Source organism: Canis aureus, chromosome 14 (genome assembly GCF_053574225.1).
Source record: "Canis aureus isolate CA01 chromosome 14, VMU_Caureus_v.1.0, whole genome shotgun sequence".
In the NCBI taxonomy this organism is placed as follows: domain Eukaryota; kingdom Metazoa; phylum Chordata; class Mammalia; order Carnivora; family Canidae; genus Canis; species Canis aureus.
The window spans coordinates 62,731,623-63,019,980 of record NC_135624.1 but is presented as its reverse complement, the minus strand read 5'-3'; the positions used below and the strand labels follow the sequence as shown (position 1 = coordinate 63,019,980).

Below are 288,358 nucleotides of genomic sequence, written 5' to 3'. Positions count from 1 at the left end.
AGATTGTAAAGCAGATGACTAGGAAACAAATGGACCCATCAAATATTAATCCCAGTCTTAGTCTAGGCATATGTGAATAAAACAAAGGGGAAAGAAAATCGCAGGAAACCAAGCATAGAAATAAATGATTGAAAGAGTAAAAATGTTTCTGAAGCAAAGCATCTCCCTATTTCAACAAATGCATGTCCAAGACGGAAGTACTCTATGCCAAAAATGATACCATTTTATTAAAATTCTACTTGTGTCTAATAACTGGTGACAACTGTCATAACAAAATTGGAGTCTTCATTCATCTCGTGTGTTTCCTCCAAACTATTAAAATGTGTTTTCTTCAATTGGCTTTGGCATGCTTTAAGTCTTGATGTATATCCAAAATTGGCCAAAATTCAGTCATCTATTGAGTACTGTATGATAAAATAATTCTTATTTTCAAATCAAATGACCATAGATGCTTAGTCTACATACCTCACAAGTAACTGGAAACATATGTTTTGGAATTGAATTTACTTGAGCCTTTAAGGGGGCTCATGTTCCTCAGTGGAAGCCATTTGTACATTTTACACTAGAAAGGAGGAAAATTTATTTTTGTTTAGTCTCCAGGTAAATTTGTATAAAAATTCACCTCTTTGCTACTGGTTAAGTAATTCAAAGTGGTCAGAACTGAATATCAGAAAATCATTTTTAGAGGTTGTAAATGTTACATGATAGTCCACTGTTACTGAAAGTGATACATGAGACCATCAGAATCAGAATACCCTGAGAACTTCTGGAAATGGAAATTCATAGGCCCTCTTTCAAGATGCACTGCATCAGAAGCTTAGAGATGCACTAGGAATCTCATTTAAACAGTATCTTCAGGCAATTATGTGTGTAGCATAAAGACTGAGAAACCAAATGATAGACTCAATAATGTATTATTTATCTAGAAATTAGGTCCTGTAAATAAAACTGAAGGTTTAATTTTTTATCAGGTGTTTCAAGACAATATTTACCTAATGGTAAATAATCTATGCTATATTTGAACCAGACATTAGAAATTATTTATATTAAGGAACATACTTCATTTATTTACAAGCCTAAAAGATATATAGTCTTTTCTCAAGTGCAAAGCAAAGCTAATCTTTAGTTTAGTAAGTATTGAAATAAGCCTGATTTTTAAAAACCAGCCCTGCTTTTTCATTTAGTATTATCATATGACTTCCTTTCTTTTTAAGTAGTTTCTATCTGTCTCCCTCTACCTCTCACCTAATTTCTTCCTTCACTTAATTTTTGATTGATTTATGTAAGCAATGTTAGTAGGCACAATTGTAATAGATTTAGGAGATTCATAACCTCATGAAGAAGTGAACTAACTCTCTACGGGCAATACTGAACAGTATCTGCAACAAAACCAAACTGCCAGGTAATAAAAATAGAGAGACGTGAATATACACATTTACAATCTACAATTAAACTTCACTCACCCATATTTTACGTTGGACATCAAAATGTCAACTTGATTCCACTCATTACTTTCTGCTTTAACATAATAAAAGCATGGGGTTGGCCTGAGAGTATGGGAAACAAGAAGGTGAAATCTAAGCAGTGGAATAACCTTCTTGTGTTTATTCTCTTGCCATCTTCCAGGACAATAGGTCATTATAGAATATTGACGGACCAGAACATGTCCTGATATTTTACTCTTAAGTAAAACAGATATCATTTCCTCTTTAACTAACCAGTGTTCTGTTTGAAAATGCGATTACAAGGGAAACATCAATAAAGTGCTATTGCTGTATTATAAGTCTGACATTACATTGTGGCATAAGTGTGCAAACAGTGAATGGGTATTTTTGTTGGATTTTCTTTCTTCTCTTCCTCCTCTTTTTCTTTTTTCTCCTTTCCTTATTTGTCTCACAATGAAATAGTTTATAGTCTGTGATAGGTTCTGCAATGATGATTTATTCAACTAAAAAACCATTTAGTGTCTAGTCTCCTGTGAATTACTAAATGAAGTGGGAATCAACAGTAGACTGGGAGATGTTGAAGAATGTATCAATGATCTGGAAAACAGGCTAATGAAAAGTACCCAAGCTAACTAGCAAAAAGTGTAAAGAGTTTTTACAAAGGAAGATAGGTTAAGAGATCTCTTGGACAACATTAAGAAAATGAACATTTGCATTATAAATTTCCCAGAAGAGGAAGAGAAGGGCATTAAACTAATTTGAAAAAATAGTACCTGTGAATATCCCTAACCTGGGGTAAGAAATGGACATCAGGTTTAAATGTACAGACTTCCAAATGAGACGAACCCATCCTGGTCCACACCAGGACACATAATAATTAAAATGTCAGGTATTAAATATAAGAGAGAATTTTAAAAGCACCAAGAGAGAAGCAACTGTTACATACAAGAGAAACCCTAAAGGCTATTTTTCATCTGATTTTTTCAGCAGAAACTTTGTAGACCACAAAGGAGTTACATGACACATACACAGTGTTGAAAGGAGAAAACTTACAATCAACCCTACAAAGTTATCATTCACAACGAAGGAGAGATAGTTTCTGAGACAAACATAAGGTTAAGAAGTTTATCAGCACTAAACTAACCTTACAAGAAGTATTAAAGGGACTTCTTTGGTGCAAAAGAAATGGCCATAATTAGATGTAAAAAAATATGAATCACAAATATGAAACATGCAAAATATGACAACATATACATAAAAAGCAGAGTAGGGAGCTAAAGTTTTTTACAATGAGTTTGAACTTAAATGATCATTAAGTTATTTTATTTTTTATTTTTGTTTATAGGAGCTTTGTTCATAACTGCTAAAATTTGGAAGTAAACAAGATGGCTTTCAATAGGTGGAGGATAAAGTGTGGTGCATCCATACAATGAAATGTGATTTAGTGCTAAAAAGAAATAAGCTATCTAGATTGGAAGTCAGCAAAGTATAGTGTATCAGCTAAATCTGTCCCTCCCCGCCTGTTTTATAAAGCTCTAAGGACACTGTCATAAAAAAAAAAAAAAAAGATGAAATTAGGTGTGAACCTCTAAAATCACATGAAGGAAACTTAAATGGATATTGCTAAGTGCAAGAAGCCAATCTGAAAACTCTACATTCTGTATGACTCCAACTATATAACTTCTGAAAAAGGCAAAATATTGTCTCTCCTGATTTCCTGAAATCAATCCAGAAAATAATACCACTTGTCCTACTTATAGTCATAAGCTCATCATTGAAACTGTCACAGGGGTCAGTAGAACAAGATATACGCTGGCCAAGTTTGAATACAGACCCACCACTGTGGCTTGGGGAGGGATAGGATTGGCATAGCTGGGTGCTCCATGCTGTAGCCTCCCCTGAGTCACCTATTGAGACCAAGAGCTCTATAAAAGGGGGGTGGGGACAGAAGGGAGTGGTGCTTTTATCAGGAAGAGGAGGAAAGGGTGCTAGGTAGAATAGCAGAACAATGGCTACTCTCTGTGTTACATATATTTTTAAAGTTCTCCTTTCATTGTTTTTTAAAAGAAAAGGATATTTATCCCTTAGCAGTTATAAAACGTGGTACCATTTCATTTTTTAAATATTTTATTGAAACTCAATTTCCCAATATATACTATAAAAACCAGTATTCATCACATCACGTGCCCTTCTTAATACCCATCACCCAGTTACCCCATCCTCTCCCCTTCCCTTCAGCAACCCTCAGTTTCTTTCCCAGAGTTCAGAGTCTCTCATGGTTTGTCTTCCTCTCTAATTTTTCCCCATTCAGTTTCCCCTCCTTCCCTTATGGTCCCTTTCACTCTTTCTTATATTACACATATGAGTGAAAACATATGATAATTGTCTTTCTGCAATTGACTTCTTTCATCAGCAAAATACTCCCCAGTTCCATCCTCATCGAAGTAAATGGTGGGTATTCATCCTTTCTGTTGGCTGAGTAATAGTCCATTGTATATATAGACTACTTCTTAATCCACTCGTCTGATGAAGGACAACGAGGCTCCTTCCACAGCTTGGCTATTGTGGATTTTGCTGCTGTGAACATTGGGGTGCAGGTGTCCTGGCTTTCACTACATCTGTATCTTTGGGGTAAATACCCAATAGCACATTAGCTGGGTCATAGGGTAGATCTATTTTTAATTTCTTGAGGAACTGCCACACTGTTTTCCAGAGTAGCTGTGCCAGCTTGCATTCTCACTCCCACCATCAGTGCAAGAGGGTTCCCCTTTCTCCACATCCTCCCTAACACTTGTTGTTGCCTATCTTCTCATTTTAACCATTCTCACTGATGTAAGTGGTATCTCCTTGTGGTTTTCATCTGTATTTCCCTGATGGCAAGTCATGTGGAGCATTTTTTGTTGTTGTTGACCATGTCTAAGTCTTCTTTGGAGAAATGTCTATTCATGTCTTTTGCCCATTTCATGACTAGATTGTTTTTTGGGTGTTGAGTTTGATAAGCTCCTTACAGATCTTCGATACTAGCCCTTTATCTGATATGTCATTTGCAAGTATCTTCTCCCATTCTGTAGGTTGTCGTTGAGTTTTGTTGACTGTTTCTTTGCTGTGCAAAAGCTTTTTATCTTTATGAAGTCCCAATAGTTCACTTTTCCTTTTGTTTCCCTTGCTTTTAGAGACGTGTCTTGCAAGAAGGTGCTGTGGCCAAGTTCAAAACGGTTGTTGCCTGTATCCTCCTCTAAGATTTTGATAGATTATTGTCTCACATTTAGATCTTTGAACCATTTTCGGTTTATCTTTGTGTATGGTATAACAGAATGGTCTAGTTTTATTCTTCTGCATGTGGATGTCCTATATTCCCAAATCCATTTCTTGAAGAGACTGCCTTTTTCTATTGTATATTATTTTCTACCTTGTCCAAGATGAGTTATTCATAGAGCTTAGGGTCCATTTCTGGGCTCTTTATTCTATTCCATTGATCTATGTGTCTATTTTTGTGCCAATACCATACCGTCTTAATGGTCACAGCTTTGTAATATAGCTTGAAATCTGGCATTGTGATGCCCCCAGATTTGTTTTTTTCCCACATTCCTCTGGCTATTTAGGATCTTTTCTGGTTTCATACAAATCTGATGATTATTTGTTCTAACTCTGTGAAGGAAGTCCATAGTATTTTGATAGAGATTTCATTGAATGTGTAAATTGCCCTGGGTAGCATAGACACTTTCACAATATATATTCTTTCAATCCAGGAGTATGGAATGTTTTTCCATATCTTTGTGTCTTCCTGGATTTAAAAAGTGTCCTTCGTCCTTAGAGTATAGGTCCTTTATCTTTTTGGTCAGGTTTATTCCTAGGTATCTTATGCTTTTGGGTGCAATTGTAGATGGGATTGATTCCTTAATTTCTCTTTCTTCAGTCTCATTGTTAGTGTATAGAAGTGCCGCTGATTTCTGGGTATTTGATTTTGTGGCAATCCTGCCACATTGCTGAATTGCTGTATGAGTTCTAGCAATCTTGGGGTGGATTCTTTTGGTTTTCTATATACAGTATCATGTCATCTGCGAAGAGGGAGAGTTTGACTTCTTGCCAATTTGAATGCCTTTTATTTCTTGTTGTTGTCTGATTGCTGAGGCTAGGACTTCTAGTACTCTGTTGAATAGCAGTGGTGAGAGTGGACATCTCTGTCATGTTCCTGATCTTAAGAGACAAGCTCTCAGTTTTTCCTAAGATTTTATTTATTTGAGAGATAGAGAGAGAGAGAGAGAGAATAATGGAGGTGGCAGAGGGAGAAGCAGACTCTCTGTGGGGCATGAAGCCCAATGTGGGGCTTGATCGCTGGGTCCTGGGATCATGAACTGAGTAGAAGGCAGACATTTACAGACCGAGCTACCCAGGAGCCCCCCCAAATTCCTTTTTAATAACTATTGGTAAGGACAGAAATATTGTGGGTCACAGACTGCTTTATCTTCAGAGTCCTAAAATGAGTCTGACATGTAATACATACGCGATAAATATTAGTTAGATACGTTTAGAAGACAATTTTAGGTAGTATATAAATAGAAGAATTAAAACATTTTGTTTATATTCATGTGTATCAGAAAACTGTACATATAACTACAGGATAAAGCTGTGGCTGCGGTTATCATATAAAATTTCTTCTTAAACTAAAGTGTTAAGCAGTATAAATTAAAGATGTTCATTAAATATAGCCTGGATAAGAATTGTATTTGACAAATATTTGAAATACCATGTTGGGGAAACACAAGCTTATGGTAATGGAAGACACTCAATAGCAAGATCTCCGTTATTTAAAAATTTCAAGAAGTTTGATAGTAGTGTAGCTAAGCAAGAATAAATCTCCGTTAATTGATTCACTCAAAGAAATAAAACTAACACAGATATTTTGTGCATAGCTAGAAAATGAACATGTTTTAAGTTTGTCCCTATTATTTAGACAGCAGACTAACTTTTCCAAATGTTAGAATAGTATTAGAACACAGGCCCTTACATATGTTAGACCTCTGTAGAGTTCTCACGAACATTGGTTTTTCTCCTTAGGAAAAAATGCAGATTTTTTACATAGAATAAAATATCTAACTGTGTAAGACAATACATTTTGCCTAACAAGGAAGGATGTCCACATTCTTCACCCATGCACATTTCTATAAAATAAATTATGTGTAATAAAATAACTCTAATGGTTTGGAAAAAATAATTTTCAATGCTTATGTAACATAAAAATGCTGTGACTTACTTCCTGAGAGATTCTGGCAGATTCCTTAGGTGAAAATAATATTTTTTGATGACTTACTTTTTCATTATTTTCCACATTTCCAAAAGAAATATAGAACCACAACCGTTATCTGAGTCTACAAATCCTCCAAGCCTATTCAGTTACCGGCAGAGCAACTAGAGTCAATAATATATTCCTGTTTCATGTTATTATAATAAAAAACAGACTTGACAAACTTAGAAGAAAAAATGAGCTCACATGGATGCATTCTATGGACAGGAGACCAAAGAGAAAACATACTCACCGTGCTTATATTGTAACTAAGGAAATACAAAAATAAGCAGAGAAGACCAGGAGACAACTGGGTATGTCAGTTTACATTGGAGGCAGAAATTCAGGATCGTATTGAAATATTTGGGCAATTATTGGGGTAATTAAGGTTCTTAAACTGGCAAGATGATAGAGGAAAGAATATAGTGAGGAAAGAGGTTGAGGTCGAAACCCTACTGATCATCGATGTTAAGTCTGAGAAAACGCAGTTGATGCAAAGAAGTAGTGAGAGGAAGGGAATCACACAGACACTTACGGAGCAGTAAGACTGAATCAACAGGACCAAATTCAGTAGTGCCTTTGGGAGCAAGCTCCAATTATCTCTGTGCAGTCATTAAACATTGTGAGATTGAGACAATGCATATAATCATATTGCGCATAATGGATGCTCAGTACATTTTTCATGTTATAGTCATTATTACTACTTCACCACAACCATTCCTATTGAAAACAAAAGCTTTGGTAGGGAGTAAAAAAGGAGAGAAAGAGAAATTGGCTCTGGAACACAAGATCAGCATACCTTTGAAACTAGAAGGGAAACGTCAGTGTCCAGATTAAGATCATGGTAGAAGGATACACTGGGAGGTGGGTGTTTATGACGAATTGGTTGGGTATTCAATTGATGGAGAAAGGAAAAGGCTCTTCTAAGAATGGAGGGGAGGAGGTAGAGATCATTGAAGCCTTGAGGAGAATAATGAAACTACTAAAAGTTTGAGGGGAACAAAAGGAAAATATAGCTAATTCTAACTCCAGAAGGAAGGTTTTGAAAGCAGTTTTATAATATAGAGTATAGAAAACATAAATTGACAAAAGGAAAAATTATATGGTCAGGAGTCATTTTTGGTTTTCTTTTTCTTTTTCTTTCTTTCTTTTTTTCTTATCCTTTGGAATTTAACTGCCAGGGTAAAAGTGTAGTAGAAGTAGATTTTCAGAGATTTTCCAGGATTAGGCTTTTCCAGGTAGGACTGTCAAAGGCAAGGAGTCAATGTGAACTTTAAGGAGAATATTTAAATGATCAAGAGTGAAGCCCAGGTGAGTGGGAAAGGAAGGAGGCCAAGGGGAAATAAAAGGAATGGAATACTACAAGGGAACCTTAAATGACAAGAGGATTCTTGGAAGTCAAACAAAAGTCCCCTACATTTACTCATTCACCCTTCTCAAATACGCATCACATAGTGACTCTCTTAACATACATTGTAAGGCCATTATGGCCTTTGCTGGCCAGGACATGCTCTCCCATTGCACAGGCACCTACCTCAGTGAATGTGCTTTTACTGTCTCTTCTATGCAACTGGGTTCCTTCACTATTCTCACATTCTTTTTGTTTCAGGAGGTAAAAGTTGAACTTGCCAGAATGGCCTTCTTCTTCTGTAGTGCGCTTATCAGCACTTGGCATAGATCCTATTGTTTCTTTTCTGGCTTGTTTTCTTCCTCTAATGATTAGAATGTGAGTGCCATAAGCCGGGAAATTTGTTTTCTGCCCTCTGATGACATCCAGAAAAAATATCTGGCATGACAAAAGTGCTTGACATTTGTTGGAAAAACTGTCTAGCCACTAATGGAAGGCCTTAGAATGTTTAGGTTCCCAATACTAGATTCTTATGAGGGTTATGTTCTGGGCTCTTCTCTGGGCCAGCAGGGCCTGTGACTTGAGAATCTGGATGAGAGTTGTTTCGGAGAGACACATGGGAACAGGAACAAATCACAGATTTGTTACAATGAGGACAAAATTGTGCTGAGGGACAGCTGTAGTGAGGCCCATAGCCTGAAGCTTCCCAGACATTGGGTCTGAGAGGCACACTTGAGATTGAAGGCCCTATGTGTACACAGAGTTCCTTCAGTGACGTCCAGATGGCCTCACTTAGCTGTTAGAGAACTAGCTATTCTAGTCAACAGTGGCCTGGTCTCTACCTGTGAGGGATGGAAATAAAAAGACCACACGGCTAGAAATGCATCTGAAATTTTAATGTTTTGGCAAGAGATGTGTGATTCTGTGTCTCAGCAGTTGTGCTACAGAGACTTCAGCTGATCATCAATACAGTTAATGTGGTACTACAATCCCGATCTGACATGTCCAACACGATCAAAAGGAAGAGTACAAACTATACAGACAGTACTTCACACAATCTTGCTTTGGCTCAGGATTGTTGCCTTTTCAACAAACAGTCAAACATATATTAGGTGATGTGATAGACGTGGAAACTGTAGAAATGATTTTTCTAGTCAAATCTATGAATCAGGAGAAAATATTGGATTAGCAATAAAATTTATATTTCAAAATATACATATATATTTATGTACATATGCATGCATATGATGCATATGGGCATAATACGTATCAACAGGCAAATCTACATTCCATTTATTATTTTAATAGATATAAAACATACATATATGGTTTTGACTAGAAATTCAATTTGAAGATGTAAATTAAGATAGTTGATCCTACCAGTTCTCATCAGAGGAAAATTTTCTTTTTATACTTTTGAATCTTTGTGTGAATTTGGATGCTAACCGAACTTATTATGGATATTCCACTTCTTCTAGTTTCAGACTGTTTTGTAAATTAATCTGATATATATCTTCTCATCTCAAGGAATTGCTGCAGAAATCGAGCAATATTATATGCCAGTGTTTAGGAAATTAAAATCCAATATAAATGAAATTCTTATCACTATTATTATGATCTTATATTGCTATACTTAACTACATGTTTTGTTCTAATTACTGGCTTTGAGATTTTAATTTAAATTTGATTTAATTTCTATGTGTGACCTTGGGATTTTTTCTTTATTTGATATCTTTATATATATATATATATTTTAACAAAAGGCCAATATACTTTTTTAAAATATCAAACATACCAAAGTGGGAATAAATGGGCAGGTGATTTTTCTAAGGCTATACCAAGGGTTCATAGCTACCTGCTGAGAATGAACAGCCTGGAAATATTTGGGGAAGGTGAACTTCTGGTGAAATTGGTGGATTTCGACCTACAGAGAGACAAAATTATTAAAAAGTCCTCATGTAATCTCCTCCAGGTTCAAAAGAGAGAGTGATAGGAGTTATAACTTCACCTATTTAGATAATTTCTAAAGTATTCTAACTAGACCTGACAAAAGGAGAGTGAAATTATATGGGAATCACTGTAAACAATATTATAGCCTGAACTGCAAAATTGAAGAAATCTTCTAATTAATTCAGTGACTCAGGCAAACATATCTAAAAGAAAAGAAAATTTGTATGTAATAAAGTAAAAGAAGAATTTTCAAGAAGAACCAAGATAAGTATCTCAGTTTATAATTTCTCTTTCCATTTCTGATCTTGAGAGTCCAATAAACTCAGTAGGATTTCTCATGATTTTATTCATTGGAATCTAGGATTCTGAGACAGTTGCTTAATCTCTCTGAGCATCACACTGCAGGGTTACCAGAGTAAATATAGAAAGAACATTCTGCACAGCACCAGGCACATATTTTCTATTCATAGAATGTTCTCTACCTCCAAGTCCTTCCTTTAAGCCTGTTTCATAAGCCTTCACATAGGATAAATGGGATATCCCTTGAATGGAATAAAGATAGAATTAAAATAGCAATGTCCCAGAGAATAATTTCCAGTTCTTATAATTGGAAACCTATTTTCTTAATTTCCAGGGACCAAGTATTGAGTGCATCCATGGCTATAATATATGATTCATATGGTAGAAGAATGCTAGTCTAAATACCAGTGAGAAGCTAGTAGAGTTAGATGGGTTTTCAGTGGGAGGATTATAGTTTAAATGCATTGAAGTAAATGTAGCTCTTTTATAAAATCTTTGGAGGATATTTTTACATTGTATAGGATGATGATTAGAATAATACCTAATACTTCTAGTATATCTGTTTTCCCAGCATTGTGCTATATGGGTTACATATATTAGCTGAAATGATCTTCACAAAAACCCCCTCAGTCAACAATGTATTCTATGCTTATATTTCACTTGCTAGTACTCTAGCTGACTAGGAGTAAGTACTTAAGAAATGTTACACACATCAGAAGTGGTGGAGCTGGAATTAGAAGACAAATTTCCTGACTTCAAGCCTATGTCCTTTTGCTGCAAATCATGAGTCCTCAGCCACAATGATTGGTCCTAAGAACTCCTGAAGTTCAAAAATATTCTCTACGGGACTTAAATTTTGAGACATCTGGTCATGGCATTCTATCAGAGAGAAGGTAGAGCACAGTTCCAACGATCATTTGAAAAAAATAAACAAAACATATATTTGAGGTTTGCAACTGCTTCAAAATCAATCAGACAATTGCTCAAAATCATTTTTGTTAAAACAGCAATTCCTATCTATTTGCAAAAACAATTAGTTCATATCCACCAAGTATACAGAACTATGTAACAGAAATATGATTTTTTAAAGGTATGATTTAAAATATTTATTTGGAATTAAATTATAGTGATAATTTGGATGAGGAAAAAGTGATTATTCTTTTATTTACAGTATATGTTTATTTGAAGTTTACCAGCTGTTTCAGGTAATTCTTTTCTTCATCAGTCAGCTTAACTTCCTGTTAAAAACCATAAGCAGTTGTTATAGAAGTACAAAAGAAATCACTACTGAGTAACATTAAATGTATGCCATTTCAATAAAAATTACTTACCCCAGGGGTTACTTCAGTGGATTCCTTAGGGAGAGAAAACACAAATCATCTCTACTTGAATGACAGAACAGTTAATTGCTCTAACTAGTTATAGTAGAAGAGGTAGGGCTAATGATATAATTCCGAGCCCACCCATTGCTTTTGAGAAATATAGTCTTAATTACTGATGTAGGAATTAACTAGGAATCTATGTGCTAAGACTTTTATTCTGAGAACACACACTTGGTGTTAACCTACTAACACACTGCTAAAGGCATGCGTCCTTAAAGTCTTCCCCATGTCCCTGCAAACAATGAAGGAGTGTCCAGCATAGCAGATGGCCCAGTGAGCACCTGGTGAAGTAGGAGGTAAAGGGAAGCCTACGTGTCCTTTCTGGAAGCAGCATGGGCTTGCAGTGTGAGACCCAGGCATGGGATGACAGTAATGATGCCTTGTATGATCCCCAGGGCTCTGATGAGGAAGACCTAGGGCTGGGCCACAGGCCACAAGACACCAGGCCACAACCCATGCTTCACCACCTCCCAGCAACCTTCCTATTGTACCCACTCACCCAGCTTTTCCTGTCACAGGAGGTATTTCTTGTAATCCTCACCTACACAGTTTATATGACCCACTCCACTACTCGATCCTTAATTCATGTTGGGAGAGGAAAACTTGCTGAAAGCAATTTACAGGCTCTTTTTACATATGGGGATGTTTTTTTAAAAAATTAAGTTTCTAAAGAGGCAGAGAGTAAAGATGGGAATTACCCAAGAATATGGAGTAGAACAGTTAGTGTTCTCTAAGGGACGGTTAGTGAATAACCCTCACTAACTTTCAGTTGAGCATATTTATTACACAGTTTTTCTTTATTTTTGCGGTATATTTTTATGTGACTTTGTTAAAAAGTTAGCAACTTCTAGTCACCATTGAATAGCATGACAGTTGGAAAATGTGCTGCTCTAGATGAATCAGTTGTTTCCCTGACTTGAAAAGAAAGTGTCATTTTTAAAGTGAACTGTGAAAGGTGTCCTTGAGAAATTAATACATTGAGTAAAACTGATCACAGTCTGAAGGTCAAGAGTGGAATCTGCTGCATGCCCTTCTTTTGACTAGCAGTAGTAGGATAAAATTTTATGGTACCAACCTGATCATTAGTATGGCAGACAAAAATAAGAAATAATATAAGGAAAAAGAATTTGTCTCTCAAAGAATTGTAAAATCAATCTGATTTGAAAAAGCTGTGTAAAATATAGAAAACACAATTAGATATAAATAGAAATGTCTTGATTGAGAGAATTAAGAACAATTGTAGGAAATATAATCAAGGGGCCAAATGAAAATTGCATTTTAATGCATTTAAAAAGATATTTTTATGGTTTGTTAAGAGAAGAAATTTGCAAGTATGCCACTTTTTCTCATTAATATTTTAAACTGCTGGTTTAAAATAGCAGTAGCAGTATAGAAATAAAAATACCTTACCATATCAACAACCTTTCTTGAGGTTTCCTTAAGAAAAGAAAGCAAAGTTAAACACATTTTCATTTCATTAATTTTGCAGAATTTTCTTTGGGTTACCTCAAGAAAATCGATATTCCATAAAGGAAGAAGAAGAATGTATTTATTTCCATTGTTTGAATTGTATCTGAGTTCCTCGATCATGGAAATACACAATCAATGTTTTACGAGATTTTGAGCACCATTGGGGTCTGGTTTCCTTCTTTGTTTTACTGTATCATCAAGGTCTAGCATTATGTAAGGAACATAGTATTTAATCAATACATATTTCTTAACTAATTATATACAATTTAATTTACTTGCAATGTGAAGAAATATTTTGAAAGATAGTGTGATACTGCAAAGTAGTTTTGCTGGGTATTTGTATATAGAAGTATTTATTCCCATCTGCATTTTGTATTTGGTATTTATGTAAAATTTCTAGGGGAGTAAATTTGAGGAAAAATATTTGGTCAGGTTTTGCTTAGGCAAACAAATATAATCACAATAAATGAAAAATCTAGGATTTTGTAAAAATCAAAACCACTAAAAGGTAACATCTCCTTTCCTCTAGGGAAACAAGGAATATAGTTGATCATCTGAATCCTGCATTTATTAAAGCAATGTAAATAACATATATTTTATAACCATTATGAAATTTAACTTTACAGTTTGATTTAACTTTAAGAGAGGTGACTTACTTCCTAGGAGATGCTGGTAGATTCCTCAGAAGAAGAAAGAAAGAAATGATATGTTATTTCTCATAAATGAAACACTTTATCATAAAAGAAACACAGAAGGCAAATCCTTAGGCAGTTTTCAGGGTGTCTTTAGGCACTTACCTTATGTGCCATTGCTAGGAAAATATTTAGAAATTCAAACTGAATGTATGAACTTGAGTCCTCATCCAGGTGGGATTTCTCTGACTTGTTTTATAAAATTGAGAATGGGCACCATGGCTCCTGGGGTCATAGTATTATTCAGTGACTTCTAGCAAAGACAATGGTCTTGGGCATTTCTGTTGGGTCCAAGAGCACACAAATGATATCTTGCTCATTTTGAATATGTAGGGGTTAGTCTGCTGCCCTAAATGGTTCTGATCATTGTCACACTTTATTTTCATTTTCTGTAGTTCCCTAACTAACTTGATGCATGCAAAAAAAAAAAGAGAGAAAAAAAAGAAAGAAATTTAGAATCAAGACAGTCTTTTACAGATCTTAATATCTGTTTCTGGATGCCATGCTGTTGTCTTCAAAGTGAGGAAAGCCCCTCACTTCACTGGAGAAGTGGTACTCCTGCTCCTTTCAAATAGAAAATAGAAAATAAGTTTCAATTTTGTGGTCTAATGAATTGACCATCATGTGAAATATCTTTTCCTTTTTAGGAGGAATTTAGTTGAATTGGGCTTCCTCACCAAATCTTGTGGCTCCCTATAATAGTAATATACAAATAACTGTACTTGAAAGAAATTATTGTTCTAACTTAATGTGTTTATTATACTTAGGAGCTACTTTAAGTGTTCACTTGTGATATTAAGGTTGCCACATCTTGTAATGTACACACTGTATGTGGAAATTCTACAATATTTTAACATCATTATGTGTTTCTCAAGTAAGGAAATACATACTTAGGCTTAAATACTGAAAATATAATATTGTTCAAGTGTTCTCTGTCAAAGAGAAACTTGAACATTAAACCATTTTCTTGACATAAATGACTGACATAAAATTCTAACCATGACAGAAGAGCTAGTATATGAGTCACCTGCTGGAGACTAAAGTTAATTTTAGCTGAGCAGGATTGTTAAGAGCACTGACTGAAGCCACCTACAGAATAGAAAGATAAGGAAGAAGGTGGTTAAGACTAGTAAAGTCTAGCAAGAAAGAGTTGTTGTCCCATGTGTAAAATTGATCACTGTAAGTATCTTTCTCTCTTTTCCTACATTGAATGTGCAGCATATGCACTTCCCTGCCTTAGCTTTACTGTTGAATAGGCTTTAATGTTAAGGAGACACCAAAGTTGGCCAAGACACATATTTAAGATACAGCAATAAATGAAGCAGCAAAGATTCTGAGCACTTTAGGTAACTGGTGTTCTTCTGAGAAGTCAATTTTAGGGTTGGGGAGGGGTTGGTATAGTTTCTTACTCTTTTCCGCCTAAATGGTTAATTATATTTTGTCTTTAAAATGATCATTATGGGACACTTGGGTGGTTCAGCAGTTGAACATCTTCCTTCAGCTTGGGATGTGATCCCAGAGTTCTGGGATTGAGTCCCGCATCGTCCTCCTGCATGGACCCTACTTCTCCTCCCTCTGACTATGTCTTTGCCTCTCTCTATGTCTCTGATGAATAAATAAATAAAATCTTTAAAAAATGATCATTATGATAGTGTTGGCATATTATATGTGTATAGTTATTTTCATTTACAATAAAATCACTTAAGCTTCTTCCCCTATGTAAACAGGTAAATTCCTCATGATATTGACTTAAATGACTTCAATGGTTTCCTTGATTTACCCAGAAAAAATGTCATTAAAAGTAGCTGACTTTCCTGTCCTGTTTGGACAAAGTCACTACTTTATTTGTTGATTAATAGCTCAGATCTATGTAATCTATAGTCTTTGCTTCCCATATCTGCCATCTTCTACACAGTTGATAAATTTTCAAAGATTTTCTATTTAAGTAAAATAATGTTTTGACATTTAGGATGTTCCTTAGGCATGTGGCATCCAAACAAATAGCATAAGATCTTATCTCCCCTAATGGCAGCCATGGTATCTAGAGCCTCCATGGGCTACCTTGGAAAACCTTTCACATTCAAGAATTAAGAAGCACAGAAAAGGAGGTGATTTCCCTAAATTCTCATAGCTTGTTCATGGCAGGCCTGGGACTCACTTCCTGGACTTCTGACCCCTATTCTTATATTGTATAGAATTAAGTGCCTGCTCCCATGTTCAGTTTCCTGCTCTGCCACTTACTGCTTGTATCTGAAATGTCCCCTAAGCCAAAGATGATTTACAAAACAAAGTGGAGATGTTAACTGGACTATTGACCAAAGATTTCCTTTTTTTAGTTTCAATTCCCCTTGTAAAATGCACATGAAACTCTCTACCTCTGCCTCTCAAAAACAGTTGTCAGATTCAAGTAAAATGCCATAGAAATGAATACTTAGGACAGTTTAACTTATCCTGACTCAGAATTGGTGTTGATAGTGCTATATCTATAGTATTCTGACTATATGTTTTGTGATCTCATTTCTGACCTAAAAAATTACATTTAATTTTCTTTCATTTCTACATTTGAAGGGATTGAAATATTTTTTCTTTTGTTAATTTTTTTAATTTCTTACAATAAAGTAAGAAACAAACAAAAATGTAGAACTCACCAGAAGGGGAAAGAGATAGTAGTCATTTATCTATCTTCATTTGACTCCATGGGTTCCTTACTATGTGATGTTGATTATAAGCCTGACGATATTGGGGAAGGTTCAACTCCTGGTAAAGCTGGTTGATTTTGCTCTGAAATGAAAGAACCGTATCAATATGTAACAACAGAACGGGATCTTTTCTACAGCCAGAACATAACTGGACAAAACTAAATGAATTTAAACTTTAATTGGAAGAATTTAAATGATGCCAAATTGGCCAAGCAATAGACATTTTTAATATAAAATTCATAATCAGAGTGTATACATTCATAGAGTGGACTTCAGAGTTAAAGATGTAGTCTAGCTGACTAAGGCTTCCAGGTGAAAATTACTGAATATAAAAAAATGAAAAGACTGTATAAGAGATGGAGTGGGAAAAAAAAAAACACCCTAGTTTGTCATTTCTTTTCCCATATCTTGATTAATCCTGGTATGGACCAGAATGAGAGAAAACTCAGCTTCTATTCCCATAGTCCTCAGCTGGTCCCTTGGTACTAAGAACATCACTTACACTTTAGACTTGAAGTAACCTTAGAGTAAATTGATATATGTAGAATGGTTTGCGTTTTACATGTCACATAAGCTTAGCTGAATAAATTCTATTTTGATTTGGCAATGGACACTTGAAGATGAAGTCACTTAACACAGCATCTTAACTCTTACAAATGGTTAGTTCATACTGATGATTAGAAAATCAACTTGTTAAAGTCAGTGTAATATGTCTTTAGAATTGCATGTGGATAAGTGTTGGGTAGACACATGATTATGAATTATAAGAATGGAACAAAGAGAATGTTATTAGAAACATCCAGAAAGACTATTGGAGCATTTAGAATATTCTAAAAATAAATAATTTCATTTTGGAGATCTTGTTTTTAAATATTCAATAAGTAGTAGCTCCTCTTATAATAGATTTAGAGCCTATCTTTCCTATGTGTATAAATTCAATAATATTTGATATCTTTAATTCCTTTTTGTCTTTCAGGAATACCATTAAATACTTTACACATCATCTAATTACAGAAATGGGTTGCCATATTTCTTACAAGTGGGATAATAGTAGTTGGGAGCTCTTAGTCTTAACATATCAGTTTTTTGCTACTTCAAAGAGGAGTTCAGTGAACAATTATGTGCTTTGGACTATAGTGGCATCTCAGATCATTTAAACTTAAGAGCACTCTCCTTGAGGCTTGTAACTCTTCCAAATTTAATTGGATACTTATTCATTTTCTTTAAAAGGTCTATTGTTAAGATAATATCTACATATCACAGTAACAACGGTAGAAAAAGTAATTTTTAACATAAATGGTGTGAATTATCTCATTGAGAAGATACAATCAGTGATCATCTGGGAGAAAAAGTTGTATGACATATTCTTTCACCTGAAGTAATAAATTGTATGAGAAATTACCAGCTGTTTGAGGTAGACCTGTTCTTCCTTAGTTGGCTCAATTTTCTATTAGAAAATAAAGCACATATTAGACAAAGACAAGAAAAATCCTATTATTTAATGCCATTAAATTAAAGTTTTACAGTAAAACTGACTTACATCAGTGGGAACATCAGCAATTTCCTACAGTGACAAATAAAGAAATAGCTTTACTTAAACTGGTTGTCCCTAAAGCATTTCATAGAAAGTTAGGGGCAATAATTGAATAGAGTCGAAGCCACTAGCTTAAGAAATCACGTATATATTATGAGTCAGGTAAGTTAAAATATTTATCTTCAGAACTCCCTTATTTTATGTTAACATAGTAACATGACTAAAATTAACGTGCCTTATTTCAAGGGCATAACCAATCCTCAATTGACAATTTGTCATGCTGACAGTATGTAGGCAGGAGACCAAAAATAGCAAAATAGACCAGGTGAGTTCTGTGGGATGCTAGCCCTGGTGACTCGTTGTGGAAATGACAGACAGGGCCCAAGACACTCAGTTTACATCTGGCTTAGGAGTAGAGAAAAGACAAGACAGGCTTCCCAGGGCATAGACCACGGAGAATCCAGGTGCTGCCCAAGGTACAAGGCTTGGGACCAGGATCCATGAAGATGCTCCCTGCTCTTTCAGAACACTCACTCTGTGGCTTTTCCCACCACAGGAGGTGTTCCCTGTGTGGTGACCTACATATTTCCTAACCCAAACCCTCACCTCAACTTCCATGAAAGATAGTGGCTCCCAAAGTGGAACATGATCAATATCACCTACAGGCCTCACTGACATGCAGACTGCTTAGCTCTTATTCATACTTTCTGATTCAGTGGGTATGAGGCAGGGCCTATGAATTTGTATTTCTCATAATTTTCCAGGTGTTACTGATATAACTAATCTGGTGACAACCCTGTGTGAACTTCAAATGATAGATAGGAGAGGATTTCCCAAATTGAGGCTATGGTGAAGGCAATTGGTGAGCTCCTCATTTGACACAGGCTTGATTTCAAATGCAATTTCCCATGGATTCATATACATATTTTCAGAAAAAAACAGGGTAGAGTAAGTAATGTGTCCTACAAGATTATCAGTTTCAGCCACTCAAAAATGATTCTGGGAATGCACATGGTTTCCCTCTTACATTCTTTGCATATTTAGATGTAGATTTACTACAAATTATCAAAGTACTGTGTATAACACTTATGGAAAATAGCTACTTCTTGAAATAGTTCTTTGACTTTAAGCAGTATCAGAGCACTTGGGTGGCTCAGTCGGTTGATTGTCCAACTCCTGGCTTTGTCTCAGGTCATGATCTCATGGGTTATGTGGTTGTGATCCATGCTCAGCATGGAATCTGCTTGAAGATTCTCTCTCTCTGCCCCTTCTCCCACTTTCTACTCTCTCTCTCAATAAATAAATGAATCTTAAAAAACAAAAACAAAAACAAAAACAAAAAAAACCAAAATAAATCTTACCTCAACAGATGAACTGCTAGAAGATTCCTGAGATGTTAAATAATAAGGTAATCATAAATATCTGGTACAAAAAAAAATGGAATATTCACTATTATTGTTATTCACTATTTTTATTTTTTGAATATCAATAGTTACTTTATATATTTTTAATTTTTAATGCTCCATATTAATTACCTACTTAGTCATTAGTGCGAAGCATCAAAATATATTGAAATAAAACATTTATTTTTTTTTAATTTTTTTAAATTTATTTTTTATTGGTGTTCAAATTACCAACATACAGAATAACCCCCAGTGCCCGTCACCCATTCACTCCCACCCCCCCGCCCTCCTCCCCTTCTACCACCCCTAGTTCGTTTCCCAGAGTTAGGAGTCTTTATGTTCTGTCTCCCTTTCTGATATTTCCCACACATTTCTTCTCCCTTCCCTTATATTCCCTTTCACTATTATTTATATTCCCCAAATGAATGAGAACATATAATGTTTGTCCTTCTCTGACTGACTTACTTCACTCAGCATAATACCCTCCAGTGAAATAAAACATTTAAATAGATTTTTATAACTAATTATTTCTAGTAACCTTGGTAAACCATTTGGAAGGACAAACATTATCTGCTATTTAAATAATAGTATCTTCTTCACGAGTATAATGTAAAATTTATGGGGCTAAAATTCATACAGGCAGGGTGAAGTGATAATTTTATGCATTATAAAAATTATCTTCTGGTTTACTAAGAGAGAAACAATGTATAGACTACTGTTAACATTAAATATTAGGTATAAGTAATGCCAATTAATTTTAGTTCATAGGAAAAATAGTATCTCATAATTTCATCTATCTTCCTAATTCTTTCCTAAATAAAAAGAAATTGGGAATCTTAAAAAAAAAAAAAAAATAGGGCAGCCCAGGTGGCTCAGTGGTTTAGCACTGCCTTCAGCCTAGGGTGTGATCCTGGAGACCCTGGATTGAGTCCCACCTCAGGCTCCCAGTATGCAGCCTGCTTCTCCCTCTGCCTGTGTCTCTGCCTCTGCCTCTCTCTCTGTCTCTGTGTCTTTCATGAATAAATAAATAAAATCTTAAAAAAAAAAAAAGAAATGAGGCACATTATCCCCACATATTTTTTATAATATCTTTTCTGCTGACTAAACAGAGAAAAACCTACCTTCCATGGAGAGCAGCATAAAAATTTCAATTCATCTTTTTATAATTTTGTATGAAGTAGATAAAAATTTCTCAGTTGGAAACAAATTTGCCAACAGTGGTAAATTGAAATATCAGCACCATGAGAGACAGATTTTATCTGTTGTATTCATGTTGCATTCCAGAGCCTAGGATAGTGTCTGGGGCATATTTTTTTCTCATAAATATTTATTTGATGAATGAATGGACTAAATTTACAGAGGTGGTACATGGATAACTTTTAGAAATTACAATAATGAATATCAGTAGTTTTTATATGCTTCATGTGCTTTATTTTATTTTATTTTACTATGTACTTATTTTAACATATAACAAAAACTATATACAAATAATTAAAATTATAATATTGTAATAATTATGTAATTAATGGGCAGAGATTATAGAATTTCAATTAAATGCAAAGTTATTCAAAAATAAAAGAATAAATTTTGAGAAACTATAAAATATTAGTCTCATTAAAATCAATAAAGGACTAGATCTCTGAGTCTCTACTCCTTGTGGGGAACTAACTGAAGAAGTGTTTACTGGATATATTGATTCATATATAAATAAATATTCGTTTGTTAAATTAGTCATCAAATTCAGGTAAGTGCATGTTTCTGTACTCCTTTTTCATATATTCTGGATACTGAATACATCTGATATCTTTGGTAAACTTTAATTTCATTCAAGTAATATTACACTACACATTGTGATCAGATTTAAAATCAAGATGTTATACTTATTAGGACTTAGAGCAAGAGCCCTCCTAAAAGCAAACAAAATCAAGGTAATCTGAATCCTGATTCAAGAGGGACTCACTTTTCCACAATTTCTATATAAGCAGAAAGTGTGCTTATATAATAAAATGATGGTCAAGAAAGTCCAGAATAGGAAGTGGAAGGGAAGGTGATGGATCATATTTAAGAACTCCTGTAGAAGGCCGATAACCAGGGAGGAAATTGAAGCAGTCATCCAAAACCTCCCAAGACACAAAAGTCCAGTGCCAGATGGCTTCCCAGGGGAATCCTATCAAACATTTAAAGAAGAAAACATACCTATTCTACTAAAGCTGTTTGGAAAGATAGAAAGAGATGGAGTACTTCCAAACTCGTTCTATGAGGCCAGCATCAGCTTAATTCCAAAACCAGACAAAGACCCCACCAAAAAGGAGAATTATAGACCAATATCCCTGATGAACATGGATGCAAAAATTCTCAACAAGATACTAGCCAATAGGATACAACAGTACATTCAGATTATTCACCATGACCAAGTGGGATTTATCCCTGGGATGCAAGGCTGGTTCAACACTTGTAAAGCAATCAATGTCATTGATCATATCAGCAAGAGAAAAAACAAGAACCATATGATCCTCTCAATAGATGCAGAGAAAGCATTTGACAAAATGCAGCATCCATTCCTGATCAAAACTCTTCAGAGTGTAGGGATAGAGGGAACATTCCTCAGCATCTTAAAGCCCATCTATGAAAAGCCCACAGCAAATACCATTCTCAATGGGGAAACACTGGGAGCCTTTCCCCTAAGCAAAAGAATGGGGACAAGACGGGGATGTCCACTCTCACCACTGCTATTCAACATAGTACTAGAAGCCCTAGCCTCAGCGATCAGGCAACAAAAAGAAATAAAAGGCATTCAAATTGGCAAAGAAGCAGTCAAACTCTCCCTCTTTGCAGATATCATGATACTGTACATAGTAAACCCAAAAGACTCCATCCCAAGATTGCTAGAACCCATACAGCAATTTGGCAGTGTGGCAGGATACAAAATCAATGCCCAGAAGTCAGTGTCATTTCTATGCACTAACAATGAGACTGAAGAAAGAGAAATTAAGGAGTCAATCCCATTTACAATTGCACCCAAAAGCATAAGATACCTAGGAATAAACCTAACCAAAGAGTAAAGGATCTATACCCTAAAAACTACAGAACACTTCTGAAAGAAATGGAGGAAGACACAAAGAGATGGAAAAAAATCCCATGATCATGGATTGGAAGAATTAATATTGTGAAAATGTCAATGTTACCCAGGGCAATTTACACATTTAATGCAATCCCTATCAAAATATCATGGACTTTCTTCAGAGAGTTAGAACAAATCATCTTAAGATTTGTGTGGAATTAGAAAAGACCCTGAATAGCCAGGGGAATTTTAAAAAAGAAAACCATAGCCTGGGGCATTACAATGCCAGATTTCAGGTTGTACTACAAAGCTGTGGTCATCAAGACAGTGTGGTACTGGCACAAAAACAGACACATCGATCAATGGAACAGAATAGAGAATCCAGAAGTGGACCTTCAACTCTATGGTCAGCTAATATTCAACAAAGCAGGAAAGACTATCCATTGGAGAAAAGACAGTCTATTTGATAAATGGTGCTGGGAAAATTGGATATCCACATGCAGAAGAATGAAACTAGACCATTTTCTGACACCACACACAAAGATAAACTCAAAATGGATGAATGATCTCAATGTGAGATAAGATTCCATCAAAATCCCAGAGGAAAACACAGGCACCCCCCTTTTTGAACTTGGCCACAGCAACTTCTTGCAAGATACATCCATGAAGGCAAGAGAAGCAAGAGCAAAAATGAATTATTGGGACTTCATCAAGATAAGAATCTTCTGCACAGCAAATAAACAGTCAACAAACCTAAAAGACAACTTACAGAATGGAGAAGATATTTGCAAATGACATATAAAGGGCTAGTATCCAAGATGTATAAAGAACTTATTAAACTCAACACCAAAGAAACAAACAATCCAATCATGAAATGGGCAAAAGACATGAACAGAAATTTCATAGAGGAAGACATAGACATGGCCAACACGCACATGAGAAAATGCTCTGCATCACTGGCCATCAGAGAAATACAAATCAAAACCACAATGAGATCCCACCTCTCACCAGTGAGAATGGGGAAAATTAACAAGACAGGAAACAAATGTTGGAGAGGATGTGGAGAAAGGGGAACCCTCTTGCACTGTTGGTAGGAACGTGAACTGGTGCAGCCACTCTGGAAAACTGTGTGGAGGTTCCTCAAAGAGTTAAAAATAGACCTGCCCTATGACCCAGCAATTGCACTGCTGGGGATTTACCCCAAAGATACAGGTGCAGTGAAATGCCGGGACACCTGCACCCCAATGTTTATAGCAGCAATGTCCACAATAGCCAAACTGTGGAAGGAGCTTTGGGGCCCATCAAAAGATGAATGGATAAAGAAGATGTGGTCTATGTATACAAGGAGTATTACTCAGCCATTAGAAATGACAAATATCCTCCTTCTGCTTTGACATGGGTGGACCTTGAGGGTATTATGCTGAATGAAATAAGTCAATTGGAGAAGGATAAACGTTATATAGTCTCATTCATTTGGGGAATATAAAAATTAGTGAAAGGGAATAAAGAGAAAGGTGAGAAAATGAATGAAAATATCAGTGAGGATGACAAAATATGAGAGACACATAACTCTGGAAAATGAACAAGGGGTAGTGGAAGGGGAAGTGGGCAGGGGATTGGGGTTACTGGGTGATGGATGGGCAATGAGGTGGGCACTTGGAGGGATGAGCACTGGGTGTTATGCTATATGTTGGCAAATTGAACTCCAATAAAAAAAATTAAAAAAAAAATACAGCAAATAGCACAGTGTGGTTGGAGTGAGGATATTTGGTGGAACTGAGATCATTGAAGCAAAATGGTCAAGTGATACAGAATTTGGCGACATTTTAAGGACTTTAAAAGGCTTTTACTCCATCATTCAGCTTCTGGCCAAGTTTGTATATCAGGGACTAGATTAATCCTCCTGCTTTAAATAACTGAAAAAAGAACTAAATATATGATACAATAGTTTTATGAAACTTTACAACATGAAAGTGAAATATAATCCTTATGAAAAGGAGAAAGAGCCAGATAGGTCATGTGATTGTCACAGCTTATTACCTGGAAATAATTTACAGACTGTAGCATAAGAATGTAGAGCCTTAATTGAATCTTGAATCCAACCAAAATTCTCAGGCATGGAGGAAAGATGAAAAATGTGACTCAAATTGAAGAGAAATCTCAATTGATATGAATAGAGCCAGAAATGATGCAAATGATAGAATTAATAAATTAGCGTATTAAAAATCTTATTGTAACGATATTCTGTATGTTTAAGTAAGGGAAAGCATGAGCATATTTCAAACATATGATACCTGAGATGAAAGCTACACTGAATATTGTTAATAGCATGTTTAGAAGAAAAGACTAGGAAACTTGAAAATATATCAATAAAACTATCCAGAATAACATGAAAAAAGAAAGTGAACAACAACAACAAAAAACTGCTTGAATGATCTGAGGGAAACCTGTGTGTGAATATATATGTAACTGTAGTAAAGAGGAAGAGGAAGGAATAATATGTCAATAAATCAAAGGCTGAAATTTTTCTAAATATTAGGAATATTATGCACCACGGATCAAGAAGCTCAACCAAATGACAAGTGCAAGAGCATGAAAAAACTACATCAAACATCATAACCAAATTGCTTACAAGTAGCCATAAAGAAAACATCTAGAAGTAGCCAGAGTAGCAAAGATGAAAATGACAGCTGACTTGGTTTTGAAAAAAAAAAAAAAAAAAAAAAAAAAATTCAAGTGAGAGGAGAGTGACAAAAATTTTTAAGTACTGAAAAAATATATGTCAAATAAATTCTATAATAGTAAAAATATTCTTCTAAATGAAGACAAAATGACTCAGACTTACAAAGCTGAAAAATCAGTGACCAGTAGCCTTGCTTTACAAGAATTATTAAAGGAAATCCTGGCAGGCAGAAGCAACAGCAGCTGAAAAATCTGTAACTAATAAAAGGAAGCACATTAGAAATGGTAGGAATGGGGTAAATATGAATCACCTTAATTACTTATATCTTAAAACTCTTTAAAAGGAAAATCACTTTAAAACAAAATAACATGTAAGATAGCAATACCAAAAAGGGTGGGAGAAAGAAAGGGAAGTCCATCTTTGTAAGGTTTCTTCAGGATAGCTATTATTAAAAAAAGAAAAACAAGTGTTGGTGAGGATATGGAACAAACAGAACCCTGGTGCCTTGGAGGAAAATAAATGGGCACAGATAGGGCCCCTGGATGGCTAGTCTGTGAATTATCAACTCTTGGTTTTGGCTCAGGTTATGATATCAGAGTTGTGAGATCGAGCCCCATGTTGGGCTCTTCCCTGGGCATGGAGCCTTCTTAGATTTTCTCCTTCTCCCTCTGCCCTTCCCTGCTCATGCTTTCTCTCTCTTTCTCTCTCTCTCTCTGAAAAAAAATATATGAACATTATATGGCTATAATGGAAAACAGTAGGGAGGTCAATCACAAAGTTAAAAATAGAACTGCCATATGATCCAGCAATACCACTAGGATTGACCTGAATTAATGTAACACAGTATGTTAATTATACAATTAGGTTTAATTATATTAAACAATTAAAAATAGAACTTTCATATTATTCAGTAATTTACTTTGGGTTTGTATCCAAAGAGCTCAAAAGACACCTGCACTCCTGTGTACATTGCAAGATGACTCACAGTAGCCAAGATACAGAAATAAAAGTGACTTGATGGATGAATACATCATGAAAATGGGGTATATACACACATTACAATATCATTCAGCTTTTTTTTTTTTTTTAAAGGAAATCATGTCATTTGGGACAACAGAGGTAGACCCGAAGGATATTATGCTTGGTAAGATAAGCCAGACATAAAAAGACAAACATTGTATGATCTCACTTATTTGGTGAATCTAAAATAGTCAAACTCAAAGAAGCATAGAATAGAATGCTTGCCCCAGGGGCTGGGTAATGAGGAAATGGGAGGGTGGTGGTCCCAAAATACCAACTTTCAGTCATGCATGGTAAGTAGGTTCTGAAGACCTACTGCCAGCCTAATGTCTACAGCTAACAAACTGTACTTTCTACTTCAGATTTACTAAGGGCGTAGATCTTATGTTAGGTGTTCTTACCACACACATGCACACAAAATTGTAATAACAATAATAAATAAGGGGCAGGAGGAAATAGGGAGGTGATACATATGTCTCTGGTTTGGATGGTGGTGATGGTTTCATGGGTGTGTACTTATCCCCAGACTTTTCGAGTTACATACATTAAATATGTATAGCTTTCCCATCTCAATATTAATCTCAGTAAAATGGTTTAAAATATGAAAAAGAAGTTTGTGTTGTTTTAAGCCTGTATGTTATGGTAGCAACAGGAAACTAAATCAGACAGTGTGGGAGTATTATATATAGCCTGGACTTCACGATTCAGTGGGCCGCAATATTGATATTTTTTTCTCTAACAATTGACTAATTGTGTGATTTGGGGCATATAAATTAATTCTCACCAGTGTTTTGGATGTAATCATACCTATTCAGGAGGCTTGTGTATAGATTTAATAAAATTACTTCTAGGAAAACACTTTGTTCTCAAGCATAGAAAGTGTTAATAACTCTCACTGCCATTTTTTAAGCATTTGCTCTATGTCAGACTTTGTACTTATGTATGTTACTAATTCTTCCAACAACACCTCCAAACTGTCCTCACACAAGAGAATCCTGTTCCCAAAAAGAGAGAGAACCAGAATTAAAACATTAGAAAAATATGTACCTGTAAGGATATCTACTTGAGTGCGAGGCTACTGATCAGACTCTTCAAGGCCGGTACTTGAAAGTAGCCTTTTTTACAGAAAACTACAGTGCAGAGTCATTCTCACTGCCTTACTTACTACAAATGGCATATTGAGATATATGTATTTGGAACTGCACTGTGCCTGAACTACTTTATGAATAAAACACACACCACTCAGTATTCTACCGACTTCTTTATCTCCAGTTCTCTCCTCAGCTTTGAGCTTTAGTATCCTTCTTGTGTTCCTTTCCAATGTCTTTGGTCCCACCATGGTTCTCTCTGTGGTGAGCAAGCCTCTGGGAATCAGGGATTTGCCTTGAGTTCTGGCTGCTTTTCTCCAGAAGAGAAGCCTGGTCTCCGTGAATTTTGGTGGATAAAACATTCTATCTCATAAAAATTGGAATTCAGCATAATTTGTAAATTTTTAGCTGTTGATATTTACAAACATTGTACAGCTGAGATTTTCCTTACATTTGCTTGCTAAAAATGCATCCGTTTTCCTTATGAGTATGATTAAAATTAAAGGCAAGATTTTGATTAGCATTCTAGCAATTTCACGCAAGTTGCATGAATTGGGATGTCTCCTAGTAGAGAATATTTCAAAGTTAAAATGAGATTGCTTAGATGATTTTCATGCCCCTTAAATAACCACCCAACTATGCCGTAAACTACTCTATAATCACTGCCCCAGAAGATTATGAAATAGCACTGCAGGTCTTTCCTTTAGAGATTTAGAAATTTGGTCATCTGGGTGGCTCAGTGGTTGAGCATCTGCCTTTGGCTCAGGTTGTGATCCTGGGGTCCTGGGATGGAGTCCTCCATCAGGCTCCCCAAAGGGAGCCTGCGTCTCCCTCTGCCTATGCCTCTGCCTCTGTGTGTCTCCATGAGTAAATAAATAAAATCTTTTTAAAAAAGAAATTTAGAAATTTGCATAGTGCAAAATATTATGAGCATTGCTTCATAATGTGGCCTTATCTGGAAATATGGGTCACTGCAGATATAATTGGTTATAATGAGTTCATACCGGAGTCGAGGGGGCACTTATTAATTCATCTGACTGGTATCTTCATGAGAAGAGAGACACACAGAGGGAGAGGATTGCTTGGAAACAAGAGAGGCAGAGATTGAAATAATGCATTTACAAATCAGCGAATTCCAGGATTGCCAACAAATGCCAGAAACTAAGAAGAAGCAAAGAAAGATTGAGTTGTCAGAAAGAGCAAAGCTCTTCCAAAAGAACTAAAAGATCATAAGTTTTTCTTGTTTTTACCACCAGTTTTTGTAATCTGTTATGGACACCCAAGGAAACATATACAATGAGAGAACCAGTAAATGCTTGATGAATCAATTTATTATATGTGAGTATTTTTTTATAGTGCTATGAATACAGAGAACAAAATAGGGGAAAAATCAAACAGTTCAGAGACTACCATTACTACTATTTTAAAAATATTTATCATTAATCTCAGTGTGTGTTGCTGCTATAACACTATTTGATTGGATTTCTTTTTTGTTTCTGAAAAGCTAGAAATTATTGATAAGTCAAATCACTTTTAAATTCCAATATAATATATAACATAATAAAAATAAAACTGTACTTTTTTGAATTATACTTTAAAACATGATTTTATAAGTACTTTGGGTGTATGTATTGTATTGGGGTTAATGTTACTAGATGTTTAAAGGATTTTTGAATAGGAAGAATCATCATGAGTAAGAGAGCAAATAGGACTTTCCATGAAGCCTGTGTAGAAAGAGAAAACATTCTTTTTATTAAATGTGAGCTACAAAAAATAAAAATAAATAAATAAATAAATAAATAAATAAATAAATATGAGCTACAGATCGAGTTATTTGTTAATACCCTTATGCTTTCTTGTTTTTGAGTTTTATCTAAGATATACTCCTCTGAGACTGACCAAGTGTTCACAGGTACCCATTTATAACCCTTTGCTTAGTCCAGGTTAAATGTTCATCAAGTTTCTCTCCTTCCTACAGGCTCTGAGCTCTGCTTGCTCCCAAGTCTGAACAAGCACTAAAGATGGAGTGTGCCCTTTATCAATTGATCCAGAGAATTGGCTAAACCATAGTAGAAACTTCATATCAGATCATACTGGTCCTTTCCCGCTGCTTGCCCAAGTTCCCCTCAAAAGTTTCTGTTATTCTTTGATTAATTCTCTTCAGCCTATCAAAGAAAAGCCTTTTCTGTTGGTTTTGAGAAACTTGCAGATTTCTGAGATTTAAGTATTCCTCCCATCCAATAGATTTTGTCCTGGATAAAATCTCTCCTTATCTAAGTTTGGATTTGTTTTCATTTCACATGACAAAGAAACCCTGACCAAAAACAGTGCCATGGTTAAAATTATTCACAGTAAAAAGCTTCACCAGAATTATTCTACAGAACTTGCACAATCAGACTCTACAGTAGAGAAATTTACTATAATCTCTATTCTTTTTTTTTCCCTCAAGCTCTTATGTCTTATCCTAAATTATTTTGGTACTTTCTCAATGGCCTTCTTCGTTTTCTATTTAGATCCCTCTTACTTCAGTTGCCATAGAACTGTTGGTATGATAGGCCTAAGTCACCATCCACTTGCATCACTTTTTTTATGGTTGCTTTTTTTTTTTTTGGTTGCTTGTTTTTATATCCATCTTTAAAATTAGATAATAAGCTGTGGAGTGCAGGGACTCTAGCTGTTATTTATATCTCTCATGACTGCAGTACTTCACAGAGTTAAAAAAAATGTTGAACAAATATTGAAAAATTGGTTGAATAAACTTCTACCATCTTTTTTTCTCCCTTTGTCATTTCTCACTTGAGTTCAGTGCTTTAGTTATGCATTTTAGCTCACTTGGCTTTTCAATTTGAATGCTATTCTTTTTTTAAACTTAACATAGCCAAATTGTCTTTAACATCCCTTACTGAAACCAAGAAAAATACACACAGCAAAATTCCCTGAAGGGAAAAAAACGAAAACCAAGAAACTGATGGGCAACAGCAGAGCACTGTCAATTTCTGAAAGGCATATCACTAAGCACTTTTACTTCCTAATCCAATTCCAACAACTTGTATCCATTTCTTTTTTGTATCCTTCCCTGCTGTAGTCTTCATCAACCCATCATCAAATTTAGTTGATTGCCTTTTTTTACTCTCTTTCTCATATTTCGCCAGTCTATCACCGACTTATTTCTGATCAACCACACTCCTGCTTGATTATAACCTACTCATTTACCCCATATTTCTCTCCCAACCAATATTTTTAGAATACCCTTCCTTGATCAAATATTGTTTGCTATTACCTAGTGCTTAGGGAGTCAAGTTCAGATTCTTTGTCCTGTCATTAATGGCAACAGAGAATTCAATTCAATTGAATTCTCCATGTGCATTTAAAAATAATTGAAATGCTTTGGAACTATTTCAACTCTGAATTGCAGGACAGTCTTATTTTTTCCCGAAAATATTGCTTTATTTTATAGTGAAATATTGAACCTTTCATAGAATTTTGAACATTTGATATTTTTTATTTGTATTATTTTATTTAAATTCAATTAGCCAACATATAGTACATCATTCATTTCAGATGTAGTATTCAATATTATTTTAGATAAAAATTGTCATTCAAAAGAAACTTGCTAATATTTCCTTTCCTCCTTGTTGGTTTTATTTAGAGCAGTGGTTCCCATTCTAATTGCTCATCAGAATCCTCAAGGCAAAGTTTCAAACTTTATTGTGTTATGAATCATATGGGGATCTTAGTAAGATGGATATTCTGATTCAATAGGTCTGAGTGTGGTTTCAGATTCTACATTTCTGACACTTTCCCAGATGGTGTTTTAGCAGCTACTCCAAAGTTTATGTTTTAGAAGGAAAAATTTTAAAAAATATCTAGGCACAGATTTAGTAGCAAGGCTGCCTGTGGTAACATCTATATACAATTCTAATCAAAGCCGTTTATGTATTTTATCTTTTAACAGTCTCATCAATTCTATAAATTGGTTAATTGGCTAAGTGTCATTTTATTGCTGGTTTATCCATGGGAAAATGAAGTTATAAAAGATTAGGAAGAACTTAAGGTAATAATACTGTAGTTGTCGGTATGAGGATACAAACACAATTGTTCCCATCCCCAGTCCCAGCCCTTTTACCATATCAGGACAGAAGTTTTCTTTTGCAAACAGAGAAAATCTACCCTTTAGGAGAGCTACACCAGGGTCCATTTCCTAAACTGAGGCTGCTTTTGATTTGATGCCTTGCTTTTGTTTTTTCTTATTCAGACTCTCCCTATGGATGCTTCTGGAGTATAAAATTTCACTAGACCCAGCTTACCTCTGTAATCCTGTTGTGGATTCCTGTGTAGCATTATAAGGTTATTTATCATCATAATATCTCTGAAATTTTGGATATTGCTGATAATAAAAATTTTCAGAGCGTCCTCTCTGCATACAAACAAAAGGAAAGGGACAATGGTACAGAAATGAGACAAAGACAGTGCAAATATTTCACAATAATTTCAATAAAAAACCGGATCTTACAAGTTGAAAGGAACTCATATATCATCTAGATTTTTTTTCCTTAAACTTTTGGTTAGGTTTCCATTTTTTTATAAGAAAAATATTTAGAAGATAGAAATGACACAGCATTCACATTTTTACTGCTTGCTGATCATTTTGTTGTTTTATAATACCAGCCACTCATAAAAGTTTGATGTATTCTTTATAATATTGTAACCTTCTTTATTATATTATAACCTCGAAGCTCCAACTTTGCCTGTCTTAGAATAGCCCAGGAAGGAGGTAATTTAAGAATTCCACGTCAGATGGAACTGCTACTTCTCACTCTTGATTTCTAGTGAACTTGTTGTCTCTCAGAACTCCCATATTCTTTAATATTCACCTTTTTCAGTCCAAATATCATCCATCTTTGCTCTTGAATCTTACTTGGTGCCAATTTAAATGCATCTATTTATTACGTTAGTAAGAATCTTTGAAAGCTTATCACATTGAGATGACATGTCAAAATAATATTACATATCAAGGATATATTTCATTAAAAATGTTAAATAAATGAAATTTATTATCTTATTTAACATGGTTAATTTAACTTAACCTAATAGATTCAACACTCTTCAAAAAAATCAGAAGGTGGAAACTTATCACCTTCTGTGTGTTTTTATCAGCCTCTATTCTTCAAATATGCATATATTACATTTAATAGAATTAGAATTTCAAGTATTCGTAAGGCCAAAGCAATTATTCGTCAAAGATACCTAAGTTCTAATTTCTTCAGGATTATGAGTTTCCATTTAAATAGACCAATACACAAGATTTTTCAGTCTTTTATCAGTTCATCATAAAAATAAATAAAATCAATATGTATTTTATTATTCATTATATAAATCTGTCACAGAGATATGTTCTCCAATATATCCAGAGAGTTGATTCTCCTTCTAGAATAATACTCAGAGACAAAAATATAAAATATCTTTGTACTATACCACATTATCAGGAAAATACTTACATGATGATGTTTTCTATGCCGACCATATTCCTGTTAAAATAGAGAACAGATTAAAAATTTTAAATATGCTTTCTTAATCAAGTCTTCTAGTGAATGAAAATATGCCTTACCTCATCAGATGAATCAGCTCCCTTGCAAAAAAAAAAAAAGAAAGAAAGAAAGAAAAGAAAAAGGTAGTGAACATCTTCATTTTATAACTCCAAATTGAGTGTAGAAATACATTAGTTGCCATATTTATGATTAAACAAAATAGAAGCAAGTCTTAATAACTTTGAACCTTAGTAAGTGAAGAGTATGTTTTTTTATACTTAAACTTGCTGCATTTTAATATCAATTCACTCTGGCACATATTATTTTGTGTGTGTGAAAGTGAAGAAATGTATCATGTATGAACTGGAATGAATTTCAAATGCTAAGTTTTAGAATTCTTCAAAACAAATATATTTTTTTATATGGATATGGTTTAAATTGCTCAAAAGCTATTCACATTCAAATATTTACGTGTTAATAGAGTCTGGTATTATGTTTTTCTCTGCTTTAGATTTTTATTTTTCCCACTTCTATCTTTCTATTAAAAATAATGTGATAAACTATAAACTAGTATTTTTTTGAAATCCACTAGAACTTATTGGATTAGTTGGAGTAGTATCATATATCTTGATGAGTTTCTCAGTAACTGAACAGTAAGAATACCAAAGTGAAAGAGACTACTAATGTTAACAGAGTAAGAAAGAAATAATGGGCAGGAGGTGAAAGAGGAAGAAAGTTTCAGAGACATCATATTTTACCTGGTGACACACAGGTAAGTGACAATACAGGCAGGAGCTCCTGACATTTGATTTGTCTACACCTTGTAATATTTTAGTGTCTTTTATAATATAATATTTAAGTGCCTCTCAATCTCACATCTTTATGGAGCTCTTCTAAAAATTTTGTTTTTACATTAAACTAATTACAATAGTGTGTGTGTACCCAGGATTTATTCTAAATCCCTAATGAACTTATTTAGGTTAATTCAAGGAAAATGTCTATTTAAAATTAAAATAGATAAAGCCATGTTCAGGAAAATGCAAACAATGACCAAAGCACAAGAAATAAGGAAACTCCTTGGAGAACTACTGAGAATATATTGTTCAAAATTTCCTGATATACTTACAATCAAGGCAATCATGAGGGCCATGATAAAGGCAAAGACAAAGATCTTCATATTTAGCTGATTCCTGTGAAAGCATATGTGAAAATCAGTAGCATATTCACTCCTGCATTTGCAAGTCAAACATTTATTGACTGACTATTCTCCAAAGCCTTGGGAAACACACTGGAAACACAAAAACAGTGGAAGCACATTGCCTGACATGAGGGAACTTAGAGATTGACAGGGGAAATTGCTAAATCAAGATAGGTGCCATGAATTGGAAATAGGAACGTGCTATAGAAACACCCAAAAGGGACATCTTGAAAAGACCAAGAGGATGAGGACATTAAAATAAAGCAAAAGCTACAGTTGTGCTAGGCTATATAGAAGAAAGAGGTGTTGGGAGCCAGCTGAAGAACACAAAGGAAGGAGAGGGTAGCATGCTAGAAGGGACATCATTCAGCATGTAAGGAGGACAATGATGGGATCAGGCCAAGCCCTTACATTGTTGTGAGATTATGATGTCCACAGAATGGCATGAGTGTAAAGAAATGTTTAGAAGACAGAATGACAAGCAACAGGGACTGGTTTCTTAACAGAGTGAGTGAAAAGGAACCAGGTTCCTGGCTGAGAAGGGTGTAGATGGTGTGACCCTGGTATTGGAAAATGAATGATACTTGGCAGAGAAACATCAAATTGAAAAGAATTTTCAGGGACAGTATCTGTAGATACTTTGACAAATTGAATCAGTAAAAGTGATTTAGTTTCTAAATTATCTTCTTCAATCAAATTAACATACTCTAGGACGCTTTAACATCTATCTGTAATTCTCTCCATGCAAGTGAACCCAATTTTATTGCTGTTGAACAAGAAATAAAGCAGTTTATTCATTTCTGAATTGAAGACATATAAAAAAACATTTTCAAACTTTAAGGTAAATAATAAATAAAGTTTTTTTTAAGCCACCAGTTTTGATAGAGCATTACAGTAACAACCTATGTGTATAGATAGAAGAGATTGTTCTGCTAAATAAATTTTTAAAAATTTTTTTAAAAGATTTTATTTATTTATTCATGAGAGACAGAGAGAGAGAGAGAGAGAGAGAGAGAGAGGGAGAGAGAGAGGCGGAGACACAGGCAGAAGGAGAAGCAGGCTCCATGCAGGGAGCCCATTGCGGGACTTGATCTCGGGACTCCAGGATCATGCCCTGGGCCAAAGGCAGGTGCTAAACCACTGAGCAACCCAGGGATCCTCTGCAAAATAAAATTTTAACATGAAATAGAACTCAGAGCTAATGGCATTTTCCTTGTTCTTATCTGCTTATTGCGCCTCAATGGCTGAAAATGAGGACTGTGGCATTTGAAAAATTATGAAGATTAAATATTTCTTGGTGAACTTTTTCTATCATCTACTAGTTAAACCAAATATTAAGTCATGTTATGATACAAAAATAGTATGGAACTTTCAGTGTTGTTTATACCTGGCATTTTATTGAAAGTAGAAGATTGAGAGAAATTCACAGTAAGTGGTCTTCTATAGATAAAATGATGATTGATTTAGGGCTTTGAAAAAATATTTCCCAAAGAACATAATAATTAAATTTGGAAAAAGTAAAAACTTTTTTTCAGCCAATTTACAATAAAATGATAATGTGTCATAAAAGTGAGTAATTGAAACAAAATAATCTGCTATGCAGTGTTAATCATAAGGAAAAAAATCAGAGACTATTTTTAAGGATGAAAAGGATAATGAAAAGTTCACAAAAAATGAATTAGTGCTGGAAATAAAGTAATTTTTTAAAAAAACTGCTTAATTTTTAAAAATTTAACATAGAGTGCTGTATTAGTTTCAGGTATACAACATGGTGTTTTGCAATTCTGTACACTATGGGTGCTTATCATAATAAGTGTATTCTTCATTCCCTTCACCTATTTCACTCATTCCCCCAACCATCTCCCCTCTGGGAGCCATCAATTTGTTCTCTGCAATTAAGAGTTTCTTTTAAAATTTTTAAAATAATACACACATTTGCAGTGAGCTTACACTACTCAAGAGATCATTTTCTTATAAAATTTAAACTCCAATTTTAAGTTAAAGGTAAAAGTAATTCTTAACAAAGTTGATGTCACATATTTAGTCAAGGAAATAAAAAGGCTTTTAGAAAATCGCAGCAGCAGAGATGATGGAGCACATCTTCTCCATTTTGCACATCATTCTCTTTGTACAACGATCGCTGTCAATTCAGAGGCACTGAAATCCTGAACTCACGTTCAAAACCCGACCATCAGGTGACTACTTCTTAAAATTCTTTCTTTATGAGATATTTTCAATAAGCAATTTACATTTTATAAATGGTTTTCAACTTATTCTAACACACGAGAGATTAGAATCAGACCATATTGGATTATACATGAATATATTACCTTTTTTCCAAGATCAGAATCAAAAATCAAAGAACTCAAAATTCTGAAGCCTTAGAAGAATGATGTGCTTTCCTGAGGACTGATGTATTTAAATGCACTGAAGTCCTCCATTTGTTTTTCTAAATCATGTCAAATATGAGATCATATTATAGAACTGAAAGTAATGCCCAAAATCTGTCCCCACAGAAACCAAGATAAACTTAACATGGTGATTTTACAATAGAAGATTGTAAAGCAGATGACCAGGAAACAAATGGACCCATTAAATTTTAATCCCAGTGTTAGTCTAGGCATATGTGACTAAGACAAAGGGAAATGTATGGTAGAGTAAACCAAGCATAGAAATGAATTGAAATGGTAAAAATGTTTCATTAAAACACCAATCACCCTATTTCAATAAATGCTTGTTCAAGATGGAACAACTCTATGCCAAAAATGATACCATCTTATTGAAAGTTTATCTGTGTTTAATACGTGGCAATACTGGTATAATAAAATTGGAGTCATCTTTTATTTCAAGTGTTTCCTACAAACTATTAAAATGTATTTTTATTCTATTGGCTATGGGATATTTTATGTCTTAAATGCATGTTGGCCAGAATTCTGTAATCGTTTGTGTATTGTATGATAAAACAATTATTTTCATGTCAAATGACCTTAGAAGCTCAGCACTATAGCTCACATAGTAGCTGAGGCATATGTTTTGGAATTTACTTTACTTCCTTTGATTCTTTAGAGGCTCTTATTCCTCAGTGGAAGCCATGTGCTCATATGATTACCCTAGAAGGAAAAACTTGTGTTCACTAATTCCTAGTCAAAATTCATAAAAATTCACCTCTTTGCTACTAGTTGGCTAATTTAATGTACTGAATTTCAGAAAATCATTAAAGTTTAGCTAAATTTTATGTGCTATAGTCCATTGTTACTTGAAAGATGATATGTGGAACTGTAAAAATCAGGATCATCTAAGAGGGTGTCGAAAATGCAAATTTATAGGCCCTTTTTCCAGACTCACTGCATCAGAATCTCAGATGTGCACTAGGAATCTCATCTTAACAGTATCTCCAGGTGATTATGTATGTCCGTAAAGTTTGAAAACCCACACAATAGACTAACAAATGTATTATTTTTCTGTAGACCTGATCCCATAAATAAAACTTAAGATTTAATTTTTAACACATGTTTTAAGAAAATATTATTTATATTTAAGGTGGATCTTCTATGCTAGATTTTAATAACTCCATTAGAAATTATGGTTATTCTCTGGGAAGTATACAAAGTATAAAAGTTTTATTAAGGCCAAAAAAAAACATTAAAATCAAATTCAGTTAGATTTTTGTTATATTTTTCATTATTTCTAAGCCTCGTAGATATAAAGTCTCTTCTCATTTGCAAAAAAATATCCAATGTCTAGTATATTCTCAATGGAAAAAGATATATAGGATATAGCAAATATAGAACATCTGATTTAAAAAAAAAAAAAAAGAACATCTGATTTTTTAAAATAAGCCCTGTTTATTCATATTGGAATTGTTGAGGACTCCCTTTCTTCTTTTTTTTCCCCTCAATCCCTCCGTTTCTCATTTACTTTCTTCTTTCACTTATGTATTTATGGATTCATTTAAGCAATGCTACTAGGCACTATTCTAATAGAACTATGAAATTCGTAGCCTCATGAACAAAAAGTGATCTAATGATCCAAAGGTGCTACTAAACAACACCAGCAACAAAAACAAACTGCCAGGTAATGAAAATAAATATATGTTAACATATACATCTAAATACACATGTTTAGGAGGGCCTGGGTGGCTCAGTCAGTTAAGCATCAGACTCGGTTTTGGCTCAGGTCATGATTTCAGGGTGGTGGGATCAAGCCCTGGCTCAGGCTCCACACTCAGTGTGGAGTCTTCTTGTCCCTCTCCCTCTGCTCCTCCTCCCACTCACACTCTCTCTGAAATAAATAAAATCTTTAAAATAAATAAATAAGTAAACAAACACATTTAAAACCTACAATTAGGGGGGTGTCTGGACAGCTTATTTGGTTGAGTGCCTGACTCTTGATCTCAGCTCAAGTCTTGTTCTCAAGGTCATGGATTCAAAGCCTATGTTGGGCTCCACTCTGCACATGCATCTTACTTTTGTTAACTTGTTAATAAATTTGTTAATTTAATAAAATTAACAAAACTTACAATTAAAACCTATCTTAGATGTAGATACTAAAATGTAGGCATTATTCTACCCATTACTTTCTGTCTCAACATGATAGGAAGCATGGGGCTTATGTGTGACAGTGAGAAACAAAAAGGTGGACTCTAAGTTTAGGAATAGCCTCTTTGTGTTAGTTATATTGCTATCCTTCAGGGACAATAGGTCTTTTTAGAATATTGATGAACCAGAACATGTCCTGGCATCTTATAGTTAAGTAAAACAGGTATCATTTCCCTCTATAACCAACCATACTATTTGAAAATGCCAGGGTTTACATTTACAAGGGAAATATCAATAAAGAGCTATTGCTATATCACAAGTGTGGCATTAAATTGGTGGCATAAGGATGCAACCTCTGAATTGGTATTTATGGTAGTATTTTTGCTGGATTTTCTTCCTCCTTCTCTTCCTTTTCCTTTTATTGTTCTTCTCCTCCTCCTTCATCTCTCTTGCAATAAAAATATGGTTTACAGACATAACCCACAATGTTTATCTATTTAAATAAAATTTTTTTATATTCCTGTGTGAATTACTAAAATAAAAAATACTGTAACTAACAAATATAGAACAATACATGACTGCCTACTAGATAACATTGAATCTCTGGGGCACTGGGAAAGCAAAATGACAATCTCCCATTCCTGCTCTTAGGGGTTCACTTTATGTTATGAATGTTTGTTCACTCCCAAATTCATATGTTGAAGTCCTACTCCTGAATATGTTGTATTAAGAAGTAGGGCCCACTAAGCATTAGGCTTAAATGCGTTCATGACGGTTAAGCCCTCATGTTGGGATTAGCACTCTTATAAGAAGAACAAGTGAGCTCAGAGCTTCTTCTGTTCACCATGTGAGGATATCTGCCAGCCAGGAAGAGGGTCTACATCAAAAACTCTCTCATGGTGACACCCTGTTGTTGAACTTTCCAGGTTCCACCCACTTTATGGTATTTTGTTATAGCACGTTTAGCTAACTGAGACATCTGATAATTTATGAAACAGACAAGGTAAAAGATGACTGCTGATGTAAAAGTCCAGGAAAGTGTCTAATATGGTATTCTAATTTGGGAAGAAAAGGGCTAGAGTGGAGCTGAAGATTTAGGAATAATCTGATTATTGATTACAATGAAAACAATGAAAATTGAAGAGCTCATATAGGAAAAAGTGAGTGATATGTCACTGGTCATTTGGAAACAGATATAAAATCTTTTAACTAAAATTACAAAGTATAAATGAAATTTACCAGCTGGTTTAGGTAGTGCTTTGCTCAGCTCAATCTTCTGTTAAGAGAAAAAAAAAGCACATGCTACAAAAACACACAATATATAATATTGAATTAATTTTATCAAAAGAAAAATAATTATCTCAGTGACTATATCTTCAAATTCCTTAGGAAAAGAAGATAAGGAATAACTTTACTTCATTGAGATATCAGTATTTATAACAAAATACTTTTCAAAATACTTGTGTCAATGATCAGCAACCATTCCTACTGAGATATAAAGGACTAACTTACTCAATAGAGGTATTTATTAAAAATTAAATATATGAAAATCTTCATCATCTGAGCCCTTACTCTGGATAGAGAAAATGACACTAAACTTTGCTTTAAAGTCAGGATAAATTCTGAATTGTTTATACAATGTTTAATAGTCACAGGGGGGCAGGTAGGTGACATAAATAAACAAGAGGAGGTGTGGAGCAGCTGAAATGCATCTCCTTTCCAAGGTGACAACTGCTAGCCATCTATGGCCACAGACTATCAGATTAAGGTCTCCCAATTAGAGTGAAGGTAAAGTATGGTCATTAATTTCTATACAGGAAACCCTTAGACACAGAGCAGAGGCTTTGGGCCTGTCCTGAGACACCCTTTCCAATGGTGCGCAACCATTTTTCCTCCAGGTGTTTGTGTAAGTGGCCTAACTACGAACCCACTCCTTCATTCAACAGTAAGAAAGTGTCCCAGTGAAGACAATTGCCATTGATTGGCACAAACTCAAAGTTAGAGTTTAGATACCTATTGCCAAAGACCAAAGAATAAAACAAACGCGGAATATGAAATACTGAGAATATAGCTCCAATAGCCAATTTCAGCCCTCTAATCAACTCTCATTCTGTGTACATGGTTTAAATAGCTTCTGCATTACCTTCCCCTCATTGAAAGTTTGGTTTAGCTAAAAATTAGCAGCATGGCACCACACAACAACAGGAAATAAGTACTCTCCATTTATTGGTTCATTGACTTTGAAGAAGTATTACCTCAGTATATGAGCTTCTAGAAGGTTCCTTAAAGAATTATTTTTTAAAATTAAAATCAGACGCGAGGGGATATTGAAATCTTAGCATTATTTATTTAAACATCGTGAGTACTTGAAATATCTCTCATGTTAGGAACATAATCACTAGTGTTAAAAGTAAAAAGAAAGTGAATTAATATTTTTAGCTCAGAAAATCAACATAATTTGTCTTTTAGTTCTAGATTATTAATTGCATTTAGAAAGGAAAGAAAAAATAATAAATACCTTATCTTTAGTGAAAGAACTGTAACTGAAGGAATACAGGACAATTGAGAAGGAATGTATTTGGCAGGAAGGGGCAGGGTGTAATTCCAATTCTAAGGTAATTTAAAAACATTTCTCTAGCTTATAACAATACTATAAATATTAGAAATAGATTTTAAGAATATAAATATATATGTATAATATATTTATATTATATATAATATATAATTATACATTATAGTATATTTTATTTTCTATTATATAAATATTATATATTATATATATAAAATATATATAATATAAATGTAGCCTTCTAAAATATTTTGACAAACAGAAATGTCTTATATCATCTATCCTTTTTGGAGTTCACTTAAAAAAAACACAAAAGAAAAATTAGACCTACTATTCCTATAGTATTTTTATAGAGTGCATCTTTGTATCATAAAGAGAAAAATTAATTCATTAAAAAAAATAACTTCATTACTACTTGAAATGGAACAGAATGAAATGCCCTCAACTCTATGATCAATGAGTCTTTGACAAAGCAGGAAAGACTATCCAGTGGAAAAAAAGTCTCTTCAATAAATAGTATTGGAAAAACTGGACAGCCACATGCAGAAGAATAAAACTAGACCATTCTCTTACACCATACTCAAAGATAAACTGAAAATAGTTGAAAGATCGAAATGTGAGATAAGAATCCATCAAAATCTTAGAGGAGAATACAGGCAACAACCTTTTTGAACTTGGTCACAGCAACTTCTTGCAAGACATGTCTCTAAAAACAAGGGAAACAAAAGAAAAAATGAACTATTGGGACTTCATAAAGATAAAAAAGTTTTTGCACAGTAAAGGAAACAGTCAACAAAACTAAGACAACCTACAGAATGGAAGAAGATACTTGCAAATGACATATCAGATAAAGGGCTAGTATCCAAGATCTACAAGGAACTTATTAAACTCAACAGCAAAGAAACAAGCAATCCAATCATGAAATGGCCAGAAGACATGAACAGACATTTCTCCAAAGAAGACTTACACGTGGTCCACAAAAAAAAATGCTCCATATCACTTGCCATCAGGGAAATACAAATCAAAACCACAAGGAGATACCACTTTACACCAATGTGAATGGTTAAAATTAACAAGACAGAGAACAGCAGATGTTGGGGAGGATATGGAGAAAGGGGAACCCTCTTGCACTGTTGGTGGGAATGAGAATGCAAGCTGGCACAGCCACTCTGGAAAACAGTGTGGAGTTTCCTCAAGAAGTTGAAACTAGAGCTACCCTTTGACCCAGCTAATGTGCTATTGGGTATTTACCCCAAAGATACAGATGTAGTGAAAAGCCAGGACATCTGCACCCCAATGTTCACAGAAGCAATGTCCACAATAGCCAAGCTATGGAAGGAGCTCGGTGTCCTTCAACAGATGAATGGATAAAGAAGAAACGGTATATTTTTATACAATGGACTATTACTCAGCCATCAGAAAGGATGAATACCCACCATTTACTTCTATGTGGAGGGAACTGGAGGGTATTTTGCTGAGTGAAATAAATCAATTGGAGAAAGACAATTATCATATGGCTTTGCTCATATGTGTAATATAAGAAATAGTAAAAGGGACCATAAGGGAAAGAGGGGAAACTGAATGGGGAAAAATTAGAGAGGAAGACAAACCATGAGAGACTCTGAACTCTGGGAAACAAACTGAGGGTTGCTGAAGCATAAGTGGGTGGTGGGGAGGGGTGGGGTAACTGGGTGATGGACACTAAGAAGGGCACATGATGTGATGAACACTGAGTGTTATAGTATATGCTGGCAAATTGAATTTAACTAAAAAAAAGAAATAGGAAAAAATAACTTCATTACTACTTGTAATGGCAGAAATTTTGTCAGTTTGTGCACTTATAATGTCTGGCATGTAGTTTAGGCTCTATAAATATTTCTTACATGAACAAATAAATTTACAAGATGGTTTTAGGCAACACACAATTAAATGGATTTTTTAAAATTTATATTAATGTGTATTAGAAAAATATTCATATAAGTACATAGTAAACCTGTGACTCAGGTTATGATTATATAAAGTTCCTATTAAAAATAAACTATTTAAATAATGTTAAGTTTAAAATATTGAAATATATCCTAGATAAAAAATGCATACAGCAAACATTTGAAATGCCATGTTGGGGTAACTGAAGCTTACAATAATGCAGCACACTCAATAACAAGATCTCTATTGCTTTAGAGAATTTGAGAAGTTAAATAATTAGTGGAGCTATGGAGGAATAAACCTCTGTTAATTTAATTATTCAAAGAATTAAACCAAAAGGAGTGGGTTTTTTTTTTGTTTTGTATTCATAGCTAAAAAATGTACTTGTTTTAAGATTACCCCTATTGTTTAGATGCCAGACTGTACTATAAAAGAAAAAAACTTAATTTTCAACTGGTATGTATTTATTCAAACATATTATGCACTTTTTATATACAATAATTTATGCAAATACATCCATTGGTACTATTGCTAAAAATAAGTATGCAATTTTAGTTCTTCCCAATTTTTTTTTTTTTTGGATATTGTTTATTGGAGTTCGATTTGCCTACATATAGCATAACACCCAGTGCTAATCTCATCAGGTGCCCCCCCTCAGTGCCTGTCACCCAGTCACCCTAACCCCCCTTCCACCTCCCCTTACACTACCTCTTGTTTGTTTCCCAGAGTTAGGAGTCTTTATGTTCTGTCTCCCTCTCTGATATTTCCCACTCATTTTCTCTCCTTTCCCCTATGATCACTTTCACTATTATTTATATTCCCCATATGAATGAAACCATGTAATGATGTCCTTCTCCAATTGACTTATTTCACTCAGCATAATACCCTCCAGGTCCATCCACACTGAAGCAAATGAGGGTATTTGTCGTTTCTAATGGCTGAGGAATATTCCATTGTATACATAGACCACATCTTCTTTATCCATTCATCTTTCCATGGACACCGAGGCTCCTTCCACAGTTTGGCTATTGTGGCCATTGCTGCTAGAAACATCGGGGTGCAGGTGTCTGGGCGTTTCCCTGCATCTGTATCTTTGGGGTAAATCTCCAGTAGTGCAATTGCTGGGTCATAGGGCAGGTCTATTTTTAACCCTTTGAGGAACCTCCTCAGTTTTCCAGAGTGGCTGCACCAGTTCACATTCCACCAACAGTGCAAGAGGGTTCCCTTTTCTCCGCATCCTCTCCAACATTTGTTGTTTCCTGCTTTGTTAATTTTCCCCATTGTCACTGGTGTGAGGTGGTATTTCATTGTGGTTTTGATTTGTAGTTCCCTGATGGCAAGTGATGCGGAGCATTTCCTCATGTGCTTGTTGGCCATGTCTATGTCTTCCTCTGTGAGATTTCTGTTCATGTCTTCTGGCCTTTTCATGATTGGATTATTTCTTGGGTGTTGGGTTTAAAAAGTTCTTTATAGATCTTAGATTCTAGCCCTTTATCTGATATGTCATTTGCAAATACCTTCTCACATTCTGTAGGTTGTCTTTTAATTTTGCTGACTGTCTTTTGCTGTGCAGACCTTTTTATCTTGGTTAAGTCACAATAGTTCATTGTTGCTTTTGTTTCTCTTGCCTTCATAGATGTATCTTTCAAGAAGTTACTGTGGCCAAGTTCAAAAAGGGTGTTGCCTGTGTTCTCCTCTAGGATTTTGATGGAATCTTGTCTCACATTTAGATCTTTCATCCATTTTGAGTTTATCTTTGTGTGTGGTGCAAGAGAGTGGTCTAGTTTCATTCTTCTGCATGTGGATGTCCAATTGTCCCAGCACCATTTATTGAAGAGACTGTCTTTTCTCCAGTGAATAGTCTTTCCTGCCTTGTCGAATGGTAGCTGACCATAGAGTTGAGGGCCCATTTCTGGATTCTCTATTCTGCTCCATTGATCTATGTGTCTGTTTTTCTGCCAGTACCACACTGTCTTGATGACCACAGCTTTGTAGTACAAGTCGAAGTCTGGCATTGTGAGGCCCCCTGCTTTGGTTTTCTTTTTCAATATTCCCCTGGCTATTTGGGGTCTTTTCTGATTCCACACAAATCTTAAGATGATTTGTTCTAACTCTCTGAAGAAAGTCCATGGTATTTTGATAGGGATTGCATTAAATGTGTAAATTGCCCTGGGTAACATTGACATTTTCACAATATTAATTCTGCCAATCCATGAGCATGGAATATTTTTCCATCTCTTTGTGTCTTCCTCCATTTCTTTCAGAAGTGTTCTGTAGTTTTGAGGGTATAGATCCTTTACTCTTTGGTTAGGTTTATTCCTAGGTATCTTATGCTTTTGGGTGCAATTGTAAATGGAATTGACTCCTTAATTGCTCTTTCTTCAGCCTCAAACTCCAATGAAAAATATATAAAAAAAAAACAAAAAAGAGATAATGATGTCTGAACAGTTGAATATTAACAATAAAAAGCCACTGTATTATAAAAAATGAGAATGATATTTTTAATTCATGTTATGATGATATAAGTCAAGGTGTTGTATCTCATGGAATGTGGAGTAAATGTCCTTCTGAAAAGAAAAGAAAGATAAATCAGTTCATTGGTTTAACTCTTGATTTAAGAACAAACTATCAGAGACAGAAATGCCAGGATAGTGTTCTTCAGTATAAAATAGTAGGTAGGAAAACACAAAATTGTGACAAAAGAGTACAGAATTGTGAAAAACAAGTGAAGTTAGTGGACATTTAACAACCTTTTGAAGAAGTTTTGCTGTGACAGAGTGGCTCTTGTGTGGCCAAGAGGTACTTTCTGGCCTTTGATCCTTCCACATAGGTCTATGGTTGGTAAAACAATGAAACAATCACACTTTCATACTCAAATACAAAAATCAACACTCATTCTGAGTGACTGAGAAAGTCATTTCTGTTTACTGGAATAAGATACATTTCATCAAATCAAAAATTATCAGAATAATGAAAGCAAATTTTACCTGTCTGGGAAGAAATGTCCATATTCCCGACCCACTTATGTTTCTGCAAAATAAATTATATTTAGTACAATAATGCTGAAACTACACACAAATGAACAAACAAAAAAACAACTACTCTAAATTCTTATGTAATTTAAATATGTTATGACTTACTTCCTAGAAGATACTAGCAGATTCCTCAGGGAAAAAATTTGTATGATTTACTTTCTTATTATTTTTCTTATTATTTTTCCATATATCCAAAAGAAACACAGAACCACAATCATTTTCTGGAAACTCCAGGTAAAACATTTTGCCTATTTCATGAAAATATGAACATACTATAAAGTCAACATTTTTAATAGCATAAAGTCAATTTTTTTCTATGTATCTAATGAGTAAGGGACAGGAGGTGCTACATAGGAAGAGATAGATAGGGAGCTATGTGATCAGGCTCATGGAAATCTCAAAAATGCTGGAGTGTAAGGAAACCAGAGAAAAGGCAACAACCCAGACCACCCTGCCCTAGGTGTGGGCAGGGAGGGTGTCTTCTTTATGACAGTCATCTGTGACCCACAAAAAGTAACCAGACCCTAAAAAGAAGTAGGCCATTAAAGATGTTATCACCAGACCTTACTTAAACCAAGATGTCACAAAAATAATAAGATCACATGCTCCCTGGTCAATTCTCAATAAAAGATTGTCAGTGGAGGCCCATGTTTGCAACCCTATTGGGACTCCTCTCACTCCTGGGATTTTTTTCTGTATCCTTGCTTAATAAACTCCTATTGCTTTGCTCACTCTCCCTTGTCCACAAGAGTCATTCTTCGACTCCGTGAGACAAGAACCTAACTCTTCTGCTTCACTAACTTGTTATATTCTGGAGAGCTGACTCATTTTCTTCTCAGGCTGAGCTAGAGTTGGATTAATTACAAATTTTTTGCAAAAAATCAACAGGATCTATGTGAGGAAATTTTTTTTCCCTCAAATTGCTTTCCTCTATTTTAGAGACAATGCATTTAAGCACAAAAATGAGACAAATCCTCCAGTGATACTGGGATTAACTCTTTAATGAAACCAGAAAGGATGAGGGTATTATGCTGAGTAAAGTAAGTCAGTCGGTGAAGGACAAACATTATATGTTCTCATTCATGTGGGGAATATAAATAATAGTGAAAGGGAATATAAGGGAAGGGAGAAGAAATGTGTGGGCAATATCAGAAAGGGAGACAGAACGTAAAGACTGCTAACTCTGGGAAACGAACTAGGGGTGGTGGAAGGGGAGGAGGGCGGGGGGTGGGAGTGAATGGGTGACGGGCACTGGGGGTTATTCTGTATGTTAGTAAATTGAACACCAATAAAAAAATAAATTAAAAAAAAAAAAAGAAACCAGAAAGGAGTATTTTATACTTCATCTCTGTTTACAAGGTATATTTAACATGAAGGCTTGAGTGAAAAGATCACTACTATTAAATGACCTCCAAAAAATGAAAGGGGAAGATTTTAAGGATTCTGACAATGCACAAACTGCTCTGGTACATTTAGAAGCATGCGTTGTTGGCATACCTCTCCAAATTTGCCATATTCTGTGACAATTGAGCATTGAACCTCACAGAATGTAGTATCTGTTACTTAGTTCCAGAATATTGTATTGCTAATGAAGTTCCTTATTTCAGTAGAGGTGAGGACCTCTATGTCCATCCAGATAGGAAAAAATAAAAAGAAAAAAATTTAATTTTTTGGGTTTATTCATAAAGCCAAATTGAATCTCTGGGTTTTATTCTGTTTTGCTTTTGTTTAATGGGAAAGACCTTCACTATATTTTACCAGGGGAAACATTAATTGATGAGAGTTCATTTGCAAAATTGTCTACTATATATAAATATTCAAAATTCTATATTTGGAGTAAATTCTATTCTCCTTAATACATTTCTTATTTTTTGCAATTGTTTGGGCACTTGGGATTTTAATAAAGTCAATTAACTTGTCACATATTTTAAATAGAAAAGGGCATGTGTGAACTACTTTAGATAATATTAACTTCTTCAGTAGAAAAACGTGTTTCATTTAGTTTTTTCATTTACATTCCAGTTAATAACATGGAACACATATCTCCTCTTATACAAAGTCAAAATTGAAAGCTGAAATAATTTTCTTGATGTGAATACTTGATATATAAATCCAACAGTAAGTTCTTAGAAAATGATGGCAAAAATCGTTTTTACTTCCATTATCTTATACCTGTTAGTAGCTTCATTTTATTCTAGCTGAGTAAAAACTGTCATGAACATAAATGATAGAAGCCAATATTATAATGAAAAGAAAGAATAGAATAGTTATAGCATAACAGAGGGGAGAAAAGAGTAAACCAACAGATTGATGTGATAATTACTAATACTTTCTATTTTATTTTATTTTTAAATTATTTTTTAAAGATTTTATTTATTTATTCATGAGAGACACAGAGAGAGAGAGAGAGAGAGTGGAAGAGACACAGGCAGAGGGAGAAGCAAGCTCTATGCAGGGAGCCTGATGTGGGACTTGATCCCAGGACTCCAGGATCACACCCTGGGCCAAAGGCAGGTGCTAAACTACTGAGCCACCCAGGGATCCCCCCCTTTTTTTTTAAAGAAAATCTCTACACCCAATTTGGGGTTCAAACTCATGAATGTAAAATCAAGAATTGGATGCTCTACTAACTGAGCCAGTCAGGCATCTGAATACTTTAGGAATAATGTATTTTTCAAAAGAGGTATGTACATTGGTTTTTAGACATAATATTATTATAGTGTATAATGTATTATAGTGTATAGTATATAATATTATTATACACTTAATATTCTACAAAATAGTGTAAATATAACTTTTATATGCACTGGGAAACCAAACAAGTCATTTGGTTCTCATTATTGCAATATTTGCTTTATTGTGTTGGTCTGGAACTGAACCTGCATTATCTCCAAGCTATGCCTGTAATTAGAAATTTCCTTTTTATTAATGAAATAAATGGTGTTTTAAAAAAATTAAGTGTTATTGTTTTGATGAGAATTAATTATTGTATGCATGTGTTGAATTACTAAATTTTACACCTGAAATCAATATTATACTATTTGTTAATGAACTGGAATTTAAATAAAAACTTTAAACAAACAAACAAATAAATAATAAAAAGAAGAGGGATTCCCTAGGTGGCTCAATGGTTTAGTGCCTGCCTTTGGCCCAAGACGTGATCCTGGAGTCCGGGGATCAAATCCCGCATCAGGCTCCCTACATGGAGCCTGCTTCTCCTTCTGACTTTGCCTCTTTCTCTCTCTCTCTCTCTCTGTCATGAATAAATAAATAAAATATTTAAAAAAATAATAATAAGAAGAAGAAATAAAAGGAAAAGAAATATTCTTAAAATGTTAATTTAAAAAATAAAACAAAAGATCTACTAATCTCTGAGCATCTGCCATTCTTCTAGACATTGTACTAAACTTGTTATGTGTATTATCTGAACAAGAATATTATAAGGTAGATTTTCCCACTGTTTTACAGATGAATTACAGAATTACAGAAATTACTTAATTTCTAAAATCTTCATTTTGAATGCCCCACCATCAAAAAGCAAGATCTTGGAACATAATAATAAAACAAAACCAACACAATATAATCCCAGTTTCTATTTGTCAATTCTGTTAAAAAAAAAAAAAAACCCTGGTAAAAAATAGTAAATAAGAGTACTGTGCTAATAAGAAAAAAAAATTACAAATACTGTATTTTAATATCTTTAAAAATATTGTTTGTATTTTTCTGCTAAGTAATATTATTTGGCTTTATAGACATTTTTCACAGATAAAAGTAGGAGAGAAAGGATGTATGAAAATATACCTTGTTTTCTAAAAGGAAGACAAAAAATCCAGGCAGTGGATAATGTCAATATTGTTTAAGCCTTGTTTCTCCATAATATGGTAGTTGTGTGGTTTAAAATACCAGTAACTCATTTAGATTCTAAGAATTACTATGATCACCTATTATTTTCCTGCCCAATTTTTGTACCCACATATTCTAAGGAGTGCTTTATATGGTATGATTCAGAACGTGGTAATAGGAAATGAAGATGCTAGTATGTGTATTGATTTTTAACATTCTGTTTTTATATAGGCTTACCTCTGCCATGAGCTAGTTCTGTCCTTCAAGGAAGTTCTTAATTCTCTCTTGGCCTCAATTTCTTATATGTATAAATTTAGGTGACTATAGGCAAAAAGAATTTCCCAGATGTATTTTAATTTTCTCTGAACATGTATCTGAAAAACATTTGGATATGTAATAAAATTGCATCCCTATAAAAATAAATGTGCTTCATTATTTGCATGAATGAAGAACTGAAACTTGGTAGCCATCTACCAATTATAAACATGTATCTGCCTGAATGATAAGCCACATAATATAATAGGACCCCTATCCACTCCTTATTAGCACTGTAGATTGAAAAAATAATCTTGGTCTTCAATTTTTATGCCTTTAAGATGATGACAATATATACGTGATGTGTGTACATGTTATTGCAGTTCAGCAATAATGTTTATAACAGAAAATATCATGTAGATGAAAGATGCTAAATTAGAAAATAAAAATTCAAGGAACTCTAGAGGCCAGGTAAGTGATTTAAATTAGTAAAATAGAGCTAGATATCCAAAAGCTATAAAGAACTCATCAAATTCAATACCCCCAAACCAAATAATCTAGTTAAGAAAGGGGCAAAAGGCAGGAATAGACACTTTTCTGAAGAAGACATCCAAATGACTAACAGATACATGAAAAGATGGTCAACATTACTCATCATCAGGGAAAAAAATCAGAGCCACAATGAGATACCACCTCATATCTATCGAAATGGCTAAAATTAACAATACTGGAAACAACAGATGTTGGTGAGGATGTGGAGAAAGGGGAACCCTTCCACACTGTTGATGGGAATGTAAACTGGTGTAGCAACTCTGGAGAAAAGTATGGAGGTTCCTCAAAATGTTAAAAATAGAACTACCCTATAATCCAGGAATTGCACTACTAGATATTTACCCAAAGGATACAAAAGTACTGATTTGAGGGGGTACATGATCCCAATGTTTATAGCAGCATTGTCGACAATAGCTAAACTATGGAGACAGTCCAAATGTCCACAGACTATCCACACAGTCCAGATGTCCACAGTCCAATGTCCATATATATAAAGGAATATTACTCAGCCTTCAGAAAGCATGAAATATTGCCATTTGCAATGCTGTGGAGGGAGCTAGAGTGTATTACACTAAGTGAAATAAGTCAGAGAAAGACAATCACCATATAATTTCACTGATGTGTAGATTTAAGAAACAAAACAGGTGAACATATGGGAATAGGAGAATAAAAAAAAAAAAAAGAGGGAAACAAACCATGAGAGACTCTTAAGGGGTTAAGAACTCTAGATTGAGAAAACAGCAAACAGAAAGGTCTTAGGTGGTAGTTCACCTACAGAGCTCAAGGAATAGCAAAGAGGCCAGCAGAACAAGAGCAGGAAGTAAGTGGAGCATATAGAACAGGACTTAGAGTAGCATCAGAGGGACTGATGAAGGTTTTTTTTTTTTTTTTTTTTTGGGAATTTTAATGATTTCGGATTTTAACCTGGGAATGACAGGAAATCAATGGAAAAATGCATGGTAATACAGTGAAATACTATGAATTGCACTTAAGAATATCACCCTGTCTTGTCCTTTAAAAATTGTCTGAAGGGGAAAAAAATCAGTGCGACAAGCTGGAAGGCTATTCTTATATTTCAAGCAAGATATAATAGTGGTAACAATGAAGGTAGCAAAAGTGTCAGATTCTGGATATCATTTGAAAATAGAGCCTAAGCGGATACCTAGTACATTAAGCACCTGACTGTTGGTTTTAGCTTAGGTCATGATCTCAGTCAGGAAGGAGATCCAGACCTGTGTCAGGCTAGGCATTCAGCACAGAGTCTGCTTGAGTTTCTCTCTCCCTGTGCCTCTGCCCCTCCTTGCTCTCTAAAATAAAGAAGTAAATCTTTAAATCTTTAAATATTTATTTATTTATTTATTTATTTATTTATTTATTTATTATTTATTTATTTATTTATTTATTTATTTATTTAGAGAGTGTGTGTGTGAGAGAGAGATAGAGCACACACAAGCAGGGGAAGGGGTAGAGGCTGAAGTGGACTCCCCACTAAGCGGGGCGCCCAGTGAACCAACTGAGCCACCCAGGCACCTGATAAGTAAATCTTTAAGAAACAAAAAAAGTAAAGGAAAATAGAGCCAAAAGGATCTGCTAATAGATAAAATGTGGATGTGAAAAAAAAGAGAAAGAAATCAAAGAGGACTAGTAGTTTTTGGCCTCAGCAATGACAGAAAGACAGTTTTTTATTTTGTTCAAATAATTTAATGGAAATAATGAAAATATTCCTTATAAATAAATAATGCTATCTATTCTTACCTCATAATTTGTTAGAGTTAACCAATTTTATGTTATATTGGTCATAAACCTAGATCATTATACAAATCCATGCTATTTGTTGTTTTATTTTCCTTCCCCCATCCCCAACTGTGTTTTGGAAGTTATTAAACAGTTTCTCAAATATTACTTAGGAGAAAGGTTTTAGGATCAGCTCTATCTCTAAATAAATGTAGTATCTGAGCAAATAATGCAAATTCTCAGGTCCCAAAATTCCTTCTCTGTAAATTACATTTAAAACATTATATGAATGATATTTAGAATCTCTTCCAGTTCTTACTTTCTGAACATTTTTTGGTCTCTTTATTGTACTTTTTATACTGCTTTGTTTGTTTCGGTTTATCTATTTTCTTTCTTCAGGATATTATTCACTTGGTTTTAGTTATTTATCTTTGTGCCTCACCCAAAACTCATGCTTGCATATTTCAGATTCAGTAGTCAATATAGGAAAGTACTTTGGCTGAACAAATTATGTTTATGACAAATAGTCCTAGAACATCTTGCATCTTGCTTTTGTTTTGTTTTGTTTAAGTTGGCTCCATGCCCCATGTGGGGCTTGACCTCATAACCCTGAGATCAAAAATCGCACACTCTATCGATTGAGCCCACCAGGCACTCCACATCTTGCTTTGACTGTATCTTGCTCTTCACCCAGGGTTGTCACATAAAATTTCAATGGATGAAATTCTCATTTTACTTTATAATTGGCAACTGTTAAGTTATGCACTAGAAAACCTTACGTTGCCCACATGATACTTTGCTCCTTACCTGTCATTGTGTTCTAATGCTTACCAGCTAGTGGTACCAGGTATGATCTTAAATCTCTGGTTTTTCCATTTTTTCTTGGACAAGCCTCTTTCTTTAGTGTATTTTTAGCGATTTCCTTGATCACTTGCCTACTTTTCTGGCCCAAATGAGTCCATAACTATACTAACTACTGCAACTCAAAATTGGTGAAGGAGTTTTACAAGGAAATGCTGTATTTATTGCACAATACAGACAGCATATTGCTGAGAAGACACAAAGGCAATATTGAGTGGGTATGGCATGCTTGCTTTTTTATTCCTTTCTTAGTAATTACACTCTTTTGCCAGTGGCCTTGGCAACTGAGGGCTAATACATAAGAGCACCCTGGGCAGCCAAGGTCTTTTCTACTTGGACATATAGTTTTAGGGTCATTTCATCATTTATTTTCATAGCTTCTTCCTGGTTTAATATGAAAATAGTCTTAGAATGCATATTAGTTAAATAATTCAAATACACAGTAGATATTGATTTAAGTTTTCTAAGCAATATAAAACATAAGCAATAATCGGGAGTGTTCTCATCCCTCCTACATGTAGCATGATATGTATGAATGCAAGTTACATAATCATTATGCTAATACCCTTCTTGTTTACTTGTAAAGGGCATCTATCTGTGCTTAAGGCCTGAATATATCTACTATCAGTAATGAGAAAAAAAGAACATTGTAAAAATAAGTAGCTTTATACACAATTAGACAATTATATTATGAACATCAACCACTAAGGAAGTAAAGAAATTTGAGGACTGCTTTTCTAAGTAGGTACATATTAAGTGCTTTTGAGGTTTGCTGCAGACTCTATATTGTAGCACTTCTGGCAAATCCTGCTCCTCTCTGCGCTTCTGTTTCCTGTCTTCCTTCCATCTTCTGCTCTTTCACAAGCATTAGCTGATAAACTTTGACTTACTGCAAAAGATATGAACCCAAACCTGAGCAATCCCGTATTAATAAAAGTGTACAGCTAGCATTCGTTCTCTAGAAGTAGGTACTCTCTTACTGTTATCTCCAACCTAAAACCCTTCAACAAATCCCCATTGTCTACAGAATAGATAATAGGTAATATCTAGATGATATTAGATATCAAATTGTTTTCTTTACCCAAGTAGATGTATGGCAAGATGGTTGCAGTATAATATCAATAGGTCAAGAGTATTGTTTGGGTGAAGGGGGGGCGTTGATTGTGTTTGGGCTGAAATGACTAACCACCAAGTATTGGTTGAGCTAGGAAGGCAGAGAGGCCAGTAGTTGAGTAGTAATAAACCAAAACACTAAAAAGGGTTTGAATGAATGTATTACTGATATGGATACTTTTGTTCATTTTTAATTTTCACATTAACCAGAATTTTCTTCTTTTTTAAATATCCCAAACCCATAACCGCTTGCCTCACTGTCTGTTGAGAACCACATCCTAAAATTAAGATGAACCACATCTTAAAATTAAAATTAACCACATCTAAAAATTAAAATCATTTAATTTGAAATTCTTTGCCCTATATTTCAAAGTATGTATTATATTGACTTCTTTTCCGCTTCTTCTGTGTCAGGAAAACTGGTGCATTTTGTGCAGGCCTAATTCTTTTGGCTGTGGCCCCAAATCTATCAGAATTTGCTTCATCAATTTATTCTCACACCTTTGGTGTGTTTCAGCTTTCTCACCATTGATCTCTTTATTTTGAACCACAAACCTTGATCCTAAAACTATCTTCCTGTGTTTCTGGTTGTCCCTATTGTTTTAGATACCATTCCACAGGTGTCTTTACTTCCTCTTCTAAAATCTCAGAAGAGTAGTGTTGCTTTGAATTCCTCCCACATTACTTGCTTTTTAACCACTTGCAGTGCATCCCAATGGTTTCAATGATAATGACTCTCTGTGTCCAAAAACCTCCTCCTTGTTTCCACCTTAGTTCCACCTGTGTGGCATTTTCCTCTTAATTCCACTTGTTTCTTCTAGCTATTTCCTCCCATGGCTTCCATGATTTTCAGTCTCTTCTCCTCGATACTTTGTATTTCTCCTATTTGCTTTTGTTCTACCAGCCCCTGAATAACAGGGAGCGCTTGAGTTCTAGTCTTAGACAATTTCTTTTCTCACTTGCACACTTTCCCTAGGGAAGTTCATTTATTCCTTTGTCAGGAAAAAAATTTCTATAACGTACTTATGACTACTCTAAGCATCACATTTAAGTGGCAAAGCCTTCTGGATACCTTCAAACTTACCGTATACAAGATTTAAGCCTTTCTAATTTCAGCCTGGCTTCTTATCTTGGTTTACAACATGATTAACTTTTCAAAACCCAGGCATATGTTATTCATTCATTTCCCTGATTTCTTGCATTTCTCATATTTTAATGACATATTTGTCTTCTCAGTGCTTAAGATGCCCAGTACCATCTTTCTAGTTGATGTCATCATAATGTCTGTCTTCAACTACTATAGTATGTTACTAACATGTTACTATAATAGCTCCTTTACTAGGCTACCCTAAGATAGTGTCATAAAGTCATAAAATTCAAGAAATTTCACAATCCCTCCTTCTTTCAAATCTCTAGTATCTTTCCTTATTTCCAGTGAACTATGTCACCCTGCATAATTGAAATTCAAAGGCATTATGATCTGACTCCATCAAACCCTTGCAATAGTAGTTTTATACTCTCTGCCTTCTACATATCCTGAAGTACAAATCCCACCAAATGTGGTATTTTTCTCTTCAATTCCTCTTTCCTTCAGCCAAAATACTTTATTCACATTTTATCATTTCTTAAAATACTACTTATTCTTTTCAGGTCTAACTAAAAGCACAGCTCTTTAATAACCAATTCCCCTGCCCACACTCATCACCAATGCCCCACTCCTCCAATTCAAGCATAATTAAATCCTACACATTTAAGCACAAATGCTACATTAAGAACAAGTTTTATAACAGAGTTTATAAAAGGAGTTAAAACATGGACACTGCATATGAACAAACAGAAATACATGTAGTCAGACAGATCTAGTTTTAAGTGGTATCTTTGCAATTAACGAAAATATGATTTGAGCAAGTTACTCAATCTCTTGTCTCAATTTCTTCAACCAAAATATGGAAAGGACAACTACCTCATGATATTTTTGTAAAGATTATACAAGATAATGTCTGTAAAACACATAGTGCCTGGAATAGGGGTATAGTAAGCATAAAAAATAAAGGTTATTATGCCTGAAATAGAAAAAGGTAATATTTATCAGGTAAATAAGTCTGCATGACATTTTACAAAATTTTTGTTACAGATTTACCAAGAATTTTCACTGTACCAGCTATCCAGATAGATTCCTTTTCTAAGATGTTTCATTACAGAGGAAAATTTATTCCTCTTGTGTACAGAATGTTGAAGTGAGAAATTTATTCTTCCCAAATCAAGTAGTTCTGGGAGCTTAGCAGTTAGCCTTACATGACTAAACTATCATCATGGACTTGTTATCTTGTTATTTTCTCCACTGTAGCATGAAACACCAACAACTGCTTAGGTTGGCGTGAAGTTGTGGCCTCTGTGAAGTCCCTCGTATGTCTGATATTCATATAGAAATCCCCTCACAGTTAATATCTTGAGGAGCCACGAGGGCTGAAGAGACTTAACTGCATCCACAATAAGTTGTGGATTGGGCCAGAGCCTCAATGTCTTCCAGTTATTAGACAATTACATTTCCTGGACAGATTTCCTTTATTGGCTTGTGATTTGCTTTCTTGTTAAAATGCTCCTCAGAATTTCTGGGGACAGATAATAGGCAGAAATCATATTCTAATCATGTGGACCTCTTGGAATTGAAGCTGACCGTTGATTTTATCTCAAACCGCAAAATTAGCATACCACCAAATACAGTATATAAACCACCACAAAAGCAGACAGACCATCATCCACTTAGCTTCCCCTTCACTTTCTGTACTCCACCTTGGAAAAAAGGTAAGAATTTCATATATAAATTTTATGTATTCTCTCTTCACTTTTATTTCAACTAGGCTAAATTATATGAAGAAAATAATTGCTTAAAATAGGATCTTTGAAATAAGAGTATTTAAAATAGCACTGACACTATTTTCAATACCTAGGTTAAAAAAATAGAAAGATCTAAGAACATTTGATAAAAATTATGAGTGCAAATGTTTTATGAGTCTAAAAAATGTAGTAATAATGATAACCATTTTTAATACAAAGCCAATGAATAAGCTATATTAAAAAATCTACTTCTTGAATTAATAAATCTTCCAAGTTGGTTAAACATACTAAAGCAATAAAAGAAAATATACTTAAATTGTTGGTTTGGGATATGAATAATTAATGGGAAACTTTTACCCAAAAGTAGTTTTAGAGGTAGCATATTGAGTCAAGAAACTGCAGAATTTGTTTGGGGATATGCACTACTTGAAATGTTTATAAATATTTTTTCAGAAATATGTATTCAAATTTATTTAGTGTATCCAACCTCCCCCTTTATCATTTGGTTTATAATAGCTCAAAATATTGTTAAAATAGACATAAAATACAGAATTAAGTTAAAGGGAAAATGTTTTTACTTTGGAAAAAAATTCTAGATGATACAGAGATGACTTGAAACTAAAGCAAAAGAAAGAGAAGATTTGAAAGAAAGAATACTATAGAATACATTGGTAAAAAATGAGGTTCTGGCTAAAAAAATTAATATATAAAATGCTAATTAGAAAATATAGAAAATGAAATAAGATTCTTCCTACACATTATGATCTCTAATAGAATGCTATATTCTTTTTTGGGGGTCCTGACAATGAGAAATTATTTGGAAACTTCTGAAGCTCTTAGGCAAAGTAAAATTAAAGTTTATATAGTACCCATGAGAAAGATCTAGAAAAGAAAATCTTTTTCTGAAGTAAGAATAATTTTCAGACTTCAAATATTGGAAGGGATATTTTGCAGATGAATTAGGGACTTTTTTCATGAGACATTTTTAGTTTAGAAATTTGTTTAAATATCTGAGATTGAAGATTGTATGCCAAATGATATTAGTGGTACAAACATTATTTTGTACAAGCAATTACAGAAATGCAACAAAATCAAGCATTTAGTACATTTTGGTTAGAAACTTTAACATATATATCATGTTATACTACAAGAAGAGGTTGTTTGAAGTGGGGATTGGGCAAGGGGACCAGACACTTTGGTAAATCATCAAGAAATCAGAAAAAAAAAATACAGTGTACAATCTCTAAAGTTATGTGCACAAAAGAGAGGAGGCATTATTATATGGAAATGACTAAACAAATATTCATGGAAACCATTGGTTTAGTAAAAAGAAAAAAAAAGATAAAAGAAAATATAATCTGCATATACATTTTCTTTGATCAGTTACCTCCTGATAGAACTGAGGCTTTATCAAGGCTGAGACATTTGTTTGCTGCTATCAACCCAGTACCTAGATAGTGTCTGGCAATAAAAGATGTTAAATAAATATTTTTGAACAAATGAATCAATTAGTAAATATTTCTGTAAATATTTATAACTTTTTTTCTGTCCTTCCAAAAACCCAACTATAGTGCTGTGAATGAGATGAAAAAGAGTGAGGTAGGGTAATGGTAATGGATGAAAAAATATGAATGGTATGAAAATGACATGTAAGAGTAAAGAGCCACAGTAGATTTTGACCTTGCCCGTATGATAAAGCATCTATTAGTATTTTTTTCTAAAATACAGGGTTTTTTTTATTACATATTATCTTTAGTTTCTTTAAAAGGAAAGTAATCCTAGCTAAATTAAGAAAATAGCTTGACCAAGGTATTACCATTCTTCCATTTCCTCATTGACAGGACCTGATAACCATGAAGGTTTTCATCCTTGCCTGCCTTGTGGCTCTTGCTCTTGCAAGAGAGGTAAGCAAATGTCTAATTAGGATAGAATGGAGTATCTACCCATGTGGAGAGAAGAATATCCTCAACATTTTTAAAGTACAAATAAAGCAGAATTTCAACAGATTTATTTTGACTTCCTGGAAAATGATTTGCATGACACATTATTTTGACAGTGTGCAATAGAAGCACAGATTTGGGTCAAATGGTATACAGTGGTATATACTGTGCTATCAGTCCCAAAAAGAAAAGCAAATGGACAGATAAGCAAACAGACAAAACAAAAATAAATGGATATAAACATGACAATAATAATATTGCACAAATATGATTGCAGGCATGTGCACCCTAGATAAATATATCTTATTCCAGTAATAAAATATATGTATCTTTACCTTATGGCCCTGGGCCCAATTCTACCCATGTTTGTCCAAAGACATTTAGAGAGAGGATGGAGTATCACACGATAATCATAATCATAAATATATTTGTAATAATAATAAACTGTTTAAAACAAATTATAATAATTTTTTTCTATTAGCCATTAAAAACGTTTATTCACATAAGAAGAAAATATATCAATAAAGTTACTAAATATAAAAGACATAAAAATAACTACCTTTCAAGTCTTTCAATATAGCATTTTTTATTTCTCAAGTTTGTGAAACACATAGCTCTGCATAAAGAAGATAAAAATCATATAGGGAAAATGTTTAAGAATGAGTTAACCATGGAAACTAGAATGGTATTTTTTTCTGTTACAGAAGGAAGAACTCACTCTAACCAATGAGGTAGGATATTTTTATTCACAAAAAATTTCCAACCATAAAATATTAACATTCTTCAATGATCTAGGAAAAGCTGGTTGCTGATAGATTTGTTTTTTCTTTACAGACTGTGGAAAGCCTTTCAAGCAGTGAGGTAAGAAAATGTTTTCAGAGGCAATTCCCCAGTTTGAGAAGAGTAAAATGCTGTGCTATCTTTCTATTGTGCTACATTAGGACAATTACTTCAATGCAGCTCTGTTTGACATGTTTTGATGTAAATTTCCATTGTATATGTTTTGTTTCCATTGCATGTGCATAAAGATAGAATAAATATCTGGTGAATTCACTATTTTAGCACTTTCTAAATTGTCTCACTACTTGAAATTGTCATCGTGACCCCCTCTTTTTTTTTTTAATGTACTGTACAGTCCTGTTTTCTGTCTTGAGCTGTTTTTACCCTGGCCTCATTTCCCTATTCTGATATTTATTGGGCACTGTCTGTGGGTCAGACATTGAATAGGAGCTGTGGTACAAAGGGAAAAGAGGGATGCCCAGAGTAAAGAGCTTGCAATATAATACGTGAGCAGACATGCAAATAGACACCTTTTATAATTACAATAGTCACTTTAGTAAATAAGAGATGGTGAGAGGTAGTATATAGTCTTAATCTGCCTGGGAGAATAAGGTAGGTATTTACCTTGGCACCACTCTTTATGGATATGTTATTACCTGTTAGTTAAATAGTATGTCAGTATACTTTGCCTCTCTACAAGGTTATCAGACCCTTAAGAGAGGTATTTATTTCTTATAATTAATTTGAAGTGTAAACACAGTAAGTAAACTAAGAATGATTAAAAGAATTAAAAGATAAAATTCATATTATCAACAAATATTATTCTTTAGAATCAGATAGAGTATAAGTAATCATTTGTTGACCTAGGAAGATAGCATGGTGATAGAAATTAACATCTATTAAATACTTCTTTTTGTTACTGTGTTCACTATTTTCTTATAAAACTGCATTCATTTTTCTTTTATATGATAAGTTTATGCAGAACAGTGCAACATATAAGTTTCAGCAATTATCCTGAGTTTAGAATATCATCAAAGTGTCCACATTAACCTATTACATGCCTTCATTTCCTGACTTATATTGATAAATAAGAAGCATTCATAAAACTAAACCTAATTTTATTTTTATTTTTCTTAAGGAATCTATTACACACATCAACAAGGTAACATCTTTGTATTTAAATGTACTTATTTTCAAAATTTCCTACGTTTAATTTTTATAGATGGTAACATTTCTTTACATGTGATTTGGTTTTTAGCAGAAACTTGAGAATTTTAAACACGAGGAGCAACAGCAAAGAGAGGTAATTTATGCTTGAGAATTATATTTCTAACATTATTATGAAATATAATACATGCAAAATATGTACGTATTCACTCTAAAGAATGATAATAAAACAAATGCCACTGAGGAAATTAAGTTTTGACAAAGTCAAAATATTTTTAAGACAAGGATGCGTGGGTGGCTCAGCCATTGAACATCTCCCTTAGCTCAGGGCATGATCCTAGGGTCCTGGGATCAAGTCCCGCATTGAGCTCCCTTCGGGAACCCTGCTTAGTCTCTCTTCTTCTGCCTATGTCTCTGCCTCTCTCTCTGTCCCTCATGAAAAAATAAATAAAATATTTTAAAAATATATATTGAAGACATAAGTGCAACTGTTTGACAATATCACAGTTATTAAGTAGTAGAGCTTGCTTAAAATTAAGGATTTTCTTAGACAACATAAAATTATTTAATCAAATTACATTTGTGGTAACATATTTATCTAATTGTAATATTTCAACTTCCCTATTTTATCAGTGAAGTATTTTTTTGGAACTTATGCCCAATATTTCCTAAATCAAAATGAATTTACAAACTGATGACTCTCAAAAGACTCAAGATAACTACCTTCTACCAAGGGAAGTAGGGCTAGAAGGTGGCTGGTGTTAAGTCCTTGAATTAAGCCATAAATCAAGAGTTAATTTTCGTTAAAACAACAGCAGCAGCAACAAATAAACCTTGGAGTTCTCCTTTAAGTCTTTTTAAATAGATCTTTACTATATGAACACAATTTGGTCTATTATCAAAACATTATGTTGAAAAGTTTATGCCTATGAAGACCAAAGTGGACAGCTACCACTATCTAGGCAATTCAGAAAAAGGTGAAACGAGTCTTGAAATCTCCAAACATTGATTTCAGTTTGGTCTGTAGATTCCACCTATGAAGGGAGTGAGTTGAGAAATTCCTCAATGAGCATTTTACTCATTAGTCTTCACCTGACTGAAAATAATTTCTCAACCAAGATCAGAAAAAGATGTTCTTTCTCTCTTTTTACTCAATTATGATTGTTCAAAAGAGAGGAGGTTAATTCCTCACAAATGACTGTTATAGATGAAGCATAGACTCAAAGATTCTTTTCCTTTTTTCCAGGATGAACGCCAGAATAAAATCCACCCCCTTTTCCAGCAACAGCCTCTAGTCTCTCCTTATGCTGATCCCATCCACTATGCTATCCTTCCACAGAACATCCTGCCTCTTGCTCAGCCTGCTGTGGTGGTGCCTTTCCTTCAGCCTGAAATAATGGAAGTCCCCAAAGTTAAGGAAAACATCTTTCCTAGGCACAAAGTAATGCCCTTTCTTAAATCTCCAGTGACACCCTTCTTGGACAGCCAAATCCTGAATGTGGCTGATCTTGAAAATGTGCATTTTCCTCTTCCTCTATCTCTGCCTCTGCTCCAGCCTCTGATGCACCAGATCCCTCAGCCTCTTCCTCTGCTCCAGCCTCTGATGCACCAGATCCCTCAGCCTCTTCCTCAGACTCCTATGCTTACTCCTCAGTCAGTGCTGTCTATCCCACAGCCCAAAGTCTTGCCTTTTCCTCAGCAAGTGGTGCCCTACCTCCAGAGAGATATGCCCCTACAAGCCTTTCTGCCATACCAGGAATCTACCCACCAGGCCCAACCTGTGACTCAACCACTTGCCCCACTTGTCAACTCTGCTCTTGTAAGTCCAAACTTATTAATTCTGCTGTCTCACTTATGACATGAATATGGTGATAGAGGAAGTGACAGCTCTAGAATGAAAGAGTAAATGAAAAATGAATGGGTCGTTTACATCAGTGATTATCAATATTAGCAACATAATAGAAAAACCTGTAGAACTTTTTCTTTCCAAAATCCCAATGTCTAGCCTACCCACAAAGATTCTGATATAATTGTTCTGATTTTCTATGTAGAAGTTACTATTGGGAAAATTCACTTCAGGAGATTCTGATTGATCTATTAAAAATCTAGATAAAGAGGATTAAAGCTTATTAAAGCTAGAACTAAATTTTATAGTCTGATTGGGCTTGGAATAAAGAAGGTTTATTATTTTCTACATTTTTGAAATTTTCCTTGTGCATATCTATTCTGCAAATGCTTTATTTCACATCTTGCTTTTGACATATGTACATAAGTTGGTAAGCAATTGTGATAATTATTTCATTACTCAAAGAATTCTTAAGGAAAATGTCTTTGTGTCAATGTCTGTGTGCCAAAATGTGAATTGTATATTTATTTATTTTTATTTTTATTTTTTTGAATTCTTAAGGTTTAAAAGAATTCCAAAGTTAATGTCCCCTCCTCACTTTTGGTAAGTTTTCAGATTTTGAAGATTAGATTGATCATTTTTATAGATATCTTTTCACATTTCATTCTCCTGGATAAGTCCAAGATAGTGACAAGTTTTATCAATATACTAACTTGTTTATTAATGATCAAAGTGTCATGGAGGTCTCAATGGTTGACTATTATCTGCTGACCTGAAATTATGTATCAAATTTTAATGATGTGCTGCTGACAGATTTGACTGGTCTGCATTCAAATGCTTATATTCTGATGCTTGATTATCATCATTTTTAGGAAAAACTGAAAATAATTTCTCCTACTTTTATATGAATATATTTGAGATTTTTAAAAAGATCACTTTCATTCTCATTTTGATTTAGGCCTCATATCTTCCATTGTTTTTATCTCATTTAAATTTACATATGGGATGCCTGGGTAGCTCAGTGGTTGAGCATTTGCCTTCAGCTCAGGGATTGATCCTGAGGTCCTGAGATCAAGTCTTGCATTGGGCTCCCTGCAGGAATCCTGCATCTCCCTCTGCCTCTGCCTCCCTCTCTGTGTCTCTCATGAATAAATAAATAAAATCTAAAAATTTACATATTATCCTTTAATTCATGAGTCAAAATAAAATTAATTATTCCAGGTATGAGATTTAAAAAGAGGAGAGGAAATAGCTTTAGGATTCATAAAAACCTGTCTGTGATCATGATGGACTAGACATTTTACATTTTACTAAAAAATATCAGTTAAGCTGATATTTAATCAAACAGGAATTTTTATATTCTTTTAATGTTGGTCTCAACATTTTGCATTTGTAACAGATTTTGCTTTGTAAATCAATCACACCAAAATTACAAATGAGGAGGATGAATAGATCTATCATATAACACAACAAATTCTATTTTTTTAACATAACTAATTCTTTATGTGCTTTATATTCTACAGAATTGACTGTGACTGGAAACGTGGCATCTTTTCACTTGGCATCATGTTACCAAAAATTAATAATTTTTAAATGAACCTACATGGAAAAAAATGAAAATTTGTTTCTTTATTTATTTTATGTACCATCTGGCATTCATCTTAATCTGAATTTGGCTCATAAACTCTACATTTTCCAAACTTTAATTCAATTATACCATAGAAATTTAATTTTGAGTTGGAAATACACATAAGCATGGGAAAAATATGTATAGTTTTTGCAATCATGTTTGTTGTTATTTAAATATCTATTTCCTAACCAGTCATTTCAATAAATTAATCCTTTAGGCATATTTAAGTTTTTCTGTCGTTATTTTAATTTTTCAAACCTAAACTAGCCTTAAGATTATTGGTGTTAAAAATAGCCATGGAAGAATTGAAATTGAATAGAATGCTTTGAATTGAATGGTAAAGAATATCAAAAAGTGGAAGAAAATATAGGGTGATCATACACTGTGCTTGCTCTAGAAAGTCTTGGTTTACAGCCATTGCCCAGTACACCTGTGCCTTTCACTTTCAAACATACCACCATTGGATGTTAGATTTCATGGTTACTGTAGGAAAAAAAAAAAAAAAAGCTTCTAATGCGAAAGCTGATTCACAGCTCAGCAACGTGGTAGCTAAGTGGTGTTGTGAAAGTTACTCAGTCCTTCAGAGCTTTAATTTCCACATCTATAAAATAGGCAATTCAAGGGTTTCATTGAAGTTTTAAGATGATAGTTCATTGCACAGTTACAGGATAATTGCTCCCTATTGCTCCACATTATTGACTTCACTTACACCAGAGCAATAAGAGACAGTGCCATAATCAGAATGAGCTAGATTATGTGGTTTTAGCTGGTAATGCCCAAGAGATAAGACTTATATGAGGCTCTGATACCCAATTTCTCTGATCGCAGAATAATTGTTTCATTGTGATGAATTATCCCTCTACCAGTTTCACCTGCACACTCAATCTCATCCCCTTGAGTTTACACAGTAACTCCTTCTTAGCAATTATTCCATCTTTCTTGCCATCCCCCAGAATTTCCTCACCTAAGAATCAAGTGTAAGTCAAACATATTATAATATCTTTCATTTTTAGAGAGAATTCCATCTTGTGACAGTACACTTCCAAACCCCTCCCAGTCCTTTAGGCTACCTTATGGCAACTGTTACAAAAGAACTATCCAAAAAAAAAAAAAAAACTATCCATACTAAATATATTATGCTTTCATTAACCTGCTTCCATCAAGGTTATACCCTATGGAAATCACTTTTTTTCCAAGGTTACCAACAACTTTTATCTTGCTAATCTGTGTTCATTTTACCCAATCTCTCAGAGTTTTTTGGTAGAGATGATCACCTCCTTTTTTTTGCAAATATCATACTTCTCTTCATTTTAAGTCTTAAACCTACTAAAACCCTTGGCTTCTCTTTGAACACACGAGCCATTTCTTTGCAGTCTCCTTTCTTGTATTTTTTTTTCCCAACCTTTAAGTGTTGGAGTACCCTAAGGGTTTAGCCTTACTCTGACTGGCAGTGTTTAGTTCCATGTTGTTAAGTCCATTTGTGGGTTGAAAGCTTTCAAATATATATCTCCAAACTCATTCTTTCCTGACACCAAATTCACATACTCAACTTGCCTTCTAGGCCTAATCCCAAATCTGGCATGGCCAAGCCTAATTCTTCATTTGATCCGTCTCTAACTTGCTCAAATTTAATTGGGCATATTTCAGTAAGAGAAAAAAGTGATGCAATAGTACAGAGGCAATAGGCTTTACTTGTATAAGGACTTCACCAAAGGCCATTTCTTAATGGCCAATAAACATGTGAAAAGGTACTCAACATCATTAATCCTCAGGAAAATGCGAATTAAAGCTACCATACAATATCACGACACATCACCAGAATGATTAAAATGAAAAAAAAAAATTGGCCATACTGAGTGCTGGCAAAAACAAACAATAGGAGGGCTAAGCAATGCTAATGTAAATATAAACTGGAACAAAGCCCTTGGAAACTCCGTCAGTCTTTGTCAGAGATAAACATTGGCATATTTTGTGACTAGAGGTTTTACTCTTTGGTATACAGCTGACAGAAATAACATATTCTGTGCACTAAAAATAAGTACTTAAGCTCCTAGCAGCATTATTTTTAATATCCAAAATTAAAATCAACACTAATGTGAATCAACAGTATTTTGTGTAAGTAAATTGTAATATACAATAGAGTGGAATGTTATACTGTAATTAACATGAGTGGAATGTTATACTGCAATTAACATGAATGAGTTATAGCACAGATGCACAACATGGATGAATTTTATATAAATAAAATTGAATGATGGTAGCCAGAGACACATTCAATACAAGATAGTACAACCCTATAAATATTATATATTAGAATCTATGAAAAATTAATTTATAGTACAGTAAGTCAGACTAGTCGTTATCTGAGGGGTGGAGGGAACATGAAGTGATGAAGTGGTGCTTTTAGATTCTAGTGATCTTCTTTCCCTTAACCTGTATGATGGGTACTTTGTGATAATACATTTTGATGTGTGTGTTTTTCTATTGCTTGTTTGTTGCTTTCAAAATTTAAGTGTATATTACATGTAAAATCATGTATTCCTTCATTAGTGTCTTCCTACCTTCTGTTTCCCTGAAAGTGGAGCTTCCTCAATGTATAAATAATCACCTCTCTGCCTCTGGACTTAAATATAATTCCATACTAGGCCAATGGACCTCATTTCCTCAGAAGCCATGGAATAGCTGTATCATGCTACTGTATGTATGATTTTATCCCCTAATGGGGTGAAATTTGAAAAATGGAAAAGAGGAGATGGGAGAGAACTTGCAAATTAATTCCTGCTTTATATTTTTTTCTGTATGTTATTCAGAGGTGCAGTACTTCCGTGCAGCCTCTGTTAATTACATGCAATCATCTTAGGTTTCTTATTGCTGAAAGGATTCAGAAGACCAAGCAGTTTATACGGTGATAAAAACAGCTTTATGACAGGCAAAAAACACAGGACAGCAACAGCAGGCGAAGGATACACAGTACAAAAGTTGCTGAGATCTCAGGAGCAACTTGTTTGTCCTCCCACTGCTTGGTAGCACAGGATATACTTTATCTCCAGCTCTTAAACCATCCATAGAGGCTGACTGAGCAAAACACCTCAGTACCAGGAATCTCAAAACTACTTGTTGGGAGGGTCTCTTACAAAAATCTTTTTATGCAGGCATATTTTAGTTACATGGCTAGTCTTTGTTTTTTATCTTTCAAACAGAGGCTTCCACCTCATGGGACAGTTTTAAGGACAAGTCGACTCTAGTCTTGCACCACAGTTTAGTCTGCAGGAAACATGACTATTTTATTCCATCGATCATTATGCATTCATTAAATTGATGACTTTATTTTTTCTTTAAAGATTATTTACTTGAGAAAGGGAAAGAGCAAAGGAAAAGGCAGAGAGAGGATCTTCAAGCAGACTCTTCACTGAGTGCAGAGCCTGACATGGGACTTGATCTCACAATCTATGAGATCATGACCTAAGTGGAAACCAAGAGTTGAAGGCTCAACAGACTGAGCCACCCAGGTGCCCTTTGATGACCTTATTTCTCTAGGACTCATGACACCAGAAAAATCAGTATCCTTGAGGGCTTGGGAAATGGCATAATGACAGAAACTGGTAGATGAATTTTATGAAGACACAGGGGCCTGTACTCTCCATTAACTTCCTGCAGGTCCAGTACTCTGAGTATGTTGACAAATCTTCTCTAGATAAAAAAAACAACCTGTTTCAGCATGTACTTCTTAACCCTGAGAAAAGGGAGAAGACCCAGTCTCTAAATGGCTTTCTTTTCATTTTCAAGGCAAAAAATTTATGTTTGGGTGTTACGTGTATATAATATATATTATAGGTAGGATGCAGAGCAGTTTATGGCTTAGGCCACGGTACAGAAGGCCTTCTCTCTTGTATGTTATTACTTGGTAGATACAGTGGTTCTAAAAGGGTCATGGAATGTTAGGTTAGTTGGGAATCTGGAGTATACCCCCAAAAGTATATCTCACGTGGAGCTTTTAGGATAATAGAGCAAGTAACAATTGTCATTTTGAGAAAGAGCTCTTCATTGGGCTCTGGAGGCTACTGAACAGCCCAACTTAGCTAATAGGTGACTATGTACTTAGGTAACTCTTTAAATGATTATGACTAACCTTCCTACCTATAAATTCAGCTATAATCAGGCAGGTTGGGCCCAAATAGGTCCTAATGGTGTAAATAAGTCGTATAACTAGGTCTTTCGAATTCCCAGTATACCCACAAATGCCACAGTGCTGTCCTCTCTGCAGCCACACTCATGGGAAATATTCTACAAACAACTGACTTCAAGTGAAAGATCATGGACCATGTTTATAATTTGCCAGCATCAGTCAGAAGTGACATTTTAATGTTCACTAAAATGTGATTGAAAGTATCATAAAATTTAGTGAAAACAAAATGCTATATATTCTTAAAAGGATTATGTAAACACGGGTGAATAGGAATAAAGACAGAAAATGTGGACTGTGCATTAAAATTGTAATTTATTGAAAAGAAAAGGAAAAAATCTCAGTCACTGCACACAATTACATGGAATGATGACACAGAAGAAGCAATTCAAAGAGTTTTGAACAAAATTTCCGTAATAGAAACTTAGTAAAGACTTCAATACCCTCTGATTCAGTGGCCTTCATATGTCATGACAATAAACTGTTAGAAATTTTGGTTTTAAGGAAAATAATGATATTCTGTTTAATACACAGTAAAGACCTCAAAAACTTGGGATTATCTTTTTCTAAAATAATAGTCTAAATGTTTGGATAAGATGGTTTTACATGGAAGACAGGAAAATTTTAGAGAATGGAATTTTCAGTCACATCTGCAAATAGAAAAACAAATATGTGGTTAGGTATACTACATATTTTGAGTTGAAGAGACACTTTTATGATATGCACATTTTAACTGTCATTTTCTCTTCATTTTAAGATAAAATTCACAATGTTATTTGTGCTTTCCTGTTGCTAATAAGTATATCCATTTCTCTTGATTTTTAAGTTTTGAAAAGAATTTATTAGTAGATAGTATTCTCCTTTGCAGTAATATAAAACATATGGCAGGCAATTAGAAGATAAAATTTTCATGTGGGTCAGAATTTATCATTTACTTTAGTTTGATCTGTTGAAAAAGAAGTTTCCACCATTGAGAAAGGAAACACACAATTAAAAGCTCCAATATGGTGGATGTAGGTAATTTTAAAAAATCTGTTGATATTTCAGTCTATTTGCCTGTTGAGAGACGATCATTTGGTTTCACTATGTCACTTGCTAAGGATTTCTACTGCAGTGATTTCAAAGAACTGGATACAACTGTTGGGTTCACCTGAGTCTCAAGGTCACATCTTCATAGAAAATTAGTAACATCCACACTTCTATATTTGTATAGGCGTTTCAATATTATAAATTATATTAGTTAAAATTAGATATTTTTAAGTTGCTGTTTAAATATAGTATGATTAGGAAACAAAAAAAATTATAAATTTCTAAGCTAATGTAATTATTTAAGTGCTACTGTGTTCACACACAAGCAGCTACACTTCAACAAAAAGAAAAAATATATATATAGCCTACAATCATCTTTGTACTTTGCCTTCAAATGGAAATACAATTAATGGTTAGACAGGTAATTTCCAAACTTACCAACAGCCATAATTGTGGAGTTCCTGAGAATTCTTAATTTTTCTGAAAGAACAAAAATTATTAAAATTATTTGATCAAAATAGTCAGCAATAAAATTTTATTAGCTCAAAAAAATGACTGCTACTTATTTCCTGTGTCTATTATCCCAGAACTATACTTTGCAAAGATGACTATATTTAATCACCTTCAGAGATATGAAAAATAAACATTGTTTTATTATTTTAAGTAAGCAAAAAGTTGGAACTTGAATTTAGGACTACTGGATACCAAAACCTGTGCTCTATTCTTATGTATATCATGGGTATAACCAAAAGAAAGGCATTTAAAGATTAATAGAAGTGCAAGGAGAAGAAAACTGAATTCTAAAACGGAACTCTTCATATTCTTTTTTGGAGAAAAGCTTATTTTCCCACCTCATCAAGAATGAATTTCACTCATAGAATAGATAGCACTGCTCCACATATTCTATTGGATTAATGTTAGCCATAGATGCCACAGAAGGTATTATCAATTTTCCGGTTCAGAATGAGGCACTAAACACTGCTTTGCCATGTTGATTCTACATCTGTTTCTGTGGTACATTCTGTAAGTGATTTTGTTTTATGTCTTTTGGAGGAACATCACTATGCAGTAATTTAAATGAACTTACCACCACTGGGGCACAACATCAGCATTTTCAATGTTCTCAGAGGCAATGGGTTTAGTGATGTCCAAGGATGGTGGATAAGCAATATACTGCATGATTTGTGCAGGAAAATACCAAGCAGCATAGGGATAAGCATCAAGTTGGTAGAATTGTTGGAAAGGCTGGAAGGAAAGACATTGAAAAGCAACAGGGTATGAATAATTGCTGTTTTGAATCTCTGAAAATGAACTGTTTCATTAATTTCTGACATGGCTATTAGCAATACAAGGGATGATTACTCTGTGAAATCTCTGGAAAGAAAAAGAGTCAGAGTTACTTTTGAAGGCTGAATGAAGCTTCAAAATTGGAAGAAGCAACCTATTTGAAATACTTTTCATGTTAGAGACTTGGGCAGTGACACTGATTTTGCCAATCATATTACCTGAAGTCAATTTCTTCTAAAACACGTGAAACATTTTCAGCAACCTTTATAAGATTCACTAAATGGCAAGTAATGGTTGGAGAGCTCCATAACTAGTATGGAATTGACCTGCTTGTTCACAGGAATCAGAACCGTTATGGCAGCACATAGTACAGAGTACCTACTTATTGCCTTAAAAATGAAATCAGAATCCCTAGGAACACTGTGGAATCAATGGAATTTAGGGCAGGGGAAAAACTGGCATCTATTATGTATTACTGACAATTTCATTTCACAGATGAGAAAACAAGATCAGAGAGTATTTTTACAGAGATGTTCAGTATCTCTCCAGATGGTTTCTTTAAAACAAAAGTATGTCTACCAGTTTGAGAGTTCAAGATTCCTAATAGAAACTGAGTTTTAGAAACAGATTATGGGCATAAAGATATATAATTAAGAAATAAGTTAAAAGAGAAATTAATATACCAAGGAGATTAACACTTCATAATGCTTATGACTATAATACAATGCTCTCACATCAGCTAAAACAGACAGACTAGAACAGATCCCATCCAGAGAATAGTGACAAGTAATTCTAATCTCTCAGATCAATGAATATAAATTATTGTGGAAATTGGGAGTGAAAAATAACCATTGGAGAAGAAAACAATCACTTCCTAAGTGTGAGGCTATTTAAAAACAAACACATTTAAACTTTGCAGGATATTATTACTGTGCAATTTATTAAGCAAAATATTACCACTTGGAGGAGGTTGTTTTCATTCACTCTGCGAAGTTGTTGCTGTATAAAAGTGAATAAAGCACATTTTGAGTTACTTATACATCTGGTACAATACATTCATTTTACAAAAAATAAAATTTTAAAAAATTCATGCCCATAAATATAGCATGATCCATGAAATTCAGGAGAAACTGTATTCTATGCCAGAATTATGAAAAAGTTTCAAAACACTTCTTATTTTGCACTTTAGAAAAAAAAATCAAACTATAGTTTGGAAAAATAAAGAATTTGTAAAGTTCACATACTGAGGGAAAATAACCTACCAATTTTCTGTCTACATATTTTCTCTTCATGGCTATTTATTAATCATTTATTTAAATTTGATCTTTGGTAAATTTTTAAATATTATCAAATATGATTAGCAGAACAATTTTTCTTTTGGGATATATTTGTTAAAAAAAGAGAAGCACGTATTATAAAAACATAACACATGAAGAAAATATTAAGATATTTTATATTTAATAAATAATCTTACCTGGTCATGGATAGCTCCCTAAGGAAGAGAAAACATTTTGTTTTAGTCTATTGATTTTATTTATGTATGAATAATGAACATTTCCTAGGTGCTTTCATATATTTGAGGATGACTATGCTTAGCACTCAGGACACAACCATGAAATACAATGAACACTTTTGTAAGACCAATATAATAATAATACTTGCTTATAACCTTATAGCTTAGTCATATCATAGCTAAAATAATAAAATATATTATTCTGGTAATTTCTTAGATCATTAAGGATAAATTTCAGTAGGGTACTGATATATTTAAATTTATTGGACTTTATTTTAAACACAAACAACTTGGACACTGATATAAGAGTAACAATTGGGGTCCAAATTAAGTTAATTATTGACTTTTCCTACATTGGTAAGAGAAGAAAATGAAAAATGTCATTTTGCTAAATTAGGACAGGGCTTTTTCCCTAAAGTACTAATTAAGTTGATTTATGTAACTAAAATAAGGTTTTTTTTTCTCCTCCCAAGTGAATGACTTTATAATAACCAAAAGGATTAAAACTAAATGGTTGTGCTGATTTATGTTTTTAATCTATCCATATTGTAGTTCAAATGCACTTCTTGATAAAAGACCTTCGTAATGTCAGAAGTTCATGAGCACAGTAAACTTTATAGAGACTGAGAGGGACCCCTGGGTGGCTCAGTAGTTGAGCATCTGCCTCGGCTCAGCTAGTGTCCCGGAGTCCTGGGATTGAGTCCTGCATCAGGCTCCCCAGTGGAGAGCCTGTTTCTCCCTCTGCCTATGTCTCTGCCTCTCTCTCTCATGTCGCTCATAAATAATTTTAAAAAATCTATAGAGACTGAGAAATAAAGACAGGAGGAGAAGGAATGAGCATTTTATTGGACTTGCTACAAGCCCCACTCAGGGCTAGCTGAGTAGGAGATTGTTAATTCATTATTCAAATAACACTGGGAAGCAAGAATAACTATATTTCCATTTCACATACATAAGGAAACAAGTCCAGAGACAAGCTCAACTTGGCCATTCTTTCTTACAGAGTTTGACAGAAACGTTTTGAAAGTTTAGGACTCCTGGTTCCTCCTATTTCCTTAAATGGAAAGTTTATTTGACACATCCGTGCTTTCATGAGCAGGAATGTTTATAGAATTCTCAACCAGGGCTGGACATGGGAAAATAAACACATGATAAAGTCCTAAATATAATGCATCATCAGAGAGACTGTAAGAGGTTTTGATGTGGAATTTAGACAAAGTAAATTTCTCCATGGTTAGTAATTATGGATATGATAGTATTAATCCAGGCATAAATAGAGAGAAATGGCTCTGATAGCAAATATATAGATAATCATATGAATAGTCTTTCAGTTGTTAACTACCAAGGCTAGAGTAATTTCTTGAGAAAGATGAATACAACTTTCAAAGTGAATCCAACTTAAAATTTAATGTATTTTAGTTCTGCAGAATATGATTTTTTTTTATTTTTTTTTTGATTTTGTATTATAAATAAAATATTACTACCTGCAGTTGGTTGTGTTGGCTCAGTCTACGAAGCTGTTCCTATTCAAAAGAAAAAACATTCTCAGTTGCTTGGGTTCCATTCAGTACAATCCCATCATTATCAAGTGATGAAGCTAGAATCCTACAATGTTTTTCCCAGAAGTAAAGAATGAGGAACTATTAATTGTACTTTAGTGTTAATTCTATCACAAATAATTTGGACTACGTCAATTATTTTTTAAGACATTACAAAAGCTACTTTCTTAACTTATTTTTAACTTGAAATACAGATATAAGTGAGTATTCAGGCAATTTTACTTATAAAGTATCTTGTGTCAGAATTACTAAGAAAATTAGAAATGACTTTTGCTTTCTGATCAAAGATTTAAACTTGGTCAAATGAAATCAAAATATTGGATGAACTGAGGGAAAAAATGTTGATGCTTCTGGTGTTGGCCACATTTATTGATCATTTACTTTATGCATGGATTTTTAAAACTGCTCTCACATCATTTAATATTTATTATTATTGGTCATTTTAGAATTTAGATTAAGAATTATAGCAGATAAGTAAACTGTCTGGGATGCCTGCATGGCTCAGTGGTTGAGCATCTGCCTTTGGCTCAGGCCATGATCCCGGGATCCTGGGAATCGAGTCCCACATGGGGCTCCCTCCCTGTGGGGAACCTGCTTCCCCCTCTGCCTATGTCTCTGCATATCTCTCTCTGTCTCTCATGAATAAATAAATAAAATCTTTATTTTTTAAAAGATTTTATTTATTTATTTATTTATTCATTCATTCATACATACATTCATTCATTCAAGACACAGAGAGAGAGAGGCAGAGACATAGGCAGAGGGAGAAGCAGGCTCCATGCAGGGAGCCTGATGTGGGACTCGATCTCAGAACTCCAGGATCACACCTGAGCCAAAGCCAGATGCTCAACCACTGAGCCACCCAGGTGTCCCAATAAATAAAATCTTAAAAAAAAAAAAAGTAAACTGTCTAACATCACACACTGGTAAAAGGTAAAACTTAGGGGCAAATTCAAGTCTGGTCAAATCTATAGACTGTCATTTAAATACTAGTCTATTCAGATCTAAAGCAGGCTATGTAATACAAATATTCAGCTGAAAGTATGAATTAAATACCTGAAATAAAAAAGTTGTTAGTGTTACTTTCAGAGAGGGATCAGTCAATAACTAGAGTCCTTCAGACAACTCGTTATGGATTAGATTTTAGCAGGTAATGAGATGGAGAAATAATTTACCAATATAACATTCTTATTCCTTGGTACATTTGCCTTTGATAAACTTTTAATGAAATTTTACCAGATAGCGTTGATAGAGTATGTCTTCTCTTGGAATCTGCCTCTGCTAAAAAAAAAACAAACAAACAAAACATATACATATATGTTGTTTAAGTAAATTGTAACAAATCTTAGGATACTAGTATTTTTTAAATTTAATATATCTCACCTCAGTATTATTGGGAACAACTTCCTTCAAAAAAACAGAAACAAGCACACTTTTAATTTTGTGACTTATTAATTTATATTTAAGGTAAGAATACTAATTAACTAGACACTATTACTAAATAACTGGTTAACTGATTTTTAGCCACAAAATAATGCATTACTGAGACAAAATAAATAATTTGATATAACATGTTATATCCAGATTTCCTTTTCCCTTCTTCCTGCTGTCACCAGGCAGGTTATTCAGAATGTTGAAGGTGGTTATAAAATATTCACCTTTATTGAATTTACAGAAACCCCACATAACTGGATTGGTTTTATTTTATAATTTGCAAGCAGGTCTCCCAAAGTTAATAAAAGGACTTCATCACCTTCTATGCCTGCTACTGTTTTTCTTTAGGCTAACAAGGGACAAGGAATTTGTGATTAATTAACCTAAAATTGGTTGGTTTTTACACAGGATATAACATGTTTACATTATTTAGAAGCACAGTCATTATTATACTTTTTAATGACAAGATTGAGTTCTGCTAAAATCTGTTAAGGGCAAGATAACTAAGGAAAAAAAAAAAACATGTTTGGACACCACAGATGGCCAGATAATGATTGTTTGTCCAAAAACAATTCTGTAATTTTGTCTCTGATAAATAGTTCTTTTCTTACTTCTGTTGGGTTGATACTCACATGTGTTAGAATTTTGAAAGAAAGCCGCATACATAGCACCTTGTGCAATGAGACTTATAAAATATGTAACCTTCATGGTACAATAAGCTTTCATAATGTTTCCTAAGTAATTGGGATATTGAATTAACATCAAAATCATTTACCTCGCTTGATGAAGTGCTGCTGGATTGCCTTTGCTAAGAAAAAGAAAACCAATGTTACTGACCATGAGACTTTTAGAATTGGAAGGAAACAAGTTCTACACTTTCATACTGGGTTGGTAAGTCTTGGTTTCAGGTTTGAAAAAAGTGATGTGAAAAGCTTAGGGCCAATGTAATGCATTTTTTTGGATTGTCAATTTTATTTAAAATAGATGGTGGGAAGAGGATAATAACTTACCCAATATTTTAAAATGTTTTTATTAAAATAAACACAGATATATGATGGAGTAGGATGCAAAATACATATGGATTTTTGTGATAAAAAATGAAACTTGAGGAAAAAGCTCTATTGAGCAGAGCTACTCAGAGTTCTGGGTTCAGTGTTTATTCTCATCTACCTCTGGAGCTACTTTGATGTGAATAAACTGGAAACATTAAAATACTACAACCAATTTCAGTATTGAGCTAATATGACATTAGCTCTAAAAGCATCTACCCTTTGGAATATGTAGTTTTCCTTCTAAGTCATGTATGTTATAATTTATATATGGATATAATTTTTGTTCCCAAATACAATTTTAAAAGATTGATTTTAATATTCAAATGACTGTTCATCTCTTGGGAGAGTCGATTAACCATATATTATGGACTAACAGATGTTTTTTCCCTATTTTTAGATTGGGTAGCATAGCCCATCGATCCCAGGTGATTGCTGTAATAGATTTTTTCTGCCCAAGGACTATCCTGAAAATTGAATGAGCTCATACTCTGGATGGCAGAGGCAAGCTTTTGTTGGAACCTCATGGTTCATTTTTGAACATTCATGCACACTTTGCTTTTTGCTCTTATTTTAATAAATAAGCAATATTTCCATTGATTAGCATTCAAGTGCCATATTCCCTCTTTCAATTTTAACTTTATCCGGCATGGCATTGTACATTTTTGGATATAATAGGACTGTTTGAGAAATTAAATCTCAATCACTTTGAGAAAATAGTTTTGCTAAGATAAAGCATACAGAATATACTACATATGATATGTAAGTGTGGTGTTTATTAAAATAAAGGTGTCTTACCTCAGGGTCTTCCATGACCTGTACCTTAGGAAAAGAGAAGTAATTTTATGTTTCATGATAAATATTCAAATGTAACATAATAGTTACTAAATAAAATAGATAGCCAAGAAATTAGAAAATTGAGGCAATAGCCAAGTGATCAGAAAAACAAAAAAACACCCGTGTCATCTTTTAATACCAAATCTATTAAAAATCTAGTAGACAATCCAGAATTTAAAATTCATGTTTAAATAAAGTGAATAATCAACTGTGACTACGTAAAACATTCTTGGAGCAGATATATTCCTTTATGTGATGTCCCAAATGAGGCATTTCTTCAGCTTTAGCAACAAGTGCAAACAATTGGCCAGCACATAGCTGTATTCATACATGCACACATTCCTTCCTTCATCCATCCATCCATCCATCCATCCTAATGTTTTGTCTCCTTGTAGCTATAAAGTAATGGCAATAAAGTCAGTATTCTTTATAATTCTCAGTAGAATTCATTAGTTATTTTGAATTTCTGACTGAAATGTTCAAGTAAACTATAAATGCCATGGAAAAATTAAATTTTTTCTAAATTAAAACAGTTTTCCTACTTCAAGACTACATATTTTTTGCCACACTATTTTAAGAAAATTTTTGATACCTTGATTCCTTCATTCTGTTTTTCTCTCAGAAGTTCTCTCTATTGAAGCTAAAAAAGTATTGCTTATAAGCAATACTTTATAAAATCTATTTTTGAAAGGATAAACTTTTAAAATCATTTAAATATCATTGGTGTTCCTAACCTTGCTCAGTTCACTGAAGTATTCCTTAGGGATAGAAAAGAAAAGAACAATGTTGTGAACAGGGACATAAATGAATGAACATCTATAAGAAAATGTACCTTGCATTGTGCTGCTGTAAGTTAAAAAATAAATGTTTTTATGAATGTATTAATATTTCTTGCTATATCACTTCTAACATTAGTTTCTCTTTGCTAAGTGTTCTTTGCTTAAGCTGTATGAAAATATTCACTTTAAATAATTTTTAAAAAATTGTCCCACTACATTTTATTGTTATCTTTCATCTTGTTTTAGTTATAGTTCTGACTTCTCTTGATCTCATTTCTGTCTGGTTCAATAAGCCGAGCATCTATTTCCATAAAAAGGCAATAAATGCACAGCACAACACTTGCTTCTCTACGGTATATTTTGTGGAGATCTTCTTACCTCTCTTAGTTCTCTTGGTGTAGGCTAGAAAGAAAAAAAGAAAGAGAAAGAAGAAAAGTTACATTAAAAATCACTCAAGCAAAGTTGGGCTGCCTATCAAACTTAAAATAGTGGTCTTCAGCAATTGCACTGCTGGGGATTTACCCTAAAGATACAGATGCAGTGAAACGCCAAAACACCTGCACCCCAATGTTTATAGCAGCAATGTCCACAGTAGCCAAACCGTAGAAGGAACCTCAGTGTCCATAGAAAGATGAATTGATAAAGATGTGGTCTATGTATACAATGGAATATTCCTCAGCCATTAGAAACGACAAATACCCACCATTTGCTTCGACGTGGATGGAACTGGAGGGTATTATGCTGAGTGAAGTAAGTCAATCCGAGAAGGACAAACATTATTATGGTCTCATTCATTTGGGGAATTTAAAAAAATAGTGAAAGGGATTAAAGGGGAAAGGAGGGAAAATGAGTGGGAAATATCAGTGAGGATTACAGAAATGAGAGGCTCCTAACTCTGGAAAAAGAACAAGGGGTAGTGGAAGGGGTGGTGGGCGGGGTTTTGGGGTGACTGGATGATGGGCACTGAGGGGGGCGCCTGACAGGATGAGCACTGGGTGATATGCTATATGTTGGCAAATCGAACTCCAATAAAAAAATACAAAAAAATACTGGTTTTGAAGTAAAATTTCTATTTGTGTTTTATTTGGCAATTAAGTCATAAAACTATACAAAATACAACACATGAAGGGATATCATTTAGAGATAAAAAATGTTCCATCGTAATGTTTTTGGAAGTTCTGTGTTCTACCTAGGTTATGCAAAAAAACCATGAGTGTTTTGCAAAGAAGCAAATGCATAAGGTACTAACTAAAACAGCTCTTTAATATTTGAATATCTGGTTTTGATATTCTTTGTGGGTGCCTGGGTGACTGAACGAAAGGAAGATTTGATCAAGCCAAGTGAAAAATCATTTATAAACTAAAATTAAAGTAAATTTCCCAGAAAAATGCTTGTCTTTAAGAAGGGTAAAAAGATAATACTCACCAGAGCAAACCTGAGAAACTGTCTTTCTTTGAGAACTTCCTGTCAAATTAAATTGTGAGTGATAAAAAATGAAAGATATCAAAGAAGGAGCATGTTTGTCCATTTGAACACGTTATCAATTTTAATTAGATAAAGTAACATATTTCTTATGGTAGAAGAAAAGGTAAATAGTTCTAGTTTTATGATCTAATTTTTAAAACTAAAGAGACCTTCTATTTGGTTCCTTTTTTTACGAGGCCTAGAGATTTAGTAAGTCTATGCTTAAAATGTTAAAGGAGGAATTGAATGAAGATTTAATCAAAAAAGAGATTTGAGAGAGTAATCCAAGTAACTGAGTACTTGGACACATATGAAGATAGATAAAATTGGAGTGAAAAAGACATTCATTATCCATCACAGCTAACAGAAAAGTTTGGGGGCTGGGGTGGAGTAAAATCTTACCTCTCTGCTGTCTAGCTCATTCTGAAAAGAATAAAATAAATAAATAAAAAGGTATTAGTTCAATCAGTGGACAGAGTGGAGAATTCATGGCTCATGCAGAAATGTGTGGTAGAGGTATCTAATTTAAGATTCAGTGTTTAAAATGAAACCAAATCATCAATCACATGTTAAAGTACAAGTAGAAGAGAAAGAAGCAAGAATACATTAAAATAAATCATGTTAACATATTCTGTTTAATTATTTCTCTTGAATATTAAGGTTTTTTATTTACCATAAACATTATGTAAGTCCATGTGCCTCTTCTCTAAGAAAGTTTGTGAAAACAAATAAAAACTTGTGGGCACTTGAACTGAAGATATTGTAACTCAGTGAATGTGAAACTGTTTTATAGAGAAGAGAAGAACAGGCCTAGAATCTACCAATACATTATCACTTAAATACCATAGTTAGAGTTCTTAGAACATAGAATAGAATACTCACTTGAGTGAGTTCTGGGTGTCTAAGAGGAAGTTTCTGTGAAAAACAAAAGAGAATTGTAAAACAAAGCAAAACAAAAAAGCAATTAGAATGCAATAATAATAATGTCACAATATACATACACTATGAATTTAAACATGGCTATTTAAGAAAGGTTCATATTTTAATAGCAAAATTTATCTGAAACCAAGTTTCCCTGGTTTGTTTATTTGGTAAGGAATAATGAGACCTGTTATATGTCTACAAATTTGCTAATTCTGTAATGGATCCAGGGAAAGAGTCTAATTCTATTCTTTGATCTTATTTATTGTGTTGTGCAATATCTTGTTATTTTCTTTTTGTGCTTTTCATTTTTTAATTTTTTTTATTGAATAGTGCTTATATTTCAAGGCAGACATTTTATTTAGAGTTGAGGCTTGTGAAGCATTATCATAGTTTTAATATCAAGACTTTAATTAGAAATCTTCCCATGCTTTAAGATTATTATTCTCCATATTTTATGTTTGATAAGATATCAGGTCATTTCTAACAAGAATCTACAACCTGCTAAATTCTTTGCTGTACTCACAGGCCTGGCAAGAGCAACAGCCACAAGGCAGGTAAGGATGAGAAACTTCATGATTGTCAAAGCCTATGTAAGAGAAATAAAAAGAAGTTAGATCTTATAAAAAATGAAAAAGAAATCTGTGATTTTCCAGCAAGGAAATTTTATGCTAAAATAAGTTCATTTGAGAAGTGGTATTTTAATTAACATGATTTTTAAAATTTTGCTATTCAATATATATTTAGTTTATGATTCTAGTTGTCTTGCTCAGTGCTTGCTTTAAGAAATATCAATTTCTTACCAATAATTTTATCTACTAACATTCTAAAACAAAACATTTGAATCTTTTTTTTTTTTTAAAAAAACATTTGATTCTTGAATATGGTAATATGGTTTTGTCAGAGAAATAGAGAATAATCAATATTTAAATATAATTTTTAAAAAACCCAAGCTTTCCCATCTAGAGCATCAGATTTGCAAAATAGATAATAAATGAAAATCCCCTAAGAGCTAGTATTTAATTTTATCTGAAAATTTTGGAAAATGTCTTCCTCCTTTAAACCTATTTCAGAGCATCTTGCTCTTTCAGAATCTTCATAAGAAATGATATCAGTGCATTATGTAGAAACTATTAACCTCTATCAATTTTTTTAAAAGAATCTTCATATTTAGCTATACTGATAATATCCATGACTTGACTGTACGAAGATGACTGGATAGAATCATAAGATTCAGGTGCCTTGTTGTGTTTGATTTCCGGAGTTCCATCAAATTGCAGTAATCTATAATTACTGATATTTATATGCGGTAGAAAAATAGTTCACAGATAATTTTTTTAAGATCATATGTGCAATTTGTTTATGCCTTAGTCAACAAGCTAATACTGACATTTTTATATATACTGAGCAGTATATATAAAATGTAATATCTAAACATACTAGTAAAGAAAGTATATTTATAAACCCAAAATGAATTTACTATCTTTATCCATTTGTATCCTTCCAAATATTCAAATTTAACCATCTTTACAAAAAGTTGTCTTTTATATCTATCTTTGACATAACCTTTATATGATTAATTTTATTAACAAAATGATATGAAATAAAACTGGCCTTGAAATATTCTATCAGAAATAGTCTTTGTTACAGTAATTAAAAAGACCAGAAATTATTTTGCCTAACAAGTTTCTATTGAATTGGGCGAAATAATTCAAACTACTTCACCATAGTTTCTACTGAAATTATGTATCTACTTTTTCAATATACAAGGTTTTAGTTACTGTCATTAAAAAATAATTTGGCCTTTACAAAACTATATTAATTTCTCACCTAAAGATCTGAGATGAATGGTGTCAAAATTTGCAAATGCATTTTTAAGCTACCAGTATATCATAAGAAGGTATCAATATAAAAAAAAAAAAAAAAAAAAAAAAGAAGGTATCAATATTTGCAAACACACAGAAAAGTTTCAGATGCATCTTAATGAAAAGTGAAAGAGATTAGACAATGTGAGATCAAAGTAGTTTTGCTAAATGTAAAGACAATACCTTGAACCCAAGACTGGAAAGAAGCAACCTTGGTTGATGATCAAGGTGATGGCAGATGTCTTTGCTTCACAGCTATTTAAAGCTAGTGATTAGTAAAATGCTAATTTTGTGGTTTCAGTTCAACCAATAGGTTAATTTAAATTCTAAGAATTCTCTTAGAAATAGGAAATTAATTTTCAGTCCAAATCCTCTCACTATAAATTCTGAGGAATGTTTCCAACAAAGGAGTGATTCATGCTATAATAGATCATACAGACTATATAGGAAATGGAACAGCATTATTCAGAATTAAAATACAAAAATTTCTAGATTTATGGTTATGATAAGAACATGATTTTATATTAAATGGATAATTAGAAAGACTAATATATCAATAAAATTCTCTTTTCTTTATCTTTTGAAAAATCTAATGCCTATAAAGAAAATTCTTGGGACAAATTAGGGTCTTTAAAATTTTTCAATTTTTACCAACATACTAGATCATGAGAAAAATTCATTATTTATTTTGTCTCTTAAAACTCAATTTATCATATATTATTTTTTTTAATTATTCACTTTATGGGGTAACTTACATTGTATGTGCTCAGATCTTTTTATCCAAAAAAGAAATAAAATTATCCTATAAATTTTGGTTGCATTTTAAGTACATCACATAATGTTTTGTTTGCCTTGTTTGTGGATATTAGTTGTGGTAACATTCATTAATTTAGTTATTAGATTGTTTAATTAAAAGCAATAATTATTTTTTAAAAAAGCAATAATTATTCAAGAATTAAATTTTAAATGTTGCAAAAAAACCCACCATACCTCTGATTTGTCCATCTTTTAAAATGAATAAAAGGAAAAAATATAAAAGTCCCTATATCTAATCACCAATTCTATTCCTAGAATGAACTGGCATCATACATTTTACAAAAAATATCATATGCTAAAGAAAATATCCATACATAAATTTTAAAAGTTATTAATGTCAACTATATGTGCATTTTTACCAGAAAGGAATCATCCCATATATTTTAAATTTTTTTAAATAAAGCTATAATGATGTTTACAGCCTATTCACAATCATAACAGGAACATTATTCTGAGTTAAAAGAAATACCAGAGTGGTTTAGGTTCTCTACAACAGGAATCAGAAGAGACTGTGGTTTTCCATATTGATGCTCTTATATCTTATATCTTCCTTGCTGACTACATCCTATCAACTTTAACAACTTGCTAGTGTTTCCTATTTATAGGCATACCTTGGAGATATTACAGGTCGGGGTCCTGACCATTGCGATAAAGTGAATATTGTGATAAATTGAGTCAAATAAATTTTTGGTTTTCCAATCCATGTAGAAGCTATGTTTACACTATGTTGTTGCCTGTTAAGTGTGCAATAGCATTATGTCTACCAACCAATGTACATACCTTAATTTAAAAAATACTTACTAAAAAATACTAACCATCATCTGACGATTCAGCGAGTCATCATCCTTTGGCTGGTGAAGAGTTTTGCCTTGATATTGATGGCTGCTAACAGATCAAGGTGGTGGTTGCAAAGATAGGAGTGTCTGTAGCAGTCTCTTAAAATAACAGTGAAACTTGCCGCATCAATTGACTTTTCCTTTCAGACATGATTTTTCTGTTGTGTGCAATGCTGTTTGATGGCATTTTACCTACAGTAGCACTTCTTTCAAATTTGGAATCTATCCTCTCAATCCCTGTTGCTGCTTTATAAGCTAAGTTTATTAATATTCTAAACACACTGTTGTCATTTCAACAATCTTCACAGTATCTTCACTATGAGCAGATCCCATTTCAGGAAACCACTCTCTTTGCTCATCCATTGGAAGCAATTCTTTGTTTAAATTTTACAAGATTGCAATAATTCAAATATAATAATAATGAAAAAGCTTGAATTATTGTGAGAATTACCAAAATGTGACACAGAAACACAAAGCGAACAAAAGTTGTTAGAAAAATGGTGCTGATAGACGCTGCACTCAGGATTACCGCAAACCTTCAATTTGTAAAATATGCAATATCTGAAAAATGCAATAAAGTGAAATGCAATAAAATGAAGTATGCCTGTACGCTGATTGATTCAAGGGGCTGAGAACAAGCATCCTCAGCTGCATTATAATGCCTTATTTTTGTCTTTTCTCAGTGGTGTATCCAGAATGACTGAATTATTTATGCCTTACTCAGAATCACACTGTAGCAAAATGTACTGTAATTTATAAAAAGCTATCATATCTTCATTTGTTCATTTATTTTTATTTGCTTATTTATTCATGGAGTTGAAGAAACTGGACAAGGTACTATGGACATAAAGCTGAGCAAAACAAAATCACTGGCCTAGTACTATGGTGGTAATTAACACACAAAAAGCAAATAATATAATTTTTGAGAGCCCAAAAATAGAGATTTGAACAGAACCTCCAGAGTACCCATGGACAGTTCAGTCTGGGGGCCATACTTTTTGGAGACTTTTGATAATAATAAGGCTTGTCATCAGAAGGAAACAATCAGACTTTTAGAAGTGTCTAATCTGCATAATAAGAGCAGCCATCTCTCAATGAATTTGTATGTCTACCATGGGATTTCTCATGAACTCAAAATTCAAATTTTTCTATCTATAATCTGCGTAGATAAGGATTAATTTCCACTTTGTCTGAATTAGGTATTGAAGATAGTTGATTGGGCTATAATTTTTAATAAATTATTCTTACCATTGTAAAATATAACTGTTTACTAAATTTTGAGAAAACATGGTTTCATGGTTTCATTGTAGATTTGTACAATGCCAAATCCTACGAAATTTTAGCCTAAATTCACTTATCTTTATTGATATTTTTCATTTGCTTTATCAGTTAAATTTGATCTATTCCAGCCAGTAAAGCAAAGCTTAGATTTGAAATACATATTTGGTCCATTTATAGTCCAATTGGCTTTTGCCCCATGAGTAAAGGAAAAATGAGATTATTACCTGAATATCAATTTTCTGTTGTAATAGAGTCATAAGTGAGGTGAACATGTAATTGACCATTCAACAGTGAATATTCTTAATAATGAAATGGTCTGCTCTTAGTAATTACAGTAGAAAAACAACATAAGCTAGGACTATTTCAGGCACACCATGGCATGGCCACTCTAATGATACACCAAATTGGTTTTGAAAATCCAGGAGTCCCTCAACAAATGAAAGTGGAAATAGGTTAGTTAAGGGACAACTAAATAGAAGGCTTTTTTGCTTTTTAGTTTTTTGGTATTGGAAAAATAATTTCTTCCTTGAATTCATATTTGTTAGTAAAACTAGCACAAAACTCTGGGAAACGAACTAGGGGTGGTAGAAGGGGAGGAGGGCGGGGGGTGGGAGTGAATGGGTGACGGGCACTGGGGGTTATTCTGTATGTTAGTAAATTGAACACCAATAAAAAATAAATTAAAAAAATAAAAAATAAAACTAGCACAAAAATGAAAAGAAGTATCATAGCAATAGACATAGATTTTTCAAACTTACTAAGTGGTAAATTTACTATGTGAGATTATGTATATTGTTGCAACATGTTCTGGTCCAGACTCACACTTTCTTTGGTGGACTTACTTTGTATGAGACAGTCAATAATTCAGAACATAAAGTTTCAAAATTAGTTTGTCATGATTCTCTCATTTGGCTTTATAGCTGGTGAGTCTTCTAGGAAAGTGTCCTTTAGTTATGTGATAAACAGCTAACCTTCCAGAAGGAAATCTACTGGGAAATGTGAAAGATAACTTTGTTTTTCTCTGGAAACCCACATGTCATTTGGAACCTACCAGAGGATTAACAATAGATGCTTAGTAACTACTCTCAGGTATTGTATGAACAGAACCTTGGTACCCAGAAATAAAATAGAGTTCTTTTCAGGAAGTTGTTGGTTACTATGAATATATGACATCACTGGAAATATGGAACATGTTTACTTTTGTGTTTGTATTTTTTAAAAGCTCCTTTTTAATTCTTCAGCGGCTTCTCAATAGATCTCTGGAGATCTAAAATAAAACACATAATCTGAGTAAGGTGGCATAAGTAGTGGTTGCAAGGTAGGGCTTTGGAGTCATATTGTAAGTTTAAATCTTGGCACTCATTAACCTGCTGTTATCTTGAATAAATCACCGTGCCTCAATGTTCTCATCTGCTCAATAACATCCACTTCCTACGTGAGAGAAAAAAAAATGAGTTACACACTTTGAAGTGTGCAGTAACTGAAACAAGGTACTCGTTTAAAATTATCCATTATTAGAACATGATTTTTTAAAGATTTCAACTAATTATTTTGTGCTCAAATTGTCTTCCTACCTCATAGATTTGTAAACTTCTGAGAATTTATGAATTACATTTTTATATTTGTATATGAATAGAAAATGTGTAGAAGGTAAAGACAAAATTTCTAATAATGACCACAAACCAGGGAACATTTGAGTTGCAATATGAGAAGGGACTAGAAAAGAGAGTTTAGAATTTTTATTAATGAAATCCTGTACTATTCGATATTTTCACAGAACTGTGAATTAGAACGTGCTTCTCAAATTTTAATGTACTTATGAATCACTAGGATATCTTGTTAAATTTCAGATTCACGCTCAGTAGGTCTGAGATGTGTCTGAGATCCGGCATTCTTAACAAGTTTTCTGGTGATGTCATTGCTGATGATCTGTGAGACACACCTTGAGTAGCAAGGAACTAGGAGATTTGAAAATGTAATGTATAGTCTCCTTTAAACTTACCAATGGTGAAATTGGCATATTAAAAAAGTTAAAAAAAAAATACTTGACAGCATGTAATAATAGTAAAAAAACATGTAACATACATAGCAAAAACATGTTTAAAAGTGTTGAATCATATTTCCATGACATTGTTTACCTTCATGACAAGGTCTAGAATAAAGCATTTTCTTACCCAACCTTATATTCTTTATGTGGGTAGGATATTCTATTAGTAACTTTTTGTCTGTGTGTTACCAATACTACCACCTTCTTGCCACCTCCAACCAAAATTTTTTCATTTTGCCATTAATGAGGTGTTTACTTACTCAAGACATTTGAGAAAACTGAGTTAAAATTTAATTATGAAATGCTACCTAGTGAGTTCTTTCTAAAAGGCCATGAAATTTGATGTGTCAAGGGAGTTTTACCTATCAGAAATATATCTTCCTCTGACTTGATGGAACATAGTTTTCATAATGGATATTCTTTCCTGGATCTAATCATTGGATGTCCTTGTTTAACAATGTTATTATTACATATAATGGTTTTGACAAAAGGTATTACCTACCAGAGTCAACCGTTAGTTTCCCAGACAGAATAATAAGCCATCCAGCAATAGAATGGAATATATTCATTTATTAATTTATATGGTTCTTAACAATTCTTAAAGTCTTAGTTATTATTCTCTTTTGTCCTCACAAGAACCATGCAATGTAGGGAAAGCAGGGTAAGGAAACCAAACCGTCCCTAAGTTAAGTAAATTTATTTCCATACAAGGTCATGCATCAACTAATGAGTAAATGGTGGCTACCAACATGTGAGCCTGTGTTCTCACTAATATACCACTCAATAAGAGAACTTAATGTATACAAAGTATTGCATTCTTAGATAGGTGATAGAGGAAGTAAAATTCTAGAAGGAGAAGAATGCCTGACACCCACGTAAGATGAACTGATTTAAGCCATCAGAAGATTGTGTGAGAGTGAGAGGAACTAGCAGAATAAAAAAGTCACAGTGTTACTATAGACAAACTTCACCTACTTTTGGAGAAGTCTGCAGACTGTCAGATACCAAATTGCCTGACTCCAACATTATCCAACCACATTCTTCTGATCCTTTTTCCGTTTACTAACCACACCTTCATCAGTATTAATGTTTCTTCATAGGTTAGCTGGCCTTTAATAGCTAGTAAGAATATTTGTCACTCATAGGGAAGTACTGAAGTACCTAAAAGTAAAAATTAGAGCAGAAAGGAAAATTTTAGAATTGAAAAAATGTAAAGGTAAAGAAGCCCTTGCCAGAAAGAGGCCAACTAGTTAAGTAAGGTGAAGGTCTTTTGTATCATTTATTATTGATATATAGTTGACATACGGTGTTATATTAGTCTCAAGTGTACAACATACTGTTTTGACAAGTCTATATACCCTGGTCAATGCTAACCACGGTTAGTACAGTCACCCTCTGTCGCTGTCCAACACTATTATGATATTATTGACTGTATTCCCTACGCTGTACTTTTTATCTTCATCACTTTACAACTAAAAGTTGCACCTCTTAATCCCCTTCATCTGTTTTGCCCACTCCACTTCCCTCTCCTCTGACAAGCACCAGTTTGTTCTCTGTACATAAGAGTCTGTTTGGTCTTTGTTCTTTTGTTTTCTCGATTCTACATACAAGTAAAGACACAAGGACTTTCTTTCTCTGACTTATTTCCAGGTGAAGGTCTTTTAAGTTACATGGGTCAGGAGTTTAGTTGGACTATTTGCGTGGGTACTAATATAGTCCAGGATCCTGACAGGTTTCAAGATAGATGGAATGAGTGAGAAACCTCTGAACAAGGATAGAGTTAGGGACCCTAAAGGACAGTAGGTGGCAGGAATAAGACAAGAAAGAGGCCTGAGGAGAGTAAGACTTCAAGGTCTGGGGGCCCCTGGTACACACAGTCAGCAGAAGGTCCTCCGGCCGTGGTGGGGGTGGAATGACACAATGACACTTCCACCTCCTCTTTTGGACCTCCGGATAGAAGTGGCAATAGGGAAGGGGCACCTTTTCCGACTTGAGAGAGTTATAGGGTATTTTTATCTGGGAAAATTCAAGTTCAAAATTCTGTCTTTCTTGGAAGTGAGAGATGAAGGAGTTCCTAGTAATATAACTGAATTTTTGCAGACATATGCAAGGGACTATGCGGAGGCCGTGGAGCTGGAGTAATTCAGCAGAGGCATAGCTCTCAGGTAAGTAAGGAGGAGCAGAGAGCAGGCAGGGGATTTTTGACATGGCAGGTGACTAAGTCAGAGCAATGAAGGGTGTACTGGGGTGGAAAAGATTTCACAGAGGCACGTGGAAAGTCGTAAAAACGTAACAAGTAGAACTTATTTTAGGATTTAATTTCTAGATGGCTGATGCAATAAGTGAAGCACAAGAGAAGTACAGAAGACAGACCGCAGATGATGGGATGAGATGATCAAAAATTTGAAACAACCAGTCATATTTGGGTGAGATTTGGAAAGTCGAGAAGCGAGGGAGGTTTATAGATGAGGGCAGTGCTAATGACTCGCGGACAGAGGAATTAAAATTCTAAAATTATTCTGTTGGGGAAGCAAACATGAATAATTAAATTTTATATATTGAAAAGTGCTATCATTGGTGAGGAACACAAGAACTTTGAAGGCACAAAAGAGAGTGTGTTATGTTTCCCATGAAAAGGGCAAGAAAGGAGTCTTAGAAGATGAGATGTTAGCTGAGGAAGCAAGGGAAGAGGAGAGGGGAATTACAGGAGGCGGCGGGAAGGTGTCAGTAGTTCAGGTGTGCAGTGACTGCACCACAGGCAGAACCGTAGGAAGACTACACAGTACAAACAGGAGTTTGGACTTCATATTGAGAACTGGAGTTTTTCCTTCTTAGGAGGAAGGCAGAAGCCTGAAAGGCTGGCACTCTCTCCCCAGGGTCTGGCGGTGAAGCTCTGCAGTGTTCTTCACCTTTGCCCAGTCCTTCCCACTCCAGCTCTTTCCAGGATGTCATTAACTTCCTCTTGTTTCAGATCAAGAAGGTCATGGACTGTCCCAGCCAAAGTACCTCCAGGCCTTCCTCTTCCTCTGCCTACAAGCTCTCTGAGAAGGACAGAGGAGTTCATACTCACCCCCCCCAACAATTCCCATGCCCTATTGCTGTCCTTCGGATTTTCTCCTTTCTAAGCCCTTTGCTGAGGAGACAAGGGAAGACATTCACTACCATCTACTTACTGTTCATTATAGTGCCAGTCTTCTAATGCGATCAGGTTCTTCCAGCAGTAACAGCCTAACATTTCTTTTCTTGAGCACGTTTAACAAGCCAAGTGCTCAGCATTGTGTTAGCACTTTTTAAAAAAATGTTTTTAAGTTTTTATTTAAATTCCAGTCAGTTAACATACAGTGTGTGTTAGCATTTTTTAAAGATTTGCTCATTATAAAGATCTTTCTTGTGACAACCCAAGGAAGTAAATACTATTTTTATTTCAATGCTAGAGTTGGGGAAACTAAGTTTTATAATAGTTATACAACTTTCTTGGGTTAAGACAAAATGGCTCAAGTTATTTGAACCAAGTTATTTTCTACCTAAATGCCCCCCTCTTAAGCCTTGTGCTTTATTTTTAAAAATACACCCCTTTTGGGACTTTTCGTTCTCTATATAAGAATCCAACAAATAACTTTATCGTATTCTGTGCTGTATTATTTAAATTTTCATAATCAAGTTGATTAAATGAAACACTGAAGTCAGTTTTATAGGTTTCTAACATTCAATTTGTAAGGTGAGATACAGCGTTTGAGTGACAGCTTTCACTTTTGTAGGACAGTTGCAAATTTGAGTTTAGTGGCTAAACATTTACAAAATTTTAAGAAATCAATAAGAGAAAAGAGAAAATTTGTTAACCCACAACCCAAAGAGAACCAATCATTGGAAAAAAAAATGTGGAGTATGTTTTTGGCTATATATGAGTGTTGTGTACAGTAAATTTCATTGATTTTATAAACGGCTTTTTCCACTGCCATATCATCATTTTCTCATATTGTCCTAGATTTAGAGATTACTAATATTTAACACATTTTGAGCAATGATCCGGTTCTTCAAAATTCAAAACGAAAGTTAGATAAACGTGTACTTACTTGATTGGAATAGTTCCCCACGTGATGGAATATTCTCCTTTTCTTTCCCTGGGACTCTTAAGGCTATGTGGACCACAGATGGGAAAACCATAGTTCTATGTAATCTTCTATAATGGCTCCACAATATTTCATCTTATTGACATGTTACAGTTTATTTAGCTGCCTTAAAGGGGATTTATATTTTCAGAGTTTAGTTTTTGCTTTCTGCTATTATATGTATGGTTGTAACATGCATACTATGTCTACTCGTTTGCATTATTTCATATCCTTTTCAAAGGGGAATGCTTTTATGTTTTTGTATATTTTTATTTAATCATAAATATATTTTTGTTTTGTCATTAACTTTGTGGACATGCAGCTTGCCTTTCAGAGTAATGACAGGTTTGATATTGAAGAGTTTTCAATGTTCAGATAACCAAACAAATTAAATTTTTGTTATTTGGTGTTTCTTTTTTTCTGTATTTATTGCCTCTAAAATTAAAAAATATATATTTATTATAATTTCATATTGTATTTACTGAGTTGATATAATAAATATAGATTGTTGTAATGGACTTTTTAAAAACCTCATATTTTTATGGTTAAATTATTTTTTCTTGATTCCTAGGGAAAAAATCCAAAGCATCCAAACCTTCAGAGGGAGATATTTGGCCTTACACCCAGTTCTGATCCTAGCTTTCTTATTTTCTAAATTACTGCTTGTAATATCAATTTCTTGTCCCTTTTGTCCTTCTTTATATTTAATTCTCAGTTATTAATTGTTTAAATTTTATTAATTTATTCATGAAGGACAGAGAGAGAGAGAAAGAAGAGAGACAGAGGTAGAAGCAGAAACAAGCTCCCTGCAGAGTGGGGAGACTGATGTGGGACTTGATCCCAGACCCTGAGAACAAGACCTGAGCCAAAGCCAGACACTTAAAGGATTGAGCCACCCAAGTGCCTCTGAGTTACTAATTTTTAAGACAAAACAGGAAGTCAAAATAGTCAGCTCCATTTTTGTTTAAGGCAACATTAAAGACATAGGTCAAGGACATTTCTTTTGTCATCTTGGATAGTATTAAGATGAGTCACTAAAGATAAGAGAAGCATCCATCATCTATTATACAATGGCTCTTCCCATGAACACTGAAAAATGTTTAGAATTGTTTAATTATTATATTGTGCACCTGAAACTAATATAACACTTTATGTTAATTATACTTCAATTAAAAAACAAAAGCAATAACTCTTCTGTGGTACATCCAGTATGGCTCTTAAAAATGCCTTTGTCTCCATTAGGTAGGTTGCATAGCTTGCCAGTCCTTCAAAACAACGAACTATCTAATGGCTGGACAGTTTCTGCTTTATGATATAAAATTAGAAATATGTCCTTTATTAAGTCAGAAAGGGAATAACTACCAAATGTCTCTATTACAGCATATAAATTTTACAAAAACATCCAATAATTTTGGGCAATTTTTATATAAATTATCATTCATACATAACGTGTTACATACGAATATTTTAAAATTGTAACTGTATATATTATTTAAATTTATTAAACATTAATAATTTTTAAGTGTAATAGTCACTTACAAGGGCTTATTTTAATGTCATGTTCACATTCTGGGAGAGGATAACATAGGATATAATCTTTATCTTGTGAAAAAAAAAATCACAGGCCCATGATGGAGTTACTTAAGGTAAGTCTCCGTGTGTTAGCAAACCACGACTTAATACCCAATCTAACTGTAGTTTCAACCCCAACTAGGAATGCAACCACTAACAAGTCAACATGGAATTTCCTGATCACTACTGAGAAATTTACTGACAGACCCATCCTATTCCTCTGAGGAGGGCAATTTTGCCTAAACAATGCATTCCTTGCTAATAAATTACTTTTTTTCTTATTTTTTTTAAGCCCTCTCTTTGCCTTTAAAAGCCTTTCTTTTGTTTAGCTCAGTGGAGCTCCTTTCTGCTCCCTAGATGGAATACTGCCCATTCATGAATCACTTTATAAAGTCAATTAGATTTTCAAATCCACTTGGTTAAATTTGTTTTTTAACAACTTATAAACGGTATAAGAACAATGATTTTTCCATGCTTCCATTTCCTTTCTCTTAAAAAAAAAAAAAAAAAAGCAACAGTATTCCTTTAAGTTGTCTTTTATTTATTGGTTTGTTTATCTATCTATCTATCTATCTATCTATCTATCTATTTATTTATTTATTTTTACCCTTCTTATATTACAGAAGAAGGGTTAAGAGTCAGGGCTGTATGTCTAACAAACAACTCCCTCTAAATATTTCTCATCAAGCAGTATTAAAATTCAGGTTTCATTTTGGAGAGTAGATATAAAGTTAAAAATAAGCTCTAATTTAAAAATGAGGAGGGCTGCCTGGGTGGCTGAATTGGTTAATTGCCTAACTCTTGATTTTGGTCATGCATGATCTCAGGGTTGTGGGGTCAAGGCCTGTGTGGGGCTCTGCGGTCAGCTAGAGTCTACTTGTCCCTCTCCCTCTACTCTTCACCCCTTGCTCCTCCACTGTACTTTCTCTCTCTAAAATAAATAAATAAAGTCTTTAAGGAAAAAAATGAGTAAAAAATCATGGGGGGCCTGGGTGGCTCAGTTGGTGAAGCATTCGACTCCATTTTGGCTCAGGTCATGATCTCAAGGTCCTGAAATTGAGCCCCATTTCAGGCTCTGTAGCATGGAAACTGCTTAGGATTCTCTCTCTTTCTCTCTGCTTCTCTCTCTCCTCTAAAAAAAAAAAAAGTAAAGAAAAATCATAAATGAGTCTATCTTCCTAGAAGATTGAAGGACAGTCCCCATGGATCTCTTGTTTTTCTGAATGTCTTGTGAGTAGAGACACTGGCTGCCTTTGTTCTAAATTATCTTTTCAAGAATGTTTTTATAGCAAACATCCTAGGAACAGTCTTCCTTCAGAATAAAGGGCAGGCTTGCTTACTGTCCAGTTATAATAAAGATAATGGCTCTCTCCAGAGTAAATATCAGGTAAGCTTCATTATGGAAAAATTGAGTTCCTGGAGTTTGTGGAATTTCTTCCCTGTAACACAACCTGCTGTGTATGCAGGTATCACCTGCCCCTTTTCACAAAGCACAATAAAAACTGGGACGAGGAACTAGTGCAGATGCTGAGACTCTACAGAGAAGTTTGCAGATCTTGTTTTGGCTCTTGATTTTAGGAAAGAAGAAACTAAGGAAGGAGACAAATATTAGAGAGACCACCAAAAATGAGGTTAAGCTTTTCTCTGATGAATGACTCTTGAAAAAAAAAAAATAAACAAAAGGAAAATAATGAGAGTGATAGCAAACACAAGACTGAAAGGGACACTTGGCTAAAATGCCAAAGCAGTTTGTTATTGACTAAAGTCAATTTACCTTGCAAAATGATAATTTTCATATGAACTATTTCCATGAGTGTTTTGGAATATTATGGATATTACAGCATCAAATTAATAAACAGAGTAAAGGGATTTTTCAATACAACTCAAGATATTATCAATCTCTTGGCATCTAGAAATCAATATGATAAATATAACAATTTAAATTTTAAACAGGAAATCACTCAAAAAAGTCATCAAAACTCTTCAAAAAGTTGTGAATCAAGACTTTCAGTTTTATTCATAATTATATCACATTTTGGTCAGAGTTAAGTTTTACAGACCACATGACCTTTTGGGCTTAATTGTTTTATACATTAGTATCAACAGAAATAAGAAAGGAAAATTCTTAAAATGAAGTCTAGAAAAAAGCAATAAAAGAAAACGGATAGAAATACTCAAAGGAGACATTTTTTTAAAGTATTAAATGGGTTATGAACTTATATTTGTGAAAAGACTCTCCTTTTTTAGTTTCTTTAACTGTTTTTTTTTTCTCTTATTCTACTATTGGTTAACCGATAGTCCATGCTTTTTTGCATTACTTTCAGTTACTTTGCTTAAGTTTGTGACTTAATTCTCTCTTTTTTAAAGATTTTATTTATTTATTCGTGAAAGACACAGAGAGAAGGCAGAGACACAGGCAGAGGGAGAAGCAGGCTCCCCACAGGGAGCCCGATGTGGGACTTGATCTCGGAACTCCAGGGTCATGCCCTGAACCGAAGGCAGACGTTCAACCGCTGAGACATCCAGGCATCACGACTTTATTCACTTTAATCTAAAATTCTGAAAATAAATAAATAAATAAATAAATAAATAAATAAATAAATAAAATAAAATAAAAATAAAAAATAAAAAATAAATAAATAAATAAAATTCTGAATGAAGGGAAATGTAAATATAGAAATGTTGAGATTAGTACTGAAAATATATGAAAATCCCAAATTTCTTAACCAAACAAAAGACATATAATAAATAAATAAGCCCTATGAGCTATAATTGGCATAATAAAGGATCCCTGCCGACAACTTTATCTGTTTTAAATTCTGAATTTTGGTAAAGGTAGTACATTTCACCTAATCTCTCCTATTAAGATATAGATTAATTTTTTATATGCAGTAAATTTTGTTTTGTTTTTTAGACCAGGCAATTTAGAAGAAATTAGAATTATACCAGTGAGAGTCTTAGGACACCTTGAATGTGGCAGACAGGGAAAGACTTTGAAAGGTTAGTTGCAGAAGTGGCTGGATTGTATGGATTTGTAGGAGGTGTACTGCTATGGGAGGTCCTGGGGTAACAAAGTTATTAAGTATTTGGTGATATTGGCAAAATAATGCCACCTATGTGATCACAGAAAGACTAGAAATGTGTCTAACTTAAAACTTCATCATTTTGTTTAATTCCAGGACCATAGTCATCATTTCTCTCTTTGCATCTAAATTTCCCTGTATTTGTTATAGCACTAGGGAGTCAGGAATTTTTCAAACACCAGGAAGATTTGGTTCTTGGTTGCAAACCCCTGAAACTAACACTGACTACTTCAAGTAAAAAGTTATTGAAGAGGAGGATTCAGAATTAAAGAATACTTTAATATTAAGTGATCAAGATAACTCTAAGGGTAGAAGATAGAACAGCAAGTCCATCTGGCTAGAATAGTCTGAGCTCTATACAGCAGCTGAATGAAAATATATAGAGTTGTCTTCACTTTTGAATTATTCAATCAGGATTCACAATTGCAGGTGAGAAGTACTGATTATCCAGCTTGGTCATGTTGCATATAACAAAACATAAAGAATTAGGATCTGGTGCTTTGAGCTTCCATTGAGAATGTATGTGCACATATTCTCACACTAAGACTACACACCATTGAGAAAAGAAGAATCCCCAAAAGGAATTCAGAAAGCTATTTAAAAGTGGAAGTTCGAAGATTTACCTAATATAAACCCTACTCAAGCATGAATGGAAATGATCTCAACTGTACTGATAAATCACATAATCAGTAGCTTTATATTTCTATAATCATTTATATTTGATGCATTGTAGCAAATCTAGATATCTACTATATAGCTAGAATTGCATTTATTGGTAAAGGGAGTAATTAGTCCATAACGAAATTTTAATATAGATAACATATATCTGCATGCTATTTTATAATCTCTTAATAATGATATATATTTATTTGCTTTTTTTTTTTTTCTGGATTCTCCATTAGAATGTAGGCAGGAATCTTTTTTGTCTTAGTCTTAGTACCTAGCAACATACTTGAAAGTGTATGTGCCAGATACAGAGGTAATATAACTCCCCATATGGTTAGGAAATGAATAACAAGTTCTTTGAATTTCATTTTCTGAGTTCTTCTCATATTATACGATAACACTCTCACTCTAATTAGTTTAATTAACTTGAAAGAAACTGGAAGTCCCCACAAGTCATATATGGTTTTCTGGCTTTCTGGCTTTCTGGCTTTTGATCACATAAAAAAACACTGCTCAGGAAGTGCTCTGATTTGAATAAATGTGGCTGCTTTTCAAATCTATGAAAAGAAATCACTAGAATAGTATTTATATGATGTATTTGTTATGGATATCCTTATAACTGTGAGAATAATTGCTGTAAGATGAGGTTTTCTTCAAATTCCAAGAAAATTAAATGAGAAAATACAACCCTTGAGAAATTTATAAGGTTTGACACAAGGACCATCTTTCTTGGTAGTCAGGGTTATTTCACTTTAAGAATCCTGCATAAAATAAGTAAAATTGTGGAACAGTTAGTGGTTTTATAACAAGCTTGAGGAAGTTACATTTTTCTATGCAGAATTCAACTGATAACTCTGAATCTGCATTTTGTAAACTAAATAGCACTTTGCAAAATATTACCAGGACAAAAAGATCCATGATCAAATATATTTGGTAAATATTGGTTAAAGACTATCAAAGTCTTTTTTTTTTCCTGCAAAAGTTTTCAGATCCTTTAATTTACTAATCTGCCTTACAATTTTTCAAGAGAAAGGTTATACAGTACAGTATTTCCAAAATATATTTGATAAAAGAACTCTTTCTTTTTTGAGATTACAATTACAAGCCCTTGAAAATTTGTGGAAATACCAGGACAAATAATTAGAAAGAGGCCTTGTTGATGCATCTTAATTTTTTTAAATAAGTTATTTGCTGTGATTATTACCATTCTCACCTGTTGCTACAAGTTGTCCATTCCCAGGTTGTCAAATTCATTTCCACTGGCTATTCTGAAATAAAATGATGATTCCTGCAGTGCTATAAAAATGTTTTAGTTAGCAAGTTGAGTGGTTCTAAGATATAGAGTATTCTTTGGCCATGTTGTAATCCAAATGTAGTATGGACCACAGAATAAGAGCTTTGACAATTTGTATAACGTGATATAGAACTTTACTTTTCCAGGATCTGTTGAGGTCTATAGGCTGTATTATCTCATAGCTGAGAGAAATTCTAATTCTGATGGTAATAAAAACAAATCAGTAATTTATCAGTAGATGTCAATTACGGTAAAGGTAGATTCAACTAATATGTTATTGGGTTGAATAAATGAATAAACACATGAATAGAATACTGAGATCATAGTCCCTGAGGACAGAAGATCAAGACAACATATATGATAGAATTGGCTGCTTATAGAGATTTAATGTCCTAGTACTCATATTTGGTTCCTTAAATTTAGTATTCAGAAGAACATTCCAGCTCTAATATTCTAACTAACAGAATTTTATGTGGCATTATCACAGTAACAGAATTGTTCTATATTATAATCATATAATATAGTGAAATTATGTTTCATAGGCAAAAAGAGTATAGGTTATTAATCCACTTTATAGAATATTCTATAACTTATAAAACCAAATTTTATGGCAAATATTGCAGAGATAATGCTGACCTTCTTTGCAAAAGTAAAATCCATAAACTTACACAATATATAAAACATTGTACACTGATCATATTTTTCTTAGAAAAAAATTTGTAATCTGTCAAAGGTACCTGGATCACTAAAATGCTAAGTTTCACACAATTGAATTAATTTTTTTAGATGTGGAATTTAGATCATTTTCCAATCTCTTGAACTGGAAAATCTTTTATAAAAATCAAGGACCAAGAACATTTATGTCTAAGCTTACTCGTAGGGCCCTAATACTTCCCTTTTCACAAAGACAACTAAGAAAAAATATATAATCTCTTTTAGAAAGGTAATTTAGCAATACCTGAATAAGTATTTCTAATCTAATACATATTTTTTTATTCTATTGGTAATTTTTTTGTTTGTTTTTAACAAAGCAACAATGGTGGAGGCTTCGTTGAAGTTTTGGATGATATTGAGATGAGGACCATGTTGTTGTCATATAAGCTGGGAAGGGAAAAGTAGAAAAGTTAATCCTGACTTTTTGGGCTATTGCATACATAATGCTGAATTAAAAGAATGCAATTTCATCACCAAATTTTGGTGTTATAGGTAAGAGATCTAAAAGAACTAGAACAGCGAGGTGGAGAATTTAAAATTATAAGCAAAAATGGATATATATCTATGCTTGAGCCCAGTCCATTCAATAGTTAAAGTAGGTAAAGAGACTGGATAAAAAATATAATGAAACAATGTAACCACACATAACCATTCTGAGGAAAACTAGAAGCCATTGTTAAAAAAATTTTAGATAAAAAGTTTTTAAAAATTAAAGAGATAAAATATTTTTTAAAAATTTAACTGAACATTAAAACATACTAATTTAACATAACTTTTCTAAAATGAAAGCACAGTTTCATTTGTTACTTGATTTTCTGTCCAAGGTTACTCAGTAGGTAGTCTGGGTCAATCTTGGAAAGCAAAGGATAGTCTGGATCCTCCATTCTACTATAGCAACGATAGAATAGGTACTAAATCCATAAAGAGAATATTGTGCAAGTGTCTAGACAATATATAGACTATTGGCTCAAAAGTTGGAATGAAGACAATAGGATAGGCGTACAGTTACATGGGATGCTGTGGACAAACAGATATTGTTCCAGGTTGGTGGTTTGGACACAACTGATACAGCTCAGTTGAATGTAATATTCTACATTAGGCAGTGGAACTTTTCCATCTAACTTCTTTTATCTTCCCAAGTTTCCATTTTGTTGGCTGCATGGCACTTGGTGAATTATGTCCAAATACCTTAGTTTGAATTATTCACATATGGAGTGAAACTTTCCAACCAATTTTCACAATATTGTTTTTAACATAACCTGTTCTTCTTTAAACTGACCAATTGCATTTCCCAAACTTACCTTTAGGGTTATTTTTTTTTCACCTCTGCCTTTGTGACTCCTTCCCAAATTATTGAAATATACTTACCTTTATGTGAAAGAAGTAACTTAATGGAAAAAGAATGAGATCTGAAATAGTATAGACTTCAGTTCAGCATCAAGCTCCATAGAATAGCATAGTTAGGCAAACAGAAAAGGTGTTTTTATTAATATAAAATGAAAGGCAGACATTTCTTCTTTCCTTTTTTTTTTTTTTTTCATTTCTTCTTTCCTTTGTCATTCCTAAAAAAATGTGTTTAGTTTCATTTAGTTTTGTAAAATCTTAGCAAAACCTTGACTGGTAAAGCTTAGGTTAAAGAGGTGTTGAACTATTTTGTAAAATGATGTAAAAGAACATCTGTTAAAGATAAAAAAGATATTAACATGCTAGTTCATTTTTGGCTTCCATTAGGTACCTTAGGACAAGGATTTAGGAAGCTTGAATCTAGCTAAGTGTGATAGGTTATGAATAACTGATTTCAGAAGAGACAAACAACAGCATATGACAGCTAGTTGGTATCAAGAAGAATGAAGTCCTGTAAAAGACTTTCTTTTGGAGCTTAGCTAATGGATGTCAGGGTCATTTATGATCATTTAGTTTCAGAGTTGTTGTTGTTGTTTTTTTCCTTTCCACTGCACTATAGTCCCCTTTGACATTAAGTGGTAAGGGAATTCTGACAAAGTCAACAGCCTTGTATAATTTATATCTCTGAAAGCAGAGGAAGCATGTGTTCATGCTTGTATGAAAATAATACACTAAGAAGAATCCAATATGAAGACATTTTGATGGAGTCACCAGAGTTGATGCCAGGAGCAACAGTTCAGAATGAAGACTTTAAAGTGTTTAGAAAAACCAAAGCAATATCCTGGAGGGGTCTCAATTTCCTTTGGTGACACAGGACCTTTCTCACATTCTGGTGAGAAAACAATAGTCTCTGAAAAAGAGAAAACTCACTGTGTGACTTTAGGAAGTTAGAGTTTATGAATCTCCACTGTAATGTGGAGATGATGATAATATGACACCTAGTGTTATTGTAAAGAAGGAGAATAAAAAAAGAAAGATCTGGAAATATATTATGAATAGAGGTGTTCAATAACTTTAAATTCATTATTCCTCACTCCTCTTTTCCCCTCGAAGAATGCTATGTTCTCATCTCCCTGATTGCTTCAGTAGGATTGCTTCAGTAAGAATGCTATGTTCTCATTTCCCTGATTGTTATGTTCTCATCTCCCTGATTGCTTCACTTTCAACTTTTATAGTACATTGAACTCCTATTAAAGTATTTAAAAAGCCATAACATCCATAATGATAAAGTTTGTGTAGTCTCTGTTCATACTTTCTCTTTTCTCCCTTCCTCTCTCCCTTCCTCTCCTCCTCTTCCTGCTGCTCCTTCTTTTTCTTTTCCTCTCTCTTTCTTTCCATGAAAGGCAAAGCATTATTATTTATTCTTGTAACCCTCAAAGTATGTTGTATCTACTAGAGATGCAATATTTCTAAACAGATATGGGAGTAAATATATTAAAAACTGGGAAGTATTACATTTCTTGTATTGAAATATACCATGATTTTTTGTGTCTTAGAGACAGCAACTACCAACCTATAATTATGGATTTGAGCTTTTAGGTGTAAAATAAATATGATAATACTGTGCAAACAATAGCTATTCACATATTTTACCCTCTGGTGTATTTCATTTTGATCAATTAGAATTATTCAATGATTCAATCATTTAATGATGAACAATCTGAAACTTGGTATGCGTGTTAGCCAATGAAGAGACAGAGCAGGAAAATAAGGTAAGAAACACAAAGAATAATAAAAATATAATCCATGGTAATGTTTGAAAGATCTAGGCAGCTTTCTATGAAAGCCATTTAACTATAAAAGATCTAGGTAGCTTTCTATGAAAGCCATTTAACTATTTTGTTATAAAAAGTTGAGCTGCCGAGATGAACCCAACTGGTGATATCATAATTAAAATTTGAATTATTGGCCAAAAAATTTGCCACTTGGAATTAAGTTCTATACTTTGTTAGGGTGGTAGATAAATAGGAATAGCCTTTTAATATTCATCTAAAACCAAACAGATACTATTTCACATGCATGTACTTAATCCTGGAACTTGGAAATAAAATAAAAATGATAACCTTCGAAATATGATTATCAAAATAAAAGTGATTTCACTTCTAAGTGAACAAATTTATTCTTTCAGAAAACATTGCTTACCCTGATGTTAAGTAGATCTGATTTTATAGAGATACTCTGTTACTTGAAGTCATAAATAAATCGGTAGCAAAGGGAATTACAGTTGTCATTTGACAAGTGCCTTCTGTGTGGCAAGCCACTTATCCTCACAGCTTTAGTCTTTGTATCCTACCATACTGATTCCTGTCAGCCTGCTTTGTTCTTTTTTATATTGAGAGAAGGAGAGAGAGAGCACATGCAGGTGTGCCTGTATGAGAGCATGTACAAGAGAGGGGAGGGGTGGAGGGAGAGGGAGAGAAAGAATCTCATGCAGACTGAGCAGGGAGCCCAACATGGGACTTGAGGTGGACTCCATCTCACAACTCTGAGATCATGACCTGAGCCAAAATCAAGAGTTGGCCATGCCTCCCAAGTTCTTTTCTTTTCTGTGCCATATTCTAATGTAATGTATACTTTTTGTTATGTCTATTAAAAGTTTATGTTCCACTACATTCCTTTAGAATCCAAGTGCCACAAGATAGCCGTCCTTGCCAGCACTGTTCACTAATGTATGCTAAGCACCTAAAAATGTGCCTGACCCATATACACAGCCAATAAGTAGAATTTCAACAGTTAAAAGAAATAAAACGTGGTTACCAAATGGTAATTTAGAGATTCTTAAATAACAAAGAAGTTATTTCACTCTGTATTGATATGCCATACCTTAAAAGGCTATTTTTATTCTAAGAAATCAAATTTAGTCCTCTTTATGGTTTCTGCTATTGGTTTTAATAGTGTTTAGCACTGGGGAATGCATGGAAGTGTTGAATCATGATATTGTACACCTGAAACTAATATATGCTGTATGTTAATTAAGTGGAATTTATACGAAAACTTAAAAAAATTAAGTTAGTGTTTAGATAAATACAATTTCAAGAGTACATTAATTACTTTATGATCTCTAAATATGTTATGTTTATGGATATTTATTTATAAAATTATATGAGTTATATTTTAAAAGGGTTAAATACAGACAAATGATGAGGAAAATATTGTTTGGGGGCATATAATCATTCATGAATCTGAAATAATAAAAGAAGTTAAAATGAGGCATTGTGAAATTAGGATGTCATAGATAAAGTACTTGGAAAATCAACACAATACACTTCCTAGAAATGTTCTGAACTAACTGGCAACTATTTAAGTAAAGGTAAACACAGAATCAGGAAACTCTTTGCTAAGGATATTTCAGTGACATGAGATCTACAGTGTCAATATCTTCAGCCAAGACTAATGTATAAATGTGAAGAAGAACACGCTACTCTTTGACTCTATAACAGGTTAATTATACTGGAATCTAGAGGCAAACTGTAATCACTTCACACATGCTTTTTAAATTTGGAATCTCAGAATTTGGGAGAGGAAAGGGCTAGAAAATTGTTACCTACTTGAATGATACAGTGTAATAGAATTTAGTTCTGTTACTGATCTGCTAATATTGATATATCAGTTCTTACCATTTAAAATATAATTTGGCAAAATTTATAAATACTTATCCTCAGGATCTGAAGCCATATTGAGCTCAGGAAAAAAAAAGTTAATCCTTTAATATTTGAAAAAGAAAAAGAGGTACAGAAAAATGTTGATCATCAAAGATAATACTATTATGCCTCATGATATGAATATGGGCACTGATCAATGGCTTAGGTAATGAGAAGAAAGACATACTTTGAAAATGAAATTCTAAAAGTGATATTTATATTTAATATTCATAAAACAAACATGGTTGCTAAATATGGTTGAAATTTCTAATTAGCAACCCTAGATCATTATCTAACCAGTAAATATCAAACCAGTAAATGGCTAGCATAAAACCACAGCAGCTACTGAGGTCCCTGACAGTCTCAATCAGAAATCAGTTTCACCCAGTTTTTGCTTTTGGACTTCGTTCTTTCTTACAATGTATTTTGGCCTGATCTCATCGTTTGGTCCATGAGGTTCAAACCTATTTTTTCCCCTTACTAACCAGATGAAATTTGTACTATGCTTCATCCCCCCAATTCAGCTGATGATTCCAAGTCTTCCTTGATCCCTTGAGACTTCATCTTCAAATTCCCCTCAGTAACCACCTGTTTGCAGATGAGGCATTTGCTTTTGTGAGTAGCTAAATGGTCATAACGATCCTAAAGAGGCTTACCTATGCCTTTGGGCTCAAACTCAAACATATCAAAGATGAGAATAGAAGTGAATTTACTGTGTGACAGGATGTGGGAATTTAGAAGAAAAGAACATCAGGAATAGGAGTCATGAGGAGAAAGCAGAAGGGAGAGGAAATAGGGAAGATAAATTTTTGAACCTCTGGCTTACTCAGCGCATTTACAGTATCTGAGATGGTTATCTAGTATCCCAAAGGCTGAATATTTTCTTTTGCTTGAAACATTCAAATGTTAAAAACATCAAAAATCTTTCATACATAATTCAGTAATTGTAGCCTCTCTTGATATAGCAGATAACTTGACAAATCCAGGTCTACCATACTACAGGGCTATATTGACAGTTCAGGTTGTAAGTATTTGCTTTATACAGGGTATGCACTTTCATTTAACACACGTTCAACTAGACCCTTTCAACTTATATGCAGCCTGCTTTGTTCATTTCCTTTTGCTGTTAACTGCCTAGTCCCATAGAAATTTGAGTCTACACAAAGCCCAACGACTAAACTGTTATTTATTTACTTATGTATTCAAAAATACTTATTAATGATTTAGGCTGTGCAGATTAGTGTACAAATGATACTAAGATACTTTAAAATATGGGCCTTCTCTTTGTGGAAACTAGAGTATATGAAGGGAAATAAATGAGTGCAACATCAACTATAATAAAAGTAGAAGAAAGTGAGTCTTCCTAGAGATCTTATCACTATAAAGAAAAGAGAGAATGTATTTCCAGTTGGAGTATTTGGGAAAGCTTGAAGAACAGGGTAGAATCAGAACAGAAACTTGATAGATAACTGGTAGGTAAATATTATGGAGTTATGTTGAGAGGGTAAATATTATGTCTCTGTAAGACTGTCAGTATTAGGCATTACATGAAACTAATTTAGGTTTATTTATATGTATATGTATATATGTATATGCATATGTATGTAATTTATATATGTGTGTTATATTTATATTATTTATGTGACATATTTGTATGGTCTATATAGATGTAGAGATAATATCAATATTAATCACTTGTGTTTGTGTGTATCAGAAATTTTATTGGAAAGTCTCCAAGGAAAAAAAAAAAAAAAAAGGAAAGTCTCCAAGGTTTTTAATGATTATATTCTATACTCTTTTCCATGCACCTAGAAAATAACCATTAGATTGTTTAGTATAATAATAATAATTCACATTTATTGAATAATTAAAGTTCCAAGTACTTTATATAAATTATGCCTTTTATTCCTTAAACAACCTATAAAATTATGTGTAGTTTATAGATGTGGAGTCTGAGTCTAAGAGAGGTTGAACAATTTATCCATGGCAAGGTAGAAAGTGGCAAAGCCAGAATCTGAACCTAGATATTCAACCTCAGAGCTAACACTACCATGATATATAATGACTGATTCTGCAATAGCAACTTCTTTTATCAGTAGAAAAGAGTAAACATTCAAATCACAACTCAACAATTCACACAACTCAACAACTCAAAGACACATACTTTTTTCATCTGGTTTGTTAGTATCTTGAGCTGCCTTCTAGAAATGAATAGCTAGCACTACCCTCCTCTGAATTCTCAGGTGACTGTGATAAAAAAAAAAAAAAAAAAAAAAAAAAACAAGAATTTGAAATATTCTGGAACCTGTCCTGTTAAACATTAAATTATTCTCTTGAAATTAAAGAAATTACATCTTAATACAATATAATATGACATGTTAAATAAATGGGAATTTAAAGAAAAAATCATGTATTATATTAATCAGCTGGCTAACAAAACTATCTCCTTTATGATACTATTTTTAATTTAGTTTTTTATTTTAAGTAATCTTTACACTCAATGTGGGACCTGAACTCATGACCCTGAGATTAAGAATCACATGCTCCTGAAACTGAGCCAGCCAAGTGTCCTCTTTATGATACTAATATTAACAATGAATGTCCTCAGGAACCAGGGATCTAGGCTAAGGGTTCTTTGACTTGTCACTTTTCAGTAACCCCTACATTCAATTAAATACAAATTAATCAGAACTACCCTTTAAGTCTCTTGCAAATCAGCCTCCTCTCCATTCCCTTCAATGCAATCTTCCCACCTTCACACCAACTCCATCTCTCTCCATTTGCTAGTCACCTCCTGACTGGACTTGACTTTTTCATATTGCAGCTTCAGTGATGTTTCTGAAGCTTAAATATGAAAATGTCGCTCTCCTGCCTTAACCCCTAAACCTTCCATAATCTCTAAGGCTATTTAGGTATCTCTCCTCTATACTCTTAACCTCTCATGCCTATCCTTAGCACATGACACTTATCTCATTATAGTGACCATTTACTTATTTTTTTCCAGGACTGTGAATTTCTTCGGAAGAAACAATAACAATAAAGGCTCGTTTAATCCCATATTCTACTGCTAGGCTTCCAAAAGTTTCTTGTAATAATGTCCTACACTTATGCTGCTTACATTCTTCCCATTCACTTCCTTATGTACTATAAATTTGAACTTTGCCTCATTATTGCCAGAAACTGCCTCCCCCAGGGTTACTAATGACCTTCTCTGGTGGGTTCCCAGTGGATACTCCTAGTCTATCCTGCTAAACTTCTGTGCAGCATTGGTGTCACTGATCTCCTGTTTTCAAAGAACACTCTCTTCAGATGTCATCCCTAAGAACACATCCTTCTGGTTTTCCTCTTTTCTCTCTCGTTTCCTTAGCTAGCTCTACTTCCTTAGCCATCCCTTATATACTGATATTTTCAGGGTTTTTTTTTTTTCTGAGGCATTGTAGTATATATTTCTTATGTGCAGTGGTACTCAATTTCTTTAGAATGCCATCTCTGCATTTTGCTAATTTCTCGTATTATGACTCATCTTCTCATGGTGGAAATCTAAAATTTTACTTTGTGAGCCTCCCTCACTACTACAGTAAGACATGTGACCTGGGTTCTGCTCATTAGATTCATTCTCAAGGTACTACATATGGAAATTCAGTGAACATAAAGAAGCAGGTATCTGGGGAATTAACCTCTTAGTGAGTATGATGGTTGAGGGCACTAGTTTTTTGCTCGTCAGAGTGGTAGACTTTCTGGTGCTTTATCTCTAGTATCATTTATATGAACTATAAGTCCTCAGGGAACTGGCATAATCTGTGTGAGCTTCAGTATTTCCCTAGAAATGCTTTGTTTTAAGGTTTTAGCACTGTTCCTGTCTAGTGCTAGGCCTGGATCTCTGAACTAAATTTTGCAAACTACTAAATATCTTTTGATGCATTCTTTTCCTGCTTAAACACAGAATAGATTTTTATGTCAGCAACTGAGAATAGTGATCAATATAGCCTTGATTTTCTTCCTTCTTCCCTCCCTTCCTATTTTCCTTCTTTTCTACTCGCATGCATTCCTTGAGTGACCTGATTCACTTCTATGATTATAATGATTATTACTTTTTATTTGAAAAGACACCTGATTCATATGACCTGTGCAGACTGGTTTCTTAAGCTTCATATCCATATATAAAATATGCTCTGTACCTCTCTGCTTCATTTCTTTATTCAAAAAGTAAAAAGTATGTGTTCACTATCTGCTAACATCAGACTAGGCTCTTTAAACACCAAAATGACTTAAGATAAGACTGAGTCTTGTCCTCACGAAAGCTGACTTAGTGGGTCAGGAGACACAATCAGCATAAACATATGCAAAAGTGCAATTTTGACAAGTTCAGCAATAGAGAGGTTGCATGGTGGTCTGGATGCTGTGAAAGAGATGCTTGATCTAGACATGACCTGTTAAAGTGTTTTTCCTGAGGAACTGGCTTTTAAAGCTGCAGTCAGTCAATAGAATGAGAGAGCTGAAATGAGTATTGAAGGGAAACTCTGGAAAAAATAGAGCATGACGTGCAAAGCCTATTGAAGAAAGATCAAGATGCAATTGGGGACTGGGAGGACCTGCTATTTGTTGGGGTGATATATGATATATGAGCTTGGCCATTCAGGGATTTGTGGGCCAATTTAAGGATTTGGCCTTAATCCTGAGAACAACAGGGAGCTATTGAAAGGTTTTAAGTGGGATTATGGTTGGAAGCAACAAGATCAGAAATATGTACTTCAAAGCTCACTCTGGCTTCAGAGAGGAGTGAAAACAGGCAGACCAGTTCAGAACCTTTTGAAGTTATCCAAATAATAGATGATAATGTTAAAATAAGAAGGTTGGTGGGGATGGAAAAAAAACTGGACAGATTAAAGAGACTTTGAGCATGTAATGAACTTCACAGCAAGGATATGGAGGGTAAGGGAAATAACACACAGGTGTTAGACCTTTTCACTTGACAGTCAGTTCTGCAGAAAAGATCAGGAAAGCCTTACAGGCATGTCAAACTCAGTAAGTCTAAGAGGAACATACCACCTTCTGCCTGAGCCTAGCTCTTGTTTCTCTAGATCTCCCCTCGATTGTTCAGTTCAGACAGCTCTCTCTTTCCCCAACTGCCAATGTAGTACTTAATGGTTTTTTGAGTCTACCTACCAAATGTCCGATGTCTACGTACCAAGAGCATATTATGAAGGTGCACACATGAGCTGTGTCTTTCCACAATGTCCGCTTTATTCAATCATAAAGCAAGGTTAATCACAATTATAAAGCAGGTGCAGGATTCCAAATTCAATGACATTTCACCAGGTGATTAAACTTGGCTTCTTACACAGCACACAGAGCAGGGCATAAGAGAAACTACACAACAAACAAGGTAACAGAAGGGTGTAGAAAGTCAACAAACCAAACACAAAGTCAGTCTGTGGGTGCACAGTGGAGATAAGGCCTCAGTCTGAAGTACCAGTCAGCTGTTAGCACTTACTACTTCTTGTGTTCAAGGAGTGAAGGATTTTGGTTCTTTTTGGAGATCAAGTGGGCAGAACTTTGGGTGACAGTTGCCTATTTCAAGTGGTCAGACATAGAGGGGGTCATGTCTGAAGACTCTGACAGTTTCCTGCCCAAATCCTTATTTTTAATGAGTCTCTGGCCCCAACAGACCTTCTCTGGTTCTACTTGTTATCAGTTCTGGGAGGTCAGCTGGTGCCGGTCCTGGCGATATCTTGTAACACAGAACCTTTAAGTACTTGTATCATTGCCTGACACAGGACCCTACTTGACATGACAGACTCCATTTTTGTTCTCTACAGTGTGCCATCATCAATTCACTGAACAGTCATCTCTTCAGTCCTCTCATTGTCTCTAATATTGCTCCTATCTGATCTGTGTTCCAATAACAAGGAATCTCTCAAAATGCAAAGCTGATATGGTACCTGTTTTTCCATTGGCTCCCCATTGCTTATAGGATAATGGTTAACCATCTAAACTCACTCATAAATCCCTGCATGATATGACCATTGCTGACTTCTTTAGCCCCACCTCTCACCAACCAGCACACTCATCATTTCTGAAAGGTATATCCACAACAAATTTTTGGTTTCAATAATGCATGAAGAACTTACTCCTTCATCCCTATGCATTAGTTTTTTCCTTCATGTAGAATATCTCCACGTTCTATGACTTCACTACATCCCTGCTCTTCCTGGCCTTCCCCTGCTTTGTCACCATTTCCCTTCCATTGTTTAAGTGCCCCTACTTTGAGGTCTTTTGGACAGTGTTTAACTTCCACATAATCAACATTGTACTATATTGACACCATATTTTAATTGCCTACTTACACTTTTGTCTTCCCTTCTCGATTGTGAAATCTTTGAGGGCAAGAACAGACATCACTGTTTCATCAGCAACATTCAGCACTTGAAATATAAATTGAACTGAAATTGAGTTAGCTATTCATCCCTACCCCATAGTCTTAACATAAACGCAAAGAAACAAAGAAAGACATGCATGTAGATAACAAATTTATTTGTGCATTTCATGTCTAGTAACTAATGATTTTAAATATCTAGAAGCTGATCCATTGGTGATAGGAATATCTAGACAAATCAAATTAGTAATGCTTTTTTTATCAGCAAAGACAAAATAATTCATATGATCAAGTCATATGTTTGTGGAAGTTTTTTTTTAAGATTGTTATTTATTTATTCATGAGAGACACAGAGACAGAGAGAGAGGCAGAGACACAGGCAGAGGGAGGGAGAAGCAGGCTCCATGCCAGGAGCCTGACACGGGACTCAATCCCGGGGACAGGATCATGCCCCCGGCTGAAGGTGGCACTAAGCCACGGAGCCACTAAGGCTGCACTATTTGTGGAAGTTTTAACTGAAGTATTTTGCTATGATCTTTAGTGATTGACAGATCTTTCAGGAAATTTTTAAATAAATTCATTTAATATTACTTCAGTCCAGTCCTGCTTGTCTAATTGAAGATGATTATTGCAGGACCTGTTTAGTTTTTCTCTTTTACTTAACATTTATTGATCTGAGCATATTATGTTGCTCTTTGGTGCCACCTAATGATCAAAGGTGATACTTCTTTCCTGAAAAGAAAAGAATCAAAATAAAAATAGATCTATTATTCTTTCTCAAATCTATAGGGTACCGAGTGGATTAAGTCTCCCTTGATTATGAGTGTGTTTGTGTGTGCGTGTGTGTGTGAGAGAGAGAGAGACAGAGACAGAGACAGAGAGAGGAGAGTGAGAGAGGAGAGTGAGATGTAATGAAAGACTGAGACAGAGAAAAAAAGAAGGAGGTGTAAGAGAGGAGAGGTGGTACTTCGTAGTTTCGAAATCTTAGTCCATTCATTTGATATTGTTTTGCCACCACAACTCTTCCCTAGTCACAAAATTCAAATATCTTCATTTAGAATGGTCAGAAAACACCTGACCTAGGGGGCAAATCTTGGAATTGCCTCAAGACTCAGAGTATGTTTCACAGAGGTGTATGGAGTTAAATTTCGAAGTCTGTGTTTTTCTCTTAGTTTTCAGTTTCTTTTCTGATGCTTCCCTTTAAAATCCTTAGGTTTTACCTCCTCCTACTGGAACTAAAGAGAATATCACTTGCAACACCAGCAGAAATGGAAATATCAACAATTCTTTGTCCTTTGAATATTTATTAGATCTCTCCTGTGAAACTGTCAAATCTGATACTTATTTTGTAAAGCACTAAATAGCTTACTAAGTTTCTTTAAAGGCTACACTATTATTTCATTGCTGAATAAATTATTAAATTTCTTAATGTGGCAATATAGTATTCAATAATCATTAAAGAAATATAACAAAATAATGGTTTTGATGTTTTCATTTGTTGCTGATTAGAATCATATTTTGTAGAGAATGTTTTTTTTTTTGAGAATGTTTTAATTTCATCTATTTTTTTAAATTTGCTGACAAAATCAAAGGTGCCTATAGATGTCTTCATCACTTTCATGTTTAAATCACTTGTTCTCATTTCTGATACTGTTTATACATGTGATATTTTGTCTTTGTCCAATTTGCTTAGATGCAGATGCAGTGAAACGCCCATCCCATTTTAATATTTATGTTTATTTATTTAATTTTTTTGTTTCCAACATACTTATTTTAATTTTATTTTATTTTATTTTATTTTATTTATTTTATTCTGTTTTGGCAATAATACTTTTTATTTTTTTAATTTTTATTTATTTTAAAAAAAATTTTATTGGAGTTCAATTTGCCAACATATAGCAAAAGACCCAGGGCTCATCCCGCCAAGTGCCCCCCTCAGTGCCCATCACCCAGTCACCCGCCCACCTCCTCTTCTACTACCCCTTGTTCATTTCCCAGAGTTAGGAGTCTCTCATGTTTTGTCACCCTCACTGATATTTTCACTCATTTTCTCTACTTTCTCTTTATTCTCTTTCACTAATTTTTATATTCCTCAAATGAATGAGACCATATAATGTTTGTCCTTCTCCAATTGACTTACTTCACTCAGCATAATACCCTCCAGTTCCATCCACGTCGAAGCAAATGGTGGGTATTTGTCGTTTCTAATGGCTGAGGAATATTCCATTGTATACATAGACCACATCTTCTTTATCCACTCATCTTTCGATGGACACCGAGGCTCCTTCCACAGTTTGGCTATTGTGGCCATTGCTGCTAGAAACATCGGGGTGCAGGTGTCCCGGAATTTCACTGCATCTGTATCTTTGTGGTAAATCCCCAGCAGTGCAATTGCTGGGTCATAGGGCAGGTCTATTTTTAACTCTGAGGAACCTCCACACAGTTTTCCAGAGTGGCTGCACCAGTTCACATTCCCACCAACAGTGCAAGAGGGTTCCCCTTTCTCCACATCCTCTCCAACATTTGTTGTTTCTTGCCTTGTTAATTTGCCCCATTCTCACTGGTGTGAGGTGGGATCTCATTGTGGTTTGGATTTGTATTTCCCTGATGGCAAGTGATGTGGAGCATTTTCTCATGTGCGTGTTGGCCATGTCTATGTCTTCCTCTGTGAGATTTCTGTTCATGTCTTCTGGCCTTTTCATAATTGGATTGTTTCTTTCTTGGGTGTTGAGTTTGGTACGTTCTTTATAGAGTTTGGAAACTAGCCCTTTATCTGATACGTCATTTGCAAATATCTTCTCCCATCCTGTAGGTTGTCTTAGTTTTGTCGACTGTTTCTATTGCTGTGCAGAAGCTTCTTATTTTGGTTAAGTCCCAATATTTCATATTTTTGCTTTTGTTTCTCTTGCCTTCATAGATGTATCTTGCAAGAAGTTGCTGTGGCCAAGTTCAAAAAGGGTGTTGCCTGTGTTCTCCTTTAGGATTTTGATGCAATCTTGTCTCACATTTAGATCTTTCATCCATTTTGAGTTTATCTTTGTGTCTGGTGCAAGAGAGTGGTCTGGTTTCATTCTTCTGCATGTGGATGTCCAATTTTCCCAGCACCAGTTATTGAAGAGACTGTCCTTTTTCCAGTGGACAGTCTTTCCTGCTTTGTCAAATATTAGTTGACCATAAAGTTGAGGGCACATTTCTGGGTTCTCTATTCTGTTCCATTGATCTATGTGTCTGTTTTTTTTGCCAGTACTACACTGTCTTGATGACCACAGCTTTGTAGGACATCCTGAAATCTGACATTGTGATGCCACCAGCTATGGTTTTCTTTTTTAATATTCCCCTGGCTATTTGGGGTCTTTTTGGATTCCACACAAATCTTAAGATGATTTGTTTCAACTCTCTGAAGAAGGTCCATGGTATTTTGATAGGGATTGCATTGAACAAGTAAATTGACCTGGGTAGCATTGACATTTTCACAATATTAATTCTCCCAAGTTATGAGCATGGAATATTTTTCCATCTCTTTGTGTCTTCCTCCATTTCTTTCAGAAATGTTCTGTAGTTTTTAGGGTATCGATCTTTACCCCTTCTGTTAGGTTTATTCCTAAGTATCTTATGCTTTTGGGTGCAATTGTAAATGGTATTGACTCCTTAATTTCTCTTTCTTCAGACTCATTCTTAGTGTATAGAAATGCCACTGACTTCTGGGCATTGATTTTGTATCCTGCCACATTGCCGAATTGCTGTATGAGTTCTAGCAACCTGGGGTGGAGTCTTTTGGGTTTTCTGCGTACAGTATCATGTCATTTGAGAAGAGGGAGAGTTTGACTTCTTCTTTGCCAATTTGAATGCCTTTTATTCCTTTTTGTTGCCTGATTGCTGAGGCTAGGACTTCCAGTACTATGTTGAATAGCAGTGGTGAGAGTGGACATCCCTGTCTTGTTCCTGATCTTAGGAGAAAAGCTCCCAGTATTTCCCCATTGAGAATGATATTTGCTCTGGGCTTTTTAGATGGCTTTTAAGATGCAGAGGAATGTTCTCTCTATCCCTACACTCTGAAAAGTTTTCATCAAGATTGGCTGCTGTATTTTGTGAAATGCTTTCTCTGCATGAATCATATGGTTCTTGTTTTTCTCTTGTTGAGTAATATTTATTTAAAGAGAAAGATTACATGTCTTTGTTTTTTGTCTCTAAGTATTCTTTCATTTTCTGCTCTTGCTTGTAATTGTTTTCTGCATACTTGAAGTTTATTCTGATATATTGTTATTTTTTCTAACTTTTAAGTTGAACGATTATCTCATTATGTGTTTATTTTAATTGCCTTTTGATTTTAGAACAGCTTTATATTTATAGAAAAATTATGGAAGACAGTAGATTTCTCACATAACCCAACCCAATTTTCTCTTCTATTAACATATTGCATTACTATTGTGCATTTGTTACAGTGAATACACTAGTATTGATACATTATTATTAATTGAAATTCATATTTGATTCAGACTTTCTTAGTTTTTACTTAATATCCTTTTTTCTGTTCCAGGACCCTATCTAGGACACTACATACAAGCCCTTATGTCCCCTAGGCTCCCCTTGGCTGTAACAATTTTTCTTGGTTTTGATGACTGTGGAGGCCGAGAAAATTAAGGCCATTCCACTTTAAGTTCAGTGTTAGCACAAGTACAGCCATCCCAGGCCGCTGTGAATAAGAGCTGAACTTTACCTTACTTCAGTTACAGGAAGAAAACAGCTTGCAGCTTAATGTCCTAGAAAGCCCCATATTGGAATAAAAACAGAGCCCTAGCCAGTGGCAGGAAGCCCCTATTAGAATAAGAATAGAGCTCAATGCCCTTGAAGGCCCCATATCAAAATGTAAACAGAACTTGAGGAATTGCTCCAGCCCTTCTGGAGGTCCCCTAGACCAGCCCTTAAAACTAAGCTGAAACCCACCTCGGGGTCCAAGTCCCTGCTCGGCTGTGTCGGATGTACTTGGACCCAAGCTGGAGCTTGTAAATAAACCCTCGTGTGTTTGCAACGGTATCACCTCCTCGGTGGTTTCTCGGATTCGCAATCTTGGGCACAACAATGACCTTGATAATTTTGAGGATAATTGCCAGGTAGAATGTCTCTTACTTAGGATTTGTCTAATGTTTTCTCATCATTAGACTAAAGTCATGAGTTTTAGGGAGGAGCAGCACACAGAGTAAGTGCTATTTTCATTTCAGCATATCAAGGATATACACTATTAACATGAATTATCATTGTTGATGTTAACTTTAGCAAATCTAACACACAACTTGTGTTTGGATTTCATTCCCTCCTGAGTTTCTGATTCAGTAAGACTGAGGTAGACTAACAACTTTCCAAGTGATGTTGAGACTAATAGTCTGGGGACCATACTTTGTATGAGAACCACTATTGTAAAGGAAAAGAATGAATTGTGGGCAGTGACTGGCCCATAAAAGATGGTGAATTTTACTCTCTAGCACTATGCCTCAGTATATCTGATTTAAACAAGCAAAACAAACAAAAAAATTTAAAATATTATTTAGAAAGATGACTACTATGCTTTCTGGGACAATCATCCTGGCTCTCTTACCTTCTAGTTGAAGGATGATGCATGCATTCCTTATCAATTCTGTGCCTCTATTTCTTTATATACAAAATGTAGATGATAATTCTTTTGACTTGATAGAGCTTTCTGAGGACTGAAATAGTACTTGGCATATGGTAACATTAAATCTATGTTAGCTAGTAATATAATACAGTGGGGATGTCTCCTTAAAATGAAAGGGAAAATTATTAGGTGAGTATTGTCAAAGACCACCAGAGTTAATAAAATAATAGACCAGATTATTAACCATGATTTTATTGTTAATAGAATAGATGTGGGGAAACATATAGTAAGATTTTTATTTATAACCGAGTTGTAGTCAGAGTTGATTATGCCTGAAAATGCAAATGGCAAGTTTTATTCAAGCTTGCCCTTACAGAGCTGTGTGACGTTGTGGAGGCCGAGAAAATTAAGGCCATTCCACTTTAAGCTCAGCGTTAGCCCACGTCCAGCCATCCCATGCCCCTGTGAAGAAGAGCTGAACTTTACCTTACTTCAATTACAGGAAGAAAACAGCTTACAGCTTAACACACTAGAAAGCCCCATATTAGAATGAGAACAGAGCCCAGGCCAAGGGTAGGAAGCCCCTATTAGAATGAGAACAGAGCTCAATGCCCTTGAAGGCCCCATATCAGAATGTAAACAGAACTTGAGAAATTCCTCCCCCCCTTCTGGAGGTCCCCTAGACCAGCCCTTAAAACTAAGCTGGAGCCCACCTGGGGGGTCCAAGTCCCTGCTCCGCTGTGTCGGGTGTACTTGGACCCAAGCTCGAGCTTGTAAATCAACCCTCGTGTGTTTGCAACAGTGTCGGCTCCTTGGTGGTTTCTCAGATTCGCAATCTTGGGCACAGCAACGTCATAGAATTTGACTTAATGTATGATATAAATATTCACAAATAAATCCAATTGTGACATTGCTGAAAAAAAATATTATTACAATTCCTTAAATGGGTTGATACTAGGCCTTAATTAGTTCCTCTACTTAATGTATCTGTTTATGTGATCTTTGGAATGAGTTAGACTAGTGGTTTTCAAATATAACATGCTTCAGAATCATCTCGAGGGCTAATTAAAATACAAATTATAGATGCCCCACTTTCAGAGTTTATGATTCACTGGGTTTGAGGTGGCATCTGAGATTTTGCATTTTTCAACTGTCAATGATATTGATGCTGCTGGTCCAGGGCTATCACATTTTGAGAACTGTTTGGTTAAAACTATGTGGGAAGACTATTACAAACCTGTGGCATCCTACAATCCTTTAACAATTCATGGATGCCTTTTAAGGTATGGGGTCTTTGAATAGACTGCCTTGCCTTGTCAGAGAATTGTAAAGACTTATTCACCTATTTCCATGTCCCTCTGGGAAAAAAAAAAAAAAAACTGCAGGTAACCCTCCTGACACATTGTTGCTGTCATGGGTGTGGCTAGAAGCTTCCCAAAGTAAAAAGCTAACCACCTCTGTGACTCTTCAAGCTTTGCTCTCACTGTTGCTCCAAGGACAGCCCTCTATCAAATGCGGCCAGTGATCTCCTCTCTATCAAATTAGTAAGGTTCAGGCCTTTTGCCTCCTGCCTCAAGCTTTTCTATTCTACCCAGAAATTGGTCCTAGAGCTACTTAAAATGTCAATCTGAGCATTCAACTTCTTGCTTAAAAACTATAAAACTCTCCTGAATATCCTGCCTGCAGGATATACACCGAACACTTCACGTTTTGTCTTTGCCCACAGGACTCGCTAGCCATGTCTTGCATTACATTGATCCAAGCTGTGTGAAGTTCTCTTAATGCTCTAGTCTGTTTTCCTCATTGATCCTTATTAGCACTGCTTTATGGCCTGGGATGCTGTTTCTCTCCCGTTCTACATCTGATTGGTGAGAGCCTGGGGCACTGATTCTCAGCTCGGACCTCATCTACTGCATGATTCTCAATTCCACAGGTAGAAGTGACCCAACCTTGTGCATAGTTCCATCTTAGATTTGTCACACTGTGTTTGACTTACCTGGGTACATATCTAAATATCTCTTCTGGGAGGAACCAGGTTATACCAGGTAACAGCTGCAAAGAGGACTTCTTTCAGAAAGTAAACATTTATTTGTCCACATTTGCAATTTAATGAGTCTGTGTGTCTTAGCAATACACTCACGCAACTTTGAATATGCCAAATGTTTATTTTTTTTTTTCCAAATACCACAATGGAAGTTGAATTGGGAGTATCTATTTTCTTGTTCTTCCAGCCTGGATCCTTCAGCAGGTTGGATTCTAGAATCATTTACCTATTCTGGGCTGAGTCACTGCAGCTCTGTAAGTCAATCTGCCCAAGGCAGAATTTCAGCACCACCATTCACCAAAGTTTTAGTGAAGTTATCCTAGAACCAAGCCTTATGTTATAATGTTGGACAAGGGGCTCTACCCTTTACTCTGATGCCTAACTGGGCCCTCTGCTCTGAATTTTCTCCTTGATTACCTTCAGATGTCCTATATCGGTGTCCATGTTTATGTTTTTTCTGTATGCATTGCTATTTCACTATGGAAAAGAACATTTCTGTGGGTGTGCTAAATGTGCTTATGCAGAGAGCAATTAACTCTCTATCTAGCCATTAGAAGCAGCTCATCAGACCTCTGCCTTTGGATGTCAAGAGTCTACAACATGACTTATAATTTGCCTTTCTGATTTCTTTATATTTACTTCATACATGGAGAAAAAGGTCAGATTTAACAGAAAATGCTTACTTATCAGCAAATAGAAGAAAGTCCTTGCAAAATCTAATCAGTTTGTTTATAAAGATATTAATGAAAGTTTCTTTCTTAAAAAGATGTGGAAAGGTCTGTTCTGTTTGGTTTTGTTTGTTTTTTCATTTTTACTGCTTGTCACTATAATAGTTCTTTTTAAAAAAACGCTACTTTGTCTGGGTTTTTTTTTCTATTTCCTTTGCATTGCATTTTCTCATGTCTATTTTTCTAGAATACTTATTAAATGGGTCTTTGAATATCTAGGTACCTTTGAATATCAGGTACATATTAATTCTTCTACATTTTATGTCTTCTTGACCTTTGCAGTAATCTGTCCCCCCCAAAATTCTTTACTTCATCTCCTAGGTGGCTGATTTGAAATTTTACTTTAATATCTAGAGAATTTATTATTTCAATAATTATGTGATTAACTTCTAAGTGTAAAAATTTCTCCTTTTTCAAAGCAGCCAATTTTAAAATAGGTATAACATTCTACTGAATAATGATGAGCAAACCAATCATTCACCTTTTAAAGTTTTTTGAGAAGGAGGGATAAGATGGTGGAGGAGTAGGGGTCCTCAACTCACCTGGCCCCACCAACTCACCTAGATAACTTTCAAACCATCCTGAAACATCTCCAACCTGACACCTAAAGAGAGAACAGCTGGAATGCAACAGAGAAAAGTTTTTGCTTCAAACAAGATAGGAAGGCGGGAAATAAACAAAAAACAAAAAAACAATAAAAAAACAGAATAAAGTGAGGGAGGGGAACCACGAGTATTCAGGCTAAAGGGGAGCAGCAAAAGCCTCCAGGGCAGGAAAGCCCAGGCCCGGAGAAGCAGGAACTTTAAAAATTCACTCTGGAGTTTTCCCTGATGGAAAAGTGCTTAGCAGGGAAATTGGACAGAACCGCAGGAAGGGCAGTGAAGCCTCCAGATTCCGAGAGTCACATAAGAGGAGCGGCGCCTGGGGGAAAGGCACTGCAAACCGTGGTCTGGTATCCGTAAAGGGCTGAGCACCACAGCCCTCTGGGACATTTGAGAGAAACCAGTGGGTTAGGTGGGCCTCCTCTGGATGGAGGTGGCTGTGCCCTATTCCCTGCAGGAGAGACAGTCGCTGGGAGCACAGTTCCAGCAGCACAGGGCCCCAGATCCCAGGGCTCCAAGTGGACACAGCTGGGATCCTGTGCTGCCCCCAGGACAGGTGGAGGCAGGGAGGGCCCAAGACAGCGAGGACTCTCCTGCTGCTGGGCGCCCCCACGCTGTGCAGATCAGTGCCCCCCACCACTCTGGGAGCATCCAGGCCAGTGCAGACTGGGAGACTGGTTAGTTACTGTGGGAGCTGACTCCAGAGCTAGAGATCTGGCCGCTGCCAGTGTTGTTCTTCCTCCTTGTTTCACTGTGTGCCTGGGAAAGGCAGAGCCATCAGGGAAGAGGGGCTTCACCAGGTAAACAGCTCCCACTGATCCCTGCACCTGGCAGGAGGCGGGGCAGCTCCCCCAGGCACACACACCTGAGAATCAGCACAGCAGGCCCCTCCCCCAGAAGACCAGCTGGAAGGACAGGGGAAGAACAAGTTCTTGACCAAGCATCACTGGAAAGCTCCAGAACTGAGGGAAAATAGTATATAGAACTAGAGGGTCCATTTTTTTCTTTTTCCATTATGACTTATTTTTATTTTTATTTTATTATTATTATTTTTTGAAGATTTTATTATTTATTCATGAGAGACACAGAGAGAAAGAGAGGCAGAGACACAAGCAGAGGGAGAAGCAGGCTCCTCGCAGGGAGCCTGCCGTGGGACTGGATCCTGGGTCTCCAGGGTCACGCCCTGGGCTGAAGGTGGTGCTAAACCGCTGAGCCACCCGGGCTGCCCTATGACTTATTTTTATATCAGACTAAAAATTTCCAATATTTTAACCTTTTCTCACCTTAACTTACAATATTTTACCAGCTCCTCATTTTTAAGTTTTTTCCTTTTTGACTTTCATATTTTTACAGTTACATGTCTTAGATATACTTTTCGTTTCTGGGTTCCCTTCAATGTATTTAATTTAATTTCAGTAGATATACAAGATATGTTTTTTTTATTATTTTTTTATTTTTTATTTTAAATTTATTTCTGCCTCATTTTGTTTTATAATGGTGGAAATTAGTACTTTCTAAAACACAACCAACATACACCCAGAACCAAGTGGAACACCATGTTAGTTTATTTTGTGAGATTATATTCTCTCTTCTTTTCCATTCTGCCTGCGGGACCAAGAAATTTAACAAAAATCCCCTACCCCTGGACAAGCAGAGCTGGACTAACTCCATTTTGTGCTACACCCACCATCTCATGTATAACCCCCACATGACCTGCTTATTGTTTAAGGCACTCCCCATCCCAGTCAAGCTGCTGAGCACACCCTTACTGGAAACCGGCTCATAAGAATGTAAACCCCACCTTTTGCCCGCCAAACCTGCGCACCAATTCTGACCAGAGTGATAGGCTAGTTCAAAAGGTCCCTGTAGGGTAAATTGTAATTCAATTGGCCACCTGCGTGTGAACTGACATGACTATGCAACTTTCTGTGTGCGTTACAATCTCATTGGCCATTGGTCCCTACAAAACTGCTACGCCTCTTTTTTTTTTTTTTTTTAAGACTTATTTTTGTTTATTTATGATAGACATAGAGAGAGAGAGGAAGAGACACAGGCAGAGGGAGAAGCAGGCTCCATGCAGGGAGCCCGACACGGGACTGATCCTGGGACTCCAGGATCCCACCCTGGGCCAAAGGCAGGCCCGAAACCGCTGAGCCACCCAGGGATCCCTGCTATGCCTCTTAACCTTGGGGTCTAAGTCCCTGCTCCGCTGTGTTGGGTATACTTGGACCCAAGCTCAAGCTTGCAAATAAACCCTTGTTCACTTGCATGGGTGTCAGCTCCTTGGTGGTTTCTCAGATAGGCAATCTTGGACACAACACTGCCCACCTCTTTTATCTTTTTTATGTTTTAGTGGTCAATGTTGGGGCTTTATAAGTATTCCTGGTTTATATAAATTTGGGTTTGAGCATCTTATAATTTACAGAACAAAATACACTCAGAGCCAAGAAGGTGACCCTTTAGAACCCCTTAGGTAGACTGCATTCTCTTCCCACTACCATTTCCTCACCACCACCATCCTTCCTCCTTTTCTTTTCAACTTCTTCCTCTTTTCTTTACTTTTTTTCTTTTTATTTTTTCTTCTTTGCTTTGATTTTTGGCTTTTTACTTTTATTATTTTGTTTTAAAATTTGTTTTTCACTTTAGCGGTCCTTTTGTTTTATTTTGTTCTGTTCTTTTATTTTATTTTTCTGGTTTCTGACCTCTTCAGAATCATCTAGGGTATATTTTACTCAGGTTGTGGTTGATATTTTTGACTCAGCCTGCTCATACAGCCAGTCTGCACTGGAGAAAATGAGTAGAAGGGAGATGTCACCACAAAATAAAGAACTGGAAACAGTATTCTCTGCCACAGAGTTACAGCATTTGGATTTCAATACGATATCAGAAATTCAATTCAGAAGTATAATTTTAAAGCCACTGGTGCTCTGGAAAAAAGCATAAAGGACTCTAGAGACTTAGTTACTGCAGAATTGAGATCTAATCAGGCTGAAATTAAAAATAGATTAAATGAGATGCAATCCAAACTGGATGTTCTAACTGTTAGGGTTAATGAGGTGGAAGAGACAATGAGTGACATAGAAGACAGGTTGATGGCAAGGAAGAAAGCTGAGGAAAAAAGAGAAAAACAATTAAGAGCCCATGAGGAAAGGCTTAGGGAAATAAATGATAGCTTGAGAAGGAAGAATATACATCTAATTGGGATGCCAGAAGAGACAGAGACAGAGAGAGAGGAATACAAAATATATTTGAACAACTCATAGCTGAGAACTTCCTAAATCTGGGGAAGGAAACAGGCATTCAAATCCAAAAGATAGAGAGCACCTCTCAAAAAATCAATAAAAACCATTCAACACCTCAACATTTAATAGTGAAACTTGCAAATTTCAAAGATAAAGAGAAAATCCTTAAACCAGCATGAGACAAGAGATTCTTAACTTATATGAGGAGAAAGATTCCCCATGTAAGTTAATCAGATTAATAGCAGACCTCTCCACAGAGACCTGGCAGGCCAGAAAGGTCTGGCAGGATATATTCAGGGTCCTAAATGAGAAGAACCTACAGCCAAGAATGCTCTATTCAGCAAGGCTCTCATTCAGAATAGAAGGAGAGATAAAGATAGGCAGAAACTGAAAGAATATGTGACCACTGAACTGGCTCTGCAAGAAATATTAAGGGAGACTCTGTAAAAGAAAGAGGAAGCCCAAAGTAATAAGCCACAAAAACAGGGACTGAATAGGTATTATGATGACACTAAATTCATATCTTTCAATGGTAACTCTGAATGTGAATGGGCTAAATGATCCTATCAAAAGACACAGGATATTGGACTGGATAAAAAAAAGCAAGACTCATCTATTTGCTATCTACAAGAGACTCATTTTAGATCTAAGGACACCTACAGTCTGAAAATGAAAGGTTGGAGAACCATTTACCATTCAAATGGTTCTCAAAAGAAAGCTCCAGCAGCAATCCTCATATCAGATAAATTAAAATTTATCCCAAAGACGATAGTAGAGATGAAAAGGGACACTATATCATAATTAAAGGGTCTATCCAAAAGAAGACCTAATAATCATGAATATTTATGCCCCTAATGTGGGAGCTGTCAAGTATATCAATCAATTAATAACCAAAGTAAAGACGTACTTAGATAACAATACACTAATAGTAGGAGACTTCACATGGCACTTTCTGCAAGTGACAGATCTCCTAAGCACAACATCACTAAAAAACAAGAGCTTTAAATAATGCACTGGACCAGATGGATTTCACAGATATATAAAGAACTTTGCATCCGAATGCAACTGAATACACATTCTTCTCAAGTGCACATGGAACACTCTCCAGAATAGACCACATACTGGGTCACAAATCAGGTCTCAACCGACTCCAAAAATTGGGATTGTCCCCTGCATATTTTCAGATCACAATGCTTTGAAACTCAATCACAAGAAGAAATTTGGAAGAAACTCAAACACATGGAGATTAAAGGGCATCCTACTAAAAGATGAATGGATCAACCAGGAAATTAAAGAAGAATTAAAAAGATTCACATAAACTAATGAAAATTAAGATACAACCATTAAAAATCTTTGGGATGCAGCAAATGCAGTCCTATGAAGGAAATACATCACAATACAAAACCAGCAAGTAAAACCTACACCAGGCAGAAGAAGAGAGATAATAAAGACTCAAGCGGAACTCAATAAAATAGAGACTCGAAGAACTGTAGAACAGATCAACAAAACCAGGAGTTGGTTCTTTGAAAGAATTAATAAGGTAGATAAACCCCTACCCAGATTTATTAAAAATAAAAAAGACTCAAATTAATAAATTCATGCATGAAAGAGATCACAACCAACAGGAAATACAAATGATCTAAAAAACATATTATGGGCAGCTTTATGCCAACAAATGAGGCAATTTAGAAGAAATGGGTACCTTCCTGGAAAACCATAAATTACCAAAACTGGAACAGGAAGAAATAGAAAACCTGAACAGGCCAATAACAACCAAGGAAGCTAAAGCAGTTATCAAAACCCTCCCAAGACACAAAAGTTCAGGACCAGATGGCTTCCCAGGGGAATTCTATCAAAAGTTTAAATAAGAAATAATACCTACTCTACTAAAGCTGTTCCGAAGGGTAGAAAGGGACAGAATACTTCCAAACTCATTTTATGAGGCCAGCATCACCTTAATTCCAAAACCAAAGACTCCACCGAAAAGGAGAATTATATACCAATATCCCTGATGAACACAATCCCTGATGCAAAAATTCTCAACAAGATCCTACCAAATAGGATTCAAAAGTACATTCAGAAGATTACTCACCACGACCAAGTAGGATTTATCCCCGGGATGCAAGGCTGGTTCAACACTCATAAAGCAATCAATGTGATTGATCATATCAACAAGAGAAAAAACAAGAACCATATGATCCTCTCAATAGATGCAGAGAAAGCATTTCACAAAATACAGCATACAGCATCCAATCCTGATAAAAACTCCTCAGAGTGTAGGGATAGAGGGAACATTCCTCAGCATCTTAAAAGCCATTAACAAAAAGCCCACAGAAAATATTATTCTCAATGAGCAAACACTGGGAGCCTTTCCCCTAAGATCAGGAACAAGACAGGGATGTCCACTCTCACCACTGCTATTTAACATAGTACTGGAAGTCCTAGCCTCAGCAATCAGACAACAAAAAGAATAAAAGGCATTCAAATTGGCAAAGAAGAAGTCAAACTCTCCCTCTTCACAGATGACATGATACTGTACATAGAAAGCCCAAAAGCCTCCACCCCAAGATTGCTAGAACTCATACAGCAATTCGGCAGCGTGGCAGGATACAAAATCAATGCCCAGAAGTCAGTGGCATTTCTATACACCAACAATGAGACTGAAGAAAGAGCAATTAAGGAGTCAATCCCATTTACAATTGCACCCAAAAGCATAAGATACCTAGGAATAAACCTAACCAAAGAGGTAAAGGATCTATACCCTAAAAACTTCAGAACACGGGCAGCCCGGGTGGCTCAGTGGTTTGGCACCTGCCTTCAGCCCAGGGCGTGGTCCTGGAGACCCAGGACGAGTCCCACATCAGGCTCCCTGTGAGGAGCCTGCATCTCCCTCTGCCTTGTCTGTGCCTCTCTCTCTCTCTATGTGTGTCTCTCAGGAATAAATAAATAAAATATTTTTTTAAAAAAACTACAGAACACTTCTGAAAGAAATGGAGGAAGACACAAAGAGATAGAAAAAAATTCCATGCACATGGATCGGGAAGAATTAATATCGTGAAAATGTCTATGCTACCCAGGGCAATTTACACGTTCAATGCGATCCCTATCAAAATACTATGGACTTTCTTCAGAGAGTTGGAACAAATCATCTTAAGATTTGTGTGGAATCAGAAAGGACCCCAAATAGCCAGGGGAATATTGAGAAAGAAAACAGGAGCCAGGGGCATCACAATGCCAGATTTCAGGTTGTCCTACAAAGCTGTGGTCATCAAGACAGTGTGGTACTGGCACAAAAACAGACACAGAGATCAATGGAACAGAATAGAGAATCCAGAAATGGGCCCTCAACTCTATCGTCAACTAATAATTGACAAAGCAGGAAAGAACATCCCTGGAAAAAGGACAGTCTCTTCAATACATGGTGCTGGGAAAATTGGACATCCACATGCAGAAGAATGAAACTAGACCACTCTCTTGCACCACACACAAAGATAAACTCAAAATGGATGAAAGAAAAAAAAAAAAAAGGATGAAAGATCTAAATGTGAGACAAGATTCCATCAAAATCCTAGAGGAGAACACAGGCAACACCCTTTTTGAACTTGGCCACAGCAACTTCTCGCAAAATACATCTATGAAGGATCCTACGTATCCTATGAAGGATGCAGAGGAAACAAAAGCAATACTGAACTATTGGGCCTTAATCAGGATAAAAAGCTTCTGCACAGCCAAAGAAATAGTCAACAAAACTAAAAGACAACCTACAGGATGGGAGAAGATATTTGCAAATGACCTATCAGATAAAGGGCTAGTATCCAAGATCTATAAAGAACTTACCAAATTCAACACCCGAGAAACAAATAATCCAATCATGAAATGGCCAGAAGACATGAACAGAATTTTCACAGAGGAAGACATAGACATGGCCAACAAGCACATGAGAAAATGCTCTGCATCACTTGCCATCAGGGAAATACAAATCAAAACCACAATGAGATACCACTTCACACCAGTGAGATTGGGGAAAATTAACAAGACAGGAAACCACAAATGTTGGAGAGGATGTGGGGAAAGGGGAACCCTCTTGCACTGTTGGTGGGAATGCAAGCTTGCAGCCACTCTGGAAAACAGTGTAGAGGTTTCTCAAATGTTAAAGAGAGCTACTCTAGACCCACCATTTGCACCACTGGGTATTTATCCCAAAGATACTGATGCAGTGAAATGCTGGGACACCTGCACCCAAATGTTTACAGCAGCAATGTCCACAATAGCCAAACTGTGGGAAGGAGCAATGATGTCCTTTGACAGGTGAATGGATTATTATGCAGCCACCTGAAAAGACGAATACCCACCATTTGCTTCGATGTGGATGGAACTGGAGGGTGTTATGCTGAGCAAAGTATGATAATCAGAGAAGGACAATCATCATATGGTTTGATATGCAATAGGCTCTAAAGTATAGTTAATGGTATTCTTGAGGTATAGATCACACTTAACAGCTAGAAAAAGTAAAACATATATTCAGTGAGTGTTTCTTTGTGGTATACATCTTACTTCTGTTTGATAGTCAGTTTGTTTTCTTTAGTGGTCTTAAGTTACCAGAGTTTTTTGTTTTTGTTTTTGTTTTTAAGTTACCAGAGTTTGTACTTCTCTATCATATTTGTTCTAGAAATTTATGTTGCCTACTAAAATTTGATTATTGTAAATTCTGTTGTCAATTGAAATTTGTGCTGGAAAACCCCATTTTACTTTATTTTTTATTATTATTATTATTTAATTTTTATTTATTTATGATAGTCACACAGAGAGAGAGAGAGAGAGGCAGAGACACAGGCAGAGGGAGAAGCAGGCTCCATGCACCGGGAGCCGATGTGGGATTCCATCCCAGGTCTCCAGGATCGCGCCCTGGGCCAAAGGCAGGCGCTAAACCGCTGCACCACCCAGGGATCCCGAGGAAAACCCCGTTTTAGATAGCTTCACTCACAGCTTTTTTCCAGGAGAAATCTCCAGAATCAGAAGCAGAGCATTAGGACAGCTATTCAGGTTAAAAGCACAGTTGCCTCTACAGGTATCCTCCTTCTGTCAGCTTCTGCTATCTCTGATCTTGTGGTTGTCCTGTTCTGCTGAGATAACTCAGTATCTTTGAAGACTCTTGTCTCCAGGAGGTTGTAATTCTATGGACAATACAATCTCACTTGTTTTATATATTCCAGATAGTTGTCCCTATTTTGGTCATTTGGTGCTTATCAGATGTATGCTTATGGTTTTTCTATGATTTCAATATTATTTTGGAAAAATAATAATTCATTTTGGGAAAGTGAATAAGTAGATATATTTTCAATCAGCCTTCTTAGCCCAATAAGTGTTTATTTGTTTCCCAGATGTTTAAATATTTTAACATTCTGGACATAAGACATAAAAAGACTTACAAGATTTTTTTTTTTTTCATTCTGCATAAATACACTGTTCAATGGCTTTGGGACATAATGCATGCCTTTTACCTACTGGAGCTACTATAAAAGAATTGGACTGTAATGATAATCACTCAATTTTATTTCTTTTTTTTAAAGATTGATTGACTTATTTATTTATTTATTTATTTATTTATTTATTTTAGACAGAGAGAGAGAGAGAGAGGGGCAGAGACACAGGCAGAGGGAGAAGCAGGCTCCACACAGGGAGCCCGATGTGAGACTCGATCCGGGACTCCAGGATCATGCCCCGGGCCAAACCCCTGAGCCACTCAGGAATCCCCTCAATTTTATTTCTAAAGGGATATGCCTTCCAGGTAATCTCTAGAAAGCTTAATCTCAAAGTTAGTTGTTTCATCATTTAACACACAACTTTATTACTATCTAGCTAAGTATTATGTTCCTTTTCTCTTTTAAAAACACAAGGTTTTTTCCTCTTACACATCTCACCACAAATCATCATAAATATATTCATTTTTTTCCTCCTTCCCATTTCAAATCTCATGGTATTTTAATGCTTTGACCATATTTTTTTTTCATTCTAAATGATTCCATACTTTGTTCCTCATTTTCCTCTAAGCAAAACAAAATAAACAACTCATAACATTTTTCTGCTTCTATATTCATACCTGGAAATAAAAAATTACCAGTGCCTCTCCTTGAATATAAAAGACACTCTCAGTATCCATCTTGAGGAACAGTCTCCCATTGTTTGCAAATTCTTTCTTTTGGGACTAAAAGTATAATAACATATGGTCAAGTGCTTTTCTATACTTGCAGATAATCGATTGTGGTTCAGAATGTAAAGGATGTGCTCTTATCTTACCGTTATTTCTACCGAAGGGCAAAGGTTCCCTATTTCAAGCATCTGAGACGATTTTCCAGATGAATTTATGACTGGGAAGGGTAAACTTACATATCGAGTTGATTTCAGAGTTCTGGGGAAGTGTTAAAGGAGGTTCAATTATACCTATGAATTAATAAGCTTTGTGAACACATAACTATCAGTGCAGTTAACTCCTGAGGCTCCAACATAAGCCTAAATAAAACCTAAGAGGATGTTCTAGAACATATAAAATCTCAAACATTGGTGCAGAATCAAGAAAACACAAGGTCTGTGTAAAATTAAGAACATACCAAATTGAATGGAGCTAAGATTTTTTGAAGTGCATTGGAAGTAAAGCTAAAGTAATGATTAAAATATATTACAGAAAGAATTAAACATCAGAGATTTAAGTATTTAATATGAAAAATTTAAATCATACTCAAATGTAAAGAATACAACATGATCCATCTACCCATCACCCAAGTTCAGCATCAACATTTTTCAAAGCTTGTTTCACTGATCCCATCCTCAGTTTGATTTTTCTTGGAGTATTTAAAAAAAAAAAAAAAAAAAACTTTTTATAATTTTTTTTTCAATTTATGTATTTATTTTAGAGACAGAGAGGGAGAGCCTAGGGGAGGGGCAGAGGGCAATGAAGAGAGATGGGGCAGCCCGGGTGGCTCAGCGGTTTAGCGCTGCCTTCAGCCCAGGGTGTGATCCTGGAGACCCCGGATCCAGTCCAATTTCAGGCTTCCTGCATGGGGCCGGCTTCTCCCTCTGCCTGTGTCTCTGCTTCTCTCTCTGCCTCTCTGTCTCTGTGTCTCTCATGAATAAATAAAATCTTAAAAGAAAGAAGAAGAAGAAGAAGAAGAAGAAGAAGAAGAAGAAGAAGAAGAAGAAGAAGAAGAAGAAGAAGAAGAAAAGAGATGCAGGGCTCTATGCAGGGCTTGACGTGGAGTCTCCATCTCACAATCCTGAGATCATGACCCTGAGCTGAAATCAAGAGCTAGACACTTACCTGCCTGAGCCACTCAGCCACTCCAATTTTTCTTGGAGTATTTTAAAGCAAATCCCAGATATCATGCCATTTTTCCCCTAAACACTGTAGTGTGAATCTCTAAAAAAGTATTTTCAAAAAATATAACAACTGCCATAGACTATGCCATACATAGATACTATATGTATCTCCAAAAGTTATATGTTGAAATTTTAATTCCTAACATGATGGTATTTGGAGATGGACCTTTGGGACATGATTAGGTCATGAAGATGAAGCCCTTTTGAGTGGGATCGGTGCCCTTATAAAATAGGCCACAGAGAACTTTCTTGCTCTTTCTGCCACATGAGGACACAGCAAGAAGACAGTTATCTATGACAAAGAAGAGGGCTCTTGAGCCAGATGCTGAATCTGCCAGCATCTTGTTCTTGGACTCTCAAGCCCCCATAACAGTGGGAAATAAATTTCTGTTGTTTATAAGCCATCTAGTCTATGGAAGTTCATTATAGCAGACAAAACGGACTAGGACAACCACAATGCCATTTTTATTCCCAGGAAAGTTAACGATATTTATTAAAACCATTTAACATCAAGTACTTATTCAAATGTTTCTGATAACCTTTAAGAAGTAATTTCTTTTTTTTTTTTTAACATCCTGATTCTTTTTTTTTTTTTTTTTTATGTATGATAGTCACAGAGAGAGAGAGAGAGGCAGAGACACAGGCAGAGGGAGAAGCAGGCTCCGTGCACCGGGAGCCCGATGTGGGATTCGATCCTGGGTCTCCAGGATCACGCCCTGGGCCAAAGGCAGGCGCCAAACCGCTGCGCCACCCAGGGATCCCAAGAAGTAATTTCTTAATCTATTTTTCAAACCAGGATTTAAAAAGCTCTATTTTTAGTATCTTACTATTTTTTTCTGGAGTCTTTTCTTTAATCTAGAACACTATCAACTACTTTCATCATTGGTGTTGAAACATGGAAATATTATTCTTAATTTTTCTATGTATTTTGTTATATAGAATACAAATGTTTTCTTAAAAATATTGTGAGTTCTCTGTTACTGAAAACATGACTGAGATACTTATTTTATAAATCAAGTCTTCTTTTTTTTTTATAATTTTTTAAATTTATTTATGATAGTCACACAGAGACAGAGAGAGAGAGAGAGGCAGAGACACAGGCAGAGGGAGAAGCAGGCTCCATGCACCAGGAGCCCGATGTGGGATTCGATCCTAGGTCTCTAGGATTGCGCCCTGGGCCAAAGGCAGGCGCTAAACCGCTGCACCACCCAGGGATCCCTAAATCAAGTCTTCTTGTGATCTGATAATATTTTTTTATAGTACATCACAGAAATAAAAATTAAAAAATAGGGATCCCTGGGTGGCCCAGTGGTTTGGCGCCTGCCTTTGGCCCAGAGCACGATCTTGGAGTCCCGGAATTGAGTCCTGTGTCGGGTTCCCGGCATGGAGCCTGCTTCTCCCTCCTCCTATGTCTCTGCCTCTATCTCTCTCTCTCTCTAGGTCTATCATGAATAAATAAATAAATAAATAAATAAATAAATAAATAAATAAATCTTTAAAAAATTTTAAAAAATAGTTTTAGGAACATATGTAGTTCCACACATTACTATATTTATAAATCATAGAAAATACAATCTTCAGTGAAATCAGTTCATCACATTTTTACTAAGATAATGGTAAGAAATATTTTATGGAAAAATAAAAATTAAAGGAGAAAAATTACTTTCAACTCAAATTAGATTTCTTTTTTTTTTTTATTTTTTTTTTATTTTTTATGATAGTCACAGAGAGAGAGAGAGAGAGAGAGAAGCTGAGACACAGGTAGAGGGAGAAGCAGGCTCCATGCACCGGGAGCCCGACGTGGGATTCGATCCCGGGTCTCCAGGATCGCGCCCTGGGCCAAAGGCAGGCGCCAAACCGCTGCGCCACCCAGGGATCCCCTCAAATTAGATTTCTAATATTTTAAAAATAACATCAACTCTACAAATCACATTGTTCCCTTCTAATCAGTCATGTTAATAATAAGACATAGAAATGGCTCTGAATATGATAAATGGATTTGTTATACTTTAAACCATTTTCCTAAAATAAAGGATAATTTAAATCCTATAAGTTTATATTGCATTAAATCCTTAAGTTTGTATTGCATTAAAATGACTTTACATGAGGGCAGCCTGGGTGGCTCAGTGGCTTAGCGCTGCCTTCAGCCCATGGTGTGATCCTGGAGACCTGGGATGGAGTCCCACCATGTCAGGCTCCCTGCATGGGGTCTGCTTCTCCTTGGGGCCTGTGTCTCTGCCTCTCTCTCCCTCTCTCTTTCTGTGTCTCTCATGAATAAAAATCTTAAAAAAAAAAAAAAAAAAAAAAACAACTTTACATGAAAGACTAGCTAGGTTGCCTGGGTGGCTCAGTGGGTTAAGTATCTGCCTTTGGCTCAAGTCTTGATTCCAGAATCCCAGAATGGAGCCCCACATCTAGCCCCCACTCAGCAGGAACCTGCTTCCATTTTAGACTGGCATCTTTCAATTAACAATATGAATTTAAGGTTCCTCCATGTCTTTTCATTGATTGATAGCTCATTTGTTTTTATTGCTGAATAGTATTTAATGGTATGGATGTTCCACAGTTTATCTAGTCACCTATTGAGGGACATCTTGGCTGCTTCCAGCTTCTGCCAATTGTTAATAAAGCTGCTATAAAGATTCATGTGCACACTTTTGTATGGACGTATTAACTCATTTGGATAAATACCTAAGAGTGTGATTGATCAGATGGTAAGACTGTGTAGAGCCAACCTGTCTTCCAAAACTACATAATTTTGCATTCCCACCAACAACGAACAGGAGTCCTTACTGTTTCACATCCTCATCAGCACTTGATGTTTCCATTGTTTTGGATTTTGCTACTCTAATAGATGCATCCTAGTATATCTCACAATTGCAATTTACAATTTCCTAATGGCATATGATGCTGAACATCTTCTCATATGCTTATTTGCCATCTATCTACCTGTCTTGCTGAGATGGCTGTTCAGATCTGTTATCCATTTTTTTTTTTACAGTCATTTGTTGTTGTTGTTTTATTTTTTCGAGTTTTGAGAGCTCTTTGTATATTCTGAATAATAATTATTTATATGGCTACCTTTTTAAATTTTATTTTATTTTAAATTCTATTTATTTGAGAGACAGTAAGCTCAGGAGCATGAGCTGGGGGAGGACCAGAGAGGGGGAGAAGAGGGAGAAAGAGAGAGAGTCCCAAGCAGACTCCACACTGAGCTGCAGGGCTTCCAGAGCTCTATTTCAGAACTCTGAGCTCGTGACCCTGAGATCATTAACTGAGTGGAAACCAAGAGCCAGACACTCAACTGATTGAGCCACTCAGGTTTTTCTATATGACTGCTTTTCTAAAGCAATATTTACTTTTGTTAAAAATGCTAAAAATATGGTTTTTTTTAAAAGGTGTTCTTTAGTGGAGTAAAATTATGAGAATTAAGAACAGTACTTCATTGTTGGTTTCTAAGCTATGTGTTACTGAACTTAAAAATTCAGCTCTCATATTTCTTTTTAGTGTTGGTCAGTTCTCATATTTCTGCTCCAACATAACCTATTGTTTATATTAATACACAACATTAGAATATTTTAAAAATCATAACTGTAATGAAAAACTTGAGATAACATTATTTGCTAATTGCAACACCTTGAAATTAGTTCTACTTCCACATAGCAGTTTAAAACTCTTAAAAAAAAAAAACCTAATTACTTGGCATCAGCTTAAGGATTTTTCAATATCCTAAACTGCAACTTTTGGAATCAAAAAAGTATGAATATAGGAAGTATTTTTGATTTGTGAGGAATAAATAAAGGAAGAATAAAAAGGAAAAAATGAAGGAAGAAAAAAAAAAGAACTAAAATAGCAGTGGTTCCTGCAACCTGGTAAATATCCAACTAAATGTTCCATCTAAATAACATCTTATAAAGTAACATCTTATTTTTCTCTCTGATAGTTTATTAATGGGGATATAGGGTTGGGGGCAGGATTTTGTTTTCAGTCATGATAAAAAAACTATTTCTTAAGTTCATACTTGTAAAAGGAAAGCTTATGAGGGAATGCCATGAATGTAATTAAGAGATGAACCAGGATATAATCTTTTTGGAATTCCATGGTCTCCATAGACATGGTTCATTTGTTTCCTTTATGACAAAACACTTCAGATTCTGCCAAATTGTTCCTAATTGCATTTGCTCATGTTTACATCAAATGCACAGAACACTGTCTGTGTTGTTATTATTCCAGCAACATCACTGCGAATGATTCCTATTTAGGGGTGTTCCCCTTTCACTTAAACTACTAGGTACCCTGACCATGGCAAGAAGATAAGTGTCATATCTCGGTGGATCCAGTTATTAATCCATGCTCAACCAGAAACCCCCAGCTTTTCTAGTAGTTTTATAATGCTCGGATGCCCATAAACTGGCTTGAGCTATAGGGAGGGACTAGAATATTAATTGCTTCATTCCCTTCATATGATGTCAGATCCTGCCTTTGGGGAACAGCCCACAATGCAGAAAATGCCAGGGGTGGGATCATAGGAAGGGGTCAGGTGCTGCCGGGGCCACTGCCAGTGGGGAACTGCACTTGCCAAACCACGACCCAAGGCCATGGTTACGGGGTGCCTACTGCCTGAGCCTCCGGGCAGCTCACTTCCCATTCCTAAATCCCATTAGTCCTCGGGTCACTTCTTAGCAAATCCCTCACTTTAATTTTTGCCCAAGTAAATGGACCATATTGCCTGGATAGTTGCAAAAGCTCCAGTTATTCTTTCTGCTCTCCTCTCACCCCACCTCCAAGCTCATCTTTGTTTTTGACACAATGGCAAGGGTGAATCTTTTAAAATAGAATTTGGATCTCTTCGTGCCCTGCTTAGAACCATGTAATGAGCTCTCCCAGAATAGCCAAAGAAGTTGCAGTGGGCTACAAACCCTGTATCTGGCTCCCCATCTCTTACCTCATGTCCTCCTTCTTGTCCCTTTTTCTCCTGCATCCGTACTAACCCTGCTGCTCCTCAAACATACTGGGCATGTCCTTGACTTAGCACATTTGCATTAGCTGTGACCTCCTTTCTGGAGTGCTCTTTCCAAAATACCTTTAGGGCTCACTCAACTTATTTCGAGCTCCTCAGAAAGGACCTTCCTGGCCACCATATTTAAATAAAATATCCACACCCTACTATCCTGGTTTAAAACTATCCTTGGTTTAAAAAGTAAAGTTAATCACTATTTGATTTTCTGTTTGTTGGTTTGTCTATTGTCTGCCTCATCCCAAAAGACTGTGGATATTTAAACCTGTTTCTTGGTGCCTACTAAGCCCTTTATAGACACATGTGAAATAAATGAAGTGAAAATAATATCTTTCTTTTCTTTTTAAAGTATTTATTTATTTATTTGAGAGACAGAGAGTGAGGGAAGAGGCAGAGGGAGATGGAGAGAAGCAAACCAAACTCCAAAGCATGAAGCCTAATGTGGGCTTGATCACCACCACAGGATCATGACCTGAGCTGAAATCAAGGATTGGAGGCTTAACCGACTGGGCCACCCAGGCAACCCTATGAAAATAATGTCTTTCAATCTGTGTACTGAAAATGATGGGATTTAAAAAACCAGCTGGGAGACAGCCATCTTCAAACATACACACACACCCATACAATTGTGTACTAGCATACAATATAAATCCAAACAACTAGATAAAGCAAGTCACTATTTGATGCCACCCAATTTCACATCTTTTCTCAGAGGTCCTTGAAGATCAATTTGCAAGCATTTGCTTGTATGTATACATACAGTAAAACACATACACATAAATTAAGAAATATATATTTTGTTCATTTTACATTAAGGAGAATACACTATATGAATTGTTTTCCCCCCAATTTTTATCACTCAAGAATATTTTGAAGACAATTTATTTCAATAGATGCATATCATTATTTTTAAGTGCTAAGTCATTAGATGTCTTGTATCTGCTCTTCTCCCTATTTCTCATTTTCTTCTTTTAAGACATCTGAGTTGCCCTTGAAAGCCTCACTCAAAGGCTATCCCTTTCATGAAGGCTTTCCTTACCATCCAATCCACCATAACTCCTATTCTAATATCCTGTGAGGCAGGAGAAATAGAGGAATAACCACAGGATTAAGGGAATTGAACCATGTGCAGAGGGTGTACCCCTGGATGATAAATTAAGTCATAGTCTAGTGAAATGGGACTATGTGCTGGTAGGTGATTGTGGGCAGTATTCATACTCATGGGGGAAGAGTTTTAGGTGGGCAATCCCCAATGGTGGTGATATTTATAAACTGGAGAAAGGTGGGATGTAGGGCTTCTGGTCTATCCTTTTATGAAAAAGGATTTTCCCACTAATCAGAGTGGCTAGAGAAATCATCAGATCCTAAAGGAGATAGAATTGAGGCACTTGTCAGAATCTCTTCCCGTTGAAGGTCAACACAGAATAGCAGTCCCAATATAAGGCTTACGGAAAAAGTAGTTTCTTGTGGATAAATACATTTTTGGGGTTAATGGAAAAGGTTGCAGTAATGTAGTGGATGAAGAAAAAACTTTTCTGATCATTAAATAACAAAAGTCTAACTGATTAAATATGATAAAATTGGCTTTATTCAACAATTCATGAATTTAGCATCATCTCATCTAGCAATGAGCTTTAGAAAACAGCTGAGGAAAAGGAATGATTTTTAAGGGTGGAAAAGGGGCAGAAAAAGGAAATTATTTGCAAAGAGTGCATTGTTTCAGACAAGGTTGCCTTCCTTGGATAATGGAGGGCCTGTGGAGTGGGTAACCTCACTAGTGCTAACAAGGTAATTCCAGGTTGACTTGTTAAAGTTAGATTCAAGTTACATTCCTTACTAGGTGGGGGTGGGGGTGGGGGATAGGACTGAACGTGCAATTAGCTTAGGCAGTAAGTCTTGATTTGCTGAGGTGCTGTTTAGTGCAGTTGACTCCATTCTGAGCCTGATATCTCCTTTTTGATGTGAGGAATAACCTAGAATGAGAAAAATAATTAAAACCCTCTTCTCCTCAGGGCACTGGATGGCTCAGTTGGTTAGCTCAGGTCATATTATCAGGGTCCTGGGATCCAGGCCCATGTCTGGCTCCCTGCTCAGCTGTTCCTTCCCCCTGCTCATATGCTCACTGTCTCACACAAATAAACAAATAAAATACATTTTTTAAAAACCCTCTTTTCCTCTCCCAAGCTCTAGCAAATTTGGTTCAAAAACTAGACATTGTTGCTGTAAATCTTTCATTTGCAACTGATCAAGGATGAGGAGAGTAAAGACATTTACTTTACCATTATGATGAATGACACTTTCTGAGCTTCTTAAAGGTAATTACTGCTGATCAAAGTATGTGTGTCCAGTGACCAACATGATGTCTGGTACGTAGTTGATGCTTGGAAATTGCTTCTTGAATTAATTTTTAAAAATAATTATTTGAATTGCATTAAAAATGAGTCTTAGATTCATTTGCTCTCAACAGAGCTTAAAAAAAAAAACCAGAAAATTAATATAACTGGCTACTTATAAACTTTATGATCATTTTTTATTTTTATTGTGCTGCAAGCCTGAAATTCAAAAATGAAATAATGTTGTCTCATCAATCTGGTGCAGATGTTGATATGTGCCACTTGAGAACAGTATGATCCTGTACTGCCAGTGACAAAGATGCTCTTCTTGACCAAACTTTCTTCAGACTCCCCTGAGTCCTCTGCTCAATGAAGCCTGATCTTGGGCTTCACCTCAGTGCTTGTGGAGTCTAGTTTTGGCAAGAATCCTGCCAAGTCACTTTAGTAAGAAACCCCAATGCTTAATATCTAATCACCCTCAATATCTGACCAAATTCCTCATCCTCGATTATCCCCCAGGGTAACATCTCATCATTCTGGCTACCTTCAGCAAGATCTGTTCAGTCAGTTTAGCAAAAAATTGCATTCTACCCTCTTAGTAATTGTCCATCTATTAATCCCCTCCCCCATAATGTGCACCTTATAAATCCCCATTTTTCCTTGCTGTTTTGGAAGCTGGGCCTAATCTCTCTCCTCTACTGCAAACCCCCCTTGTAGTAATCTCTATACATTGCAATCATCTGTGTCTGTCTTTCAGTCTTTAACAAGTTTCATGAATAATTTTTTCTTTAAAACTAGCTCATCTTAAAGCTTCAAAAAATTCTGGAGTTGATCAGGTGGCACGGTTTTCAACAGTAAACTAGGTAATTTTCTTACTTTCTTTTGTTCATTCGTTCATTTGTTTGTTCATTCATTCATTCTTTAGTAGACTCCATGCCCAGCTTGGGGCTTGCTTGAACTCACAACCCTGAGATCAAGAGTCACATGCTTTACTGACTGAGCCAGACAGAGGTGCTGCCTCTACTTCTTTACATAGAAATGTACTACATAGATAAAAAAATAATAATTCAAAGAGTGAAAAGATATAGTTTTTACCCTCAAAGAGCTGGTATTTCTATAATTAACCAGTGATCTTTCCTTTTTGTTTTGTATAGCAATCTTATTCAAATCCTTCTTGGATCATGAGGCTTAAATATAGAAAGTTATGCTTATTTACATTATTTATTTATTTATTCATTCATTCATTCAATCATTCATTCATTCATGTGCCTTCTTTTTCTACTATATATCACAGAAAAATAAAAATTAATGAGGGACTGCTTCTAGGAAGTATAAAGAATGTTTACTTTTCATTTCATCTATTGAAATATTTTTGGTTTATATGGCTTTTTTTAATACAATGACTATATATGTCTTTTAAAATTAGAATATGAATGAGAGGAAAATACCTATAACATTTGGCATTAGCTTCTTTGTTTGGGTTAAGATTGGCCAAATCTGATCATGAGGAAGTAAATAGAAGGGCAAGAGTACTCAACTCATGTCTGCTTAGTAATCACCGTCAAAGTTCCACCTTCTCAGATGAAAGGCTGGCTTTGAAATGAAGCTGTCAGTGCAAGAACTTGCAAATTATAACTGAACCACCTGTTAGAAGAGATAATGAATTAAGCCAGCTATTCACCTAGCAACAATGACAACAAAAATGATATATGCCTAGTCATACTGCTGGAATCATGTAAGACTTTGTTAAAAAAAAAAAAACGACAACCATGAAGCCTACAAAAAGATGCAAATGAAGACTTGAGTAATTGAAAGATTCTATGATTTTACACGGGAAGACACAAATTCATACACTTAACAATCTTTCCTAAGGTAACTAATAAAGCATTCAGTCTAAAATAATTCAGTTGAAGTACAATAGCTCATAGATGGCCTGACCTAACCCAAGGACAATATTTTAAATATACAGAGGAACAGATAGAAGCCACTCTCTTCAAACAGCTCTCCATAAATACTGCTTATCATAACCAGACTTTTTTTTTTTAAGATTTTCTTTATTTATTCATGACAGACAGAGAGAGAGAGAGAGAGAGAGGCAGAGACACAGACAGAGAGAGAGAAGGAGAAACAGGCTCCATGTAGGGAGCCCGACGTGAGACTTGATCTCTGGTCTGGGCCGAAGGCGGTGCCAAACCTTTAGGCCACCCGGGCTGCCCATAACCAGACTTTTGATAAGTACTGGAAAGAAGAGAATTCAAAGTCACTATTTCTGGCAAGTTATACTTAATTTCTTTTCTACGTGAACAAGATATGGAGGCAAGCATAAGGTAGAGGAAGCAATATGTTCTAACAAATTAGCAAAGAGAGAACATGGGCCTCTTCCTGTCTCCTTATACCTCTGGACTTAGACATTTGTTCTGCCAGTGTTCATTCTATACACATTAAAATAAAATGTGTTGATGTTTTCCAGTTTACAGAAATTTTAAATACCTCTTGCCACTTAGCAGGGGAGATAAATGGTATAATCTTTTATATTAAGAAATATTAGAGAGACACCTGGGTGGCTCAGTGATTGAGCATCTGCCTTTGGCTCAGGGTGTGATCTCAGAGTTCCAGGATCGAGTCCCACATCGGGCTCCTTGTGGGGAGCCTGCTTCTCCCTCTGCCTGTGTCTCTGCCTCTCTCTCTCTGTGTCTCTCATGAATAAATAAATAAAATCTTAAAAAAAAATAAAAAAATAAGTATTAGACTAATTACCTTGCATTGCTCAGTTTATAGTAAGCAGGGTGAGCAGCCTCATTATCAGGTTTGTTCCCATTTGCTGTCCTATGTTGTATGGTATTCAATGAGGGCACTGTGACCTCTTGAACATTTCTTTCGTAATCCTCGTGTATTTACAATTTTGTGACATTGCTGAACTTTACCATGTTCCTGAAAAAGAGGGGGGTTGAAGAAATCCCTTCAGCATTTTGTGTCCTGGAAAAGGGCTTACTGCAGAGTATAATACCCTTTCCCATAGGACTCAGATAAGATTCAGGGATGGACCCTTGTTTACAGACAAGGCCAAACACAGACATTGCAGTTTCCTTTTCTTGCCCTGTAAGTGATTAGCTGAATGGGTGTCCAGCTGACCAATGGGAACAAAATACTTGTTAACTAAACTCTGGTTAAGATTCCTTCCTTCCTCCAGGACTCTGAACTCTCCCCTACCCTCAGCCTGAATCAGTTAATGACCTCTCCCTTAACAGCTCATTCTGAGAATAGACAGGCTGGCCTCAGGGTAAACACTGTCATCTGATATTCCCTCAACGCCACCCTCTCACCCTACTCCAAGCCTGGTTTTTGCTAGTGGTGTTGACCTCTTTGTGTGCAAGAAAAACCCCTTTGTGTAACTCTCCCTCTACCCCCTTTCTCAGTATTGAGACATAACTGACAAATACAAAGTGTATATATTTAAAGTGTGTAATGTAAGCATACACTGTGAAATGATTACTACAATCAAGCTAATGAGCACTTCTATCACCTCACATAGTTATCCCTCCTTTGTGTGTGTGTATGTGTGTGTGTGGTGAGAACACTGAAGATATACATTCTTAGCAAATTTCAAATATACAACGCAGTGCTATTTATTATAGTCACCATCTTTGATCCCCAGAATTTATTCATTTTCTAAACTGGAAGTTGGTATCCTTTGACCAACATCTCCCCATTGTCACCCCCTGGTGATTATCATCCTACTGAGTTTGATTTTTCAATTCCACAAATAAGTAAGATCATACAGTATTTATCTTGCCTAACTCTTATAATATTTGCTAATCTCATGGTCAGAATTTCCTCCTAGTGCAAAAGTCTCACCCCTGGGGCCCCCAGGACTTGGCAAGAATTATTTCAAATAAAATCCCTTCTTACTAAGTCCATATTTGTTTTTGGTTTAGAAGGTTCTCTCTGACATTACAATATCACAATCTAGAAAAAATGTTCTCCCTGTCACTGCCTAGGGCCTAGGTAAAAGCTTTTTTTATTTTTATTTTTTGAAATATTAATCTGACCTTGATATTCCCATGTTTTTAGTTCTAAATTTTGAAATAAATAAATAAATAAATAAATAAATAAATAAATAAATAAATATTGGGTTAATTGCTGTTGCCCAATCCTCAAAATATCAGACCTGAACTTCCGTAGTCTTTTATGGCTCCCTACTTCTAAGTACATACACTTTAAAATTCTTAGATAAGAGAAGAAACTTTTGGTGTATTGTTGAAGTACGTTTTCTTTCTTGAATCTGTGCAAAAGGACATAAGTCCTATATGACTTTAGTGTCTTCTGTAATATTTTGCTAAAATGCAATGTTTTTCCCTTCATCTACATCACATACATTATGACCTATGTTGATGTGACCATTATTTATTTAATCAGATATGTTCATTTGGAAAAATCTAACTTTATTTTTTAGGACCCCTTTTTTAGTTGTCATTTTTTGGAAAGAACGGACAACTGCAAAACATCAGGGACTTACAACGAGAAAAATTAATCTCTTGGTCATGCTACTTGAGGACTGCCACTCAATTATAGCATAGCTGTGCTCTGCTGAATTTCATGTGTCTTCTCATTGGAGGATTGAAGGTGAAGGAACAAATGTTACCTAGGGCCTTATATTCTTATGGTAAATAAAGCAAGAGTGACAGCCAAAACACAAAGGTGTTCCAGACATAGCCTATTGTCATGTCTATTCATATTCAATTGGATAAAGCAAGTTACATGGTTAATTTTAAGATTATTGAAGTAGAGAGCTATATTTTACCTTCGGGTAGCAAGGACAGTACATTAATTTCCTTGGGCTGCCATAGCAAAGTACTGCAAAAGGAGAGGCTTAAAACAGCAGAAATTTATTCTCTCCCAGTTCTTGCTGATGTCAGCAAGGCCATTCTGTTGTGCCCAAGATTGCGAATCCGAGAAACCACCAAGGAGCCGACACCGATGCAAGTGCACGAGGGTTTATTAGCAAGCTTGAGCTTGGGTCCAAGTATACCAGACACAGCGGAGCAGGGACTTGGACCCCGAGGTGGGTTACAGCTGGGTTTTTAATAGGCTGGTCTAGGGGATTTTCAGAAGGGGGGGAGGAATTTCTCAAGTTCTGTTTACATTCTGATATGGGGCTTTCAAGGGCATTGAGCTCTGTTCTCAATCTAATATGGGACGTTCTACCATGGGCGTGGGTTCTGTTGTCTTTCTGATATGGGATTCTCTGCCAAGGACATTGAGGACATTCTGCAGTTTTTCCCGTAAAATTCAGCTCTTATTCACAGGGGCCTAAGATGGCTGTACTTGTGCTAATGCTAAACTTTAGGTCGGATGGCCTGAATTTTTCTCGGCCTCCACAATTCTTCCCTTGAGAATACTTCCTTACTCTTTTCTACCTTCTGGTGGCATTCATCAAGACTTGGAATTCCTTGGCTTGCAGGTCATAACTCTAGTCTCTATTTCTGTCTTCACATGGAATCCTTCCCCCATATCATATTGGATTATGCACTTCCCTCTCACTATAGTAAGATATTATCTTGATTAGTTGCATCTGTAATGACCCTAAGGTCACGTTCTGAAGAATCAGGAGTTAGAATTTTAATATCTATTTTGGGGGGACATAATTCAACCTATAACAGGTAGAAAGTCAAATAACTTCTTATAAACAAATTCTAAATCTACCACCATTTTTCTTCCATCTGCCCCATCCCTGACCTTTTAAGAATATAAACTATAAAACTTACCAGTAATTGGGGCACCTGGTGGCTCAGTGGTTAGGCATCTGCCTTTGGCTCAGGTCATGATCCCGGGGTCCTGGGATTGAGTCCCACATCAGGCTCCCCAGGGGGAGCCTGCTTCTTCCTCTGCCTATATCTCTGCCTTTGTCTCTCTCTCTGTCTCTCACAAATAAGTAAATAAAATATTTTTGTAAAAAAACCCAAAAACAAAAAAACAACTTACCAGTAATTGAGGAAGTAGAGAATGAGTTGAGATTCAAGACGGAATCCTTTCCTAAGAAACGGTTGAAGTAGTAGAAACTGGGCTTCTTACCATGTGGAGATCAGAGCAGAAACCTACTGGTACAGTGGACCGGCATAAATGGAAGCTATTTCTATAGCTTCTTACCTTCAGGACTTGCCCCTGGAATACCAGTCTCCTGGTTTTGTTGGTTCAAAGAAAGATTGGGGGGGTGGGTGCAATTCAAACATAGGATACCCAAGTCTCTGCACATGGAAGCAAAAGCCCTTAAGTAGGTGAGAATGATTCTGATGCCATGTGTTGCCCCTTTCAAAACTGACTCAAGTCTAACTAGGTGATCTCATCAGAGATAGAACTATAGGGAACTGGAAAAAGATAAGAGACATGATGCAGCAATGTAATGTTTTTAAATGTCACCAGGTGCCCCCAGGTTTGGGAATTACTGGACTAGACTGAACAACTGGGAGAAGTCTAAAAAGCAGTCTCCTTCCACCCTCCAAAAGGATTTCTTATGTACTATCACAGAGGCCATCAACAGGAATCTGATAGAAGTCCTAAGGACACACCTCAATCCCAGTCCAAGTCTTTCTGGTTTCCACAGCTGTGCATCTCCCAATCCTGCTAGGAAAGGAGAGGAAGTGAGAAGTGGAGGGACGAAGCTAGGGGTGGTGCAGGGAGATTAAGGATACTCAGTTGCTACAGTCCTTTGGTGCTGGGGTGTCGAATGAGTTCTTGGATTAGTTGATTTACATTCAAAACCCAAGTCTGGATATGCCTTGGTGGCTCAGCAGTTGAGCATCCACCTGATCTGAAGATCAGGGCGTGATCCGGGTCTGAGGATCCAGCTTGGCATTGGGCTCCCTGCAAGGAGCCTGCTTCTCCCTCTGTGTCTCTGCCTCTCTTTCTCTGTCTCTCAAGAATAAATAAATATCAAAAACAAAAACAAAAATAACCCAAGTCTGCCACCTAGTGACTATAAGTTTGTGCAACATAACTAACCTCACGGGGCTTCATTTTTTTGCCTTAAGAGGAGGATGATAGTACTAGTTTGTAAGGCTATTGTGAGGATGAAAAGCAATAATCTATGTAGAGCACAAAGCAGTTTCTGAGAAGCAATAAGCTCTTGTGAAACTTTATTATTATCATTATTTAGCTATGATTTAATTTTTTTTTTTTTTTTTTTTATTTATGATAGTCACAGAGAGAGAGAGAGAGAGAGAGGCAGAGACACAGGCAGAGGGAGAAGCAGGCTCCATGCACCGGGAGCCCGATGTGGGATTCGATCCCGGGTCTCCAGGATCGCGCCCTTGGCCAAAGGCAGGCGCCAAACCGCTGCGCCACCCAGGGATCCCCTATTTAGCTATGATTTAGCACTTTAACAAATCAAGTAAGGAACTTTTTCTTATGACCCCAAAGCTGCTTTATATCCCAGATTTCTCACATATTTTTTCACATAATCTGAATCCTCATCTGAGTACCTTATTTCCTTTATTTTTTTTAAATTTTTATTTATTTATGATAGTCACAGAGAGAGAGAGAGGCAGAGACATAGGCAGAGGGAGAAGCAGGCTCCATGCACCAGGAGCCTGATGTGGGATTCGATCCTGGGTCTCCAGGATCGCTCCCTGGGCCAAAGGCAGGCGCTAAACCACTGCGTCACCCAGGGATCCCCCTTATTTCCTTTAAGATAGAAATTAGACTTGCTTTTTTTTTTTTTTCCTGTTTTTCTGGGAACTAGTCCTGTTCCTGAGCTCCAGGTGTGTAGCAACACCTCTATCACCTGCTTTGCTCTTTCCGACCTATCTGGTGGCTATCACAGTACTGCCTGACCTTTGGAATACCAGACTCTCCCATGATCAGATTCCTGACTCCTGACACCCACATATGTATTACCTATTGCACCATGCTCTATTTCACCATCCTAGCAACTTCTGCCCATCTGCTCTGCAATTATTATTTATTTTTATCAAGATATCTAATTGAAATCGAAATCATTTTAAAGATGAAGAAAATACCTTCTTGAAAGGGTTTATGATTAGCCCATATTCTATCTCACTTTACCCTGAAGCTACTTCTTATAGCTGGATTCCAGTACCACAGTATCAACATTCCAATATCCACTTGCTGACCAAATCTGAGAATACAATTCTAGGACATATCTCTGTATGAAAAATGTAATGATCACAGATAACTATACATAAACTGTGTGGCACATAGTAGATGTAGTTCTATTTTTTCTTCTTCCAGTCATTGTTGCTGCCACAGATGCATAAGTAAAGAAAGAGCCCAGCAACTAGATATAGGTTAACATGGTACCAGTAACAAGGTTGACTTACTACAAAATAAGTATACTATTAATATTTTAAAAAATATTTTATAATTTGCTAAAGATTTGGAGTAGAGAGTTCAGGGAGGGGTAAAAGGAAAAAAAACTTAAACCTATGTATTGGTATCATCTTTGAGAATCAGACTCGCTGAGAAGGAAATGAATCAAATTAATAAAAGAAAAATGTAATTTCACAATCTTCCCACCAGCTGATACTTGCTTGAGTTCAAGAGAAAGAAATCCCCACAAAATAAATAGATCCACACACACACACACACACACAAATAGGTCATAATTTGAGGATTTTCAAAAGTCTTTATCAATTGATCAATGCCATTTTTAAAGATATAGTAATACTACACGAATTATGTGATGGCACAGGTAGAAAAAGAATGCAAATTATAGTCTATTTTACATGTAGTTTATTATTTTTTAAATGTACAAGATTGCTAAAATAATTCTAATTTGGAATTAACAGTATAATTTATAGTACAAAACTCCTAATTTTAGTTTTAAAACTAACTCTAGGGGTGCCTGGGTGGTTCAGTTGGTTAAGCGTCTGACTTTGGCTGAGGTCATGATCTTGGCCTGGGATTGACTGGCATGGGCCCTGTGTCAGGTTCTAGCAGGAAGCCTGCTTCTCCCTCTCCTTTCCCTCTGCCCCTCCTCTACTGAAGCTCTTTCTGTCTCTCTCAAATAAATAAATACATTCTTTAAAAAAATCCTAACTCTAACAATTAGATAGCAAGCTATCTCTGATAGGAATGACAATGAAAAGGTAAACTAATAAATTTGACATTGACAAAAATGAATTCATGATTTTCTTTTACTAATATTAAACAAAGATGTTGAGTTTTGTAAATTGTTTTCAAATTCCTGACATTAAGATATCTGGCTTTTCTTTTTTTTTTTAATTTTTTTTTTTTATTTATTATTTATGATAGTCACAGAGAGAGAGAGAGGCAGAGACATAGGCAGAGGGAGAAGCAGGCTCCATGCACTGGGTCTGGCTTTTCAAAGTACCCATATGCTCAATTAAATGCTACCAAGAAGTTAATATTTATATCTTTCTTTTGTCATAAGACTCGCAGGGACTTTCCATAGGGAGAGAAGATAGTAGTCACCTACTTTTTTAGGCTCAGGGAATATTAAAAAGAGAGACTACATCAGTATATTAGAGCACAGTCATGTCCCTGGCTTCAGCTCTGACATGTAATTAGCATAGTGACTCCATCCTTGCAACAACGACAGAAATTGAACTGGAAGTCAACAACTCTTAAGCTTATTAGTGAAAGGAGGTCACAGGGCAGACTGCAGCCCCCAAAACTGGAGAGGCAGAGTACAAAGATCTTAAACTGGTAGGAACAATTAAATGGTAAATAGTAAAATGCTGGAGGCTGAGTGTGGATTAGTTTAACAGTTAAAAACTCCAGGGGGGTCTAATCTTTTTTTTTTTTTTTAGTCCACACATTTTATTTATTTATTTATTTATTTATTTATTTATTTATTTATTTATTTAATTTTTTATTGGTGTTCAATTTACCAACATACAGAATAACCCCCAGTGCCCATCACCCATTCACTCCCACCCCCCCCCGCCCTCCTCCCCTTCTACCACACCTAGTTCGTTTCCCAGAGTTAGGAGTCTTTACGTTCTGTCTCCCTTTCTGATATTTCCCACACATTTCTTCTCCCTTCCCTTATATTCCCTTTCACTATTATTTATATTCCCCAAATGAATGAGAACATATAATGTTTGTCCTTCTCCGACTGACTTACTTCACTCAGCCTAATACCCTCCAGGTCCATCCACGTGGAAGCAAATGGTGGGTATTTGTCATTTCTAATAGCTGAGGAATATTCCATTGTATACATAGACCACAGCTTCTTTATCCATTCATCTTTCGATGGACACCGAGGCTCCTTCCACAGCTTGGCTATTGTGGCCATTGCTGCTAGAAACATCGGGGTGCAGGTGTTTCATTGCATCTGTATCTTTGGGTTAAATCCCCAGCAGTGCAATTGGGGGGTCGTAGGGCAGGTCTATTTTTAACTCTTTGAGGAACCTCCATACAGTTTTCCGGAGTGGCTGCACCAGTTCACATTCCCACCAACAGTGTAAGAGGGTTCCCCTTTCTCCACGTCCTCTACAACATTTGTGGTTTCCTGCCTTGTTAATTTTCCCCATTCTCACTGGTGTGAGGTGGGATCTCATTGTGGTTTTGATTTGTATTTCCCTGATGGCAAGTGATGCAGAGCATTTTCTCATGTGCATGTTGGTCATGTCTATGTCTTCCTCTGTGAGATTTCTGTTCATGTCTTTTGCCCATTTCATGATGGGATTGTTTGTTTCTCTGCTGTTGAGTTTAAGAAGTTCTTTGTAGATCTTGGAAACTAGCCCTTTATCTGATATGTCATTTGCAAATCTCTTCTCCCATTCTGTAGGTTGTCTTTGAGTTTTGTTGACTGTATCCTTTGCTGTGCAAAAGCTTCTTATCTTGATGAAGTCCCAATAGTTCATTTTTGCTTTTGTTTCTTTTGCCTTCGTGGATGTATCTTGCAAGAAGTTACTGTGGCCGAGTTCAAAAAGGATGTTGCCTGTGTTCCCCTCTAGGATTTTGATGGAATCTTGTCTCACATTTAGATGTTTCATCCATTTTGAGTTTATCTTTGTGTATGGTGCAAGAGAGTGGTCTAGTTTCATTCTTCTGCATGTGCATGTCCAATTTTCCCAGCACCATTTATTGAAGAGACTGTCTTTCTTCCAGTGGATAGTCTTTCCTCCTTTATCGAATATTAGTTGACCATAAAGTTCAGGGTCCACTTCTGGGTTCTCTATTCTGTTCCATTGATCTATGTGTGTGTTTTTGTGCCAGTACCACACTGTCTTGATGACCACAGCTTTGTAGTACAACCTGAAATCTGGCATCATGATGCCCCCAGATATGGTTTTCTTTTTTAAAATTCCCCTGGCTATTTGGGGTCTTTTATGATTCCACACAAATCTTAAAATAATTTGTTCTAACTCTCTGAAGAAAGTCCATGGTATTTTGATAGGGATTGCATTAAACGTGTACATTGCCCTGGGTAACATGGACATTTTCACAATATTAATTCTGCCAATCCATGAGCATGGAATATTTTACCATCTCTTTGTGTCTTCCTCAATTTCCCTCAGAAATGTTCTATAGTTTGTAGGGTATAGATCCTTTACCTCTTTGGTTAGGTTTATTCCTAGGTATCTTATGCTTTTGGGTGCAATTGTAAACGGGATTGACTCCTTAATTTCTCTTTCTTCAGTCTCATTGTTAGTGTATAGAAATGCCATTGATTTCTGGGCATTGATTCTGTATCCTGCCACGCTACCGAATTGCTGTATGAGTTCTAGCAATCTTGGGGTGGAATCTTTTGGGCTTTCTATGTACAGTATCATGTCATCTGTGAAGAGGGAGAGTTGGACTTCTTCTTGCCAATTTGAATGCCTTTTATTCTTTTTGTTGTCTGATTGCTGAGGCTAGGACTTCCAGTACTATGTTGAATAGCAGTGGTGAGAGTGGACATCCCTGTCTTGTTCCTGATCTTAGGGGAAAGGCTCCCAGTGCTACCCATTGAGAATAATATTTGCTGTGGGCTTTTCATAGATGGCTTTTAAGATGCTGAGGAATATTCCCTCTATCCCTACACTCTGAAGAGTTTTGATCAGGAATGGATCCTGTATTTTGTCAAATGCTTTCTCTGCATCTATTGAGAGGATCATATGGTTCTTGCTTTTTCTCTTGTTGATATGATGAATCACATTGATTGTTTTACGGGTGTTGAACCAGCCTTGTGTCCCGGGGATAAATCCTACTTGGTGAATAATTTTCTTAATGTACTGTTGGATCTTATTGGCTAGTGTCTTGTTGAGAATTTTTGAATCCATGTTCATCAGGGATATTGGTCTGTAATTCTCCTTTTTGGTGAGGTCTTTGGTTTTGGAATTAAGGTGATGCTGGCCTCATAGAACGAATTTGGAAGTACTCCATCTCCTTCTATCTTTCCAAACAGCTTTAGGAGAATAGGTATGGTTTCTTCTTTAAATGTTTGATAGAATTCCCCTGGGAAGCTATCTGGCCCTGGACTTTTGTGTCTTGGGAGGTTTTTGATGACTGCTTCAATTTCTTCCCTGGTTATTGGCCTGTTCAGGTTTTCTATTTCTTCCTGTTCCAGTTTTGGTAGTTTGTGGCTTTCCAGGAATGCGTCCATTTCTTCTAGATTGCCTAATTTATTGGCGTATAGCTGTTCATAATATGTTTTTAAAATCGTTTGTATTTCCTTGGTGTTGGTAGTGATCTCTCCTTTCTCATTCATGATTTTATTAATTTGAATCTTCTCTCTCTTCTTTTTAATAAGGCTGGCTAATGGTTTATCTATCTTATTAATTCTTTCAAAGAACCAACTCCTGGTTCTGTTGATCTGTTCCACAGTTCTTCTGGTCTCGATTTCGTTGAGTTCTGCTCGAATCTTTATTAACTCTCTTCTTCTGCTGGGTGTAGGATCTATTTGCTGTCTTTTCTCTAGCTCCTTTATGTGTAAGGTTAGCTTTTGTATTTGAGTTCTTTCCAGTTTTTGGATGGATGCTTTATTGCGATGTATTTCCCCCTTAGGTCTGCTTTTGCTGCATCCCAAAGATTTTGAACGGTTGTATCTTCATTCTCATTAGTTTCCATGAATCTTTTTAATTCTTCCTTAATTTCCTGGTTGACCCTTTTATCTTTTAGCAGGATGGTCCTTAACCTCCACGTGTTTGAGGTCCTTCCAAACTTCTTGTTGTGATTTAGTTCTAATTTCAAGGCATTATGGTCTGAGAATATGCAGGGGACGATCCCAATATTTTGGTATCGGTTCAGACCCGATTTGTGTCCCAGTATGTGGTCTATTCTGGAGAAAGTTCCATGTGCGCTTGAGAAGAATGTGTATTCAGTTGAGTTTGGATATAAAGTTCTGTAGATATCTGTGAAATCCATCTGGTCCAGTGTATCATTTAAAGCTCTCGTTTCTTTGGAGATGTTGTGCTTAGAAGACCTATTGAGTATAGAAAGAGCTAGATTGAAGTCACCAAGTATAAGTGTATTATTATCTAAGTATTTCTTCACTTTGGTTAATAATTGATTGATATATTTGGCAGCTCCCACATTCGGGGCATATATATTGAGGATTGTTAAGTCCTCTTGTTGAATAGATCCTTTAAGTATGAGATAGAAGTATGAAGTATGAAGTATGAAGAGATCCTCTTCATCTCTCACTATAGTCTTTGGGGTAAATTTTAGTTTATCTGATATGAGGATGGCTACCCCTGCTTTCTTTTGAGGACCATTCGAATGGTAAATGGTTCTCCAACCTTTTATTTTCAGGCTGTAGGTGTCCTTCTGTCTAAAATGAGTCTCTTGTAGACAGCAAATAGATGGGTCCTGCTTTCTTATCCAGTCTGAAACCCTGCGCCTTTTGAGGGGGTCATTAAGCCCGTTCACGTTCAGAGTTACTATTGAGAGATATGAGTTTAGTGTCTTCATGATATTTATTCAGGCCTTGTTTTTGTGGATTGTTCCACTGAACTTTTTCTTAAAGGGGAATTTTAAGAGGCCCCCTTAAAATTTCTTGCCGAGCTGGCTTGGAGGTCACATATTCTTTCAGTTCCTGCTTGTCTTGGAAGCTTTTATCTCTCCTTCCATTTTGAATGAGGGCCTTGCTGGATAAAGTATTCTTGGCTGCATGTTCTTCTCATTTAGGACCCTGAATATATCCTGCCAGCCCTTTCTGGCCTGCCAGGTCTCTGTGGAGAGGTCTGCTGTTACCCTAATACTCCTCCCCATAAAAGTCAGGGATTTCTTGTCTCTTGCTGCTTTAAGGATCTTCTCTTTATCTTTGGAATTTGCAAGCTTCACTATTAAATGTCGAGGTGTTGAACGGTTTTTATTGATTTTAGGGGGGGATCTCTCTATTTCCTGGATCTGAATGCCTGTTTCCCATCCCAGATTAGGAAAGTTTTCAGCTAGAATTTGTTCAAATACATATTCTGGCCCTCTGGCCCTTTTGGCGCCCTCGGGAACCCCAATTAAATGTAGGTTTTTCTTCCTCAGGCTATCGTTTATTTCCCTTAATCTATCTTCATGGTCTTTTACTTGTTTGTCTCTTTTTTCGTCAGTTTTCCTCTTTGCTATCAACTTGTCTTCTATGTCACTCACTCGTTCTTCCACCTCGTTAACCCTCGTCGTTAGGACTTCTAGTTTGGATTGCATCTCATTCAATTGATTTTTAATTTCTGCCTGATTAGCTCTAAATTCTGCAGTCATGAAGTCTCTTGAGTCCCTTATGCTTTTTTCTAGAGCCACCAGTAGCTGTATAATAGTGCTTCTGAATTGGCTTTCTGACATTGAATTGTAATCCAGAGTTTGTAACTGTGGGAGAGAGGACTGTTCTGATTCTTTCTTTTGAGGTGAGGTTTTCCTTCTAGTCATTTTGCTCAGTGCAGAGTGGCCAAAAGCAAGTTGTATTGGGTAAGGAGAAAAAGAGAGGAGAGAAAGAAGGAAAGAAAAGAGAAAGAAAAAAAAAAGGAAGAAAAAAAGAAAAAAAGAAAAAGAGAAAGAAAAAGAAAGAAAGGGAAAAAAGGGTGGGGGAAGCAAACAGAAATCAAAAAGAAAAAAACAAAACAAAAAGAAAAAAAAAAAAACCCACGGGGGAGTATCTTCTGACTGTATACTGTAAGTCCCTTAACTTCCCCTGGAACTGGTCCGTCTAGCTGGTCTAGGGGCCTGTCGTGCTGATTTTCAGGTGTTAGCACTTGGGGGAGCTGCTGTGCCCCTGCCTGGTGCAGGGCTCCGTGGGGGTTGTTCACCCCGTGAGGCCGCAGGAGGAACAACCGCAGTGGCGGCGGCAGCTCTGCAGCCCTAGAGTCAGCCCCCGCAGTAGCTCCGGAGCTCTCGGTCTGCAGGGCCTGGAGGCTCCGGGGCGGGGCCGCTGATCTGCTCAGCTCGGGGCAGGAGCGTCCTCGCGGTCCTGGGCCCTCCCGGCCTCTGCCTGTCCCGGGGGAGGCCGGATCCTGGGCTGTGTCCCGGCGCCCTGTGCTCCGGAGCCTGCGCTGTTGGATTCGCGATCCCGCCCCGCAGCCCCCTCCGCGGAGCCGCCGCCCTCCCCCCTCCCCCCTCCGAGCTGCTCCGGGTCCCGCCGTGCACGCTGCAGCCCTTAGGGAGCTCGGCGCATCTCCCGGGGCACAGGTGTCTGTTAGTGTCCCCGGGAACCCGAGGGCATCCCCGCCCTCCTGGGTCCTGCTCCCCCTCCCTGGGAGCCCCTTTCCCCCGGGAAGGTCGGTGCAGCTCCTGCTCCTCCGGGACGGGGCTCTCCTGTCCTGGGGACACTCGCCCCGGCCTCAGCCCGGCTCCTCGCGGGGCCCCTCCCCCTTGGAGGCCTTTTGTGTCTTTATTTCTTTTTCCCCGTCTTCCTACCTTGATAGAAGCGCGAACCTTTCTCACTGTAGCATTCCAGCTGGTCTCTCTTTAAGTCTCAGGCCGAATTCGTAGATTTTCAGGATGACTTGAAGGTTTTCTAGGTAATTTGGTGGGGACAGGTGACTTGGGGACCCTGCTCTTCCCCGTCTTGCCCCTCCTCTCCCAGGGGGCCTAGTCTTAGGGAGCCTCCATGCTTTCATGAGCTTTACTTCTGGGAGTCTCACCAGCTTATCATGGTGAAGAATGAATGGAGAAAAATCTCCTTGAACTTCAAGCAGAGGAAAGGGGGTAAAGAACCATTTAAAAATAAACCTAGAGGTGCACCGGGGTGGCTCAGTCAGTTAAGCATCTACCCTCCGCTCAGGTCATGATCCTAGGGTCCTGGGATTGAGCCCTGCATTAGGCTCCCTGCGGGCTGGGGAATCTTCTTCTCCCTCTGCTCCTCCCCCTTATTTGTGCTCTCTCTCTCAAATAAATAAATAAAATCTTAATAAAATAAAATAAAATAAAATAAAATAAAATAAAATAAAAATAAACCTTTCTCCACCACAAAGTCTTACTCACTATGGAAAAAAATATTGCCAGAGACTTATTTAATCTTTCTGTCTCAAAAATGGGGAGAAGGGAAGACAAAAGAGGAGATAGAACGAGGACATTAGAGAAAATTGAGGTCTGTGACACTACAGCACATAATATCCCAAACTGAGAACACTAAATGCTGGTGATAATGTGGGTCAGTGACGACTTTTATTCACTGATGGTGAGAATGCAAAATAGTACAGCCATTTGGCAGTTCCTTACAAAGCTAAACATAGTCTTACCATATGATCCAGCAATAGATTTCCTAATTATTTACCCAAATGAGGTAAAAACTTATGTCCACACAAAAGCCTGCACATTAATGTAATTACCAGATTTGTTCATAATTGCAAACATTGGAAACAGCCAAGATGTCCTTCAATAGGTGAAGGGATAAACTTTGGTTTATTCAGACAACTGGATAATATTGAATAGTAAAAAGAAATTAGCTATCAAGTCACCAAAAGACATAGAAGAACCTTGAATGTATATTGCTAAGTCAAAGAAGCCTGTCTGAAAAGGCTACATAACTGTTTGACTCCAACTCTGTGATGTTCTGGAAAGGACAAAATTACAGAGAAGGTAAAAAGATCAGTGGTTATCATAAGTTCAGGGGAGGAGACACAGGATTGGTAGGGAAAGCCCAAGAATTTTTAGGGGGTTGAAACTATTCCAAATGATACCATAATGGTGGGCAAGGGACATCATGCATTTGTCAATACCCATAGAACTTTACTATACAAAAAAGTGAACTTTAATGTAAACTATGGACTTTATTTAATACTAAAGTATCAATATTGGTTCATCAATTCTAACAAATGTACCACACTAATGCCAGATGTTAATAAGTAGGGGAAACTCTACAGGGGAGAAGAGATACAGCAGACCTCTCTGTATTTTCTGATCAATTTCTTTGTAAACCTAAAACTGTCCTAAAAGATAAAGTCTGTTAACAAAAATAGTTTTTAAAAAGTCACACTTCCACTCATCTTTTCATAATTAATATTGAAATCTTGTCATTTATAAAACAGACCCTCAAATTTTACCCAAAAACAAGTAAGTATGTAATACAGAAGGAAAAGAAAAAGCTCAATGGTCACAAACAGGGAACCACTGTTGTGTTGGGAACGTTTTGTCTCACAGATATACTAATCTCACATTTGTTTTCAGGGTTTTGGAGAATGACAGTGGTATGATATCAATTCTGCCCAAATTCTGAGTCCAGATAAACATTTTTTGGGGGGCAGCCCCGGTGGCTCAGCAGTTTAGCGCCGCCTTCAGCCCAGGGCCTGGTCCTGGAGACCCGGGATCGAGTCCCATGTTGGGCTCCCTACATGGAGCCTGCTTCTCCCTCTGCCTGTGTCTCTGCCTCTCTCTCTCTCTTTCATTAATAAATAAATAAAATCTTTAAAAAAAACACATTTTTTTTATCTTTTATTTTTTTTATTTTATTTTTTTTTAAATTTTTATTTATTATTTATGATAGTCACAGAGAGAGAGAGGCAGAGACATAGGCAGAGGGAGAAGCAGGCCCCATGCACTGGGAGCCCGACGTGGGATTCGATCCCGGGTCTCCAGGATCGCGCCCTGGGCCAAAGGCAGGCGCCAAACCGCTGCGTCACCCAGGGATCCCCACATTTTTTTTTAAAAAATAGATGCTTATATGGGTTTTGTTTTGTTTCTCCTAGAATAAGTATACAAAGCAGGAAAGTTCAGACCAAGGACTCAATCACTTTTAACTTCTGTACTCATTGTTCATGGAGAAGAATGAAGGTCAATTAAGGTGACCATTTTGCCTACTGTTTTATTTTGACCAGCAAGTGAATCCTCATCATCTATAAGAATTTCTAAGGCTGACTGTTTTGGCCTTTGGAAGTTACCAACATCACATGATTTAGAAGCATTTGTAACATCCCTGCAGCTTATGGTTTACAAGTGAAAGATAAGAGACATGGCCTGAGGGTTAAACCTGTCAGGATAGCTTATACTTGTATCCTGACTTTTTTTTTTAAGTGTTTCATGTATTTATTCATGAGAGACACAGAGAGAGAGAGACAGACAGACAGACAGATAGAAAGACAGAGACAGAGACACAGGCAGAGGGAGAAGCAGGCTCCATGCAGGGAGCCGGATGTGGGACTCGATCCCGGGGTCTCCAAGATCACGCCCTGAGCCGAAGGCAGAAGTGTTTAACCCCTGAGCCACCCAGGAGTCCCTGACTTTTTGAATAAAAGATTATTTTGGGTAAACAATAAAGGAAGTCTCAAGATCCTTATTATTATAAAAAAAAAAAAAAAGGGAGCCTTTAGTTTAGTGCCTTTCTGTGTCTGTCATGAATAAATAAATAAAACCTTTAAAAATAATAATAATAGTAAGTTAAGGTTTGCCACAGGGTTAAAAATGGTAATCTATATATTAAATGTGTTTATCTCATAATTAATTTTTGAATGATTAAATGTTTTAACACACATTTTATTTAACTCAAAAAATAAAAAAAATAATAAGATGGTCAACTACAGAAAACCAAATAACATAAGATCTAAATTCAAGTCTGATTACTCCGCTGTACTTTGATTTTTATATCATGAAAAGCCTCATGTCTCAAAAACCGCTCAACTGTTGTTTTTTACTTTTGGTAGGGCCAGATTTTAGTAACCTCTATAACTAACAATTCTATTTTCTTAAACTTCTGCTGTCTTGAACCCATCAGCCACTTTCATTCAGCTAATACGCATCCAGCGCTTAGCGTGCTCAATGCCATGCAACATGCTAATTAGTGAGTAAAGAACCCTGTCCCTAAGTTACTGTACTATCAGGAAGCTGCACAAGTCAATTCTAATTACAGTGCAGGGGATTAAATGATAATGAGTTGAGTATAGGGTTTAAAGTTCACTGAGAAGGATACTCAGTTCTGCAAGAGTCATGTCATTTCTTTCAAAGGAAGCGCCATCTCATTAAAATTAAAAGACAAAAACAAGTCAGGTTTGGAGCTAACTGGATTGGAAGTATTGACGAGGGTTGAGAGGTGGGAGCAAGGGAGAATTTCTTCGGCTGAAGACAGGTGAGGCTCAGAAGCCTGAAAAAAAGAAAGGTGAAGGGTTCTTGGGCTCCACAAACCTTTAGACTTTTATTTTTTGTATTCTTATATTTAAATTCAAATGGTGTCAGGGGTTAACTTTACATAGAAATTCCATACTGTCCCAATGAGCAAGTGACTGGGTGCAAAGAGAGGTGAGATTTTTTTTTAAGATAATAATTCAAAGGTGAGTGATGTCTACATTCTTTCCTTAGCTGTCATCTGTTTTTGATTTTCACAGCAGCTTCAGAGCTAAAAGCAAAGATCTTAAGTAGGAGGAGTTTTCTAGTGGACTTGTTAGGACACAACCAAGCACTACAAAGCCTTCTTTGACAGCTCTCAGTAAACTGAGCTACGTCTCCTGATCCAGGGTCCTCACGGCCCTCCTGTTTTTTCTCTGTCCTTTCCTTCCCTCCTCTCACTCCTCCAGGAAGTTTATTCTTTTGAAGATCAATCTCATTTCATTATTCTTCATTGAGTAAATAAGGGACCTCCCCCCTTCCCAGCTCCCTTATGTTTTGCTCCAAACTGCTTCTCCTTCATTTCCTCTTCATTTCCTCTCCCTCTCTTTCCTCAACCCACTGATAGCTATTGGCAAATTTAGGAATTTGATTTATGAGCCAGGAATGAAAAATAACAGCAGAGGTTTTTCACATTTCTGTATGAATGAGCATGACTCTGATTAAATGCATCAGCAGGTATGTATACATATCTGTGATACTCTTGCATCACAGACTCCAAAAAGCCAAGCCCCACAGTTTAATCTCCGCCTCCTTCTCTGGCATTAGGAATAAAAGCTCATCAGAAACATTCCAAATGCATAAGTGATGCATTTTGGTGGCCTAAAACCTGAGTGGAGATCGAAAATAACTAAATTGGATCACCCAGTATTTTTTCCCAGGATCATCTGGACAGGTTGTATTTTTACTATTACTATTTTTACTATTTAGATTTTAGATATAGGAAATTTAGGAGCAAATTATACAAAATTGTTAAAAAAGAAAAAAGAGAGAATAAAGCCTTTACTAATACTTTAGTTACTTAATAATGTAAAGCATTTTGAATGCTTTTTAAATCATTTGTTTGTCATTAAGAATAAATCTTGCATTATATTAGTGCTTCGTTGTTTAAGGAATTTTAACATAAAACTACAGTATCATAGTGACCCTGTAGGTTCTGCCTGCTATATATATTCTCCATTTCACTAAGGAGGAAATAGAGCAAGTAGGGTAGAAATAGTTGAAGATAAAGCACAGTTTTAACAATTCTTTTTCAGGTTGGTATTTCTAGACAACAGTAACCTTTATACTCAGGGAATTAAACTGACAATTTCTAACTGAAATACATCCTTTGATAAAGAAGAGAGAAGCTAGAGACTTTTATTTTTTGTATTCTCATATTTAAATTCAAATGGTGTCAGGAGTTGACTTTACAAAGAAATTCTATACTGTCCCATTAAGCAGGTGACTGGGTGCAGAGAGATTTTTAAGATAATAATTCAAAGGTGATGTCTACATTCTCACATGTATGGAGGATGAGTCCGTACATTGTGATAATTTACCAACAAATCTTAATAAGAAAAGAGATTTTATTATGTGCCACTCAGTTTAACTCTGAGACCAAAATAGAAGGGGCAGCCAGAAGTCAGCCAAGTGCCGAGTGATAAATCAGCTACTCCCAACTGACTGTAAGCCAGTTTTTGCTAAGTTGGCAGAAGACCAAGAAAATTGTTCACATGAATAAACAAATCAATAGGCTGGGCAAGTAACACCTGTTATACACTTTCTTCTGGTGAAAGATTTCTATTTTCTGAGAGCAAGGCAGATTTAGGGAACAAGCCGATTTATTAATAAGCCTAATTTCTAATCAAAATCTCATAATTTTGGTGAGAGTACATATAACATACCTGAGAGGGAGGTCTTGAAAGAGTTGAGCCTGCCATTAGGGACTGGGATTTTTTTCATGTTTAGTAAGAACATGCAGGACTAGTGTTGTTCTGGGATCCAAAACATATGGTGAGCCATTCTTTAGTCAAAAACAAACAAACAAATGAGAAACTCCTTCATTGTGTCTCTCTTCTGGTGTGTAATCTGAGGCCAAAGTGAAATAAATATCATATTGGGTTGTCCCAAAGACTTTTAGAGAAACAAACAAATAGAAATCACGTGTAAAAATCATGTTGGACATTTATAGATTTTATTCTCTCAGGTGAGAAAAACAGATTACTGATTATGTTTCTTCAGATAATTTTATATTTATGAAATATATTCTTGGGAATTTTGACGACACATATTTCCCCTGCTTAGAGGGGAGACGTTACCATGTAATGTGTAGTGTTTCTGAAAGGGTCCTAAGTATCTGGCTTCTTATCATGAACATGCTGTGGATTTCAAGATTTCAAACTCAATGACATTTCTACTATGTGACTAATCTGGCTTTTTATAGCATACAGAGCAGAACATAAGAAAAGCCACACAACAAACAAGATAACAGAATGGTGAAGCACCTGGGTAACAGTCTGTTGAGTGTCTGACTCTTGATTTCAGCTCAGGTCATGATCTCAGGATCATGAGATTGAGTCCTACATGGAGTTCCTCACTAAGTATGGAACCTGCTGGGGATTCTCTCTCTCCCTCTTCTTCTGTCCCCTCTCTCCCACCACCACTTCTTCTTTCTCTCTCTTAAAAAAAAAAAAAGACAATAGAAGGTTGTAGGAAGTTAGTGAACCAATCTGAAGTCTGTGGGTTAGCATTTGAGACAAGGCCTTGGTCCAGTTCAGGTCAGTTCTCTGTTTCTTATGCTCAAGCAGTGAAGGATCTCAGTTCTGTTCAGAGAGCAAGTGGGCAAGAGCCTTGGATGGCAGCTGCCTTTTTAAAGTGGTCAGACATAGAGGGGGTTGTGTCTGAAGAGTCTGACAGCTTGTTGCCAAAATCCTCCCCTTTTTGAAGGGATTTAATCGGTCTCTGATCCCTGCAGATGTCCTCTGGTTCTGCTTGTTATCAGTTCAATTGACGCTGGTCCCAGTGATATGTCCTAGCTGTAGTACCTTTAATTGCTTGCATCATTGCTTGACATGAGAGACTCCATCCATCTTGCTCTACACACTTCTATGTATTACCATATGGATTTGGCATAATAACAATATAAGCTCATACTTATTAAACATTTATAATGAGAATTTATAATTTCTGTTAACTGTTTCAGGTAAGTATTATAATTTTTATTATTCTTGACTTGTAGTTCAGAAAATGGAGCACAGTTGAGCTGAAGTAATTTGCCAAGATAATACAATTTCAAATAGCAGAGCTAGGATTTAAACAAGATGGTCCACTTCAAGGCCCACACTCTTCTTTAAAAAAAAAAAAATCTTTTTAAAATTTATTTATTTGAAATATATATAGAGAGAGCACAGAGGGAGAGGGAGAAGCAGATTCTATGCTATGCAGAGAGCCCAATACAGGGCTTGATCCCAGGATCCTGAGATCATGATCTGAGCTAAGGCAGATGCTTAACCAACTGAGCCACTCAGGCACTCCCATGACCCACACTCTTAGTAACTATATTCTATTCTCTGTTATGTTCACATTAGCCATCTAAATTAATATGATTATATAAACTTTTAACATATATATATTTCTCATTGTATGAGCACATTTAAATATTTAGGCAAGCATATCAACCATATCAACCATACCAACCGTGGCAAAAATTTGACACATTTGATTATATGAACAATAGACTTCTATGAAACACTATTAAAATAATTTATTAAGATAGCTTAAAGATTACTGGCATATAAGACAGAAATACCACACATATTTTCAATATAAAATCAACAATAAACTACTTGCTATGAAACAGTTAAGAAAAAGCAACAATCTTGATGGGCAAAATGGATCAAAATAATAAAATAATCAATATACTTATAAAAGAAGAAAAGATGAAAAATTATAAAATATCCCTGAAACACGGTTTTCCAATGATGGTGAGAATGTGAAAATACTGGCAATTTCATATAGTGTGCAAACTGGTATAATTTTAGTCATTAAAAAAAAGTTTAACAATGTTTTATATGGGCATACCTTTTTTTTTTTTTTTTGTAATTCCATTGTCACTGCAAAGATAAGTGTGAGATATACTCAAAGAGATGAATTACAGTACTATTTATATCTAAACAAAATTTGGGAAAAACAGGAATTTCCATTAGTAAAAAATCGTGTCATCTATGCTACACCCATACTAGTGACTGCGAGGTGTCATTTATAAGAATAAAGAGAATTTATGTATTAACATTTCACATTATATAGTGAAAAAATAGAGCACAAAAAGAATGTAAAATATAATACAAATTAATTTAGATATGTAAATGTGTAGGTTAGTATCCAAACTCCACAAGGAGTTAACAAGCTCAACACCCAAAATACAAATAACCCAGTTAAGTAAGCAATGGGTAGAAAACATGATTTAATACTTTTCCAAAGAACACATCCAGATGGCTAACAGACACATGAAAAGATGCTTAATATTACTCAGGGGACTACAAATCAAAACCACAAGGAGATACCATCTCACACCTGTCAAAATGGCTAAAATTAACAGCGCTAGAAACAACAGTTGTTAGCAAAGATGCAGAGAAAGGGGAACCGTCTTATACTGTTGGTGGGAATGCAAACTGGTGCAGCCACTCTAGAGAACAGCATGGAGATTCCTTAAAATGTTAAACATAAAACTATTCTACAACCCAGTAAGGTGTTTACCCAAAGGATACAAAAATACAAATTCAAAGAAATATATCCACCCTGATGTTTATAGCAGCATTATTGGCAATAGTCAAAGAATGGAGAGGGCTCAAGTGTCCATGGACTGATGAATGGATAAAGAAAATGTGAGATAGATGATAGATAGATAGATAATAGATATAGATATATAATGGAATATTACTCAGCCATCAAAAGAATGAAACATCATGGATGAAGCTAGAGTATATTATGTTAAGTGAAATAAATCAGTCATAGAAAGATAAATACTGTATGATCTCACTCATATGTGGAATCTAAGAAAGAAAACAGATGAACATATGGGAAAGGGGAAAAGAAAAAAAAAAGAGAGAGGGAAATAAACCATAAGAGACTCTTAATGATAGAGAACAAACTGAGGGTTGATGGAGAGTGGGTGGGGGATGGGCTAGATGGGTGATAGGTATTAAGGAGGGCATTTGTGATGATCAGTATTGAGGGTTGTACGTAAGTAATGAATCACAGAGTTCTACTCTAGAAACCAATATTGCACTGTATGTTAACAACCTAAAATTCAAATTTTAAAAAAATATATTTTTAAAAGAGTAAGCATGTGTCATTGTCATATCTCCAGAGCAAATCAAGGACATTTTGCCTCGGGGGTGTACTCAAGGTTATGGTTAAACAAAAGAAAAGAATGTGGGGAGGTGATGTGTTCAAGAAGGCTTCAGGTCACAGAGCAGTCATCATGGCAGATTTGTATTAGTCCAGTTCACAAAGATGAGTAAAGGGAGATCTAGAGAGGCTAATATCAAAGAAGGCTAAAATTCATTGAGATGCTATATTACAAACTCAGAATGAAGAAGAAAAGATAGTGAAAGAAGTTGAAAGTTAATGAAGGAAAGTTTGCTTAATTAAAAATCCTATGACCAACCCTGAACATGAAAGGTGTTGTCATGGGAATTATCAATGATAATCATCTTGCTTAACCTTATATGTTTCAGATAAGTCATTCAACGGGAAAATCTACCACCTTAGTGATCAAGTGTGAGAGTAAGGTAAAGGTAATGTGAGAGGTCCCAGAGGAATCTACTATAGCTTCAAGAATCCATGTCTTAGATATATCCATTTTGGTGTCATTAATTTCATCTTTTAAATACACTCATCAAGCATTTGAATCTTTTTGTTAAATGAAAAATATTCAGGAACTAAGGAAGCTATGACTTTGAGATCTGGCAGCAGCTATCAATTCTGATCATCAATCTTTTATTGTTATTTGATGTATACATATTAATCAGGGTGATTATTTGCCAAAATTTTATTGTATTTTTGAACTTCTTAGTCTTTTTACATACCCCATCAATTTTGACAAAGAAATGGAAGGCTCTGTTGTCTTTATTCATCATGGAATTCGCTATGCATATATTATGTATGAATATAATTCAAAATTTTTATAGTATTTATTTGAGAGAGAGCATTAGTGGGGAGAGGGGAAGAGCGGAAGAGAGACGCAGACTCCCCACTGAGCAGGACTTGATCCCAGGACCCCAGGATCATGACCTGAGTGGAAGGCAAAAGTTTAACCAAATGAGCCACCTAGGCATCACTAATGGTGTTTTTTTAGATGCATGGAAGAGAGCATAGTATAATTATTAAAAATCTTGGGGATTATCCAAGGGTGCCTGTGTGGATCAGATTTTAAAATTTTTTGAAAAATAAATATAACACAAATGCTTCACATTATTTTTCATGTCGATTTTTTTAAGATTTATTTATTTTAGAGAAAAAGAGGGAGAGATGAGGGGTGGGCAGAGGGGGAGGAAGAGGAAATCCCAAGCAGATTCTGCATTGAGCATGTGGCGCTTGTTCCATTGTTTCATGACCTGAACTGAAACCAAGAGTCAGACGCTTAACCAATTGAACCACCCAGGTGCCCCTAGTTTTTACATAGTTTTAAATACTTTATAGTGCTTTGTACTTTATTACTCTTTTATCTTGTTAGGCTTACCTTCTTAATAGGATTAGAAATTCCCAAAGCACCAAGACTATATTATACAGTTCTTTAATATGCATTTAGTCTACATGCTCAGTAGCTAAGAAATGCTGGAAACTCAAGAGAACCTCAATGTACAGAGCTATTATTAATTTTAAAACATTTAGAAGTACATATAAAGTGGAAAACATACCTTTTTTGTTTCAGTGCACCATCTTTAGGATGGAGCCTTCCAAACCTGACTATTGTACATTCTTTGGCAAAATCCATGGAATTCTAATGTATAAAGACTTCATGAAATATTGGGATGATGTGGAGACATTCCAGGCAAGACCAGATGATATTGTCATTGCCACCTATCCCAAATCTGGTAAGTTTCTTTATTATGTTAATGTTGTTCTCATCTATAAATTGCAAACCCACCTTGAATGGTAAATATTAAGCTGTTCACTTTTACCACATTCATTCTTCATATTAAAGTCCAGATATAGTAGTTTTAGTATAGATATGGCAAAAAGTGGATATTCAATTCTAAGAGCACAATCTGTACCTGTAACTTGAGCAGCACATTGACAGTAGTATTGTTGGCCACTTTAGAAAACTATGTGATATAAATAGATTACTATAGAACCAAAACTAAAATTTTAATCTACCAACTCTGCTTACCTAATGTCACTATTATCATTGTTGTATAAACAGAGTAGAAGTTATTTTTGCAAACTTTTAAAAAATTCTTTTTCAGCTAACCAGGTCTCCTTCCTTAAATCTGTCCCCCAAACTTCTTTTTTAAGCAACATCTTTTTTTTTTCCCCCCTGAGATTAGCTCAACTGTTAATCATAGTTCTGGAGTCTCACAATCATACACCTTTAGAAATTAGAAAGATCCTACCTAGACTTCTCTATCTGGTTGTTACATTTAACACTTACATAAGTTAAATACTAAGTAGATCTCACTCCATTATTATCTTACTCCACCACTGTAGGAATTCTTCCCAAACACACCCTGATAATCTCATTCTCTTGATTAATTTATGTCATTGCCCTTCCAGACTTTTTTAAAACCTTAAACTCAAATGTGGCATTTTATGCTTGGCATATTCTTGCCTCTTCAGCCTTCTGCCCACCTGTTTCTTCTTCAATTCTGTCTTCATAATTTATTTCCAATTCTTTCCCTCACCACTGTACCATTCTTAAGTGTCTGACCTTTGATTGGAAAAAAAAAAAATTCTGTCTGGTAGAACCCTTCTCTACCTCACAAACCTGGTGAACTAATCTCAATAATACGTTAAGGCTAAGTTGAATCCTCATGTTGTCTCGAAGGCATTTCTTGTAAAAACATCACAGAGGGAGCAGCATGCTTACTTAAATGTTCCCCCTTTGCAGTTCTTTCAATTCCTGTGCCCACTTGTATTATAGCATCATAAGAAAAAAGAAGTGTTGTAATTATTGGGCACTGTTTCCAACTCATAAAAGTGCCTTTGAGCACCAAAAGGCAAAGATCAGATATGTTCTTTTCTGTATCCTCTGTCTTGGGTCTCAGTTCGAGGCATCAGAAGCTATCAGTAAAATGTGTAGTTGAACCATGCTTGAGTATATCATCTATTATTATTTTTTTCTCCTTATTTTTTTTCTTTTTTCCAAATTTACATTTTTATTTTGGTACAGTATTTGCATATATCTATTAGACAGAAAAGAAAGTCCAAATCCTATGCTCAAACTACATGTCTTTGAAGAATAGGTCTCTGTAACACATGAAACACTATCATAGTGAATATATCTTATTTAATTGTGTATTCTTGGCATTTAGCATAGTGACTAGCAGATACTCAATATATATGTGTTGAAAACAATTAATGAATGACACCTCCCTGCTCACATTATCCCAAAAAAGTAGGGAACACCTCTTCTCATTGACCTGTCTCTTCATCATTTCTTTGCATATTTTTCCCATTTCTGTTTCCTGTTTATTCATTCAGCGAATTTTTTTTAATCTTTTTTTTAAATTTTTTTAAATTTATTTATGATATATAGAGAGAGGCAGAGACACAGGCAGAGGGAGAAGCAGGCTCCATGCACCAGGAGCCCAATGTGGGATTCGATCCCGGGTCTCCAGGATCGTGCCCTGGGCCAAAGGCAGGCGCTAAACCGCTGCGCCACCCAGGGATCCCAAATTTTTATTGAGTTCCTGCTACGTGTCAAGTGTGATATTAGCCACTAGAGATATAGTGATGAATAAAACACATTTAAACTCTACCCTCTCAGATTTTATAATCCAGTAGGAAGTATAAATCAATTAGATGGCAGATATATTACAGAATGAATGTGCCTTGGTTGAAGAAAGTCCACCAAGGTATTGAGAGAACATATGAGAGGAGGACCTTGCCTGGGGCTCCTCAGAGGCTTCTTAGAGTCAGCAAAGCAAAGCAAAAACATAAGAGATTCAGCTCCTAGAAGAGTGTTCCAGGCTGAAAGAATAGCACATACATGGGCATGGGAGGTTCTGAGGGCATGCTTACTTTCTGGCTTCTTCAACTCTTTCCATTCTTCCTTCTTGACCATCTGTATTTAGTCCATTCTTCAAGACTTACCTGAAAGCTTTTTCCCTCTATTCCCCAATACTCATCTTTTCTTTCTTTGAATTAAACTCAGCATTCAATTGTGTATTATTTTCACTTGTACAACTTTAGTCAGCTTAAATATATTTATTGTTAACTTATCCTAGATGTCAGGGGATGCCTGGGTGGCTCAGTAGTTAAGTGTCTGCTTTCGTCTCAGGGCGTGATCCTAGAGTCCCAGAATCAAGTCCCACATCAGGCTCCTTGCATGGGGCCTGCCTCTCCCTCTGCCATTTCTCTGCCTCTATCTCTCTCTAGTCTCTCATGAATAAATAAATAAAATCCTTAAAGAAACAACAACAACAAAAAACTTGTCCTAGGGGTCAGGAGCTATATCTTATTTATCTTTGTTTTACCTGATAATGACTAATTAAATACAATACTTTTCATATAGTAAGAATTCAACAAATCAAGCCTCCTTACTTTTTAGATTTCAAAATTTAAATCCCCAACTGCTTACACAATGTCCCAATTCATCATGGACAAATTTGGATTCCTACCACAGCTGTGTCTTACTACAATATTTATCCTCATTTATTGAAGCTATTTTGGGGTCTTGCATGATTAAATATTAGAAGAAATGTTTCTTGAGTTCTGTGGCTATTCTGACATCTTTCAAATAATATTGCATTAGTACATTCCTACTTTGTCCAGTTATAAATACACTACTTGCATTGTCAGCCTGACATGGTCAGTGGAACACTGAGGTTTGTCTAATTTTTACAGGTACAACCTGGGTTAGTGAAATTGTATACATGATCTGCAAAGAGGGTGATGTGGAAAAATGCAAAGAAGATGTCATTTTTAATCGAATACCTTATTTGGAATGCAGAAAAGAAAATCTCATGAATGGTAATGTTTAAGTAGATTTTTAAAAGTAGATTTCAAAAGCTATGTACATATATTTTAAAGTATGGATATAGTCAGTGCAAGAAAGACTGTTAAGTAAGAAAGACAATTAGTATTATGTCCTCTCCATGGAAAGCATGTAAATTTAAATTTAAATCTTGAGGTAACTGGGTGACGGATACTGAGGAGGGCATTTGATGGGATGAGCACTGAGTATCATACTATGTGTTGGAAAATAGAACCTCAATAAAAATGAAAACAAAAACAAAAAACAAACAAAAAATAAATAAATCTTGAAAAAGTTTATAGTATAGCATTTGTCTGAAATAGAGTGAATAAGGATAGCTCTTATATGCCTTCAGTAGAGCCTAGTAATATGTGAGCATTTATCTTTATATGAACTGAATGTGATAATACATTAAAAACTAGAAAAATATCCACAAAACTTTCAAGGATATATACAAAAAGATATTCATCACAGATTCTTTTAATGTTGTGCAAAATTAGAAACAATGTTTTAGTCAACAAAAGAATAGTTTAAAGTAATAGCAGTATGTAAATCATTAAAAATTTTAGGATGTTTTATGTTTCTTCACATCGCAGTTTTGGTAAAATATATTGAGGAAAATATCAATTAGAAAGTATTAAAAATTCCATCTGCATGTGTGGTATTTAGGTGGTTCTGAGACTGGTCATATTGATCCACAGTTGATGCTTGAACAATGCTGGGGTTAGAGATACCACATCTCACAGAATAAAAAATCTGCACATTAACTTTTGACTCTCTTCAAATTTAACTATTAATTGGAAGCCTTACTAATTACAAAAACTGTTGATGAATGCATATTTTGTGTGTTATATATGTATTATATACTGTACCCTTACAATAAGGTAAGATAGAGAAAAGCAAACGTTATTAAGAAAATTATAAGTAAGAGAAATTATATTTATACTACTGAACTGTAAAAAAAAAACCATGTATAAGTGGACTGGTGCAGTTCAAGCACATGTTGTTCAAGGGGCAGCTGTATTTATATGGAAGACTGACTACCAAAATGTTAATAATGATTTTCCCAGAATGGTGAAATTTTATTTTGTCTTATTTTTTATTTACAATTTCCTCTATCTAAACTTCTGTCATGGTATGTATTGTTGTTATTACTATGAATACAATATGGAATCTTAAAGTTAATTTCATTTTTAATATGTCTGTAAAATCCATATAAATGTCATGTTTGAAGTTGTGTATATTCTTTAATTTAAAAAAAAAAAAACAGGAGTAAAACAATTAAAACAGATGGCATCTCCTAGAGTAGTGAAGACCCATCTGCCAGTTGAACTTCTTCCAGCCTCATTTTGGGAAAAGAACTGTAAGGTAACCAGAGTCAAATATTCTTAAAATTTCACATTTGTTTGTTCTTTTATGGAATTGACAGATATTTAATAAATGTGGATTAAGATCAGTAGAGTCAGAGTCTAGATTTCAACTCCAACTCTAGGGATGATTTGGAAACTATAAGCCACAGCTTCCTCATCTGTAAGAGAAGGTTAATACCATCTTCTTTATGGAGTTGTTATAAGGATTAAATGAAGTAATGCTTGTTAAGTGCTTAATAAAGTATCTAGTATATTGTTAACAATAAATGGTAGCTTCTTTTGTATTTGTTGTTATTACTAATGGTATTGGACGTATTCCTTTTTGCAAACTATCGTGCTTGGCATAATAAAGCATGCAAGTGAACTAGTCAAAGATAAGCCAGACAAGTGTCATATAATAATTATTTACCAAGTTCCTATCATGTGATGTGCCTATCATGTGCCAGCAACACAATGATTAATAAGACACATGCAATCTTTGTCTTCAAAGATCCAGTGGGGGAAAGGGGCAAACAGACAATGTAGGAGGTGTCACAGGTCAAGTAAGAAGAGAATTCTAACCCAGACATTGAGAGCAGGGCCGGTGTCTAAAAGCAGGTAACATCTCAGCTGATATTTAAAAGATGTACAGGAGTTAGTTCTTATAATCCCAGAGGCAACCGCAGTGAGGATCTGAAACAAGTTCAGTTTAGCTGCAAGGTTGAATGTACACATTGACTGGATAAATGAAAGGAGATAAACTAAAGCTTGACCACAACAGACAATGAAGCTAAGTTAAGAAGTTTGAATGATATTTGATAGCAATGAGTTACAGACCTTTTAAGTTGATGATTGACTTTATCGGTTTTGCTTTTTACAAACAGTGATACATGTAACCCTAAAATATTAAGTCTTGGATCATTGATGCTGTTTCTCAAGACCTTTCTAGCTTTTCTTAGGATAAGCTATGACCCATATATACTACACATATGAGATGTTGAAGTACTATATGCAGTCATAATAACAAAATAGGGGGCTGGCTTATCACAGTCATGAAACATTTTTACTGTACATTGTGCTCCATAGTTACTTGGTTTATTTGACATTTTTATGGAGATCCATGGTCCGGAATTCTAAAGATTCTAATGTTTCTTGTTTGTTTTTTAACTTTTATCGAAAGCAATTCTAGATAGAACATATACATCTTGCTGATATTATTCCATACATAAGTTTTCTTTCATTAGTGAATGCCATTTATGTATTTTGCAGGAGATGTGTAATCATTTTTCAAGAGATTTGACCAAGTCACATTTTTCCTTTGCAGAATGGGCTGTAGCCCCTTCAATTATCAAATGAAAATAGATACATTTGCAATAGTCTTAGTATTTTTTTGCAATGTTTACTAAATTGCTTAATCTTCACAAAACTGCTCATCACCTCAGAGATGCATCAAACAAGTGGATTAGTGTCCTGAGTATTTCTGGAATAATTCACTGGGAGACAAGTAGATAGATGGATTGAAACTATTTGTAAAAGTGTATCTGGAATGGTGAGCCAGAAGTGAGATGTGATTTTTTCAAAAGTAGAGGGGAACAGGGCTCAAACCAATAGATAAGAGAAATAATTGAAATAAAAAAATTTGAGGCCCTAGAATTGTTGCAGGACACGTATATTGGGAATAACTAATAAGGAAGAAGGGAAGAGTAAACTGTCTTGGAAGAATACATGATGTTCCAGAATAGGGCTTCAAAAGTGAAACCTTTAGGGTTTCATGACAAGATTCACAATTTGGTCATAAAAGTGGTTAGCTGAAGTAAAAATAAAAGTAACAATCAATGATTACAAGACCATAGAGAATCAGATGGTTCATGCATGCAGATACTAAAATTACACTGGATGAGGACAAGATTAAGAATGGAGAATAATACTATAAGGCAGATGTTCACATTTTCAATTACAGCAAGAGAATGACCACAAGTTTATAAAGGCTTTAGCTGGGAAATGTATGAACTGAATATCACAGGAACAGAGGTTTTTCAAGTGTAAGATTTTTAAAGATTCTATTTATTTGAGAGTGAAAAAGAAAGCACAAGTTGAGGGGAGAGGGAGAAACAGGCTTCCCATGGAGCAAGGAGCCCAAGGTAGGACTCAATCCCAGGACCCTGAGCCAAAGGCAGATGCTTAACCGACTGAGCCACCCAGGCATCCCTCAAATGTAGAATGTTTCAAATGGATTATGATCCCAAGTGAATTGTGGGTAAACTAGCAACTTTGACTGTAGGCAAAGTCCTGTTTTCAGGAAAGACCTAGATTTTCCTCCAAGACAGGAAGAGCATGTGTGGTAAAAAGTGGGATATAGAATAGTTTCTGCCAAAACAGAGATAAGATAAACTAATGGGAGTTTAGGGGAAGAGGGATTACTTTTGTTCACCCTATCCCACCTGGGGAAATAAAAAGCTTCACAGAGACCTGGAGCCAAGCTTTAAATATGGATCCTATTTTGAGATGTAAAGAATATTCAAGACAGAGGGAGATGCAAGCAGTAAGAATGAAGAAAAGCAAGCAGTAAAAATTCTGAAGTAAATCCATGGATATAGTGGCAAAGCTATATGTAAAAAGCTAATAAGCAAAAGGAAGTAGGAAGAGTATTAAATTAGGTTGGAAAAGTTCATAAGGCTAATGATAGCTTTGATAAGAAAAGAAAGTTCACTTTTTATTTATAGGAGGTTTATCTCGCAGGACCTTAAAATGAGAGCCATATTTTTTTTAAAAATATTTTTTGAGAGACAGTGAGAGGGCTATATTTCTTAAAATAAACTAGAGGATTTCTTTAAAATTGTTTGACAGTATAGAAACTTGAAGAGTTAAGACAAGCTAGTGAGCCAAATCAAATTCAGTAAAGAGCAGTGAGTCATGAGTAGCCTTCCCTGATGGCAATGGGTCAGGTGCCTGAAGATGGAAGTGGAGCCCATGGAGATACTGGAGGTTACTTCTGCAGATCTTTTCCTGCAGCATTGAGTATGAGACCTAGGAGAGATCATAAAGTTCTGGCCCAACTCACTTATTGTACAGAAAATTTAGAGCCAAAATTGGTGCTTTGCACAAGATGATAGAACTTTTTAGTGCCAGATGGGCAATTAAAACTAAGGCTTCCTGATAGCTATTTCTGATTGGTGATTCTTCTGTATGTAATAAGGAAACTCAACAAGATGTTGGTGAAGATTATTTTTTCACTGAGACCAATAAGCATATAATTAGACCCTCAGTAAACATGTTCTTGCCTTCTAAGATTACATGAAATTTGTAACATTAAGATGAGTTATAAAATGTGAAAATGGCATGAAAAATGAAAAATGAGAACTAGCCCTGAACAACTGTACAAAGGATGCTGTCATGTCAAGTTGCTGAAGAATTTTTCTTCTTTATAATTTTTTATATTTTAAACACTATCTACAGGGAATATGTATGATACTTGCAGTTGAAAGCATTAAGTGTTTTCTTTTTACATCTTGATGAGACTACATTTGAAAAAAATTAGTGATTTAATATATAATTTCATCTTCTTAGGTGATCTATCTTTGCCGGAATGCCAAAGATGTAGTTGTTTCTTATTATTATTTCTTTCGAATGATAACGGCTCATCCAGACCCTGGATCTTTTCAAGAGTTTGTGGAAAAATTCATGGATGGACAAGGTAAAGGCAGCTTCTTTTCTCTCAATTCTTTCAAGGTAAATTATACAAGACAAATGACATTTCTGAGCAAAAATTTTTGTTGTCTGCTCTGATCTGTTATCTTCCCTGATCCTTAATTAAAACACAGAAATTCCTAAAGCCTTTGAACTCTAGAACAAGCATAAGGTTTCCAGATGTGGATGGCAAATTGCAGAATCTGGACACTTCAGTTCAGTGCCTAAAAATAAATATATAAAAGTGTGTTTGGAGGTTAGAATAAGAGATTTTCCTCTCTAAGACAGATTCGGTGTTCAATTCTTTCATTTCTATTGGAAAAAAAAAAAAGTGTTTCACAACTTTACAACTCTACTGAATAAGGGGGCAAGGAAATAGAGAAGAGAGAATGCTCACTTGTTTCCAAGGAAAGTTTCAAATGCTTTATGGGGTCAGAATTCACAAAGAAGTCTGAATATCTACAAAGTTCTTATTCTTTCCACTCAGGGTATAGTCTGAATGTTTCAACTAGATTTCTCAAAACCATACAAGAATTACTTGAGCAGAAATTCTGGGAAATTTTACCTTTTTATTTAACTCCAGACTACAGCAACTATTTAAAATTGAGGAAGAAAGTGTTCAGGAAAGTCCAGTATTATGTAAAGAAGGCCATTCTGATCCTGTAGCAATAATTGCAGGAAAATTGATAATAATATCATCTTTATATCCATACAAGATATTATTGACTCATAAAAGTAGAATATATGTACTTTATGTTTGTTGCATTTTGGAAAAAATTCTGCTAAAGCATCATGAATTAAACATATGCCTCAAGATCATCAAAATTCCCATCGTAAGGCAGAGAAAGATAATATTGCACCTCTGCAAAATGGATGAATAAGATCACTATAATTATCATTATCTCAGTTTTTCTGTTAAGAACAATTGCCAATAGAGTCAAAGAACAGAAGTGATAGTTAATGACAATACAAAGCAGAATACTTTGACTCACATAGCATTATATTATTCTGTCAGCATTTTATTGGGTGAAACACTGGGATATGCATGAGACAAGATAAGGGAAGAGAGATACAGCATTTCAGCATATCACATCATCTTCAAAATCTTCTTTTTTGAAATGAGAATAACACTAAAGGCCCTGACAAAACATCCCTACTATATAAACTGCAAGTAGTATAATAAAAAATTACATAGTTACTAGCTTTAGTTGCCAAAGCTAATTTGTAAATGGTAAATTGGAGACCTAGACTGAATTCAGATTAAAAAATTATTAATAATTCTACTAACTCAACTCTCTTCACTGACAACTTGATTTTACACACACACACAAACACACATACTTCAAAAATGCTCCTATAAGCTCTGAATCAAGTTAATGGGACAGGGATTTCCTGCACTTTTTATGTGTCATAAACAATTTCAGAATGATGAAAGTTTAGAGTAGGTTCCTGCACATGGATTACTCAACAAACTTTGCCTCTCTTGCTGCAGAGAAATTTGCTTAAGATGTGTGACTGATCTCTAGGTTTCATTCCATGATCATTTATTTGTATTTATTTGTTGCTTCTGTTGTTTGAATACTCATTTTCAAGCTGTATAAGGATGATACTATGCCCTTATATTATTTTTATCTCTAACTTTAGTGCCATATGGTTCCTGGTATAAACATGCAAAATCTTGGTGGGAAAAGAGAAAGAATCCACATGTGCTATTTCTTTTCTATGAAGACATGAAGGAGGTGAGAAATTGAAAACATATGGGCTATTGTACATCTGAGACTAATATAACATTTTATGTTATTTAAATAAACATTTTACAAAAAGAAAACATATGGGCAATTTAGTGATTTCTAAAATATTAGCATTTGACAACACTCTAGATATAAAAATCTGTCTTTGAATAGATAATGCAGCCACCTCCAAATAGTATTTAACTTTAGTAATTACTTAATTACTAAAGTAATTAATCACTAATTAATTAGTAATTAGTTACTAATTAGTAATTAGTTACTAATTACTTTAGTAATTATTTAAAATAATTAATTTTAAATACCTCCAAAATGTATTTAACTTTATTTATTTATTTATTTTTTGGTATTTAACTTTAGTAATTAAGTCTTCAAAATATTTTTTCTTCTTAGGATATCAGAAAAGAGGTGATAAAAGTGATGCAATTTCTTGGAAGGCAGCCAACAGAGGAGCTTGTGGACAAGATTGTACAGCATACTTCATTCCAGGAGATGAAGAACAATCCATCTACCAATTATACAACAGTACCAGATGAAATCATGAACCAAAAAGTTTCTCCCTTCATGAGAAAGGGTGAGAAAGTCATGCAATTTGCCTCAGTTTCTATCAGAAGTTACATGTTGAAATTGTTATAGGCAAACACCTATTAAAGTCTATTCTTGCCTTGTGGACCCAGTTGGTTTTCTTCAGAGCTGTTGCACATTTGACCAATCTTTTTACTGAGTTACCAGTTCCGTAGAGGCATTAAAATGGTACTACTACTACGACTACTAAATTGCTACTACTTCATGATTACTTATTATATGCAGCATATTAAGAATGGCCAGCAGCCACCCCAGCCTCAACACTAATACCACACCCTACTAGCTATTATATATAAAGCCTGTATGCCTAAAAAAAAAAAAAAAAAAAATAAAGCCTGTATGCCTTGGTGATGTACCGTGTAAGTTATATAAATGTATATAATTTTAAAATTCTAATTCTCTTCGAATTAAAATCAGACACTCAAAGGAAAACTTCTATTATTATCTCATTTTGAAATGAGGAAATAAGCCTAGAATAATTAGCTTTTCCTTGACCAAGTGGCAAATATTTTTCAAGACCAAGTGGCAAGACCCAAATTCATCAAATTGTACAAATATATACAGTTCTTTGTATATCAGTTAACCTCATTAAACCTGTTTTTAAAAGGATTACATTTCAAAGCACTTGCTGGAAAATACAGCTTTGTTTAGCAAAATATCAAAAGACAGTGAAGTGACATTCTGTTGGAAGGAGGAATGGTCTGATGAGATGTGGTCAGTTTATAAATCCAAAGGCATGTAGAATATGTAGAGTATTGGGGCATGGGTCTACTTGTAAGTGAAGCAGAAACAGAATAGAGAAAATCTTGCTCTTTAGACCAAACTTTTAGTGACAGTGTCAGAAATTTTTAAGATAGTAAGAATAACAAACCTGCCACTGGCACCAACAGAAAGCCCCTGAAAAGAGAGTTGGCATATGGATTATATTTTAATTGTTTAGTTTTCAGATGATCTCAGTCTTCTTTTTCATAATGTCCACATATATTTTTAAGATAACATAATGGACTTAAAATAGTTATCCTTGTAAAGGGCTGCTTTGTGCTATGCCCTTAGACCCTACCCAATTCTCAACATACATTTTCTGTCTTTGGGGGTTATTTTACTGGGAAAGTTTAGAGCTCCTTGAACTAAGGGGAAGGGAACTACTAATCTAAAATACTCCTTCTGCTAGGGGAAGGTTAGATGTGATGGAAAACAAAAGAAAAGAACCTACTAGTCTTGCAGTAACACAAGGTGGAAAATGCTGAGAAACTTACACGTCAATGGCAGCAAAAATGGAGAGAAAGCAATGGATAGGAAGAAAGTCTGAATATGAGTATAGAATTAGATGTAGTTGAGGACAACTTCCAAATTTATGCTTTGGATACCTGGTGCTGACTTTAACAGCTTATGGAAAAGGACACAAAGAAAACACAATTTTGTGGGGAAGAAAATGAATTTAATTTTGAACTAAGTTGAATTTGAGCTAGTTGTATGGAATCCAGGTGGAAATATCATATTGACAGTTGGCCATGGAGACATAAGCCTGGATTTGAAGTTAGTATGAAGATGATAGTTGAAATTTGGAGAGCGTGGCTAAGCATGGACCTCATCTTAGGAGCTCTAGTATTTCAGGGACAATTAGAGAAGAAAAATTAAGTAGCATAAGAAGAAAGAATCAGAGAAAGAAATTTGCTGGGTCTTATTTGTTAAGAATCAGGACAAATCTTTCTTTGCAAGCTTGAATATACATATTTGTGTGTGTATATATATATGTATGTATGTAAACACATACTATTTATGGTATATATTTTATTTATAATTGAAGATTTAAGAATAGAATTTGATCAGGTATTAATGAAAGTAATGAGTATTAGAAAATTTCATAATTATGGCTAGAAAACATAATTTTTTTACTGTTTGCTCTTCTGTTATAGGGATTGCTGGAGACTGGAAGAATCACTTTACTGTAGCCCTGAATGAGAAATTCGATATACATTATGAGCAGCAAATGAAGGGGTCCACACTGAAGTTAAGAACTGAAATTTAAGAAGGATTTTCTTAATATACCTAAAATTAAATATATCTAAGATTTCTTCTCATATTCTTCACTTTTTTTCAAATTTTAAATTGTTAGGTGCTTAGGTGGCTCAGTCGCTTAAGTGTCCCACTCTTGATTTTGGCTCAGGTTCATGATCTCAGGGTAATGAGATCAAGCCTTGCATTGAGCTCTGCACTGAGTATGGAACCTGCTTCAGAGTTTCTTTCTTTCTCCCTCTTCTCCTGTCCATCCTCCCACTTGTGCTCTCCCTCCCTCTTTCTCTTTCTCTACAAAAAAAAAAAAAAAAAAAAAATTCGATTGGTAGAGAACTATATAAAGGATCATGATCAGATTCACATGATTATTAAGATGCTCATATAAAAACAAGAAGTTTTTTCCCTGTTATGATTTTTTTTTCAAATACTACACAAATCTCTAATCTATAAATTATTACAAATCTCTGATTTATGTGTATGATGTAGGAACACACAGATAGTTTGAATTGTCAGAATCACACTCCAAATTCTTTATTTTTGTAGTTACTTTTTTCCATTTAGTAACACATTTAGCATATGCATATATTTATATATACATATATGCACAAATATATATATTAATAACTGTGCCTGAACTTTGAAGACCTTGGGAGAAAAAATTAAAGAATAAATACATTTGGGGTAATAACTATACCTACTATTTCCTTCTTGATATCCTTTCATTTTCTGCAAACTGGCTTAATTTGGAATTTACCTTAGTCTAATATAAATTTGGACAGATTTCCAGATGTATGTCAGTAATCCTAGTGAGTACTATTTATGCTTGAATGTCTTGAGAAATATTTATGCTCCAGAGGTCCTTTTCTCCTATATGCAATGTAATGAATACAAGTTCGGTAAAGTTTTAAAGAATGTGATATTTGCCTGTAAAAAACAAAGCAAAAATAAAAGTAAGAAGAGGAATTATTATTTTCTATTTAAGCACTGCTGTTTTGGCTTGTGTCTCCTATTTTTCTGTATTTTATTGATGATTTTTTTCTATATTATGCTTATTATAACACTCAATGCTTCCTTTCTCTAAGTTGGAAGACACACAAGATTGTGAAAAAAAATCAGTGTCTTTAGAATATTACATCTTTTATTATTAAGCTAAAAGATAGAGATAAACTGATAGGATTTGTGCTCTTATTCCTTGAAGAAAAATTTAGGGATTTCTCAGCACTCTGTTCAATAATTATAATTTTTCAAAATCAAAGCAATTTTTTTAAAAAAATGTGTAACAGTTACACATAATGCAAAAATTGGAGAATCTCAAAAACTATTAAGATTTGGTTGGGGTGGGATGTGAGGTAGAATTTCAGTCTATAAAAGAAACAATTGTTATTATTTTTTAAATATTTATTCTGTCATGGTTGTTTTTCATTTATCATTATAGTTTATAATAACAGCTTTTTAACTGTGTAGTTTGTAAAACTAATTGTTGGTCTTGCCTACATATTAAAACTAAACAAGAATAAACTCATGTATCTTTCTGACTTTAGTTCTTTAGTGAACCAATGTATTCCAAATTGGCCTGACTGAAATTTGGACCAATCATATTTCCCCATAGCATGTCCAGAAATATTTGTAACTTTCTTGGAGAAAGAAAGAGACTAGGATCTGCTTAAAATTCAAATAGGAACTTAAAACCCTCTGAGTTCCTTTGTCGTCTTCCCTAACCTGGACTTAACGTCTGTGTGAGCTGGAGACAGTTTAGAGCCTTGGACAGCATCATGAGGTGGGATTACAAGGGTAGCCCTTGTAGCTTTGGTTCTGTGCCTCCAGGAAAGCTAGAAATGTCTAATTATCTTAGTCTTTAAGGCTTCCCAATAATTAAATCTCTAGAACAATATCTTCAGGACAAGTGCTAGATATTTAGAAACACGAAGGCTTGTTGACTGATTGATTAATACCATGTTGAGACCAGAAAGTGTTTAGTAAGCATTTACTTATGAGTATTTTAACTGCATATAACTTGAACCATGCCACAGAGTTTCTTTATGTGACTAAAACACCTGAGAATTCAATTTGGACAACAAAATAAAAAATAGAATAGTACTAGATTATAATCCACATAGATATAAATATCTACAAATCCATACTGATATAAATTAATTGAATAAGTAATTAAGTGTGGTGTATATATATATATATATATATATATATATATATCCATATAGAAGAATTCCAGCTATTGGACAACTCCCCATTCTATCCCTTAAGTGCAGGATTCAATAGTGACTTCCCTCAAAAGAGTATGGAAAGGATGAAGGATAGGATGGTGTAGAAAAAGTAACTTTACAGTGGAGAAACTTGACAAATACTATCTCAGCTCGTTGATCAAGGTTAAGATCTTCAGTAATAAGATGTAATTATAGACATGTCCTTGGTATATGATGAAAATGGCTCTTAACTTTGTTGATCTTTCCCCCTCCTCCAAACCTAAAACCATTGTATAACCACAGAAAAAAAACATCAGATAAAATCAGGTTGAAGTAAGGACAATACAAAAAATACCTGACCAGTTCTTTTCAATTTTATCAAGGCCATAAAAAACAGGGAAAATCTGAGAAACTGTCATAGTCAAGAGGAGTCTAAAGACATTACTCTTAAATATAATGTGGTACCCTAGATGTGATCCTGAGACAAGAAAAGGAATTAGACTAACATTTATAAAATTCTAATGAATATGGCCTTTAGGATATAATAATGTGTCAACTTTAATTCATTAGTATGCAACAAATGTACCATAGAAGTATAAGAGGTTAATAATAGAGGAAAATGGATGCTGAACATATAGAAACTCTTTGGAGTTCTTTCTTTCCTGTTACTTTTTTTTTTCTGTAAAATTCCAGATAGTAAATATTCCCAATTTAGCAGGATATATGGTTATGTTACAATTATTCAACTCTGTCTTTGTAGCTTAAAGGCAGCCATAAACAACAACACATAAATGAATGAGTGTGTCACCTTTGTTAAAATAAAATTTAATTACAAAAGCAAATGGAAATGTAGATTTGGCCTAAGGGTTATAGTTGCCAGCCTTTCCTCTAGATAATAACTTTTCTTTCTTCCATTTTTAGAAGTGAAGAGATATCTCCCATTTTTAGAAAGCCTAGGAATGCATCAAATGGTATATTTTATCTGGAACTTACTTGCTCTTTGTTGACTGTCTTTCAGAATATCTAGATAGCCACATTGCTAGAAGCAAGTGTCTTAGAGCTTATATTAAGTACATGAGTCTATTAAGACAAGTGTTGGGAGTTAAAACTTTTATCTTGACTTAATCTGTACCCATAATTAAACATCACATTTTTAAAAAAATTATAAGTATTAAAATTAGAATGAGTGCTACAGGGATTTTTGCTATTTCCTTTAACCACAAATGAGAGAAAAATAGCTCTTCCACCCTCAACAAGAAATATGCTCTTTCCTTAAAATCTGAATTTCTTTTACTATGGATGAACAGTCTTTGGTATCTGAGTAATGCCAACTCTCTACTTGTGCACTAGATTCAACTGTCATCTACTCTAGCAATTAACATTTCTCTTCTGTATCCTCACTATTTTCTCTTCTTGCTTGATCAATTCCCATCAACAAAAATGTTGGAATATCTTACAAATGAAAGCACAACAAATATTTGCATCTAATATTTTCCAGAGTGCTCGCTTCGGCAGCACATATACTAATATTTTCCAGATATTTCTACATTTTTCTGTTCTTCTTTATGTTGGAAGCATTAAAGAATGATCTATAATCACTGTATCTAGTTTTTCATTTTACTCTTCTCCTACTCTTTTCCTACTGTATCTTTCTGAATGTTTCATTAAATCATTTTATTAAACATTTACAAATACAAAAGAATATACCTATTCATACAAACATATGCATTTGTCTAAATATATGGTATAAAGAATAAAAGCAAAAAGAACACCACTGTGCCACTATCAGCCTAAGAAATGGAGCACTAATCAATACCAGTGAAGACCCTCTGCATGTCTTCCCAGTCCCATTCCTTTATATCTCCTGTGCATATGTAATATAACCACTATGTTTTTGTTTTTGTTTTGTTTTTTAAGATTTAATTTTTTTAAGTACCTCTACACTCAGTGTAGGGGCTTAAACTTAAACCCTAAGATCAAGAGTTGGATGCCCTACCTACTGAGCCAGCCACGCACCCCACATAATCACTGTTTTGAATTTTGTATTTAATATTCCTTGGATTTCCTTTATAGCTTAACACGCTTGCATGTTAACCCATAGCCTTTTGCTGATTGGGAAATTTTAATTGCATATAAAGACTATCATATTCAGTGTGTTCTTTTGTGACGTGCCTTTATCATGGCTCAAGGTCATGTTATTAAGATTCTACTTATGTTGACATTTGAAGCTATAGAACATTTATTTGCACTATGTTTGTAGTACTATTTCTACTCATTTTCATATTGATGGATATTTGAGTAGTAGAAAACTTCCTTTTATGCAATAATATTTTGAATATTTATGTATATATGTTCTTAAAAAATGTCTTGTTTTTCCACATACAAGTCAATTGACTGAGTTGTCAGTTCTGTAGATTTTCATTGTTTATTTTTTCTTTATTTAAAGATTTTATTTATTTATTCATGAGACACACAGAGAGAAAGAGACAGAGGCAGAGACACAGGCAGAGGGATAAACAGGCTCTATGCAGGGAGCCCAACACGGGACTCGATCAGGGGTGTCCAGGATCACACCCAGGGCCGAAGGCGGTGCTAAACCGCTGAGCCACCCGGGCTGCCCAATTTTCATTGTTCTTAATCCTGACTTATTTTCTCAGGATGCTAACATTTATTGTTGTCATATTTTTAATATTTGCTATCTTCAGGGAATAAAATTACATTTCACTGTGGTGGTTTTATTTCATATTTCCCTTATTAATTATGGCTATTCCAGAACACAGGAGTTCAAGTTCAAGGAGAAGTTCAAGGAGAAGGCTATACATATTGCTAGTGTCATGGCAAAGGGTAATTAGATGGCAGAAGCATGAGCTCTTAAAGCTTTGGTACAACAATGATATCTCTCATTTTTATCACATTTTATAGGCCTAAATTCAAAACCTGTGATAATATTTTCTTCCTCTAGAGAAAAATATTCATTTATTCCTGCCATATGCCTAAGGAAATGCCTAAAATCATTTGACTTCTAGGGATTGAGATGTTTCAAACATCTTTAAGTGGTTTATTTCCAATTTAGCCCTACTTCTTTTTTATAATAATTCATTGTAGCATAATTTCAAACTTAGAGAAATTAAAAGAGTGATATGAAATATCATACACCTGCTTCATGCATGTTTTTCAATTATTAGCATTTCACCACATGCATTCTCTCTCCTACTCTCTCTGTGTGTATACACACCCACCCTCACTCATTTGTTCACACACACACACACACACACACATATGTTCAGGCATTCACTATCACTATTCTTTTCCTGAACTGAGATCAAGCTTTATATAATCACCCTCAAATATACCAGCATGTAATTCCCCCAAATAGGGGCATCTTTCTACATAACCATAGCTACCCAAATCAGGAAATCAACACTGATGTAATGCCATCATGCAATTCTTATATCATATTCATATCCATCCAAACTGTTCCATCCATTTTCTTTCTGCTCTAGGATCCAATCCAAAATGGTGTGCTCCATTTAATTGTTATATTTTTATTGTTTCGTTAAAACCTCAGCCGTTACTCTGCATTTTCTGTGTCTCACAACTTTTGTCATTTTAGAATGTAGGGTTTTAATTTTGTTGAATATCTCTCAACCTTGTGCATCTCAACACTCAGGAGATACATTCCAGGCAGGAGTAGAACAGAAAAGATATTGTGACTTTCTCCACATCGTATCAGGGGGTATGCAATACTGGCCTGTTCCATCACTGATGTTGCCAAACTTGATCATTTGGTTAAATTGGTGCCTGACCCATTTCTCTAGCACAATGCCACCTTTTCTATCTTTAAAATTTTATTGATGGTTTCTATTTCTGTCATTCTTAATTTATTACAAGGCATTATAAGAAACAACTTTTCCTTTCTCCTCATTTATTCATTCATATCAACAAGTTCATGACTCCCTATTTAGTTCAAAGCTATAATATAGCATATCATGATTTATTTTGATACCCTATCCCAGATCTATCCAGTGAGAGTCCCTTCAAGCTGGCTTTGTGTTTTTTTTATATTTCCCATTATCCTTTGAGAATTCCTTTATTTTATGGCTTTTATGTATTTTCCTTCACTCAACTCTGAAATCAACTGTTTATTCAAGAAATTTGAGTTCCTTTTAATGGAGGATAAAATTTAGAAATTAAGACCTGGGTGATTTTTGTGCTCCTTGTTACTAAGTTGCTGTTGCTTCTAGGCCATCTTAGTGCAGAGCTACCTGACACTGTTTCTCAATATTTCAATCTCTCTCTTTCTTCATATATATATTGATTATATCAATATTTACAATATCAATCCAAAACCCCAAAGATATTGTCTAGCCCTCTTATTTTCTAAAATTGTAAATTTGTTTCCACTATCTTTAATGTATTTATTTGTTTCCTCAATTCCCCGAACCCCATGATCATGCTGGCCACCTTCCCTATCCTCCTACTTGACTCCTGGCCTCACTGCCACTTTCTCATTCTACAGCACACTGTTGTCTGCAGGACCCCAGTACCTTCTTAGCCCTTAGCAATGCTACCACTTTCAAGAGGGAGGGGAGGGGGGAGGAGATGAATTTACACTTACTTTTGTGGCCTAAGGTTTTCAGGATTCATTTAAAAACATAGGGTTATACAAAACTTCCTCCTCAATCCCATCTTTTTCTGGGATCTGGAATCCAACTTTTATATTCCTAAGCCCACAAGGCTCTCAAAAGCTCTGTTCGATTTCTCAGTCATCTTTCAGAAAATCAGAAAAAAGGCCTGTGGGAATAGCAGGTTTCAATTTTGTAGATTTTATTTCTTTTCTATTTTAGCCCAGGATTTTAAAATTTTATCATTAATTCACCAAAGTAAAATAAACTCAAAAGAAGCAGAAAAAAATAATAAAAATTAAAATCACACAACATGAAATAACCTGAATAGTCCTTAACCAGTTCAAAAAATGAATTTTTAATTAAGAGACTCTTGAAAAGAAAATGCCTATTTTCATATGGCGTCAGTGCAGTATTTTCCACTGACATTTAAAGAAAAGTTAAGATCAATTTTAAAGAAAAGTTACATTTAAAGAAAACATTTAAAGAAAAGTTAAGATCAATTTTACATAAGCTTTTCCAAAATATAAAAGAGAGAATACTTTCCAACTCATATTATAAACCCAGCATAACCATGGTACAAAAAACAAAGACAGTACAAAGAAAGAAAAGTATAGACCACTATCTCTCATGAACTTACAAAATTTCTTTTTTTTTTTTTTTAAAGTTTCAGTTTATTTTATTTATGATAGTCACACAGAGAGAGAGAGAGAGAGAGAGAGAGGCAGAGACACAGGCAGAGGGAGAAGCAGGCTCCATGCACCGGGAGCCCGACGTGGGATTCGATCCCGGGTCTCCAGGATCGTGCCCTGGGCCAAAGGCAGGGACCAAACTGCTGCGCCACCCAGGGATCCCTATTTCTTAACAAAAATATTAGCAAACTGATTCTAATAATATAAAAAGTATTACACACTATGTCGAACTGGAATTTTAGTCACATACGTAAGGTTGTTTCAGTATAGCCCGCTATATTAATAAACTAGAGAAGAATTATCATAATGTCATATCAATTGATGCAGGAAAAGCATTTGATAAAATTCAATGTTTGGTGATAAAACCTCAGCAATTTGGGAAAGAGGAGAACTACATCTACTTGATCCAGAATTTCTAAGAAAAAATAATCTATGGTTAACATCATACCTAATTGTTGAAGACAATTTCATCTTAAAACTAGGAACAAGGCAAGAATGGCTGTTTTGATCATTTAAGTCATTAAACTTAATAGAAGTTTTGGACACTGCAATAAGGCAAGAAAAAAAAAGAAATAAAAATTATACAAATTGTAAAAAAGGAAATAAGTCTGCCATGTTGATAAATGGTGTTGGAAAAACCACACAGCAACATGCAAAAGGATGAAACTGGACCACTATCTTACACCATACTAAAAAATTAACTTAAAGTGTATTAAAGACTTGAACATAAGATCTGAGATCATAAAACTCCCAGAAGAAAATGTAGGCAGTAAGCTCCATGACATCAATTTTGGTGATGATTTTATAGATCTAACTTTAAAGAAAATAAAAATATATATTCCAAAAGATATCTACAACCTCATGTTCATTGCAGCATTATTCTTAATAAGCAAGCTGTGGAAACAGTGGATGTATGAATGGATAAAGAAAATGAGTGGATATATATATATATATATATATATACGCACACACACACATATAGTGTGTGTAGTATTTATATATATACATACATACATTATACATATATATATGTAGTATTATTTATCCATAAAACATGAAGTTTTGCCATTTGGGGCAACATGGATGAAGTTTGAGGGCATTATGCTTAAGTGAAACAATTCAGACAAAGAAAGATAAACACCCTATGATCTCATTTATTTGTGAAACCTAAAAAAAAAAAAAAGAACCTAACCACACAAAAAACCCATAAGGTCATAGATCAGAGAACAGATTTGTGGTAACCAGAGGCAGAGCTGGGGATGAACAAAATGAGTGAAGATGGTCAAAAGGTACAAACTTCTAGTTATAGTTATGGGATGTAATGTACAGCATGATGACTATAGTTAATAATACTGTATTGTATATTTGAAAGTTGCTAAGAGAGTACATTTTAAAAATTCTCATCATGAGAAAAAATTTATTCCTATGTATGGTGACAGATGTTAAGTAGACTTATAGTAGTGATTTTTGCAATAATACAAATATCAAATTATTATGTTGTATACCTAAAATCAATATAATGTAATATGTCAATTTTACTTCAACTAAATAAATTATCTTTTTAACATCTGAAAATAAAAACAAATTACAGATAAAGTTGCCATGTTATAAGTATACATATCTCTGTAGATAGACCCTAATGGCAAAGAAATGAAGTCATCTGTCATTGACTAGAATGGAACTGAGGCTTCTTGCCAACAACCAAGTCAAGCATCTTAGAATTGAATTCTCCAATACAAATCAAGCCTTAAAATTATTGGAGCACCAACCAACAATTTGACTATAAACTTGTGAGAACCCTAAGAGAGAACCATCCTGCTAATCATTTCCAGGTTTCTAACTTTCCAAAACTGTGTAAGATAATAAATATTTGTTGTTTTAAGCCACTGTATTTTGGGGTAATTTGTTACACTACAATATGTAACTAATCCAATGTGGAATAGGATATTGCAAATACTAAGTGTATCTCTCCAGAGAATACTAATCACAAAGAAAGAGAAATGTTAAAATTAAGATATAAAAAGCCGTCAGACTCTAGCTTGACCAAACAATCAAGGACAATATTTACCTTGTCTCTCTCTAACCCAAACCAAGTTAAACTCCATAAAGGCAGAGAGTTTGTTTTATTCATTGATCAAAGCAAAGAGTATGGGAAGGAGACTTATTCACTACGGTACTAACGAGTATTTGATGAATGAATGTCTACTCAGGTACATATGCATATCTATTATTAGCGAGAATTTAAAAAAATAAATTCCTTACTTATTTACCAGTGAAAATGTTATTTTTTTCATTTATGTCAATTTTTGAAACCATTGGACATAATTTTAACTGAATTATGTAGTACTTTTGTTCAAATCTCTAAATATCAAAGCCAAATTTGTCTATAAAAGGCCATATTTATTTCTTTTTCTTTTTTATTCTAGTTTTTATTTAAATTCCAATTCATTGACATACAGTGTAATGTTAGTTACAGGTATAGAATTTAGGGATTCATCACTTATATCAATAAATGCCCAGTGCTCATAACAAGTGCCCTTCTCTATATGTATTACCCATTTAACCCATCTCCCCATCCACTTTCCCTCCAATAACCCTCACTTTGTTCTCTATAGTTGAGTCTGTTTCTGATTAGTCCCTCTTACACCTCACCCCATGTTCATTTGTTTTGTTTCTTAAATTCTACATATGAATGAAATCCTACGGTATTTGTCCTTCTCTGACTGGTCTATTTTGCTTACGATAATACTCACTAGCTCCATCCACATCATTGCAAATGACAAGATTTCATTCTTATTCTTTTCAGTGACTAATATATATATATATATTATATACATATATATTATATACACACATATACACATTATATTAACATATATTAATTATATATAATATACATGATTATATATTATATAATAATATAATAAAAGTAATATATATGTGTGTATATATATATATATATATATATATATAACTTCTTTTTATCCATTTGAGTCTTTTGATAATTTGGCTATTGTTGGTATTGCTGCTATAAACTTTAGGATGCATGTATCCCTTCAAATCAATATTTTTTTATCCTTTGGATAAATACCTAGTAGTGCAATTGCTGGATCATAGGGTAGCTCTGTTTTTAACTTTCTGAGGAATCTCCCATCTTTCTTTCCAGAGTGGCTACACCAATTTGCATTCCTACCAACAGTGTGAGAAGATTCTCCTTTCTCTGCTTCCTCACAACCCCCTGTCATTGCCTATGTTGTTAATTTTGGCCATTCTGACTGGTGTGAGGTGATATCTTATTGTAGTTTTGGTTTATATTTACCAGATGATAAGTAATGTGGTTTTTTTTTTTTGGGGGGGGGGGACTGGCAGCAGCTTTATTTGGGAAAAGACACTTGAATTGGCTTTCAGTTGGGGGCATGGACAAGAAGGGGTACCCAGAGCAGTAGACTCCCTCTAAGGGTAGGCTGAGGACTGGGACTGAGCCTTAGGTGGGTCTCTGGTAGGCAAGGCTCCCCTGCATAGCGCCTTCCCCCAAAGACTTTATGGGGGCCACAAGAGCAAGGAGGCTGGGAGGGCCCACGGTGGCTGTTCACTTGGGCAGGAGTCAGATGACTCATACACCAGCTTCCCATCTGAGTCTTGATCTTTTTCACAACCACAGCCTTGCAGGAGCTGTTGCAGCTGAAGGCACCGCCAGGGCCAAAGCTGGACTGGAAGGAGATCTGGCCATAGTTGAGGCCAGGGCTTGTGAGGCCCCCATAGGAAGTTCAGGCCACCTGAGTAGCTGCTGGTGGTCAACGTCTGGATACTCATGTTCTGCATCCCAGACTCCAGCCGGCTCTCCTCGCCCTCCAGCAGCTTGCGGTGGGTGCGATCTCGATGTCCAGGGCCAGCTTGACATTCATGAGCTCCTGCTACTCGCAGCTGCCGGGCCATGTCCTGCTTGGCTTGCTGCAGGGCGGCCTCCAGCTCGGCCAGCTTGGCATTGGCGTCCTTGATGGCCAGCTCCCCGCGCCGCTCGGCATCCGCGACGGCAGCCTCCAGGGCAGCCCTCTGGTTTTTGAGGGTTTGGATCTCAGCCGGAGCTGATGCTTGGGTTCGTCTCGGAAATCTCTGCGTGCGGCAGAGGTCATCCCCATGCTTCCCAGCCAATGTCTGCAGCTCCTCGTACTTGATCTGGTGCATGGTCTCGGCCTCCGCCCGGCTGCGGCTGGCCATGTCCTCGTACTGGGCCTTGACCTCGGCGGTGATGCCGTCCAGGTCCAGGGAGCAGCCGTTGTCCATGGGCAGCACCGCGGGCGGGTCCAGATCTGGGACTGCAGCTCATGGATCTCCTCTTAGAGGTTGATCTTGTGGGTCAGCCCTTCCAGGCGGGACTCCAGTTCCATCTTGTTCATGTAAGCTTCATCCACATCCTCCTTGATGAGAACAAATTCATCCTCCCTGTCTGCACGCAGTTTGATCTCATCCTGTATTTATTCTTGAAGTCCTCCACGAGCGCCTGCGTGTTGCCAAGCTCCACTTCCAGCTTCAGCTTCTCCTGCCCCAGGGTGTCCAGCTGCCTCCGGAGGTTGTTGATGGAGCTCTCAAACATGTTGTCTGTGTTGTTCCGACTGGTTTTCTGCTGCAGCAGGAGGCCCCACTTGGTCCCCAGGATTTTGTTCTACTGCTCCAGGTGTCTGACCTTGTCGATGAAGGAGGCAAACTGGATGTTGAGGCTCTGCTCCCTCCTGGGTGCGCACCGCCTGGATGTTGGGGTCCCCCTCCAGCTTAAGGGGGCTCAGCAGGCTCTAATTCACTGAGACAGCCGTGATGCCCCCCATGCTCCGGGCCCGTCGTAGCCCCCGACCACACTCATGCTGCTGTTCAGGCCACCCCGGAAGCTGCGGCTGCTGCTGCCCACCCAGGAGAAGGCGGAGGAGCTGATGCGGGAGCCAGGCCCTGTCATGTAGGAGCGGCTGCTGAAGACCTGGGGAGCGGAGGTGGACACCTTGTAGGACTCCTGAGTCACCCTGATGGCATGGTGGAGGCTGCTGCTGAGGCTGGTGTGGAGGCAAGGAGGCGGAACCTGACAGAAGTTCCAGAAGGAGTGCGAGGAGCTGCTTCTAGGTGGGGATGATGAGTAATGTTGAGCATATTTTTATTTATCTGTTAGCCATCTGTATGCCTTCTTTGAAAAGATGTCTATTCCTGTCTTCTGCCCATCTTTTAACTAGATTATTTGCTTCTTTTGGATGTTTGGTTTTTTAAGTTCCTTATATATTTTGGATACTAACCGTTTATCAGATGTGTCATTTGCAAATATCATCTCCCATTCTGTAGGTTGCTTTTTAGTTTTGTTGATTGTTTCCTACGCTGTGCATAAAATTGTACCGTAATAGTTCATTTTTGCTTTTATTTCCCTTGCCTCAGGAGACATATTTAGTAAGAAGTTGCTATGACCAATATCAAAGAAGTTATTGCCTGTGTTCTCTATGATTTTGATGATCTCCTGTCTCACTTTTAGGTCTTTGATACATCTTGAATTTATTTTTGTTGTCCAGTTTCATTCTTTTACACGTTGCTGTCCAATTTTTCCAACACCACTAATTTAAGAGACTGTCTTTTTTCCATTGGATATTATTTCCTGCTTTGTTGAAGATTAGTTGGCCTTATAACTGTGGTTCATTTCTGGGTTTTCTATTCTGTTCCATTGATCTATAAGTCTGTTTTTGTGCCACTACTATACTGTCTTGATGACTACAGCTTTGTAATATAACGTGAAGTCTGAAACTGTGATGCCTCCTATCTTTGCTTTTCTTTCACAAGATTAATTTTGTTATCTGGAGTCTTTTGTGGTTCCATACAAATGTTAGGATTTTTTGTTCTAGCTCTGTGAAAAAATGTTGATGGTATTTTGATAATGGTTGCATTATATGTGTAGACTGCTTTGGGTAGCATAGACATTTTAACAATACTTGTTGTTTTGATCCATGAGCATGGAATGTTTTTCCACTTTTTTTGTGTCATCTTTGATTTTTGATTGCTTTCATTAGTGCGTTATAGTTTTCAGAGTACAGATCTTTTGCCTTTTTAGACTTATTCCTAGGTATCTTATGGTTTTTGGTATAATTGTAAATGGGATTGACTCCTTGATTTCTCTTTCCTCACTTCATTATTGGTATATAGAAATGAAACAGATTTCTGTACATTGATTTTGTATCCTGCAGCTTTACTGAACTCATGTATGAGTTCTCGTAATTTTTTTAGTGGAGTCTTTGGGTTTTCTATATAGCGTATCATGTCATCTGCAAATAGTGAAAAGTTTGACTTCTTCCTTGCTGATTCAATGCATTTGATTTATTTTTGTTATCTGATTGCTAACTACTGTGGCTAGGACTTCCAGTACTGTGTCAAACATCAGTGGTGAGGAACACCTGGATAGCTCAGTAGTTGAGCATCTGCCTTTGCTCAGGACATGATCCCTGTCTGGGGATCAAGTCTTACATCGGCCTCTCTGTGAGGAGCCTACTTCTCCCTCTGCCTATGGCTCTGCCTCTCTTTGTGTCTCTCATGAATAAATAAATAATTTTTTTAAAAAAATTTAAAAAATAAACACCAGTGGTGAGTGTAGACATCCCTGTCTTGTTCCTGACAGTAGAGGAAAAACTCTCAGTTATTCTTCATTGAGGATGATATCAACTGTGGGTCTTTCATATGTAACCTTGATAATGTTGAGGTATGTTTCCTCTATCGCTACTTTGTTGAGGGTTTTTATTAAGAATGCTGTTGTACTTTGTCAAATGCTTTTTCTGCATCTATTGAGAAGATCATATGGCTCTTGTCCTTTCTTTTATTAATGTGATGTATCACACTGATTTGCAAATATTGAACCACACTTGTAGCCCAGGAATAAATCCTACTTGACTGTGGTGAATAATTCTTTTAATGAACTTTGGGATTCAACTGGCTAGAATTTTTGCAGCCATGTTCATCAGGGATATTGGCCTATAGTTATTTTTTTAGTGAATTCTCTGTCTGGTTTTGGAATCTGGGTAATGTTGGCCTCATAGAATAAGTTTGGAAGTTTTCCTTCCATTTCTATTTTTTGGAGTTGTTTGAAAAGAGTGGGTATTTAATTCTTTAAACATTTGGTAGAATTTACCTGTGAAGCCATCTGGCTCTGGACTTTTGTTTCTTGGGAGATTTTTGATTACCAATTTAATTTCTTAGCTGGTTGTGGGTCTTTTCAAGTTTTCTATTTCTTCCTATTTCAGTTTTGGTAGTTTATATGTTTCTAGGAATTTATCCATTTCTTCCAGATGGTCAAATTTGTCGGCATATAGTTTTTCATATATTCTTGTATAATTGTTTGTCGTTTCATGTTTTTGGTTGTTATTTTTCCCCTCTCATTTGTGATTTTATTTATTTGGGTCCTTTTTCTTATCTTTTTGACAAGTCTGGCTAGGAGTTTATCAATTTTATTTTATTTTATTTATTTTTTTTGTTTTTTAAATTTATTTATTTATGATAGTCACAGAGAGAGAGAGAGGCAGAGACACAGGCAGAGGGAGAAGCAGACTCCATGCACCGGGAGCCCGACGTGGGATTCGATCCCGGGTCTCCAGGATCGCGCCCTGGGCCAAAGGCAGGCGCCAAACCGCTGTGCCACCCAGGGATCCCGAGTTTATCAATTTTATTTATTTATTTTTATTTTTTGTGAAGAACCATCTCCTAGTTTCTTTGATCTGTTCTACTTTTTTTTTAGTTTCTAGATCATTTATTTCTGCTCTAATTTTCATTATTTCTCTTCTGTTGGCTTTGGTTTTGTTTATGTTCCTTTTCTAGCTCCTTTAGGTATAAGGGAAGGTTGTGTATTTGAGATTTTTCTTTCTTCTTGAGGAAAGTTTGCATTGCTATGTACTTCCCTCCTATGAACCCTTTGGCTGCATCTCAAAGATTTTGGATTAGCATGTTTTCATTTTCATTTGCTTCCATGTATTTTTTTTTATTATTATTTCTTAATTTCCTGGTTGAGCCATTCATTCTTTAGTAGGATGTTCCTTAACCTCCATGTACTTGTGATCTTTCCAATATTTTTCTTGTGGTTGACTTCAAGTTTCATAGCATTGTGGTCAGAAAGGATGCACGGTATGACCTTAATCTTGTTGTGCTTATTGAGGCCTGATTTGTGACCCAATTTGCGATCTATTCTAGAGAATGTCCCATGTGCACTTGAAAAGAATGTGTATTCTGCTGCTTTAGGATGAAATGTTCTGAATATATCTGGTAAGTACATCTAGTCCAGTGTGTTATTCAAGCTATTGTTTCCTTGTTGATTTTCTGCTTAGATAATCGGTCTGTTGCAGGAGTGTGGTGTTAAAGTCCCCTACTATTATTATCAATGAGTTTCTTTTTGTTTGTTAATTGCTTTATATATTTGGGTGCTCCCAAGATGGGGGCATAAATATTTACAATCATTAGATCTTGTTTTCTATGAAAAGAGACTGTATTAGTCTGCTTTACTAGAGAAATGAAACAATCTCAAATTTCTTATTAACTACAACAAAGGGTTATTCCTTGTTCATGGTGCTTTTACTCTGCCATGGTTCCAGACTTTAGACAGGCTGAAATCTGATACATGTGTTTTTCATTTTAGGTTTCAGGCTGAAGGAGCAGCCCTTTTATGAACATGCTCATTCTCAAGGTAGACAAAAAATGAGAGATCCATAGTAAAATGCAATGTTTCTCAAAGTGTCTTTGGCATGTTCTGACTTCTATTCACATTTAATTGGTCAAAAAAATCATGACCTAAATCCAAAGTCATTCATTGGGCAGGAAAGTATTCTCCTTCCATAGGCAAAGTGGAAGACAGTAAATATTTGCACACATTAATATATCAACTCTCATGGTTTTCTCTCACATTTTTTTACAGCCTTTTATTATCAAAATTGATGACATTGATTTGATATCCTACAGGAAGAATTTTACTATCAAGAGTTCAAGCATTCCCCAGTTTTGCTCTTAACCCTTGCCAATACCTAAAACTCAGTCAGTTATTTATTTTCTTCTGGTGAAAATGCTGAAGTCATCACATAAGGCTCACACAAAGGCCTGTGAAATTCCCCGTATCATACCTTACCATAGCATACCTTGCTCCATACCTTAAAGATTATTCAGAGTACATACTACATACATACTAACATGATTATAAGAAACCAGAGATTTAAGCTTGAGATATCTTGCCCTAAGGTTCAGTCTTATCCAAAGATTTATGTGAGTACTATGTGATGAATTGTTTAAAGAGGGTAGGGTTGATGACTGTTGTGTAACTGTTGTGGTAACTATTGTGTTACCACCATCCCTCAAACACTTATAGTCTCATGCAATGTATAATTTATCTTTAAAGAATATCTTTCCACTTATTACAATAATGATTTATGTCTGTGCATTTTTAAAAATATTTTATTTATTATTCATGAGATTCAGAGAGAGAGAGAGAGAGAGAGAGAGAGATAGGCAGAGACACAGGCAGATGGAAAAGCAGGCTCCATGCAAGGAGCCTGATGCAGGACTCAATCCCAGGACTCCAGGATCACACCTGGGCCAAAGGCAGGCACTAAACGGCTGAGCCACCAAGGGATCCCTCTGTGCATGTTTTGTGTATAGTCACACATGTTCCGCATTCACAATGTTCTGCAAATTTGTAAAATTTATTCCTAAATAATATTTATTTATGAAATGTATTCCTACAAGAGAAGAATATTTAAAATATTGTTTCAGCGATCTAATTGAAATGCTTTTTTAGACAAATAACAATTAATTAGAGTTTGGGAAAGTAGACCCTCTGAAAAGTGGGGCAAGTTTACTAACTATGCTGGATACCTTTAGTTTACCCCTCCAGATTCCATCCTGTTTTCTGCCCTGCAAGGCTAATGTGTATGGATTACATCAACAGGATGCTAGGCTCTCCAGTTTCTATTTGGCAGGAGATCTGAAGGAGAGAGGAGAATAGTGTTAAGTTGATTATTTCCCTGGGTCTTTCTCATGAGGTCAAATTAAGTGGGCTATATTCTTCTATCAAGCTAACTTGAAGGGCCTCTCATCACTTAATTATCTTTTCATTAATGACACATTTTCCTCAGCAGCATCTAGTGACCCTAAATCCTGAATCCTGGAATTGCAATTATTCTAGAACATAAATCTCCAATATCCTTCAAGGAACATAACTGGAGGCATGATAAAATCCTGAGGATCATTTTCTAGGTGCAAAGCCTGAAGGGGAGGCACACTAGAAATATTTCCCCCTTTTTTCAGATTAATCTGTAAAAAGTATCCAATTGTCTCCAGGTATTTTGCCTTCCTGAAATTCCATAGCAGTGTGACATTCAGGCTGTTTCTTAGTTTCTTCCCTAAGCAGACTACAAGATAAAATCTTAACAAAGCTTTTTCCGCTAGTGTCAAAGGCACTCTTTGAGATGTTCACAGAGGATGATAATATATCTTTATACTTAATCACATCTTTATATTTTGTCGAATGACAGGGTTCAACTTCAAATTCCATTTTTGTACAGATTGATAAACTCATAGATTTAAATAACTTTGACTTTTGTTAGCAGCATAATTTCAAGACCTAGAGACAAAAAGGAACCATGTCATAGGTAATATTTTGATCAAATGCAAAATGACAAGAGTTTCAAACTATTTTTTCCTATTTTGAAACAGAGCTTTCACCACAATCACCACTATTACTAGGTGGCTAAAAAATGTAATATATAGATCTGCCTCTGGATATTACAGGCATCATTTAAAGAACAGAATATATTACAATTTTCTTGGCCTCACAGCCTTCTCCCTTTGCTCCTATACAGGGACCATGTTCTTGCTGGTCTAACTTGCCCATGCAGTTCTAGAGGTACAGATAAATCACCTTTAAGTGAGGGTTTCTAATAAGAGCACTTGAGTCATGAAACAGCATCTGTGTTTTGTGTGGATTTTACAGTTGAAATGAGAAGCAAAAGTAAAAGTAAAGGGCTTCCTTTACTATACATAATTATTGAATGGCAGTTAATTCCAGAGGCCAGGCTTAGATATCCAAGGGCTCTTTGTTTCTATCTACCACCACAAGTAGCAACAAAAAGCCTCCCTTAAGCATTTACTATTTAAACCAATCGCAGTCTTTGTAAAGTTAATCATTAACCTCATACAGCTCTACAGACTTCTTTTGCCCTCTTAATGCTTAAAACAGATTATCTTGGCTGACTGAACAATATAGAGAGGGAAATTTCCAGTAACCAATTCCTGTAGAAACAAAATCTGGACCTCTAGTTCTTCAAGACAGGCATCTGGTAAGTAATTCATCAACTTTAAAGTGCCCATATTTTGTATAAAACTAAATTTAACAACTGAAAAATTAGAAAATGAGAAATGGAAAATTCTAGTGTGGATGTTTTGTTATAAAAACAGAAATATTCAGAAATTCTTAGGTCCAGATTTTCTATCATAAATTCACAGGATTATTTTTCATATTTAAGATTGTGTGAGGTAGTCTGCTAATTTTAGCTTCATAAAGCTAAAAATATTTTTAAAGGCTATTAGTCTTCCATCTTCTCAGTATTTCTGTTTAGTTCAAAGAAATATTCTTGTATGGTTCACGGCTAGGTTAAATTATTTAAAAATCTTTATGTAACAATATGAAGATCAGATCTATATACAATCAGATACAAGTCAGCTTTGGTTTACTTCTTGAGATTACCAAAGAATTGTATTGTATAGATAGAGTTAGATAAATGCATTTTCCATTGATAACTACCTTATTTTCTTTTTCCAAAAGTAATTTGATTATGTTTTTCACTACAATTCATATGTGATCTTTTTTATCTTTAGAGAACCACTACAGTAATGTGTTCTTCAATTTCTAGAAATTTATTACTTTCTTAAAGGTATCTTTCTTTTTTTTTTTTAAAGATTTATTTATTTATTCATGAGAGACACACAGAGAGAGAGAGAGAGAGAGAGGCAGAGACACAGGCAGAGGGAGAAGTATGCTCCATGCACAGATCCTGATGTGGGACTCGATCCCGGGACTCCAAGATCACTCCCTGGGCTGAAGGCAGACACTAAACTGCTGAGCCACCCAGAGATCCCCTCTTAAAAGTTTTGAAACAAAATTTGAGATATGTTATTTTTTTTAAATGCACCCTTCTATAATCACTTCAGAATGGTCTTTTCTATATCTAGTTGATTTATTATCAAAGCAATATTCTAAGAACCCCACATCAGGAGAGAAGTTATTTTACATCATTAAATTGTAGTAATAAGAATATTTAGCATTATATTTTAATAACAGATAAAAAGCCAAATATTTTAAATTGAAGCAATTCTAGTAAGTCAGATTAATCTATTTAGGCTAATTCCTGTGACCAGTCAATACAAGTTTTTAAGTGGATAAATGTTTACAGTCACTTTCATTTTTCTAAAAAGATAGAAATATTTTCCTCAGGTGCATGAACATTTATAAGCCCAAGTGTTCTGAAAATGTGCCAAAATTATATTTTTACTTTTTGGTATGTAGATTTTTGGTTATCAATATTTATAAAACTATATTGAACTTCACTTTTATTATATCCCCCACTGAATATGGGGACAAGTAGTTGAAGCCCGTGATATTATATGACACCTAAAGTTCCAGATATACTAAAAGACTAAAAGAAGCATTTTATGTGGTTAAAAAAAAAGTTCACTTGGGGTCGCATGACTCACTTAGAATTTTGTGATAGCTCAGAGTACCCAGAGGGTATTTTTCAACAACAATTGGACTCTGTTTTCTTTGGAATGTTGGCAAATTTATATCTTTCTTCATTGCATCTAAGAGCAACTTCCTCTTGTGTTCTGAAACTTGATAGAAATAAACTTGAAAGAGTTTGAAATTGATTTCAAAAGTCATTAGGAAGTAGCTTTCCAAAGCTTTTATAAATTTGTAGAATACTTTCAAGGATCTGTGTCCAGGCAGAACCTAATATGTTCCAGTCTAAGATGCACAAGTAAGACAAAGTCATCTACTTCTATGAAGGACTGAAGCTTTACTAAGCTTCACAATGTACACATCTCATCGAATCTCATAGTACCACATCCTGAGAATAGACTTTAGAGAGGAGGAGGAGGAGTAGTGGAGAAAACACTAATCTTCCCTAGAGAAAAGAAACTCAATGTTTTGGAAAAGATTTATTGATAAGGGATCGGACATTGCCCAGGTAATTTTCTTTAGGTCTCATCCAGCTCCCTATGGACAACTTTAGTTGTCCCCCTCCAGATTCCATCCTGTTTTCTGCCCTGCAAGGCTAATGTGTATGGATTACATCATGTGTGGCCTCTAGGAAACAAAGGTCTCACAGGATAAACAGCTCACACTGAGCCCAAAAAGAGATGGGATATCTCTTGGCAATGTGGATTTAAGGCTTGATATAACTCCAGTCTTCTCAAGTTAGCAGAAATCAATGCTTTCAGCCTGTATAAATGTCATTATTTCTCAAAGACTGGGAATTTTGTATCCTAGCCTCCAAAGAATGTTTTGCTACAAAAATTACATTTCTCATGGAAGTTGTAGACAGACAAGGAAGAAGGAAACATTTTAAAGGAGAATGATGAAATGCTTCTGTTAACAGAAGTGCTTGAATTGGTTTAACATTCAGACAGAATAAATATATATGTGTATATATCATACACATATCATATATCAATTTTTATTTATTTTTATTTTTTTTTCAATTTTTATTTTTTATTTTTATTTGATTGATTGATTGATTGATTTAAGACATACACAGAGAGAAAGAGAGAGAGGCGGAGACACAGGCAGAGGGAGAAGCAGGCTCCATGCAGGGAGCCCTACGTGGGACTTGATCCTGGGTCTCCAGGATCACACCCTGGGCAGAAAGCGGTGCTAAACCGCTGAGCCACCCAGGTTGCCCCATATATCAATTTTTAAAGGATGAGTTTAGAAACAGAAAACAAATAGAGGCCAAAAAAATAACAATGCTATTATCTCATAAGACAGGAGTCAAAACAAAAATGATGAAGTAAGGGAAGAGGCAAGATGGTGGAAGAGTAGGGGGTCCTCCTTTTCTCTGGTCCCCCAAACTTACCTAGATAACTTTCAGACCATCCTGAACATCAATGAATTCAACCTGAGATGTAAAGTGAGAACAGCTGGAATGCTACAGAGAGAAAAGTGATCACTTCTGATAAAGTAGGAATGTGGAGAAGAGAAACAGAGAGGGTATATCAGAAGATAAATGTAGGGGAGGAGGGTAAAGAGCCTCTATAAGCTGCTGCAGGAAAGAAGGGCAGCATATAATCAGGACCTTTAGAATTTGCTCCTGAGAAAGTCTCTCCTGCCTGAAAAGTGCTCAGTAGGGAAATAGGGAAGAATCACAGGAGGTCAGTGAAGTCTCAATATCTCAGATACACAGTAAGAATAGGGGCGGCAGGAAGAAAGCTCAACTTGTGTCATAAACTGCAAACCGAGGTCAGGTTGTGGGACTGATGATGTCCTAGGTCCTGGTAAAGGACTGGAACACAGCAACCCTCCCAGGTCATCTGGAAGAGGTGTACCGGATGCACAGTCCATAGTCTAACAGCTGAGCACTCTCTACTCCAGGGCTTGGCAACAAACAGAATTGGGCTATCCTCTGTTCCTTCCAGGAGAGGCAGAACCAGGGAGTGCACAGGATGATGAAAGTTCTCCCACTGTTAGCTGCCCTCCAATTTGTATGAATCAGGGCCCCCACGCCTGCCCCCAGGAGGATCTGAGCCAGTGTGCACTGAGAAACTGCAGTTCAGTACACATGGGGAGCTCTTGGCTCCGGAACTAGAGATCTGGCCACCGCCATTTTAATTTTTTTCTTTTCGCATTTCAGCTGGGAGAGGTGTGGCCTCTAGGGAACAAAGGTCTCACAGGATAAACAGCTCACACTGAGCCCAAAAAGAGATGGGGTATCTCTACCCAGGCACAGACACCTAAGAGTCAGTATAGCAGGCCCCTCCTCGAGAAGGCCAGATGGAAAAACAAGGGATGAGCAAGTTTACTGACCAAGCAGCCCTGGAAACTCCAGGACTGAGGAAAAATAGTATATAGATCTCAAGGTTTCTCCCTTATGACTTGTTTATCTTTTAGGTTAAAAATTTCCAATATTCTTTCATGCAGCCAAGAATACTTTACCTGGCAAGGCTGTCATTTAGAATAGAAGGAGAGATAAAGAGCTTCCAGGATAAACAGAAACTGAAAGAATATGTGACCACCAAACCAGCTCTGCAAGAAATATTAAGGGGGACCCTGTAAGCAAAGGAGGGAACCCAAGGAAACAATCCTCAGGAACAGGGACTATATAGGTAATGCTATGACACTAAATTCATAACTTTTTAAATAGTTACTCTGAATGTGAATGGGCTAAATGATCCCATCAAAAGACACAGGGTATCAGACTGGATAAAAAAGCAAGATCTATCTATATGCTGTCAACAAGAGATTCATTTTAGACCTAAGGACATCTCTAGACCGAAAATGAGGCAGCGAAGAACAATTTTTACCATGTATATGGTCCTCAAAAGAAAACTGAAGTAGCAATCCTCATATTGGATAAATTAGATTTTAAACCAAAGATTGTAGAAAGAGATGAAGGGGGACACTAAACCATACTTAAAAGGCCTATCCAACAAGGAGACCTAACGATTATGAATATTTATGCCCCTAATGTGGGATCAGCCAATTATATCAATCAATTGGTTACCAAAGTAAAGATATACATAGATAATAATACACTAATAGTAGGAGACTTCAACACAGCACTCCCCACAACGGACAGATCTTCTAAGCAGAGGATCACCAAAGAAATAAGAGCCTTGAATAACACACTGAACCAAATGGAATTCACAGATATATACAGAACATTCCATCCTAATACAACTGAGTACACATTCTTCTTCTGTGCACATGGAATTTTCTCCAGAATAGACCACATACTGGGTCACAAATTAGATCCTAACTGATACCAAAAGATTGGGATTATCCCCTGCATATTTTCAGACCACAATGCTTTGAAACTAGAATCAATCACAAGAAGAAATTTGGAAGGAACTCAAACACTTGGAGATTAAAGAGCATCTACTAAAATATGAATAGGTCAACCAAGAAATTAGAGAAGAATTAAAAAGTTTCATGGAAACTAATGAAAATGAAAGCATAACTGTTCAAAATATTTGGGATACAGCAAAGGCAGTTCAAAGAGGGAAATACATCTCAATAGAAGCCTCCCTCAAAAAATTGGAAAAATCTCAAATACACAAGCTAACCTTACCCCTAAAGGAACTGGAGAAAGAACAGCAAATAAAGCCTAAATCAAACAGCAGAAGAGAGATAATAAAGAATAGAGCAGAACTCAATGAAATAGAGACCAGAAGAACTGTAGAACAGATTAATGAAACCAGATAGGAGCATGGTCTTTGAAAGAATTAATAAGATAGATAAACCCCTAGTCAAAAAAGATCAAGTATTAGGTGAATCTATGATAATAAATATTATATTACATAATAAACACAATCACCATTTTATATTTCAGAGAGCATATATTCAAAGTAAAAAGAAAAACTCACATACTGTGGATGTTAAAAGTTTTGAGAGAAATTGACAGAAACGTACAGAGGGAAGTATTACACAATATTAATCTGAGAGATTAAATTTTAAAAATAGTTTGAAAATTTAAAAATATGATATTGAACTCATTTGTATATATATACATATATAAACACACACATTTATGCTTATACTACAATAAATAATACAACTTGCAGCAAAATGACCATGTATTAACATGGAATCAAAATCACATATGAAATACACAATTTATGATGTTTACATCTTCTAGACCAACAAATAGAGAATCTAATTAAAAATTGTAAAATAAAACAAATTAAATTAACAATTTAAAGCTGAATTAAATATATTTTCCTTAAAATACTCTATTGGGTTAGTAATCATCATATAATTAAATACAAATTATATAGTAAATAATAAAAACTAGAAATATTAAAGTCTCTGGGATTTGGCCAAAACTGGCCAGGGATAAATTCAGAAATTTAAATGCTTTCATATTAAATTAAAGAAAAAAAAAACCCTGATTACTCATTGAAAAACAACAACAACAACAAAAAACAAAAAAGGAACAGGATGGTCTTCAGAATCCATGAAACTGGTTATGATTGGTTTTGAGTATAGATAATATACAGTGTTAAGTTAATTTCAGGAGTAAAACTCAGTGATTTGACAAGTTTAGACACTATGCTATGTTCACCACAAGTGTAGATACCATCTGTCTTATTACATCATGATTAAAATATCATTGCCTATTCCTTATGCTATACCTTTTATTCCCATGATATATTCATTTCATATCTAGAAGCCCATATCTCCCTCACTCTTTCACCATTTTGCCCACCCCCACCCCCATCCCTTCTGGTAACCATCAATTTGTTCTCTGTATTTATAGTTCTGATTTGCTTTTTGTTTGTTTATTCTCCTTTTTTTTTAATTTTAGATTTGAATCATGTGGTATTCTCCAACTTATTTCACTTAGCATAATACACACTAGGTCCATCCATATTGTGTCAAATGGCACAATCTCATCTTTTTTTATGGCTGAGAAATATTCTACATCCTCTTTATCCATTTGTCTATTGATGTACACTTAAGTTGTTTCCATATCTTGGCTTTTGTAGATAATGTTACAATAAACATAGGATAAGCATTTAGCTTTTCAAACTGGTGTTTTTGTTTTCTTTGGGAAAATACCCAATTTTGGAGTTATTGGATCATATGGTATTTCTATTTTTAATTTTTTGAGGAAACTCCATACGTTTTTCTGCACTGGCTGCACAAATAATACATTCCCACCAACAATGTACATGGATTCCTTTTTCTTCACATCCTCACCAACACTTGTTTCTTGTCATTTTGATTTTAGCCATTCTAAGTATTGTAAAGTAATAGCTCATTGTGGCTTTGATTTGAATTTGCCTGATGATTAGTGAGGTTGAGCATCATTTCATGAGTCTGTTGGCCATCTGTATGTTCTGTTTGGAAAAATATTTATTCAAGTCCTCTGCCTATTTTTTAAACAGCTAGCTTAGGGTTGTTTTTTGTTTTTTTTGTTTGGTATTGAGTTGTATAAATCCTTTTATATTTTGGATATTAACCTCTTATTGTATGTATCATTTGCAAATATCTTCTCCTATTCAATAGGTTGTTTTTTGTTGGTGGTGGTGGTTTCTTTTGCTGTTCAACAGCTTTTTATTTTGATGTAATCCTAATAGTTTATTTTTGTTTTGTTTCCCTTGCCTTAGAAGGCATACCTAGAAAAATGGTGCTATGGCTGATGTCAGAGAAATTATTGTCCGTGGTTGATTCCTTATGTCACTATGTACGTGTTGTTTGACTTTAGGAGTTGCTCATAAATCTCTAAGCTTCAGTTTCCTTTTCTTAAGAGAAGGGTAAATAATATCTATCTCAAATATTACTAAAAGGTGAATTATTATTATAGTTACTTTTTCATTGTTAATATTTTATTGATCTTTACTTTGTCAAGCATATTGACATGTTTCAAGTACTTTACTCATTTAATTCTTACAACTATCCAATGTGATGGGACATAAAATAATTCCCATTTTACAGATGAGGACAATATGGCAAATAAAATTTACATAAATTATTCAAAATCACACTTGAAAGATCCTTTTGAAAAATGGCTCCAATCCATTTTATGTGCTCCTTAAATGTTTATTTCTCTACTTTCTCCCATCTGCCCTTGCCTATTTTTTATCTTACAAAAATAGGAAAATTTGTTTAACTTTCTAACCAACTCTGCAGATATTGACTATTTCTCTGCAGGAGAAATCCAAAACTCCTACTTTTCAGGTAAAATCATATAGCACCAAGGTGACAGAAAAATCGATTTTTAAAAAAGAAACAAAGACAAGCACACACATACACAATTATATTTTTGAGGAAGATACATTTGTTATCCTATTCCTAACACATATTTCATTTAGGCTTACAAACAAGCCAACCCTATTACAAAGCAGAGTTGTTTATGTTTTCAGGGACTGAGATGATGACCTCACTGATCTCTTTCATTACTATGGTACTGAAGAGCAGTTTTCTGGATTTTATTAGGCCCCGGGGGATCCCAAATGGAGAAGAGTATAATTAACTCTTTACCATCAAATACTTACATTAAATGATCCTGGCAATAAAAGAGTGCTTGGTAGCAAATGGCATCCAGTACTTCCTGCCTAAGTACAAAGAATTGCCTGAGGATATCAAGTAATAGAGTACATTTATTTTGGGAATATCTGTATGAGATGGAGGAGACAGGCAAGTGCAATTATCTCAAGTAGCAAGCACTTTTAAGGTTAATAACTTTTTCAAGACTGATTATAAAGCACAGATTAAATATAAAAATTTAGGCTCCTAATCTCTTTTTTGGGACTGAATCAAGTATGTAGAATTGTTCTCCAGGTGAAAGAGAATGTATTTTTTTTTTTTTTATGATTTGAATCAGGATTGAAATTTTAAAAAGAGAGTGAATTTTGAGAATTTGATGGTATAAATGGTGATAATATGATAACACTATTAGAAGTACATGCCAGACAGCATGCTGCATTTCATATAATTAACTTGCTTCATTTATGAGATTTTTTCAAGTTTTATTTAAATTCCTGTTAGTTTCATTTATGAGATTATAATAATGACAATGACACAATGACAATGATTCTGTGAAATGGGTAATATCTGGTCAGATAAAGAATTGGATGCTCAGAACTGTTCCCTTGCCCAAAGCCACATTGTTGGTAAGTTCTAGATTTTTCTAACAGTGGCCTTTCCAGCAACAAAGCTGAGTGTTTTCACACATTAGATGTGTTAATACCCAGGATTTGAAATCTGATATTACTGAATATACATTTTGTGTCATAGGGTAAGTTACTTAAACTCTGAAATTTCCAATGGTGATATGAATTTCAAAGCTATTATTAAGTTGGAGTGGAAATAGACAATATGGAAATTCTAATGCCTATAAGTGCACATAAATCTTAATATTCTTCATACATTACGCCTTAATGTTAACCCATGTTACTTTAGCCATTTGTTTTGATAATATAAACCAAGATCATTTGTAAGATATAATGTGTGGGAAAAGAACATGGCCTCATTTCTACATATACAGCAAACAAACTAAAAACAACCATCAAAAGGCACATAATTGGATAATTGATTACACTGATAAACGGCAAGGGTCATGTGAAAAATGCAGAATACTCTGTATTATTTTTGATATTTTATAAATGAGAAGCTTTTTTAAATGTGCACTTTGAGTTTTGATAAAAACAAAGCATCATTTTACTTAGTAGTATCCTAACAGAATTTGTTGGTAATAGAGGAGTGTTCTGTTAAATAGCTCCCCCCTTTCTTGTTCCTACTGTTGTGACTTAAAGCATATAGTTGGGCAAACAGAGAATGTTCATTTTACTTAGAAGTATCGTGTTAGAGGTGAAACAAACTGGAGTGATCATTTTGACCATTAAGAGACTCACATATATAGTATTTCTATTGTTAAAATAGTGAGTTTTTATACATTTAAAAAAGAGTTAATAAAATTTATCCCATTTAGGTCAAGAATTTGTTGAATATCAAAATATTATCACTTCCCAGGAGAATAATGTATTGACTATTATGAGTTTAATATTATTTTTTTTATGATTAAAGCACATCATATCCTCAGGTAAAATATTTCATTATTTTAACTCAGTAATGGGCATGAAAGTCAATTGTTTTGTTCAGGTTAAGATAGGCTAACATTGACTTTTATCAGTGTGAAGAATATTAAGGAGTTTCCAAGGGCTTATAATTACCTTCCAGAGGAAGTTATATTCCAAGGGACATTTTCAGAGAAGTAAACAAGAGAGACCTAAGGGAAACAACCATCTCCTTTCAACATATCCTGAGCTCTCACCAACTCAATTTCTCTCACATAGTAAGTCATATGCAACTCGAAGGTATTATTCTTCTAATGATTTTTTGGCTCTAATTCTTAACTTTAGGATACTCATTTAAAGCTCTTGAGAGTTTAAAGGTAAGTTAAATTTGACTGCATATTTTACACAAATACTTTAACTTGGGCTTTTTTAGGAGTCATAATGCTAATTTAGAATATTGAAGTCATGCAAAATCTGAATCAGATTTAGGAGATATTAAAATACAGACATGTAATTAGTTCACCTTTATCTAAAATAACCAAATATCATTAAAAACACAAATATTGCAAAAGTTACAAAAAAGTGTATATAAATTAAAACATTTCATTATATAATTTTCACACATGAAACAAAGTTAAAAATGTACAATTTCTCCTGTTAGAAATCGTTCCAAATAAAATTTTATACAATCAGATAAAATATATGAGTAAATGAGGATAAACTATTAAATCATTAACATGATTCAGTTTTTCTAAAAATCATTTCATATGCATTTTAGTAAATAATATCTCTATGTATTTATAAAGCACTTTATTGTGTGTGAGATATTGACCAAAAGGAATACTATTTTTTCCTCTTTTCTACCTAGAATATTCTTCTGTATCTTTAATTAGCTAAATCTCATGGTCAAAATCAAATCACACCATTTGTACTACAGATCTGGTGACCACTTCCACATTATTGGACACTTTTTAAATGTCATTTTATATTAGAATTTAAGTCTTCAGTGTTTATATTACAAGGTAGTATAGAATAGTGATTAAGATCACTGGTCCTACAGTCAAACTATCTGGGTTCAAACCCAGTCCTGCCACCACTGACAGTGTGCCCGGGGCAAATTACTTAAGTTTCTCTGTGTTAATTTCCCCTTTGTAAATGGGTATAATAGGATTTAGAAGGTTTTTATGAGGTGCAAATAACAAAATATGTGCACTAAAAGCAGGGCTGTGTGTCTGTGTACATGTGTGTAAATGGGTGTGCATTTTGAATAATGATTTAGAATGTAAGTTTCTTGTTGATTGAGTTTATGATCTACTGATACTTCTCAGCATATCCCAAAGTGCTAGCTTAATAATTAAAATTACAGTGGTAAGATAAAAAACTAATCTCTGATTATTCTACCTAGAATACTGCAGAAGCTTCATTTTATTTTAATATACATTTATTAACATCAATAAAGTGAAAACTTTAGAATTACAGAATCAAATATATGTTCCAATATTGGGACAATGAATCTAAAATTCTAACTAGGGAAACAGACATTGTAAACACACTAAATATGTAAAATAGTATCAGTATATTAAGGATATGGAAATGGAGAAAAGACAGTAATTAATTTTGTCTTTAGGTCATGAGGAAGTCTTCTCAGAGGATGTGAAATTTGTGCAAGATTTTGAGGAATGAATGAGTTTCAGATACACAAGAGTATCAGCTCAAAGACAGAAAATGCAGGTGCAATAGCTAGATGTGGAGATATCTATACAGATGTAGATATGTACATCTAATGTCCAAATGAGGAAGAGATAAACAGAGGGTCACAGAGGTTGATGTGAAAACCGGGGAAAAGCTCTTTCAACTCTATCCTTTCGATTTTGGGGCCAGTTTTAGAGATCCCACTTGTAGTTGGCATGTGGAGGGGAGGAACTGAGCTTGGAGATAAGAAACTAAAACTAGTTTTAAGATCATTGCTACAGTACAGGGTGGATGATGAAAAGGACAAAATCAAGGCAAATTTGGAGGCAATTGTAATAATGATAATATTAATAATGGCTACTACTTACCAAATATACCCCATGTCTTCTCAATATACACATTATATCCATCATCTCATTTCACCATCACAATAGCTCTATAAACTAAATAAATCATTACTTCTGTTTTAAGATTATGAAATTGAAACTTGGGTTTATGATTTGCCCAGTGTCACAGTGGTAGTACATGACAGATCTGGCAAATGTATCTAGAGACGTTATAGTCTAGACCACTAAGCTAGTTCATAAAAAGAAGATGCTTTTCCCAGGAATACATGAAAGATAAAAATAATCAGATCTGTGAGACAGTTGGATTTAGGAAATTCAAGAAGAAGGTAGAATCTAAGATGACTTAATAGATTTTTTACATGAATGGTGGGATGAATGAGTTACACAAAGAATCCAGGATGAGAACTGGTTAGTGGAGAACAAGGCTAATGAGTTAAACTGTGGTTAGTGAATTTGAAGAAGTTGAGGAACACTTGGATAAAAATGGGCAATGGCAGTTGAATAAATAGGTCTAGAGCTCAGAATAAAGGGGATCCCTGGGTGGCTCAGCGGTTTAGTGCCGCCTGCAGCCCAGGGCGTGATCCTGGAGACCTGGGATCGAGCCCCATGTCATGCTCCCTGCATGGAGCCTGCTTCTCCCTCTGCCTGTGTCTCTGCCTCTCTCTCTCTCTCTCTCTGTGTCTCTCATGAATAAATAAAATCTTAAAAAAAAGTTTGTCAAAAAATTATTAAAAAGTTTTATAGCACTTCCCTAAATAGGATCACAAATTATTATGAAGCAGTACTTAAAAGATAAATAAACTTTTACTGGAGGCCAAAAGTCCAAGAAAATTTTGTCCATTAGCACAGAGAAAACTAAATTTTAATTTTGTACTAGCTTACTTTTGATATTTAAACTCACTTTTAAATAAATTCATTTTAATCTTAGCTAGCTTATTATATTTTTATTAACTATAATATATGAAATATAATAATTATATTAGCTTTATATATTTATATTAAAATTTCCTCTCAGGTTCCTGGGTAGCTCAGTGGTTGAGTGTCTGCCTTTGGCTCAAGTCGTAATCCCGGGTCCTGGGATTGAGTCCTGGATTGGGCTCCTGCGGGGAGCCTGCTTCTCCCTCTGCCTATGTCTCTACCTCCCTCTGTGTCTCTCATGAAAAAATAAATGAAATCTTTAAAAATAAAATAAAATAAAATAAAATAAAATAAAATAAAATAAAATAAAATAAAATAAAATAAATTCCCTCTCAAAATTCTTTTCCCAAGACCTTCTACAACTTTTTTTTTTTAACATTATGATTTTTTCCTTTGTTTTCTCTTTAAACAACCAGCCTTGCTTTAGGATGAAATTACTTTCTTTTCCCTCAACAACAACAAAAAATGCATTTCTTTTCTCAAACCTTCTCTTACTAAAAATACATCATATTTTACTGGCAAAAAGAGACATGTTTCTTATTTCTAGTAGCTTTAATTACATATATTAATTAGAAATTTTAACCTTTAGAAACCATAATTTCTAGTGAAAACTAAGAAATAAGCAATTGTGAACTGTTTGCTATACCAGAATTCTTTAGATTGGCAAATTTATGAATATACTTCATAATTGCTAAAAGCATATGCCTTTTTCAGTTTCCCAATGTAGTATTAACACATCCAAATATCTTTTAGTTTCTCTGCAATAAGAAGCCAAAAGTAGATATACCTAGGTTCAGTAATTAATGTTTTAGTATTTTGTCATATTTGGAAATTATCTAGGTATTAATTTAACTTAACTTATTTAATTTAGCTCAACTTTAAAGTTTGAGCTTACCAAAAGGATTTTAGAAAAATAAGCAGATATAAATGCTGCTGAAAAGAATTGCTTCTAGAGCTAACTTTTGTTTTGCAAAAGGATTTGTAAGAGGAGTATAGTTTTTTTCTCAATTCCAGAAAGAATAAAGTAGTAACTTAAGTGACATTTTAGGTTGATCTGTATATCATATTATCCTCAATTTGCTTCTTTCCCTCTGCATATTTTTTTTAAATTTTAAATATTTCTGACAATATTGAATAACGCCTCTCAGGTGTAAGATGGGTCCTTAAAGACGGTGCAAATAATATCATCTTCTCAAAAACCAGAGTCACTTACAAAATAGCAAAAAAACAAAACAAAACAAAATCAACAACCTGCAAGATCTGGGCAGGCAGAAAGCCAAGCATAGTTATGCAAATGAGACAAGCAAGAACATCATAGCTACCCCTGAGATAGAAAAGTTCAATGAACAATGGGTTTGGATTTGGAAAGGAAAGGTAATGTGATATTTTACTTTGCAATCTCTACTGAACACTACAAACAGAGATTAGGAAGAATTGATTCAAAGAGAAATAAGTCAGAGAAAGACAAATGCCATATGATTTCACTCACATGTGGAATTTAAGAAACAAAACAGATGAATATAGAGGAAGGGGGGAAAAGGGAGGGAAACAGACTGTAAGAAACTCTTAACTATAGAGAACAAACTGAGGGTTGATGGAGGGGAGATGGGCAAGGGGATGGGCTAAATGGGTGATGAGTATTAAATAGGGCACTTATTATGACGAGCACTGGGTGGGTTTTTTTTTAAGATTTTATTTATTTATTTGACAGAGAATGAGAGGGAGAGAGAGAGAAAGCACAAGCAAGGGGAGCCACCAAGGGAGAGGGAGAAGCAGGGAGCCTGACATGGGACTACATGCAGGACCCTGGGATTATGGCCTGAGTCAAAGGCAGCGAATTAACTGACTGAGCTACCCAGGTGCCCCTAGTGCTGAGTGTTTTGTGTAAGTGATGAATCACTAAATTCTACTCCTGAAACCAATATTACAGTATATGTTAGCTAACTAGAATTTAAATAAAAACTTGAAATAAAAAATAGATAAATAAATGAATAATAGAAAAATTACATTGATTGTGATATTAACATTAGCTTGTTTTATGGCATGCTGATTTTTTAAGCCAGATTATTATACTACTATCAAGTAGAAGGTAGGGGAATTTTAGATATTTAATAGTAATTTAAAAAAATACCATATACACCATTCATTAAGATAAATTATGCACATTTCCCTCTTGTTTTTTTTTTTTATTTTTTTACTCAATATATTACTATAGACATTTGGAGTCTATTTTTTTAAATTAAAATTATATGAAAATATAAAAAAAAAAAAGAAAACAAAAGAAAAGGAAGAACTGATTCTGGTAAGAATTTTTACCTTTTGCCACATGCAGAATGAAACTGTACCATTTCCTAACACCATACATAAAAATAGACTCAAAATGGATGAAAGACCTAAATGTGAGACAGGAATCCTTCGAAATCCTAGAGGAGAACTCAGGCAGCAACTCCTGTGACCTTGACCTCAGCAACCTCTTTCTAGACATGTCTCCAAAGGAAAGGGAAGCTAAGGCAAAAATGAACTATTGGGACTTCATCAAGATTAAAATCTTTTGCACAGCAAAGAAAACAGCCAACAAAACCAAAAGACAACAGAATGTGAGAAGATATCTGAAAATGTCTTATCAGAAAAGAGCTAGTATCCAAAAATCTATAAAAAAAAAAAACTTAAGAAACTCAACACTCAAAACCAAATAATCCAGTCAAGAAATGGGCAGAAAACATGAACAGATATTTCTCCAAAGAAGACATACAAATGGCCAATAGGCATGAAAAAATGCTTCACATCATTTGGCAGCAGGATAGTACAAATCAAAACCACAATGAGATACCACCTCACACCAGTAAAAATGGCTACAGTTAACAAGTCAGGAAACAACAGATGTTGGCAAGGATGTGGAGAAAGGGGAACCCTCTCACACTGCTGGTGGAAATGCAAGCTGGTACAGCCACTCCAGAAAACAATATGAGGATTCCTCAAAAAGTTAAAAAAAAAAAAAAGCTACCCTACAACCCAGTAATTACAACTACTTGAGCACTTGCAACCTAATTTATAGCAGCAATGTCCACAATAACCAAACTACGGAAAGACCTGAGATGTCCATTGACAGATGAATGGATAAAGAAGACATACATACAATGGAATACTACTCAGCCATCAAAAAAAAAAAGAAATCTTGCCATTTGCAACAACATGGATGGAACTAGAAGGTATGATGCTAAGCGCAATAAGTCAGAGAAAGACAGCTATCATATGATCCCACTCATATGTGAAATTTAAGAAACAAAACAGAGGATCATAGGGAAAGAGAAAAAAAAAAAGATGAAATCAGAGAGGGAGACACACCATGAAAGACTCTTAATCATAGGAAACAAACTGAAGGTTGCTGGAGGAGCAGGGGGTAGGGAGATGCGGTGACTGGGTGATGGACATTAAGGAGGGCATGTGATATAATGAGCACTGGGTATTATATAAGCTTGATGAATCACTGAACTCTACCTATGAAACCAATAATACACTATATGTTAATTAATTGAATTTAGGTTTTTAATGAGAAAAAAAATTACATTTTGCTGGCTTCTACTTCAACCTGTGCCCACTAATTTTTATATATTTTTGGTCTCCAAAATCCCTCTAGCAAAGCCTTTATTTACACAAAACAAGACAAGCAAACTTGTGCACCTTAACACACCTGCAGTAATCAAAAAGTGTCATTGTGGACTGGCCAAGAGAAGTCCCCATGCACTACATCAGCAATCCTGAATGTGGACTGAACCAGCAGACTCCATTCAGGGAGACTTTGGGCAGGAAATGGGGAAAGGACCAAACCAGTAAACTCCAGTAAATAAGGACTTTATTCTGGAACTGGGGAAGAGATTCCAACATGGACTTATGGACTGAATCAAGGGCTAGGGACGTGCTCCATTAAAGCCTCCTGTGGGTCTAGACTGACTTACTAACCCTGGACTGGAAAGCCAATTAGATCAATGGCTTGAATGCAAGAACAGAGCTGAAACCAAGAGGACTTACCAAGAGGCCTCTGAAAGGGCAAGGGCAAGAAAAACAGTGAACTCAAAAGGGCTTTTGGATGTTATACCTGTGTTTCTTGTCCCTGAATGTCATTCACTTTGGCTCTCAAATCTGTTAAGAAACAAAATTCAACGGAATAAATTTTAAGATCTAATTTATTGAATGATTCATGTTTTGCATAGCCTCCCACCTAGCACTTAGAGAAGAGCTCCCTTGGCTTACAAAGCGACAAAGGTGTTGTGAATACATGGCATTTTCTCTGCCACAGTCTTGCCTGGCAACAGTGTTTGGTACCCAGTACTTCCCAGCAAATACTATTTAAAAAAAAAAAGAATGTTATTTATCAGCTGGGGGGGGGGGGGATGTCTAACCATGAACTTTTAAAACTTTGTTTCTTATATTTCTTATGCTTTCTTTTCACAGGCAGATACCCTTGAAAAGTAACAATTTTTTAAAAGATTTTATTTATTTATTCATGAGAGACACAGAGAAAGAGAGAGGCAGAGAGACAGGCAGAGAGTGAAGCAGGCTCCATGCAGGGAGCCTGATGTGGGACTCGATCCCGGGTGTCCAGGATCACGCCCTGGGCTGAAGGCAGGAACTAAACCGCTGAGCCATCCAGGGATCCCCAAAGTAACAAATATTAACAGGAAATATGGTAGTACCAATACCATCAAATCATAACCCAGTGCTGTCACAAATTTACTTTTGAGGTCTGGCAAACCCAAGAATCAACTTAATATTTATTACCTATTGTATTGGAACTCTGTGGTATTTATAAATCCCAAGACTTTTGGTAAGAGCAAAATAATAATAATATTTAAATATATACTCCTTCCCAGGGATGCTCAGGAACATCCCAGAACCACTAATGTATTACTACCCTCTCATATTAGGACAGAACTACTGTTAAAATTATGCCTGGTGGCAGGTCAATGGGCTCTCTTGTTTGGGTGGAGAAGAGCCAGAAACCTACTATATCTCAGACACGCTTAATTACACAGACAAAAAATCCTGAAGTCTCTAGTTTCTTACCACATAATTTGGCAAAGTATTTATACACTCCTCATCAGCGCTCCATGCTCATAGGCCTTATTTTTCTTTGTCAGCTTAAGGTGATTGCATGTGCTTTTTTCCTGGCTGGGAAGTTCGCCTCTTCTCCAGATTAATTCTCACTTATTTCCCAGGGCAAACATTTCTAAGCAGCTTGACTCTGTCAAGTTCCTTCTATTTATAGATATATCTCTGCTTCATAGCACTTACCACCAATGAAAATTTCAACTTGTTGGTATGATTGTTTGGTCAGTATCTATCTTTCCCCCTCACTTCTAAGGACCATGAAGGTAGCCACAAGTTTTTATATTCATTAGATTCCGCAGTGCACAGTGTCTGCCAGATATTCAATAAGTATTTTTGAATTAATTATTTTTGCCTTCACAACATTGTCCTTTATGTTAGTACGTACAAGTGTAATGAAAAACAAAGCAGAACAAATAACAAAATCAATAGCAACAACACTTTGTTCTAGAAAACGAAAAGTTGGTAGCTAGCCAAGCAAGGACTTGCACATTTCCTCTTTTGTTCTATGATACATTTTGACATAGTGAAGAATATAGCTGGGATTAGCCTGGGTAGTATGGACATTTTAACAATATTAATTTTTACAATCTGTGAACACAGAATATCTTTCCATTTATTTGTGTCTTCTTCAATTTATTTCATTAATGTTGTATAGTTTTCAGTGTACAGTTCTTTTACCTCTTTGTTAAATTTATTCTGAGGTATCATTTTTGATGCGATTATAAATGGGTTGTCCTCTTAATTAATTTTCCTGATAGTTTGTTAGTGTATAGAACACAAAAGATTTTTGTATATTGTTTTTGTATCCTGTACCTTTGTAACTTTTTAAAATAAAAAGTATTTTGCATGAGGCAGGATAGGGGTGGAGTTGGAAGACTTGAAAAGAAATGAAGGTAAGAAATCGCATATCAGAAAAGGTGCAGGTTAAATCATGGCCACTGACTCCAGAGACTTCTGATTTTAATCTGAGAAGAGAGGTTCAGCAAGTGCTGGTGGGCCTCATGAAGCCTCATAAACCTGAGCTTGTTGGAAAGTCTCTGTTTTTCTAGAACTACAGAGAAAGCAGAATAACTGCTTCGGTTCCTGTGAAATTGGGAAAACAACATCTTTTGAAGTAGGACTTAGGATATATATCCAAGCTCTTCCACTTCTTATAAGGAGAGCTAAAAAGATATGAAAGTATCTTCATTAGAGCAATGCTCAGAATAGGAAATGACATGTCACCAGTGTTCAAGTTCATCAGAGCACTCTATCTCCAATACTTCACCTACCTCCAGTTTGTTTCTTTTACCCAGCCTTGGTGTCAGTTCCTCTTTCCCACCCCTCCTCTGTGGTCTCCTCCTTGTGGTCTGTTACATATAATTTAGATAGAATAATTTACCTGTCACAGCTAGTAACTTAAAGGAAGGAAGTACTGTGTTAAGCTACTCTTCAGTTTTCAGTTAAGAAGACCCAGTGCAGTTATGGGGCTTGTTTAAATCCTCCCTGCAATGAATGGGCAGCACGTTGGTTACACTCCCCTTACTCCAAAGTCCAGTGCTTTTGTTATCTATCCCAGCAATCTTTGCCTGAGGAAATGAGGTGTATAATTCAATATACCAATGGAAAGTGCTGATGATATTTAACATGTAAACAGCATATATGAAATAAATCCTGTGAGATCTTATTAATTTTGACACTCTTCCTTCTTCCACTCTTTCTTAATGCACAGGAATGTGATCTAGTGCTGTTGGATCTATAGTAATACAACTAATTTATTTAATAAAATATCTATTTTTTAAGGATTTCATTTATTTACTTGAGAGAAGAGAGAAGAAAGAGAGAGACAGCAGGAACAGGGGTGGGGAGTGACAGAGGGAATGGGAGAAACAGACTCCCCCGTTCAGCAGGGAGCCTTAGAGCTCTATCCCAGGACCCTGGGATCATGATCTGAGCCTAAGGCAGATGCTTAACTACCTGAGCCACCCAGGAGCCCCAATTTATTTTTACTTTTATTAATGTTATTAAAACAAAGACTTCTTAACATGCTTCCCTTTGTTTAAAATCTAGTTTCTGAAAAATGGACAAGAAGCCGGATATCTACCGGAGGGAGTTAGTGGATGTTCAGGGTGTCCCCCTCTTCTGGAGCATTGCTGAGGAGTGGTCCCAGGTGGAGTCATTTGAGGCCCGACCTGATGACCTTCTGATCTCAACCTACCCCAAATCTGGTATGATCTTTTTATTTATTTGTACTCACTGATGCGTACTTTTACACATAGACCCATATATATAAGCCCACTGATCTTCTAATCATTAGTCAAGGGAATGCAGTAGCAGTTGCCGGGAGAATTTTGTCTCAAATCAGATAAACTGACTATTCTAAAAGGCCTGCAAATGAATGGGGGCTAACCTGTGGGAAAAGTGATGCTGTCATTTTATTTTCCTTTTCAAATTCAAATAAAAATTCTTAAAACTGCATATCTTAGATGATTTGGATACATTGGAATTACATACCTATACCTTCTATGCATTTCAATGTTTACATATTTTATCTATTGTATTTTAAATATATTTTGTAAAATGTTAATATTTTATTATTTTAAAATTTTTATTTTATAAATGCATTTAGAAATATTTTGTTACAAAGTTAAACAGCTGCTGACCTTAATAGATGATCTCAGAAAGGAGGAATTAAGATGACTCAATAAGAATCAATAATTTTTATTTTTCCAGATCTTTTTATGACAGTCTTCTAATTTACCCAGTGATAAAGGTCAGAGAGATATCAGATAATTGGTTTTCTCTTGCCTTTTATCCAATTAACTTACTTGAGCTCCTAATCAATCAACCATTCCAATTGCTAAATTCTCTAAAGTCTACTTTCCTTTATATTTCTCCTTCATTTCTTAAAGGAATTAAGGACAAGAAGTTTTTAATAAGTACATTGACTACTAATGTTTTTATATTATAAATATTAAAAATACTACATAGGGCTATGTAACAAAGCCTGGGAAGAAACACCTGAATTTTTGAAGGTTGTAATATCAAAATTATAATACTCCAGGAAACCTATCAGGAAATAAGCAAATGTACAATACAGACCTTTGAAGAAATAGAAAACAAACTTGTTTTGGTAAAAGCTTTGTTTTTTCTTTCTTACTATTTACATTGCTCTCCGAGCTGATTCACCAAGCCCAAATTGTTTGGGACCCAAACTACCTTTCATCTCCTTGTTGAGATACAAGTTGAGAAAAGGCAAGGCACCTAGAGAAAAATGCACATGCATCTTTTTGTTGTTGTTATTTTAAAAATTATGCTCGCAAGCAGGAAACCATTAAAATCACCTTTGGAAGGTACCATTATACAAACAATTCATTTATGAAAGTGCTCTTTGAAGCTGGATTTCTTCTGTCATATTAAAAGATAGGTGGCTAGATGGCTACACATAAAATAATTATGTGGTCATTTTTTTCTTTGATTTTTTTTTCTTTTACTAACTGTTGAGAACATGTCTTAAAGTTATTAATATATCGATTCCTTCTTAATTTTGTTGTAAAGGATCCAAGCTAACTTACTCCATATATGAGGCAAATCATGTGCTTCTTTTTTTTTTTTTTTGCAAAAATTACAGAATATCAACATTTCCAATTTGAAGCATAGCTAAAATGGCATTTCTTTCCATTAGATTTCAGTGGCTACAATTTGAACCATCCACCGACAGGAAATGAAATGTATTCTACTGTACTTTGGAATATAGGTCTCTTTTTCTTCAGACTACAAAATCTTCAAGGATAGTATCAATTTGACCCACCTTTTTTCTTAGCACTGTAATAGTCTGTGTTATAAGGATGAGAGAGATAGTCTCATACTAATGATTTAGGGATAAGGAAGGGGCACCTGGGTGGCTCAGTACTTGGCTCACCCACCCTTTGGCTCAGGTCATGATCCTGTGGCCCTGGGATCAAGTCCCACATCAGGGTCCCTACAGGGAGCCTGCTTCTCCCTCTGCCTATGTCTCTGCCTCTCTTTCTTTGTCTCTCATGAATAAATAAATAAAAGTCTTAAAAAAAAGAAAGGATGAGGAGGAAGAACTGTCCATCAGAAAGGACTAAAAGATAGGCCTAAAGTACTGTAATTTATGGAACCAATCCAAAGGCACATGCTTATGCAGGTCATTCATCAAATATCTATTCAGTGCATAGATTAATTATTTAATTTAATTTTTTAGTTTCCACTCATGAATATTCAATTTAGAGACTATCATTCATTACATGTTTGGTAAAGAGGAAGGGATGGAAACAGTTAAAAAGATATTTTCCTCCTATCTTTTAATTGCTTTTTTAGCCCAGCATCAATAACCTGATCATTGAATACTGTAGGAAGTCAAATAGGCCATATACTTATATAGAGATTTATGATGATATTATCTCTCTATAAACTTATAAGTGGAAAATGTATTTAATAGTGAACATCAGGGATCCCTGGGTGGCGCAGCGGTTTGGCGCCTGCCTTTGGCCCAGGGCGCGATCCTGGAGACCCGGGATCGAATCCCACGTCGGGCTCCCGGTGCATGGAGCCTGCTTCTCCCTCTGCCTGTGTCTCTGCCTCTCTCTCTATCTGTGTGTGACTATCATAAATAAATAAAAATTAAAAAAAAAATATTGAACATCGTAGCTTAGCCTAGCCTACCTTAAATGTGCTCAGAACACTGACATAAGCTTGCAATTGGGCAAAATTATCTAACACAAAGTCTATTTTAAAATAAAGTGCTGAATATCTCATGTAATCTATTGAATACTATACCATAAGTGAAAAAAAGAATGATTGTGTGGTATAGACTGGTTATAAGGTTTTCATTGTTTGCCCTCATTATTGTCTGGCTGCCTGGGAGCTGCAACGCAGCATCACGAGAGAGAGAGCTTCCTATTGCTTATCACTAGCCCAGAAGAAGATCGAAATTTGAAATTCAAAGGTCATTTCCACTAAACACTTGAATTTCACATCATTGTGAAGTTTAAAAATTGTAAGTTGAACTATTTTAAGTAGGGGGCTATCTGTATTTTGAATACCTTTCTCAAGATTAATGAGACACAATCTTATAAAGACCAGAGTCTTTATATATATATAAAATATTATATATTTATATATAAAGACTCCATCCACTTAACAATCTACTGTCTTATGTTTGTGAATAACACACTATTCATCACAAATGCATCACAAAGTTCTCTTTATCCTTTTTTCACACCTCCACCAAATGTTTTTTTCCCTCAAATACTCTTCAATCCTAAAGTCTAATAATATTTTTAATATTAAAAAGAAATTTACAAATTGCTAGTCGGACCAATTGAAATCCACCTCTTCCTTCTCCATTCCACTCAGGAGGGTGTGCTACATGATTTATACACTGTCTCTTAAATTACCCATGTTTTACTTCCTTATTATGGCTTAACTTTATGGTTATTTTAATCAAATTTACTCTCTCACATTCACACATACACAATACATATGTATACGTTCAAGATAGATAAAAATGTCTCGTTGGAAAAAGAGAATGGAAAGGAAGATATTTTTGTTTTTGATATTATACTTTTCTCTACCTATATTGACCCTCTTATACTCTTTTTGACAGAAAAGTTTAAAGGTGTTCCATTTTTTTTTCCTTTAGGGACAACCTGGGTCAGCGAAATATTGGATTTGATCTATAACAATGGAGATGTGGAGAAATGTAAGCGGGATGCAATATACAAACGAGTGCCGTTCATGGAATTGATAATTCCTGGATTCGAGAATGGTATTTTCCCTGAATGTTCCTTTTCATCTTGGAATAAATCCCCCTAACATTTTGTGGTGACAAGAGGAGTCATGATGGAATTGATATAGACAGACCTTGGACATTTGAATCATAAATGTCTATAGTAGAAGAAGAATTTGATTCTACTAATAACCGTATTATATGCCTCTTACACTCAAAGACAATATCTGCATAAGAGAAAATTTTGATGAGTGTATTTTTTTCTTAATAGCACAGATGGAAGTCTTCAGCATTTAAATGTACAATCATTATATACAGAAAATTCAATGTTTGTTCCAGAATAAGATCATGTCTACTGCTTATTAGCTGATATTCACAGACTTGAGAAACAGAATTATGGGTGGTCTTGCATTATTAAAATTTTAAGGATTAGTTATAAACCTTATGGCTTAGTTTGATCTTATAAATTAAATAAAGAAAGCTGGAAAGGGATTTTGAAATATTCTAGTTCAATTTCCTCATATTGTAAATGAGTACAAGAGAAGATAAATGAAGGAAAATTTTGGATGTCTTGACATTGGCCTATTGATGTTTCTACCTCAGCAAGACATTATATATGAGGCTGGCTGCCTGGGAGCCTGGCCCATTAAATATGTTATATATATATATATATATATATATATGATTTTACAGTTATTGTCTGTTATACATAGAAAATAAAACATACATATATACATACATTTTCTATGCATAGAAAATAAAACAGCATAACTAACCAGAATTTATCATTTTTTTTATCTTGTTGTAGATATTATAGATCTCCAATGCTATATAGTCATTTCAAGCCATATAGTGGGGTTAATGTTTACAAAGCCTTAGATTATATTGTAATTGACCTTTGTGATTCCACATTTATAATAGAATTTAACTTTTGTTCTTGCAGGTATAGAGGATTTGAAAAAAATGCAGCCTCCTAGATTAGTGAAAACACACCTACCTGTTCAACTTCTCCCTTCTTCATTTTGGAAGAATAACTGCAAGGTAGCAAGTTAAAAAAAAAAAAAAAAGAAAAAAAGAAATCCTTATTTGTGCTGAAATTTCTTTTACTCATCATGCAGAAATTATGACGGGAGATTCCCACCTCTGGATAAAGCATGCCAAAAATAATGATGTGGTCTCTATATCCAATGGTTGAAATAATACCATTGGAGACCAGTGCGATAGATATATAGATATAGACTTAGTGCCCAAGCACTGGTTATCTCGAGGTTTTCTGTTCTCTAAAATTTCTCTTTCTATCAAAATCTCTTCACTCAGTATCTACTTTTAAATATTTAATTTAATTATTTAAATAATACTAGAAATGCTTCCTCATGAATTCAATATAATTGTAATTTATAAATATGGATTTATAATTATATATAAGTGGATTTGTTTTAGGCTTCTTTTTAAAATAACCATTTTAATTCAAGTATAACATTTATGGAAAAATGCACATAAATCCTAGGCACACATCTTGATGAATTTTTACAAAGTGAGTGTACCCATGAAACCAGCACCCAGATCAAGAAATAGAACATTACCAGCCACCCAAAAGCTCTGTTTTTTCACATTCTGGCAACAATCCCTATCTTCAAAGAGAACTACTATCCTGATGTTTTTACCATAAATTAGTTTGCCAATTTTGTTTGCAATAGGAAAATATATATAATCTTGAATATTTAATTTATTTCATTGAACATAATATTTATTAGATCAATTCTTATTCTTGTAACTTTGTTTTTGTTTTTTTTTAATGTAACCTGCTGGATCACAAAATGTGGTACCCTGAGCAAAAATAGCAGGTTAGAGAAGCAAATCTCAGGCTAAATTCAGACTAGCGAATCAAAGACTGTGGGGATGAGGTTCAGATCTGAGTTTTAATAAAACCTCTAGGTGAATTTGAGCCATGATAATGTTTGAAAACCACTGATATAAGGCATTCCATTATGTCTACTTGAATATTTCACGACCTACTTACCCACAGTACTATTATTGGTGGACAGTTGGGTGGTTGCTGTTGTCAGTAATTTAAAAAGTACTTCAATGCACATTCTTATATAAGTTTCCATTACACATACACATACATTTACATATTTCTCTTGGTTTTATATCTTGGAATGGAATTAAGGTGTCCGTTTGTCCAGCTTTAGGCAATCTAAGACTTTGCTGAGTTTGATATTTTCAAATATCTTTTCAAATCACTTGAATCAATTTACACTTTGACCAGTAGTGTGAGAGTTTAAGTTACTCTATATCCTCATTAACAAACATATAGCTACAAATATTTATTTTTAGACATACTAGTAGATGTATGGTGGCATTTCACTGTGGTTTTCTTTGTATTTCCCTAATGACTAATAATTAAAGGACTTTTACATAGCTTAGATACCTTCTCCGAGGTATCTGTTCAAGTGCCATGCCTTTTTTCCTATAAGGGCTTCTTTTCTTCTATTATTTAGGTAGAAATTCTTATATATTCTGGTACAATTCCTTTGATGAAATCATTGGACATTTTATATCTTAATTCATTCTATTTTTCCTTTTTTTTACTTTCTTAACTTCTTTTAAAAATTCTTAATTTTGAGGTTGGTCATTATATCAGTTTTTCCTTTATTTTCTATTTTTTGGTGTGTATTTGTTTAAAAAATGCCTTCCCCAAAGTTATGAAGATATTCCCACTTCTGTTTACTTCTATTGGCTTTATTGTTTCGGTTATCACGTTAGATCTAAGAATCTATTTAATATCTATAAGTATCAATGTCCTTTTTAAAATTTTCTGATATAATAGTAATTCTCTCTTTTCCTCTCTTTTTCATGCACACACACACAAACACACTATTTTCTGAATGTTTATTACTAGCATATGGACAACTAAATCTTTTATCCTGTAAACTTGCTGAATTCACATACTAGACCTAACAGATTTTTTTTGGTAGATCCAATTCATTGTTCTACATAGATGTTCATGCTTTTAGAAAATAAAAAATACGAAATATTCTTACTTCTTTTTTCCTAATCTGGATGCTTTTTACTTATTTTTCTTGACTTATTAAACTGGATAGAACATCTAATATAATACTGAATAGGAGTGAGGAGATGCTCTTGTCTTGCCCTTGATCTTAAGGAATATTCATATGGTGATGTCACCTAGAGGTTTTTTTGTATATTCCACTGACCTAACTGAGGAAGTTCTGTTCTATTCTTACTTTGCTGAGTTTTTAACAGGAATACATGTTGGATTTTGTCTAATGTTTTTTTCTGTGTCTATTAAGACCAATCATATGATTTTCCATTATTTTAGTCTGTTACTATGATTAGTTATGTCAGTTGACTTTGAAGTGTTAAAACAATCTTTCACACCTTTTATTTAATTATTGATTGTATTAATTTATGATATGTGTTAATAGTTGTCTTTTATATATTATTGGGGCCAATTTGCTGATTTTTAAAATAATTTGTGTCTTCGGGAGATATGGACCTGTACTTTCTTTCCATTGTAATATCTTTATCCTTAGAGAATAATCTCTTTGGTATTAGAGTAATTCTGGCTTCATTAAATGAGTTGGAAGGTATTTATTTTTTTTCAATTTACTGGAAGTATTTGGTTGGAATTGGTACTGTTTCATTCTTAATATTTTGTTCAATTCACCAGCAAAGCAATCTAGGCCTGGAATTTTCTTCATCTGAAAAGATTTGTAACCATAAATTCAATGCCTTTCATATAAATATTTATGTCTTCCATGTTCCTCAATGTATTTCATTATTCAGATCATGTATTTTTCCTTGCATGCTCTTTCGTAGTTTATGCATTTTAAAGACTTGATCCATTTCACTTAAACTGTTAAATTTTTGTAATAAAGTTGTTATGATATTCCTTTAAAATTCTTCTCATATATGCAAAATCTGTACTAATGTCACTTTCTCATTTTTCATATTTTTCTATCAGCTATAGAGAGAAGGATGTTGAAATCTGACTATATTTTTTTTAATTTCTCCTTGGAATTCCATTGGAATTCTGTTTTAGCTTCCTGTAAGCAAAATTCTTTAATAAGTACATAATCAATAAACATTTATAGAAGTGCTACTGTGTATGTACCAGATATTGTAATTGTCATTATAAATGCAAACACAAATAAGACATCCTCTGCCATCTGAGTATGTTATCTTGTTTAATTTTTATGAATACTATTGGGCTTTGTCTTCTTGCCAGTCACTTTCCTTTGCCCATATTATGCAATGGCTTAATATGTCAGTGATCTCTGCAGTGTATGTCATATGGTATAAGAAGTAAGCTTAATGGATTTCAGTGGACTTACCTGAAAACCTAATTACCACTGAGACATAGCAATGTCATTTCTATTGGAAAATATGTTCGAAATTTCTGTTTTCAAACAGATTTAAGGCTCTATGCATAAAGTAAATTTTAATCTCACACAAAATTATAAACAGCAATAATTGGTATGTAGCCATGATCATGAACAGAATGAAGAATGTTTAATCATTGTTGATTAAATGTACCCAGATTATAATTTATTTTCAGTTAAAAAGAAGACATTTTTTTCAGCTTTAAAAGTTTTACTTTAGGGATACCTAGGTGGCTCAGTCAGTTAAGGTTTCAACTCTTGATTTCAGCTCAGGTCATGATCTCATGGTCTTGAGATTGAGTCCAGCATTGGGCTCTGTGTTGGGTGTGAAACCTGCTTGGTATTCTCTCTTTCCCTCTCCTGCTGCCCCTTACCTTCTCTTTATCCCTCCTCTAAAGAAAACAACAAAAAAAATTAAAAATAAAAGAATGTTTATCTTTTTCATGTTTTGTAACTTTTATGTTTCTTTTTACATGTCTTCATAAGTGATATACAAAAATTCTTAATTTAAGAACAATATTAGCTCATTTTTGTTAATTTAATATTTATTGTAATTATTTGGTTTTCTGTGTTTTGAGATGTTCTTTTCAAAGGCTGAAGAGAAACAGGGTGTGAAAGTACAAGTCTTATGTTAAAATGATACATAATCGTGAATATTCCATGTCAGGATATACATGTAAATGCTGAGATCAGGAAGTAGAAAAGAAATAATCAGCATTCTTGCAAGATAAGCAAAAGTTTACCAACTATTAAATAATATAAATGAAATGACGATTGCCATATCTCCCCACAGATGGTGTATGTTGCACGAAATGCTAAAGATGTGGCTGTATCTTACTATTATTTCTACCAGATGGCAAAAATACACCCAAAGGCTGGTACCTGGGAGGAATTCCTGGATAAATTCATGACTGGGAAGGGTAGGTTCAACTCTTACTTTAATCAAGGAGTTCTATAGTGAAAAGTCTTTTTGCCAGGAGATAGAACAGTTAAACATAAATCTGCGTTTATTATAAACCTAATATTTGCCTAGCACTCCACTAATGTATTAGGTAGACTATAGAGGAAGCAGAATATATAGTTGTCTCTTCCTTTTAAGAACTTTTGGGAGGGACGCGTGGGTGGATCAGCGGTTGAGCATCTATCTTTAGCTCAGGGCGTGATTCCAGGGTTCCCGCATTGGACTCCCTGTGAGGAGCTTGCTTCTCCCTCTGCCTATGTCTCTGCCTCTCTCTCTGTCACTCATGAATAAATAAAATCTTAAAAAAAAAAAAAAAAGAACTTTTGGGAAACATGTTAACACAGATATTTCAGTTCTTAGTCTTATTTCATTAGTGCTTAGTGACAACTTTTCTTCTCTTGCTGTGCGGCCGTTGTATTGTTTTGATTTTATACATATTTCTTGGATTCTCTTTTCTTTACCATTCCCTTATTTTTACTATATAAACCGAAAATTCTAGGGTGATGATTTTAGCCTCAAGGCTCTGTTTCTCTACCTTTGTATTCTTTCTTCCAGGAAAACATTTATGCCAATAGTAGTAGCTCTACTTAAAATTCTCATATAAACATTCTTCTATTAAAAACTCTTTCCAAGGCAAGAACATCTCAATGATATCTTGCAAACCTTTACTCCTGTTGCTACTTGGACTATTCTCTGTCCATGGAATGTCTACTCACTCTTATCAAAACCTGATTCTTCTTCTTAGACCCAAATACACTCTCTTCCCCCACAGCCCTTCATTAACTTCTTCATCTCTATGATTTTCTCTCCCTTTCTCCTTCTTCTATGAACTTCCCTGCTACTCCCTCCTAAATAGATTACAAATTCAATGAGAACAGGGTTAATTATCCTACCATCCCTCTTTCTTGAACTAATAAGTGTGTTTGGGTTGGTAATAATGACTTGGAATAATATTTAACAATTCTTTACATAAATAGTTCTAATTTTCCAAACACTGTGTCTTTCACCTTAGTGGCTTTTGGTTCTTGGTATGACCATGTGAAGGGCTGGTGGGAGAAGAGGAATGATTATCGTATCTTTTATCTATTTTATGAAGACATGAAAGAGGTAAGAGGCAACTATAATTTTTTTTAATTTTGGGGGGAAACCTCAGATTCATCTTTCTTTGTATCACTACTGCCTCCTGCTCTAGTTTAGGCAACTATCTTATTTGAAGTACCTCGTTTTGCTTCTATTGTCCACTCAGAGAAAATTATCTGGAAATATAAATGAGAGTATGCCCACTTCTTCAAATCTGTCAATGATTTCTGTTTCTACGTGAAATACAAAATCATTAAGATAATTTAAAGTTCAGCATTATTTAGTCCCTATCTCTCCAACCTCTTCTGCTGTCACTTTTCCTTTTCTTACTAAGTGAGCCTGTCCAAAATATTTTTTCCCACTATTTTCAAATTATCTTTTTCTCATCCTTCATGTCTTAACTTAAATGTTAACACTCCAGAGTTCTTTCATGTCCATAATGTCAAATAATCCACCTTTTATTATCTGTTAAAATCTCTTTTGCTATTGTTCTTTTCATATCATTTACTACCACTCATTATTTGACATATGTGTTTCTTATGTTTTCTTGCCCTACTCTAATATAATGTAAGCTCCTTGGATGTAGGGATTAAAATGATTTTATTTGTGATTGTTTCCCCAAGGGGTAAGCACAGTAGAGAAAACATGTAATTTAATTTATAAGACATCTAGTTTTTATTTTTTCATCTTCTATCTGGTTATTAGTGTGAAAATTAATTCATTCTCCAATTTGATCAAAAACTTATCCTGATCTGATTATTCAAATAGTCCATTTAAGAAATGTTCTACATTTCTTAAGTTGAATGTGTTTCAGGCAGCTTGTTCACACCTAAATTCCTTTAGATAACTATGACTACCCTTCATCTCTTATTCGGGAAATCTGTTCTATGGCCTCTAGGGAAATTGCCTTACCCAGCTAAAGTGACCCCCTCTGGCAGATTCATTAGATTCCCAGCTTCTTCTACATCCTGTTTAAACCAGTTTTTACCAGTCACTCTGGATTAAAGGGTGACCAATTACTCTAATTATGTGTCTTGAAGCAACAAGGGGGGGTGGCTGGGGTGGATCCTGAAGAGGATAGGTGTTATCAGGAAAGAAAATCTCCCATGTTAGATCATAATAAGGTCTTTAAGCAAAAGAAGTTTAGTGTCCTTAAATATGAGTGGAGAGGCTCAAAATTACTCAAGAGTTCCAGAGTCTCTGTGCCATCAAATCCATCCCAAATATTCCCATTCCAAGCCTGAATGGTGTACATTTTTCCCATCACTTTCATTTAACTTTCACAGGATAGACTTGACACAATTTGGACTTCAATTTTCACTGTGATTCTTCTCCTTGAATAAGATGTGTGCTGATCTCCACCAAGTTTATTTTTGCTTATACAAGAAATAGGTTATTTTAGAGCCACTACAGAAATTCTCTGATTCTATTTCCATGAATTGAGATGGGTAGCTCAATAAACCTAAACAGATTGCTTTTCTGCCTGATTTCATGAGGTCACTAAGATTATGGCTTTCAGCTTCAGTTTGATTTGGACCATCAAGAAGATCATCTCTGTAGTGGGTAACAGGGCACAAACTATTTGGTCTGAGTGCTACTTTTTCACTATTCTTACAAGGTATCCTGTGGAGTCTGGAGCACAGAAATCATAAGGAATACATCAAATGTATCTCTCCTTTTCATTGTTGCCTCTTTCTCTTCCATACCATTCCTTAGGCTGGAAATGGACAGGATTTTGTTTACTTTCCTCCTCATATAGTTATACTATCAAAAAATCTAGGTAGGAGAGAGAGATGAGTATTTTCTTTCCACTATCACTCTGAGATAAATAATCTGTTTTTTTTTAATTGTGCCATAATTGATATATAACATAATATTAACAATCTAATGATTCAATATATGTATATATTATGAAAAGATCACAGTAATTCTAGCTGATATCCATCACCATACGTCATTATTTTTTCCTTGTGATGAGAACTTTTAACATCTACTCTTTTAGCAGCTTTCAAATATACGATGCAGCATTGTTTGTTAACTACAGTTATTGTTGACTGCAGTTCCTGATCTTAGAGGAAAAGCTTTCAGCTCTTCAATATTGAATATATTAGTTATGGGCTTGTCATATACAGCCTTCATAATTGTGGTATATTCCCTCTACACCACTTTGTTGAGAGTTTCTATCATAAATTGATGTTGAATTTTGCCAAATGCTTTTTCTGCATCTTTTGAAATGACCATATGATTTACACCCTTCATTTTGTTAATATCGTCTATCACATTGATTGATTTGCTAATGTTCAACAATTTTTGCATCACTGGGATAAATCCCATTTGATCACGGATTAAAACCTTTTAATGTGCTGTTAAATTTTGTTTGCTAATATTTTGCCCAGGATTTTTGCATTGATTTTTACCAAAAATGTTAATCTGCTATTTTCTTGTGTTATTCTCATCTGGTTTTGGTATATGAGTAATGCTGGCCTTGTAAAATGGGTTTGGAAGTATTACTCCTTCTTCTACTTTTTGGAAGAGTTTAAGAAGGATGAGTATTTTTTAAATGCTTGGTGGATAGGAGTGCTTGGGTGGCTCAATCGATTATGCCTTAGGCTCAGGTCTTGGGCCCAGGATCCAGCTCCCTGCTTAGCTGGGAGCCTACTTCTCCCTCTCCCTCTGCACCTCACCACCCACCCCCTCTGCTCGTGTTCTTTCTCTCTCTTCTCTCAAATAAATAAATAAATAAATAAATAAATAAATAAATAAAATCTTTAAAAAAACATTTTTGGTAGGTAATCTATTCTTGATATTAGATATGATTTTAAAAAGGAGATCAAGGATTTTGAACATTATACCTTATAATAATAGTAGTTTGCTTTATTACCACTTGTTATTCTACAGATTAATTATATTTTTGAGTGTGAAAGATTGAATATTAACCCATTTTTCTGCATTTTTTGAAACAAAAATATGGGTATTAAGGAGAGCACTTGCTATGATGAGCCATGGGTTTTTTTTAAGTTTTTTTAAAAATTTTTATTTATTTATGATAGTCACACACACAGAGAGAGAGAAGCAGAGACATAGGCAGAGGGAGAAGCAGGCTCCTTGTACCCGGAGCCCGACGTGGGATTCGATCCCGGGTCTCCAGGATCGCACCCTGGGCCAAAGGCAGGTACTAAACCGCTGCGCCACCCAGGGATCCCGAGTGCTGGGTATTATATGTAAGAGATGCATCACCAAATCCTATTCCTGAAACCAATGTTACACTATATATTAACTAACTAGAATTTAAATTTAAAAATTTGAGAAAGAAAAAAACAAACAAACAAAATTTACTCTTCTTTTTAGCAGGTTATTGCCTGGCCAAGACTAGGACATGTACTTTAGAATGCAAAATAAAAAGCGCACATAAAAATATAAAATAATTTCCTTTACCACATTGACATATGTAGAACTTTATTAAATGCATTGCCTATTTTATGATTAAATCTCTCTGAAATAATTCTTTCTCTTTATATTTTTTTTAGAATCCAAAACATGAAATTCAGAAGTTGTTACAGTTTCTAGAGAAAGATTTGTCAGAAGAAACTGTGGATAAAATCCTCTATCACAGCTCTTTCAATGTGATGAAACAGAATCCAAGTACAAATTATACCACTGTACCAGATTTTAATATGGATCATTCTGTATCTCCTTTCATGAGAAAGGGTGAGAAATCATATACTAGTTTCTATACAGCTTGCTAATTACAGTCATGGAGAGTATAGCCATATTATAGGAAATGGAAAGAGATTGAGTATGATGGCAAGAAAAAAGAAAATTAGGAACAACAACAACAAAAAAACTTAGGGGAAATAATTTGTGGCAAATAAACTATAATTTCTATAAGCCTAACATGTAAGGCAAACCTTCTAAGGAGAAATGTTTACTCAAGAGCTGATGTATTAATAAGCATGAGTCTTGGCCTCCTTTGCTATATCAGAAGAATGCCTCTCATTTGTCTGAACTCTCTAAATATTCTTCATATTCCTTAAAATTTTTGCTGTGGTGAGTAGTCAGCTTAAATGATGTTAGGCATACCAAGTGAATGATGAAAAGTGTCAATTCCTTGAGGTTGTTGCTATGATATGGTAAATCATTGCATCTCTAGCATTATCTCAATGTATATATAACTAGCATCTTGCAAAAATAGTCACTTAATAAAAATATGTTAAATTGAATTGCATGTTGAGAGAGAGAGAGACAGAGAGACAGAGAGACAGAGAAGCATAGATTCTGTTACTTATGTATGTATTAGCTCTGCTGTGAAACAAACAACTCCATGGGGCACCTGAGTGGCTCAGTCAGTTAAGCATCTGCCTTTGCTCAAGTTATGATCCCAGGGTTCTGGGATGGAGTCCTGCATCAAGCTCTCTGTTCAGTGGGGAGCTTGCTTGTCCCTTTTCCACTGCCTCTCCCCCTGCTTGTTCGTCTCTTGTTCTCTCAAATAAGTAAATGAAATCTTTTTTATTTTTATTTTTTAAGATTTTATTTATTTGAGAGAGAGAGAGAGAAAGAGCATGAGTGGGGTGGATAGGGAGAAGCAGGCTCTCTACTAAGCAGGAAGCCTGATGTGGGGCTTCATCCTAGGAACCTGGGATTATGACCTAAAATGAAGGCAGACACTTAACTAACTGACCACCTAGGCACCCTGAAACTTAAAAAAAAAAAAAAAGACTTCAAGAATCTCAGTGGCTTAAAACCACAAGTTTTATTTTTTGTTTAACGTTGGTGAATGTGGGCCATACATCAGTTTTGCTTATTCTTTTGAATCTGTTCAGTTTTACTTGGTTTTCATGGTCTCAGTTTCTTCAGTGTCTTCTCTTTCTGAAATCCAGGCTGAAAAAGCTACCCATTTGTGGGATATGCCCAATATTCTAGTAGACAGGAAAACAAAAGAGGTGTTGGAAACTTACAAGGCCTTTAAAGTTGCTATTTAGATGTGGTATATATTGCACAGATTCAAATTCTATTAACCAAAGCAAAAGAAAAATTGAAGCCCAAAGTTAATGAGGCAAAGAGGAGTCATACAACACATGTCAGTGGGCAGAGGTATAAAATCTTACAGTAGAGAGTGGAAAATTATTAATATAATCTAAGATAATTTTGGAGAAACAAGTACTTTGGTAAGAACTTATATAGGGACTATTAAGGGTAATTTCATTAATTATGATGTATCTTTGTGCATCCAGAGGTTTTTTTTTTTTTTTTTTTTTTTTTAGAAAGTTAGAAAGTATGCCATGGGTAAGTCTTTCTAGGAATATTTGGATCTCAGCCAGGTATGATTTTTGCCTCCCAGGAAATGTTTGACAACATCCAAAGACATTTTTGATAGTTCTAAGAGTATGCTATAGGCATATAATGGGTACAGGCTGAGAATCCTGCTGAAAACACACTATAATACACAGAGCAACTCCCACATCCACCCAGCCAGTTGTCTGGCTTTGAATGTCAACAGTGGAAATATAAACAAATAAAATAAAATGCCAAAGTTGAGAAATCCTGGGACAGATGAACAAAGTTATTTTGCCATATTTTCTCCCCCACTCCTTTTTTTCTCCCTAAAACTAGGCTTGCAAATGAATTCTGGATTACCTGTGAGAAATGCCATTGTTTTTATCAGATATTCTTTGCAAATACTATGTCCCTTGTCTTTCCTTAAAGGTTTTAGATATGGTTAGTCTTTTGAAGACTGAGCAATCCTGTAATAACACATATGTTTAATTACATTTAACCCAGTCACTTCCAAATCTTACTTGATCATAGAAATTTTTTCATGAGTTATCACTTAACATTGGAAAATATAGTTTTAAAAGGACTGAAAAATTATCTCTTTTTTTGTTAACAAAGCTCTTAGGGCCAAAAAATAAAGATTTTGAGACATTGGATTTTTTCCCAGTGACATTTCTTGAAACTATTGAAGGGATTACTTCTTTATATAGGATACTGGAAAAAATCCATGGGGATTTTTAGAAAACTAAGAAGGCCCAAGAGTTTGAAAGGATGGAGTAATGAAATGGATATGAAAACGTTGAAGATTTAAAAATACACGTGTGGTAATTCAAATGAAAACTGATCTAAGGAAATTTTATAGTAGTCTCAAATGTACATTTAATCTTTCTTTTCAGGTATTTCAGGAGATTGGAAAAACCAATTCACCGTAGCCCAGTATGAAAGATTTGAAAAAGATTATGAAAAGAAAATGAAAGGTTCTACACTGCGGTTTCGTTCAGAGATTTAAGAAGTCCTGCTCTTTCTCCAACTTGTTTAACTGACACTTAAATTAAAAGAAAAAATATCCCTTCAAACATTTAGTGACAAGAATTCTGTATGTTAATTTTCTCTATTTACTAATATTAGTGGTTTGTAATAGAATATTCAAAGAATTTCAAAGTCTACATATAAAAAACCAATACTGTCTGTATGATTTTAATTACCTTCCACAATGTTCTTACTCTTCTTAAAGACAAAATAATAAAACAAAGTTTAAAATCTATAAATACACCTGCTTTATTTTTTAAATTCAAGTTTTGGGTCACTGGACTTGCACAGCAGATATTTAGGGGAGTCTTCAAGATGGGTGAATTAGAACCAAATATCCCCTTAAAAAGGCTTTAATTTCTCCTTGTCATATGTTTAGACTGATACCAGAGTAATATAAGAACAATGACATTTTTGTGCAAGGAATTTACTGAAGTATATTGCCCTAGAATGGTTTACTGTAGATTCCATTTGGATAGTTTATCAAAATCAATCTTAGTCTCCCGCTATAGTTTGTATGTTCATGATCGTGAACAGCAACAAGAAAGAAGTAAACAAACGTGTTACCAAAGTATTGCTTGCATAATAATGCAGTAGTTACGTAAACAAAGTCATCAGTTACCATAATATCAGACTAATAAATTGTGTATAAATATTGTGCCTCAGAGATGACAAAATATAAAACATGGGTCCTGAATTCAAAGATCTTTAGGCCAGGATAGCAATAAAAAGAATATACAGAGAAATAATTGTAAGAAAAACATAAGAAATAGCCACAATATCAAGAGCTGATATTTATTGAGAGCTGTGTGTCATACATCATGCTATACAACTTTCATGGCTTCACTTTAACTGATCTTCATTCAATTCTTTAAAAAGGTATTCTAATTTTTCCTACATTTCCTAGTCAGTAACCTGGCAGTGCACTTAACCACAAAAAGCAGAAAGAAAGGACAATTTGGTTCTGATCTTTTTTTTTTTTTTTTTAACAGGTATTCACTCTTATCCCCACATTCCTTATTAACTTACCCTGTACTGTCTCTCTTCCATGTTTGCAAATTGCTGCTACTGCACGTTAATCATACCTCATGACATCCAGCCAATCCAGGTGTGTTTACACATTTACAAAGATCATTGAAAATCTCCTCTGATGGGGAAAATAACAGTTGTCAAATTTCATGCATTTGAAAACAATAAGAGAAACTGCTTTGTTTCAAAAACCTTCACATTGGAATAAATAATAACTATTCTTTGATTTTGTTTTTATTTTTTTCTTGACTATGATATATATACAGAGTAGAGATTTAATAATAAAATAATCGATATTGGATGTCACAAGCTGAGTTTTCAAACTTCTTTTAATCCATATTTATTTCCTATTTTGACTTACCTTAGATCTCGAAGTACCTGTCACTTTTCTTCACATTATAGATATTCTAAATAATTATGACTGGGGAGTCTGGATGGCTCAGTTGGTTAAGCACCCAACTCTTGATTTTGGCTTGGATCATTAACTCGGGACTGTGAGATGGAGACCCCCGCCCCCTCCCGCAGGCTCCCTGCTCAGCAGGGAATCTGCTCTCTCCTCTCCTCTGCCTCTCCCCCTGTGCTCACTCTCCAAGAAAAATAAATAAATCTTTAAAAAAATAAGTAAAAATAATAATAGTAATGACGTCTTTAAAGATAGAGAAAATCACAAAGAATTTAAATGATTTTCCCTAAATCATATATTAGGATGTAGTGAGATTTGTTCTATAATACAAATAACTGACACTGGTTTTCCAATACAATGTCGTTGAAATGAACCATCGGGAAGTTGCCATCCCAAACTTCTGCCGAATATCCTCTATGTCATGTGTTTCCTTTATTCAATGAAGATATAAAATTGTATTTTAAGGGACACCTGGGTGGTTCAGGGGTTAAGTGTCTGTCTTTGGCTCAGGGCATGATCCCAGGATCTGGGATCCAGTGCCACATTGAACTCCTTGCGGGGAGCCTGCTTCTTCTGCCTATGTCTGCATCTCTCTCTGTCTCTCATGAATAAATAAATAAAATCTTTAAAAAAAATGAATAAATAAAATTGTATTTTGAATACATCAAGATATTACTTTTGGCCTAAAATATGCTAGTTTTCAGGGGTTTTATTATATTTTGGTTTTGGAGAGCAACAGTGGAGAATCAAAAAATATAGCCAACATGCAACTGTGGACAAAACATAATTCGTATTCAATATTAGTGCTGCAACTATAAACATGGTAGGCTTTGATAAGGCAAACAATCCCATAAACTATAGCAACCACATACCCTGGATTTTCATAACAGTCTCATTTCAGATGTTTGCCTTCTTTTTCTCATATATATGCAGGTAATTTTCAGATCACATTGCCAATATTTTGATTCAGAAAACATTAGCACTGCATTTGTAATTCTTGACTTAATATGACAATCACACTTTTCTGAGCATTAAAAATATTAAATACTGTTTACTTACAACACTCAGTTGAAATGGAAGAGTTTGAGAGGACTTACCTAAAATCTACATTTGATTTGCTCTGCAAATGATGTGAAGTACCTTTTCACTGATAAATACTATAATCTCATGTAATTTCATCAACCTGGTCCTTTTCAACTCTCAACTATTCTAGTATTTATAATAACCATCAAGAGTTTTAATTTGAAGAGAGGAGATTTCAGTTTATTGAAAATAGCAGCTGAGTAATTGAGTTTGGTATGTTCATAATCTCTATTAGGAAATGTGGTATTGTACTTTGAGTACCTTACATTCACTTAAAACAATTAAGACAGTTGCTGCAATACTATTCTAGACAGTGTCACATGACACTTCTCAAAGTAAAATAAAAAAATAATAGATATTCAAGATCAAGACTGTAGGTGGCTGCTTTTATGTTTCAGTAAATGATGTGTTTTCACTTTTATTGTGATATTAATTTAACAAACTAATGACATAATTTTCATATCTTGTGATATTGATTTAGCAAACTATGCATAATTATAAATAGACTTATTCTTGTTGATTAAATATAATCATATAAAGCCTGAAAAATGTTTCATAAATCAGTAACTACATAATATTGTTATAAGATTACCATATAATATAATGGTAATAATGATATTAATTATAAATTATAATACCATATAATTATATTACATGTTATAATAATGCATGTGTGTGTGTGTGTATACCAACCTAGGTATTCTCTTGGGATATATATTGCTATATATATATTGATTATACAGAGCCTAAAGAAAGAGAAAGAAATCAGAGCTGCTCCTCGGGAAGAAGAATATGAATAAAAATATATATGATTTAAATTAATATATATTCTATTCAGAATGGCAACATTTAGAAAAATTAAAACCATAAAAATAAATCAAATTCTTAAGGGATCATTGAAAGGGACTGTTTCTCTAAAGCACACTATCCCATACTTGATTTTCACTGGTTTCCATCAACCAATTAATGAACAAATTAATGATCTATGTTCCTATCACTACACTAGTCAATGTTAGAAACAAATGCAGAGCACATGGCTCCTTTCTTTGGGAAGTTTACAAATGAATAAATCAAAGAGAGATATGGGGCTACATATTAAGTGTCATTTTGTTTTGTTCAGACATTAAATATCTCTGAAATTCTGATATGGTATTATTTAGCTGTGAGAGACAGTATATATTGCCTGTCAACATTGTTTTTGCCTCTAGAAGGAAAGAGGGGGCATTTTCTTTAGAATTTTATAGAACTTTCTAGACAATTAACTATCACTAATCTATACACCAAAAGATAGAGACCAGGAAGATGTGGGGAGAATTATTAGAATCAAAATTAATAGATACAGACCAGAATGTCCATACTAAATGTTAAAGAAAACAAAGGAAGAATTAGTTAAAGTAGTTTTAAAGAATTAGTAAGATAGGGAGAGAAGGAGGAGGAAAAGAGGAAGAGAAACAGAGAAGATTAAAGAATGAGATAGAGAATTCCATTTTATATATATGGTTTCTCTCCTACAAGATCACATCCAAAGAGGGGAAGTAACTTACCTTCTGTTGTTTCCAATTTCTTAAGGAGATAAAATTTTTCAACATGAAAAATCGGCATTTTTTATACTAACTAAATCTTTTTAGTAAATATAGAATTACATGTGATTCCTTGAACAATTTACACCAAAAATAAACTAGCTTTACAAATCATGTCCATTAGTATGTCCTGTATTTTCATTTTTTCAAAGTGGAAAGAAAAATATAAGTACTATGCTGAAGAAAGTGAGAAAATATTCAAGTTTTAATCTCAACCAAGGACTTTAAGAAAGACTCTACCAATGAAAATATAAGGGTTTTTAACTTTAACCAAAAGTATGGGGAATCCCTGAAAAATTTTAACCAAAATTGTCACAGCCAGATTTATTCTTTTAAGGTAACTTAAAAATGGATTGTATACTTGGTATAATATTTATATATAAAATACATAAACGTGTATAATTTATGTATATAATTATATGTAAACATATATCAACGCATCTGCTATTCTCACACACAGTAGTTTTACTGTCCTAAACATCCTGTTTTGCCTATTCATTCCCTCTTCCGCACTAACATCTGTCTCGATAATTTTGTCATTTTCAGAATGTCATATAATTAGAACTGTATAGTATATAGTATTTAGTTTTCCTCCATGTTTTTTTGTGGCTTGGTAGTCCATTTCTTTGGAGTGCTGGAGTTTAATTATCCATTCTCCTACCATAGGACATCTTAGTTGTTTCCAACTTTTGGTCATTATAAATAAAACTGTTCTAAACATCCCTGCACATTTTTATGTTGACAAAAATATTCAAGTTTTTGGGGACAGTGCCACAGAGTGTGATTGTTGGAGCATATGGTAAGAGTGTGTTTAGTTTTATAAGTAACTGCCAACCTGTCTTCCACAGTGGATGTGCCGTTTCGCATTCTCACAGGCAATGAATGAGAGTTCCTGTTGCCAGGATTTGACGTTGTCAGGATTCTAGATTCTGATCATTCTAATAGGTTTTTATAGCAGTATCTCACTGTTGTTTTAATTTGCATTTCCCTGATGACATATGATGTGGAGCATCTTTTCATCATTTTATTTGACATCTGTATCATTTCTTTGATGAGGTGCATGCTAACTAAGGTCTTTGGCCCATTTTTTAACTGGGTTATTTATTTACTTATTTTTAAATTTTAAGAGTTTTTTTGGGAAATAAAAAGTTTTTTGGTTCATTTTGGAAAATAGTCCTTTATCAGATATGCCTTTTGCAAATACTTTCATCCATGCTGTGGCTTGTCTTTTTATTCTTTTGACAGTGTGTTTCAAAGACCAAAAAGTTTTTTAATCTTCAGAATTCTAGTTTCTCAATTCTTCCTTTCATGGATTGTGTCTTTGGTGTCATAACTAAAAAGTTATCACAATGTGTAAGGTCGTTGACATTTTTTTCCTATGTTATATCCTAGAAGTTTATACTTTTCATTTTACATTTAGATCTGTGATCCATTTTGAGTTAATTTTTGTGAAATGTTTAAGGTCTGTGTCCAGTAGTTTGCAATTTTAGAATAAAATTTATATCATTATTCAGTGATTTGCTTTTCCTTAGAAATGGTAGGTGTCTTCAAGTGTTTTTTAACTAATCTCAATATACTGAATAATTTTTTTGGATTAGTATTTTGCAGGTATATATATATATATATCATCCTTTTATTTCTAGTCTTACCATTCTTTATGCTTTATGTATTTTCTTGTAAAAGACTTTTGCTACATCTTTTTTCCTGATCTAGTCATCTGTATTTTGATAGTAAATTTAATCCCTTTTTATTATAATTGCAAATACATTTGGATTTGTTTCTGCCATTTTATTTTATGCTTATATTTATTCTTTCTCATCTTCTTTCTCTGTCTCCTTTCAGTTTCTTTCCTCACTTCTTGCTTCTTTTGGATTGATTTTTCCTTATTCATGCTTCCACTTCTACTTGCTTCAAAATTATATGCTTCATTATCATTATTAATTTAGTAACTCTTCTCAAAATTTTTCATGCGGTAATTAAGATTTAAACATAATCAAAATCTTGAACTTTCCCCTCCAACTAATATAAGGAACTTAGATCCTTTTAAATTAATATGCTAATTTTGTCTTGTATTTAAGTTTTGTTATATAGTCTTAATCCTATAAATCCCAGATTGTTTTAGTTTTATACAATTAGGACTTGTTTATAATAACCGTCATGCTTTCTTAACATGCCTTCTTGAACATCTACCAGGATTGCTTTCTCTCTTTAATTTTACTCTTTAACATTTCTCGTAGTGGAGTTCCACTGGCGGTGAATGCTTGGCTTTTAAAATCATAAAATGTCTTAGCCTTGCTCTTAAAAATTATTTTGCTACACACAATTCAAATTGCACAGATATTTTCTGACAGCACTTCAGTATGTTATTCTATAGCCCCTACCTTTTATCATTGCTTGTGAATTTAATTGGCAGCCCAATTATTATTCCTTTATGTGTCATCTTTTTTTCTTGCTTCTAAGATATTTTCTTCCTTTTGATATTTGCAAGTTCACAACTGTAAGTTTTAAAAATATGTATCTTTTCTGCAACATGTTGTGTATCTTGAGCCTGGGAAGCCACATATTTCATTATTTCTGGAATTTTCATCCACAATTTCTTTAAATAACTTATCTCCCCTATTCTTTCTATTCTCTCCTGTTCGAACTTTAATTACACATATGTTAGAATTTCCCATTTTATCCTATTTTCTACATCTCTGTTCTTTTACTCTTCCTTTTCACAGCCTCTCTTGGGGTCATTCTTTTTTAGGACTCTTCAGTTATTTAGTGTCGTTCTGTTGTACTGTTTTGCTGTTCGAAAATCCATTGAATTTTTTATTTCTATGATTTTAATTTTTAAAATTAGTTTCGGTATTTTCTTGCAGCTGCAGAGTAATTTTGATAGTTTAATGTTTATTGATATCTTATTTCTTAAAATGTTTTATCTTAATTAGTTTAAACTCTGATAAAAGCAATACTGAATATTATTGAAAAACTTAGATCTTTCCACAAATCTCTTTTCTGTAGTGGATTATTTCCTCCGATATTACAGAATTTTATTGTGAGGTAATAGTTGGACGAATTTTACAGATTGGAATCCAAAGACACTCATACTAAGACAGTATTCTGTAGAAAATATTTGTATTTGTAGTTCTCAGGCATCAGTAGCCACTACTAGCCAGGAGCTGGTAGCGCAGCTTAATACTAGGGCTTCCATTTGCAGGTCTGTGTAGACAGTGCACATTTGATCACAGACCCACATAGAGGCAGGCTTCTGATAACAAATCCTAACAAGGTACTATTAATATTATCAACTCACAGTCTTACCAGAGAGGGGTATCTTTCATTGCAGGGTTTCCCTGACTTCATTAGCTCTGCAGTATCTGTTGCTATAAAGGTTTTTCTAAACGTTAGTTTGCCACAGTGCAAAATCCTATTTTGTGTTTTCATTCTTTCCATCTGATTTCTCACGACTCCTGGTGACTAGAGGTTACTACATAATGGCACAAAATAAAATGTCTTATGTATTTTTTTTGCCAAAAAAATGAAAGAAACAAGGACCACATAAAAATTTAGAAATGCAGTTTGAAGAAGCACTGGCTTTGGCACTGTGGAGTTTAGGGACACTCCTCATTTAAGGAAATGTCAAAAAAGAGTAACATCTGTGCCCATACAGTTCTGACAGTCAAATAACTTGCACTGATATGCGTGATCCACTCACATTGCCTTGTTAGATATCTGCTAAAGATTTTAAATGAGACTGATATATCAAAACCATATTTTAACTCAGCAATCCATGAGGTACTTTTCTTTGGAGAGTGAATACACTCTCAATAAAACAGAAGTTATAATTTTTATTGCTGTGTCTTTCATAAGATCCCTGTCCAAAGCACTATGAGGGCTTCGGAATTCCCATAAGCAATTTTGGTAACAGCAAATGTGAACAATGTGGGGAGCAGTGGATGCCTATAGTGTCTGAGTTTGGGGGGTTTGGCGGTTAAAAGAAAATAATAAGAAAACTAGAGAGAGGAAGGATACAGACAACCACTGACACCTTACACGGCCCATATAAGCACATAGTAGCAATCCCAGGTGTCCTGATGGAGCTTTCTGAGGCAATGGAATGGAAAACTTAAAACACAATTTCTAAAGCCTGCTCTCTAAAGCAAAGCAGATTTAGGACAGTTGAGACGGAAGCCAGTTGTGGATGACAGTTTCATGGGAATAAAGTTACTCTTGTTGTGGACAAAACTCTGAGCATAACTGCATCTGGCTTATTAAAAATTCAGTGAAATAGCTAATTTCTGTCTGTCACTGCTCATAAACCATATCCATTGTCCCAAACTATCCTGCTAGTGAATTAGAAAGTGAATGCTGGATGATTAATGATAAGAGTTCATATTTGCATAGTACTTCCTACCACTAGAGAATGGTACTAAGTGCTTCATGAACACATGTTGAAGTTTGCATAATTTTTATGAATTTAATACAACATTTCCCCTTTTTATATGAGACACGGCTGAAACAGAGATAATATGCAGCTTCCCTAATGTCCAACAGAACTGGTATTTGAATCCAGGCAATACTGCTTCACTACACAATCCTACTTCATTTTGAACAAAGTCAGTGCTTTATAAATTAGAAAATTGGCACTGGACAAATTAAGGAGTGTTTCCCAGACTATGCAGATAGCAAAGTGACAGCCACAAGCTTAGGAAATACCTTCAGTTCTGACCTTCAGCCTTAAATCTCTAATATAATTGGCTGAAAATGATGCAGACCAGATATTAAAGGGGATTTTTTATATTTTTTTCAAAGACTTATTTTATTTATTTGAAAGAGAGAGAGCAGGGGGAGGGGCAGAGGGACAGAAATCTCAAGCAAAAACCCCACTGAGCACAGAGCCTGATACAGCGCTTGATCCACAGCCCTGATATCATGACCTGAGGTGAAATCAAGAGTCCAACACTTAACCAACTATACTACCCAGGCCCCCCAGTGAAGAGGATTTAAAAAAGAAGTCATGGCATAACAAAACAGGTTATATTCTGGACAAAGGAGACACAGATAGTGTGAGTGAGGTAAGGTATGAGTTATAATACACCATTCTACACTTTCTATGCCTTTACCTCCTACAGATTTTTTTTTAAAGATTTTATTTATTTATTCATGAGAGACACAGAGAGAGAGAGGCAGAGACACAGGCAGAGGGAGAAGCAGGTTCCATGCAGGGAGCCCGATGTGGGACTCGATCCCAGGACTTCAGGACCACTCCCTGGGCTGAGGGCAGATGCCCAACCATGGTGTCACCCAGGCGTCCCTACCACCTACAGATTTTCAGTGGAGTCAGGTTGTCTCAGAGAGTTACAGTTCTTTAGGAAAAGTTAAAAATGATACCAAGAATAGTAAATACATGAGCCATGCATATTTACAGAAGTTTGAATCACCATTCTGTGTTTCTTTCCTGGTTAAATTTATTATTTTCTGGATACATTGAGATATTCATAGGGTGTATATTCAACTTGCCACATCAATTAATATACCGTATAGTTAGGGGACATGATGTTAAGCTCTTTATTTCTTTAGAAGTATACAAAACCATTCAAAGATCTCAAGTGAATTTAAACTTTGTAAAGTTCAGTAACTATAAGACATAGTATCACCCTGATTTTACCAAAAGCAAAATGAAAAATTTATTATTATACTTTCTAAAGGAAAAAATTTTATTTCATGAAGGTAAAATAAAAGCAACCAGAACATTTGTTCATTAAGCAAACATCTTAGACTACTTGCTCTGATATGTTTACCTCATCCAGTTATGAAAGTTAAAATTCTTAAAAGCACTAATACAACTTCTTCTAAAGCAGCAAATAATGGCAATTATTTGCAAAAACAATTTGAGTAAAAATCTAGAAGGTAGGTGCCTAAGAGGCAGCAGAAAACTTTTCTAAGAACTTATTCGGCTATGAAATTACAATTTCTAAAAATGCCTTTAAAAATTGACTAGTATAGTATTTTTGACTCACTTGTTGATGTATGTCCAAAGAACTACTACTTAATCTAAAACACAAATTATTAAATATCTCTTTTATAAAAAACTTATACGAAGCAATGTATTCAATATTGCATTCCCAACAATGCATTCCCTGAGGTTGAGAGTGGACAAAGTTCAGATATGGGGTGGGTGTCTCAGAAGCCATAGAGATCAGAGAGGAAGAAACAATGGAGCAAAGGTTGAGATACTAAAGTTCAAATTAAATGTTAACAGAAACTATCATTTCCATGTTTTGCTGAGATAGCTATGAGGTCTCAGGCCAAAAGTTTACTTCCTTAAGGCAGCTTTTGTTGTTTCTTTTTCAGGAAGTGGAAACCACAGGCAGAAGTATGGAGGGTGCAGGCAGTTGTTCTGCGTATGGAGGGTGCAGGCAGTTGTTCCGCTCCGCTTTCCTAGGTCTGCTAAAGGAGAGTCCACCTGTGTTTCTTCCCCCACTTCCATCAAGAGGAGGGAAGGTCTCCAAATCAAGCCCTTTAACATTATAATGAACTAGGATGGGATCATGCTCTTTGTATCTTTCTGAATCAGACTGTGTGTGTGTGTGTGTGTGTGTGTTGGGGTAGGGTGGGATGGGGTGGGGTGTGAGTAAATGGGAAGAAGATCGGTCATCAAGTAGCAGTTTTTCTTATTTCCTTCTCTATGGCCAAGAGAAGGCCGGGGGTTATACAAAACCCACAGCTATCAAACAGGACTTTTTTCCATCGCAGCTAAAAAAACCAACACTTCTATGGCACCCAAGATTGCAACTTTTGGTACTGAGAAATTCACATTCACTATCTATTGTTCTGTAAAATCACTGTAACTAACAAAGAGAAAGAAAAAAAAAGAATACATATTCATATACACAACCCCAAGAACCTTGTCTTGCCTAACCAAAAAACCTCCCTTTCTTGAGAAAGAAAAGAATATATTTGATTGGTGGAAGTTATATATGAGAATTGACCTTTTAAAAAAGACTATTTATTTGAGAGAAGGATAAAGAGCATGAGTGGGGGGAGGGGCAGAGAGAGAAGCAGGCTCCCCACCCAGCAGAGGCTGGATGAGTGGCTCCATTATGGGACTCTGGGATCATAACCTCAGCCAAAGGCCAATGCCTAACTGACAGAGCCACCCAGAGAATTTACTTTTGTGCTCATTGTGGTTTCAGTAGAGTTTATCCAACAAGTGACAAACAAGTGGAAGAATTTGAACTTGTTCATGATCTTATCACTGTAGTATGTTCTTTTTATTTATTTTTGTTTTTGTTTTTGTTTCTGTTTTTGTGCTGTGTTCCCACTGTGTTCCCAAGGCTGATTACTTGGCCTTTGGACCAAATTAACAATTAGAGGTAAAATAATTGTAAGATTAATTACATTTTAGTATTTACCAAACACAATTGTCTAAATAAAATTAAGATACTTCTTATATTTAAGACTAAAAACTCCTATTACTATATCATATAACTATGGTTATTAACATAAATCTAAAAGACTTTCATTCATCAAAACATTTAGCAAGTGCATTCTAAGGGTCATGATTAGTGCTAGTCTATAGCACCAGCATATACGTTGTGTATGTTGTGCACTCTACAATTCCAGGTCATTCATGTTGCAGTACACAACCTGGAGTCCCTAAGTGAGACCCTGAAAGACAACTGGCTTATGAAAAGGAATAAGACCCAAGTTTTGCCATCATCAAAGGACTTTGAACTACTGTTGAACAAATTGACTCTTTTTCTTTCGAAGACATCTAAAGAAAAAAATCCAGATTCGATCAGCCCACTTTTGGATATTTTCAGTTAGTTCCCAATTTAATAACTTTTATTTCCTGTACATATTTCTAATCCAAAAATGACCCTTCACTGCTATCATTCTTCTTGTTCATTAAAGATGACTGAGGTAAACAGGGATGTCAATATTCAAATGAGGGACTTCTCCAATTCTGAAGAGGGAAGCGAGGAGAAAGAACTTTGGTGACATGTGTCAGTGTAACCTGCTCTCAGACAAGGAAGTAGATTCATGGCTGTCCTAATCTCTGCCTTCTCACGTAAATGAGCTATGATGACACAAGGAATTTCAAGGAAGTGACTCTTACCATTTTTTTTTTTTTTTAATCATGGAAGGAAAGAGATGGCCTTATGCTCAAGAATTGCTGGGGAATTATAGGGAAACAGTAGTTGCACAAAAGATTGACTTCTTCTTCAGATTCACACATTCATAAGAAGGGTAACTGAGAAAAAATATACATGCAGAAACCACTGGTAGAAAAACAAAGAAATTTGGAGAATGTAGATAGATATTAGAATATTAATTTGCACACTCTTAAATAAGGAAAATAAAAATAAATGTGGTCAAAATGTAAAAGGGACCTAGGAAAAACATAATTTGAGAAAACTGTCACTGAATGAGTTAAGTATCACAAAATAGCACTTCTAGTTCTAACATTTCCTCTCACTTTCCATTTTTTAACTAGCTGTTTAAAACTTTTAGGACATGGGACACCTGGATGGCTCAGTTGTTGAGAAACTGCCTTTGGCTCAGGGCATGGTCACAGGGTCCTGGGATCAAGTTAAGCTCCTCAAAGGGAGGCTGTTTCTCCCTCTGCCTGTGTCTCTGCCTCTCTCTCTGTGTCTCTCATGAATAAATAAATAAAATATCTTTAAAAACCCTTTAGAATGTTTATACAGTATTACTAAGTTCACAATTTTATAATGTTATTTTTATAAATATGCAGTAAAAAATACCATGCACTGCAGTCGTTATAAGCATGCATGGCTGCAACTTAGAGCCTCTTTTCCTTACCAATGCATATATAGAAAGCAAGTATGTATTCAGCATTTCTTTGTAATTGCCTTTCATATGCCATTTTTTAAAGTATAAGATACATTATTTGTCTCAAAGGAACTTACCTTCTTATAAAATAAGTAATAAAAAAGTAAAATTAAAAAAAAATTTATTAATAAATACTAAGGTATTTTGCAAAGGTAAATTGCATGCCACAATTCCTTTTTTTTTTTTTTTTAAGATTTTAATTTATTTGACAGAGAGGCAGAGAACACAAACAGAGGGAGCAACAGGCAGTAGGAGAGGGAGAAGCAGGCTCCTGGCTGAGCAAGGAGCCCCATGGGATCATGACCTGAGCCAAAGGCAGACACTTAACCAACTGAGACAGCCAGGTACCCCTGAATACCACAATTCCTGTCAAGAAAATAAACACAATTAAAATGACAAGTTTGGGAAATATTTTTTTCTATTTATGGAAGAAAAATTATTATTATCCTTAATATATAGAGTTCCTAAAATGATTGGAACACAAATATTTTAATAGAAAAATAGGAAAAGATTAATAAGTTTACCCACTTCCTTAAAAACAACATTAAATAAGGATAGACTGAAAAAAAGTCAAGCTCAGACATAAGTAAGGAAATGCCAACTAAAATAAGGAGATGATTGACAGTTTTTGCCAATAGGATTATACAATCCGATAAAGTTTGCCATGTCAAATGTTGGTCACTAGGATAGATAAAAGGCGCATTGGTATTTTGCTGATGAGTATTTAAAGTAGTACAAACTTGGGCTCAAGGCGTGATCTTGGGGCCTGGGATGGAGTCCTGCATTTGGCTCCCTGCAGGGAAGCTGCTTCTCCCTCTGCCTGTGTGTCTGCCTCTCTCTCTCTGTGTGTCTTATGAATAACTAAATTACTTAAATTAATAAAAATAAAAGTAAATAAAGTGGTACAAACTTTACAAAATACATAACTTTGATTAGCAATTCTGCTTCTAAAATTATTTCTGAAGAAATGATTTTTGTTTATAGTAAAATTCAGGATGCCTGGGTGTCTCAGTCAGTTAAGTGACCAACTCTTGATTTTGGCTCCATCATTATCTCAGGGTCCTGAGATGGATCTCATGTCAGGCTCTCCACTTAGCACAGAGTCTGCTTAGGATACTCTCTGTCTCCCTCTGGCCTTCTCTTCCCCACTGGCATGTACCTAGGCTCTCTGTTTCTTAAAACAAAAACAGGGACGCCTGGGTGGCTCAGCGGTTGAGGGTCTGCCTTCAGCCCAGGGCATGATCCTGGAGTCCTGGGATCGAGTCTCACATCAGGCTCCCTGCATGGAGCTTGCTTCTCCCTCTGCCTATGTCTCTGCCTTTCTCTGTGTGTCTATCATGAATAAATAAATAAAATCTATAAAATATTAAAAAATTTTAAAAATTAAAAAATGAAACAAAAACAGCAAAATTCAGTTTAAACTTCTCTGTATAATATAATTTCATGTTGAGGGGAAAATATAAAGATTTTTTAGAATATTCTTTAAATACCCCAATTTTTTTTGGCTTTTTACCTTTCATTTTAATATTTATTTATTTATTTATTTATTTATTTATGTATTTAAATTCAATTAACATATAATGTATTAATGGTTTCAGAGGTAGAGGTCAGCGATTCATCAGTCTATATAATACACACTGTAAATTACATCATGTGGCTTCCTTAATGTTCATCAGCCAGATATCCTATCCCCTCACTTCCTCCCCTCCAGTGACCCTTAGTTTGTGTCCTGTAATTAATAGACTCTTATGGTTTATCTGCCTCTCTAATTTCATCTGGTTTTATTTTTCCCTCCCCTCCCCTGTGATCCTCTGTTTTATTTCTTAAATCCCATATATGAGTGAGATCATACAATAATTGTCTTTCTCTGATTGACATATTTTGCTCAGCATAATATTCTCTAGGTCCATCCACATCATTGCAATGGCAAGATTTCATTTTTTGATGGCCGAGTAGCATTCCACTGTGTATATATGCCACATCTTCTTTATCCATTCATCTGTCAATGGACATCTGGGCTTTTTACTTAGTTTGGCTATTGTGGACATTACTGTTATAAACACTGGGGTGCAGGTAGCTCTTCACTTCAGATCACTACATTTGTATCTTTGTGGTAAATACCCAGTAGTGCAATTGCTGGGTCACAGGGTAGCTCTATGTTCAAGTTTTCAAGGAATCTCCATCATGTTTTCCAGAGTGGCTACAACCAGCTTGCATTCCCAAGCATAGTGTAAGAGGGTTCCCCTTTCTCCACATCCTCTCCAACATCTGTCCTTTCTTGACTTATTCATTTTAGCCATTCTGACTGGCGTGAGGTGACGTCTCATTGTGGTTTTGATTTGTATTTCCCTGATGCCAAGTGATTTGAGCATTTTTTCACGTGTCTGTTGGCCTTGTGTATGTCTTCTACATGTCTGTTCATGTCTTCTGCCCATTTCTTGACTGGATTATTTGTTCTTTGGGTGTTAAGTTTGATAAGTTCTTTATAGATGTTGGATACTAGTCCTTTATCTGATAAGACATTTGAAAAAATCTTCTCCCAATCTGTCAGTTGTCTTTTGGTATTGTCAACTGTTTCTTTTGCTGTGCAAAAGCTTTTTATCTTGATGAAGTCCCAATAGTTCATTTTTGCCTTTGTTTCCCTTGCCTTTGGACACATATCTAGCAAGAGGTTGCTGCAGCAGAAGTAAAAGAGAATTGTGCCTGTGTTCTGCAATTTTGATGGATTTGTGTCTCACATTTAGGTCTTTCATCCATATTGAGTCTACTTTTGTGTGTGGTGTAAGAAAATGGTCCAGTTTCACTCTTCTGTGTGTAGCTGTTTGATATTCCCAACACCATTTCTTGGACTGCCTTTTTTCCATTGGATATTCTTTCCTATTTTGTTACAGATTAGTTGACCATAAAGTTGAGGGTCCATTTCTGGATTCTCTGTTCTGTTCCATTTATCTGTGTGTCTGTTTTTGTGCCAGTATCATACTGTCTTGATGATTACAGCTTTGAAATATAACTTTAAGTCCAGAATTGTGATGCCACCAGCTTTGGCTTTCTCTTTCAATAGTTGCTTGGCTATTCGGGGTCTTTTCTGGTTCCAAACAAATTTTAGGATTATTTCTTCCATATCGGTGAAAAATAGTGATGGTATTTTGATAAGGATTGCATTGAATGTATAGATTGCTCTAGGTAGCATAGACATTTTAACAATATTCATTCTTCCAATCCATGAGCCTGGAACATTTTTCCATTTCTTTGTGTCTTCCTTAATTTCTCATGAAACAGAATTTTTTCATAAAATTTCTCATGAAAGAAATTAAGGAAGATACAGATCCTTTGGCTCTTTGGTTAGGTTTATTCCTAGGTATCTTATGGTTTTGTGTGCAATTGTAAATGGGATTGATTCCTCAATTTCTCTTACTTTTGTCTCACTGTTTGTTCTAGCAATTTGGGGGTGGAGTCTTTTGGGTTTTCTACATTGAGTATCATGTCATGTGAAGAGTGAGAGTTTGACTTCTTCCTTTCCAATCTGGATGCCTTTAATTTCTTTTGTTGCCTGATTGCTGAGTCTAGGACTTCTAGTACTATGTTGAATAGCGGTGATGAGAGTGGACAACCCTGTCATGTTCCTGACCTTAGGGGAACAGCTCTGTTTCTCCCCATTAAGAATGATATTCACTGCAGGCTTTTCATATTTGGCTATTATGATATTGCTGTACATTCCTTCTATCCCTACACTGTGAAGAGTTTTAATCAAGAAGGGATGCTGTACTTTGTCAAATGCTTTCTCTGCATCAATTGAGAAGATCATATGATTCTTGTCCTTTCTTTTATTAATGTAATGTATCAAATGGATTGACTTGTTGATGTTGAACTGCCCTTGCAGCCCAAGAATAAATCATACTTGGTCATGGTGAATAATCCTTTTAATGTACTAGTGGATCCTATTGACTAGTATTTTAGTGAGAATTTTGGCATCCATGTTCATCAGGTATATTGGTTTGTAATTCTCCTTTTTGGTGGGGTCTTTGTCTGGTTTCGGAATCAAGGTATTGCTGGTCTCATAGAGAGATTCTGGAAGTTTTCCTTCCATTTCTATTTTTTGAAATAGCTTCAGAAAAATTTCATTAATTCTTATTAAAATATTTTGTAGAATTCCCCTGGGAAACCATCTGGCCCTGGACTCTTGTTTTTTTGGGAGGCTTTTGATAATTGGTTCAATATTCTTGCTGGTTATGGGTCTTCTATTCCTCCTGTTTTAGTTTTGGTAGTTTATGTATCATAGATACTTGCTTTTGCAACTCCAGACTTATCATCCCTTTTTAAAGGTAATATTGAAGATCTTCTAACAAAAGATTAAGGTAAATGTGAGCCTAGGTATGGAGAGGAGGGCAAGTTCTGAAGCAGAGCCCAAATCATGTATGCCAAGAATAAAATTTTTTTAAAATATCATATTTCATCTTAAAATCTACATAAAGCCCTGGGATGGAATTCCATATTGGGCTTCTGGCGGGGAACCTGCTTCTGTCTCTTCTTCTCTCTGTGTCTCTTGGGAATAAATGTATAGAATCTTAAAAAAAAAAAAACTACATAAATTTTAATTCTACATTATAATATATATTTTAAAATTAAAAGAAATGACAAAGGATAAAATTGTATGCAATTTATTTCAATCCGTTGAAATACCATTGTATTCAGATATGACTCATCTCATTGAATCTATTTTAGAATTTGGCTGAATTGAATTGAAAAAGAATACACAGCAGATTCAAACTTCCAACCAATTTAACTTCTATATTTGGGCATAATAATATTTTGATATTATAATACATGTATAAATACATGTATAAAAATTAAAATATAATTTCTACTGGGATATATGGTGGTTCAGTGGTTGAGCACCTGCCTTTGGCTCAGGGCGAGATCCTGGAGTCCCAGGATCGAGTCCCACATCGGGCTCCCTGCATGGAGCCTGCTTCTCCCTCTGCCTGTGTCTCTGCCTCTCTCTCTCTCTCTGTCTGTCTCTCATGAATAAATAAATAAAATCTTTAAATATATATAATTATATTTATATAATTTTATATAATTATTATATATAAATATATAAAATATTATATTATATAATTAATTAAATTATATAAAATATAAATGTCCAGAATTTTCCAGAAGTGGTGCATGAGTATTAATTGGAGACTCTTCAGGCATGTTTTAATGTTACTAAAAGTTATCTATGGGTCAGTTCTTATTTTCTTTAGAAATATTCATAAAAAAATTATTTTCAGAAAGTGAAGATCGTTGATGATAAAGTTCTTCATTTTATTCTAAATTTAATCTCAAACTTCTTATAGCTTCCACAATCAGTTTTCTTCCAAACCTGTAATTTAATTTGTTTTGCAGCAATTTTCCCATAAAAAACAATGAAACAAAGACCATTTAGGTTTGCATTGTAGCAGTTGATTGAGATTTTATTCTTTAAAAAAAACAATAAAAGTTCAATAAACATGCTTTGTAAAGACAAGTTAATTTGTTGTCTTAGAAATTTGTTCTTAGTTCGAACATTATTTTTGTGTGTGGAAAAAACCCAAACAATTGAGAATTCATCCCAAATAAAGAAACCCTTACCAAATGAACATCAGTGTACTATAGTGTCCATGGTTTTGTTATTAAAGAGCAACACTGAGAAGTAGGGAATGCAGTGAATGTTGGTGCAGTGTGAAATGGCTTTGATGAAAGGTCTCATTCACAGTTTGTTTCTATACAAAATCTCATTAAATCAGTGCATATGTACACACACTTATTAGTATTTACACTTTTTACAAAAGCAAATAAACAAGAATAATAAAAGCTTTCTTTACCAGTACTCTTTTCTTCTTGTATATTTAACACAACAAACTAAGCTAGTTGGCACACTTTTCTCTTTGCAGCCCCAAGAGCCTGGCCCATGTCTGCAATATGGAGCCTCACTGTTCCCTTGTAATCCTATGATGTATGAACTCATGAGCTAATTCTAATATGGATTTCAAGTAATACTTACTCACTTTTAATTTGTTCTTTTAGAATTCATTTTTTTCTTGTATTGATGCTAAACCTGAATTCTTTCTTTCTCCTCCTCCTCCTCCTCCTCCTCCTTCTTCTTCTTCTTCTTCTTCTTCTTCTTCTTCTTCTTCTTCTTCTTCTTCTTCTTTCTTCTTTTTTAAAGATTTCATCCATTCATTCATGAGAGACACAGAGAGAGAGAGGCAGAGACAGAGGCAGAGGGAGAAGCAGGCTCCATGCAGGGAGCCCAATGCAGGACTTGATCCCGGGTCCCCAGGACCCACACCCTGGGCTGAAAGCAGGCACTAAACCACTGAGCCACCCAGGGATACCCCCTCTTTTAAGCACAAAAAATTCAGGTGATATTTTTTCTTTAGGTTTCATATAACTAGATTTTATATGCTACTAGTAGTATGATTAGGTTTTATTTAGAGAATTTTTACAGGACGGATACCAAGGTTTCAAGGTCTCATATCTCTGTAATAACAAATACTAAATTTTTAACAAACATGTTAATAATAATACAGTTTTTTTTAAAGATGCCATTGTCAGGCTATATTATAAGCATGTTGTTTGTGTTAACTCATTTAATAATCAGAACAACTCTATAGAGCAATTAGAACTCTTAGGCATTGTTAGTGGGAATCTAAAATGATGCAGATGTTATTGAAAATAGCATCTGTGGGATCCCTGGGTGGCGCAGCGGTTTAGCGCCTGCCTTTGGCCCAGGGCGCGATCCTGGAGACCGGGGATCGAATCCCACGTCAGGCTCCCGGTGCATGGAGCCTGCTTCTCCCTCTGCCTATGTCTCTGCCTCTCTCTCTCTCTCTGTGGGACTATCATAATTAAATAAATAAAAAAAAAAAAAAAACAATAAACATGGTCACTGCCCTATTAAAAAAAAAAAAAAGAAAGAAAATAGCATCTGTTATTGAAGATAGCAAATGTTATTGAAAATACAGCAATTCTACTTCTGAGTATATAACCAAAAGAATTGAAAGCAGAATTCCAAAGAAAAATGTATTCACCCATGTTCACTGCAGCATTATTCATAGCAAAAGACAAGAGCAGAACAAGTGTTCATCAATGGATAATTTGATAAACAAAATGTGAATTATACCTCCAATGGAATATTATTCAGCTTTAACAAGGAAGAGAATTCTGATACATGCATGCTACAGTATAAATGAAACTTGAGCACATTATACTAAGTAAATTAAGCCAATTTAATATTGTGTGATTCCACTCACATGTAGTATCTAGAGTAGTCAAATTCATAGAAACAGAATGAAGAGTAGTGCAGAGGCTTGGGGAGGGGGAAGTGGAGAACTATTTTTTCACATGTAGAGTTTCACTTTTATAAGATGAAAAAGTTCTGGACTTTGTCATGCTGCAATGTGAATGTACTTAATACTATTGAAGTGTATATTTAAAAATGGTTAAGGGGTGCCTGGGTGGCTCAGTGGGTTAAGTATCAAGACTCTTGGTTGTCTCAGATCTTGATCTCAGGATTGTGAGATCCAGCCCCACAATGGGCTCTGCTCTGGACATGGAGCCTGCCTGAGAGTCTCTCTCTCCCTCTTCCTCTACCCCTTCTCTCTCTCTCTCTTCCCCTCTCTCAAAAATAAATAAATAAATAAATAAATAAATAAATAAATAAATAAATAAATTTAAGATAGTAGATTTAATGTGATGTGTATTTTCACAATTAAAGCTAAAGAAAAAATAAAGCTAAAGAAGATGGCATCATTCATATCAATGGTCAATGGAGGTATATAGAGGTTAAAAGTCTACCCTTATTCACTAGGCTGTTGGATTACTGATTTAAAGCCCAAGGAGTCTGGTTCTGTAGACCATCCTTTTTCTCTTCCCACAGCTTTCAATATGCTTTGATTATATAAAGTTTGGCAGGAAGGGAAGGTGATTTGTGGAGTCAGTGGTTTTATGTGTCATCAAAAAGAAAAGAAGTCCCAACCTTAGTTTACAGAGTCATAAAACCCATACAATAAATGAACAAACTAACTCAGAGAACATCTCAGGAAAAGCAAGAATTCTGGATCCCCAATCAAAGATAAGAGAGCCAGATTAGTATTACTATGATCAATCTCGATGCTTTCCAGATTTGTGTGCATGATGCACTGAGGATTATGGTCCATTATACAGGCAACAAAATACAACTATACCATACCCTGAAGAGAAACATTTTTTCTCCATGTTCTCTCACACACTCCTACCCTTCATACAAACCAAGAATGAAATAACTCCAGCTCTCCAAGAAAACCAGGAATCTGTTGGGAACATATTTTAAAGACACAAATGCATTTTTAAAATGAACTTAAAGATCTGTAAGTAAAGTGGAGGATCTTAAAACAATTTGGATTAATTGAAATTCAATTCAAAAATTGAATTTCCCAGATCTGCAGAGGTATAATCTCCAGGGGAAGGGCTTGGTGGTTATAGCCATATCTGACTTGTTAAGAGCCCTTAGCTAAAGGATTGAACAGCAACTGACCATAAAAGAATCTCACAGGTAGCTGAGATAACAGGGGTAGAGAACAGGAGCATATTTCTGGGGCAAAGTTTCTTCTCCTCCACACACAAGCTTCTTGTTTAATCCTTCTTTGTGTGTATATGTGACTCAGCATGCAAAAAAAAAAAAAAAATACTGAGAGGTTATAGAAATGATTAGAGTGACAGAAACAATGGATCTCCCCTGTTTCTGCTTGCTAAAATTATTTAGTATTATCTTTAGTAAATGTTTGTATATATTTGCCCTTTCTAAGACATTAGAACTTAGGTTTCTTCCAGATGAACACACACACACAATGACTTTTCATCACAATCACAATAGTTAAAAGACATTCTTATAAACTGCAGAGGAGCAACAGGCTTCCATACACTGATGCTTCAGATTCTTCCCCTATGCATTTCTCTCAGACCCTTTGAAGCCTTCTAGAACCTTCAAATCCAGGCAATCTGACTGTGCTTACTACTGGCCACCACCCTGATCCATTTCCTCCTCAGTGCTTCCTGGCTCTGCCAGCTGTTGAAACAGCAGTGCCTGCCTCTGTGTGTACCTGTGTTTAGTTCACACTTTTTGTGTCTTAACTGCCTGTCAAGTCACCGAGTGCTGCATCCAGATCAAATCCGGAACTTACTCTTTTTCCTGGAGATAGAATTGAGCCTCCTCAGATTCCCCTGGCCCCGTCCTCCTGGGACTACCATCAGCTCCCAGGGTTCTTGTCAACACCAGCACCATTGACTGAACGTGAAAACTGAAAAAGGAAATTAAATTGTGAGGTAAAATTTGCTTTTTAAAATCTCTTTTCTGGAAGTTTTTGTCTGGCATCTGCAGAGCATTGGGCTTCTCCCATGATTCCCATTTTGAACACATGTTTGCAATTTAAATGTTTTTGCCTAATTCCAGTTTTCCCAAAGGAAACTCGGTATTGTTGTTTATGCTATGCACAATCTCTCAGGCTTCCCATGATCACATTTATTTTTCTAGGTTCAATTGGACTTTTCTGAAGCATGACAGGATTGGGGGTCTTCTTATGAAACTGTAAGCTTCATAAGGGAATAAAGCTGGACTTTATTAAGGTGAAACTAATGGAAGAAATACTTTTTTCATTAAAAGAACCACTAGGTTTTAATGTCAGATATTTCGGTTAGTTTTTCCTATGAAGGATGTTGTTTTTCATTTATTTTTTCTTGTTTACCATTGATCTTTTTAAAAGCCAATTCTGGACATTTTAATGTTCAGCTAGGAAGACCTGTGGTATCATGTAGACTATCATATATAACCACATTATATTGTTACTTTTTGGTAGAATTTGAGATTTTTTTAAAGATTTTATTTATTGAGACCGAGAGAGCACAAGCAGGGAGGAGTGGGAGAAGCAGGCTCTCAGTGAGCAGGGAGTCCTATGTGGGGCTGGATCTCAGGACCCTGGCATTACCCTAAAAGACTTTTTAAAGAGATTTTATTTAGTTATTTGAGAGAAGAGAGAAACAGAGAGAGTGGGCAGAGAGGGAGAGTGAGAAAGAGAAGTTAACACCGCTGAGCAGAAAGCCCAGCATAAGACTTCATCCCAGGACTCTAAAATCATGCCTTGAGCCAAAGGCAGACATTTAACCAGTTGAGGCACCCAGGTGCCTCAGGATTTAAAAGATTTTTATAAACTAATTTTTATAATTTTAAATATCACTCATAAACCATCTTCCAGGGTATCTGGCTCAGTGACATTAGTTATGTTATGTCTTATAGCCTTACCCGCGGGCATCCATCTGCCCATGTAATTCTGAACTCATCATCATCCATGGGTCAAAATGAGAAGTGCAAGTCAGGATTACTACTCCTAGATTCCTGAATTGGTTACACCCTTTCCTAGATGTGACTAGGATGTATTGAGAATCAGCTGCCTTATTTTCATCTTGTTACTCACATCCATGCTTCTCTGACAACATTTTTGCAGCATGAAAAGTCAGGTTTTTGTCAGAGGAAGTTTGCTTTGTCAAAGTAAAACTTCTTTATGAATTGCGAATGTCCTCATTTGGATAAGAGAAAATCACGGAGACTTTGACTCAGTTTCAGGCCCACCCATGCAAGATTCATGGTATGAGCAAATAAGTGTGTAGAGCTGGGAAAACTCGTCTATTTCTAGTTACCACTCACTTGTTGTGTATCTCTGGGCAAATTCTGAACTTGTTCCTTAACTTCATCCACAAAATGAAAGTAAGACTTATCATCAGCGTGGGTAGCCCAGTCAATACAATTTATTTTCTAGAAGACGTAAATTCATTTTGCTAAATCACTTATACACACCCTATATTGTTAGAGAGCAGATGAAAGTGGTCTAAAGTCATGCTTCCCACATTTCCTTGTGTATACAATTACTCGGGGACTTTGCTGAAATATAAATTCTGATTCTGGATTGGGACCTGAGATGCTGCATTTCTAACAAGCTCTCAGGTGTTGTCAGTATTACATGATGTTTGTACATGAACTGTATTTGAATAGCGATTGTGAATTAATCATATAAATATAAAACTATAGTACAAATAAATCAAAATTAATAAAGAAATAAAAAAGGATGAGTGAAGACATGAATGGACCCAGGAGTGATGTTATAAATGTATAAAATAATGTTAACCACCTACTAGGTGGGGAGCAGATTTATTCATAGGATTTGTAGCAGACAGTATAGGAGATGGGGTGAGTTCAGGGTGGTGTGGCCATACACGAGTAGATAGTATAAGAAGGGGAACTGTGTCCTCAATATTTATTTGCTTTTCCCTATTAATCTGTATGCATTATAAGAATTGGTCAGTGCACCACAAAATTTTATATTCTGGAGCCAGAGAAGAAAAAGAGAGCCTCACTTACTTTCCTCAATTAATTTAGAACATATAAGCATTCAAATGTTATTTGGGCTCAATATTTACCTTTGTATAATCTGGGAAGAAACAATTAGGTAAGAAATTAGTAGACCAAAATGTTTCAAAGAAAACTGTTTCATTTATTGTATGTAACTCAGGTCTAATATCCACATATACCATGTTGACTTCCATTGTCACTCATTCCTATGTATATATCCAAACTGGGAAGTAACACTATCCTCAAGGTCTTAGAAGATTCTGGGACACTTGGGTGGCTCAGTGGTTAAGCATCTGCCTTTGACTCAGGGTGTGATGTCAGGGGTCCTGGGATCAAGTCTCGAATTGGGTTCCCCGCAGTGAGTCTGCTTCTCCCTGTGTCTCTCAGGAATAAATTTTAAAAATATATTTTTAAAAATTAAAAAAAAAAGTATCTTAGAAGATTCTAAGTGGGACATGCAGATTCAGTCATTCATTCATTCAGTTCATTCAGCATCTACTTCATTCCCAGAGCAGAGCTTACTGACTCAATTTCACTTCTTTCCACTTCCTGCTCCTTACAAAATATTTATGGGATAAAATTATTTATAGATATACATTTAAGAATGTCTGGTTAGCAATGTTTGAAGTCTAGTGATAGATTTTACTAGCAGCTGTAAGAGTTCATCTAAGATACTATATAATTCAGATTGTTGTTAATTCAAACTCTATTTGTATGTAGTATATATTGTGTGTTATTGTTAATTGACAGATTCTCAAAACTAAATGGACCAGTAGGTTATAAAGGATCCTATAACTTCTACATTTTACATTTCCTTCTATTTCTGGGATGTTTATATTCTGTGTTGGGAAGGGTGAGACGGTTGTGAAATGAGAAACAGTAGTAAAAGCAAAGTTAGAGTTTCACATCAGTGGAGATGAAGTGGAAAAAATAAACAATGAATAGCTCTCCAGGATCGTCAATTTTATGTCAATTTGATTGGGCCACAGAGAGCCCAGATATTTGGTCAAATATTATTCTACATCTGTGAGGGTATTTTTGGATGAAATTAACATTTAAATTGGTAGGCTGAATACTTCAGATTGCCCTTTCTAATGTGAATGGACCTTATCTGATCTGTTAAAGCCTGAACAGAACAAAAAACTGACCTTCCTGGGAATGAGGAAGAATTCATCCTGCCTGACTTTGAATTCAGACATCAGTTTTTTTCTGCCTTCACACACAAACTGAAGCACTGGTTATTCTTGGGTCTCAAACTTGCTGGCCTTCAAATTAGAACTAAACCATTGAGTTTCCAGTTTGCTATCTACCGATCCAGGGGCTTTTCAGCCTTCATAAAAATTGCACGAACCAATTCTTCATAATAAATTCTCTCTCTCCAAATATGTATATATAATATATATCAGAAAACTGAGAATAATGATATAGTCTCCTCCCAGGACTCAAAATTTTTGGAAGACTTAGCAGAGCAAGAAGATTCTAATTCACAGATAGTATTAGTATAATCATGATTAGAAGAGTTACTAATCAAAGAGTTGGCAAAGCAATTTTTATTACAATACATATGTATATTATATAAAATATATAATATATATAATATATGTGTATGTGTGTGTTCTAAGATGTGCAGTTTCATTTCTTTAAAAAGCTTCCAGTAGAGACCTTTGTACTGCTTGTCACTGAGCCAGTTGCTGCTCTTGCAATCTACAGCTTTATACTCACAAAACTGCCCTTTGTATTTAGATCTCTGCATGCTGAGTTAAAGGCCAATTTCACTTTGTATGGAGTAGCAGTGTTTTAATAGCATTAGTTACTGAGCTGCTGATTTTTATTTTCTTTTCCTATGATCAGATTGTCAGAAAGTATTCTGTTAAGTATTTGTACGATTTGGTACAAAAATGATTTCGCCAAAAGATTTTCTGAGAAAAAATCTGAAGATGATTCACGGCTATCCCATAATCTATACTTTTGCAAACAACTGGGAAAATATTGAACAATTCCACAGCAGACCAGATGATATCATAATAGCCACTTACCCCAAATCAGGTGAGTTTTGTGGTCTGACAGATGCAGATCTGGCTTCAGTATTAGTTTCCTGAAAAATCAACTTCTCTATAAAATCAGTAGCATACTAAATAAAATTAATATTCCTATCAGCAAGTCTAGTCATGTATTTTGAATATATTTAAAAATTTTTTTTATTTATTTTATTTATTTATGATAGGCACACAGTGAGAGAGAGAGGCAGAGACATAGGCAGAGGCAGAAGCAGGCTCCATGCACTGGGAGCCCGACGTGGGATTCGATCCCGGGTCTCCAGGATCACGCCCTGGGCCAAAGGCAGGCGCTAAACCGCTGCGCCACCCAGGGATCCCTATTTTGAATATATTTAAAATGAGCATTTGGGGCACAGAAAGGATAATTGCAGAATTAAGTTTCTAATAGAATGCATTCAGATGGCAGACTACCTGTAGGTACTTTTCCCCCCAGATTCAAGTGATGGGTACAAAAACGTTGTCTTTCACCACAGGTACCACCTGGGTTAGTGAAATTGTAGACATGGTTCTGAATAATGGAGATGTTGAAAAATGTAAGCGGGATTTTATAACAGTTAAAGTTCCAATGTTGGAAATGGCTGTCCCTGGACTAAGAACTTCAGGTAATTTTAAACCACCTGGGAATTACAATTTTATAATATTATTTATACAGCATATGAATTATTGTATTTGTGATTTTCATTCAAAGAAAATAGAGTCAATTTGGTAATAAAATAGAAGTTTGGAAGCAGTATAGTCACCAAAACATATTGATAAACTGTAGTTTAATTTATGCATATCCAGGTATGATGACCTAAGATGAAAGAGTTTTGTTGTAGAAAATAACTAAAAATTTGGATGATAATTTTTAAAGTGTTCTTATCTATCAAATTCTACAGAACAAAAGTCAATAAAAGATAAAGATATCAGGAAAACTTCATTTAAAAAATGTAAAAGTTCATGTCATGGGCATTGAGACATAGTGAGTTGTGGAAGACAATGATTTCTCATTTCCACATGCTGGGTAAAGTGGCTGTAGCTACCAGGTCAGAAGTAGCATAATAAAATAGTTGGTGGAATTTTATAATTAATGTATAATTAATGTTTCCAGATAAAATTTTTCAGAAAAAATTCAAGATACCAAATTAAATTTGAAATTCAGATAAGTAGCTATCTTATTTAGCAAAAGTATATCCTAAACATTGCATGGATGATACTTACACTAAAATGTATCTGTTGTTTATCTGAAATTCAAATTTAACTAGGATTTTTTATTTTTATTTCCTAAACCAGGCAACCCTATCCACATTATAATTAAGAAATTCTTCCTAATACAATTGCGTGCTACACATTGTTCTCTACAGAACATTGGTAATGAAATGAGCTACACCCCAGCTCTTGTGAAATCTCCATTCTAGTGTGTGTTTGGGGTGCAGGTGGGGATGGAGAAGAAGCATGGGAGCTGACAAAAAACAAAAAATAAATAGACTATAAAACAAAAATGAGCATTATATAGAACATTGTCAAAAGATGTTTTAGTAGAGACTGAGTGGCTTTTTGGCATATGTAATAACTTTTTGTGAATAAGTGCAGTATAAGATTGTTTTGAGTGAGTCAGATGCAGTTTTAAGCAGGTGTGCCTTTGTATGCAAAAGGTGGAAAGATAAAGTAGGATTAACAGGTAATCTAGATGTTAGACTAGATGTAAGTAATATTGCAAAAAAAAATGCATAGGACACTAAGAGTTATTGGATATGAAACCTGGAGGAGATTTTAGGTGTTGGTGACTCTATAACATATAACATCATTAAGAGATATATCTAAGATATAATAAAGGCTACTGAGTGCATTAAAAGAATAGTAAATTAAAATGTTTGGTCCCTCTCATCTAATCTATGTCAGGAATTCTGAGTGTGCCTTTATCCCAGAAGTGCCTTCAAACTAACCAAGTCACTTATATATTTGTGAGATTCGGGCCTCTGGAATCATCCTAGCTCTGAATAGACAAAATAAATGGATATTCTCTGTCTCGGGGAAGTTCACATATCCCTTATCCAAAGACTTGATTTGAAACAAAGTTCTCCCACATATTAGTTGTATGCCTTTGGTGAGTTCACTTAACACCTAAAAATTATACAACATTTTTATTTTGCACATATGTACACATGGCACATAAAGGAAATAATGAAAAAATGCAGGTGCAGCAGCTGATGCTCTACAGATGCAACACCATTTATACCATAACACCAGATACAAACAATAGCTGATATGAGAAAGAGTAGGAATCCATATCTCTTTCATTTGAGATACAGAAACTGTTTTCATGATTATTTGTAATAATTCAAGGTATGATAAAACTCCAAATTGCTAAAGCTGATACTATTACTCCTCATTCTAGAGGTGGAGAAAGTGAGATACAGAGACTAGCAATCTTTCGAATGTCTCACAATGAGTAAGTAAGTGACAGATTTAGGATTTGAACCCAAGGAGGCTAACCTCACAACCATGCCCTTAACTATTATGCAATATTGCATCCTCAAATCCAGATAAACACTGTGTGATTGGTTCAAAATTTAGCAGCATTATATACTGCTCAAAAATATTTTAAAAGGTTAGAGAAAATCAGGAAATTGCTGGCTCCATGAGAACTCTAATGTATCTATATACCAAACTAAAATTTTCCCAGGAATAGAACAGTTAGAGAAGAATCCATCACCACGGCTTGTGAAGACACATCTACCAATTGCTCTTCTTCCTAAGTCTTTCTGGGAGAACAACTGCAAGGTACACTCTACACTAGAAGTCTTTTTTTTTTACTGTGACCCTCTCTATCCCTTTACTCATGCATGTAGTAAGTGATTGTTCACATTTTTGTTTGTTGAGAACTACATAAGAAAGTGTTTGAATTAAAAATATATATTTCAGGCAACTTACATAATCAAGTTTGCCAAAGGTATATAGCAACAGGATCCCCATCTTAGCACTGTATTGCTACTGTTTTTCCCCAAATATCCCTAGATATTCTGGCCTTCTCTGAAAACTCAATATAAAGATGTCAGTTCTTGTTTGATAAAATTCTCCAGTGAAACATTTGTGCCTGATTATTTGCTTCTGGGGAACTTTTAAATGTGAAATTGAATTTCTTCAGTAATTGTGGGGCTATTCTGATTATCTATTTCAACTTTTGCTGTTTTTGATGTATGAGGAATTCTAAGCTGTTGAATTTTGTTTTTGTTTTGTTTTTTAATTTTTTATTTTTATTTATTTTTATTTATTTATGATAGTCACACAGAGAGAGAGAGAGAGAGAGAGAGAGGCAGAGACACAGGCAGAGGGAGAAGCAGGCTCCATGCACTGGGAGCCTGACGTGGGATTCGATCCTGGGTCTCCAGGATCGCGCCCTGGGCCAAAGGCAGGCGCTAAACCGCTGTGCCACCCAGGGATCCCTAAGCTGTTGAATTTTGTAATGAAAAGTGTTTCATAACTTTCTCCCTTTTTCTAAAGATTTTATTTATTTATTTGAGTGAGAGAGAACAAGGTGGGGAGGAGCAAAGGGAAAGAGATAAGCAGACTCTCCACTGAGCTGGGAGCCTAATGCAGGTCTCCATCCCAGGACTGTGGGATCATGACTTGAGACCAAGGCAGATGCTTTACCAACTCAACCACACAGGCACCCCCATATATCTATTTTTATTCTTTCTTTGAACAGACTATTTTTACAACAATTTTACTTTTAGAACAGTTTTAGATTCACAGCAAAATCGAGTGGAAGGCAAAGAGATTTCCCATATATCCCCTGCCCCTACGCATGCATAGTTACCTATCAACATCCCCCACCAGAGTGGTATACATTTGTTAAAACTGATGAACCTACACATCATTATCACCTAAAGTTCATAGTTTACATTAGGGTTCACTCGGTCTTGTGGGGTTTGGACAAATGTATAATGAAAACGTAGACCATTATAGTATCATTCTGTGTAATTTTGCTGTCCTAAAAATCTTCAGTACTTCACCTATTCATCCCCCTCTCCTCCCAACCTGACAACCACCGATCTTTTTAATTGCCTTCATGGTCTTGCCTTTTCCAGAATGTCACATAGTTAGAAACATACAGTATGTAGTTTTTCCAAATTGCATTCTTTCACTTAGTAATATGCATTTAAGTTTCCTCCGTGTCATTTCATGGCTTGATAGCTCATTTGATTTTAGTGCATAATATTCTACTGTCTGAATTTATCCTAGGTTATTCATTCATTTACTGAAGGACATCTTGGTTCCCCTCACATTTTGGCGATTATGAATAAAACTGCTATATATATCCACTTGCAGGTTTTTGTGTGGAGCTTATTTTTCAACTTTGGATAAATGCTAAGCAGTGTGACTGCTGGATTGTAGGTAAAACTATGCTTAGCTTTGTAAGAAACTGCCACAATGTCTTCCAAGGTACCATTTTTGCAATCCCACCAGCAATGAATTAGAGAGCTCCGGTTGCTCAACATCCTCACCAGGATTTGGCGCCAGTTATCTGGATATTGGTCATTCTAATAAGTATGGAGTAGTGTCTCACAGTTGCTTTAATTTTCACTTCTCTGATATATGATGTGGAACATCTTTTCATACTCATTGTAATTTTAGTGGCTATCAGATTTGATGTGAAACCTATTTTTTCTTGATATTAGTTATTTGTGTCTTCTCTTTTTTCTTTGTCTTGCTAGATGATTGTCAAGTTTGTTCATTTTTTTTTAAAGACAGCTTTCTGTTTCATTAATTCTAATTTTTCCTATTTTTAACTTTGTGGATTTCAAATCCACGTGGTTTTCTTTTTTTTTTTTCTCTGTAGATGATTTATTTGGCTCGAAATGCCAAGGATGTTGCAGTCTCATATTATCATTTTGACTTAATGAATAATTTGGAACCTGCCCCTGGTCCCTGGGAGGAGTATTTGGAGAGATTCATGACTGGAAATGGTAGGTATGCCCGGGCTTGAAATTAGTAAGTTTTCTTTTTAATAATACTAATAACTATTATGGGTGTGACTTTTCCTACCAAAACACTTTTCTGGACGCCTGGATGGCTCAGCAGTTGAGCATCTGCATTCAGCTCAGAGCATGATCCCAGATCCAGGGATCCAGTCCCTTGTCCGGTCCCCTGCAGGGAGCCTGCTTCTCCCTCTGTCTAGGTCTCTGCCTCTCTCTCTGTGTCTCTCATGAATTACTAAATAAAATATTTAAAAATATATATTTAGGGGAGCCCTGGTGACTTAGTGGTTTACACCCTGGGCTGAAGCGCCACCTTCAGCCCAGGGTGTAATCCTGGAGACCTGGGATCCAGTCTCATGTCCGGCTCCCTGCATGGAGCCTACTTCTCCCTCTGCCTGTGTCTCTGCCTCTCTCTCTGTGTCTCTCATGAATAAATAAATAAAATCTATCAAAAAAATAATAAAAAAATAAAAAAATATATTTTAAAAACCCAAAACACATTTCTAAGCCAGTAAAAAGCACATTTAAATAACATTTAAATAATTAGATCAACTATCTAATATTTTACTATGACATTAATACATAAATTTGGTATTTAACATGGACTTAATGAAAATATTCTCAAATGTCTTTTTCAGTTACTAGAAATCCATTCTCATTTCCTGCTTACAATGCAAATTGTTTAAGTTGTCCAAATCTTGGTTAGATCTGTTATACATATATTTATAATATTTAGATAAATAGTTAATACGAGTACTTAGTAGAATTGTTTCCTCCCATGTGAGGCGAAGTAAAATTCATATGGAGGCCAATGTATTTTCAATTGAAATGCTTCCTTTGTACTTTATTATTTTTTTTGTACTTTATAGTTTTTAATCTAACTACATCCATAAATGGTTGATTATATACATTTTAATTGGCCTTATATATTCAGTTTCCATGATTATTAATTCTACAAAATATTTGTACAATTTGGCTTACTATTTAGAAATAAATATTCAATTTGATGAATGCTTACAGTAATAGACTATTTCTCTGGTTTTAGTGGCCTATGGTTCCTGGTTTAATCATGTTAAGAGCTGGTGGAAGAAAAAGGAAGAACATCCAATACTTTTCTTGTACTATGAAGATATGAAAGAGGTAAAATGGTAGAAATCATTTTGAGTAATTGCCCCAATACATCCTGGGGTAAAGTGTTAATAAATATTTCCATTTAATCTGTGGAGTTAAAAAAAAAATGTTGTGATTATTTTGCCTCTTTATGCCTGCATATCCAAATCTTGCTAAGATCGTTAGTGATTTCTAATGGTGAAATCCATGACATTTTTATCTTCTTATACTTTTTAACCGTTGTGTTTATGAGCACCTTCTGTTGTTGAAATTCTTTCCTACATTTAATAGGTTATTATGCTCTCTTGGCTCCTGTAGATTTCCATCTGTTACTTAGCTTTCTTTGTAAGCTATTTGCTACATTTTGGAGATCATACCCATGCCTACAGTTACCAAAACTCTTTATGTGCTAATGACCCCCCAAAATTCCATTTTATTTATTTATTTATTTTTATTTTTTTTAAGATTTTATTTATTTATTCATGATAGACACACAGAGAGAGAGAGAGAGAGAGAGAGATTGAGAGAGAGAGAGAGAGGCAGAGACACAGGCAGAGGGAGAAGCAGGCTCCATGCAGGGAGCCCGACGTGGGACTCCATCCGTGGTCTCCAGGATCGTACCCTGGGCCAAAGGCAGGCGCTAAACCGCTGCACCACCAGGGATCCCTAAAATCCCTTTTTAATTTCTACCCTAATTCAGACCCAGGCTTTTATTTAAATGATCCTTAAATTTAACACATTCAAAACTAAACTCATCTTGCTTCTCTGTCTCTAACATGTAATCCTTTTCTTCTTTTATTCTCTCTTTGGTTAATGATGTTATTCGTCCATTAATTTTCTTTTTTTTCCTCTAAATTTTTATATAAATTCTGGTTAGTTGACATGCAGTATAATATTGGTTTTAGGTGTAGAATAAGGTAATTCATCACTTACATACATATTCATTAATTTTCAAAATCTGAAAATACATTGTCTTCATTGACTTTATACAGTGGATATAGCTCCACTATCTTATGGACATCTCATTGGTTCACATGCCCTACTTATTATAATTTTCTTTTTTTTTAATATTTTTTTTAATTAATGATAGTCACAGAGAGAGAGAGAGAGAGAGGCAGAGACATAGGCAGAGGGAGAAGCAGGCTCCATGCACTGGGACCCCAATGTGGGATTCGATCCCAGGTCTCCAGGATCGCACCCTGGGCCAAAGGCAGGCGCCAAACCGCTGCGCCACCCAGGGATCCCTATTATAATTTTCAAATGTGTTCCTCTCTTTTATTCTCCTACTAGTTTGGGGATTCATCAGCATTCATCTGTTTCCTACATGACCTAGTAGCAGTTCAAATACTTCTGCAAAGTTCCAGGCCTATTCTGAGGCCATTTTACTTAAATTTGGCAAACACACACACACACACACTCCTGAGAAATATCATTCTTGTAACTACATTCACAGTACAGAATATAGCACCTTACACATGCATCATAGAATCACTTGTATGAATAATTAATTGCTTGAATGAATAAATAAATGAATGAGCAGTAACAACAAACATTTTAGAGACATCAATCTTACTTTGCATAACAAAAATCATGTCACAGGTAAAATTTCCATTGATCCAAGTATTTCTGAGAAACCCCCAGGACATTCTCACATTTTAACAAAAAGAGTCTGTGAATTTTTCTGCCCTGCCCAGGATCCCATCTTCCATCACACTTGTTTATAGCCCATAGAGAATCTACGGCCTAAACTTTACTACTGTCCATTTATACAGGGCTTGAGGCAATTAATTTCCAATTTGCTGGCAATATGCAGCTGTGAAACAGAAGTGGTTTTCTGAAAACACTTTTTATAAGTGGTAATATCCCTTGAGTATTTGATTAGCCAGAATTAAGTCATGAATTCTTCATAAGGAGAAAACTGTCCTGTACTATCTTTCTTTACTTCCTAGACACAAGAGTAGCCCTTAATAACTTTATGAAAAGAGCAATTTTAGCTTCTAGGTATAGTCCCTTTCCTCCATAGGATGGGGAAATACACTTTCTGGGCCTACTTGGTATTTGCATTCTGTGTCTGACATCATGCTATCCCCTATGTGACACTCATGTCAACCATTTCTCTCCTTATTCAGCTAAAATGCATTATTCAAATCCACTCATTCATACTGATTTACAGTCTGGCCCAATCAGCTTTATAAGCATATCTAGATATTTTGAAACCCACTCAAACCTGTTAAGTTCATCATACTTAATAGATGGTCTTTTTCTCCTGTCATACAGTCAGTTTTAGGCAATGTTATATAAAGAAGTTTAACAATAATAGAATAAGATTATAATTACAGTTCAATAATAAAATTCAAGGAGAACCCTAATAATTTACATTGGTTTATGAGCATCTGCATAATTTCTCAATCAATGCAGTGAAAGAGAAATACAGCAGAAGGAGATTCAGTAGTCACCAGCACTCTACTTTCATTTCTACAGCTCTATAAACTAACACGCATTGATACTTTGGCAGTGGCCATATTATTCTCCAAACACTTGGAATCCCTAATAGAAATTGTTCTCTTTTTGCCTATCTGTGGTTTTCCTAATACCAGTATTAACTTTTCTTTGGCTTTTTCCCCACTATCATCATTTCTGACCTTTTACTTATTCCAAGCACTGACGTCCCTTAATTAGTCGGCTCATTCTGCTCTTATCAAGGTCTGAGACATAATATTTTGCCAGAACTTTCCTTGTAGGGAACTCCCTACCAAAACACACACATGTGTATACATGAGCACACACATAGTTAATGACATATTATTAAATGATGTTTCTTCCCTGAATAAGAGATAAAGCCCAAATCCTTCACAGGACATCCAAGGATTTTTCTCATTTTTACCCCAACTTATCTTTCCAGTTTTATAGCCTCTCTTACTTGTATGAACAACTCAAATCTAACTTCAACCACTTTGTGTTTTTTTCCTCCCTTCAACATATTATGAGACCCTATGCCTCCAAGAATTTTGATTATTTCTGTACTAAAAATTCACTCTCCAACAACTCAGCAGACTACATATCGTGGTAAATTCTGACTCACCTTTTTCAATTCAGCTTAGATATCACCTTATCAATATATTTCTAGACATATCCATATAGAGTTTAGTTTAACCTCCTAAAATTTACAAACATTAAGTTTATGTCATTTGAATCCGGAAAATTGGGGCACTTGAGTGGCTCAGTGGTTAAGCATCTGCCTTTGGTTCAGGTTGTGATCCTGAGGTCCTGGGATCAAGTCCCACACTGAGCTCCCTGCAGAGAGCCTGCTTCTCCCTCTGCCTATGTCTCTGCCTCTCTCTGTGTGTCTCTTATTATAAGTAAATAAAATCTTAAAAAAAAAAAAAAAGAATCTGGAAAATTATTTATTTCTCAGATTTTGTTCTTTTTATCCCCAACAGTTAATGAATTACTTAGGTCTTTATATCTTTGCATCTTTGTTGGAGTTTTTTAAAAAATATTGTTAATATTTAGCCCAAGCTTTGTTCTTATTCTACTTTTGATATAAGCTAAAAATATGAAACTTGGAATAAACAAAATATTTCATCTATTTTTGCCAAATATAAATTATGGATGTTTTCAGTTTTATGATTAATTTTTTAAAAACTATTGATGACCCAACAAAATATGGATTGGATATTCAGAACCAACATTTAAGAAAACAGATTATAAATATTATAGTTTTCACAATATGCTAATGATATGTTAATGATTTATCGTTTTCTTGGGTATGTCTCTTTATCCACTGATAGAATCCAAAGCGGGAAGTCCAGAAGATTGCTAGATTTCTAGAGAAGAATTTGAATGATGAAGTCTTGGATAAGATAATTCATCACACCTCATTTGAAATGATGAAGGACAATCCTCTGGTGAATTATACACATCTACCAAGTACAGTGATGGATCATAGCAAATCATCTTTTATGCGTAAAGGTAAATACTTTGCCTAGTTTAATTTCCCTTTTCACTTTCTTCTGAATTACTCTAAAATGAGGATTAGTTTTGTGACCTCTAACAATTACTTAGCCAGTTTGGGTACCAATTTCTTCATCTCTAATATAAGGACACTAAAACTACCTACCACAAAAAGTTGCTGAACTAGATTAGAAATGACTAAGGAAATAATGCATTATGAACTTGTTATCTGAATACCTTGAATATTTGATGCATGTTTATTTTTCTATTTACTGTGCTACTAAATGAGAGTAGTTTTGTCAATTCTGATGTGAGTCATTCCAAAATTGTTATTCCTAAATCTTAAATCTTTGCCTAAATAGGCATAGGCTTCCCTCTTCTCCTCAGTGATAAATTAATGTCACTCAATACAGGAATATTTCCTTTAAAGACTTCATATCACTTAGAGAACAGTGGTCACTTTGTTAAGGATTCACCAGGAGAAATCACTTTTTTTACCCTATTTTGCTCCCTAAAAATGCTGTCTGAATTATAGGAAACATGGAATCTAAATTTAACTTAAAAAGATGATAATAGAGGAATATGGCATTTGATATTGATTCCACTGATGCAAATCCTGCATATTGTGGCTTATTGTGTATGATTTGTGTCAACAATGTTTTATTAATGATAAAAATAATACATTTAACAAATTATTAACTTAGAAACAAATTTGGGAAGTTATCCATCTAATAATGTCACCCTCTGTTTTCAATATTCTTTATTGAAATAGAGACAAAAGTGATAGAATTTCAATTGGTGTGCTACAAAGTAAACATAACCCTAAAATGTACTATACATATGAACATATGGCTGAAAACCCTTGATTTTCAAAAAAAGTTATATGGTTAAATTTTTTCTAAAATATTTTTCTACATTACTTCTCAAAATAGCAAACTGCCCTAGTGCTTTCAAATTGTTCTTTATTTTCAAAAACATTGCACTTAACTTTTCACAACTAACCTTCAGTATAAGAAAGTAAAGTTTTCATTGTAAATGGTGTCTAAAACAAGACTGATGCTCACATGCACATATTTTCCTGGTAGAAAAAAATCAGGAAAAAAAAAAACCTTTATTAAATAAGGCAAATTCTCATTTTGTCAGATTATCTGAATGTAACTTTCAGAAGGGTTTCATTCCCAGTCATGTGAAAATTGATACCACTCCATGATATTTCATTAGGGCATAGAGTTAGATGAAACAAGTTCAGTATCTGGATTCTATGGTTTCTTAAACTTCAAGCAGAAAAGAGTCCATTTGAGTCTCATAAGAGAGACAGTCTCTACATCCCCTCCAGAAGTGGAAAAAAACATACCTTTTGTAGTCAGATTGATCTGCAGTTTGTCCAGGCTGTGCCACTCCCTGAATCTATGACTTTGAATATGTTTATTCAATCTGTCAAACATCTGCTTACATCACTGAAAATATGGAGAAAGTAACAAGATCTCTGGCATAAGTTTTGGGGGAGGATTATGGTAAATAACATGTAAGCATTTCAAATATTTTTTCCCACCATAAATAATACATTAAAAAGTAGCAAGTCTTATTAGTTTAAATAGTTCGAGATTTGTTTCCCGTTTATTCATTCATGCACTCAACAAACATTTAAAGAATGGCCATTTATTCATTCATTTATGTATAGGAAACACTTCATGAACACCTGCATGCAGCACATATTTCCTAGAACATGCAAGGATGAATGACACATACATTTACTTTAAGAAGCTCGCAATGTAATGAGAGAGGCATGCATGTAAATGGATGCTAACCAGGGTTCAAAGTGATATATGAACAAGGGCTGGGTACACTCAGTCTGGAAGGATGCCATGTTGGCTAAATCAATGTCATAATTTAGTCACACAATAGTAAAAGTCGTAGGGAGAGGATAGATGATGTCCAGTGTTTATACTTATGTTCCACATTGCAACAAAACAGAAAAATCTAGGCTTTAGCCAGCATTTACTTAATCAAAAAAAAAATTATACTTCCCTTACTCTTGTGAAGCAAATGTGTTTGTGTATATTATATAATTAATAGAAAATCATTGGAATACTTCATATATGACTCTTGATTGTTTAATTTGTGCTTTTTGTATTTACTGACATCTTTACAGATGGACTACTTCAAATATACACTACTGTCACATTTCAAAGAGCTCTTACCATCTGGTAAACACAGAAAAAAATATAATAACCAGGAAACAACATTGTTTATGGGGCTGTTTTTCATTAAAAGATTTGAAATCTTCATCAAGCCATCATGGATTAATGAAACTTGCAATTCAACAGGACATATTTTATATTTCATAAAATAACAAAACAAATGTTTATCTCCAGGCACACTTGCAGTGCATTAAGAATTTTTCAAATATTTATAAGCATCCAAGTATAAGAAATTTTTTTTTTCAAGTATAAGAAATTAAAAGCAAATCTGTTCCCAACAGTTTTGCTTTTGTAGAGATGATTCAGCATTGTTATATGTTTGACTTTAAATGCTATTCATCTCATCTAAAATGCAAATACAGTATAAAAGTCTAGGGAACTGAAATAAAATGGTATCCTTCAAGTATCACACCATCTTTACTAATAAATTCATGGGAAATGATACATCAATTTCCTAGTCATGTATTAATTGTGCTGATGACCAGTCCATTGTATGGTTTTTAAAACTAATTCGTGAAATAAAATCTGTCCTGATCACTGATGGAGTGTCCAACAGTAATCCTATGACCCATGACAAACAGGAACACTAAAACAATCTCTTTCAGGAAACTATTGTATGGTCCATAAGTTTAGATAGGAAAATTAAGCCTTCTCAGTATGTATCTTTAAAAGTCCATCAAAACCATAATGAGAGGGATGCCTGGGTGGCTCAATGGTTGAGCGCCTCCCTTTGGCCCAGGGCATGATCTTGGAGTCCTGGGATGGAGTCCCACGTGGGACTCCTTGCAGGGAGACTGCTTCTTCCTCTATGTCTCTGCCTCTGTCTCTCTGTGTCTCTCATGAATAAATATATAATTTTTTTTAAAAAAATTAAAATAAAATAAAAACTTAAAAAAACATAATGAGATATCACCTCCAACCTGTCAGAATGGCTAGTATCAAAAAGACAAAAATAGCAAGTGTTGGTGAGGATGTGGAGAAAAGGAAACACTTGTGCACTATTTGTCCGATGTAAATTGGTACAGTCACTGTGGAAAACAACATGGAAGTTTCTCAAAAAATTAAAAATAGAACTACTCTATAATCCAGCAGTCCACTATGATAACAAAAGTGAAAACACTAATTCAAAAAGATATATGCACCTCTGTGTTCACTGCAAAATTATTTATAATAGGCAAAATATGGAAGCAACCCAAGTGACCATTAGTAGATGAATGGATAAAAAAGATGTGGTATATACACACAAGGGCATACTACTTGCCATAAAAAATAAATAAATAAAACAAAATCTTGCCTTTTGCAACAACATGGATGGACCTAGAAGGTATTATGCTAAGTGAAAGACAAATACCATGCAGTTTCATTTATATGTGGGATCAGAAAAACAAATAAATAAAATGGAAACAGACTCCTAAATACAAAGAACACCCTGATGGTAGCCAGAGGGGAGGGGGGTGGGGAATAAGCAAAATAAGTGAAGGGAATTAAGAGGAACAAACTTCTAGTTAGAAAATAAATAAGTCATGAGGATGCAGAGTACAACATAAGGAATATAGTTAATAATACTGTAATATTACAATATTGTATATCAATTATATTTCAAAAAACAGGTTCTATTTAGCTCTAAGCCACCTTCCTAGATGACAGGAATGACCAATAAAGGGGAAATGACATTTTATAGTATTCAAATACAAGGGAAGTCCTTCTTTAACTCTTTGAAACTTTTCTTTTGGTATACTAGGCTTCCTTCATAATGGAAATATGTTATTCCATATATTTTCTTATTTATTTTTAGGGATTGCAGGTGACTGGAAGAATTACTTCACAGTGGCCCAAAATGAGAAATTTGATGTCATTTACAAGAAGGAAATGTCTGGAACCACCCTTCAGTTTCGCACAGAGATTTAAAGATCCTAGTGACCAATCTGAAGAAGGAAGAACAGAGCTGTAATTTGTTAAAAAGGAGGCCATTAGGCAGTCAAATGGATTTATAAAGAAGGAGAAAATGTGCTTTTAAAATGAATTTGTGTGTGTGTCATTAATCAGGTCTCAATTTTGCTCCTGACTCTGAGCTTCCAAATTCCGTAGGGGTAGGGCCAATTGTTATGTTTTTGTAGGATATTCCTACCTTTTCCTAGACTAGTACAGATAGCAGAGTAAGCACTTATCTTACTCAACCTCTATGTGTTATGACTTAGAATGAAGTTCCCCTTCTATTAACATGGTCCAAGAAGTGTTGTTTACACACTGACACTACATTTCCTAGCTCTGCCCCAATTCCCTTTGCTGAAAACTTGACCCAGGACACTCTGATCCCTGCTGTCTTCTGGGTCTCAAGCTGTTCCCTGAGTCAGAGTTCATCTTCTCGCAGTGCCACTATTTGGATAACACAGCTCATGTCCCAGATGATGGGGCTCAGATTTTGGAAATGTTGTTCCTATATCTAATTTCTAAGCATCAAATTTTTAATTGCTGAGTGTCTAATTTCTGGGTCTCCACAGGTTCTTCTACATTGGTCTCCTGAAGGTTCTTCCATAGGAACTGCAGCTGTGTCTGCTCTGAGAGCCTGGACTGAGGTTGCAACTTGCTTCCTATGGAGAATCCTCCCTGATCTCAACAGCCTCTTCGAAGATTCTGAGAATCACCAATTCCTGTGGTCTGTTCCCAATTGGGGAACTTCAGATACTTCATTTTGTGAATTTGTTTGGTGCAATTTCCCAAACTGGCACCTAAGGGAGACTTTCTGGGCTGAATCTCCACTATGCTCTCTAGACCCCATATCCCTTCTGTGTATTGTCCATATATGTGCCTGTTAGCTTGGGCTCTTTGACGAATGCTTCCTTGGAACATTTGCTTCTCAGCCAGCTTTGTCTTAGAAGTAGTTATCTATCTCCCCATGTGCAGTAAGACCTTTTTGCCTGCAGATCCTACCAGCAAGTGCCAAGTTGTATGCTGTGCTCAAGCTCCCAAACTCAAGCTTGGTTCCAGTGCCCTGGGCCTTATTCTGAAGAAGAGTTCTGACATGTGATAGACCCCCTGAAATAGCTGTAATAATTTGGGTGACAGTATTTTTCCTTCACAGGTGAATCTGCAACTGGAATAGCACCTCAAGCATGTAACTTCTCTCTTCCCTAGCCCCAGCAAAGGACTGGCCTAATACAACAGCAAACTCCTGGGAGTGAGATAGATATAGATATAGACATAGATATAAATAGATATAGATATAATGATTTTTAGAGATGTTTTGATAGGTTTATTATAATATGTATTATAAATTATTTCAGAGCATGAAACTTTTTTTTTGTATGTTCCTTAGAAATATGTTTAGAAGTAGTTAATCTTGAATACCTACGGGTATTGAGAACTACTTCCGACTTTCTAGAATACTCTAGACAACAAGGAAGTGAAGCCAATCACTTCAAATAAATCTATTTGATTTATTATTTTGATTAATAAGTTAATGTGATACATACTTTTGATTATAGGGTTTATTTTTGAAAAAAAAAGAAGTGTCTCTCTGAACTAGTCTTTAATCTGGGTAATAGATTGACTTCACTAATTGCCTTCACTAGCAGGATAGGATAATTTCTATTTTCTCTAGTTTTCCATAGTGAAAATAAGTTTCTGTAACTGAACTTTTTTTTTTTCTAAGATTTCATTTATTTGTTCATGAGAGTCACACAAGGACAGGCAGAGACATAGTTAGAGGAAGAAGTAGGCTGTCCACAGGGAGTCCGATGCGGGACTCAATCCCAGGACCCCTGGTTATGACCTGAACCAAAGGAAGACAACCACTGAGCCACCCAGGTGCCCCTTTAACTGGACTTCATTCAAAAAATTTGAGTAAGCTCAACTATGCCCCAGGTATTTTTTCAGGCACTGGAAATAGAGGGGAGGAACAAAGAGAATTTATATTTTCCTCTACTTTCTATGGATTGTTGTTTCTGATCCAAATGTCAACATCCTGTTATCTCTCTCTCTCTCTCTCACTAACTCATGCTTTGCACTATATGGTAGCACTCCTACTAGAATTCCAGTTTCAGAAGGACCTGATAGCCTTTAAAATCATTAAAACAACTGCTGCCAAATTAATGTTCCTAAAATAATGCTTTTATCATTATTTTTCTTATTCAACAATCACCCATATAACATTCAAACAAAAGAATGTAGAATAATCACATTCTATTTTTCTCCTACCAAAACAATACTATAAGAATCTTGATAGCAAAAAAAAAAAAAAAAAAAAAAGAAAGAATCTTGATAGCAAATACCTGGAAATGATGAGATTGCTCCCATATTCATGGCCCTTCACTAATTAATTCAAAGACTGTTTCCCCAAGAAGCCAATATGTGTCTTGAAAAATCATTGCACATCATGGCATTTGAAGCAAGTACTAGCACTTGGTCAGAGACCATGCCTATCATAAACCTGCCATTATGGATAAAAAGAAAAGAGCAACAAAAACTTCCAAGGGAAAAACATTTTAATCAAGGCCCTTCCTTTAGTGAAATACTTGAACTTTAGAAAACTAAGCAAATAGGGGATGCCTGGGTGGCTCAGTGGGTTAAGCATCTGCCTTCCCGTCAGGTCATGATCTCTGGGTCCTGGGAATGGAGCCTTGTGTCAGGCTTCCTGCTCAGTGGGGAATCTGCTCCCTCTCCCTCTGCCTATGCTGTTCCCCCTGCTTGTTCTCTCTCTCTCTCAAATAAATAAATAAAATCTTAAAAAAAAAAAAAAAGAAGAAGAGAACCAAGCAAATAAGATTTTAGTTTCTTATCTGTAAAATAATGTAATTGGCTTATGTTCCAAAACGCTATCGCTATCCTTCCTCCTGCTTTCCTAATCAAACTGTCTTCATCAGTGCCTGAATGTTATTGTGTTTCCTGTGCGGTTGCTTGTGCTCACAGCAGGTCTTTTTTTCCTTCCAACCTCATTCCCACAAATACCCAGAATGCTTTATTCCCACTTCCCTAGATTAAAAGCCCAATTCAAATTTCACTTCAATGAAGAGTTCTCTTACCATCCTCTCACAAAGAACCTTCTCCTTCCATCTAGGTCTTCTTGTATTTGTCCCCTGGATAGTTAACCTGACAGTCACTAACTGAAGTGTAATTATCTTAAAGCACCCCTATTTCTTTGGAGCTACCTACCAATCAACAAATTAAGCTATATTCATTGAAGATAAGGATTGACTTTTACCTTTTAGTACTTCCACAATGCTTGGTGCAAGCTTTGTAGATACTTGGCTCCATGTTCTGAATGATGACATTTAGAGTCACTTGAACTCAACTAAGAAAGTTTATTTGCAAACCTCTCTTTTGCAAATTCACAATCTATTTCAATACACAATACATAACACCTCCTACTGACCCCTCAGCTCAGAGGGTGGATGCCTTCTCAGGGAACTTGTGTGCCCCATCTCACCCCTGGACTGTTCACAGACTCCCTTGCAAAATGTTGGAGGCCACGTTCAGAATTTTCGCCCTGAGGAAAGGCAGCAAAAGCTCCACAAAGTCCCCTCATCAATACTGACACTTGCATCTGAGGTTCTGGCAAAGGGTGGGGTTTCTCAAAATCATTAACCTGATTTGCAGAGGGCTGCTACACAGTGACACACACAATAGTGATCAGATGAATTTTGACTACGTAATTCATTGTTGGCTGCAGTGAGAAGCACTGTGCCTTCAGGTCTCACTTACTCTGAAGGGGGACAATTAGCATAAAAATGTAACCGGGTCATGCAGAGTTTGTGCTGCTTCCATAACCAATACAGCCAAACATTTTCTCTGGAAACTATAGGGAGAACACTATTTCTAGCTTGGGCTGTGGGATATCTTTACAAGTCACTTTTGTTTCAAAGCCATTTGAATCAATAGAATTTTATTTCACGGATTTTAATTAATTTAATTTTAATTTTAATTTCTGGATTAAAACGTGACCATTTATAGCATGTGGCACTTTAAAAAAAAGGGGGGGGGGCTTTAAGAGTAGAACTGAGATATCCCTGAGGAAGAAGAAATTCAGAAATTCCATTTAAAGAATGCAGTATTAGCTCTGTCTTAGAGTTTACAGTCTGAAGGTCTGCCATACAGATTTCAGACTTGCTTAACTAGGCCCTACAATCATAAAGCCAACTCTTTGCAATAAATCTCTTGATATGTACGTATATATGCATGTGCATGTATGTATATACACACATGTGTATAACACACATATGTACATGTATGTATGTATGTAGTGTGTGTGTATACATATATATCCCCATTGGTTCTGATTTATATGACAAAAATCAAATATCAAAACTCATTAAAAGAATCAGATACGTGAACAATCTATTGAATGACAACACTATTAGGTCTTCCTTCCTTGTTATTTCTTGAAAGCAAAGAACTGAAGTCCACCTGATGTTGAAAGAATTTTCTTCCCAGTAATCACAATAATACTTTGTCTCAATTTCTAAGAAGGATAAAAGATCTCTATGTTGAAAATTATAGTACATTGATGAAAAAAATCAAGACACAAATAAATGGAAAGGTTTATCATGTTCCTGGATTTGAAGAATTAATATTGTTAAAATGTCATTACTACCAAAAGCTATCTATAGATTTAAAATCCCTATCAAGATTCCAATGGTAAATTTTACAGAAGTAGAAAAAAACACAAGATTTATACAGAATGACAAAAAAAGATCCCAAACAGCCAAAGCAACCCTGACAAAGAACAAAGCAGGAGATATCACTCTTCTTGATTTCACTCTATGCTATAAAGCTAAAGTTATCACAACAGGATGATACTGGCATACAAACAAACAAATAGACCAATGGACAGAATTGAAGTCCAAAACTAAAACCGAGCATATGTCTCAACTAATATTTGACAAAGGAGCCAAGTATATTCAATGGAGAAAAGACAGTCTTTTCAATAAGTGGTGCTGGGATAATTAGTCACATGTAAGAGAATGAAACTAGACCCATATTTTATACCACTAACAAAATTAACTTGAAATGAATTAAATATTAAATGTAATATCTAAAATCATGAAACGCTTAGGAGAAAACATAGAAACAAAGCTCCTTGACATGGGTCTTGGTAATGATCTTTTGGTGATGACACTTAAAGCATAAGCAACAAAATAAAAATAAATAAGTAGAAATACACCAAACTGAAAAGCTTTTGCACAACAAAATAAATCACCAATAAAGTGAACAACCTACAGAATGTGAAAAAATATGTGCAAATCATATATCTGATAAAAGATTAATATCCTAAACTTATAAAGAAATTTAAAAAATCATACCACTCAACAGCAGAACAACAACAAACAAATAATCCAAATAACAAATAGGGAAAGAACCTGAATAGACATTTCTCCTAAAAGATACACAAAAGACCAATAGGTACATGAAAATATACTCCACATCACTAGTCATTAAGGAAGTAGAAATTAAAACAAGAATGATATATCACTTCATGTCTGTTAGCATGGCCATCATCAAAAGTATCCTAAGAAGTCTCATCAAAGGCAAATCTTTTCCCTTTCTTCTTTTTCCCCACTTTCTTCTCTTTCCTTTTTTCCCCTAATGTATCTATATGAGAATACAGATCTTAGCTGGACCCACTGTTCAGTTTTACATTTTATGTAATCAAACCAACATGCTATATGCTTTAAACTTACACAGGGATTTATGTCAATTATTGCTTAATAAAACTGGAAGAAGATAAAATGAGAAAACTAAACTTTAAATTAGGATTCAATCTAAGTTTGTTTTACTCCAAAATGTCATTCTTAACAATTCTGACAATATAGAGAATTATATATAAATTATCTCCTTCAGATATTAGATATTAATTAACTCTCAAAATACTATCATAAACATATTCAAGTAAAGATGCCCCAGTGGACAGTGTAAACGTTCCAAGCTCTATCCATTTTCAGAGACCTAATGTTGCACAGACATTGCCTGTAAGCCTGTGAAAGGTTAGATCTGTGAATGCCTTTCTCTTATAAGCTATGGTATAATTGATATTTTTTAATCATTTTTAAAAAGACAGCATAGTTCAAGTTCATCTAAATTAATGTACCTTTTGATTGTTGATTTAAAAGCTCACTAATTGAAAGGAATGGTTCTGGTACAATGCATAGAGTCCAAATACATGACTAACAAGATAGTTTTTATAATGCAGCCTATTCATAAGATGAGGACTGACTGTACTCTGTCCTGTTCTCTCCTAATCAGGGAGGAAGAGAACAAGCTGTAATAAATCTTATTGAGAAACTTCTCATGCAAATTTGAATGGGGGAGGAAAAGGAAGAGAAAGGACAAAATATTTTCTTTCAAATTGTATCCTTCATATCTCCTCTTCCTCCAGTCCTATTAATAGGAGTACCAAAATTCTTGAGCATAATGAAAGTATTTGTACAGAAAGTAAAATTCTTGTGGCTCTTCCTATAGATTGTAAAGTAGTTTGGACAGTGTCCCCAGATTATGCATTTTATATAAACAGCAAAGATAATTTAAATTTCTTTTTTTTTTTAAGATTTTATTTATTTATTCATGAGAGATAGAGAGAGAGAGGCAGAGACAAGGGCAGAGGAGAAGCAGGCTCCCCGCAAGGAGCCCCATATGGGACTCAATCCCGGACCCGAGATCACACCCTGAGCCCAGGATCACACCCTGAGCCCAAGGCAGACACTCAACTGCTGAGCCACCCAGGTGTCCCAACACCAATGGTAATTCAATACTTATATTACCGACTGCTATTTCCAAATAATGCAGATGAGCTAGTCTTGTTTTCCAAGTAACTACCAGATGCATAGATGCTAGAAAGGTAGATCAGATGATAGATGATGACGATGATGATGATAGGTAGATGATAGATAGATAGATGATAGATAGATGATGATAATGATAGATAGATAAATAGATGATAGATAGATAGATAGATAGATAGATAGATAGATAGATAGATAGACAGATAGATAATAAATAGATACAACTGTCAAGGCACTCTTTTGTACTGACTGGATTCATATTTGGAAATGCAAAAAATTAACTAGATAAAATTTAAAACTGATCATTTAATATAATTTGAAAGGAAGAAGTTTAATGAATTACACAGCTCTACCTTGGGCTGTTAGCCAAATGTGCACTATATTTCAAAATAATAGAAATTAGTAACTTTTCCAACACAGTTTGCTCAATGTGTGACCTATTCTTTAGCTTAAACAATTGGTGCAAATTCCATTTCATTAACATTTTTGCTTATTTCCTGTGTATTATTCCTTCCATTGGATAAAAGCTAAATTTCTAAATAGATTAATATGTGTGAAAACTACTCTTGCATTTTTTTTTTTTTGCCTGAATTGTTCTTATTGACATGTTTTGAGGTCTTATGCTTGAAGCACACTGGGCTTCTGCAACAAAGCCAGAAGAAGAACACAAGGAAAGTAAACCAGAAAAAGGCAGGAATACATAACAAAGTCAATAGATATATGGTAAAAGTCAATGCAGTCTACCGGTGAAGGCATAACATTCAGTGTTACAGAGGTTCCATGGCAATATGTGAATTTTCAATTGTCAACAGTTTTACATTTTGTGAAGTATAACATTCACTCAGAAGAGTTGTACAAATCGTATGTATTCAGATAGATATGCCAAGAACAATCGTAGCATACCAGAGCCTTCCCCTCCATTGTACTCCTTTTCAGTTAATATTCTCCATAATGAAAACCAAAATCCAGATTTCCAGCATTATAGGTTAGTTTTGCTTCTTTTTGAAATTTAAGTTATTGGAATTGTGCAGGTGAATTCTTTGATTTTTTGACTTTTTTCTTTCAACATTATAAATGAGTGATTTATCACACTGCTTGTACTATCAGGACTTTCTTTCATTTTCATTATATATATTTTTATTGTGAAAATATACTAATATTTATTTGCTTTTGATGGGCATAGAAAGGGTTTCCAGTTTGTTTTTTATGCATACTACTGCTATGAACATTCTTGTTCATGTATTTGGTATACATATCTTTGGTGCATTTTTCTTGAGTTCAACCTAAGGATTAAACTACCAGATATGATATGCAAAGGTTTAAGACATACTACAAAAGAGTTATAAGTCTATCTACCAATTCATAGGCTTATCTGTTTTGTTATTTATAAAATAATTTCATTCAGACAGAATGTAGGCCACCCATGGCTATGGTCTATAGAAAAGTAAAAAAAATAAAATAAAATAAATAAATAAATAAATAAATAAATAAATAAATATAAAAAAAATAAAAGAAGGATAATGTTATTACCCCCCCCAAAAAAAAGAAAAAAAAGAAAAGTCTATAGAAGTTCAGATGAATAAATTTTCAGCTTTGAAATACTATGAAAGAAAATAGCTAAGACATGTAAACACAGATTCACATGATCACGCACATAACAATTTATAACTTTGTTTTTATTTGCCAAAGATATGTGGAAATAATCATTTCCTTGATTAACCTGATAGAGAATATATTGAAAGTACTTGGGGCCTGAAGTAACTTTCTTAGCTAACACTTGCACAGTGAAAATATGACTTATATTTCAAGGAAAATTTAGAGACTGCATACAGAAGAGAAAAACAACATATATACTAAACAGACCTATACCCACCTCACCCACGGTGAATTTATGGCACTCTTCTCACCTTCTATGTCTTTCTTTTTTAACAGTAGTTTGTAATTTGTCTCAGAGCTTTGAGTTAGAAGAAAGTCTGAAGATGTAAGAAATATCATCTTCAAAGCAAATAATTCTTCTTCAGAGAAATCTAATAATAGATTTTTTAAATTGTCACCATCTGTTATATACCCTGCCATCTGTCTCTAATGACTGGCTGCAGACTGTATCCAACATACTCCCACTTTGTTATTTTTGTTACTATTATTTGCAATTTCTCAAATTGATATCTTGGACCCAAGATGTCTGTGTCACTTTTAATTGATAATTAGTATAATGGGCTCACAAGAATAACAACAAAAACCAACAGTTTGAGGAATTTCATATAGTTCTTACACTTTATGCCTCAGGTCTATGTGAACTCTTTTGCTAGATAGTCCTGGAAGACCTATTTGACCCTCTATTTTATTCCAATAGAATTTATTAGCCATACCTTTTTCTTCAGATACTTTTCTTCATAAAATCTATTTTTTAACCGTGCAAATAGAATTATATTATATGGGTTCAAAAAGTATCCTTCCAAGGATTTAGTAATACTAGGAACCAAGAAATTTTTGAACTGCCGAACTCCTCCCAAATGTGTGATTCCCAGAACAATAGTACCTCTTATACTTTCCAGCTAAGCACCAGGAAATACCCTCTCAGGCTGGCCTGTGCCATGTTAGGGCTGGCCAAAATCCCAAAATAATAAAAAATTAGCTGCTACGATAGGTGAGTGAACTGATGAGTATTGCCCAGTGATAGGATACTTCCGAGATTTCCTAAACGTGAAAGGAGCTTGGTTATTTTAATTTGGAGTTGCTATTTTCTCCTTTACACACTCTGTTCCTGGAAAGGTGAAGTGTCTAACAAGTAAATTTGAGAGAATGGCTGGCATATTTGCTCATTACTGCTCTCTTCTCCTGCAAGTGAGCCTGCCCTCTTTTAAGAGATAAATTCTAATTCTGTGGTTTAGTAATTCTCTCTGGCTAAGACCCAAAGTTATATTTTCCAGTTTGGCCTCTGTCAATACTAAAGGCGATATTTTATATTCATCTTTAATAATTTGTTTTATATCTTAATATTGTACAGAAGCTGGGCCAAGAATAGTAGTCTTAGTTGGTCTGTAAAGGACCCAGTTATGCTTGGACTGAGAACATTGAAAAATGAAATAACAAAATTTTAGATAAAACACACATAAGGAGGCTTTTGGAATGAAAAGGGCATTTGTTTGTATTCCTAAATCTCTGATATAAAGGGAGAAATTTTTGACTTTTGTGATTTATTATCAACTCTCCATCTGGCTCTGTGCCTGAGGGGTGGTATGCAGATCTTCATAAAGAATCTGCCTGGCATGACCCCTGCAGGTGGAGTCCAGTGACACCATCAAAAATGTGAAGGCCAAGATCCAGGATAAAGAGAGCATCCCCCCTGACCAGCAGAGGCTCATCATTGCAGGTAAGCAGCTGGAAGATGGCTAAGCTTTCTGATGAAAACATCCTTTAAGAGTCAACTCTCCACCTGATGCTCTGTCTGAGAGGTAGTTGTTAATTCTTCAGTCTTGAATTCTTAGTGCCCAATGATGGCATTGCTCTGCACTCTAGCTTTTTGCCCCAATTTAAGCTTAGAAATTACCAGTTTCAGTAATAGCTAAATCACTAGTTGTTTCAATAACTGTTCAAAATGTAAGTTTTGTTGCATGGTAGAAAAAAAAGGGGGGGGGGGAGGGAGAGCAATTTTGACCCCTGCTCCAAGGCTGCAGGGGTCAAAAGCTTATTTGTAATAAGCTTTGTAGCAATCATATGGTAGAGTGGCCTTAGCAATAACTGTAGCTTATGTATGATTTAACTTTGAGTGGTTCTTTTCAAACAAGTCTTGGGCAAAGGTGGTATAGCCATGAAAATGGCCTTGATAAGAGCCAGAAGGCCCAAGCCAAAGGTAGCTAAATGAGAACACATGCAGGTCTGAGAGACAGAGTTTGCAGATGCCAGCAGAACTTTCTAACTTTGTCTTAGTAGAGTCAAAGACTCAGTTATAGGGCCAGATACACAAGAACACCAAAGATACGGCCTTAATAAAGTATGTCCTAGAGGCTCTGTAGCAGGCCCTGCTTTTCCTAACTGGAATAGCTGAGATAAGTCATACAGAGAAAAGATTCTGTTAGGCTTTTTAGTCATTTGCAGGACAATATTGGCTACTTCCAAAGTGCAAAGCAGTTGAGTTTCTTGTTATTTTAGAAATCAGGTTCTAGCAGGATCTAAACAACAGTAGAACCACTAATCCAAATTTTATTCTGTACTCAGGGCCACAAAGGAACTGTAGAGAAACTAACTTTGGACCCATCTGGTGACTAACACAAACTCAAGGCTATTCTCCTCCCATGATATGATCTTAAGTTGACTATAGATTTATTTAACAAGGGGAAACTTAGATAGATTCCCCATGTACTCACTTCTCTCTAATCTTGTGTGAAAACCAACATCTTTCTGGGAGTTTATTCATAGCTTAATTTAAGTTCACAGAACATGGTGTGATCTTTAATTTTATATCAACTTGGCTAGGCTATGTTGCCCAGTTTGGCCAAACACTAGTGTAAATGATGCAGTGAAGATATTTTGTGATGTGATTAATGTTTCTAATCAGTTTACAAACTAAAGAACAAAAAACTAAATTTCCCCAAAAAAGATTTTTTTTTTTTGACAGGGAGAGAGGAGAATAAGAGGAACAGAGAGAGAGGGAAGGAGAGAATATTAAGCAGGCTCCATGCTCAGTATGACACAGGGTTTGATCTCATTACATTGAGATCAAGACCTGAGCCAAAATCAAGAGTTAGATGCTTAATTGACTGAGCCACCCAGGTGATCCCCTAAAAAAGAATTTTGCTCAAGACTGTACATAGAAACTTTGCCCGAGGGACACCTGGGTGGCTCAATGTTTGAGCGTCTGCCTTTGGGTCCTGATTCTGGGGTCCTGGGATCAAGCCCCATATCAGGCTCCCTGCATGGAGCCTACTTCTCCCTCTGCCTATGTCTCTGCCTCTCTCTCTCTTTCTCTCTAGGTCTCTCATGAATAATTAAATAAAATCATTAAAAAAAAAAAAAAAACAGGAGAAAGATGGTGGTGGCCATACTGGAACGTTTGGGTGCATTATGGATGCAGAATCTGAGGGGGAAGCTGGCCTTAGGGCTTCTTTCATCTCACAATGTTTTACCCCGGTCATTTATCCACATGAGTGGGTCTCTGGACATTAATCGAAAATGGGAAAAGAAGAATAAAATTATTTATCCTCCACAGTTGCCTGGAGAACCTTGGAGGCCAGCAGAAATCTACCATTGTCGAAGGCAAATAAAATACAGCAAAGACAAGATGTGGTATTTGGCAAAACTGTTATGAGGAATATCCATTGACCAGGCTTTGGCTCAGTTGGAATTCAGTGACAAAAAGGGGGCCCAAATAATTAAAGAGATTCTCTTAGAAGTACAAGATATGGCAGTGAGAGACCACAATGTGGAATTCAGATCCAATTTATATATAGCTGAATCGACTTCAGGACGAGTCCAGTACCTGAAACGCACCCAATACCATGGCAGAGGACACTTTGGGATCATGGAGAAGGTTTATTGCCATTACTTTGTGAAGTTGGTGGAAGGCCCTCCACCTCCACCTGAGGCACGGAAGACGGCAGTCACCCATGCCAAAGAGTATATTCAGGAGCTTCGCAACTGGACCATTATTCATACCCTGTGATGGGGGATTCAGGCTCTACAGTGTATATATTTTGCCATTTATTTCTTAAAAACAAACAGAAATTAAAGATAAATGCCTTAAAAAAACAAAACAAAACCTTTGCCCTAGTGTTCAACCTGCCACCTACATTTCAGACTCAGGACTGCAAAATCAGCTCTTGTCTGATTTTTAGTCTGCCAACCTATGGACTTTGGGCTAGCCAGCCCCCAAAATCATGTGAGTAAATTTCTCTTTAGGGGTGCCTGGCTGGCTCAGGGAAGAGCATGTGACTCTTGATCTTGGGGTCATGGATTTTGTGTTACTAACTCTTTGAACTTCAACATGCAAAGCACAGCAGAAACTGTCCTTAGATTTTCTGAGACCCTGATGAAACTAAGTCCATTCTAATGACAAAATTTAGGTTACAACTGCTGAAAGATTCCCAGGATCTATAAAATTACTAAGAACTCATCTGGCTGTGACTCATGGGAATTACAAATTGAGAGAAATTTATGCTTTGGATTATGGATTTCTATCAGAAAGGCAAGAACATTTTATTTTGGTATTTAGTTTCTTTGGACTTGGAGTTGCAATGGGATTTAATGTTTAGCCTTTAACTTGCCTTAGGAATTTGATAAGAGAAGTGAAAACATAGTCAAATTTGGGATACCTTTATGCTGTTAAGATTTTTTAGGATTCTCTTTTTGGCATTTTATCCTAATTATATCATTTAATTTCATTGTAGAAATATTTGATAACTTGAAGATAATCAGTAGGGCTGATTCATTTGGCTGAGAAATAGAATATGGAATAAATTATAGAATGGCCTTTCAGTTGACTTAATTCATGTGCTGTTTGGATAATTTCATAGATATCTAAAGGTAAAATCTAACTATCCACCAGCTCTCAAAGGATAGACTGGTATTAGAGAAGTGGTTTTGCAGAGGAGGCACAGGATAGTCCTGATTAAACTGCTAATCTCTTCTGAGAGGAATGACCTTATCCCCAGTAGATCATAGTTTAATGGTTAAGCCAAAGTTAAAAAGAGAACAAATATTGAAAGAATATTAGTATGAAGTGTTTCCTTTTCTTTACATTTTCTTTCTGTGGAAGGAATTCTGATAGTTTACTCAAAATCTCTTCTACTTTACTAATGCTAAAGCTGAAGTTAAGTCATATATCTAATTAGTAAATTTGGGGAAAATAACTGGGCAGGTTCTGTTCCGCTGTTCTCTTCTACCTTTTGACAGCTATTCTGGCCACTAAGATATTCTGCTCTGGTCCTCCAGGTATAGACTACCCACCTTTCCTCACAAAGGACCTATAGACCCCAGTTCAGAATTACCTGCAACTAAGTCTGCTAATTTCAAGGCCAGTATTAACAAGCCCATTTGTCTGACAAACATAAAATTGAATTCACTGACCTGGTTTCAATCAATAATAAAGTTATTTTAGCTTCTATCTTTACCTTTTATGTCTTTTCTCCGAACTTAGGTGAGGAACAGAGATTCTTTGATTGAGGTCTGTTTAGAGATCTTAATATCTGGTTTCCATAATTGCATTATTTTCCCAATTATTCCAGGTACAACTATTTAAAAAATGGTCCCCACATCCTCTACTGTTTTTTTCCCTGTATAGAACTTTTAGTCACATTTCTAAAGCATGAAATTTTTCAGAACAATGAACTATCTAAATAATTCTCTCAATACCACTGCATTGATCAGATCACCCTTCCCTCATTGATTTAACAAGCCCATCTTTTTTATGTCACATACTATACATATACACATTTCTCAATAGATAGAAGGAAATAAAAGGAAAGTCATAGTCTTAAGTCATGAAAGTTTCTATATACATGTATATATAGTGTGTTTATTATGTTATCATTTCCTGTTGAAACACAGAGCACATCTCTTGTATTTCTTGTATTTCTTGTATTTTAATCTCTTGTATTTCTTACCACTCTGAATTACGCATTGATGCATAAGTAATTTGTTTTAATTGTCTGTAAATGACAGTATATCTTACCTACCTCTGTTTTTTTTTTCCCCAGTTCCTAGCACAGTAAAGTCACAACCTAAGCATTCATTAAAGGGTTGTTGAATATATTTACATAAACGGTAAAACTTTTTACAAATATAAACTGGAAAAGTGAGTATGGGTACTATGGATATAGTTTGTTGGTTCTAGAATATAAGACAATTGTTGTTTTTGTTAAACCTTGGAATAAATATATTTTCAAATTTATGTTGATAAGGATCACAAAGTGGTTGGCTTTTTTTTTTTTTTTTTTAAGATTTTATTCATTCATTAATGAGAGACACCTCTAGAGGGAGAGAGAGGCAGAGACACCGGCAGAGGGAGAAGCAGGCTCCATGCAGAGAGCCCGACGTGGGATTCGATCCCAGGTCTCCAGGATCATGCCCTGGGCTGAAGGCAGCGCTAACCCATTGAGCCACTGGGGTGCCCCAGTGGTTGGCTTTTAACTCATGAGTTGGAAGCTTTGTTTCCTGGGTTTTATTGGTAGAGGTTTTAAGAAAAGATGACACTAATTACCCCCACCCCCAAATCTTTCTACTATAATGAACCTCAAATATATGGTTATACTGATACTGCATTTAGACTTATCTGCAGGTTACATAGTTATGCCTGTAGTGGCATTAAAGATTTAAATATGCTTACTCAGGAGCAAAAGAGAATCCAAGCCCAAACTTTGGTTCTTAGGCAGTTTGGGCCAAAGTATGAGAGGTGAGCTAATTCTCTGTGCTGCATAGGAATTGTCATTTGGATATGCCTCTATCTCTGTCATTCAGAGTTTCACACCACAAGGTCAAATACAACCAACTTCTTGGTTTCACAACCATCCACAAACTGAATATACAGGAGTCATGGCCTTTAGATGGCCACTGTAGATGATTCCAATGTGGACCTGGCATCAGAGGAGATAAGGCTCCATGAGCTGGAATGAAAAAAAGAAAATCAGAAACTAACACAGAAGCCTGGGACTAGATCAGAGACACCCCTGACAATTCCCAGAAAAATCCTGGAAGAATTTAAGGGCAACTAAAGTTCTTGCAAAGTAGATGAAAACAAAAAATAGTGTTTTCATAATGTGTACAACTTTTTCTTTACCCCTGTGTTATTGTGGCCTAAGATGGACATAATCTCTACTTACAGGTTTCATTGTAATAATTTTCATTTGAATCAAAATGATTACCAATTTTGAATATCATGGGAAGTAGCAGACCCTCTCCCTAGTTCATAGAAGATATGAAGTTATTTTAAACAAATTGGTATTCCTCTCACTACATTGAGGAACTTACACACACACACACACACACACACACACACACACATATATATAATGTATACTTTTATATATAATAAAGTCTTTTCACCTACTTCTTTTTGGATCCCTACTGTTTTTTTAAAAAATTTTATTTATTTATTCATGACAGAGAGAGAGAGAGAGAGAGAGAGAGAGAGGCACAGATATAGGCAGAGGGAGAAGCAGGCCCCATGCAGGGATCCCGACGTGGGATTCAATCCCAGGACTCCAGGATCACACCTTGGGCTGAAGGCGGCGCTAAACCGCTGAGCCACCCAGGCTGTCTTGGATCTCTAGTATTAATAATTCACCTTTGAAAATGAGATGTTCAATATAAGAAGCTTCTGCACAGCAAAGGATACAGTCAACAAAACTCAAAGACAACTTACAGAATGGGAGAAGATATTTGCAAATGACGTATCAGATAAAGGGCTAGTTTCCAAGATCTATAAAGAACTTCTTAAACTCAACACCAAAGAAACAAACAATCCAATCATGAAATGGGCAAAAGACATGAAGAGAAATCTCACAGAGGAAGACATAGACATGGCCAACACGCACATGAGAAAATGCTCTGCATCACTTGCCATCAGGGAAATACAAATCAAAACCACAATGAGATCCCACCTCACACCAGTGAGAATGGGGAAGATTAACAAGGCAGGAAA

General features: G+C 35.2%; 5 protein-coding genes, 2 long non-coding RNA genes and 2 pseudogenes across 19 annotated transcripts in view; 6 read left to right on the top strand and 3 right to left on the bottom strand.

The window, feature by feature from the left end:
* Positions 1-64,836, top strand: part of CSN2 (casein beta) — a 67,541-nt gene extending 2,705 nt beyond the window's left edge. For 2 of the 3 annotated variants that reach the window (XM_077848242.1, XM_077848243.1), the window contains exons 2-9: positions 59,191-59,253; positions 59,994-60,020; positions 60,124-60,150; positions 61,208-61,231; positions 61,328-61,372; positions 62,483-63,055; positions 63,644-63,685; positions 64,606-64,836. In XM_077848242.1, coding sequence (XP_077704368.1) covers positions 59,203-59,253; positions 59,994-60,020; positions 60,124-60,150; positions 61,208-61,231; positions 61,328-61,372; positions 62,483-63,055; positions 63,644-63,649 — 753 coding nt within the window. In that variant the 5' untranslated portion in view covers positions 59,191-59,202 and the 3' untranslated portion in view covers positions 63,650-63,685; positions 64,606-64,836. Of the gene's footprint in view, positions 1-2,432; positions 2,565-59,190; positions 59,254-59,993; positions 60,021-60,123; positions 60,151-61,207; positions 61,232-61,327; positions 61,373-62,482; positions 63,056-63,643; positions 63,686-64,605 lie in introns of those variants that run through there. The other variant, XR_013352289.1, reaches the window with a different exon arrangement.
* Positions 64,837-69,196: 4,360 nt separating this feature from the next.
* CSN1S1 (casein alpha s1) lies at positions 69,197-80,681 on the bottom strand. 4 transcript variants are annotated; one of them, XM_077846636.1, is made up of 15 exons: positions 80,520-80,681; positions 80,249-80,269; positions 79,808-79,846; positions 78,761-78,784; positions 78,338-78,361; positions 77,565-77,588; positions 76,493-76,525; positions 75,667-75,690; positions 75,520-75,564; positions 74,209-74,247; positions 72,686-72,703; positions 72,169-72,210; positions 71,012-71,169; positions 70,363-70,404; positions 69,197-69,545 (listed from the first exon to the last, which is right to left on the bottom strand). In XM_077846636.1, coding segments are annotated over exons 1-14 (501 nt in total). In that variant the 5' UTR covers positions 80,529-80,681; the 3' UTR covers positions 69,197-69,545; positions 70,363-70,403. The 4 variants fall into 4 exon arrangements, with proteins under 4 accessions (XP_077702762.1, XP_077702763.1, XP_077702764.1 ...); XM_077846637.1 differs by having other exon boundaries at positions 75,520-75,561; XM_077846638.1 differs by lacking the exon at positions 78,338-78,361.
* A 594-nt stretch (positions 80,682-81,275) lies between these two features.
* Positions 81,276-90,038, top strand: LOC144282987 (uncharacterized). The gene is made up of 3 exons (XR_013351385.1): positions 81,276-81,324; positions 89,713-89,777; positions 89,939-90,038. It is a non-coding gene; the product is annotated as an uncharacterized LOC144282987 (long non-coding RNA).
* Positions 90,039-136,654: 46,616 nt separating this feature from the next.
* On the bottom strand, positions 136,655-236,329 carry LOC144283740 (uncharacterized). Of its 7 annotated transcripts, none has more exons than XR_013352283.1 (9): positions 236,249-236,329; positions 232,348-232,465; positions 219,569-219,605; positions 211,825-211,868; positions 193,855-193,963; positions 158,794-158,977; positions 140,180-140,353; positions 138,871-139,066; positions 136,655-137,062 (listed from the first exon to the last, which is right to left on the bottom strand). It is a non-coding gene; the product is annotated as an uncharacterized LOC144283740 (long non-coding RNA). The 7 variants fall into 7 exon arrangements; XR_013352284.1 differs by having other exon boundaries at positions 138,961-139,066; XR_013352282.1 differs by having other exon boundaries at positions 136,655-139,066.
* On the top strand, positions 157,647-177,453 carry LOC144283739 (sulfotransferase 1E1-like). Its single transcript, XM_077848241.1, has 8 exons — positions 157,647-157,802; positions 163,824-163,986; positions 166,958-167,083; positions 168,358-168,455; positions 172,004-172,130; positions 173,768-173,862; positions 174,265-174,445; positions 176,373-177,453. Exons 2-8 carry the CDS (start codon positions 163,839-163,841, stop codon positions 176,483-176,485), a joined length of 888 nt encoding a protein of 295 aa, XP_077704367.1. The 5' UTR covers positions 157,647-157,802; positions 163,824-163,838; the 3' UTR covers positions 176,486-177,453.
* Positions 187,531-192,576, bottom strand: LOC144283811 (keratin, type II cytoskeletal 8 pseudogene; annotated as a pseudogene).
* LOC144283738 (sulfotransferase 1 family member D1-like) lies at positions 195,164-231,557 on the top strand. The gene is made up of 8 exons (XM_077848240.1): positions 195,164-195,317; positions 214,887-215,044; positions 218,485-218,610; positions 219,515-219,612; positions 223,771-223,897; positions 224,951-225,045; positions 228,546-228,726; positions 231,186-231,557. The coding sequence occupies exons 2-8, from the start codon at positions 214,897-214,899 to the stop codon at positions 231,296-231,298; spliced, it is 888 nt and encodes a 295-aa protein (XP_077704366.1). The 5' UTR covers positions 195,164-195,317; positions 214,887-214,896; the 3' UTR covers positions 231,299-231,557.
* A 16,979-nt stretch (positions 236,330-253,308) lies between the features above and the next one.
* Positions 253,309-271,970, top strand: LOC144283737 (sulfotransferase 1B1). 2 transcript variants are annotated; one of them, XM_077848237.1, is made up of 8 exons: positions 253,309-253,587; positions 257,516-257,710; positions 258,195-258,323; positions 260,387-260,484; positions 262,544-262,670; positions 263,728-263,822; positions 267,584-267,764; positions 271,743-271,970. In XM_077848237.1, exons 2-8 carry the CDS (start codon positions 257,563-257,565, stop codon positions 271,853-271,855), a joined length of 891 nt encoding a protein of 296 aa, XP_077704363.1. In that variant the 5' UTR covers positions 253,309-253,587; positions 257,516-257,562; the 3' UTR covers positions 271,856-271,970. The 2 variants fall into 2 exon arrangements, with proteins under 2 accessions (XP_077704363.1, XP_077704365.1); XM_077848239.1 differs by lacking the exon at positions 253,309-253,587 and having other exon boundaries at positions 257,411-257,710.
* Positions 271,971-283,749: 11,779 nt separating this feature from the next.
* On the top strand, positions 283,750-286,602 carry LOC144283736 (large ribosomal subunit protein uL22m pseudogene; annotated as a pseudogene).
* Positions 286,603-288,358: the final 1,756 nt, after the last annotated feature.

Coding starts and splice junctions, on each gene's coding strand:
- CSN1S1 (XM_077846636.1), bottom strand. Junction 75,565..75,666: donor TTGTTCCCAATAATACTGAG/GTGAGATATATT, acceptor TTTTTTTTTTAG/CAGAGGCAGATTCCAAGAGA. Junction 71,170..72,168: donor AAAACAACCTCCTCCAAGTG/GTAATATTTTGC, acceptor CTTTCCTTCCAG/CCTTTCCAACAATTCTACCA.
- LOC144283739 (XM_077848241.1), top strand. CDS start 163,839: ATGGAGCCTTCCAAACCTGACTATTGTACATTCTTTGGCAAAATCCAT. Junction 172,131..173,767: donor AAAATTCATGGATGGACAAG/GTAAAGGCAGCT, acceptor CTCTAACTTTAG/TGCCATATGGTTCCTGGTAT. Junction 174,446..176,372: donor TTCTCCCTTCATGAGAAAGG/GTGAGAAAGTCA, acceptor CTTCTGTTATAG/GGATTGCTGGAGACTGGAAG.
- LOC144283738 (XM_077848240.1), top strand. CDS start 214,897: ATGGACAAGAAGCCGGATATCTACCGGAGGGAGTTAGTGGATGTTCAG. Junction 218,611..219,514: donor AATTCCTGGATTCGAGAATG/GTATTTTCCCTG, acceptor TTGTTCTTGCAG/GTATAGAGGATTTGAAAAAA. Junction 228,727..231,185: donor ATCTCCTTTCATGAGAAAGG/GTGAGAAATCAT, acceptor CTTTCTTTTCAG/GTATTTCAGGAGATTGGAAA.
- LOC144283737 (XM_077848237.1), top strand. CDS start 257,563: ATGATTTCGCCAAAAGATTTTCTGAGAAAAAATCTGAAGATGATTCAC. Junction 260,485..262,543: donor TCTGGGAGAACAACTGCAAG/GTACACTCTACA, acceptor TTTTCTCTGTAG/ATGATTTATTTGGCTCGAAA. Junction 263,823..267,583: donor ACTATGAAGATATGAAAGAG/GTAAAATGGTAG, acceptor ATCCACTGATAG/AATCCAAAGCGGGAAGTCCA.